This window comes from Artibeus jamaicensis, unplaced genomic scaffold (genome assembly GCF_021234435.1).
Source record: "Artibeus jamaicensis isolate MK-2021 breed Jamaican fruit bat unplaced genomic scaffold, CSHL_Jam_final scaffold_3222, whole genome shotgun sequence".
Taxonomy (NCBI): domain Eukaryota; kingdom Metazoa; phylum Chordata; class Mammalia; order Chiroptera; family Phyllostomidae; genus Artibeus; species Artibeus jamaicensis.
In genome coordinates this window covers 1758183-2046540 of record NW_026522038.1, presented here as the reverse complement: position 1 = coordinate 2046540, position 288358 = coordinate 1758183, and the positions used below count along the sequence as shown (strand labels likewise).

Below are 288358 nucleotides of genomic sequence, written 5' to 3'. Positions count from 1 at the left end.
TAAAAAATATTTGGATGCTAAATATTGACTTTGGGGCTTTCTGATCCAGAGGGAGGTATCAAATATTATATGGATCAGGCCCTAAAGCCTTTCCAGCCTAGTCAGGTTTCCATTGTAATTGTGATGCTTATAAACTGGATAGTAGCTGCTTTAGTGCTGTGTGCTTCAGTCCAGAAGTCTAGAATGATCTGAATGGTCCTGGGAGAGGAAGTTTTTGAGGACTTCCCAACCTTGAGCTCAGAGCTACCCCACCCCCCTCCCCAGCTGCACACTGCTGCTTGCAGTCGGCCTAACCTGTGTTGAACCTTTCTTGATATATACTTAAATCTGCTGCTCTTGGATTTGCAGGGTTAGGGGGAAATAGAGAAGGGGACAGAAAAGTGAAAAGGAAGGAAACAGGGGTCTTCATGGCTTGTGTCCTCAAGGGGTTATTACCTGGGTAAGTTTGAGAGTTCCTTGCACAGCGCATTGTACAGACTCACGATGTTTCTCCGGATGAGAGAAATGATCCTCACTATGTTTAACAGTAAAGCCTGGAGCATTACTGCAATCAGGTCTGTAACTTGGTCAAGTCCCTGGAGAGTAGATTAATCAGTCTCCTCCTGCCTTTCACAACTCCCTCGCAGGCCTGCATTCCAGGGCCCTTTTTCCTCCCTCAGCTTCCTCACACCAAAAAAGTCCCCATCTCTCGTCTTCCTTCTGATGCAGAGTGTGTCTATGTGTGTGTGTCTCTCTCTCTGAATCTGTATTTGCGTGCTCTCTCCATGACTCTCAGGTGTGTGTCCAAGTGCGTCTCCTTTTGTCTGTCTCTGTCTCTCTCTCTGTTTTGATCTCTCTTGGTCTGTGACTGCGTGTGTTTCTCCTGTGATTCTGCTCCTCCCCACCTGACTCCTCTCCAAACTCTTCCTGACTGAGTAGAAAATAAAACAAATTTAATGTTTCTAAAAACATATCAACCACTGATATTTCCAATTCTGCTGTTAAAGGTTACAGTGTCAATACAAATGTATATTGATAGCGACAGTAGGAGATCTGAATTTGGGTTGTAAACACACAAGGCAGTATACAGATGATCTATTATAAAATCATATGCTTGAAAGCTATATAATTTTATTAACCAATGTCACCCCAATGCATTTAATTTAATTTTTTTTCATGTATATCAAAAAGGAAAACAGAATTGCTTTCTTCTTGGTGTCTCCCATAAAAAGATGGCGTCCGGAGGTATGAAAATTCCCTTTTCAGGCTTGGGAATCAGGTGACAGCCACAAGGCATCCCGAATTAAACCTCTGTGTCTGGGCCCCCAGGGGGCGACGCAGCCCTGGGAGCGATGGTGTGCAGCAGCGGCAGGCACTCACCTCCCTGTGCGCTCGCTGTCTCCGGGCTGGCACTCGGCTCTGCTCTGGAGCCCTTCCTTCCAGCGGGCATTTTTACTAAGGCAGCACAACAGATTTGTGGGAACAGCATAAACTTTGGCATTAAAAGGCCCCGATTCACCATCCTCACTCTGCCTCTCACTCTGTGACACTGAAATCACAACTTAATTTGTCCTCTTTCCTTTTCTTTATATATAAAGAGAGCATGAATGTGCCTCATGAGATTTTCTTTTAAGGTTTTTGGGACAGTGAAATGGTAATGTGTAGTATAAGGGTTATTGGGTTTCATTTGGTTTAGTTTGATATTTTGTTTATTAATTCTGAGGTGCAGTGCTTCTCAGCTGAGGCAGTTTTTCCCAAGAGATATTTAGCAATGTCTGGAGATGATTGTGGTTGTCACCCTAGAGGGGCATTACTGGAACTGACCGGACGGGAGCCAAATATGCCACTAAACATCCTACAATGCACAGGGCACTCACCACATCAAAGAATTATCCGCTCCAAAATAATGCCACTGGTGCAGAGTTTGAGAAGCCCTGTTTAGAATGATGTACTTTTTAGAGTGGTTTTATTTATGTAATTAATGTGTCATCATTTTCTTTTCCTTATTTTATTACTTTTAACATGCTTTTTCTATCGATGTATATTACATATTTTATCTCCTTGGCAATCGGGGCCTAAGGCAAGGGAAGATGGCCACGTTCCAGCCTTGGGCCGTGAAGCTCCTAATATTTGTTACATTGATGAACCCCTAGCAAATAAATATAGTATGCTATATTTTTCATTGATTTTAGAGAGAGAGGAAGGGAGAGAGAAACACTGATTTGTTGTTCCACTTATCCGTGCATTCATTGGTTGACTCATATGTGCCCTGACCCCCGGGATCAGACTCACAACCTTGGTGTATCAGGATGATGCTCTAACCAATTGAGCTACCTGATCAAGGCCCATACTATGCTATATTAAGTTATAAAATGATTTGCAACCCCCAAATCCTCCTCATGATATGTCAATTATAGGTTCAGTGACAACATCGCTCAGTTTATTTACTTGACCATTTGAAAATTGATTAATCTTGGTAAGGCACTGTAATAAGCACCAAGGAGACGGAATTAAAGTAAATTCAGACTTGATCTCTGCCACCAGGAATTTACAAATAGAAAAAACAGGAGATAAACAAAAAATCATTCAAACAAGTACATAACAACAAACTATAAACAATGCAATAAATGAAAAAATACTTTCTAAGATTGAAAATAACTGAAGGGAACTTATTTAAAAGTGGGGGAAAGGTGAGAAGGGTCAAGAAATGTTTCTCTGATTGAGGACTAAGCTGCGACCAGAGGGAAGAGTAGAATTTAGCCAAAAAATGAACTTTTGCAGAAGAGAAAATAGCATGTGGCAGGGTACTAAGGTCAGGAAACCCTGAGCCATTTCAAAAGCAAAGATTTTGGAATATGCTTGTCTCCTCATCTTGAATCATCTCTATTCTTCATGAAAACTACTAAGTATATCTGGCTACAGTCCTCATTCTTTATAGTCCCACAAATTGATAGGTTTTGTTCATTGCTCTTTCTCTCTTTTTTTGTGGAATATATATAATCAAGGCAAATACATTCATGAATGGGATTTGATCATGAATGATAAACCCCAAATAAAGGAAATTAGAGGCAATAAAATCATGTAGCTAAAAAGATACTCAACTCCATGATCCTTTCAGGGAAATCCGATCCTTTCAGTGGAATGATTTATCTCCTCATGTTCAAAATAGAGATGATACACGTGTCGAAAACCCGCCATTCATAGTAACCGAACTGGAAGTGTATCTTCTGTGCAGGTTGGAATGGCTCCTCTTCATCTCAGATTTTAATACCGGAGCATGAAGAGTTGTTTTGGGATAGAGTGTCTCTCCCCACATCAGGTCAAACCACAAACAGACCCAGCGGTCCTAATGGAACACAGCTAGAATGTATGAAAAAAGAAAATCTCCTACCCCTCTTCACCATACAGTTTGAAATAATGGTTTTAAAGCGGACTGAGTAACTTCACACATCTCAGCTCGTTAGGAACACAGCATTCGTTCCCTTTTCCTCACATCGTCACACCGTCAGGGGCCCAAATGAGTTTTCTAGCCAACAACAATAGGAAATTTGTTTCTTTTTGGAGAAAGAATGAAATGATTTGGGTGAGGACTTGAGTGAAACATTTTTTGAGTAACTATGACAGATTTGGAAGCCAAAATGCAACACTATATACTATTGACACTATTTTAATAACCATCAGAGTGGCTGCACTGCTGTAAGTTACGCAGACACAAGCACTTCAAATATGTGGGAGTCAGCTCGATGCTGAAACTATGTGGAAGGCTAAAAATATGGCTTGTACGTATTAGAACAAAAAGGAGCCTGGGAAATTTTGTTTAATATGTAAATTTAAAGACAGGTTGTTGATCCAGAAAATATGCAGTGAGGATTATATTTCATCAAATCAAAGACATTGTCAATTGTAAGACAAACTGCGAAAGTGGAAAAAACTTTCAATTCATTGTAAGACCATATTTGAAGTACATGTGAAGAAGAAAATTTGGTGCCAAATGAATTAGACACAATGTTTTTTAAGTACATTGAGCATAAGAGGCATCTCAGTTTCAGTTATGCTGAAATGTGAAAAATGGGCATCTCAGAATGGAGGAAATTCAGTAGGTCACTTCATTCATGTGTCCTTCCTGCAAGTTCTTGTGTGGCCTATGCCTGACGCTGGCCGATGTCAAAAGGCTCATTTTGTCTTTTGGTTGTTTAGTGCTTTCTTTGTGGCAATGCTGTTCTCCCAATATTAACTTAGAAAAATCTTCATACTCCTTGTCCTCTCCCACATGTCCATCTGCCTGCCTCTTCTTAACTCTAATCCTTCAGTCATTTTCCTAGTAGATTCTTGGCCAGCTGGCCAGGCCATTCACAGGCCACGGCCTTCGGAACACTTCCCCTTCCACACAGTGTAAACAACCCCATCTTACACACACAGTTCCACACATCAGGGAGGTTTTCTCTCCTTACCCTCTTTCAAGACCTCCTCACAAAAGTGGCTGCAATGCAGTCACTATTCATTTCAGCTGGCATCTATGTATTGAGCTGTCTCATCCACTAACAAAGCTCAGGTTTTTTCCTTCTCCTCCTTAGTCGCACAGGAGTTTCTAAATGGGGGTGATCTGAGGTGGGGGGCATTGAAGCAACTGTAATGGGTGATATGGGGATCTGGCTACCAGCTCACACAGTGTGCTTGTGACCTCTGGTCCTACTTTGTCATGATCCCAGTTGTGCCAGTTCCACCTTACAATAGACTGCTGATGGACCCACCCAACTTTTTGAATTTGTAGACACCACACAGCTTATAATGAGTAGTTTTGAACACAAGGGTGTTAGGCACCTCATGGTCAAGTATTTTATCTCTGCCAGAGCCAAGTAATATGCTGCCAGAAGTTATTTTGCAAAAGGCATTTAATTCTTTTATGAATGACATGGCTTTGCTCCAGAATCCCAGAAACCTGCATCATAATTCTCCAACAAAGTCTTTCCATGAACTTCAAACAGCCTGTATTTCAAAATCAACACCTCCAACATCATAGAACCCATTGGACCATATGGCCCGGGGTGTGGGGCTGTCCAAATCATAGCCCAGAGTCCTACAGGTTCCTGTACTGCTCCTGGTCCCTCTGAAAGCTGGCAACACTTTATGCTACCTGATATATGGTTCAAACAGTATCTCCATGTGTGAAGGGTGCTGTCTCCAGAATGAGAAGAGGTCACTAGATACTTTGCTCCATGCTAGTCATAGAAGATGCATGATACAGAAATGTGTCTTAATTTGGAGAGCATATTAACATGCTTCTGATCATGGAACCCCTGCAATCATCCCTGAAGCGACAGGTTCCTGAAACTTAAATACACCCTTTGGGATACACACACACACACACACACACACACACACACACACACACACATATATAGAGAGAGAAAGTGGCATATATGTGTGTGTGTATAATACATATATATGCCTCTAATATACTACTATCATCTCTTGCTCATCCTATCAAATATGCATGTTATTATCAATGCAATATTTCAGTGTTCTATGAGATACCTGGTAATCCACATCTCTTTAGAATAATTTATAACAGTGTATTTTAGGAAAAATTTTAAATAAATATTCTGTCAATTTCACATAAATGAAAATTCTTTTGACTCTCTCTCCCAAACTATGAAACAGTGCATATGCCAAATCAATAACCATATACTACCTGCTTGAAGCCTTGTTAATATTCTACAGCAACACATTGTACCACATCTGGTAAAGGAGCTACATGTGGGCTACTACTCAAATGAGTTCACAGAGTCCTCAGGAAGAAGTGGGAAAAGTCTTAGTGTTGGTATATACTTAAGGAAAGGGGAGTAAATTAAAGACACAGATGGTGGTTGGTGTTATGGAAAAAATAAAGGAGGTAAATAGAATAGAGATTGACAAGATAGGGACTGCTATTTTCTATGAGGTGTCAATAAAGAAACTCATAACTAAAGTGATGTTCAAGTAAAAACCTAAAGAAAGTGCGGGGGCACTTCCACCAAGATGGAGGCGTGGTGGAAGCACTATACCTTCTTGTACAACCAACTTTAAAAACAACAAAGTTTTAGCAACAAAAATGCAGCCAAACCATAGAAAACTGAACTATACGGAAGTCTGACAATAACGAACCCTTCAGCCAAACTGGTAAGAGGGGCAGAGCCAGCAGCAGAGCAGGGTCAGGCAGGAAAGATCCACTGGACCGACCCGGGCGTGCAACCCAGGCGCACAGGCAGTGGGTGGATCCCAGGTGTGGAGTAGTGGTGGACCCACTGAGAGCTGACCCTGGTCACATATTCGCGTGCAGATAAACTGGTGAAGGAGCAAGCAGTGAGACAGACCGTGCAGGCCCCAGTGGCAGGAAGTGGCAGAGGGGACTCCTATTGTCCCTCTCTGACCCCACCCCCACATACAGCGTCACAAACCAGCGACCTGGGTAGCCCCACCCTGGTGAACATCTAAGGCTCCACTCCTCATACTTAACAGGTGCGAACAGACCAAAACATGGTTCAAGAACAACTCAGAGCCCCAGAGCCGATAAATCTAAGCAGTGCAGAAATAGCCAAACTTTCAGATGCACAGTTCAAAACACTGGTGATCAGGATGCTCACAGAACTGGTTGATTTTAGTCACAAATTAGGGGAACATATGAAGGCTAAACTAATTGAAATGAATGGAAATGCACAGGAAACCAATAGTAATGGAAAAGAAACTGGGACTCAAATCAAAGGAGTGGACCAGAAGGAGGAAAAAAAATGACCAGACAGAAAAGGATGAAGAAACAAGAATTCAAAAAAAAAATGAGGAGAGGCTTAGGAACCTTCAGGACATCTTTAAACGTTTCAGCATCCGAATTATAGGGGTACCAGAAGGAAAAGAGGAACAGCCACGAGTGGAAAACTTATTTGAACAAATAATAAAGGAGAATTTCCCCAATCTGGCAAAGGAAATAGACTTCCAGGAAATCCAGGAAGCTCAGAGTCCCAAAGAAGTTGGACCCAAGAAGGAACACACCAAGGCACATCATAATTATATTAGCCAAGATTAAAATGAAGGAGAGAATCCTAGAAGCAGCAAGAGATAAGGGGACAGTCACCTACGAAGGAGTTCCCATCAGACTGTCAGCAGATTTCTCAAAAGAGACCTTACAGGCAAGAAGGGACTGGAAAGAAGTATTCCAAGTCATGAAATCCAAAGACCTACATCCAGGATTGATCTATCCAGCAAAGTTTCATTTAGAATGGAAGGACAGATAAAGTGCTTCTCAGATAAGATCAAATTCAAGGAGTTCATCATCACCAAGTCCTTATTATATAAAATGTTAAAGGGACTTACCTAAGAAAAAGAAGATAAAAAAGGTGAACAGGGAAAGGACAGCAAACTCACAGTTATTAAGAACCACACCTAAAACAAAAGCAAACTAAGAGGACAGCTAGATCAGGAGCAGAACCATAGAAATGAAGATCATATGGAGGGTTAGCAGTAGGGGAGTGGGAGAAGGAGAAGGGGGGAGAAGGTACAGAAAATAAGTAGCATAGAAGGTATGTAGAAAATAGATAGGGGGAGGGCAAGAATAGTATGGGAAATATAGAATTTAAAGAACTTCAGGCATGTGGTCATAAACTAAAGAGGGGGAATGGTGGGGGAGGGGTGTGCAGGGTGGAGGGGAACAGAGGGGGGAAATACAACAACTGTAATGGCATAATCAATAAAATATATTTTAAAAAAAGAAAGTGGGGAAATTATGGATACTCATAGAAATCTCCTAACTGATAGAATGATTGGCTTAGCATGTTCAAGGTGGGCCACTCAGATTAGAGTGAAAAGAGCCAGGTGCAGAATGGGAGAAATAAAGGAAAGAGAGGAACCAGAGGGGACAGAGGGGTAGGAAGAGGGCAGAGATTATAGCTCACAGTAAGATTATGGTTTTGGTTTTGGTTATGGTTTTGGTTTTGGTTATGGTTGTGGTTTCTGAATGAAAAGAAAGCCTTTTAAGGATTTTGATCAGAGGAATTCTATTATCCAGGTTACATTTTAATAAAATCCCTGTTCTCCTGAAATTACACCATAGGGGGACAAGCGTGAAAACAGGGTTTAAGTCTTCAGTAGAATAACCTTTACAAAGAAAGAGATTTTCATATTCTACTGACTTGGGAGGGAAGATGAAAATTTAACTAAAATGTGGCAGGGGAAAACATGAAGGAAATTTCACTTGATATTCTTTCTTTTATTAAGGAACTGAAAATTTAATAGCCTGCCATGTTTTCATTTTGTCTTGACTATCAAGAAGTTCAGAGCCAATTTTAAAGCTTAATGAAGTCATTCATTACTGTACTTATTCATTCACTTATTCATACATTCAATCAATAATCATCTAGTTCACGGCTATATATATGCTAAATATTATGCAACAAGAAACAGTCCTAGGTATTGAAAATCTTGGCAATAACAAGTGAGAAAAATAAATCTTGATTATTTTTCAGAAGATAGATGTAATTTACAGAAGGATTTTTGTTATGTTTTGTTCAAAATCTTAAACTAGTATTACCAAAGGACACTAAGTGAAAAATTAAAATTTTGAAAAAATGCTACATATTATTTCAATACAAAATGGTTAACCTAATGTCAATAACATGTAGATTTTAGAGTCAAGATTGTTTTTCCTCAGAAATGACCAGCTGCTGAACTGACTTCCTCTTGAATAGATGGTTTGTAAGTAGAACTTCATTCTGAACCATACATTCAGAATACATTTCCAAGTATATAAGACCATTGAGTGGAAACAAAAATTATAATTTGTTCAGCAACATTGCATAGGGAAATACCTATGCTCACACACTCAGACAAATTATATTATAAAACTAAGCTGTAATAAGAGCAGTAGAGTTTGAAGTGCTCTATTTTTACTTCACCACATACCTTCTTCCCTCTAGCTAATTTAGAAATTCTCATGGTAACTCCATAAACATTCTTATACTCTATGATAAAGTAAAATAATCAATGTTTGTACCAATAAACCAGGCAATGTAACCAAGCATAATTAGATTAAGAAAGGAAATATACAGTGTCATATTGCTTTTAAGACATTTAAAAATCTGAAGATTGTTGTAGAAACCCAGCTCCTGGAATGGAAAGAGCCAATGGTATCAGGAACTAACTAGTTACTCAACGTGAAAAGTTCAGACTTCAGGGATTCAGAAGTTACCAAAAAATGATTACTTGGAGGGGAAAAGTGAAGTTTCACCATCTAGTAACTCGAGAACTCTAGCAAAAACTTAGTGGAAAACAAAATTAAGCCTGATAGATGTCACCAATGAAAATATTTAATTATCTCTGTGTCTTACTTAGAGTCATTTCTTTAGGATTTGGAAGTATATCAGTAGTTACTATCTTTATTTTTAAGGTTATCATATAGAGGACTTCTAAAAGAAAATTCTATAATCTTAATTGGAGATAGTATAAGAGCACTACCAAAATATATAAAATTTGGCATTTTAAAATATGTTAAAATTATTTAATCATTTGTATTGTGAATTTTTCATCACACTTGACTATAGAATTGTTTTTGTAGTTTTGATTGACCAATTTTTAAATAATCTCAATTACTTCTCAACTGCTATATGTTTTTACAAACCAAAATTTTAAAATGTTTCTTGAAGTGTTTTTCTTCCTTTGGCATGTTTTATCTAACTTGGTTCAAGTGATTATATAATATTTAAGGGGAAGATAAGTATAAATACAACTAAATGCCATGCTAAGATATTGGGATATAGTAGTGAATAATACTCCATAGAAATGTCTCAATTTTGTCAATGACTTCTGCGATGGTTAATTTTATGTGTCAACTTGGTTAGGTTTGGTACCCACTTATTTGGTTAACACCAGGTACTAGAAGGTGTTGTTGCAAAAGTAATTTTTAGCTGCAATTAAGTTTACACCAGTAGATTTTTTGTAAGTTAGATTACCCTCCATAGTGTGCATTGTCCTCCTCTTATCAACTGAGGATCTTAACAGAAAAGACTGAGGTCCTCTGAGAAAAAGGAATCCTGCCTTCAGACTGCCTTCGGATTCAAGGCTTCAACATCAATTCTTTCCTGGGTCTCCAGCCTGCTGGCCTACCCTACAGATTTGAACTTGTCAGCCCCCATAATTGTTGGAGCCAATTGCTTAAATCTCTCAATATATAGGTAGATATATAGATGATAGGTAGGCGGACAGATGATGATGATAGATTAGATAGATAGATAGATAGATAGATAGATAGATAGATAGATAGACAAATCATTTGTTTGTTCCTCTGGAGAATCCTGACTAATGCAATCTCCATGACACTAAATTCAATGGCTATAGCTCATTCTCTTTCTCCTGAATCTATCAGCAGCATTTTACTTCAGTGATAATCCCCCCTTTTTAATACAATTTACATATTTTCCACATTAAGTGTCTGGCTTACTGACCTAGACTTCAGGCTCAATTATCTTCTATTAGTATGCAATCTCTGCAATAGCAAAGATTTTTGGCAATTTTGTTCACTGTTAAATTTCCTAATATTCATGACATATAATAAGTAAATAGTACGTGACATATAATAAGTAAATACTGTATGTTTATATTTTAATGATTTAAGATATTTGAAATAACTTTTTCTTATCAAGATGTGAAACTAAAATTACCACCTATTTCAGTGCAAACACCCTTGCCCTGGCTGGTGTGGTTCAGTGAATTGAATGCTAGTCTTTGAATCAAAGTATCACTGGCTTGATTCCCAGTCAGGGCACATGTCTAGGTTGTGGGTCAGGTCTCCATCTGGGAGCATGGGAGAGGCAACCACACATTGATGTTTCTCTGCCCCCCTTCCCCCTCTCCAAAAATAAATAAATAAAATATATTTTTTAAAACTGTTAAAGTCCAAACTCCTGTCAAAATAGCCTAACCTATACTCAATCACTCAGTTTGATGCTATTGTTTTTAGGAAAGAGTTTACTGTAACTATGAAAACAAAATGGGCACCCAAGATGGACCAGTTACAATTGCCCAAAGAAGTCAGGAACAGAGTGAACAGTGACTCTGCTCCCAAGATCAGGAAGAGTGAATGAGGCGAGACAGTACTTACTATTGCTTTCTTGACTACACAACAGCCTTTCATCTTAGAAATATGGGAGTCATAAATACAAAAATGGAGTAAGATTGTAGAAACTAATCTACTTCAATAGTTATATACAATACACTCTGGACATATTAAAATATTATTTGAGGAAACATATTGTCTTAAGGCCTTGATTTGACTCAGGGCATAATTACTTATCCTGTATAATCACTGTAGTAACTCATGTCTTTGATTTTTTTCCTAGATTTTAACACACTGCCATCTCATGAGCTTTTGAGCAATATTGAGTGAACCATAGACCACCTTCCCTGTTGGATTATATTTCTACACAAAGTATGTTAAATAGAATTACAAAGTGTTCATTCCCTATTTGTTATTTATTTACCATTTTAATTGAGAGTTTTCAATCATCAAAATATTATTCTAGAAAGAATCAATGATTAACACCAGTTAAGTATATCATAGATAATAATGTAAAATATGTAGAATATAGTAATAGTGTTGTGAGTTTTATCATTACTCATATCTCAGTAAAATGTTTTTCAAAATATCTAAATTAATTGTGTGTATATAAGTAGTCCAATCACTCAGACCCCCCCCGTGGTAATTAAATGACTAACAAAATTTTTTTAATAATTTCCTATATCTGTATAGGAGTTGTATTAATATCTACTTTTTCTAGTTATAAAAGAAATACCAAATGCCATATGTTGTCACCTATAAGTGGAATCTAATCAACAAAACAAATAAGTGAGCAAAATAGAACCAGAGACATGGAAATAAAGAACAAACTGACACTGACCAGAGGGGAGGCGGGTGGGGGATAACAGCAGAAAAATGGAAAAAGGCAAGCCAAGGAACATGAATAGAGGACTCATGGGCATGGACAGTGGGGAAGGGTAGGCTGTAGGAGTGATGGGGAAAGCAAGAGGGAAAAAGATGGGACAACTGTAATTGGAACAACAATAAAAAAATCATTGACACTTAAAAAATAAAAATTTAAAAAATACCTTCTCATTGTAAGAAATTCTAAAAAATATTTTGAGATGGCTATCTGAACTTAATATAGTATACCAGAATTACACAATAGTAGTTAATCAAGACAAATTTTTAAACAACAAAAATGTTTATTGAGCATTTTTACTATGTGCTTTATATTTGTACCTTCATTCACAGCTAAGGAAACCGAAGCATAGAGAGGTTATGGAACCTGCACAAGGTTCAGATGTCTCGGCTCCTTGGAGGGGCTACCTTTTCAGGCTCAAGTCCCTCAATTACATTCTGAATAAATAAGATTACTGGGTGTGCGCTATCTTTTTTGTTGCCTATTAACTCAATTAGTAGACCCGCATGCTGAGTGATTCATTTGTATGTTTAAGTGACTCTGTTGGAGACTTTTTTTTTCACTTGAGAGATAATTACTTTGAAAATTTCCCCTAAGATAGTCCCCAATTAGGACATATTAAACTCATTTCTATCATGATCTTTTTAGATTGATCTTGGTACCTTTGAAATAGCTGGTAAGTGTCCTTTCAACTGGTGAGAGAGTTAAGCCTGGAAAAAACAGCCACACACTGTGAAAAATAATTTTTTAAAGAAATAAAGACAAAGAAAAATGAAAAATGAAGGACTTGAGACAAATCTTACCTCGAAGTCAAGAAAATGTTGGTACCAATCCATTTTCAAGATCTGGCTGAAGAGTTGTCTAAATAAAGCACCAGTAGTCCATGCCTTTACTGTGTTTGTAATTGAGCTCCGAGCTGCAAGGAATGGAAAAGAGTTACCTAAACATCTAAGAAATAATGTAGCTTCCTTCTGTTTGTCAAAGCAACCTTGAAGTCTTACAATTCGAAATATAATTCTTAGTCTGAAATTCTTTTTGTAATCTGTTGTAAAAAAAAGAAAGCATTTTATCATAACCCTCACTGCAGAAAAAACATTCCATACTCTTTTTGGATAAGGGAGGGAAAAACTACAATTGAGTTTTATTACTTCATGCACTATCCATTTTCATATGGTTATATAACATTTGCCAAACCAGGTTTTATTTTATTTCATTAACAAATTCTTTTTCTCAAAAAAACAATTAAAATTTATAAGGGAAATAAAATATAACCTTAAATGAGAGTTTATATACTGCATTTCTTACAACAGCTGCCTCTATTTCATTTTAAATTAACCTAGCTTTATGCAGAGCCTTTGGAGCTGACCTTATAAAACAGCAATACTATTGGTCTTAAAGCACATGTTTCCAATTTTATATATCTGAGATAACATATCTTATTATAACCAAGAAATGAGGCTGAGTTATGCCTGAGAAAGAAAAGCTTTGTGCGTCTCTTTGACATATAACGTTGACATCGATATGAATGTAACCTATTGAAGGCACAGAAAACTATAGGCTTTATCTCACTCTTGCTTTAATCCACCATTTCTACTTTCTAGAGAGCCCTATTCAGAAACATAAAGGTAGAGCCTATAACTTTGATATCTGAAGCTAATTGACCATTCAAGCCTGGTAACAAGAGACATTCTTATCTTAATTTTTATTTCCTATGAATCTTATGTTTACCTGTACTTCCCTTCTTCTATGGAGATTAAAGACTCTTACATACACTGGTTGGTGAGTCCTTTCAACATCCTTGTGAAATAGTCAGGAAATTCCTGTTGGTCACAACATGAATGAAAACAAAGTCAGACCCTATTATTTACTGTGGAAAATCAAATTTAATCAATCGTTTCACAGAAACTTTTAATTGGCCATTCTTCTCTGATGAGAACCAAACGAGAGAAAATGTTCTTAAATTACAGTAGGGAGAATATAAGATAGCAATACAAATGATGTTTTTAATGGAGAGAGTAAAAATGAAATTGGATTAGGTTCATTAGCCTACAGCATGCATATGAATGGTGGAGCACAGGGTGACAAGCAAGGGTTGAGAGCAGGAGGGGCTACAAAGCACACTAAGACCTTCTCAGGCATCTCCTCTTCCCGTCTCAGGACAGTTACTTGTATTTGAATAATTGCCCCAGAACAACCTGAAGTCTCAGGGAAACATTCCTCCTGAGTCATGGGTTTCACATGTGCAGGCACCGCGGCTCCATGGTAGAACAGCTTACTGTGAGTCAGTTTCTCATTTTGGAAGAGGATAAATTAATGATAGATTTCAGATACCTTTTTTACATGGTTTGTCCCAGAAAGTGAATAATATTCATTTCAAACTCTTCTAAACTTATGAATTCCATGTCAATTAAAACTACATAGTAGCAATTGTTATATCAATGTAAGAGAAAGGGGGCCATTGTGGATAATCCTCCGTTAAGGAGACTGTCTAAATGATTACTAATGAATGGCGAATCCAACATAGTTTACTGTACAGTGCCTTAGGGGCCTCTCAATAGATTTGTAACATATTTATTAACTCTTCTACACTCAGTGAGCAGCCCTGGCTCTGAACCTCAAAGAATCTAGTCATCCCTTTATTAACCTCTCCATGGTTTTCCAACATATGCTATCATTTGCACAAATTGTTCAGTGTTCACCATTAGCATTCCCTCCACCAAAGCTTGGCTTTAAGTGATTTAATACAGTCCAGGTATATAATTTTTCCAACTGCCAATTAATTTTTTTCTTTATTTTAGAGACAGTGGTAAAATATATTGAATTCAGAGCCCAAGGGTAATGTGTTGATTTAACATCAGTCTGTCTTTCAACATTCCCAAAAGTATCAAAGCAGCAGTCTATTTTCAAAGTTTTGGGTTTCAAACCTAATAAACCAAAATTTTGTGGAAATATATATATATTTGCATATATATATTTCTAAATGTCAGGGATTATAAATACGATTAAACATATGTGCTTAATCTAAATGACTCATCTTCAGAATTTCATGTATTACCCAAAACATAACTTTGTATTGCAACTTTAATTAGAAACAACAAGTGCTGCTGAGGGATGTGGAAGGAAAGGGAACCCTAGTGCACTGTTGGTGGGAGCGCAGGCTGGGGCAGCCACTGTGGAAAACAGTGTGGAGATTCCTCAGAAATCTAAAAATGGAACTGCCTTTTGATCCAGTGATTCCACTGCTGGGATTATACCCTAAGAATCCTGAAACACCAATCCAGAAGAACCTATGCACCCCAATGTTCATAGCAGCACAGTTTACAATAACCAAGTGCTGGAAACAGCCTAAGTGCCCATCAGTAAATGACTGGATCAAAACACTGTGGTACATTTACACAGTGGTATACTGTGCAGCAGAAAGAAAGATGGAGCCCCTACCCTTCACAATATCATGGATGGAACTGGAGAGCATTATGCTGAGTGAAATAAGCCAAGTAGTAAAAGACAAATACCATATGATCTCATCTATAACAGGAACCTTACAAACAAAACAAACAAATGAGCAAAATAGAACCAGAGGCATGGAAACAAGGAACAGACTAACAGTGACCAGAGGGGAGGGCAGAGGAGAAGAATGATGGCAAGAAGGGGTAGGGCCTAGTCAAGAAATATGTATGAATGACCCAAGGACATGGGCAGCAGGGTGGGAATTGACTATGAGAGCAGGGGTAGGGGAGTAGCAGGGAGCACAGGTGAGCAATGGGGGAAAATTGGGACAACTGTAACAGAACAACAGCAAAATGGAAAAAAAGTTTTTCTAGTCATAATGCTTTATTTCCTTTTGCACATGTTAGTTTGAACTGAATTTTTATGTACTGGTATATTCAGTTCATTAAGTTATTCATTTTTTGTTAAAAATAAGAGATTTACTGTTACTGCCACCTCTGTGGCTGGAGGATCATCCACACTTGGATGCAGACAAAAGAGCAAGTTGCAGTAGAACAGGAAAAGAATGGCACGGAAACAGAGTTCCAGTGACAACTGCTTTGGGGGATTCTAGAAAGTTTTTGAACATGACAGTGTGGAACTGAGCTACAAAATGAAATTTGCTATCTACTTACCACCAAAGGCAGAAGCTGAAAACTGCCCTGTACTATATGGGCTGTCTGGTTTAACCTGCATAAAACAGAATTTTGTAGCAAAATCCAGCTATCATCAGGCCACCCCAGAACCTGGCCTTGTAGTCGTCGCTCCAGACACCACCCCTCAGGCTGCAACATTAAAGAAGATGAGAGCTGGGACTTTGGCACTGGTGCAGGGTCTTACGTGGATGCCACTGAAGATCCTTGGAAAGTGAACTGCAGATGTACTCTTATGTAACAGAGGAGCTTCCCCAACTCACCAATGCCAATTTTCCAGTAGACCCCCAAAGGATGTCTATTTTTGGCCACTCCATGGGAGGCCATGGAGCTCTGATTTGTACTTTAAAGAATCCTGGAAAATACAAATCTCTGTCAGCACTTGCTCCAATTTGCAATCCAGTGCTTTGTCCTTAGGGCAAAAAAAAAGCTGTTAGTGGATGTTTGGGAACAGATCAAAGTAAACGGAAGGCTTATGATGCTACCCATCTTGTGAAGTCCTTCAGCTGGATGTACTAATTGATCAAAGGAAAGACCACTTTTCTTTCAGCTGGACAGTTACTACCCAATAAGTTCATGGCTGCCTGTACAGAAAAGAAAATCCCTGTTATTTTTAGATTACAAAAGAGTTATGATCACAGGCACTACTTCTTTGCAACCTTTATTACTTATCACATCAGACATCATGCAGAATACCTGAATGCTTGAAAAACTTCAGATAAGAGACTCTCTTCAGGATTATAAAAATTGTAATAAATCAAATTGCAAGGAAAAAAGATTTTAAAACATTGTATATCATAATGCTAAAAATGTTTCATTCTATAGTTAAATCACCTTCTGAATAAATATGAAACTTGAAAAAAAATGTATGCATCTTATTTACAAAATGATTCCACAAATATTTCACTGTAATGCAATCCAAGTTAGGGTCATTATTCCGCTAAACTTTGTCTGTCAAACCCCTGAAGAAGTGATACACCCTACAGGGTTATATTAGCTCAGCATTCCAAGATGGTGTCCAACACTGATCTCAGATGGGAAATGACTGAGGGTTCTCCTTCCTTCTCTTCCTTGTTACTCAAATGTGAGTGACTTCAACAGTTTTTAATCTTTGCACTTTCCCTTCAAAGTTGCACATGACAACCAAGAAAGGTCTTTCTTGGCACCAAGGGGAATATTTAAAACATTTGACCCTTGATCAGTAATGCTTTAGAGGAAAGATCTTCATCAAAAAAAGAAAAGAAAGTGTTGAAAATAAATAAAGAAAATTCCATTGAAAATGGAGTTGGGAAGCCCTGAGGAGCAGCTCTGATGCACTGCCACCTAGACCCTGAGGAAGAGGACATACCATGGCAGTAAATTTCCCCCTTGCCAGCACACCTCTCCACCTTTGGCAATCATCACCAGAACCTTTCTAGCTGGTTGCCTTCAGGCTTGGGCTCCTGGTTACAGCTCAGCCAATGAAAAAGTGCCATGCTCAGCCAATGAGAAGCCATTACCATCCTGAATTCTGTGAAACAGACCTCCCAACATTCTCTTTTTTCCACAAACAAGCAAGCCCTTTTCTTCTGCTCTTTGGACTTGCCTATGGTTTGCCCTAGATTGCTTGTCCCAAATTGCACTTCCTCTGCTAGTTCCAAATAGAGCCATTTTGCTGGTTAAATAACTGGTTCTTTTGTCCTTTAAGGTCAACAGAAGAAATTAAAGAAAAAACTGGAGAAAAGAGAACAGGCTCTAAGGGACCTGTGAGACATCATCAGTCAAATCAACATATATATTGTGGGAGCCACAAAAGGAGAAGAAGAAAAGAGGAGAATAGAAATTATTTGAGGAAATAATGGCTGAAAACATATCGAATTTGTGAAAGATACAAATATCAAGTTTGCCAAAAAGTTCATTTGGTTTTTAAATAAAAATAAAAGACATATTTTTCATTTTCACCAATAACTATTGAACAACTTATTCACTGTTTTGTTCCACTGCCTTCTGCCATTTTTCAGACAAGTTCATAATTCCATCTTCCCAAGACTTTATATCTTTTTAAGGAAAGAACTATTCCAGGTGACTTTTGCAGTCTTCCAGGGATTGAAATTTATTCCATTAAGAGAATTTTGTAAAGACTGAAACAAATGAAAACCCAAAGGTGCAATGTCTGATGAATAGGGCAGATGAATCAGACCTTCCCAGCTGAGCTGTAACAGTTTTTGCCTGGTCATCAAAGAAACACGCAGTCTTGCATTATCCTCATGGAAAATTATGCACTTTTTGTTGACTAATTCCGGATGCTGTTCATCAAGTGTTGTTTTCTGTGGATCTAATTTGGAGCAGTACTTGTTGCAAATTAATTGTTTGGTTTTCCAGAAGGAGCTCATAATAGAGGACTCCCTTCCAATCCTACCATATACACAACATCACCTTCTTTGGATGAAGACCCACCTTTGGTGTGGCTGGTGGTGGTTCATTGTGCTTGCCCCATGATATCTTCTATTCCACATTATTGTAAAGTATCCACTTTTCATCAACAGTCACAATTTGTACTAAAAACAAAACATTTTCATTATAAGTAGAGAATCGCATGCAGAAATGTAGTCAAGAAGGTTTTTGTTTTTGTTTTTGCTTAATTTATGTGGAACCCAAACATCAAAGCAATGAACATAACCAAGCTGGCAAAAATGCTTTTCAATGCTTGATTTGGGTATTTTGAGTATGTTGGCCATCTCCTGCATGGTATAACATTGATTGTTCTTAATTAATGTCCGATTTGGTTGCTATCAACTTCAACTGGTCTACCCAACCATGGAGCATCATCCAATGAGAAAACTCCAGGACAAAGATTTACAAACCTCTTTTGACATGTTCGATTAGTCACAGCAACTTCTTCATATATGGCACAAATCTTTTTTGTGTTTCAGTTGCATTTTTACCTTTCTTGAAATAATAAAGCATAACATACCAAAAATGTTGCCTATTTTCTCCCATCTTCAATATCCATCTTCCATCTTTAAAATAGCTACACAAAAATTCACCAATTTTGATTAGTTTTTAAAGTGCATGCTGATATGACAACTTTCACAATAGAATCTAACAAAATTGTTTCTAATGAAGCTAAAAGCAATTAAGTGTTACTAGAGCCATCCTCAGAAAATAAACAAAAGAACTTTTTGGCCAATTCAATATAAAAATTTAAAAAAACAATAAATTTAAATTAAGATAAACTGCAATATGCCCACACAGATATACATTAAAATCAAGATGCCAAAAGACAAAAACAAAAAGAAAATCCTGAAAAGAGTAAGAAAAAAATAACACATGTCCGCAAGTTATCCTCAATAAGACAGCATATTTTTCATCAGAACTTTGAAGGCTAGGGGGCATTAGATAGACATACTCAAAATGCTGAAACAAAAAATATGGCCCACTAGAATTCTATATCCACCAAAATCATTCTTCAAAAGTGAGGGAAAAAATAAAGATATTTTTAGATAAACAAAAACTGAGGAATTAGATACAGCTAGACCTGCCCTGCAAGAAGACCTAGAAAGAGTTCTCCAAGTTGAAGTTATAGGACAGTAGAAATCAGATGAGGAAATAAAGATCAGAATAAAAATAGATATATGGAAGATTATAAATTTTACAGTATTATGATTATTACTTATCATTTATTTCTGCATGATTTAAGAGACAAATGCATTAAAAAGCAATTATCAGTTTATGATTTTGGACACACAATGTACAAACATATAATTTTCTAACATCAGTAACTATAAGAGATGGAGACAGAGCTGACAATGAATATGGCTTTTGAATACTACTGAATATGAATTGGTATAAGTTCAAATTAAAGTGTTATAACTTGAGGATTTAATCCCCAAGGCAATCAAAAATAAAATAGTAGAATATACACAAAAGAAAATGAGAAGGCAATTAAAATATTTCACTCAAAAAATAAACCAAATACAAAAATGAAAGTAACATGATTCTCAAAGATATATTGTACACCCATATTCACAGAAGCATTATCAACAATAGCTGAAGTGTGGAAGCAACCCAAGTATGTATCGATAGATGAGTGGATAAGCAAAGCGTGGTATATATTTACAATGGAATATTAAATATCCTCAAAAAGGAAGGAAATTCTGACAGATGCTACAAATGGATAAACCTTGAGGATATTATCCCACGTGTTATAAGTCAGTCACAAAACAATATTGTGTAATTTCACTTATTTGAGGTACCTAGCATACTTGAAATCACAGAGTCAGAAAGTAGAATAGCGTTTGTCAGGGCTGGGACCATTGTTTAATGGTTGGAGAGTTTCAGTTGTGCAAGATGAAAAGAACTCTGGAGATGGATGGTGATGATGGCTGCACAGCAATTCTAATATACTTAATATCACCAAACTGCATACTTAAAATTCATCATCTTAACCATTTTAAGTGTATTTTATCACAACTTAAAAAAACACAAGATTTTTTGAAGGATTTTGAATAACAATAACCTTTTTCTCTTTTTTAAAGATTTTATTTTATTTTATTTTTTAGACAAAGGGGAAGGGAAGAAGAAAAAGAAGGAGAGAAACATCAGTGTGTGGTTGTCTCTGACATGCCCCCAACTGAGGACCTGGCCCACAACCCAGGCATGTGCCCTGACTCGGAGTCAAACCAGCGACTTTTTCATTCACAGGCCAGTGCTTAATCCACTGAGATACACCAGCCAGGGCTGAATATCAATAATTTTTTATAGTTAATTAGCCTCTAAGTTTAAGCAGAACTAAAACTCAAACTACAATAAAGAATGTATCATCTTAGTTTTCATATGAGAGTGTGGCAAAAGGGACTCTAATAATTCACTTTAAATAACTTCACATAAAATTATATTTGAAGTTAAAAGTAAAATATTTTGGTATATAAAATATAAATTAGCAATCTAGTCATTTTAATTTTTTTAGAGAAAACATGGAACAATAAAAATATTGTAAGCATGTAGTGTGTTTTTTTTGTTGTGTGTTGTTTGGACTTTAAAAACATAGTTTGTTTCAAATCTAAGCCCAACTAAGGAAAAAAATAAGAACACCCTATGAACCATAGCAAAGACACAGATTATTACATATATATACGTATATATATATGACTATATATGTATACATAGATTCTTAATTTTCTGGACTGGTTTCATCTGCTCACTTTACAAGAGAGAGAAACTAAAAGTGAGAATATATACAGAAAATTATTTTATATGTCTTCAGCATATACTTTGCCTTTAAATATTCGTATTATTCAACTGAGTGATTTTTAACATAGACTCAAAATAAGATCATTTGTAAAACAAAACTTTCATGGGAACAGTGATTAAAGTATAGACAGGATGAAGTGCTTCTCACATCTTCTTTTCTTACCTTTTCCATTTTATTTCCATGCAAATGATTTTACAGAAAATGTTCACCACTCAGAGCAAACTATTTTCAACAGAGTGGAAAAATTAATCTATACACAGAAATCTACCTTATTCTCCCTGAGAAATGTTATCCCTGTGGGTTATGAAATTCTTGTTTTTGGCTTCTTGAATTTCTAACTAGAGATTTCTTCCTATAAACTGTGTACGTTTATCAGCATGGCATAAAGTTACTCTTTGTATGTTCTCTGGAGAAAAGGTAAGATCTTCCCCAATAATGTTGTGATTTATAATACAAAATATATATTTTACCTTCATCCATTTCTGGCATAGGGCTTCCAAAACCCTTGTGATTTCTTAAGTGGTGAAGGAGGTAAAGATGATTTGAGTTATGTTAGGAGGTGACTTTTGGCTCTCAACTAAAGATTGAGACTGGTTGTCAGTGACACCAGCCATGTCATTTGAGGGCTGGAACTTTCAGTACCCTGCCCCCAACCCTGTCACACACACACACACACAACCCTCCAGGGAGAATCCCTGAGATGATGACCGAAACTGGTTCTCTCTCCTAACTATAGGGAGAAGCGTGGTGGCCAGGAAGATCCTCCAGTGAGAGGGTTGACTGCACTTAAACCATGCCAGCCCCTGTACATTCTGACCTCCACAAGAGAGTTGGTGAGGGATCACATACAGCTTTGATTTGATAACAAAGACCAAATAGAGAAGAGCAGGGAGGGGAGAGGAATAGAGAGGAGGAGAGAGGAGGGATAGTCTGCAAACCAGAGAAGGGGGACACAGGAAAAGGTTTGTGCTGCCTAAGTGAGGGGAGGGGTAGAGGAGAAAGTAAATTACAGCGTTTCTTTATGAATGGCAGCAGGGACCAGGGTGACCTTATGGGAGAAGAAGTCAGGCTTCCTTGTTCCTCAATATGAAACAATCTCAGTCTTGCACTGGAAAGAGAATGGAATGCTCATCAATTATATTAAAAGTAGATTGACTTATTAAAAAATGCAGCAATGTTTGCCAAAAGTAGATGGAAAACAGAAATTCAAAACAAGGTAAGGTCATTTGCAAAATCCCAGCCCCAGCACTGACTCCCAGCAGCTGACAGTTCTTATACATCCGCACGGTGCTGATGGGATGAGAGTGGGGAGGAGGACGCCAGTGGGGAGGAGGGAGAAAGCCCTAGGAATCATTTATAGGTTCTTTCCCTTCCCTCATTTTCCAATATTGAGAAAGACATCTCTCTTTTCCCGCTATTTAATAGGCATTGGTATCAATTCAGGGTCTAAGTTACATCCTTGTGGGAACAAGGATTTCCTTCATAGACCTACTCTGGATACATGCTCATTAATCTTAGACACTGCAATTTATTACAGCTAAAACCAGCCAAATCTGGCCATTTCTGAAGCTGAACTTGGATAATCACTCCCTTTCTATAATACTGGAATTATAATTCTGAAACTTGAAAAAACTTTAGAAATATCTAGCCCATACGTCTCAAGTTCCTTATTAGGGAAAGTCAGACTCAGAACCGTCCGCTGATCTGCCTCACAGAGCTTGGCAGTAGCAGCAACATCAGGACCAGAACCCAGGACTTCTGGCATCTGCTACACTATAAAGTTGGAGAAAATGAATACTTTGGCTTTGAATAATTAGTTCAAGAACAAGGCTTAGAATACTGATGTGTGGGTATTCCAACAGTACTTAGTTATCACATTGCTTTAATAAGATTTAGTAAGTGGTTGTATAACTGAAATAGAAGGAATGATAGGCATACACAAACATTAATCATGGTTCAAGTAATTTTAGGGCACTCTGCAAAGCTTTATAAACGTCCTCTGAGAGTGAGAGCTATTGCCGCCCTAAAGACATACTTTTTTTAAAACAAACCATGGGGTGATGGGTAGTGAAAGCTTTTCCACCTATTCCTGGGGAAATCAGAAAAAGCTAGTGTGACTGGCAAAGTTTGCAAAGGAAGCATTAAATTAAAAGTCAGCCCTTGTTACTTTAATCATCGGCATGACAGATTTTTTTTACAATCATTGTCAATTTGTACATTAAGTCACTATTCAATCATCAAATTTGAAACAGAAAGTACTATTTTCTTCTATAGTGTGCTTAAAAATTAAGACTTACAAATTACAAGTTGACTGTAATCAATTAACCTTAGAGCTTCTTTTCTTAATGAGCTCTTCAGATTAGAACGTACAAAACATGATTTCCAGAAAGTCACACGTGAGTGTGCCTGGAAGCAGAAAGTATTTTTAAGAGGAAAAAAAATACTTTTGAAAGTTAGCAAAAAGAACTAAATAACTTCAATATTGGAATCCTCACTGGCTTCAGAGAAAAGTGGGCTTCATACAATTGATGGGCATGTATAGAACATCCAGAGACAATGCATTAAAAATGTAATAGGTGACTCTTGTGGCCCTGGCATAAATTTTTCTAAAAGTGTGGCTTTTCCAAGGCACTGGGACTTCTGCGCTGCATTGCCAACTGCAGCATTACTCAATGTCTCAGCTTTTTCTATGGGAAATGGAGACTTTCCATATACTTCTCAGACTTACTGGGCAGTGAATGAACATTCCATAAAGAAATTCCCATGAAAAGTTTGAGATACTTCACTCTCTACTTTTCATCGTGTGTAGTTCTTAGTGTCTTGAGGTCAAGGTTATCTAAATAAATAGTTAAGCTAATGGAATGGGACAAAATAGGAGAGAAGGGATATTGAGCCTGTGTGGAATATAGCACAGCCTTAGTCCTCTGCTCTCTTCTCTTTACATTCTCACCAACAGAAGTGAACTCCTTGAAATACCAATATAATACTGAGGTTCAGGCATAGGCTTTTAAGTCACAGTATAGGACTGAAACCAAGTTTTCCACTTACTGGTCATGTGATTCTGAGTAAGTTGTTTCACATCTAGGAGCCTTATTTTTTAATTTATAAAATGTATGGGAGAGAATGGTGAGTATTGTCTATTACCCATAGTTGCTGAGGCCCAAGGCAGACAATAGAGGCTCCAATCCCCTTTGTCATATACTTGCTGTCTCAAATCCCAGTGCAGCGTGAAGTGAGCATATGGCCTAATTCTGACCCATAAGATGGAAGGATATGTCTTTCTGAGGGTTCTCCTCAGGATTTTGCTTCATGCACAAAAGACAAAGCTTCATAAAGAGAACCCCTTCACCTTTTTGCTCCAGACTTCCTATGAAGTACATTTCTGTGACCTGGGACTATCCCGGGGCACATTATAACCGGACAATGATAAGACACAAATAGGAAGAACCAACACAGAACTGCAGAGAGAGCAGATGGAAAGAAAAATGATGATGTGTTTGATAATATCACTGAGCAGCTGAATCAGCCCTTGCCTCCTGATACCCGGACTTTTACAAATGTAACATAAACAAATGTCTTCAATAGCTGAGTTTCCCCCTTTCTTTTTTCAATAAATTGCATTAAGTTTTGTGGACTAGTTATGCTGCCAATTTGAGAGTTCAAAGAAATTACATTGTACCACCATCTAACCCTGTTTATCTTGTGACTAATGGGATACTTTGCTATGTACTAGTTGGTTGTCCTTCCTCTGACCTTTACACTTCATCCTTCTACATTTCCTCAACAGACTCCCTTGTCCTCAGGCTTCCAGTTTGCTTCAGCCGATGGGAGTCACTAGCAAGGGAGAAGAGGGAGAAAAAAGAGTGAGGATAGGTACTTACTCCCTCCTTTCCCTTCGCTCTGAGTCACCGTGGGTTGGGATTTCGTTCCTCCTTCTGTGTGAAGTCTCGGTTCCTGTCAGGTCACTCCTACTCTCTAAGGACCCCTTCCTTCCTCCACCTCTGCAGGGATGCAGCCTGGCATCAGGCTACCCCAGGGCACCATCTCTTCTTCGTTGGCTTCTCTCATCAGTGCCCACACCTTTATAAATAAACCCTTTATTAATTCTCTTCCATTGCCCCATTTGTACGCATCATCTATTTCCTCATCACATTTTTAGGAATATCTCTAATATTCTACAGAAACTAAGATTTGGAACATTTTTTTTCAGCGGCTGAACAATGAATTATGCATTCTGTTCCTGGTATTATTCTACCATCTTGGGTGTGACTTGAAATAAATTAACAAATAAGGGACTGAAACAAGAAGTCTGAGAAGTTCTTTCTCACACAGAGCAGGTTACTTGATCCATTTACATTTCCAGATGGCAGAGCCTCGTGGGAGGCCCACCTGGCAAGAGGTCTACCTGGCAGGAGGTCCACCTGGCGGGAGGCCCACCTGGCAGGAGGTCCACCTGGCGGGAGGTCCACGTGGTGGGAGGTCTGGTTATATCCCACCTCATTGCAGAATGGACTCCCTGGGCACCTGGGCCAGGGTTTGATGGTCTTCTTTAAGGGCCCATCAGCTAGTTGGTAGTAATGGTATTTTAGGAACAGGAACATTTTTTTAAAGATTTTATTTATTTATCTTTAGAGGGGAAGGGAAGGAGAGAGGGAGAGAAACATCAATGTATGGTTGTCTTTCGTGTGTCCCCTGCTGGGAAGTGGCCTGCAGGGAACTGGTCTGCAACCCCGGTATGTGCCCTGACTGGGAATCGAACCGTGATTGTCTGGTTCGCAGGCCCGTGCTCAACCAGCCAGGGCGTTAGGAACATTTCTAACAGCGATATTTGCCTTTAAATAGAAATGCAACTTATCTTTGATTTTTTTAAAGGCTGACTGCAGTATAAAACATTGTTGCATTGCATTCATTCTACTCACTAAATTGTTTATTAATAATATACTAGTAATATAACCAGGGACCCAAAATCCTCAGTTTCCCCAAGTGCACTTTAAAAAGGAAATAAAACCAAAGACACATTGTTGTAGATAATATTTTATGCAGCTTGTAAATTAATTAAAATGATGAAAAAAATGTTAAAACTTTGAGGTGTCACGTAGAACTGCAAAGGTATATTTCCTAGCTTATAACTGAAAAAGTAATATAAATGGCTAGTGTGTTCAACAAGAATGTGTCTGTGTGTCTGATGTTATATACACATACTTACCTCCAAGGATATTATCAGATGCAGTGTACGCGGGGATGTAGTGTATCCAGAAGAATACTTTTTAACACTTGTGAACACATGCAAAGAGGAACTGAGCTAAGTGCTTTCCATAATACACTAATTCAACTGTCATAACATAGCAAATAAAATATGTGTTTTGTTAATTATCCCCATTTTATAAATGTAAAACAAATCAGTGTTCAAAAATGTTATGTAAATTGTCCCGAGTACAGAGCTTGTAAGTGAAAAAAATTAGAACTCAAATGCAAGGCTTCTATTTTAAAGTCAATGCTTTTTAAATTGCGGTACATTTATACAATGGAACACTATTTAGCAGAAAAAAAGAAGGAGCTCCTACCCTTTGGGACAGCGTGGGTGGAACTGGAGAGCATTATGCTAAGTAAAGTCAGCCAGGTAAAGACAAATACCATATGATGTCACCTATAAGTGGGTCCTAATCAACAAAACAAGCAAGTAAAATAGAACCACAGACATGGAAATAAAGAACAAACTAACAGTGACCAGAGGGGAAGGGACCGGGGGACAATAAGGGAAAAAAAAAGGAAAGGTCATCAAGGAACATGTATAAAGGACCCATGGACAAAGCCAAAGGGGTGGGGGTAGAAGGATTGAAAGTGGGAGGTGGGGGTGGGTACGGTGGAAGAGAGTAACGGGGGGAAATGGGGACAACTGTAACTGAACAACAATAAGAAAAATAAAGTCAATTCTCTTTAAGATTCTTTAGACACTCTCACGTATGTACCATTGTGGATAATTACAAACCAATAAACACCATTGCACAGAGAAGAAAGCGAGTTTAAAAGCACAGTAATGTAATGTAATAAAGGTCCACAATAAATGACCAAATGTAACCAAGGGTACAATGAAAAAAATTTATTAGTAGTGAAGTGGAAAGGAAAAGGAAGTATGAAAATTAATTGCAAAAGGCAAACCAATAAATACCCACTGCAGAGGGAATAAAGCAAGTTAAGAAGTCTAGTTATGTAATGTAATAAAAGTCCACAATAAATGATCAAAGATAACCAAGGACACAATGAAAAATAATTTATTAATAGTGAAGCAGAAAGGAAAAGGAAGTATGGGAGTTAATGTTTAATATTTCCATGTATTTAGCAAACATTTACCAAGTTCCCCACTAGGTGCAGGCCCTCTGACCAACTATAGAAGTATAAAAATCCATAACACGATACCCCTACCTTGAAAGAGCTTAAAGTCAAACACACAGATGCAGTTGTATAAATAACCACAATATGTTATTCTCAAGGAAAATGGGATTTCACCAGCATAGTAAGTGCACATGGGAAAGACAGGTGACTTTAAGACATCCTCAAGAAGGTTGGGAGGGAGGCGGAAAAGGCCCCATTGAGGATGGGATGTGACTGCAATTGACTACTGAAGTAAGTAGGAAAAAATGAGGCTTTTTAAAAGCTTATATTTTCATTAATAACAGATTGAGACACAATTCATGTACCAGTAACTCTGCTTTTAAAGTGCACAATTGCACATTTTTGTACATTCAGAGCTGTGCAGCCATCATCACTAATTTTAAAATAGTGTTACCATGCCAAAGGATACCTCATACTTATTAGCAGTCACTCCCCATTTCCCCACTCACCTCACCTCCCAGAAATTACTGACCTACTTTCTATCTCTGTAGATTTACTGACTCTGGACATTTCATGTAGGGAGAATCAAACAACACGTGATCCTATGTTACTGGCTTCTTTCATTCGGCATGATATTTTCAAGGATCATTCATGTTGTAGCAGGTATCAGTACTTGTGTTTTTCTTTCTAAATAGTGTTCCATTGTATACATATGCCATATTTTATTTATCTATGAATTAGTTGACAACATTTAGGTTGTTTATACTTTGGGGCTATTATGAATGATGTTACTATGAATAGCTATGCAGAAGTTTTTATGTAGACATATGTTTTCACCCCCCGAGAATTTATATCTAAGTGTGGTGTTATGCACCTATTGAATTTACACTTGTTAAGTGGAGTGCCAGATGGTGAGTTTAGGTTCAATAACAGACTACACAAAATATTGAAAGAGAGAAGTTTGTTACTCCCAGCTCTTGAGGAAGTACCTAGCATACCTCAAGGGGTTGCAGAGTGAGATCAAGACAGAGTACAGAGAGAAAGACAGAGAGGTAAGATGTGGGGCACCTGCCTTTATTAGAGTCTGTAGATTGAGTGATTTGGGGCCCTTGGGTCAAGGCCAGATTGGTCAGTTCAAACCAGAATATCAAATTTTTGTTAAGTCCCACAGAGGTCTTTTTTAAGAGAACCCAATGGGAAGTCACTGGCCTGGCCCAGGAGATAATGTTGTAAAGTCACACCAGGAACTTAACTTTGACTCTGTGGGTTGCTGTCTAGGACTTACAATTGCATGAGAAGGCTAGTGTCCGATGAAGACTCCTGTGGACCACTTGGCCAAACAAAATAGATATCAAGGCAGAAGTACCATGAAGTAGTTTAGCTAAACTCTGAACAAGTGGAATTTCAAGAACATATGGTTACTCCATATAAGTTTTTGAGGAACTGCCAAAGTGGCTGCATCACTGGCAATATGTGAAGGTTCCATTCTCCCACATGCTCAATAGCACTTGTCATTGTGTACCTTTTTATTTTAGCCACCAAGATGGGTTTGAAGTTGTATCTCACTTTGGATTTTAATTGCATTTCATTAAAGATTAGTTATGTTCAGCATCTTTTCATGTGTTTATTAGCCCTTTGAATATTTCTTTGGAGAAATGTTTATTCGAATATTTTGTTGATTTTTCCACTGTCCTTTTATTATTATCGAATATATATATAATATATATATACATACATATATGTTTAAGACCCTTACCATGTATATGGGTTACCAATGTTTTCTCCTATTCTGTGAATTGCCATATTACTTTCTTGATGATGTTCTTTGAAGCACAAAGGTTTTTAACTTTTATGAACTCCAATTTATCTATCTTTTCCTTGTCATGCTTTTGGTGCCATACCTAAAACAACCATCCTAAGCCAAAATCATAAATATTTTCTCCTATCTTTTCTTCTAAGATGTATATAGTTTTAGCTATTTTGTTTAACATATGATCCACTTTGAGTTAATTTTTTATTTTAATTTTTAATAACACCTGACATCCAATATTGTATTTGACTGAGGAGTACCCAGTGATTAGATACTTGTTCATATAACTTATGAAGTGATCACCCTGATAAATCTAGCACCCACCTAGCACTGTGCATAGTTATCACAATATTATCGACTATATTCTCTATGTATCCTTTACATCCCATGAGTGTTCTGTAACTACCAATTCATACTTCTTAATCCCTTCACCTTTTTTCTTTTTTAAAATATGTGTATTGATTATGCTGTTAGAGTTGTCCCATCTTCCTTCTTTTATTCTCCTCCTACCAGCACACCCCCTCCCTCCTACATTCCCCCCCTTTAGTTTATGTCTATGGGTCTTACATGTAAGTTCTTTGGCTTCTCCATTTCCTATACTATTTGTACCCTCCCCCTGTCCATCTTCTACCTACCATTTATGCTACTTATTCTCTGTACCTTTTCCTCCTCTCCCCCTCCCACTTTCCTGTTGCTAACCCTCCATGTGATCTCCATTTCTGTGGCTCTGTTCCTGTTCTAGTTGTTTGCTTAGTTTGCTTTTGTTTTGTTTTAGGTTTGGTTGTTAATCGCTGTGAGTTTGTTGTCATTTTACTGTTCATGTTTTTTATCTTCTTTTTCTTAAATAAGTCCCTTTAATATTTCATAATAAGGGCTTGGTGATGATGAATGCCTTTAACTTGACCTTATCTGGGCAGTACTTTATTTGCCCTTCCATTCTGAATGAAAGCTTTGCTGGATAGAGTAATCTTGGGTGTAGGTCCTTACCTTTCATAACTTTGAATACCTTTTTTTAGCCCCTTCTTACCTTCAAGGTTTCTTTTGAGAAATGAGCTAATAGTCTAATGGGAACACCTTCATAGGTAACTGTTTCCTTTTCTCTTGCTGCTTCTGAGATTCTCTCCTTATCTTTAATCTTGGCTAATGTAATGATGATGTGCCTTGGTGTGTGCTTCCTTGGGTCCAACTTCTTTGGGACTCTCTGTGCTTCCTGGGCTTCCTGAAGACCTATTTTCCTTCACCAGATCAGGGAAGTTCGCCTTCATTATGTTTTCAAATAAACTTTCACATTTTTGTTCTCCCTCTTCTCCTTCTGGCAACCCTATGATTCAGATGTTGGGATGTTTAAAGTTGTGCTGGAGGTTCCTAAGCCTCTCCTCATTTTTCTGAATTCTTGTTTCTTCATTCTTTTCTGGTTGAATGTTTATTTCTTCCTTCTGCTCCAAACCATTGATTTGAGTTTCGGTTCCCTTTTCATCACTGTTCCCTGTACATTTTCCTTTATTTCACTTTTGAAGCCTTTATTTTTTCCTCTAATTTGTGACCATATTCAACCAATTCTGTGAGCATCCTGATTACCAGTGTTTTGAACTACGCATCTGATAGGTTGGCTATCTCTTCATCACTTAGTTGTATTTTTTTCTGGAGCTTTAATTTGTTCTTTCATTTGGGCCTTTTTTTTTTGGTGTAGGCATGTTTGTTAAGTAGTAAGGGTCAGAGCTTTAGGTATTCACCAGGGCTGGGCAACCACGTTGCTGTGTTATGGCACTGTCTGTGGGGAAGGGGTCCAAGAGGAAAGAGCACTACTTTCTCCACTCTCTGCTTGCTGATTTTCAGTCACTTCCCCCACTTCCCACAAGCAAATTGGGCCCTTCTGTTGCTGATTCCTGGGTGGGTGGGTTTGTGTACATTCTAGGACCCTGTGGGTCTTTCCAATGAACTCTCCTGTGAGTCTGGGAGTTTCTCCCACTACCACCTCAACCCCCTCAGGTGTTTTCAGTCAGAGGTTTGAGGCTTTATTTCCCTGAGCTGGAGCTTTGGATTGTGTGGTCTGTCTTGCTCCCCAGTTGTTCCCCCCAGTTTATCAGTACACAAATGTGGGACCACCCACTCCACCAGCTACCACCTCGCCCGGTCTGCCAGCCACTGCTTTGCTGCAAGTACTGTCTGCCTAGCACTCAGACTTCACCCCTCCTACTGGTCTGGATGAATGTGTCTTCTTTGAACTCCTTGGTTGTTAGACTTCTATACAGTTCAGTTTTCTGTCAGTTCTGGTTGATTTTTGTTTTTAAATTTGTTGTTGTCCTTCTTTTGGCTGTGCAAGGAGGCACAGTGTGTCTACCTATGCCTCCATCTTGGCTGGAAGTCTGGGTTAATTTTTATATGGGATGTGAGGTAGGGCTCCAACTTCATTTTCTTCATGGGGATATCCTGTCCCACCACCATTTGTTAAAAAGACTGTTCTTTCCCCTTTGAATTGTCTTTGCTCTTTGTAGAATATTACCATAAATGTAAGAATGTATTTTGGCACTCTGAATTGTATTCTATATTTTTGTATGTTTATCCTTATACCATAAATATTTTTTGAGTCTGAAAAGATGAATGGGTATTTGTCAGACAAAGGGTTCAAGTGAGGAGTGAGTGAAGGCAGAGAGCATTCCAGACAGAGGTAATGTCACGAGTAGGCATGGGTAGGAAGAGTGTGGTGAGCACACTGGGGAAGAACAGGTGTGAAGTTTGGCTACAGCCTTAACAGCTATGGAAGCACAGCAGGGGTGGAGAGAAAAGGTAAGGTCTAGGACTAAGGAGTTTCACCTTTACCCTACAGAAATGTGGAGCTTGTGAAGACTTTTACACATGATCATATTTGACTCTGGAAAGGCCTTTGTAACAAAATATGAAGAATAAACTGGAAGATTGAAAGGAAGGCAGAGGCATCATTTTAGAAATTATCTCATTATATTTAAGCAGCCAATTGAAAGAGCCTCAAGCAAGACCATACACTGGAGCCAGAGAAGGGGGATGGATGCATTGAGCAGATGTTTAAAGGGAAAAATCAGTAATATTTCTTCACCAGTTGTATGAGTTTAAGCTGAAATAAAGGAAAAAATATTCCTGAGTTTCAGGTTTGTACTGAAGAGTGATACTCACTAGGCTAGAGAACACAAGAGGGTTAGAACAAATATAATCATTTCCATTTGGGACAGGTAGAATATTCATGAATGCTTTCTGTGTGTCAAGCACTACACTAGTTGTTTTACATATATTCTTTCATTCAAGTTATATGCATTATATCACCAGCCCCACAAGGTTCTATTGATTCCATTTTACAGAAGAGGCAATACCATTTCTGATACTTTATTGTTACACCTGGTTGTGATGCCACCTGTGCACTTATTTAGCATAGTCTTCTCTAAATGTTTCTTTTGTCTTTCAATTATATTATAAATTTGAACATACCGCAGAATTGCTTTAAAGAATACCTGGTTTAGCTTTTAAAAACAAAGTATTATAAATCAGGACTGATACAAAATTTAGCATCATACAATGGATCACCTTAGGTCATAGAGCTGTTATGATCACTTTTAGATGCAATCTACTTCTTCCTATTTCTTCTTTTTGCCACATTAAGCTCAGTATTGGACTATGTAAACCTGATCTTTATTTGCATTTTGTAGTATACTGTGTAACTTCTCAAATTGGCCAGAAGAACAAATTCAACTCTTCCACCACATCTAAGCTTACAACAATATGTTTCAGACGAGTGTCTCCAAACACTGCGGGCTACAGTTTGTTTTTTAACCCAGTAACATTATAGCAATACTGTAAAGCACTGACTACAATTTCATATAATCATGCTTGGCACAGATAGTTACTCTTATCCAGACCTATTTAATTTCACCTTTTAGGAATTATGTAAATATCATATGTCTCTTTTTCAAAATTTACCACTACAGTGTTATATTACTGACCTCATCTCTCATAGACCACACAACGTATCAACCTTAGCATTTGTCCTTTTTGCACTTAGCTCATGTGGTGAGCACCTGAAAACCATTCTCAAAAACGGTACCACCCATGCTCTGGCATGCTCTGCCTCTGACTTTCAAATCATGCTTGTTAATTTCTGAGGAGAGCTGGCTGACAAGCAGGATGTGATGAACTGTGCAGGACCCTGATCACAGAGTACAACACCAGGTCAGTGTATGATTTTAACAACATGGTTATTTATGATAGTCATTGGGTATAACCAGAACGAAGTAGAACATAAGCAAAAGACTTGTGCAAAGCACTGAATATTTTCCTTCTGTAGTTATATTCATTTCATGCTATAATAAATAAACATAAGGCCTCTGGACTTGGGTACACCTGGGTTGGAGTTTCCCTGCTGCTGCTTCTAAGCTGTGTAGCCTTGGTACAATTCTTCTGAACCGAAGTTTCCTCACTGGGAAAATGATAATAATTGTGTCTAAAGCAGGCTTTTTATGAGGAGTACATGAAAAAATATACATAAAGTACTTAGCATGTGCATGTTTCACAAGAATTGCCTACAAAGTACAGCAGTTATTACTATTGTTTCTGTCAGGATTGGGACTAGGGAGAGGGAGTCTTTATGATTAAAATGGCCTAGATTAACCAGATTAGACCTAAAACAGAAGCAAAGCATGTTCTTGTCACATTTCAACTAATTTCAGACTTTAACTTTTTCTTTAGAAAGCTCTTCATTTCTTGATTTTATGTTTTAAATATTTTCCCAAAATATTTTTAGGGAAATAAGCATAGAAATAAAGTACCAGTTTACGTATATTAGTGAATTGAACTCCCCATGTTCCTTTGCCTTCTTTCAATGTCTCTTCTTCCACTCTCTACACTCTGGCATACAACCCTATTGTTCTGGCCAAGCACTGCAGCCAAAATAAAAATTGCAGCTAGCTAAACAAATGAGTACCAACAACTCCACTCTGGACAAAAAGGGGTAACCCCAGTTCTGCCATTTACCCACCATATGACCATGAGCGAATTATTCAACCTCTCTGTACTTGAAAGTCGTTGAAACTGTCATCAAAGATATGCTAATAAAAAAATCCTTCAGGAGGTTGCATAATATATTAAGTGCCTCAAACAATGCCTGGTACGTGTGCTACAGAAGTCTTAGCTCTCTACCACACTGTGCTGAACTTGTTTATAACATTGCAGGTACCTACACCCACAAACACAACACATTTCCTTTTCCACACTACTCAAACAACTCCTCTCAACGTGTTCTTAGTAATATGTACTGCATAGAATTTTGCAGTGGATGACACTCATTTGATTCTTCTTAGTATTTCAGTATTGTAGAAATTTAGAAATCTCAAATTCCTTTTTCAGGCCACAGAAGTGCAGTAGGTGCTCTGGTGCTGTTTTATCTTTTAAGGTTAAGCAAAGGGCTGCTAAAATAGTAGAGCTTTGCCATCCCCTGGAAACAGTCCAGACCTGAACTTAATGCTAGTGACTATATCATCCAGTAGCTGACATTCTTTGATAGGAGCCTATCAACAATCATCCTATTGTTATGAATGACATCTTCTGCATAGCTTCGTTGATGATTGCAGTTCATCATTAAAGGAGCAACACACACACACACACACACACACACACACACCCTACCTAACTTCAGTATCCAGTGGGAAGATACTAAGAACTTAGAGGGGTTTTGACCTTTCAGCAATTAGAAGTATCTTTTGTTGGTCTAGCATTTCAGACATTTTGGTATAAGCAAATTCTAGTGACAGTATCTGGAAAGTGAGTTCCATAACAGAACTAGTGCTAAGAGAAAAAAACTTACTTTTTTTTTTGGAAAAGAAAACCTAGGTTTTCAGGAAGGTTCTAAATATATTACAGAAGTTGTAGTTATTACTATGTAGGATTTATTTTATTAACTTGAGATTGTAAGTTATTTTTCAAAAAAAATGTATTTCCCATAAAATGGAAAATTTTTCTGGCACCAGGTCTAGGAGGAATTAGGTTTGGCATATTTTTAACTACTATTCATGCCTTCATGATGCTTTATATCAGTGATTTTCCACCAGGAAGCTGCAGTGCACCGGTGTGTTGTAAGAGTTTTTAAAACACGCGACACCTGACATTTTAGTCAGTGGAACTGACCTGTTTTCCCTTAGACTGTCAAATAAAAAAATGACAATAGCCAACACAACAATAGCCATCAGGTGTGACTGAATAAAAATTACACCTAGTTTTTTGTCAGATCATCAAAATATATAATTTTTGGTGTGCCACAGAAATTTAGTAATTACTTTACGTTTGCCATGAGATGAAAAGGGTTGAAAATTGTTGCTTTATATCATAATGAGAGTAGTTTCTAGCAATTCCCAGGACATTATTAGAATATATAACTCATGAATGTTGAAACTGAATAATGTATATAACTAGAATCTCTAAGAAGCTGAAGCCAGTCTAATGTCTTGTCTCAGAGGCCAAGGGGTTAATAACTTTATTGATCATTGTGAGACCTTCAGCTTCTATGCCTTTGGGTGATAAAATACATTTATCCATGTAGGCGGAGTGCATGTTATTTTTTTAGTTAAGAGGACTAAAACAAATACAATCTTTGATGTTTAAAATTATTTTTATATTAATATATGTTCAATGGCATTTCATACTATACTCTTTTATCTTATTTCTACAAAATGAATAAATGTTTTTATTAAAATGAATCTAAATTATGGTAATAAAATTTAGCATAAGCTTTTCAAGAATAAAGCTTTGGAGGGTTAGGATTATTTGACAGACTTTGAGAATCTGAAGTAAACATGTTTATTGTGCTGAAATTTTTCTCAATATTTAATTTTCCTTTATTAAGTGTAAAATTCAAACTTTATTGATTTTTCTCTTGCTTTCAAGACTGAATTCATTTTTTCCAGTAATGGCTCAAAGTTGGTGGTTAATAAATGGCTCAGATTTGGTGGGGAGTAGTTTAGTTTCAGATATCAAATCATTATGACCTAGAGGCACCAGCTGTAAATTTAGTTTATGTTTATGGAAATCCACTTCAAACTATAATGCAAAAGTTAATTACATACACATGCACGGACATGCAAACATTTATTAAGTATGCAAGGTCTTTCTGAAAAAAGTCAAGCCATTGTTAATATAATGAGAAAGGTTTGCAGAGCATCAGTGTAACCTGGCAACCAAGGAGAGTGGACTGGAATGCGCATGTGTGAACAATGACGACTTCACTGTACTAGTCAGTGGGAGTGGTAGACACCATTGAGTGAGCATGTGTACTGTGTGGCCATTGTGACTGAGATAATAGAGCAATGAACCTGCATCAAATTTTGCATTAAGCTTGAACATTCCTCCGCAGAAACTATTTGGATGAGTCAGAAGTCCGCAGCTACTGGCAACTGGTGATTGGCATCTTCATCACGGCAACACACCTGCTCATGTATCACATCTTGTGCAGAGTTTTTTGTGAAACATCAAATCACCCAGGTGACTCAGCCTCCCTTCAGCTCAGATTTGGCACACTGCAACTTCTGGCTTTTCTGAGAACTAAAGTCACCTTTGAAAGGGAAGAGATTTCAGAGCTTGGTAAGATACAGGAAAATATGACAGTGCAGTTGGTGGTGACTGGCAGAACTGCTGAGGTCCCAAGGTACTTACCTTGAAGGGGCCTGAGGTGTCATTGTCCTATGTACAATGTTTCTTGTGTCATCTTCAATAAATGCCTCTATTTTTCCTTACATGGCTGGGTACCTTCTGAAAAAACTTCATAAAATGCCAAACCCTATGTAAGTATGATACCTTCTGGACAGACTTTTTATAAAGCCAAACCCTATGTAAGTATGCCAGAATAACTAGAGGAGTCTAACGCCAGAAATAAAAGTGATTATACTTAAATTTTAAATATGAGTAAAATGTGTATTGATTGTATTATAAATCACTAAAATTGACACAAAAAGAGTAAATTACCATGACAAAATTTGTAAAGTTGTTTTAGAATGACTTCCAGAAACTTTCTGGGCCTAGCTTTTTTGTGCAAGTTTCTTCAAACTTTCTAGGGATGTGTAACTGCCAAGGTATCTAAATTATTACAGAACACGATAAAAGAAACAAATTTTTCTATTTATTTTAAGAGGTTAGCATATTCCTAATCTGAAAACCTGATAGAGGATAAAAATTGAAAGCTATAAACCAATCTCCCAGTTAGTAAAGTTGCTAAAATTATAAATAAATCTTAGCGAATTAAATTCAGTCGCATAGCAAAATATTATACTCTGCTCTGGCTGGTGTGGCTCAGTAGATGGAGCACCAGACTGCTAACCAAAGGGTTGCTGGTTTGATTCCTAGTCAAGGAGCATGCCTGCATTGTAGGCAAAGTCCCCAGGAGAGAGAGTGCTTGAGAGGCACTCACACATTGATGTTTCTCTCCCTGTCTTTCTCCCTCCCTTTCCCTCTCTCAAAATAAATAAATAAATCTTTAAAAAATGTTTTAAAAAATACCATATCCTGATTGCCAACAATTACTCTTGACTTGACATGGCTCTCTCAGTAAACATAATCCCATTAGTAATGCCTGTCATTATTGTAGTGATTCTTAAAGTAAATAGGGGGAGGAAATGTGTAGTTCAGAAAAAGAAATATATTGTCAGTGTCCAAGAGGAGCCATTGCCCCATGGGCCCCAGGTACTAAGATTGAAAAGTGATTCTATTTTCCTTTCTATTCTTTTCTAAATTTTCTAAATGCTTTGAAATATATATCTCACTTATAACTCTAAAAATTAATTAGAAAAAGTCAGAGGGAAAACAAAAAAGAAAACAAACAAAAAACAGCCACAGCCTCAACAACAACAACAAAAATCATAAGTGTTCCTGTGTGGGGTTGAGACTGGTAGATTCCTTAAAATATGAAACAACCAAGTTTGAACTGATTTCCTACTTCCATAGATATTGCTGCTCAGACATGGGCATTCTTCGTTGCTCCAAGAACTTTTACACTGTGTTCAAATTAGGACCATCTGTCTCCCAAGTTTAATCTGCTGGCCAGTGTTCTCTAGAATTTTCTGAAAGGTGAGACCTGATATCTTACTTTAAGACCACTTTAGTTGGAGCCAGTCCAATCACCAGCAACTTCAACTAGTTTGTCTGTGTTCTCCTTGACTTGGAGCAGTGCTGGCCAAGGTTAAGGCAATTTAGACATCATAAATAAAGAGTTCAGTTATTACTCTAAGGTTCTTCTTTATTACGAAAAGATAACATACTAGGAAGTGATTCACAGTTGAAGCCAATGCAAATTGGAATTTGTCTAAAATCATGAGTATCTTTAAACCAAATGATTGTGTCAAGCACTATCTATACTAAAACCCAATTTAATAAAGTATAGAATAAGAATTTTACTGAGTACAATGATATATAATTTATATAATCACATATAGACACACACATAATGTGTGTGTTATGGGCTGAATCTCTCTGTAATTTATGTTGAAGTTCTAACCTCTAGCACCTCAGAATGGGACTATATTGGGTGACAGATTCTTTAAAGAGGTAATTAAGTCAATGTGAGGCCATTAGGATGGATCCTAACCCAATATGACTGGTGTCCTTATAGAAGAAGAAAATACAGATACACAGAGGAAAAACCATGTGAAGACATAGGAACAAGTTAGCCATTGACAAGCCAAGGAGAAAGTCCTCCAGAGAAACTACTACACCTAATTTCAGACTTCTAGCCTCCAGAACGCTGAGAAAATTAATTTCTGTTGTTTAAGCCTTTCAGTCTATGCTACTGATCATGGCTCCTAGCAAACTAGTATAATGTGTGTGTGTGTGTATAATCTGAAATATAACTTTTACTCATGTCACATAATATGTAATTTCCTATATTATGAAGTCTAACATACTCCCAAAGATTCTTGCAGATTCTTAGGGACTAGTGTCCTTCCAGCTTCAACCTCCTGCCCCTCCTGACTTATTTCAATTCAGAAACCATTTCACAATATCCACCTTTTGTTATAACTGTCCTGTGCTAACCTAGGGTGGACCTCAGGTTTTTCCATTAATATCCACCAAATAAAATCAAAGTAAAATCCAACAATATTCAAAAACAAAACAAAAATAAAAATTTAGCTTCATTCAAGGTAACGGTGAATGTGGCTGACTTTACATCTCAGCAGTGCAAAACCCTTCCAATTGAGCATCAGCTCTCTCTGCTCTAAAATTGTCCCTTAGCCATTTTCACCAGTGAGAGGTCTCCTCCCCTTCCAGCCCCCACCTTTCCTCCTCCTCTGGCTCCTCTCCTTTTCCCTCCCTGCCCCCCCCCCCACCTCTACATACCCTGATGATCTTCCCCGCTCTTTTCTTGTCCTTTCCCCCATCCCCAGCAGTTGGGCTCTCACTTCATGTGAATTTGGCTCCTGCTCTGGGGATAGCTCTTCAACCCTAAAGAGCTAATCAAACTGTCCTCAAACAGAGGCAGTTCTCTTTCTCAGAGAAATCCTGCAGCCAGCCGGTAAAGTTATACAGTTTGATCCCTGTATAACTTTTGATCCCGGTATGTTAATTTAGCCAAGTTACTTAAAAGAGAGGGGTAATTTTTCACGTTGTTTTCACCCTGATTCAAAAATAATTAACCTAAACAATTTAATGTCATCTAATACTAATACATTACTCTTACTATATGACCCTAAGTGAATTCAAATCTAAAATCTCCGTTAAACATCTTGATCAATTCTTTTTAAATTTTGCAGACTCATTGGAATTTTGACCACACATATGAATCCTGAACTTTATTTTTTAAACAGTCAAATGTTGCAATCAGCAAGTGATTTAAACTATAATTTCAAACTGGAAGGCTTAAAAACTAAGAACCTCTGGGATGGGAAAAATAGACAAAAAACTGTACTTGAAAAATAACTAAATAAAATAAAAAAAAACAAAAAAAAAACAAACTAAGAACCTTGTCCATGTGTCACTTTCTATACAGGACATGGGAAAGAAGGCTTAGTTTTGCCTTCATTCAAAAGACCATTCCACACAAGTATTACGTGTTGATGTACACTGCCTAATTGAAGAATGTCAGTTTATGGTTTCAGGAAGAAAATGAAAATAAATTCTGGTTCAAAACACTTCTCAGAAAACAGGCTGATACTGCCACCTGGGGGAGGTTCGTTGCTTCACTGGAGAAAGCCGAATGTGCTCGTCAGATGACTGCGTTCAGTCCGCGTTTTCCATGTCGTATTTGCACAGGAAGAAGGCTTTCTAACATTCTGCCGGTGAAGTCATAAGGCACTCCAGATGTGTCTCTAAGCTTCCTTCACACAGAACACACACTTCACAGACCTTTCGAGGAGTACAGGGGAAGATGAAACAGCGTATAACCATATGAAGGTTTATACATCTCACACACAGCAAAGTATTTTGGAAAAAGGATGGGTTATATGCTAAGAAGTAAAAAAAAAACAAAAACAAATTTAAGCTTTCACTAATAAATAAAGCCCCTATTTTAATAAAAATTTGTTTGGCTTCAAGTTATAGTTAATTGTACTCATTGAATATCATTAATTGATCAGAAAACTCCATGTGTTACCCTAGTGATTGCATCAACTTGGATAAAATAATAAATTTCAATTATATGGAAATAGCCAAGAGTTTTCTTAAAATATTTTTCTTAAAAATTTATGAACTTACTACTATTATAAAGTCAATATCTATTTATTTCACATATATTACATACCTATTTTGTTGAAATTTTCAAAAACATGATAATATGGTACTCATCAATTACAATGGAAAAATATAACCATTGCTTTTGAATGCTTAGTCTCTCTTTAACACTTACCAAGATTGGATTACTTCATCCTATAGATAAATTGTTAATATTAGCAATGTCCTAAAAAAAAGAATTTAATGCTAGCTAAGGAAGTTTCAGGAAGTACCTACTGAGATTACAGGTCTGTCAGGTGACATGAAAAAGTCAGCACTGATTAAAGACAACTAATCATTTATAGAAAGGATACTAGTAATATATTAACTAAATAGAATACACACAGTATCAGTCCCACAGTGGTACAATAATCATGTTAAAAGGCTAAAGTTCATACCAAAGAACACCTGTACCAGCTTGAGGGAAGTCTTTGTGGAAAGCATTTTCAACATTGGACACGGTAGGTGACATACAGCAACTGGGCTGGGGTTCCACAATTAATTTTTTTTCTTTTTAAAAATAACATATCTGGTTCAGGAGTAAAAAAAAATCTGAGTGATTAATTTACAGCCAACACAGCTGAATGAGATGGTTAAGCTGGGGTCACCATGAGAGATCCAAGAAGTGTGTCTATTTTGTATGGGGGTTTGAGATGCCTTCATGTTAGGGTCTGGGTAGACTGGGGTCGGGCATTAGAGGACAAGAAAGGCCCAGGGTACTTTCTATATATATATATATAAAATATAGAAACTCTATAAGAGAAGCATAAGTTGTAAGCAAAAATAATAAATATGCAATAGGAAATGCCTTTATTCCTTAATCAGTAGCGAGTACTTTTAGTACTTGACCAGTAGCATTTTCTTATTGATCTAATGAAAATGAAAGATGACCATATACTGCTACAAGGGGCTTATGCTGTGAACAAGAGATTAATTAAGGGGTGGTATAAGTGGAATAGAGTCTCCGAAGGTTCTCTTCCCTCATAACTGAGCTGCACAATGTGTTGGACTTTTTTTTATTAAGAAACCAATCGTTTTTACCATGGTGGGCCATGGCAATGATTAATTTATTATTTCACTACAGAAATCACAAGTAGTTCTCATTTTTATTAGAATGTTGCCTGGCTGTAGAAAATTATTAAACAGAAACAGAAATCTTCTTTAACATTATTCATGTTTCATAGGAGAGAAGCTTCTCCAGGAAGTCAGGAAAGCTGATCAGTTCACAGATGCCACAGGTGTAGACAAACAGTGGGAAGGTGGGAAGGCGGGAGGGGGGGGGCAGTGTTTAAAGGCAGGAAGGGCTGTTTACCCCACTGTTCCTACTTCTCCTCCAAGAGTGAATAGTTTTCAAACACTGCTACTGACTTTGAACTGAGGGACTTCAGCACCCATTCCTAAACCAGCTCACCTACCACACTGATGACTTAATATGGTTTGCATTGTCTTTATGAAATTTTTTTCTCTCATTGTACTGTCTTTCTTCCTCCTTCCTTTCTTATCTGTATTTGACTTCCCTCTCCTCTCCCATTACAAACTACTAATATTATTTTAATCTTCCCTCCTCACTGGGGTGTGTCCACTTTAGTGAATCATTCCCCCACCCTGTAGTTACTATGAGTGAGGGGAAAGAGAATTAAAGGTTACACCCAGGGTGCTCCAGGCCAGGTAAGAAGCTTTACATGGGGCGAGCATAGAAGCCTACTTGCTTATGCTGAACTTTCGTTTATCCACAGCCATGACGGACTCCAACAAGATGGTCATCAACTTGGCCCTCTTTGGCCTGACTCAGAGTGGGAAAAGTTCTGCTGGAAACATTCTTCTGGGAAGCACTGACTTCCAAAGCACCTTTGCTCCATGTTCTGTGACCAAAAAATGTCACCTGGGCCGCAGTTGTCACCTTCGTGGCTTTATGCGTCAAGGAGGACAAGAGATAACTCTGCAGGTCCAGGTGTTGGACACTCCAGGTTATCCTCACAGCAAGCTGAGCAAGAATCATGTGAAACAAGAGGTCAAAGAGGCCCTGAAACATCACTTTGGGCGAGAGGGTCTGCATCTTGCCCTGCTGGTCCAGAGAGCGGACATGCCTCTCTGCGAACAGGAGGCATCTTCCCCAGTCCAGATGATTCAGGTAATGCAAAGAGGCAATTGCACTAATGTCATTAGTATCATTTGGAGGACATTATCCTAATAGAAAAGAATCGTAAAAACCTTTTAAAAAAGGCACTCTCTTTCTCTCTCTTGAGCATACCCATACCTTTCCCTACCCCTCTTTTCTCATCAGGGCCAGAGGGTGAGCTTTCTCTCTCTCTCTCTCTCTCTCTTGATCACACCCATGCCTTTCCCCCCCTTCTTATTGCAGGCACCTTCTCCTTGCCTGCCTTTTTTCTGAGCTCCAAGGGCCCACTTTTGCCTCTGTGAGTTGTTTCCTGAGCCCATGCAGACCAGCTGGTTCACCTTTTCTACCTCTGTGACTTTGTAAATAAACTTTCTCTTATAATTTGGGAAAAAAAAACTGGTTAAAGTGATTCAAAGCAAGTTTCAAATAAGTCATTTAAAACAATGGCTGGTCACATCAAGATATTCAGTAAAAACTACTTGATTTTTCCACTCAGTCATTTTTACAATTTTTTTAGAGGAAATTAGTCTGTCATTTTACAACTGGGTCATTGAAAAAAATAAGATATTAAACTTTCGAGGCGTACTGTCTTGAGTCCCTAAGAACTATAAACCTGAGTAAGATTGAAATCGTGGCCCCCAGAATATCTCTCTGCATCATAATCAATTGGGTTCCTGGTTAAAAGTGCAGATTCATCCAAGTTCTCTGAAACAGAATCTCAAAAGTAGAGTCTACATACATGCACATTCATAAACTTGCCATATATTTCTTTTTTTTCTCTCTTTTTTCATTTCATTGATTATGCCATTACAGTTGTTCTATTCTCCCCTTCATTCCCCTCCACCCTGTACACCCCCTCCCCTACCATTCCCCCCTTTAGTTTATGACCACTTGTCTCAAGTTCTTTAGATTCTATATTTCCCATACTATTCTTGCCCCCCTATCTATTTTCTACCTACCATCTATGCTACTTATTTTCTGTACCTTCTCCCCTCTTCTCTTTCTCCCAGTCCCCTATTGCTAACCCTCCATGAGATCTTCATTTCTATGGTTCTGCTCCTAATCTAGCTGTCCTCTTAATTTGCTTTTGTTTTAGGTGTGGTTGTTAATAACTGTGAGTTTGCTGTCCTTTCACTGTTCATCTTTTTTATCTTCTTTTTCTTAGATAAGTCCCTTTAACATTTCAAATAATAAGGGCTTGGTGATGATGAACTCCTTGAATTTGATCTTATCTGAGAAGCACTTTATCTGTCCTTCCATTCTAAATGAAAGTTTTGCTGGATAGAGTAATCTTGGATGTAGGTCTTTGGATTTCATGACTTGGAATACTTCTTTCCAGCCCCTTCTTGCCTGTAAGGTGTCTTTTGAGAAATCTGCTGACAGTCTGATAGGAACTCCTTTGTAGGTGACTGTCCCCTTATCTCTTGCTGCTTCTAGAATTCTCTCCTTCATTTTAATCTTGGCTAATATAATTATGATGTGCCTTGGTGTGTTCCTTCTTGGGTCCAACTTCTTTGGGACTCTCTGAGCTTCCTGGATTTCCTGGAAGTCTATTTCCTTTGCCAGATTGGGGAAATTCTCCTTTATTATTTGTTCAAATAAGTTTTCCATTGGTGGCTGTTCCTTTCCCCCTTCTGCTATCCCTATAATTCGGATGCTGGAGCGTTTAAAGATGTCCTGGAGGTTCCTAAGTCTCTCCTTATTTTTTTTGAATTCTTGTTTCTTCATATTTTCCTGTTTGGCCATTTTTTTCTTCCTTCTGGTTCACTCCCTTGATTTGAGTCCCAGTTTCCTTTTCATCACTATTGCTTTCCTGTGATATTCCCTTCATTTCAATTAGTTTAGCCTTCATATGTTCCTTTAATTTGTGACTAAAATCAACCAGTTCTGTGAGCATCCTGATCACCAGTGTTTTGAACTGTGCATCTGAAAGTTTTGCTGTTTCTTCACTGCTTAGAGTTATGGGCTCTGGGCTTTGAGATCTTCTTGAGCCATTTTTGGTCTGTTCGCACCTGTTAAGTATGAAGAGCGGAGCCTTAGATGTTCACCAGGGCGGGGCCACCCAGGTGGCTGGTTTGTGAGGCTATATGTGAGGGCAGGGTCAGAGCAGGGAAATGGTAGCCCCCTCTGCAGTTTTCCACTGCTGGGTGATGAGCAGATCCTTAGGTGTTCACCAGGGCAGGGCCCAGCGAGGGCGCAGGGCAGCAGGTTGGCTGTGGTGGCGCACTCCTGTGCAGATAGACCAGCCAGGGAGTGGGCAGTGAGACGGGACCAAGCAGGCCCCAGCAGCGAGAGGCAGCAGAGGAGGCTGCCATTTCCCGCTCTGACCCTGCCCCCACATACAGCGTCATATATTTCTTAAAAGCAGTTAAGTTTCAGAACCACTGAATTAAAATACTGAATTGCATCCATGTAACATCAAGGGGACAATCTCACAGTACATGACAAACGGGTGTTCTTTTACTCAGTCACAGAATTGAGTACCTGCACACAGCTTAGTGACTGGTGAATAATACATAAGTTTTGCCATCAGGAAACTTAGAGTCTGGAAGAGACCAATCAATAACAAATATGAGACAATGCATTACGTGCCTCAATAGTGTCATGCCTGACTAGGGGGGAAGGAGACCCCACTGAGACATACCCTGATGGACATACAGGAGAGACTGATGCTTTATTTATGGGGAAAAATCAGGAATTTCAGATCCTTTGTTTGCTTCATAATCTGCAGTGTCAGTCAGAAACTGCTATGTTCCCATCTTGAGAAGACCACAGCGACCTCAGGGTGAACATAAATGACATAGGCCACCTTTGCCTTATGGCCCATCCCTGTTGTTTGTTCATTTATTGCAAGTTGCCAAGTTGGAGGCTTATTTGGCCAGTTTAGGAGAGGAGCTGGGAAGCAGGGAGACGTCCTGGGTATGACCACAGCTAGGAGCAGGAGGCAGTGATACCTGCATATGGTACATATACATATATGAGCAAGGCCCAGGTAGAACCAATGGTTCCTGAAGCCTACTCATTGAACTGCTCCATTCTGTTCAATCTCTTGATTCTCTAGTCTGGGCCCACCCACATTTAACTGCTGGACTGGACTAGTTTTATTCTGTAGCCTTGTTAGGTCACCAAGCTCAGAGGTCATCTGTACTAGAAGCTCCATAGGTAAAGTACATGAAGAATAGAGAGCAGATATATCTCATTCAGGAAAAATTTGTATAAATGCCACTCTTCTCTTGGTCCATTTCTGACCACGCTGATGTTGGATCTGTTATACTTAGACAGATAGTACACTTTGCTTTAAAGAAAGACTTTTTCCCTTTAACAAGCAAAGGCATAAGATTGTTTCCATGGCAGACACATATTGTATTTTTCAGTAACTGTACATGTTTCTACAAATAAAAAGATCCACATGTGTAATCACAAGAAACTAGCGGAAAAAATTAGGGTGACAAGAGCATAAAAAATCATCTTCATCATTCAACTCCTGAAAAATCAAGGACACACCATACAAAAGCAAAGAAAAAGAGAAGATGATTGCAATTAGGAAACAATGTGGAATCCAAGAAAGCCCAGAAACCTCTCCCAAACTCTCCAATCCTGCATGTAGAACAACAGTTCTGGTGGGAAATCAAGTGGCAGAGGGAAAACTGACACTTTCCATCAGTGTCATTTTCAAAGTTTTTAAAGTTCACTTAAGGCTACTATTTTTTTTTTAAATATTTTATTATTTATTTATCTTTAGAGGGGAAGTGGGGGAAGGAGAGAGGGGAGAAATCAATTAGGTTGTATACCGAGGGCCACGCTACTATAAATAATCATTTATCTTAAGCTATAGATGGCTGTAATTCTGTAAATTCAGTAAACGCATAAACAAATGTTTCCCAAAACTAACCTGACTCTCTCCATATGTCTCCAAATTTTTCTCCATGCTGGTCCTATACTGAGCCAAAAAGGGTATTTAAAAGACATACTGTATATTTTGAAAATAGATTTTTCCAGTTTTAAGATATAGGACAATATTGCAATCCCCTAATTTTTTAATGGAAATAAATTTGTTTCATACATGTCTCTGATCTTTTTAAATGGTATCTGGCCTACAGCCTCGTCTTACGGCTGCCTTCCGTAAGTTAGCGTCCAATTCAGGAGTTGAAGGCAGAAAGGAGATGGGCTAGGGCCAAATCCAGATCCATAGTAATTTTTCTGAGAATAAATAAGTTCTCTCCCAGGAGAACTCAGCAGCCAAGACCTCATACTCCTGAGGGGCCTACGAGCCCTGGGAGGCATCACAGTCCTATTTTGGGCTTCCACCATGATCTTCCGTGGAAGGTCGCCTGAGCTCAGGCTGGCTGTTTATGACCTCCCTCCGGAAGGTGCCTCGCATCCTGGTGGCAGCCATCTGGATGTGCTCGCAGATTGGGAGCAGCTGCAGAACGTCTGAATATGCAACAGGACCAGCAGCTGCTAGGAAGGAACAAGGAGCTGCTAAGGTCCTCTAGTTGCAGACATACCCTGGATTTCTTTTTCCAGGCTGATGCAAAGTGGGGAATAGAACATCTGCCCTCACCCTTTCTCTCTCCCCTTTCTGGGGCATGGATGCCTGCCATGGAAGGAGTCTGTGAGGCCCATGCCAGGGAATGACCTCTTCTTTCCTGTACCTCCCTGTTGTCTCTTTAAACATCTCAATTTGTGCTCCAATATTTTACAGATGCTTCATAGGTTCCCAGCTGTGACAATTGAAATATTTCCCTAAAGGACCCCTTTTTCTTTATGTTAGGCCTTTACTAATTTACAGTAAAATGGTAGAGATGTCAGTGAGTCATCCCCTCCAAAACTGGAAAAAAAAAAAAAAGGGAATGGTTCATTTTAATATTATATGAATATCATTTGAATATTTATACAAATCCACAAATAGTGGATCGGAACAGATATAATAAAGTCACCTTAGGAAAAGTGCTAGCATGCAGCCAAACACTAAGAATTGAATCCATGAATTGACTACAACCATATGATTTATGCTATCATGGTATCATGCATTATTACTGTAAACCAGGGCTGTCAAACTCATTCTTACCAGGGGCCACGTTAGCCTCACGATTGCCTTCAAAGGGCAAAATGTAATTTCAACTCCCTAACAGTTAAGGAGTGGTTACATTTATACAGTCCTAAAATTATTTCAGCCCTTTGAGGGCAACCACGAGGCTGATGTCCATCCCCCCACCCCACCCCCGGCCCGGTGAAAATGAGTTTGACACTCCTGCTGTAAACAGTCAGGCTTTCCACATTTATTTTTTATTTAGAATGAACTACTTGACTGTTGATGTTATAGGTGGATATGTATACAAAAGACTCAAAAAAGGCCAATGAAAGAGAGAAAATACAAAGATCATGAGCTTAGTTGTTTGACAGAATTTAGTTAAAAAATAAGCCTTGCTATAATTCTGGGTATATGACTATAAATGTTACTAAGACTTTCTTGGCTTCAGTTCCTCACTTATAAAATGGAGATAATTTTACCTGTGTTAAGAGTTCTGAGGGTTATATTTAACAATCATAATGTGCTTGGCATTGGGCCTGACGTACGGTAGGTTCACAGACATGACTGTTATTATTGTCCTCATTACTCAGATTGCGATGGGTACCACTCAACTGAACACTAGGTATGGGCAACAATTTCAGAGGTTGGGAGCATGGGTTCTAGAGTTAAGTAATGCTTGTGTTCAAGTTCCTGTTTAGCTATTTACTTGCTTTGTGATCTTGGGCAAGTAATTTCTCTAAACTTCAATCTCTTCATTGACAAATCGGGACAGAGAATAGTGTTTACTTTACTGCCTTACTTCAGGATTAATATGATTAATATCGTATTTACACAATACCAAATTAACTCAGGCACTGGCATACACTGGCTATGGTCATTATGATTTTATTGTTGCAATTTGATCCTAAAATTAGGACCTAGTATTTGTAAACTTCTTTGGGATTATCATGCTAGGCTTCAAAACAAAGTAAGAGTGAAATCAAACTTGCATGGCCCTGATTTGTAACTATAAGAACTTCCTTACTAATTTAGAAAATTATGAGAAGAACGTTCACTAGCTTAGTCAGGATAAAGTGAGAAACCCCAGGTCAGTGGGAAGGAGTGGACCTGGCAGTCCTGGGACCTCTGCTGTGGGCCCAGACCTGCCGACGATCAGCTGTGGTGCCTTGGCCAAGCCACTAACATCAAAGCCTCAATCCCATCGTCTGTAAAATAAGGCTACTTGGACAGATGATCTCTAACGTTGAAAATTCCCTGAATCTGATCTAACAAGGTCTTATCACTCAGCTTTGGCTCTCTGAGAAGGAAACTGCGGGGCTTTAAATGGGATGAGAGTAAGGGAATAGCGTAACATATAAAAAATGGTCCTTACTGTCCTCTTTTTTTATGATAATTTTTTTCTCAGTTGATGTAATAGTTGGCTTTTTAAAAAAGTTTCCCCCTAAAAAGTCCAGATGCTATGACTTCATCAACCACAAACAAATGGGGCAGGGCTGGTGAGGTCCTGGGAAAATGAATATAATTCCTGGAAAACAAAGTTTATATCCTAACTAGCCGTCCCACAAGGATTACATGGAATCATACCCATTAGCACTCTGAAACCAAACGAATTCATGATGGATTGTGAATTTTCCACCTAGCTTAGTGCTGTATTTAAGTTATTAGCACCAGATCACTTACATTAACTTATCTTGCTCTTGGATTTTTCTGTGAGGTATCAATCAACTGGGACTATTCTGTTTCTGGGTCCATCGAGAGCAGGCTTGGCCACTGACATGATGACTACAAACCAAGCGACACACAGCTTTAAAATATTCTACTCCTTTCCAGCCAAAAATCAATCTAAAGATTATAAGCTAAATCAACCATTCTTTTCTATTCTTGGCAGTAATTCAAAAGTACGATTTCTCTCACAGTTCAGGATATGAGTATCTTTTCATAAATAATTACCTGCATGTAAAAACTTCCCAACGGCTAAACACGTAAGGTCGGAAGTGATATTGAGCTTACCAATCTATTTTCCTCAGGTACTTTAATGCATTTTTCCTGAATCATGTTATGCTTTAAAGTATATGTTGGAAACAAATAGGGCATGTGTTCCTGTTACAATACAGAAAACTGAGAACTAAAGTCATACCATGAAAGTTGTGCCATTTAATGCAGCAAGTGCTAACTAACAAGAGTTCTGTAATAATATAGAACTCCAGGAAGCACGATATCTACTAAACAGTTTATTTTGCACCAATTTTTAATATAGTGATGTTTTAAAAATACTTAATGACCAAAATGGCCCATGTATCAACCAATGCTGAGGAACGGGTCTAGGGGTAGCATCAAGGGGTTAAGGACAGCAGCTATGTGTTAACTTGTGTTTCCCACTTCAATAGCATGGCAATCAATATAAACACATTTACAACAGACAGGGAGAATATCAGACCTAGCTCTAAACCCAAGAAACTTCCAGAGAGAGACAGGAGTGATGAGGGATCAATAGTTGTGTAGAAATAAAATCCCAAAACTACTACTATATAACTCCCAGTAATGCTCAATCACACTCTTTGCTTGCCATGTCTTTGCTGCCCAGGAACCCCCTCATTAATTCCCATGCTCAAGGCATCGTCACATGCCAGAAACTTTTCTGACCGCTTCCTTAACCCCCACTCTCCATCCCCACCCTAAACTGGGCTAAATGTCTGCCCCTATAGCACCGATATATCTTCTATCATAGCACTTGCAATTACAATGAATTGTAAGTATTCTCCCCCCCCATCCCGTTTATCCCACTCCCTCAGTTGTAAAAATCTCCCCTACGTAGAAGCAGGGAATATATCTGTCTTGTGTCCTACCTCTGGAATGAAGTAGACCCTCAGTGAATATTTGCAGAAGGAATAAATCACTTAGAATGCTTTTAAAAGTTCAAACTTCCAGGTTCCACCCCTAAAGATTCTCATGCATTTTTTAGGAAGCAGCAAAATGCCCCAGAAACCTTTTTTATTCCCAGAACCTAGCTCTGCTACATTTAGCATTTCATTAATTTTTTCAACCACTTGTGTTAATTTGCTAGGGCTGCCAAAAGTAAGCACCACCACTTGAGTAGCTTATGCTAGACTGAAGCTTGAATTTTGAAATAGATGTGTTAGCAGGGTCAGTTCCCTCTAAGGGCTGTGAGTTAAAGATCTGTCCAGTGATTCTCTTCTTGCCTTACGGACGGCCATCTTTGTGTTCACACGGCATTCTCCCTGTATTCATGTCTTTGCCCAAATTTCTCTAGTTTATAAGGACACCAATCATAATGGGTTAGAGGCGCACACTATATGACCTTATCTCAACTAGTAACATCTGCAACAACCCTATTTCCAAATAAAATCACATTCTGAGGTACTGGAGGTTAGAACTTCAGCAAATGGGACACAATTCAACCCACAACAGCAACTTTGATTTATTTCAACACTCTGAATCCTCTCCCAGGAGAGGTGTGATGTAATGTACTGACTATGTGACAAACTATGAAGAGTCCTGCCCGTTCTGTCATGTCATGATTAGCCAAAACGAGATGAAGACGTTACATGTATATTTAGACTTACACAAGAGCTATGTTCTTTAAAAGTCGGGTTAGTTAAAGTTTTGCTAATTTATGTTTTCAAAAACACATAATTTATCTTTTTAAAGTATCTCTTTGAAAAATCCTTTTGTAAAGTTTAGAATCTTTCTGTTAAAATAACTGTTCTCTTGTACTGACCTTGAAGCTTCAATTTAGATTTTCTTGAGCAGGGCATTTTACACTGGACATGTACAATTATTCTATGTTGCAAAGAGACAAATTTTCAACCGATAGGAGAAACAGTTTTGAACCTATTCCTTGAGAGAGTCCTTCTGAATACAAAATAGAGTCCAGACTACAGGCAAATCCATGAAAACAAACTACAGAAAAAAAGAGAAGCTCTATAGGAAGTATAATTCATGTACCAAGGGTTAAGTTTTGGAACTGTAGATACATAAATAAGTAAATAAATGAATAACTCCATTTTGGGATGGTGGTGAGGGTCCAAATTCCACATTAATCCAAATATATTAATTGAGAGTTTACAATGTGCTAACGGCTTTGATTTATATGTAAAGGCATAAACCCTGCATTCAAAGAGCTTAGAGTCAAGTTCTGGAGAATGTATAATTAAATATCATTGATAAACACCAAGCCATATTAGAAGTTATCATTGGTAACCACAGTCTCAAATGCTTTTAATCTTGAGTATACTGTTCCATAATTCCTGTATTTTCTTATTAAACTTAAAAGTCCTGATTCTTCCTTTCTCCCCTTTTTTCCTTCCTTCCTTCCTTTCACTCTCCCTGCTTCCCTTGCTTTTTTATTTTCATTTCTTCATATTATACTAGTCCTATATTTGTTATATACATTAAAAAGTTTCCTAAATTGTCTCTCAATTTTTTCAAGATTTTTTAAAACCAGAGTTTGTAATAATACCTAAGTGTTTGTATTCTCTATGAACCAGTTTCTCCATACAGTGAAAGACATAGTATCTCCCACAAAGTATCATGTTGAGCTTCGAAAGAGATAAAGATGTCAAGTGCTTAGCATAATAAGTGGAACTAAATATTAGTCGAACAGCCCTCTTCTCATTATCAGAGGTCTTGGTTTATATTCCTTAGCATTTTATGTTTTTCTTGCTATTATAAACGACAGCAGCTTTGGAAATATTTTGGTAATGGGAGTGTTTGGAATGAAGGGAATGTTATTTTACTGTCATACTGTCATGACTTCATGTAACTGGAAATATTCAAACACATTAAATGGTTATTTCTAGATGCCTTTCATATTGCATGAACAATTTGCCACATGCCATTACTTGTGCTTATTTCACTGATCAAACAAGAATTTATTACATAACCAACTTCCACAGATCACTGAACAACGGAACGCCCATCTTCAGTATTTTTCAGCCACATTAGAGGAAGTCCTCTGATAAACTTTGTTGGATTGTAGGCATACAAAGTGAGAGGATGAGAATCACAGTAATATTTTGTAGTTGTTCCAAATCACCAAATGTATTTTGATCTTAGCTGTTCCATTACATGTAACCAGATTATGTAATTATAAATCCTTAGACAATGCTTTTAGCTACAGTAATAACACAACATTCCTACCAAAAACAAGTAAGACAATTCCCTTAGCCAAGGTACTTTGACTTAAAGGAATTCAATGGTTTCAATAGATTTTAGTAGGCAGGCTAATATGAGTAATTGCTGAATGTTGTAAGTGTAAACACAGTAGTTTCCCCTTTTTGATGGGGCATTCATTCCAAGGCACCCAGTGGATGCTCGAGAACACATAGTACCAAACCCTATACATAGTTTTTTCCTGTACATACATACCTATGACAAAGTTTAGTTTGCAAATTGGGCATAGTAAGAAATTAACAATAACTAAGAACAAAACAGAACAATTAAGCCAATGTACTGTCTAAAAGTTAATGGGAATGGGGTCTCTCTCAAAACATCTTACTGTACTGTACTTGCTCTTTTTCTTATGATGCTGTGATGTGATACAGTGCCTACGCAATAAGATGAAGCGAGGTGAATGGTGGTGGATCTTTTCAGACCAGGGTTGAGTGCGCATGACTTAAACTGCAGAAAGTGAAACCAAAGACAAGAGGGGACAGCTGTATATCATGTGCAGTATTGATAACACGCAGTTTTGCGGACATGTATACACAGGGTAAAACAGTAAGATAAAATGGAGAACTAAAGCCTTTTTTCAGAAGGCCCACATGTCTCTCTCCATTTGATTGCATTATTTTAGTGCCTCTACACTTCCCGTTACACGTATCAGCTTTTAGAAACATAACACCATACAGAGCTGTTGACTGTGTATGTAGGGCCATAATACTCCTCTGTCATTCTTTGAGGAAGACAGTCCAAGGAAAGTAGCCACTTAACATCTTCTCTCTTTCAGGAACTTCTGGGACATGCTTGGAAGAATCATACTGCCATCCTTTTCACCCATGCAGAAAAAATAGAAGCAGCTGGCTTCAGTGAAGATGAATACGTACACGAGGCCTCTGATGCACTGCTAACCCTACTAAATTCTGTTCAGCACAGATACATTTTCCAGTATAAAAAAGAAAACTCACTTAATGAACAAAGAATAAACATCTTAGAAAGAATCATGGACATTATAAAAGAAAATTGTTATCAAGTTCTTTCTTTTAAATAAAATGTAGATGAAAGGGAAAAAGCATTAGGTTTTAATGTCAGAAACCTGGTTTCAAAAGTGTCTTTGTGGGAATGGATGTGGACCATGAGAATCCACACACGTGCCAGTGAGGGAGTCCAGTCACACAGACATTGTGGAAATGACCCAGATGCTCATTAACAGTAGCGTGGAGAAGCAAAGTGTGGGTTTCACACAATGGAATGTTATATGGTAATGGGAATGAACGAACTACAACTGCATGTGACAGTTTCAATGAATTGCCCAAATGTGATGTTGAAAGCAAGAAGCCGAAAATGCTCCATAAATGTAAGCCTTCATTTTCAACACTTGAGTATCGTTTCCCTATACTTGTCATCAATTGGTGTTTTCATCTTAAAACATCTATTCCTAACAACAGTTTGATAAATGTCTTACTTCATGTGCATTTTCCAGATTGCTACTGAGTTGGAGCATCTTTTTCTATAGGCATGTTGGTCATTTAGATTTGCTCTTCTATGAATTGCCCTCCACATTTTTGTCCTTTTTGTCATTTTCCTGTTGGCTTACTTCCCACAAAGATTCTTTGCTTGACCAAAACTTTAGACAGTCTCCTAAATTCTTCTTGAGCCATCTGTGCCTCGTAAAATATAGTTTTAACAAGAACCCTGCTAAGTCAGTTTAACCAGAATCCTGTATCTTCATTTTTCTGATAAAGTTCTTAATCCTCTATTCCAGGTGATGTCTGATTATCCTGGCCTGGCTTCAACCAAGACTCTGTTAGGTCAGTTTGGCCAGACTACCCTTGACCCCTGTTGCTTCCTTTTAATAACTGTCCATCCACAGATCCATACCCTGCTCATTGCCTATAAATTCCCTCTTACCCATACTGTATTTGGAATTGGCCCCCATCTCTCTCCCCACTGTGAAATCCCATTGTGGTTCCTGTGTATCTCAAGGGACCTAAATTACCATTAGGTCTACCTTACCAACTTTAACACGTGTCACTGAGTAATTTTTTCTTAAACACCTCACACTTGGCAAAATGGAAGAGCTCTATATTGTAGATAATAGCCCTGTGTCCTTCATGATGCATTTTTTCAATTCTATTACTTATCCTTTCATTTTGTTTTAATAACTTTTGCCAAATTAAATTTGTGCATTTTCATAGTCATATATTTCTATGTACATGATATAAGGCAGTATTTTAGTTTAATTTCCTTTCAGAAGTGTAACCAATTGTATTCACTCTATTTATCTAATTCAACCTGTTCCTACTGAAGAAAGGTAGACAGATTGTGTGTATGTATATAGATGTATATATATGTGTGTATATATACGTATATATATAGAGAGAGAGAGAGCCAGAGAGAGAGATCTCCTTTATTTCTAGATCTATGCTGTATTCTTAATTCCTTTCCATTATCAGTTTTAGTTGTCGTGCTGACAATACCATAATAATTTAAATGCTTTTATATCATTGCTTAATATCTAAAAGAACAAGTTTCTCTTCTTTTTCTTTTTTCAAAGTATTTTTTGGCTACTCTCAGGCATTCATTTGTATATATATTTCCAGATCTTTTTTCCTAATTTCAAAAAAATTCTTTTGTAGTGTGTTTTTATGATAAGTGACATTTTTGTGACATTAAATCCTTCCATGCAAACATACAGGACATTTCTCCATCTTCATTTTACATTACTGCATTTCTTGCATTTTTCTTTTCCTTAGTTTTGACTTGATAAAGTTCCTATTAACTTTTTTCTTCATGATAATTCAAAAGTTCTAATTCATGTCCCTCAAGGATCATTCCCTTGTTCCTGAATTCAGAATTCTGAAGTGTGTAGAGAATTCTCTACTCTTTGATAACAGTAACTGTTTCCTTAGCCACGACCTTTCATTCCCACTGCATCATCCCGTCCGATACTGAACTAAGGCCCCTAGAGCACTTTCATCTGCTCCCTGTCCTCTGTCCTTCCCGTCCTCCCTAGGAAAGAGGCCTGTGCAACACTATTCCTTTTCCCGTATTACCAGGTTTTGCTAAGATAATCAATTAAATAGTTCAAGACTTGCTCTTACAGATTGCCCCTTCTGTTTTAAACATCTTCTTTTACCATTTACATTGAGCATACCTAGTAGTCTGTCATTATTTCTTCTAACTTAATATACAGATATTAGGAAGTCCAGTCCTCATCACTGTTTTCTCTTCAACTCCCCACCATCATTTTAGTTACTTTATTTTCCCAACATACTCTGAATTCTAGCATGGTAAAGTTCTAGTATAGTATCCAAAAGGCAATTAAATTCGAGATATGCTCTTTGATACACTGTTCTGCAATAGCAATCCTAGCTCCTCATAATAATCAGCTTAGTGGATGTAGGGAAGCGATCTGTTGTTTGGTAACAAAATAGTTGAATCATAAGAATGGTGATGCACTGAAGTGAGTATCTGTACTGTGCTCCACATGAAGCTGGGCTGAACAGCTTTTTCAGGATGACAGAGTATCCACTGGATACTCACCATTACTGGAGATAATTACAACTTGCAACCGAAGACCCATGAGACTAGAATTAGATCTAGGTAAAATAAATGTCCCCAAAGTTCACCTGCAGTATCATGCCATTAGAGTCTATAATTTGCAAACTTTCCTCACGTCCTTCCAGAGATCCTATCTGTATGCTATTCCTACCTGGAACACAAAAATCTCTACTACATTTTATATTTGACTTTGGGTAGTAGGCACACAATGCAATAAACAGATTCTGTATCTCAGAAATGTATTCTTGAAACTTATATATTCTTATCAGCCAATGTCATCCTAATACATTAAAAAAACAAAAATAAATGTATATTTAGAAGTGTTTTCTCTAGCTGGTGTGGCTCAGTGGATTGAGTGCCAGACTGTGAACCAAAGGGTCAAGGTTTGATTCCTAGTCAGGGCACATGCCTGGGTTGTGGGCCAGGTCCCCAGTAGGGGGCACTCAAGAGGCAAGCACACATTGACATTTCTCTCTCCCTCCCTCCTTATCCCTAACAATAAAGACATAAACCTTTAAAAAACTGTTTTGAATATTTTAGTTAGAGAATTGGAAGACAGAACACAATATTTTTGTGCAGGCTGGGGTTAGTCTCATTAAGTGTGTATCATCTTGGGGTATTATTAATTCATTCCTAATACCAGGTCTATTCTTCTAGATATATTACCTCAATTAGCAAGCTCAGACTTCTTTTAGTTATATTTATCTATACACGGCCTTATTTTAATAAAGAATTTGCTTATTCTATTGATTTTCAGGCATATCAAAATTCTCTTAAAAAGGTTAATGTTACTTAATCATAGTGGCATTGCGGTTTCCCAGATTTTCAAGCTTTATTTAAAAAATAAGTAAGTCTCTTCACAAGCATTTGAATTTCCTGTTTTCAATGCATGTGCTATTTTTTTGCATATGCTATTTTGAGAAAAATATTATCCTTTCATATGAAAATGGAAGGTTATAAAAAAGTTATTCCAAAAAATCATTCTCTTTTGCTAAACTTATTGAAAGTGACTTTTAGTTTGCATTTTTCATTAATCTTTTTCAAAGAGAAATTAAATTGTGGCATAGATCTGGATGAGTCATGCTCTATGTTTTCCAAATTCCCCAGGTGTGAAAAGTTGAGTGGGTTTTAAATGAACAAGTATCAACCAAACATGTAATGTTAGGACTGAAAAGCGGATGCATATATTGTGAGCATTTCTCTACTGGAATATATGATATTCTAATGAAGCAATTTATAAAAACAAATTGTAAAACTTTGTCAGAGCAACCTCGATATGAAGGATCATCACATAAATGCCATGGTAGAAATAGACATTAATAATAGCTATTTGAACAATTCTGTAGACATTATATAACAATAGGAAAGGCTAGAATAGCTAGCCTCTTTATTAGAAAGGATTATTTTTTCTTGCAATTATTGAGCCCTGGGCTTATTTTTGCTGCTGCTGCTAAGCATAACTGCCTGCCAGATAAGAGATGATGATGATGAAGACAGAAAACACACATATTTTACTCAAAACCCAGAGAATTGGGACTAGTGTGTGTTAGGACCAGAGTGGGAGTAAGACAGAAGGAAAAAAACCACACGGGAATACATAGGGGTGAAATAATACAACATACAGTTATTAATTCATACTCTGAAATTCCACATGGCTCACTTTCAAATCAACAATTATTTCATTATTTAGGTTCCTTCTCTCCATTTTTTGTAATTATACTCCTATGAATGATCTCTACTAAGACTTATCTAAAGGAAAAACAATAACTGTAAAATGTTCAATAAGCAAGAACGGGTAAGTCACTATTTTCCATTCCAACAAGTTGGTACATGAAAATCCAGTTTGGTATCGCGGCGTATTAGCCATCAGCAACCACCCTTCTTTTCATTATTATTGCAAATTTCAGGGTTATTATCCAGGCAGTACTACAAATAGGGTATAACTAAAGAGTTGTTTCTGGTTAAAGTATCTGTCTGTCTGCCTGCCTGAATATCCATCCATCCATCCATCCATCCATCCATCCATCCATCCATCCACCTTCTTACCTCCCTATCTGGAACCTAGTGACTTCCCTCACAGGTTGGCATTTGGAATGAACTGTTGTTATTACAGGAACAGTGCCTTCAACAACAGTATACAGTTCAAAGAATCAAGGCATTTGACTCTTTAGAAAGGCAACTGTTGCCAGCAGAACCAGCAGCAGCAGCAGCAGCCTGGTTTTGCAAAGTAATTCTTCTGAGAACTTCAGCAGCAAAAAAGAAAAAAATAAAAGATAAATTCTCTTTGCAAAGACTCCAAAGGAGTGTTTAGTCATCTCATGGCTTCTCTTAAGAGTCTCTTAAATATTCCACTGAAGAAGCTACCCTAGTCTCCTTACATGAATTATTAGAGTTTAGGTTTTCTTTTTAACCACTATTTTTCCCTACAGTTTAAATGAAACAGAAGTTTAACTTCTCATTCAAATAAAAGAAACCATGGGCTACTTAACTGACATGGAACAAAGCATATTGTAATGCAGAAGAGCACAGAAATTACTAAGAATTGAAAGATGTATGTTTCAGCTAGTTCTATTTTAGCACAAGCCACTTCAATAAAATAAATGAAAGTAGATAGTAATATACCCCCCCCCCCTAACTTTTGAGAAAAGGGCATAGTTATTTCTTGGCTAAAATTTTGAAGGGTAAGGCTTTCTCCAGCACTTTGCAACATTGTTGGTAGTTGAGTTGCAACAACTTGCCTGGCCAGCTCATTTTGTACGGTGGTAATCAGGTTTTAGATCCCACGCCATGCGAAGCGCTCAGAACCTGGACTTGTGTCACAATTGCTAAGGTACAGTTAATGTTGTGCACTTCTGATATTTTTACACTTTTAAAAGTACAAAATATAATCTCCCGGGAAAATTGAGGAGGTACACTTTTACCCCTTCAATGCCCCTATTATAAGCAATAGTGAGGTGTTTCCTCACCCACCACAAGCTTGAAAATGGTTGCTTCTATTTGTGTTAAAAACACACAAGTTAAAAATATTATCTTGCTACTCTAAAAAAAATCACAAAACTATTTTAGACTTTTATTGATAATATTAAGCCAGTGAAAGAACATCAATGAATAGGGCTGGCCAGCATCTAAATATCTAAAAAATGGGCATCAGTGGGAATGCAGAGCACGTTTCAACTGAGCATCTCCGGGAGAAAGAGGGACCACACCTGGTACAGAGGAAGTATCAGGCCTGTTGAAAGACAAGGTCCCAACCTGTATGTAATATTCCTTCAGATACTCTGTTCAATTTATATAACATCAAGTAACCTTCTCAACACGAATTCAACTTCTCACGACATATATTCAGAAATACTTGTTTTCTGGAAAGGAACATCCCTATAATAAACGTATGTCAATATAACATACATCTATTGTATTCTAGGCACTGTTTTAAGCACTGTGTGGGTACTAACTCACACAGTCTTCACAACTCTATGGGGTAAGTACTGTTATCACACCTATGGACAGATGAGGGGCTTAAGGTATATAGGGAGTGAACCATTACACAAGGTCACATAGGCAGTTCAGTTATATAGCTAGGAATCAAACCTGGGTAGTCCGGCCTCAAAATCTTGGCTCCATAAATTTCTTATTACCTACAAGTGCAGACTTTTGGACCTGAAAAGCTAAAGGCCCTACCAGACACCAAGACCTGGTTAAACATTAACGGTGCTCTTTGAGGTTCTCCCTACACCTTTTATCTGGATGACATGCTTTTTATTAAACTTCCATGAATTACTCTGAATATTTTGTAACGTCTAAATGGGAATTGGCATTATTTCTCAAAAAAACCCCACAAAGTATCTGTTTGGTGGGCACTTAAAGTTCTACAACTGTAGAGTACTTAATGTTCTTAACAGAAGAAAGGCAGAAAAGGTTTTCCAATTTTTGCATTAAAATCATTATGTCCTGAAAATGGCTCATCTCAAAAAGAACACATGGACTTTCTAAATATAAGAAAAGTTAGTATTCCTAATATTCATGTGTGATAGTGGGCCAACCTGGAAGAGAAATTATCTTGGGATAAGGTCATATTTTTGCTCTGGTTTAGTTTACAATATGTAAATAAATAGATGTCAACAGGCACCAACTGTTTAGCCTGTGACTCAACACTATCTCCTATTTTTATCATGCTTAAAGAGCTGACTACCATTCAAAAGCCAGAAAAGTTATGTCCAGTTCACCAACAATACCATTTTTGTTGTTGTTGCTGATTCTAGAAGAGCTTTATTACCCCAGCAACACAAATAAAAGAGAATCACATTTTCTTAAAAAATAATGACTGGCCCTGGCCGGTGTGGCTGGGTTGGCTGGAGCGTCATCCTGTGCACGGAAAGGTCTCGGGTCAGATGCCTTGCATGGGCAAATACTTTGGTTGTAGGGTCAGTCCCCAGGCACATATGGGAAGCAACCAATCAATACTTCTCTCTCCCTCTCTAAAAATCAATAAATGTACCCTCCAGTGTGTATTAAAATGAGCAAATAAATAAATAAATAAATAATGACGGAATGGCACTAAATTGACAAGTTGATTGAGTAATGTTTTCTTTGTAACTGGAGAATTTGGAATAAATATTCCATTTTCTTCCATATTTACTTTGGAATACATAAATATAAAACAACTAGGTAGTTAAAATATCCTTTAAACTACATTAAAGTTAAAGAAATTTGATATAACTGGGAAAAATCAGAAAAGACAGAACCACAAAAGACTTTGTCACATTCTTTATTCCCAAAGTAGTAATAGATCTGCAGAACAAAATAACTTTGGAAATTCACTTGTACTTAGTTATCAACACGTGTTAACGATGCTCTGTTAATAAATACTCAGTTTTACCGAAAGATGATCAAATTCTATTATGGTATCATTTCCTGGCCAACCAGAACTCCATGGCCTTAAATAAATGAACTTGACTTGTACCTTTTATAACACAGCATGTAGTTGTTGTAAAATGTTGTTTTTCCTTTCCTTACTGGAGGCATGCAGAGCTACGGTGCAAGAATTTTGACTGTGAGACTTTTCTTTGAAACAACATCTATACTTCTGCCTCCATAGACACACTTCCTTTCAGGTAGCCCAAATCAGCAGTCACCATCTCAAGGCTGGTAAAATTGAAGCTAATGACTCAAGTTAATTTTCATTGTTCCTAGAATACCTAGGTGGGTGAAAATAGGCATCTGATGCCTTAATGTATATTAAGGTTTTGGCTGCCAGTTCCTTTAATACATTGATGGTTCATGAAAAAGCAAAATATAGCAATCTTAAATGTTCTTGTAAAGATAATAAGCTATAAGTAATGTTTTTTTGGTACCCACAGAATCTTTAAAGTCAGCTGGGGTGAAACAACAGACCACTGCTTTTCCTGTAGTTTCCAATTTATTAGAAACTACGTTGGCAACACTTTGCAATGTGTTTATATTTTATAGTCAAAGTGTATTACTGAATGGAATGAAAAATTAAAAACGGGTTGGAAATTTCTTTTTAAAAAGTTTGGGTTACTTTGGCAAATAGCAATAATGTTCAAATGTCACGTGTCTTAGCTTTTTTGATGTTTGACTCTCTGGAATCAACAGTTGTTCATTTTCAGTATTACAATATGACTAGCTGATGAACATTATACAAATTCTAACTTATCATTTTTGAAGAGAAGACCTTTATAACACAAATACACAACATACTAAAAATCCAAGTTCTTGAAATTTCATGCATCATATGCCTACAAATAAGAAACTAAATGTTAATCTAGCTCAACTTATCTAAAAATGTATAAAAGAAAAGCAATTGGCTAACATCCCTGGTACAAAATAAATCATCACAAAACATAGGACATTTCCTCCCTACATTATAAGGGATCAAAAATAATAGGTAAAAATCTAGTGTTTTTCTAATCAATTGAAACAATATACACAAGGTAAAAAGACTCATAGTCTAGAAGATAAATAACACAAAAATGAGCCAGTTATGTTTTAGGTATAAATGACATATGTATTTCTTTTTATTGTTATTAAAGTTTTTTCTAATGTATTGCAGTATCGGAAGCATTTTAATCTACTTTTATTTTATTCCACTGTTGGCCATAGTCTGAGCCCTGCACACTCCCTTCCCTTTCACCTCAAAGGGAGCTCCTTTGTAAGTAGCCACACACTCTCCATTAGTGCACAGGTCAGGCTGGATCTGCTCCCAAATCTTCTTCTTGGGATTCAACTCCTTGTCAGGCTCTCCTGTTGGGGAAAAATAAAATTATATAGCTAACACGTTAAATATACTGCCCACCAACATTTCTAGTGACTTGTCTTGGCAGTACTTTCTGATCTTTAGACCTGATCAGAATTTTAGCATTTACTGTTAACGTTTACTTTATTTTTACGATGATGGAAGTTTATATTTTTGATCTGTGAAATACCTTTTTGTCATTTCCTTACCAATATTAAAGATATTATTTTCATTCTTATAGTAAATATTCTTTAAGTAATACAGCTCAATGAATTTATGCTACAAATTAAAAATTAAAATATAAAGTACTCTTTAAAAATTGTGAGCAATTAGAATATAATTTCCTGTGTTATATTTTTACAGGTGGCAGAAGCAGTGTATGCTTTACTATGTTTCATGACACAAAGTAAATGGCTAGACTGCTGCTACAGTGCTTCAAGGTTTCTTATCAATACTAGAGAATGGCCTAAATGTTGGGGTTATCTAGCTAAATATACCTACTCTGGGTTTCATCTGCTGCCCATTCCATTTGGTGAGATGGAAAGAGTCAGAACAGGGTAATAAAGACAAGGGCTAGCATTTTCTAAGAACAGGAACTTATGTGCAGGTTGTTGCGTGCAATTCACACAACACTGATTTTAATGTTAAATACAAAGAAACTGGGGCTCAGATAAGTTGTTAAAAGTCACACAATCAACAAGTGCAGTCAGGACTTGACACCAGAACTGTTGTTCCCCTAATACTGCACCTTGCCTTCTAGTAAATGCTGCTTTAGAAAATAAGATTCTGACGTGTGAATAATGCCCCATCCCCTCTCTTTATAGTAACTACTATAAAGTTTACAATCAATGAAAGACAAATGAACTGTAGAATACAGCGTCTAGGCTTAAAGACAACCAATATACCAAGCAAGCCCTTTATTTATGAACGATAAGGAAGTAATGAGCAAAGTTTAATACAAGAACATTTTAATATCTGGGGATCTTCAATAATTTCTGGAATGAAAAGTAAGTTCAGTAAAAAACAATAAAAGAAACAATAAAAAAGTAATGTATCACTTAAGCATCAGCTTCAGGTGAAAAATAATTGTCCTGGAGGTAATAAAAATATTACTGAAGTATAACTCAACACTGATAGAAGGAACTTTCTAGATTGCTTTTTAACTGACTACCAGGTTGTAGTCTCTTAGGATTACTTTAAAAAGAATCTTTTAAACATTACTACTAATTAAAGTCTATATTCTTATTACCTCTTATTATCTAGAGTTTATTCTCTGCTTATACATACATAGGAATAACAAAACTGAGTGAATCTTATTGGCCATGGTAGCTTTATTCTTTATTAGCTCTTCAGAAACTGCCATAAAACTGGCAGGAACATATGAAGTGTCCTCTGATCTGCCGGTTTTCACAAATGACAGAAGAGTTCATTGAATGACATATTTATAGTAAAGGAACATACAATGAAATTAAAATGAAAACACTGACTATAAAGGGGAGGATTTCTTTTTACTCCTTTAAGAGCATTAGATTGGACATAGTAATTAATTTTTATTAATTAACAAAGAATAAAAAACAGCAATATGTAAAGTACATAAAAATTTTTTGTTTGTTTCTAAACCATTCCTAGTCTAAGAGCATAATCCTACTTTGCTCCTGCACAAATCATGTGGAGAAGTGAGCTGCTTTCTGTTCAGGGAGACCTGAGTTAATACTAGCCCTGGATTCTTCCCACTCAAAAAGAGATGTTCCTTAATTGGTAATGAATTAATTTAAGAAGTGCTAAGTGTTTTACATATATTTACTTATTTAACTCTCTCAGTATGCTATATAAAATGATTATCCCCAATTTATAGATGAGGAAATGAAGGCACAAAAATTACAACTATGACCTTAAAAAACAAGGAAGCAGCCAATTGTTTGAAAAGTTAAACCTCACAAAACACGTAGGAAACAGATACCATTCAAAACTGCTTCTCATTAACAACACCAACACCTACACTCTCCTTACAGATGGAAAAGCTGGGGCTCAGCAAGGTCCCCAGGTCACTGAGCACCTGTGCGCATGTGGAGCCAAGATCTGAAAGTTTTACACTTCTTATATAAAACTGTCATAATTTTCAAGGAATAAAGATTTGCACTAAAAATAAACTAGAAGAGGAACCTCCAAAGCTTAACTATCCTCTTTTAGCACACAAGAATCAATACATATAACACTCTGAACGGAGTTCCTAGACTTTAACAAATCAATAAATGAAGCAATGACTTGGACAACTAAAGTTTGAGATTGTTATTGAAACCTGTCACATTATAATCACTGAATACAAATCAGAATTGAAAGTCCTGGATGCACTGTTAACTTCTGGCTTACTGAGCATGCTTCTGAACAATATACTATTTGGTAGGTATAAAACTAGTGGAAAAGTCTAAATCACCTCCCATGGAAAACACAGCTAATACTTAAAACAATTTTTAATGAACTATATTTTTCACAGAAGTCTTTCATCATTCCTGTGTGTTATATCCATGTTCTAAATCTCATTTTTCCAATTTCCTTTCCTTTCTTAATTCACCTCCTCTGCCTCTTTTTGGCATGGCTATGCAAAGAAGGTAAGTGATGATATCAACAAAAATTCTTCAAGCTAAAAACGGCAGAGCCTCTGAAATTGTTAAACCCAGCCAATAATCACCATTTGGAAATGGTTATGCATATTGTAAGAGACTAATCACTCAGAGATTATTTTAAGCCAAGTCATTCTAAACAAAACACACAGGGAATAAGAACTAGTTCAAGATGGATTTGTACAGATGTGAAAAGCTGTGACCACCTTCTCCACCTTCTCAGCACTGAAAACCTACAAAAAGCAGTAACTACAAATTCCAGAGTCTCTGGCATGCACACGTCTAAAATAGGAACCAGAGACTTCATTTTAATGGGGCCATTCATTATTTTGCACAGCATGCTCACTGATCATCAGGTTCTTTATGGTATCTAGCACAACCATAAAAAGCCTGGCACTAACTCAATTAATTTATGTTTGATTAACTGAGTTTTGAACTATAATAACTGTAACTATTGCCACTTGTGGCACAAAAACTAAAGCATAACTTGGCAGGTAAGGGTTAATGAATTTTACAAAGCTAATCAACAGAGGAAAGTGGTCTGGTGGTTGATAAGAATGACCTTGCAATAATGAAAGCAGATATTCAGGCCTGTTCTCAAATACTGAGGGTTTTTTTTTTTTTTTACATATTTTACTAGTACATTTCTTTTCATTTATTCATTAGCCAATTTACTGAGCTCCTAATCTATATCAGGTATTTTTCTACATGATAGGAATATAGCAGTGAATAAGAATTAAAAAGAAAAATCTTGATTTCATGACACATATCTGTGTGAACACACACTAAGTAATGCACAGTATATTAGATGATGTTTTGGAGAGAAACAAAATAAAGATATTACTTGAAAGATCTGAACAGCATAAGTAATGGAGCTATCTCAGGAAAGAGCCAATGGCTCCAGTGAAGTGACTGAGGAAGAGTTAGAGTCTGTTAGGTCAGTGAGATAACGGGAAGCTACTGCAGGAAGGTGAGCTTGTAGTCTGGCTCAAATGGAAAGCTTTTGACAAAGGAGTAATATAATCTGCCCTAACTCAATCTGCCAACTATAACTGAAAACAGAAAAAGGGCAAGGGCAAAAGCAGGGAGATCAGTCAGAAAGATGCTGGCGCCAAGACCAAAGCTGTGGTGGGCGAGATAATGAGAACGATTCTGGACATGTTCAGAAGGTACACCCACTGTCATTTTCAGAAGGAGAAGCTGCGTGAGAAAATCAATAGCAGCTGAAAGAACAGAATTCCAGTCAGATGACATGGAAATTACTAAGGAAAAGGGCACTCTAGGGAGAAGACTGGGATCTGTAATCTCCCTTTGGACATGTTAGTGAAGTCTAGTCGGCAGCTAGATAAGTGACTGGATAAAACAGCCAGGGCATAATGTGGGAAATAGGGGAAGACAAGGGAAGAGAGGAGGTCATGTGTAGGAAGAAAAAGAAGAGGTGAAGGACCAGGGTCTGGGGCATGCCAATGTTAAGAGGGTACAGAGGTAAGGAAGAATCCACAAAGGAGAATGAGAAGGGCAGCAGGTAAAGCAGGAAGACTACCAGGAAGGAATGATGCCAGATGTCAAGTTAATTAAGAAAAGGGCTGAGAAGAAGTCATGGATATTTAGCTAGAGAGTAAATTAGGGATCTTGCCCAGAGAAGTTCTAGTAGAACAGAGTAGACAGAAACCTAACTGAAATGGGTTTTAGAGAGAAGAATCAAATACAGACAAGCTTTTTTGTCTTTTAAAGAATAAATGGATCCAAAGGCGAAACACTCTTGCATATCATACAGGCTTTCCGATGAACCATTAACTTATGTTTATTAATGAGACTCAGAGACTCGGTATCAATAGAAATAATTATGGTCTTGGAAGTTAAAATTCTGAATGCAAATTTTCATTTATTTTGAAAGCAAAATCAGCGCATTTTCCACAAAAGGCTGTTGTTGCCTTTGTCTCCTAGCTAAAATAGTATTTTCAAATTAGTTTTGCTTGGTGCTTTAGGGACCAGTTAAACACTTAAATACTAAAATTTATAGCTTCACACATTTAGGATTAAAAAAAGTATGGAGTGGGGACAGTTTTTAGCCATTGTTATAAAAATATTGCTTGGCATCTTCTAAAACTCTATGGAAATTTTCGGTTTTGTAGTTAGAGAAAAAAACAGTTAAGTGTAAAAACCTTCTTAAGGCCAAATAACAATGCAAAGGTTTGAGTCCCAATTGCAATTTCTATAACACACTTAATATATATATCATGAAACGTAGATCTCTAGACACCGAGCACATCAAGTGAACATCAAAATGTACTAGTAGACACCTTAAGCTTGAAAATGCAAAACAGATGCACTGATGAATCATGGCTCTCTCTGGAAAAAGAAAAAAAGAAAACTAATGGTGTGTTGTGTAGAATTAACTGTTATTTCCTTTCAGATTAGCTGCTACAGAAGCAGTAACTGATGTGGAGCCATGAGGAAGATAAATATTAACAGACCTCATGTCTCAAAATTTATCAGTTATTTAATGCTGTTTGGCTTGGGTAAGCCTATTATAAGTGATAAAAACAATAGTTCAAGGGTGAGACTGGGGGAGGGAGGGAAGTGGGAGAAAAGTGGGAACTGTAATAGCTTAACCAATAAAATAGTAATAATAATAATAATGATAATAATGGAAAATAATTCAAGCAACCCCATGGGGCATTTTAAAGTTAGGTTTTCCCTTCTTTAACTTGAAAAAAATTTTTGGTACTATCTCTACTATTCATGTGCTAAGGCACAAGGGGAAAGTATAAATTTAGAAGAAATATTAGTCTTTGGAAAAATGTAAATATAAACACACAGAAAGCCAAATTTAGAGACTAAAGAATATGGTAAAGGCAAGAAATCCATATCATCTCTAATGCTAAGTCACTAAGTAAAACTTTCTCTCAATTTACTTAACAGAAATATCCAGATAATAACAAGTGACTTAACTGCTGAAATAGTTACCTGCTAATTCTATGAGGTAAGGGAATGAAAGCTGTCATAGAATAAAAGAACTATACACCATCATTAATTATACAGACTATTTCACTCATAGCAAGCAACATCAACAAACAAAAATACTACTGTGTTAGATTCAGGCACGTCTACTGTTTGATCCTTCTACTTACTCTACGAATCCTCAAACAAGTAACTAGTTGTGTCAGGCCTCAGTTTACAAATCTATAAGACAGTGGGTTAACACGGATGATTTATTCCATTTCTAAACATGAGACACTACAATTTACATCAAAAACTTTAAAAAATGTACTAAATCTTAAGTATTTAGATAAAAAAGAAGGCAAGTGTTAATCTGGAAAGGTAAACCAACATTTGTTTTTTTCTTTTCCCCCCAATGCATGCTGAGTATTAAAGGAAAAGTTCACCTTTATTGTTTTTCTATTCCAATTTAGTGAGTGAGACTTCTAAATAGAATTTCAGGTGCCAGGTATACACATGCTTGCCCTTACTCCCAAATCTGAGGTTTGGGGAAGTGTTTGCTATACTGGTAAGAGAGTGGTGATCGTATGCTACTAGAATCTAAAGTCATCATGCTCCTTTGAGAAATTATTTAGACTGGGATTTTCCCAAAACCCAATTTACCAAAAAAGCACAGACCATTATGGTTTCAAATCTACCAAGGTTCAAGACATACACAGGCATTCAAAGTCACAAATACTTGTTCAAAAACTCTTGTATTTTTTAGATCAGTCTAGTTTTTTTTTTTTTTTTTTTTGCGGGGGAAGCTTAGTTTCAAGGAAATTAACCAATGCTTTCATCCACATTTTCTATGTTATTTCCAATGTTAAAATTCTTCATATCCTCATATTTCATGACACATAATTAACACAGGATTAATAAAGTAGGCCTACATAATCACATCAGCCAGCTATTACATTAAAACTCAGCTCTTTCTACAAACATGTTTCCAAGTCAGTTCTGACTTGTAAACCTCAATCTGTTTGTTACCCTTATTTCTGATTTTCCCATTATTCTAGTCAAGTAAATATCCTTTAAATAATATATAGTCTGTTAATCTCTAACTGTTCTCCTATAAGGTTGTCTCTCTTCAATGGAAGAAAAATTTATTCTACATCTGCCAAGTATCTTTTCTCCTCTGCTTCCAAGACCTATTTCAAGAAACTTTTTTGTACATTATAAAGCTTGGTCTGTCTCAGGAGCATTTCACTGGACAAAACAAGCAATATAAAATGAAACTCCTCCCTTTTTAAAAGATTTTATTTACTTATTTTTAGAAAGAGAGGGAAGGAAACCTCAATGTGTGGTTGCCTCTCACGTGCCCTCTACTGGGAGCCTGGCCCTCAACCCAGGCACATGCCCTACCTGGGAATCGAACCAGCAACCCTTTGGTTCACAGGCTGGCACTCAATCCATTGAGCCTCACGAGCCAGGGCAAAACTACCTTTTAAATTATTAAAATAAATATGGATTTTAACTTAGAGATTTTCTCTATGTCCTAAAGTCAAGTAAGAGCATATATAAACATATTAGGTGAACTTTGAAGATTATATGCTATTCTTCCATGTCTGAACTTTACTTTATATTTCTATGTTGCATTCTGAGATAATCTATAAATTATTTTGCAGTACATTAGTTTCTTTTAGACCCATATCATACTCTTTTGTTATGCAGGGATTCCATTTAGTATTTAATCTAAAGCAGAAACTATCTCTGGTGTTTTGTGTAATTTGTACATTCACGGGGAGGGGATGTTTAAATGTTTGAGCTTAATATGCCACCTTGAGCTTATAGCAGTAATCTCAAAAATCACGGTCATTTAATGTAAAGAACTGAATCATACACAGGATTGATTTTATACTTTAACATTAGAAGCATCACTTTGTGAGCAATAACTCCCATACAATTTTAAATAAAACTAATAAATACTTACCAGGGAAAGCATCAAAAGTAACTCTGTCTCCAGGAACAGATCCATCAGGAGGCGCCAAGATTTCCACTTTCTCAGGTGAACTAGCACACATCACCATTGCTTGAGACAGTACTCCCCTCATCTTCGCAGGTTTTAGATTACAAAGTAAAATCACCATCCGATTTTGCATCTGTGTGAAAAGCAGATGATTAAGATGTACAGAATTTGGAGTGATCATACTTCGAATACATCAAGGTACATCTAGTATGATAAGTATCAAATGTTCTATTTTTGAAGATGTATCGTTATCACTTTGTATCCCAATTTTTTTACTGCTGTCATAAAGCCTTATAGGAAGGTGGAAAAAGTCTAAATTCTATAATGACTGACTAAAAAAAAGTTTAAAAAAAGTGAGGATAGTTTAAGGGACCTCTGAGAAAACATCAAACACACTAACATTCTCATATGGGGATTCCGGAAAGAAAGAAGAAGAAGAAGAAAAAAAAGGTCAGAGAGCTGATTTGGAAAAATAATGGCTAGTGCAGGGTAGAAAATAGACATTCAGGTCAACAGAGTTTCAAACAACTTGAAATATCCATACAAAAACATATTACAATTAAACTGGCTAAAGTTAAAAATAGAGTCTTGAAAGCAGCAAGAGGAAAAGTAGTCACATACAAAGAAAACACCATAAGGCTATAAGCAGATTTCTCAACAGAAACTTTGCAGGCCAGAAGGAAGTGGAGAGAGGAAAGAAAGAAATCTACAACGCAGAATACTATACCATAAAATGTTATCATTCAGAATTGAAGGATAAAAAGTTTCCCAGCCAAGCAAAAAAAAGGATTTCATCGTAAGGAAACAAAAAGATCTAAGTCAAAAACAGTGTAGAGAGGGTAGTAAAAACAGTATTTTTAGAATGCCTTAAACTTAAAATAAAGTTTTTTTTTAGAATGCCTTGAACTTAACTGCCTATCAGCTTAAAATACACTGCTTTGGATTGATATCTATGGGTAACAACTAACCAAATATACAAACGATATACTAAAAATAAGGAGAAAGAAACCCAAATATAACACTAAAGAAAACCAGCAAATCACAAGGGAAGAAACCTAGAGAAGAACAGAGAAGTACAAAAACAACCAAAAAACAATTGAGATGGAAATAAGTACATGCCTACCAATAATTACTTAAAATATAAATGAAATAAATGATCCAATAAAAAGACACCGGGTGGCTGAATGAAATAAAGCAGAACAAGAGATTCTGCTTGCAATAATATTTTCTGATAGGGGGCTAATATCCAAAATACATAAGGAACTTATACAACTTAACACACAAAAAAGCCAAACAATTCAATTAAAAAATGGGTATATTATCTGAATAGAAATTTCTCCAAAACAGATATAAAGATGGTAAAATATGAAAAGATGCTCAGCATTACCAACCATCAGAGAGATGCAAATCAAAATCATGTATCACTGCACACCTGTCAGAATGACTATTATCAAAAAGTCAACAAATAACAAGTGTCGGCAAGAATGTGGACAGAAGGGAACCCTCAGGCACCATTGGTGGGAGTATAAAGTGGTGTAACCACTATGAAAAACAGTACAGAGGTACCTCAAAAAATTCAAATAGAGCTATTATATAATCCAGCAATTCTACTTCTGGGTATTTACCTGAAGAAAACAAAAACAGAAACATAAATGAGGACATATAAATGCACCCCCATGTTCATTCCGGCATTATTTATTATAGCCAAGGTGTGGGAGAAACCTAGGTGTATACTGATCAATGAATGGATCAAGAAGATGTGGTACTTATGTACAACAGAATATTACTCGGCAACAAAAAAATGCAATATTGACATTTGTGACAATACAGCTAAACCTAGAGGGTATTATGCCAAGTGAAGTCAGACAGAGAAAGACAAATAACATATGATTTCACTTATGTGTAAAACATAAAAAATTAAAACAAACCAGCAACAGACTCATACATACGAAGAACACTGATGGCTGCCAAGGGGAGGGGCACAGAGAGATGCGGGAATAAGGTGAAGGAGAATCCGAAGTACAAAGTTCTAGTTATAAATTAGTAAATCATGAGGAAGCAACACATAGCACAGGGAAGAGTCAATACTATTGCAATAACTTTGTACGATGACAGACAGTTACTAGACTTATCACGGGATCATGTGGCAAGGTATGTAAATGGAGAATCACAATACTGTACACTTGAAATTAATATATTATGTCAACTATACTTTATATTTAAAAAATAGGCCTAAGTTTCTAATTTAAAAGGCCCCATATTTTGAAGGTTCTTCATGACTCAGAACTCTCAACAAATAACTTGAAAATACCACACATACGAGAATTTTTAAAAATGTCATTGCAATTATGTATAAGATTAGCTAAATGCAATCTTCTAAGGATTAGATAATTATTTGTAGATCTTTACTTTGGAAAAATACACAAATTTACAATATTCTGTATGTAATTATGGGAGGGTGATAAGTGTCCTGGCTTTATAGAATGTTTATTAGTACTGCCTTGATGGGTTAGATACAGATATACATAAAGAAAATTGCTTATGGTTGTGTATGACAGTCTGTGGAATAGAAAATAGCCTGCAACCTGTTGAGAACAAAAAAGATGAAGCCCAAATGAATTTTTCCAATTTAACTGGCATAAGATCACCTGGTTCTTTTTTCCAAGGCTCCTCATGAACTTACCGTCATAAATAGTTACAAAGGAGTCCTATTCCTATGCAAGAGGAATGTTTCAAAAAAAATTGCACACACATACGACCTATCTCTGTATGTTTTCATAGATAAGAGAAACTTCTTCACTCATCCACTGAACAGAGCAGCTAGATGATCCTATTAATACGAGGCAGACCAAGTTACTCCTTAGCTCAAAACCCTCCAATGTTTCTCATCTCATTTAGAATAAAAGCCAAAGTCTTTTCAATAATCTATAAAACCCTGTATTATTTGGCTTATTTATCTGATTTTATCTCGCATGGTACTCCCATTATTTGCTCGGCTATAGTGACACTGCTTTCTGATGCTCCTTGAATATCTCAGGCATCCATGTGATTCAGCTACCTAAAATGCTCTTCCAACAGAGAGACACATGACTTGTTTTCTTACACCTCTACTTAAATGTCATTTTTATAAGGCCTTTCTGAACTACTTTATATAAAATGACATCATCATAGCCTTAATATTTCCTAATTTCTTCCCTACTTTATTTATTTCTTGATATTTATCACTATTAACATGTTACGATTTTCTGACTCCCCCAGAGAAATGTGAGCATCACAAAGGCAAGACTTAAAAAAAAAAATCTATCACTTGAACTCAACTGTTATATTCCTTGTTCAGAATAGTTCTGGTACATTGTAGGTGTTCAATAAATATTTGCATCTAGAAATATGAATAAATAAATGTAGAGATTTGCTCAAGTCCACAAAGCAATAAGTAATATAGCTGGCAATGAATAGAGAGAGGCACAACTATCTTAATGTTGAAGTCTATAGTCTTTGCAATATCTCTGAAATATTACGGAGCACAGGAAATAGGTAACTCAAATTACTATAAAGGATATCTTGAAAGAACAAACTAAAACTATTACTGTCTTTAATTTATTCCACCATCATTGGGAATATATATGCGTACAAAAAATGCTTTTTTTAAGCCCTGGCTGGTGTAGCTCAGTGGCTTGAGTGCTGGCCTGTGAACCAAAAGGTCATTGGTTCGATTCCCAGTCAGGGCACATGCCTGGGTTGCAGGCCAGGTCCCCGGTTGGGGGTGTGAGAGGCAAGCAATGATGTACCTCTTGCACATTGACGTTTCTCTCCCTTTCTCCTCTCTTCCCTTTTCTCTAAAAATAAATAAATAAAATCTTTAAAAAATACTTTATATTTTTAAATACCTAAGCAACACAAAAATAAAAACATCCAATTTTTAACAACTAATAGGACATCAATAAAATCTACAGTTTAATTTCCACGATTCCCTCTCCTTTTTTTCTTAGAAAAGTATGAAGATATTTTACTTACAAAAACATAATACTTGTTCTCTTACTTTTAGGCTGGTGCTTTTTGGGTTTATATTAACAGTGATTTTAAAAAAATAAAGGAATAATAAAACTCCATAAGGAATGATTATATAAAATACCGAACTAAAAACATTTTTTAACTGAGAAAAAAAAGAATACATCAACTATCTATCCTCATGAATCCAATCCTAATGTACAGATCTTTTGCAAGGTTTTAGTCATTTTATATACTTTTTTTGGTAGAATTACCACATTCAAACTAATCAAACAAACTAATCAATAGTGGCTCATGTTGTTTAGTCATCTAATACAAAATTATATGATAAAGCATCAAAAAAAGAGGAAATGAAAGTGTCATGTGTATGCAGAAGTAATTTTACTTGTACAAATTACCTGATCAAGAGGGACATGATTCACCAGGCCACTGACAACGGTTCTCGGGGCTGCTTCTCCAACATCTACTTCTTCTACATACAAAGAGTCTGCATCTGGATGTTTTTTAGCAGTGATGATACAACCAATTCGAAGATCCAGACGGGAAACATCTATTGGCTTAGAATCAGCACTTCCTGCTGTAGATTGTTGTTTTTTCTCCCTTTTCTCTCCTTTAAAAACAAAAAATTCTAAATGGGTAAACACCAGAAGCAAATCAAAAATAAAATATGAAAAACTCCACAGCACTGATACTGATGAGATTAAAGGGAAAAAAATGTCTTATCTCCTACCTTCACTTCAATAACAAAGGAAAGAAAGAATTATTTACTGAAGCCAGTACCTTGAACCCTGTTTTAACTATTTCTCTGTTGAGTAACAGCCTTTACCTCTAGTTAAAGACATAGATAAGAGGTTGGTGAACTATATATAGCTCATTGGCCAAATGCAGCACAAGGACTGTTTCTGTCAAAGTTTTCTTAGAACACCATCGTTCCTTCACTTACACATTATCTTCGGCTGCTTTTATACTGCGGCAGAGCCGAGAGTAGTCCCAGAGCTGCAGGGCTTCTAAAGCTTACTACATACCTACAAAGTGTCCTTTACTGAAGAAGTTTACATTTCCCTGAAACGGACCTGCAGAAAATCGTTTGCAAGTTTTACTGTGACTTTCTACAAAGTGAAAAATCCTACATTTAGAAAGAATGCCACACTTTGTAGCCAGCTAATGGAATAAACTACAATCAAATATAATTTCACTGCTAAAATGTTTCTCTCATCAGTTAAACACACTGATAAGCATATAATGAATTTCTCCACTTCTTATGTTTCCCTGAAGACTCATCAGGGCTTTAGGCTTGTCCACAGCAACTATTTGAGCAGAAGAGAATATTTATTTTGATTATATTTTTAAATCATACTTTTATTTATATGCTGGTAATCTGACTCTTATTGGCATATGATTACTTTAGCTACTGAGTGAAAATGCAGCCTATAAAGAATTCAAATTCTTTAAGTTTAATTTAATTTCTCTGGCAGAAAAAAAAACAAAAGCAAAAACTTATTTATCTTTGAATCACACTACATTTCCTTTCAACTGTACCTCTGATTAATCTTTGAACAAGTCTTTACTGAGATCTAAGGCACTAGAACGAACTATTAAGATGAGCAGATCATACTATCAAGGGACTGAAAATCTCTTTTAAGGAAGACAGATGTATTAATGAGTATAGAATAAACATTACATACACAAGGAAATACAGAATCAGAGAAGAATAATTTTGTCTGGAGTAGGAAATGAAGATTCTGTGTAGATAGCATTCACAATTTATACAAAAATAGTTTACAAGAGAAGGGACAGACCTAGTTCAAAATAATTAAGTTTCTAATCTTATTAGCAAATTATTAAAAATACCACTTTCCGTGTAGCAGATTCAAAGATTTTTTTAATGGTAAAAATCCAAATGTTTTAGATATATATTACTACAAGAAAATATATCAGAAACCTAAATAGTAGTCATCTATGAGTGATAAACTAAGCACTTTGAAATACTGCAGTATAACAGTGTACTTATATCCACATGTATTTTTTTAACTTCATATCCCAGAATTTGAAATACTACCTTTATCAGGATTCCAAATTCCAGAGATAATTACAAATATTAAAATCTGTACCAAGAACTTTGTTAGTCATCATAAAGGATTTTAAAAATATTCAATGACATGAGTGATGCTTATATGTGGCAGTCTAGAGAGACTGTGCGGGCACCACAGAACTTGCCTGTGCAGAATTTTGAAATCTGGCAATCATAGCAGCCAAACACCTATGGAACAACCTTCTATTCCATCACTGTCCAATACAGCACCTGCCAACCATATATATAGCTATTTACATTTAAATTTAAAGTAATTGAACATTCAACTGTGTAGTCACAGTGGATTCATTTCAAATGTTCAACAGTTACATGTGGCTACTGTATTGGGCAATGCAACTATACAGCATTTCCATGACCAAATAAAGTTCCACTGGCCAGAGGTCTTCTAGACCTAGAGCTCCGTTTGCTCTTGCATGTTGCCTCCTTCCACAAAAGAGGACTTTGTTGTCTCACTGGACTAGAAGACTGATGGATACTGCCGTGAAAAATAACCATACATCTTTGAGTATGGACCTCACCAGACTTAGGACAGGCTGTGTAACAGGCTGTTTTATGCTTACTTCTTCATAAATTTTATGAAGTGGAAGAATGAGTCTGACTGGCTCTGTCTGATTTGCTTTCACTGTAACTACACCACCTAGTGATGAAGTTGTACAGAGGAGGATGTACAGCCCCTATCTACTTCTAACTAACAGAGACTACTTATGTTTACCACAGAATTAATAAGTATTAGGTGCTCAATTAGCTTAGGTGAGGTCACAAATCTCTCAGCCATTTTATATTTTTAAAAGATTTTTAAATGAGTCTAAGTAATATGAGTGCTAAGTATAAAAATTACAAAACTACTTTTTAAGAAAATTTGGGAAAATGAAATCTAGAAAGGAGTAAAGCAGATAGGTAAAAAAAGTCATATTTATGCTTACAAAAATAGCTTTGGCAACAAGGTAAAATAAACTAGGAAAGTTTATTTTAAATTAAAAATAAACTAGAAAAGATGAGGCTTTAGCATTAATCAGATGAGAGATCCAGATCATGAGAACTTCAACAAAACCGAGGCACAGAACAAGGTATGCTTTGTTGGTAGGAAGTACATGCTTTGGTGGACAATCAGATATGAAAATTGAGGGAATGGGACAGGTTAAGCATGACTGTAAGATTTCTTGTCTGGTTGGTGATATGCTTTCTACTCTAGTTCTTATGGGTTCCTAAAACTTTAACACCCCTAAGCCTTACTTCAGACATTCTGCTTTGACTGCAATAACCTTTTCCCAGCTCCACAGCTGTTCCTAAGCTAACTATCTGTGACTTTTCTGAAATGATCCCCAAATATACAATATAATTCAGTCACACCAAACACATGGGTCTCTACGCTTAAACTCTACACTCTATGTTTTAAATTATACTGGTTCCTCTACCTCAAATGACATACTCTTACCATGTCCAACTTGGCCTACCTTCACACATCCTTTAGGGTTCAGTTTCTATGTTCTAATATCATAATGTTCCTAATTTTATTCCAGTTCATAAAAGTTAAAACTTTCTACTTCTAACTAATGGAACTAAAACTTTCTACTTCTAAGTAATCTATCAAAAATGTTGAGATCTGATAAAGCAGTTAAGAACCAAATAAGCTTAAAGGAAAATACCTTTCTTTTCAAGTTTCTCTTTCACCTTCTTTTCTTCACCTCTTTCTCCTTTTACTTGTTCTTTGGCACCAGAAGATATGGTTGTGATTGGTATAGATTGTGTCATATTTTCAGAATTAGCTTGCAGTACAGTACCAGATGGTAATGGTATTTGTTTCACTAATACAGAAATGAAATAGGTAATGTCATTTATATTAAACCAACAAACAAGATGAAAACCATGAAACGGTGAATCACAAATATGATTGAGAGAAATTCACTGTATATGATGACCAAGTCTCTACTGTCTGAGACTGTAAAAAGCCTGCCTAGAAATTAAATAAATTTTAAACATGAGAAAAGAACACACATTTCTCCTTTAATCACTGATGACTAAACTGAGAAAATTATAGATAACAATAATAGCTAGTATTTATTATGGATTTATTATGTCCCATTTTTCAAAATGCTTTGTATGAATTAACTCAGAATTTTCATACATATTTAAGCAGCAAATTCTGTTCACATCTCCATTAACAGATAATCATCCTGAGTCATAGAAAAGTCAAAAATCACATGCACAGTCAGTAGGAAAACAGGATTTATACTTAGATAGTCTGTTTACAGAGATTCTGTACTCTCATGGTTAGGGGCAAGATAATATATTTTTCATGCAGATTTTCCTTTATATTGAACAATCAACCAGGAAGATATAGTAATAATAATAATCTCTATATCACAGATTTAATGGAGAGACAGCATTATTTGTTCATAATTGTATTTCAAAAAACAACTTTTTTAAAGAAGCAAAGACAATTCCTTCAGCAATATTAAAAACATTCTTATAGCCTAATGAAAGCAGAAAAATGCAATCCTTTGAGGGATTCTGACATGACTGTTTCTGGCCAATATTCAGACCACTTTTCTGAGGAATTGTTTTTTAATTTCCCTGGAGGTTATTGCTTCTTTTAGTTACGTGAAGTTCCATCTATGCCTATTTTATGTTTTAGCATTAAGACAGAATTTAATACTTTAAATCAAACTGTTGATTTGTTTTAGCATTATCAATAAGGTCAGAGTTGAAAAGTTTAACATTTCAGGGCAATCTTCCAGAACTAAGAGAAATAAAAAGCAGTTTTATATTGCTAATATTTTAACTGATTATCTGTATTCCAAATCTCCTAATCTTGAAAAACATCAGTTAGCCTCAAATTTTCAATTGACAAATGATATTCTCTCTAGTTGACAGTTTTAAGCATACACTATTAATTTTTCCTTACTTTTATTTATCTCACTAAGGGCAGAGGAGTTCATACTACAGGATTCAAAATAATTCACTGATGGAATAATGGTCGAAAGAAAGTATATCTGGGCCCTGGCTGGTGTAGCTCAGTGGACTGAGCACGGGCCTGCGAACCAGACAATCGTGGTTCGATTCCCAGTCAGGGCACATGCCTGGGTTGCAGATCAGTTCCCTGCAGTCCAGTTCCCAGCAGGGGACACATGAAAGGCAACCATACACTGATGTTTCTCTCCCTCTCTCCTTCCCTTCCCCTCTAAATATAAATAAATAAAATCTTAAAAAAAAAAAGTATACCTGAACTTTCTAAACTCACCAAGATAGGATTTTCTGTAATACAATCAAATGGCTGTCTGCATGATACTTTGAAACTGTAATAGAACTAGTATTATTAGTGATTTATAATAATGTAAATTTATCTAGACTCCTTTAAAAATAATTCAATAGAAGCTTAACTTTATTTACAATGTAAGAGTTAAAATGATAACTATCTAACTTGGAAAATTTGAAAAATGTACAATTTCATAAAAATTATATTTTTAAGCTTCCATTTCCTCATATACAAAACAAGGGTATCTGTGTAGAGACATAATTTTATAATTTATGTGAAACACTTGGCAATGCAGTGCTCAAAATAAGTAAAAGTTAATAAATGCTAACTAAACATTATTATGGCTTATTTTCAAAAACTATTCGATAGGTAACAGTGATGATCAAATTGAAGCATAGTACAAGGGATTAAAAGCACAGGTTTTGAATCCTAGCTTTGCTACTTTTTGACATTTTTTTGTAGAGTCTTATACAAGATCATGTGCCTTTTCTATATTTCCATTCTCCTTATACACAAGAAAGGATGCTATGAGAGTAAAATGAGAAACCAGGGATAATACCTAAATTAATAAATGATAAAAGAAATAATAATTACTATTATAAAAAATGTATTATTTCTATATTTAATCACCTCCATTTTTAATTTCTGCCTGAATTAGCTCTTGCTTCAGTTCTTCAATTTCTTTCTTCAATTTAGCATTTTCAACTCGAAGTTTCTTCTCTTCTCTCAAAGTTGCCTGCAAAACTAAGATGAAGAAAATCAAGTACAGCTGTGTTTTGTAAAGGGTTTGTTATGAACACTACTTGAAAAGAGAGCATAGTCAGGACAAACGTAGCTAGGATAATACTAAAAACCAAGTTTGGGCCAGTTCCTTTAGATCAGAGTTTAGTATCATTAAAACACTATGATATTTGAAAGACAGAAAAGGGAGAAAATCTGAATAATAGGCAGCTTTGTTTATGAATCATTTTAGCTTGTGTAAAGATGCTTATGCCAACTTAAGAATCTGGTTTAAAGTGCCAATAACAGATAAAGCTGTAAGAAAGAGAGATAGGTATTAGATGTATTAAATTACCATATTTTTCAGACTATCAGACCCCCCCCCCACCATTTAGGAGAAATAACGGTTGTTAATGCTGCTGTTGATTTCTGTTTACATTTACATTGGTGAAATATTATGTTATTTATGTTATTAAATGTTTTACTTTAAAATGTACACATTTTTGCTTCAAAAATTTTCCCCCTATTTTCCTCCTCTGAAACCTAGGTGAATCTTATGGTCTGAAAAAAACGGCTATTTATTTTTTAAAAGTCTGAGATCTAATAATGATACCAAATAATAAAAACTATTCTGATTTTTAAGCCATAACCTATAAAAGCAGCAGAACAATCTTTCATTACACTGTCTCAGAAGCTGAACTGAGTAAACACTGAATGAATGAAATTCAAAGATTTGTTCATAGTACTATGTGTGTAAAAGGTGAGCAACAGAATATACAAAAACATAAAAGAAAAACAACGATTCTCACTGGGGTTGATAGTGCTCCCTGAGTGGGATTCTGAAAACCCGAGGGAGTATTTTTTGGCTGTAACATATAATGGGAGTCGTTACTGGCATTTACTGGGCTGGGGCCAGGGATGCCAGGTGTCCTGACATATACTAGATAAAGATTTTGGAGTTTTCATTACAACATTAATACTGGTCATTGAAAAATAAAATATACTTAAACAAACAAAATAAAAATCAACCTAAGTCCTAAAAGGAGAAATTCAGATTTTGTATTTTATACACACCATAGCAATTTCTAAGTAGAACTTTAAGTACTAAAAAAAAATTTTTAAATCATTTCCAAAAATGCCTTATTAGAGAGAAATATGAAAGTATACATCTTTCTTCTATACAAGGTTAGAGAAGATACTGCAGTTCGTATTTGATTTCACACAATTTTCTTCATTTTTAATCTCTAATTCTATACCAAATTATTTTAAATGCTATTTTTGCCTTAGCAGTCGAAATAATACATTGTGTTCTTCTATATACCATACATTCACTATACATCAATTCTAATTCATCTTAACCCTATTCTAATATTTCACTCAAAATTAAAATATTAAAGGAACCTAAAAGTTATCATCAACTTAAAAATTTATGTAGTAAACACTTTTATTGGCAATATATAATTCATTTTCAGTATCTCCTTCGGAAATTTAAATTTTTCTTACTTGCTTTTTCCTTAAGAAGAGCAACTTGCTGCTTAAGATACTCAATAATTTGATCTGCTTCTGCACCTTTCTGTTCCAGTCTCTTCAGAACAGCATCATTGGTTGCCATTTTTGCCAAGAAACGGCAGAAAATCCTAAGTGAAAAAATAAAAGTGATAAATTATGCTGTACAAGGAATAAATTTATTTTAGAGGACATTTTGAACAAGCAATCTAAGAAAAATCTTTTCTATGTACCAGGTCAATATGTTAGAACAAGATTTTCTATAAACCAAACCAAAGGCAGACTTATTAAACAAACTAATTTCCAAATCTGTATGAAAGAGATCAATTTTCTTCCTAAATGCAGAAACAATGCTATTTAAATACATTTTTAAAAATCCTCACCTAAGGACAATTTTTTCCATTGCTTTGAGAAAGAAAGAGACAGACAGATAGACAGACATCAATTTGATGTTTCACTTATATTTATGCAGTTCTTGATTCCTTCTTGTATGTGCCCTTACCAGGGATTGAACCTGCAGCTTTGGCATATTGGGTCACTGTCCTGATGAACTGAACCACCACCCAGAGCTATTTCCCCCCCTCCAATGCTTTTAGAAAGACAGGAAGGGGGAAGAGATAGAAACATTGATGCAAGAGAGAAGCATCCATTAGTTACCCCTCATTAGTGCTAGACAGGAGAGGAACTCAAAACCTAGGTGCCTCCCCTGACAGGAATCAAACTTGCAATACCATGGTTTAGGGAGGATGTTCCCACCAACTGAGCCACACCGGCCAGGGCTAACAACATTTGAGCTGTAGTTTCTAAGAAAGCTTAAAATATTGCACAACATTATGACAAAACAGAAACACTAAGGGAAAAGCGTAGCCATAACCTTAACTAAGCTAAAACCGAGCACCACACCAGTGTTCCAAGGAAGTGCTAAATTCCTTGTTTCTTTTGCGTCTTGTGTATTTCTACTGCTTGTTTAATTATGTAGAATTTTAGAAAAAAACGTGTGATTAGGAAAGACAAATATTAAAAGAAAAAGATGAACATTTAGGAAAATATCAGTACTAATTATATGCCTACTTAAAAATAATACATATGTTTGTAAAAGAAATTAGAGTTTAAATTTTATAATTCACAGAAATGAGAAAGCATCCTGTCACGTACATAAAAATGCATAAGCAAAAATTCTAAAATTAATTCATCATGCTAGTTTAAACTGCTGAATATTTCACATTAAAAACTGAGTTAATCATGAAAAATACTACAATCATTTTACCTGATTATATAGTTCAAAGCATGACAATTTATAATTTATAATATGAAGTATAACAATTACAAAACATTCCTGAAATAATTGTGATTTTAAATAAATGATGCATGCTTAATACACAGTAAATTTTTATTTAAAAACTGCTAAAAATGAACAAATGATATAAGACTGTTTTAAAATTTCAAAGCGCAGAATGTTGATTCTATATTAAAAACATTCTAAAATGTTTAACTTTTTTTGTAAAAGGAAAACTGATCCTCAAAAAACTTTAAGTTGACAGTTAATGATATAGAAGAAATAAAAAAGCCTATAAAAATAAAGTTCTAGTAAAGGAATAAAATATAAATGGGAATTAATCTGGAAAAGACATGGTAAACTGGTCATTTCTACATGAACTACTACTTAACAGTTTAGAAAAATACAGAGTAAAAAAAAAGGTAAAAAGTTGAAAATACACAACCTTTAAATTCTGCCAGTAATTGACAAATGAACACAGGATACTCCATTGTTCCTCAAATGTTTGCAAAATTAGAATTTTAGAGACAAATAGTAATGTATAAATGAAGAAAGTTAAAATAGAAAAGCTAGGTTTTTGTGAACTTTCAATTTCCAAGTTATAGTACTCTTTTAAAGTTTTTCTATTTTAGTCTAAGATAAGTAATTATCAAATATACTCATAGGAGAAATACAGCTACCACACAAAGTAAACTAATGACTATTTGATTTGGGATCATTTACAACATTTATTTCCCCAGCAAAGAAAAATTTGATGAATAATGCTAGGGCAAATGTGAAATTAATGATTCACTTAGAAAAAAACTAGTAAACTAGTATCTTAACTGAAAACAAACAAGTAGATTTAAATGCAAAATAGTTTTCACGAATTTGCCAGTTCCAGAAAGTCCTTTCACAAACACTCGCCAAACTGCTGATAAAGCAAAACATGCAACTAATGCCCTGACACAAAAAAAACAGTTTCAAAATTAAGACTAACAATAACTTGCAAAACAGAGATCATAATCTAGACTAAAAGGCAAAATGATACATAATTTTACTGAGTTGATAAAATTACGAACTACCTGCAAAACAGAATTATAACAGTGAGTTAAATAATTGAAGACAACTTTTATAATACATATGGAAGCACTGGCATCACCTAGAAAGGAAGAATGCCATGTTTGAAACAAAGAAACACAAACAAGTTGAAGACATAAAACAACATACACATTGACTAAGAGAAAACAATGTATTAAAGAAAGAGTGGTAAAATTTTAATGATAGGGATAAAAATACAAATGAGATAAAGTCAGAAAAATACACATCACAGTTATCTAAGGTGTTAACAGATTAGGAAATATAAAATGAAGACTTGCCACCCAGTTTTTGTAAAACCAAAATATCATCATTAACTGAATACAGAAGAAGTATCACAGTTGGTTAAGATGAGGTAACCCAGTTTGGTGGGACACGGTCTAACAATCAGCTAATAAATTTAGTTTGAACAACATCTTTATAAGTATGCTACATGAATTTTTCAAGAAAATGTTGAATATGAAAGATATCTCACCAACATATAAAAGGAGATAATAGGTTGCTGAAGAGTAAGTCAAATGTATTTCTTTACCTGTCACACAAATACGAAAAGCATGTAAAACACTCAACTTTTACATAATTCTTATGCTTTAACTTTAAATACTGCAGGACAGTAATATGTTTTATATATATGTATATATATGTATAGTTTACACATTTATTTAACTAAAATATACGTTAATATACTATAGAATATGTACCTTTATATATTTCACTATCCATTTACAAATAGTTGCTTAGATTGGCTCTAGTTTAAATCGCAAATTGGTGAATAAAACCTGGACTCAGAAATGTATATCATCTGAAATATTCAGTAAAAACAAATTTACTTCCAACCATATAATTCAATAAAGTATGAAAAATAAAGGAAAAAAGATAATATATTAGTAACAGAAATAGTGGAAAACACATATTTAGGCCATGAAGTTTTAAGATATTGAGAATAGAAAGAGATGAGTGATCCTACTCAACTATTCTATATATAATAATTATGGACAGTATTAGAAGTCATTTCAAATTTCCTGATAGGTATTTTTAGGTAACAATAACAGCTAGTGTTTACTCTGTCTCTAGTATCTGCCAGCCTCTTTTCTAAGTGCTTTATAATATTAACTTATTTAATCATCACAACACCATGGGGTATATAATATTATCAGTTCTCTTTACTTTGACCATCAAGAACTTATTATAAGAGTAAGAAAACAAAATTTAAAGAGCATGGACTTAGAAATTACATGAGCCTTGGTTCAAACCATTTGCCCCTCTGTGACTTAATAGCTGCGCAAACTTCAACTTCCTTAACCTTAGTATGTTTTCTCATTTGTAAATGGAGATAGTTTTTTACAGGATCTGGCACAAATAATGCCCCTTTTTTATTACAAAATCATAAGCATGTAATTCTGCAACACAATATCACACTCAAGCATACCATGACACTTTAGGTAAAATGTTCAAATTGCCGTGTATTTTGTGCAAAACATTCGCATACCCTACCAAACTCAAGCAGATGCCATGTATCTCAAAATGGGGCAAAATGAGATACCATTGAAAAGTAGTGTAGACTGAGGGGTCCCCAAAGCCCCCATAGCCTTTGGTTGGGAAATGGGAGTAGCAGTGATAGACTTAAGATGCTTTTCATAACAAAGGCAAGGTGACAGCTGTGTACTGCCTCTGGGCAAGGTGGATGTGACTTTTAGGATATATCCTGACTCCTGGTATAGCCAGGGAGATGGTCCACCTAGATCGTTGTGTCACTCTCGCCCTGACTGTGGATGGCAGCCAAATAAATGTAACCAATACTGGAGAACTGGCAAATGTAGCTCATGGTGGGTGGAATCAGTGATGGGGTCACACAGGAGGCTCAGGGTCAGGATTAAGCTAAGGGCAGGCAGCCATGAGGGAATTCCACATGTGGATTAGAAGGGTGTAGAAGAGTCATGCTGCCAGTAGCAAAGTAGCAGCTGTGTAGTTTGTAGGAATTATTTGGCCATGTGGTCTGGTATAATAGGGAAGGGATGGCACGTTGCTGCTCTGATTGTGCCTGATGGCAGATTCCGAAGCCATCAAGAATCCTGCCTTGCAAGATGACTGCCTTGAAAATCCATACTGTACCTAGACACTTGGGACTTACATCTTTCCTAGACTTCACTGTGATCCAGTGCACCACGGCACATGCACTCCCGGACTATTATATGGAGGCTGATGACCATGTACCCCAGATCCTGAAGGAGAGAACTCCTGTGAGATGGTGCAGCTGGCTTTGGTGCACTAGGAAATGGGGAACTACTGAGCGTGCTTTGGCTCACAGCCTTTTGGGGCACAAGGGAAGTGCTGGGTCTTGTGGGGAAGGAGGACTTAGGCTGAAGTGCCCCCACCACCCCCAAGGTGGGGAGACTGTAATACAAACCTGTTCCTCCCAACACTGACTGTTGGGTCATTCACCAAGGCGCCACAAGGGCCCGTCTGCTCGGTTATACCATGAGTAATTTCATACTTAATAACTTTTTTTTGCCATATACCTAATATATGTTAGGCAGTCAACAAAGTTTTGGGAACACAAAAGATAGAATATATATATACACAATGCCCACCTTCAAACTCACAGCAGAGTGGGTTACCTAGGTTATAAATTCTACATCAATGGGCATAATTTTTATTAAGGATTAAGGGGGTAGGAAAGGCAGAGATGAGGACTGGGGGGGGGGGGGGGGGGGGGGGGAAAAAAATTTTTTAAAAAAAAAAAAAAAAAAAAGAACACAATAATAAAAATATAAATTATAGAGACTGACATTAAAATGTACTTAATTTGGCTAAATCACAAGTAAATTTTGGGGGGTTTGTCCATGGGGGTGATAAATATTAATATATTTACATTAATTCTAAATTTTGTGTTCATAACAGTATGTAAAATATATCTAAGGATTTCTGTCCAGGGGACTATAATAAGACAGCAGTCAACTGAAAATCTTCTCCCTACAAATAAATGCTGTCATCAAAACTGTGAAAACTCAAAAGACCATAGACTTGAGACTATTTAAATAAATGGTATACAAAGAAAGAACACTCGAAGGCATATAGCAGATTCCAGTTTGGATGCCTTGTGAAGGTCTTTTAAAAACTGGTATATAAGAGTTCTCAGATCTATCCCAGGAGGCAAAGTAACCCAGGATAAACCATACATACCGATTTGCCAAAGGCACACAACTGGCCAAGAATACCAAGATAAAAATTGGTTTGTGAGGAAGATGTATATGGTTCTGGTTTAAGGGAAGGAAAACAATTAAAATTCACTAATGATTCTGCTCATTTTGCTATGAACCTATAACATAGGTTATAGGTTCTGCTCTAAAACATAAAGTCATTAAAAAAGTCACCAAACCATAAACTTAAGACATTATTTTGATTTTGAATTTTGAGAATCCTCTGAATTCTAATTACTAGTGAATAAAGTCCTCACTTGGTTATGCAATATTAATAATTTTCCAAGTTTCCATAAGTCATTATGCTACATATCATATATATAGTCTAGTATACTAGACTACTTTTAACTGTCTTACTGCCACAATATCAATAGTATTACAAAAGAAATCTTAATACAAGAGTAAATATCTTAGGGCAGTCATTTCTCTACCAATAAACAAATTTTTGTGGCGAAATAAAACTTATGAATAACTATGAAACACACTAGCCGCTAACCACTGTCTACTTCTTCCCTATTCCTAGATAACTATTTATCCTGGCAATATTATTTATGATCCCAATATTAAACTTATTTGTGTGAGATATTTTGGATTAGTTTCTAGTCAGGTCTATGTGTTGACAAAACTTTTGTCAAATGATAAGATCTATTGTTTTTAGAATTAGAAGCTCTGAGAACATTTTTCTAGTACTTGATTGTCTTTTTAGACTTTTCAAAAAATACAAGTTGGATGAATAAGATTATGCCAATATTTTCTAGTAATAATATGCAGTTAATGATCACTAGCCCTAGCAGAAGAGTATAGTTTTTTGTTTTTAAGTGGTTATAGACAACAAATCTTGGTTGAACCACATACTTAACAGGATGTGTGACCTTGGCAAAATTACTTAATTTCTCTATGCTTCATTTTATTAATTCATAAAATGAGGACACTTATCAATGAATTTCACCTTCTAAATCCTTGGCATCTCCTATTTAGGATCCTTTCCTTGATAAGTACTTTATGCAGAGGTTCCTTAGGGTTTGTTCCGGATCTCTAGTTTACTGGGATGACAACTATCACAACACAGAGCCGGGATGACTTTGTGCCCAGGGTTAAAAGTGTCTGTAACTGAATGCAAATGCCTTTAAGTACCGCAACACAGACTTGACCACTCCCCTATGTCTTCCATTTCTGTTACCTGCCTGGTCCCTATAAATCAAATTCAAATTCATAACCTCAATTTTACTTATAGTCCCTGATTTCGAGCCATGTGCTGAGTTTATAGGAGATAGAAAATTTAAACATGTTCTTTGTGCTAAGTTTTCAGACACATGGGGGAAACACAGCAAACTGGAGAACTTTTTCTAATGAAGTTATGTTTAGGACAATCGCGCTAGATTAAAGACAACATTAATTAAGCTCAGACAAATCTTTTACCTTCAATCCAGTGCATACTCCACTATTTTGTGTCAAGTGCCAATGGAAATTTTCAATTTTATATTGGGTACTCATTGAATTTCAAAACTTTAAGTTTCTTTAGTCTCCTCACCAGCTTTTCTTTTTTTTAAGATTTTTATTTGTTGTTGTTGGGGTTTTTTTTGAGAGAGGGAAGGGATGGACAGAGGGAGAGAAACATCAGTGTGTGAGAGAAACATCTTTAGCTGCCTCTCAGGAATGGAGCAGCTGCAACCCAGGCTTATGTCTTGACTGGAAATCCAGTAATCAAACCAGTGACCTTTAGCTTGACCTTTCACTTTGTTGGAAGACACTCAACCAACTGAGCCAAGACAGTCAGGGCTCCTCACTGCTTTCAATATGCTGATATGTATAGGGTTACTCACAGGTAACATCTGTAGACTATTTATTATAAGTTGGCTCAATGCTTTTCATATATCACCTATAAATTATACAGAGAAGAAACCTTGAATTAAAATTAATTTGCCCCAGGTCACGTTAGTCAATGAGAATTGAAACTTAGGTCTGCCTGACTCTGGAGTTATCTCTTTTAATGTCCAAGCTATAATTTCTCTAAAGGATATAATTAGGAAGCATTTCTCTATGTATTTAATGAATGAATCCTAACCAAAGGACACCTAATAATATTTACTGGAACTAGTATTCACTAAATCCATTTGGGAATGCTGGCTTAGTCTGTGCTAAAAGAAAAAGACAATGAGATTAAAGTACATATACTTAATTACATGCACAGTAATTATAAATGTAACACATTCAGAGAGACAAAATAGCACGAGTATGTTAAAACTGGTGAGAGGACATTGAGAACTTCTTTTTCCCTTTTATTAAATTAAAAAAGTAAAATAAACATATTTTTATGACAAAAAGCTTTTGAAGAGCATTATCTGAATTATTCTGCCCCTTTATATTGTCTTTCTAATGTTTATTGTATTTCATCAAATCTAAAAAGCCATTGTTAGATGCCTCTAATCATAAAAACTTCCTAAGAGTTGAAGCTGATTTGACCACTTATGTGAATCTAGACATCTTCATCATTAAAACACACATATAAAAGACTATTTCTGAAATTCTTATCATTTCTAAATGGCTTCCCTTCACTTCAGCAATCTCCTCACTGATCTTCCCCGCTCCGATTCTAAACTGCCAGTAATTTCTTTTAAATAACAAATCCCCCGCTGCAGGCTCTCAATGTTAGGAACTAAATATAAACAAATAGTCCATAATCCATTGTTTTGAAATGGAAGTTTTAAGCACAGATTTAAAATTTTACTTCATAGTATAGGAACTCTACAAAAATTTGAAATTGTCTTTCTGCTTCCCCACACACCGGTTTCACTTTCAGAATTGCAAATAGGTAAAAATTATATTCTTCTAAGACACTCAAAGTGCCGTTATTTCATCAAATCTAAGATGCTCTATTATTTTATGTACTACTCATACAAAGAAAACACTGCTGCCTAAACCAGTGTTTTCTTATGACTTAGTTATATCCTGTATCATTTACTGAACAACCTCTTTTAAATTTAGCTCTATTTTTGGCTTCCATCCCTCGTTTCCCTGTATTTCTGTATGGACAAGAACTTTTCATTTTAATAATAAATCATTTTTTAAATGATAATTAAAATAGAAATTAAACTCCATAAGTATGTATCAAATGTATACTTAAATCAGCTGATGACAATATTAACAGTTATGACCAAGTTTATATAAGTGTGGGCACTGACAACTAAGTCACAACTGCCACTTAGGCTACAGTGATTTGAAGACATCAAAAACTATAAACTATACCACTATTTTGGAAATGTAAACATGAAAAAGATGGGCATATTAGAATTGATAAAGACAGTAATCTGAATCACTTTTTTCTCTTATCATCCGTATTCTTACATTTCAAACTTCTTTCCTCCATTTGCTTTTCAATCTAACTGCCAAGTCACCCCACTCTGAGAACATCTTTATTACAATGCTACAAAATACGGTACTTTTCAGAACTAGGTTAAAACTCCTGTTAGGATTTATCAGTCAAAAGTCAGAATTTTAAAAGGTAAATAATAAAATTAAGTTCTGTGAAAACAATGCAACCTAGAGACACTCAAAATATATAGCAGCAGCCACCACCAGTAATCCAGGGACCTTTTAGCAACCTCTACCAAAATATAGAAAGATAAAAATTATGTTTTTCTTATGAAAGTTCATATTTATTTATTTACTTATCTTGTAGTCAGGGAATGAGTTGAAATTCTGGTTCTGCCACCAATCAGCTGTGTGACTTTAAAACTTTGTAAAATTTTTTATTAAGGTGTAACTGACATGTAACACTACCTACAGTAGTTTCAGACACATGACATGATCTGATATTTGTATGCAGTATATTGCAAAACGATCACAACAGTCCTGTTAACATCCTTCAACTACATAGCTGCTAAATTTTTTTCTTTTATAGACAATCTTCAAATTCCACTTTCGTACCTATTTTCAAATATGTAATACAGAATTATTAACTATAGTCACTATGCTGTACATCCACATGACAATCTTTGTAACTGGAAATTTGTATTTATTCTTGATTGTTTTCCCTTTATGACTGTCCCCTTTATGAGGGCACTTGGGGTCTGAAATGATTTAAAGGATGGCTAGCAGAGGTGAGGTATGAGGGACAGCTGTAAGAGGGCAATCCGTGTATTTCAAAAACTAGCTATTAACATCAAAAACCTTCCTGTCCAGTGAAATTGGCACATTTTAAAAGGGGTATGTCTAGGGAAGGTTCGTTTCCCACAGCCCCCTTACCACACAACAGGGTCATCTTTAACCTGGCTCAGATTTTCTTCAAAAGGATTTAACCATCCCTTCCCCCCCCCCCACAGCTGCACTCACCACTATCTTTCTTATGTTGACATAAACGTCCAAATCTGAAAGAACGTCTGTGAGTTTATTTGCGCTAAACTGACTATATTGCCAGGAAGCAATATCTCAACAAAATGAAAAAGAATGTTTTGGAGAATGGCAGTTTTATAGCATATTCTATACATTAGAATCAAAGTAAGATGCCTAAGGAAGTGGTGTACGTAAAATCCATTAGATTAAGGGGGTGGGAGAAAGCAAAGTAGGGAAGTCTCTGGGATTGGATAAAAAAATAAAACAGAGTTTCTATGGTATCATACTCCACTGGAGGTTGCAGTCTGCGGGGGTCTGGGAAAAAAGATTTCTTTGACTGACAAAGGTACGTTATCTTAGATGCAAAAAGACAATAGACAGGCTCACTTAAGGTAAAAACTGACCTTTGTCAAGAAAGCTACAGACCTAGGATGTGACTACCCACCATGACCACCATTTAGTTAGGACTTTTTATGTTCAGACCATCCCAGCGGTTACTTCTAGTCTGAGTTTGTAGGGCCTGCCATGCAGCCCTCCCTGAGGTTGTTAGCGTCAGCATGTGGCTGCCTTTTCACCTCCACTTACATAAGAACACAACTAACAATAGCCACTACTTTAATGAGGCAGGTATAGTACATAGTCATTTAACCTTTATAACTCGATATTTCCATTTTACAGAGAAACTCAGAGAAATTATATAATTTGTCTAAATCCATTCAAATAATAAATGGCAAAGCCATGATTTTAACTTGTATTTGTCACTCCAAACTTACACTACAATTCATTTTTAAGTTTTTCCAAAACCTAATTAAAGAAAAGTAAGTCACCATTCATTAATACTCTTACATACCAAAATTAAAAACACTAAGACTATGATTGGCCATTTCTCAGCAGTCCTAGTCAAGCCACCATCATCTCTCCTGTGGATTACTGTAGAAGCCTCCTAACAATCTTTCTTCCACCCTGTCCCCTGCAGTCTATCTTGACTGCAGCCGGCCAGATCCTTTCTTTCCTTTCAATTGTTTTTGTTGTTTATGGTACTCCGGTTGTCCTGAATTTTCCTGCTGCTCCCCTCCCCTTAGCCCACTCCCTGCTCCCAGTCAATCCACACACTTTTGTTCAAGTCCATGGATCATGATGCATATGTGTTGTCTAATCCCTTCACCTTCTTTCAACCAGTCCCCATCACTTCCCTCCCCTCTTACAGCTGTTAGTCTGTTCCATGTTTCTGTGCCTCTGATTCTATTTTGCTTAAACTATTTTGTTCATCAGATTCCACTTATGCATGAAATCACACGGTGTTTGTCTTTAATTGCCTGGCTTATTTCACTTAGCAGTTCCATCCATGCTGTCACAAAAGGTAACAATTCCTTTATATCACTGCAGCATAGTGGTCCATTGTATAAGTGTACCACTCAGATTTGTTGTAAGTTTTTTACCCACTCAAAACTACTGATGAGCACTTACGCTGTTTCCAACTCTTGGCTATTGTAAATAAAGCTACTATGAACACAGGGGTGCATATATTCTTTTGAATTGATATTTTGGGATTCTTTGGATACATTAACAGAAGATAAAGCACTAAGTCAAAAAGCTGTTCCATTTTAAATTTTGTGAGAAAATTCCATACTGTTTTCCACAGTGGCTGCACCAGTCTGCATTCCCACCAACAGTGCACTAGGGTTCCCTTTTCTTCACAACCTGGCCAGCACTGGTTGTTTGTTGATCTACTGAGAGCCATTTGCAGGTGTAGGATGGTATCTCATTGTGGTTTTGATTTGCAGCTCTCTGATGACTAATGATGTGGAGCATCTTTTCATGTGTATGGGCCACCTGTATGTTCTCCTTGGAGAAGTGTCTATTCAGGTCTTTTGCCCATTTTTAATTGGATAAGGAAGTCAGGTTCTAGCACTCCACTGCTGCAAATTCTCCAATGGCTTAGATGCCCTTGGGATCCTTTATGATCTGCTCCTGGTTTCTGATTTTTTTCTCGAGTTTAACCACTTCACACAACTCTGACCCACAACAGTCTTCCTGTTTGGGGGTTTCTGCCTCACAGCTCTGGCTGCTGGTTGCTCTGCCTGACTGCACTTCAGTAAGATTTCTGCATGGTTAATTCTCTCACTTGTCAGCTCTCTACTGCAAAATCATCTTTTCAGTGCTTCCCTGCTCACACTAAAATTTCAATTTATCGCTGCTTTATTTTGCTTTTCAGCACTCATAATAACCTAAAATACAGTGCTTTTCTTAACTTTATTTAGTATACGTTCGCCTCAATAAAATGTTAACTACATGGAGGCAGGGCTTTTAGTCTGGTTTGTTCATTGTTCTTTACCCGGAGAACGCTGCGGGTGCTTAATAAATGAATGGATTGCCGTCTGCCCCCACGCTAACACCATGCCCGCTGACAGTCTTTTAACACACTAAAGTAAGCACGTTTGTGAATATACAGTAGCATCGTTTCCCTCCGCCCCGCATCCCATTTCTCAAGCCTGGCCCCTTCGAAAGGTCCGAGTTCTTCCCTACTTCCCCACGCCTAGATCAGTGCTTGTGTGAGCGGCCTTCCCAACTAGTACCTACAGGCCAGGTCTCATGGCCTGGGGCCAAGCCAGAGAAGGGGACTCCTACGATCACAACCCGCCTTCCGTAGGACCCTCCACAAGCATCACTCACATGAAATCAGCGTCCCAGGACACCACCAGGGTAGCCTCAGCAGGGAGCAGGCAGGAATCGTCCGACGCACCCCAAGGCAGTGAGAAAGGACCCAAGGAGGTGTCCCAACTAATCGCCTGAACGTTTCACAGACTCTGTGCTGTCCCCTTCCTCTGTGCATCCACACCACGCTTCCAGTATTTCCTTGCTGTAACGCCAACCACCTGTATCTCTTCCTTGATAGCGACATTTTGTCGCTGGGTTGAGCAAGGGGCAAGACTCCGGACGTCGGGGTCCTTCATCAATGTTGTGGCGCGAAGGCTGTGAGGTCAGAGGAAGAGCAGAGGGTGGGGCGAGAGCTGGGACCTGTCACTGTAGCGGGACTGGCTGGGAGCCTCGCTGGGTTCTTAGCTGGGGATCTCTGCTGATGTTGCTCGCGGGCAAAGGGCGCTCTGAGCTCCGGGTGCTCCAGGAGCCTCCTTTTGTAGCAGACCCTGAAATGCAGGGCCTGGTGCACTAAGCAGTAGCGGCGACACCAGCTACAGCGACAGCCCTGGGGCCCTGTGTAGAAGCTCCAGCCCCTTGTCTTTGTGTCCACCCGCGTCCCTAGACTCAGAGGCAGGTATTTGGGTTTCCCACTCGTATTTGTCGTAGTGGGTGGGGCTGGTGGGAAGTAGAGGAAAGGCAGGTGCAGCCAGTCGCCTTCCCTATCCTCAGTGAGTAGTCAAGCCGACCTGCGGGGTCGCGAGTCGCTCCGCGCTGCTCCCGTCCCCAAGCTGCAGCTCGCCTTCCGCCTACACACGTTAGCCTCAGTCCTCTGAAAGTAACCCCGATGTCCCTGTTTCAAAGCAAGGTTTAAAGAGGGTAGAGAATGTAGAAATGGCTGTCCCTTACTCATCACCGATATGAACACTTGCTTTGGTTTGTTTCTGGAATGCAAACGTTTAGTTAAATACTGAGATGTACTTTCCTTGTGGAGTGGAAAAAAGTGAACAAGTGGGGATTTCTTTAGAACTGTCACTTGTTGCTTTTTCAAGGCCCCAGTGTCCCTGTTTTTGTTTGGGACAGAAAGAATTTATTGAGGGGAAGTATATAAAATAAATGAGTTTTGCAAACTTTTATTCATGATAAAGTCATCTTTTTGCCCATTTTTGGCCTTTATGTCCCAGTTCGAGTCATTTCAACTCCAAGTTCTTTTGAGGACACAGATTGTGTCTTTCACTATAATTAGCCTTACAACTGGAAAAACACGTGACTTAGAATCTTCAAGATATTTGCTGAATGAATGAAATTTCAAACCTAATTCTTTACATTGTTGTTACTCTTCAACTAATCTTTCATCTCATCTGTTTTTATTCACAACCTTTCTTCCACTCACCAAGGGAGAAAATCTGTGTGTGTATTTCATGGTGGGCCTTTTTGTGCACCCATCTAGGAGGTAGTTAAACAAGAACAATGATGAAATGTTTTATGCTAACTAATGTACCTTTTTAAATCATGTACATTTTATTTGATTATTTAACTTTTAGTTGTCTAAGTTACAGAATCTAATTTTAATCAATTATTGTAGAAGGATTGCATAAGAAAATGCAACCATTTAGTGCCTTCCTTCCCTCTCTCAGTTCTGTTTTTTAGAAATAACCACTTTTAACCTTGTTTATTGAATAATTATTTAAACTATAATTCTTTTCTAAATAGCCTTAATATAGTCCACATCATCCACAACCTCTCATTTCCAATTGTTTGAGTAGTTATCAATTTTTAGTTTTCATATGGGTTAGTTGTATTTCTAAATAAAAGTACGCTCAATTTTTTTCACAGCAATTTTCAAAAATATTTTGGCTCCTTATTTGGTAAAATGAGGAAAGCAGTGACTCTACCTTTTTCTTTACCACTTTAGAAAAGAAATCCATTCCCTTAGCTGGGCTTTTCCTTATAGTTTCTCTAGTGAGAAACTATATGATATTTATATTTCTTAACTGCATGTGTTTGCTTTGTTTACATGCTACAAAATCTCATCACTTTCACAAAGGACTTTCTGATTTCTCTGCAGGAAGAGATACATATGCTTTCTTGGTCAAGTCCTCCCATTTTGTGCTTTCTTCACCACATCTCCTTCTTTGTTTGAGAAGGCTCCATTTCCTTTCTTTGCTAGAACATTTCCCCTTACATCCCAATCACTTTCTGTTTGATTTTAATAGATTGTGTTCTAGTGCTTTAGTACAGTTTCTTTCCTGGATTATATTCATTGAACTCTGGGGTAAATTGTAGTGTTTCCTAACTAAACAGCTATTATTTCATTTTCCCTTCTGTTTTGGTATAATTCATCCTAAAGAAACTTATTTATAAAAGGTATGTGGATGGTAATTATATTTGTTAATTTTTGCATAGCTGTAAATTATGTTGTTGTTATAATTGATAGTTTTGCTAGGTATAGACACTAAATCTTTCCTGATTTTACCATCTTCTAACTTTCATTGTTCCTTCTGAGAAGATGAGAATGCCAGTCTGATATTAATTTCTTGATGCCAGAACTCTTTGTTTGCTCTCAGAAATGATTAAAGCTTTTAGTGATGCTTGATGCTTTGAAAATTTATCCAGTGTTGATGTGAGTTTATTCTCCTTGAAATGAGCTCATTTAAAAGGGGTAGAATAAATGTCTCAATGTGAGTTGTTTTTCATTTATCCTCCTTGAAATTATAAGACTTTTTAATTTGTAGGTATGTTTCCCTTCATCTGTGGGGAATTTTCACCTGTTCTGCTTTTTTATATTTATTCTCCTCCCCGCCTCTTTCTTTGAAACTCATTAAGGTGATTGTTGGCTTGATTCTCTGTGTGTATTGTCTTATGTTTTTATCTATTTGCCCTTTTGCCCCATGTTCTAAGCAATCATCTCAAATTTATTTTCCAACATTTTTGTCTAATTTGATCATCACATCAAGCACTCATTTTTAATTATTCCTTTCTCATATTCTCTTAATAGTTTTTATTTTTTATTTTTATTTTGATTTAATATACATTAAAGTCTACCAATCTTAATTAACCAGTTTGATTCATTTTATACACATAAATATCCATATGACAAGCAGCACCCCAATCAAAATGTAGAACATTTGCTGTACTCTAAAAAGTTCCTACGTTTCCCTGACCATTTCCTTCCTCCTGGCTCAAGGCACTGTGTTTTCACATTTATCACTACAGTTTAGAACTGAAGTTTTGGAACTACATTTAAATGGAGCCATAGGATATGAACTCTTCTATGTCTACTTCTTTCATTAACATGATGTTTTTGAGGTACATCCACATTTTGGCATGTTCGTTCCTTTTTTGTTGTTGAATGTAATTCCATTGCATGAATAGGGCATGATTTGTTTACCACTCAATTGTGTGATGTGTGCACTGCTTCCAGTTTTTGGCTGTTAGGAGTAAAACCACAAGAAACGTTCTAATACAAGTATTTTTATGGGCAAAATTTTTATTTTTCTTCTTAGTAGGAGTGAGATTTCTGAGTCATAAACTTGGAGTATTTTTAACTTTAGAAAGTTTTCCAAACAATTTTCCAAAGTTATTTTGGAAAAATAACTTTGTCATTTTACGCTCTCACCAGCAGGAAAATATAAGCTCCAGTTCCATGTTTTCCTTGACAGTTGTATTTCCAGTCACTGAAAATGTAGCTCTCTGGAAGGTGTGCAATGGTGTGCTGTGGTTTTAATTTGCACTTCCCTGATTAATGCTGTTGAGAACATTTTCCTGTGCTTATTGACTATGCGTATGCTCACTCTCCTTTGTGAAAGTGTATGTTTCAGACTTTTACCCAGTCTCTTATTGACTTGTCTTTATTATTCAATTGTATGCATTATTTCTATATTTTTGATACAAGTTTATTATACATATGTATATACATATGAATATATTTGGTACAACTGTCATATATAATATTTTTCTTATATTTGGGTCTGATTTTTATTTTATCAAGAGTGCCTTTTTTATTTTTAATTTTGATGAAGTCCATTTTATCAAGTTCATCTTTTATGATTAGTCCTTTTTTTAACATGTCTAAGAATTCTTTATCTAGCCTAAGTTTGCAAAGATATTGTTATATTTTCTTGTATAAGACTTACAGTTTTAACTTTTACATTTAGGCCTATAATCTGTCTCAAATGTAGGGGTTGAGGTTGATTTTTTTTCTATATATATATCTTGTCGTTCCAGCACTATTTCTTAAAAAGATTGTCCTTTTTCTATTGAATATTTGGCCTTTGTTAAGCAGCAGTTCGTTGTATTTAATTTTTCATTTTAAAACTTAAACATAATTTTTAAAAATGTACAAGTATGTGGTATATAGATCACATACAGCTGTAGATGGACATATATAATATAGAAACTGTGGAGCATAATAACAATGTGAATATCCACTAACCCATCAATTAAGAACTAGCCTATTACTCCAGAGTTTGGGAGCTTTTTATGGGTCCTTTCCTAGTCTCACTCCTGCTTTTTATGCAGTGGTACTCCAATCTGCAAGTGTGCTTTAAAAAATTCCTTTACTTTTTAAATATATCCCTATTTTACAGGTAGGTGTTCCTGAGTTATTTATTATTTAGATTTTCTTGTTTTGAATTTTATGATTATATTGCCATAGATTTTGTGTGACTTTTTCCCCCTACTCTTTATTTCTAAGATTCATATATACCATTCCAAACTAGTTCTACAGTTTGCCTATTTTCCCTCCTGTATACTTTTCCATCATATGAATGTACCACAATTTATTTAACTATTCTCCTATCTTTTGATATTTAAGTTGTTTCCACCTTGGGGATAATAGAAACAATGCTATTTTGATCTTTCTTGTATGTGTCCACTTGTGTTTGTGTGTAGGTTTCTGGAGGAATGGAATGAATAGGAAACTGGTGTCAAATTGTTGTCTAGTGATTGTACCAATTTACATTGTTTCTCCCTGTCCTCCTAATATTATGCATTTTCATGTTTTTTAATGATTACTATCTGGTGGATATAAATGCTCATGTGGTTTTAATGAGCATCTTTAAATATTAATGAGGTTATTTATCTTTTCATATATATTGGCAATTCCTTTTTACTTTTTTGTGAAATATGTTTTTCTATATCTCCTGTTTTATATAATGGATATAATATCTTCTCAAATCTTTCTGACTATATGAGAGTTGGTTTTGGATTTTTCTCATAAGTTGTTTTGGTTGCCTTCAGGGAAGTTTTGTTTTCTTGGTTTATCTTATTTGTTGCCTCAACTATCTGATGATTCTCGGACAGCTCGTTATTTAACAGTTAGGGAAGGCCGTCTAGGAGGTCTGCACTTATGGACAGACTTGTTGACTAGCACATTCTGTTTTAGGAAGGCTGAGTAGACAGCCAGATCTTAACTGAGGTCCTACAGATTCCAGAATTGAGAGGAGTTTGCTTTTGTCACCAAGACCCATAGCAACTATTTATGGTAATTTTCACACAGCTATTTATTGTAATTTTCACATCACATTTGTTTAATTTCTTTAAGGAAGAACTTTTTTTTTTTGCTTGGAGATAAATAACTGCCTAGTTGGGAGGTGGTGGCAGAGCTGACTCTTCTGTTCTTCAGCCGTTCAAATCATCTCATTTTAAACCCTCTTCTGACTGTTGTTCACCATTCTTTCTGTTTTCTCTGAATCTGAAGCCTCTGACTCTCAAGAGGCTGGGCAAATTTCTCGCTTATACTATAGGTTGTAGCTTTCACCTTTCTGTTTCTCGTGACAGTACTCTCCCATATGCAAAATGCTTTACAATGGTTTATTGAAATCTTTCATCAGTTCATGGCTCTTTTCTGTTCTCTTTCTTGTTATGAGTTTATACATTTTAAAACGTTTAATTTTTTTTATGAGGTTTCTGGACAGACATGAAAAGTGGCCTATTACTTTAATTTAGAATTCTACATTATGCCCTGGCTGGTGTAGCTCAGTGGGTTGAGCACTGGCCTGCAGACCAAAGGGCCTCTGGTTCGATTCCCAGTCAGGACACATGCCTGGGTTGTGGGCCAGGTGCCCTTTGGGGGACATGCGAGAGGCAACCATACATTGATCTTTCTCTCCTTCTCTTTCTCTCTCCCTTACCCTCTCTGAATAAATAAATTAATTAACTAAAAAAAAGAATTCTAGATTATTATTGTGAATGCTGAGAAGGAAAGATTGTACACAGGGCTTGGCCAATGGAATGTCTTTTTAGTAATATACTTGGGCAAGAGAGGTTTCTTTGTTCAGGACCTTTTTTATTGTGGTTGTGTTAATGTGAGTCAGACTGATTTGGAGTGAGTTTCTTAATCTCCAAGCTGCTCTATTGCACAACTCAGGGACACCATTTGCTCTGGAGTCCACACTCATAGGACCCCCCGCCCCCCCCCCCCCCCCCCCAGCCTCTGCCCCACCCCCCCAGGATCTACACATGGAACATCAGTCTCTAACTGTGAGATAGTAACACTTGTCAAGGTTCTTGAGGTGATTAAAACAAATCATATGTAAAACACCTAGCACAAAAACAAAAGTTGACGAGTCATTTAAATAACATTATAGTGCCTCTGTTATCTAGTTGAATTTTTACTACTATTAATAGAGTCCCTGGTTACTGAAAGTATCTTGTTGGTATCTCTCTTTCCTCGATTTCTCTCATCTGTAAAAAAAGGAAAAGTTTTTAATAATCTGTGGTTTATTCAAGCTTTAGGTAAAGAGAAAAGCCTTATTGAAATGAATATGCAATAATGAACTTCCTCCAAACACTTAAAACTGTCAAGCACCATTAAAGAGGAAATGCTGTATCTTTTCCTTTATATGCCATTGAAATTCTTTGATTTTGATTTAGAGCTGCAATGTAAATTTATGATTGGGTAGTTTCTTTTCTTTTTGATGTAATCTTAGAATTTTTAAACTTTATATACTTTGCTTTGAAGTGTTCAGACTGGCATTTCTTTATATGTTTATATAACCAAGTTATATAGTGGCATTTCCTCCGAGTTATATATTTGTTGTTAATCATGTTTAAGGTGCAACAAACACTGGCTTAATGTCTGGTTGATCTGCCAAAGAAATTCTGCACTTTTTCAGATTATCTTGGAAGACCTAAGACCCCAGGATGTTTCCCTTGAAGGATGCCGAAATGGGTGCCTTTACTTTCTTCGCCTCTGCTCTACCACATGATGTGTGTGGAAGCAACGGGCTTCCTCTCACTCCAAATTCCATCAAAATTTTAGGGCGCTTTCAAATCCTTAAGACCATCACCCATCCCAGGCTATGCCAGTATGTGGATATTTCTAGAGGAAAGCATGGTGAGTTGTTACCGTTTTCTCTATTTTATGTTTTCTGCTCTGTTACCTTGGTTAGGTTGTAAATATTCAGTGAATATGTGAAATCAGTATGTGTGTTTGTTCATGCATGCCCTGCAATCAAAACTCCAGTCGTTTGAGTTTTTCTGACTGCATTTGAATTATTTATGTTTCTCAGGTCTGAGAATAAGGATTTTTAATTTTCTCTTTCAAGGAAACCACCTATCCTTAAGCATATTTCTTCACTTCTATTAGAAAGAAATGAAAGTTATAATGTAAGAAACTTTAGAGTTGTCTATTGGACTGTATTTTATTATTGAAAGTAGTGATTTGAACTAAGACGCTTCAAATGAAAAAGGAGTCACTAATTTTTTTTGGAGCTGCAGTAGTCTTTTCATATAGGATTCCAGTTAGAGAATTGGAGTAGAAAAGTTCAACCCTACTGGTTAAAAAGTCAGTGTTTTACCAAGAAGATGTTTACTGCCATTTTAGTAGTATATTCCTAATCAGGTTCTTCCATATCCCATATCTTAGTCCATTCAGACTGCTGTAACAAAACACCAGAAACTGAGTAGCTTATAAATAACAAGCTTTTATTTCTCACAGTTCTGGGGGCTGGGAAGTCCGAGATCAAGGCACCAGCAGATCCTGTGTCTAATGAGGCCCGCTTCTTCATTGAGAACCCTCCTCTCACTGTAACCTGACATGGTGGGAGGAGCAAAAACTCTCTCAGGCCTCGTTAATAAAAGCACTAATCCAATTCATACAGGCTCTGCACTCATGACCTAACGTCCTCCCAAAGGCTCCATCCCCAGACACCATCCATTGGTGGCTTTGGTGGGGGACACAGATGTTCAGTCTATAGAACACTTGAAGATGCTTATGGTGGCAATATTTTAATTATTTTAAAATTATTTTGGGAAGCCTAATTGCATGCTGAGGTGCCATTTTTAAAATTATTTTAAATGCATCTCAGTCAAATGTATTTAATTTTTCTAACATAAAATAATTTGTGAAGTTAATCTTGTATATTTGCTGATATTAAACTTTTTTCCTATAAAATGGCATTTCCATGTGTTTCAACAAAGGCAAACTACATTTTCTTTATTGTTTTGCTGAAAATTAGGTTAAAGGAGAGTTTCAAGTAGTCTGGGCTGTGTCTTAAAAATATTTGTTCAGAAAGTTTTATAGGCTTTGTGTAGAAAATGTTTTTTGTAACAAATATTATTAATGCCTATTATTTATTGAGTGCTTATTATGTATTAGGAAGTATTCTAAGTGCTTTACATTATTTTAATAGTTTAATCCTCATAACATAACCATGATATAGTAACTATTATTATTCTCGTTTTACAGATAAGAAAATTGAGGCACAGAACAATTTAGTGACTAATTCAGGAACTTTGGCAAATTTTTTGTTTAAAAAAGAAAAATTTTGCTAAAGTTTTCATTTAGTACATGGCTGTGATGAGTTTAACTAAATGTTTTAAAATGATAGAAATCATTTGGGGCTTTTTACATCATTGAAAATTGACATTGTCAATCCCTGAATGCCTCTAACCCCTCTCCCCGCCCCATACAAGTACAGACTCTGAAGAATTTTCAACTGTCAGGTTGACCCAGTTTCAGAACCACTCCAGACAAAGGTTGGCAATATAGGATATACACATTATCATCTGTCGCTGGTGACCATAATTAATCTCGCTTGCTATATTACATCTGCAAATTTGATGTGTGCCTGCCTTCACATGTCTTCCCAAACTCTTGCCACTTTGCTTAGTTCTTAGGACTTCATTTTGATCTCCTCCAGTACCCTTTATTTCTTTTCACTGTGTGTAGAAGTTTGTTCAGATCTTTACTTCATATAACTGGGGTTGTACCCTCTGTCCGGTTTCCCTTACACTTCTTTTCCTTGGGTTAACTCAAGACTTCTAGATATTCCTTGACCTTTTATTTTATCCCTGTACTTACATGAGCTCCTCCTGTAAATACTGAGCAGGAAAAATCTTACTACATAATCCCTCTAGGGAACACTTCTTTTTAGTTACCAGTGTCAGGTAGAAAATGATTCCCAGGACAGTATTAGACTGTTGGTACTGGAGCCAGCTCAGTAGTCTGGGTAGGTCCTTTAAGGCGTGTCCACCCTATTGCTAGGTACTCTGCTTCCACTGGTCGCTCTGCTGTTAGAACTCAGCAACCGTCTCTTCTAGGGTAACATAAGTCATGGCTATGTACAAAATTCATAGTTTAAGTTTCACTGGCTGGAATGAAAATATCAGTGATTGTCAAAGATCAGGGAATTTGATTATCTTGTTTATATTGGCAGTGTTCATTGTCTTGAGAAGTTGTGTGTTTAAGGAGTAAACAGCTGAATTAGGAAATGTGTTTATGTAAGGGTCTATTTGTTGTAAAGCATCCCAGTCATTTTAGGTGCATCTAATTTGAAAAATTTGAAAAGTTTCTAGTCAACAGTCTTCTCACCACATTTTTTAGTGATGTAACAACATATGATTTGGGTTTAAATTCCACTCAGTTGTCTTTTCAAACAATTCTGATTTTGGTTTTTTTTTTCTCTGCTTATTCTGTTCTTGCTATGCATATATCTTTCATCTTGTCACTGTTATTCCCCCACCCCCACCTTCCCCTTCGTGTTTAGAGTTACATGTGACACATGGTCTGTTTTAGTAAATTATGTTTTCACATGCTCTGGGTTAGCTCAGAGATCAGCCTTTCGCTGTTTCCTACAGATCGTTCCAAACTGATTCAAGGTGATGTTAGTTTCTTGCTAACTCAGTGGGATGAAATATTTAATCTCAAGAATATGGACACTTTATTAGAATTTGAGATCTTGGTTTATAAAACTAAAGTTGAGGAAAATAACATTAAAATAAAAAGGCAAATATAGCACAAAAATACTTGAGTTAAAAAATTAATCTTTTTTCTACTGAGGTTGAAATCTCAGCTGTGTTTAGAAATGGAGTGAAGGTCGTAACTTGTAATCCATCTGATTTTATTTGGTATTCATTACCTAGAAATTTTTCAGCCATCACTAGTGAAATCAAGAGCAAAATTATTTTAACTAGTAGATTTGAAATTCAAGTAGAGAATAACGGAATTGTTAAGGACCTCTAAGATAATTTGTTCTGGATCTTTCATTGCATATAATTTCAACCTAAGTGTCTCTACCAGTTCAGAGTTCCTTCAGAGAACCAGAACCAGTAGGATATGTGTACTTAGACATTAATTGCTAGGAATTGGTTTATGTGATTCCAGAGGCTGGGTAGGTGAGTCTGAAATCCCTAGATGTCCCACCCAGAATACAGTGAACATTTGGGCAAGAGCTGAGCTGTGGTCCATGGATAAACTCTCTTCTTCAGAGAAGCTTGTATCCTGCTCTCAATGCCTTTGCAGGTGGTTGAGTTAGGATCACCCAGATTATCTTGGATACTCTTCCTTAGTTAAAGTAAACTTCTTATAGATTTTAATCACTTCTAAAATACCTTTACAGTAACACCTGAATTTGAATAACTGGAGGCTATGGCTTAGCCATCTTGACTTATAAGACTGATCATCACAGTGACCTAGTAACAATGTTGTTTCTTAGGTATAGAATATTTTGTCAGGTTTACTGTATAATTATTTATTTAAATATTATATTTAAAAGGTGATGAGCTGGCTTCAGTTTTTACTGTGAATCGTAAACGAATGATGCAGTAACTGTATTCTAGTAACCTTTCAGATTACCATCACGCATTCACAAATTACCTGTCCTTTTGTTTTTAAAAAATGTAATCTTTTTTTAGTCCTCTCCTTATTCAATGCCTTTATTACCTTTCTTCTTAATATTGTACTCTCTTCAATTTCTTATTGATTTAAAACATAAAATTCAGGCCGTATGTACAATATAGTGATTCTTGGCGTGTTCATCAGGTATTTGTTAGAAGACAGATTATTTCACAGTTCTTATATGTTCTACTCTTTAAAGTTCATCTTAGTCCCACATTTGTTTTTTATAAATAAAGCCACTACATTGCTGACTTATATTTGGCACACTATAATTCCTAAATATTTTTGGCACATTTTATTCTATGAGACTATATTGTTTTTATAACAAACAGAAGTTATTTTCAAGCAGTGATCCAGAGTTTCAGGATGAAAAGTCTCTAATGATTTCTTTAAAAAAATAGATTTGTATTGGAAACATTGTTTTGGTATACACTTCATTACCTCTGGGAGAAACTTTGATACTCTATGAAGCATCATGGCTTGCTGCATAAAATAATGATTCAAAATTCCATAGGATCATAAAGCTTTGGCATGCTCTGATTTATTATATTTTGTAGGTGTTTCCAGAAGAAGCCTGCCAAATTTTAGGCTAATGCCAAACACTTTGGAAACATAGTTATGAAAACTTATAAATATAAAATTATTAATGGAGTATATACATTTTAATAAATTCTAATGTTTTATATTAAAGTCAGTGCTATTGAAGTATTATTATGCCTAGTTTACAACATAAGCATATACCTTTTCTACACAGGATAGATTTCAGTTTAGATAATGGCTGTCGTCATATGAGACTCTTAGTCATTTCTGATGGCCACATCATGCCTTTGCTCAAATTAAGTCATTTAACAAGGATTTTTATGTTAGATGCTTATATTTTTGAGGTGCCATTCTAAACACTGGTGATTCATTTTGAACAAAACCAACATTGTTCCTGGAATCATTATCTAGTGGAAAACAAAGACATATAATAAAACTAAATACAGATCTTTTGAGTTGAAATAAGTGCTACAAAAGGAAATGCATCATAGATTAGATTATCTTATAGGAGAATCAAATTGATGGGGGGGTCAGAAAAGTGTTCCTTTAGGAAGTCACATTTAACTGGGGAATGAATAATAATAATAGCTAACACTTGGATTGTGATTGCTATGTGCCAAGCACTATTCTAGGATCTTATTATAAATTACCATATATTTTGGACTATCAGATGCACTCCCCCCGCCCTGCCATTTGGGAGGAATAGTGGTTGTCAATGCTGTTGTTGAGTTCTGTTTACATTTACATTGGTGAAATATTATGTTATTTGTGTTATTAAATATTTTACCACATTTTGTGCTTCAGATTTTTTCCCCTGTTTTTCTCCTCTAAATCTTAGGTGTGTCTTATGGTCTGAAAAACATGGTAACTCATTTTAATCTCAGAATAACTCTGTGAGGTTGGTGCTATTGGTTTCCTCATTTTATAGAGGAGGAAACTGCAGCATAAAGAAGTAGCAAACTCCCCCAAGGTCACAGAGCTTATGAGTATTAAAACTAAGACTTGCACCCAGACAGAATAGTCTGTGCTTCTAACCATTTCGTGATAGGAGTTAACTGGGAGAGGGGAATGGGGAAGATCATTTTAAGCAGTGGAAATCCATGCAGTAGTTAACCTTAAGGCAGGAAGAGGGGAAAAAGGCCAGAGTGCATGGAAGTTGGTGAGCAAGGGATAAAATAACAAAAATAGAGCCAGAGAGGAGGTTACATATTCAGACTTACTATTTTATCACTTGGACTTTAATATTAAAATATTAGAAGGGAATAAGGATTGATGTGAGAAAATCAGTTAAGAAGCTGTTGTAGTAACCTAATAAGAGATGATGCTGGCTTGGATCCAGATTGTGGTAGGTAGAGCAAACTACAGATTCTGGAAACAGTTTGGGAGTAGAAATACCAGAACATTTTGTTTGGATTTGAGAACATGAGATTTCTCCTACATTTCTAGCTGGAGCAGCTGCCAGAATAGTGGTACCATTTACTAAAATAATACTAACAGGATCCAGCTTAAAGAGCAACCTATATGTTCATTTTGGGTTCTGAAGAGTTTGAGATAAATTATATTAAAGTGCAAAATTGTCTATACAAGTCTGGAGTTCAAAAGAGAGTTCTGGGTTTGAGATAAAATTTGAGAGTTTTTTCAGCCTTTGTAATAAATGAGGAGAAAACACAATGTGAAGAACCAGAATCTAAGATGGGGAACCTAGAAACATTTCAGTTTGGGTAGAAGAGATGCCAGTGTACAGAGTAGACTCTGTAGAGAGAGCCAGATAGCTGTACAGAAAACGTACAAAATGTGGTTAGGCGGAAAGCAAAGGAATGCAGGTTCCCATTTTGGTTTTCTAAAGTATTATTTTCTTTTTCCTTCTAGAGCTTCATAGCTGTACTAAATTGCTTGGAGTTCAACTTTCCATGCTCTTTTTTTATTGAATTGAAGAATTAGACCTTATTTCATTATTTTCTTTCCTGTCCTTTTTTTCCTCATTTAGTGTTCTTTCAAATTTAATTTTTTTAAGTTCCTGTTTAGATCACTTGGAGTCTTTCTTCTGAAAATGATAGCCTTTATTTATATCATTTTAAATTTTAGTGTTTCAGATCATTCTGTTTAATGCCACCACTCCAACAGCTTCAGGTTCCAAAATGTGACCTATACAACATCCCTTCCTCACACCTCACAGGACTGCCTGCATGTATACCATTGTCTTCCATCTCTCCTCTTCCCTGTAAGACCATACCTTGAACCAGTCATTACTGAGCTACCCTTTTTACTGGAGCTTCCACCTTGAAATTCTCCTTTCCCATCTTCTGCTCTCTCATTTGTCTGCCTTTGCTGTTCTTCATTCATCACACCTCTATGCAGTTTTCACTATTACCAGTCTCATTGCACCTTCACTTCTTTATCTTATCTGCTGTCTATCTTTTGCATTAACCTTCTTTCTTATCTAACCTAGAACCCACTTGGCATGGATATTCACAGTAATCCAGTTTCTTTTAAACCCTTGATCTCTTCTAAAATAAGCTTACCAAATCCCCAACCAGTTGGAAACCCAGTTGCACTTTTCTCTCCTCCGCTTGCATATTTGATGCTGTGTCAGACAATGTGTTAGTCACTAATGAATGAAAAAAATATGCACCGGACATCAGAACTGTGCTATTCCTAGTTCTGTTGGAAAATAAAAATTATATCATAATATCGATTGCACCCACCAACATTTTTATGATGTTACAAACAATCCCAAGTCAATTTTCTGTTCTTTCTCCATAATCATGATTCAGAACTTTCTATTATTCATGAGTTTCTGAACTCAATTTCACAGGTGTTGTATTGGACCCAGGCTGTGAAGATAATCTGTCCTTACTTAGCTCCCAATTTTCCCTTTCCTTCAAAGTTTCTTTATAGCTTCAGCCTGGCTTTTCCTTCTCTTAGCCCATGTCAGAGGGCTTTTTTCCGAAGGTGAGCCTTTCTACCTATTTTTTCCTGATGGAGAAACTCTAGAGAAAAACACGGGATGGAAATAAATTGTTATTTAATGTATTGTTTTATTGAATATTGATCATGCATTTCTATACATCTGGTAATAATGTAGTTAATATAGAGTTTGAAAATCTCCTTTACGATAGCATTGATACTATATTTTAATATCTTTAGTAGGTATATTATTTTATTATTAAACATTCTATTAATAAAATATAAAATAGATTGTTTTGTTTTATTCAGAGAGACTGGTGGTGGTGGCCGAACACTGTGAACAGAGTCTAGAAGACTTACTTCGGGAAAGGAAACCTGTGAGGTACTGCGTAATATCAGGAAATTTAAATGAAACACAGAAGTTGGCAAATAAAAAAGGCATTTTACCTAGAAAATACAGGGTTTTAGTTTCCTCTGTTACTTGTTTAATGATAAAATCCAGGTGCAGATTTTTATTTTGGGTAATTTAATTTACAGACCTCATAGACATTTATTGTTTACATTATCCAATGTTCAGCTTTTGTGAGGTAGGCATTCTCCAAAGTACTTGACCAAAAAAATCCTATGGAGTATATATGTGACAATTTGAAATATTTTTATTACTAAGCAGTTCTCTAACTGAGATTAAGAGATTAGATAAGGTTTTCTAAAACATCCAGAAAGGACAGGTGGACAAAACCGAAGGGGGGTAGTATGGAGGGTGGGAGGTGGGGATGGCTGGGGTGGGGAGAGGGGGGAATGGAAGCAACTGTACTTGAACAACAATAACAAAATAATAAGAGGCCAAAAAAATAAATAGAAAAGACTAAAAATAACAAAAAAAGAAGTCTATTTCTGTAAATTATCTAGTTGATATTATATCAGTTTATTACTTTGATTTTAAAAATGAAATGTTTCTGAATTAGTAACAAAATTATAAGCATTTATATTTTTTACCCAATTGTTGGGACTCTTATAAAGATAGATGAAGTATCGTATATTGTTTTAAAAAACATACAATGCGAATCAGAGAAAGGAATTTGTTGAAGATTCTTTTATAATAACTATACTACATAGATCTTAGTAATAAACATACAAATTTAAAAATATCTTTAACAACAATAAAAAATTTTAAATAAAAAAAGAAAGACATTAAGCTTACTAGTAAATATGTTTTTATATTTATAATTTTGCATGTCCCAGATCTTAGATTTTATTTTTTAAGAACATAATATTCTTTGCTCACCAGTTTAAATTTACACTTTATAAGTCACTGATGTGGTGAAAGCTGACATTAAAATTGAAAACTAATTGTAGCCATATCTTTGTGGAAAAAAACACTTTAAATTCAGCCTGGGTTATATTCAAATAGAGATTTATAATTCAATATATATGATGAAGAAGCCTCTAACTACCTAGGCAGCCTTGGACAATTCTCTTAATTATTTTTCTTCTGTAAAACAAGTTTTACTTGATGTAGGGATCATTCTAAAGGAAGTTATTCTCAACTTTATATTTTACTTAATATACATTATATTTGCTAATATAATATTGACCAAATACCTTTACAAGTATACATTTTTATATTTTCATTCACTAAATGGTAGATTTCCTGAGAGAAAGATCTGAGACAAATCTAAGTGTAAAATTACTGTGCTATAATTTAAAAGGCTAAATTGTCATAGAAACATCTACTTTATGATACAGCAATCCTAGTCCTCATTAGAGGACATGCTCAAATTTTGTGCCATAGGTATCTCATTTACCTCACTTTTGTTCCTGCCCTGCCATGGTGTTTAACCAAGAGAAAGGAAAAATACCGTTTACCAAAATATTTGCACAAGAATAGTCCCAGAAACATTATTCATAGTAGCCCCAAACTGGGAAGAACTGAAATGTCTATCCGTGGGAGAATGAGTAAACAAATCAGGGAATGTGCACGACCAATACTGACACATGCAACACATGATGAACCTTAAAGCTACCCTGCTGAGCAAAGGAACCAGACATGAGAGATTATTTTCTTTTATTTATGTGACATTGTAGAAAGATTAAAACTCATCTAAGGTGGTGGGTATAATATAATGCTTGACTCTGGCTGCGGGAAAAAGAACTCATTCTAAATAACTTTGAGGGACCTGTACGCAGAAATGGAAATTTTTTACTTTCTGATCAAGGCATTATATGGTACATATTCTTTCAAAACTTGTCAAACTCACTGAAATTTTCACTTAAGGTATGTGCTTTTCACCTATGTAAACTATATGTTGTTTTTTTTTTTTAAAAGCCAGTTGTTTTTTTTACTTGAGTTGTGAATCCTTCATATGACAACAATATTGTGTCATTAATGAAGATGCTTGATCCCATGGCATACTTCTTTATATTTCTTTGTTTATAAGAAATAGTATGAATTAGTTATTGATTCTTAACAAATTACCACAACATTTAGTCGCTTGCAACAACAATAAACATTTATCATTTCGTATAATTTATCTGGGTCAGGAATTCAGAAATGGCTTAACAGAGTTATTCTAGCTTAGGACTTCATGAAGCTGCAGTCAGTGTACCAGCTGGAACTGTAGCCATCAAAGCTTGACTGGAGCAGATGATCTGTTTCCTGTTTTTAAAATGTTTTATTGATTATGCTATTACAGTTGTCCCATTTTCCTCCTTTTTCCCCTCCACCCTGCACACCCCCTCCCACCCATATTCCTCCCCTTTAGTTCATGTCCATAGGTCATATGTATATAAGTTCTTTGGCTTCTACATTTCCTATACTAGTCTTACCCTCCCCCTGTCTATTTGTCTGTTTTCTACATACCATCTGTGCTACTTATTCTCTCCACCCTTTCCCCCTCTCTCCCCCTCCCACTCTCCTGTTGCTAACCCTCCACGTGATCTCCACTTCTGTAGTTCTGTTCCTGTTTTAGTTATTTGCTTAGTTTGTTTTGTTTTGTTTTAGGGTCAGTTGTTAATAGCTGTGAGTTTGTTATTTTACTGTTCACATTCTTAAACTTTCTTTCAGGTAAGTCCCTTTAACATTTCATATCGTGAGGGCTTGCTGATGATGAACTACTTTAACTTGGCCTTATCTGGAAAGCACTTTATCTGCCCTTCTATTATAAACAATAGCTTTGCTGGATAGAGTAATCTAGGATGTGGTTCCTTGTTTTTCATGACTCAGAATACTTTTTTCCAGCCCCTTCTTGCCTGCAAGGTTTTTTTTTTTAAAGAAATCAGCTGATAGTCTAATGAGAAATCCTTTGTAGGTAACTGTCTTCTTTTCTCTTGCTGCTTTTGAGATTCTCTGCTTATCTTTAATATTGGCTAATGCAATTATGATGTTGCTTTGTGTGTTCCTCCTTGGGATGGTCTGTTTCTAACAGAGCTCACTCACTGGGTGCCAGCTGCTGACAGCGGACTTTAGTTCCTCCCTGCCTTCATGGCCTTTCCAAAGTCTCTTGGCTAATCTCATAGCAAGGTAGCTAAGAAATTCTTTCTTAAAATTATTCTGCATTCATTTAGGGTATTTGGGGCAGAAGAAAGGAAGTAGTTTAGTCTATGAAGAGAGGATAGAGCATTAAGGGAATATCCAGAAGTACTAGAGGTGGAGTAGGGTCTTCATAAACATAGCTATGCTCCTGTCAAAATTGTTCTGTATTGGAATTGATGTTACGCATTGTCTTGGTTTCCCACCCATTCTAAAGGACTCTATAAGCCACACTAGAGTAGTTTTCTGCTCATCAGGATGATAAACTGTAGAACGTTCCTTCTGATCTCCACATATTTACTAAAGAACTAAGGCAGAAAGGAGAAGCTGGTTACTCAGAAGACAAATTTACATATTCATCATTTTACCTCAACTCTATCATTTTATTTTGTATTTTTACTTTTTATTGTACTATCTAAAGATACAGTTGATTTTGCTTTGCCAATAAGAGTAAATCCATTTGTTTGTGAAATGTTTTCTTTTCCTGTGCTCATCATCCTTCATCCTTGTTTTAGAGATGATAAATCTCACAGCAGTGAACAGCAGTAGTTCCAATAACATAAAAGTATAAAGAAGCAGCCTGTCCTCAGTGTGTTTGTGTATGTCTTCATGAGGGTAAAGTGTTACAGGTAGAAACATACTCTTTGAGCAAGTAGATACACATGAACAGGATTAAATGTGAACTTCACATTGCCTTTTATGCCATTTATGTTTTCTAATAGTTTTTAAAAATAGAACATACAGCAACCTTTATGAATGTTTTTGCCATATATAAATACATATATGTAATATCTGCAAGTAATATACACATATATATATAAATTTTTGTAAATAAAGTACTGATTTTGACCATTCTGGTCATAGACTACAATTCAGTGTTTTTCTTGGTCATTTTGGAATGCAACATTCAGCACTTAGAGTCTTTGAGTAGAAATGTATCTGTTGGGGTCAGTTCCAAGTTGTTACCTGATCCGTCCATCTAAATTAGCTTTGAGGAAAACTGACTTTCCACATATTTGGATTGCATTAGTCTCCAATGATAGAGTAGGTTTCATGTGCAGAGTTGATGTGCTGCAATTTAAATTAATTCTATAACCTGTGTTTAAAACACAGGACAACCGTAATGGCATAATCAATAAAATATATTAAAAAAAACAAAAAACCAAAAACCCTGATGAGAAGTAAGCAGTAAATACATTTAGATGGGCTTGCTATTTGAGACCCCCTATTTTTACTGGGTCATTTGTCTCTAACTTTTGCAAAACCTTAAGCTGCTAGTTGTCTGGTCATTATTTACAATTGTTTGTCTAAACTTAATCATCATTCAAGGAACATACCTTACTGGATTTATATTTTGAAGAGATTTTAAATCTTTTGTAAAATTGGTTGGGTGGGGAGATTAGGAACCAAACCTAGAAACTTAGAGAAAAGTCTATGTAAATTTACTCACTAACTTTTTTCATAATGAATTTAATATCACTGAACTGAGCAATAATGTTCTAAAACATTATAGTAGTAATTTGCATTACAGATATATTAGAACTTAAGACTATTTTGAGGTTTCAGATGCTACTAGAAAATTAAGCATTCTGTTATAATTTTAATGGTTGTAAAATCCTTTTGAGAATTCATGTTATTCAAACAAAATAATTATTTTGTATGACCTGGAGGTATTATTGAGTCAGTCTTTTATAAAGCCAATATTATTTGTGTAGATAGTTTGATAACCTGGTGTGAAAGTGAAAACTCCTCATTATTTTTTAAAAAGTTTATTCAAGCTTTAATACGAAGAATTAATTTTGAGAAAATGTTCTCCTATTAATATTTTCCTTAAATGTCGCTTGTGCGAGAGTTCACTTTTGCCAGTATTTCTCTCCAGTTTTAGTTAAATGATCAAAATTATTAGTTGGAAACATAGAAGCTTGGAGTTAAATTAAATTCCTATAACCAGTAGGTTTCAAGAAAAAAAGTAAAGTGTTTAGAAGAGTTGTTCGAAGTCATCCCATATTCGATGTTTGTGAATCTGTTTAATTACTACCCTAAAGCCCGATTCAGGATACTGAAAAGTGGAGAAATTAAATCTTAACTTCTTTCCAAATGATTTTCCAGAGAATGTCGAAAAAAGAGATATATCTTCATCACCCCTATTAAAGCAAGCATGAGGAAATGGTTTGCCTTTTAAGTCTAGATGCTATTTGGAAAGTATTTGCCTTTTGTGTTAGTGTTATTCAGAGCATGTACTTTTGCTTAATCAATAAAAGTGCCAGCAAGTGTAATTCACAGACAGATATTGAGCAGATTTTGGCACATACAGGAAAGTCTCTGCATTGTCCTTAATATCCAAGTGAAGACAGGGTGAGTAGTGAAGGTGTGTTTTTTTTAATAAAATGTAGTTTGTCATATGTTTTTAGTGTTACGGTTTTGAAAATTTACCAGACAAAGCTCAGCATTGCAGGGGTTATATATGGAGACTTTGATGGAAAGCAGGCTATGTCTGCGGCTCTTCACTGGGTTGATGGAAAACATGATCCGACTTAACTCGGATGAGTGAGTTGTAAATGCCCGTATTAAAAAATTGCCTACTCACTGAGTTAGCTATTCCAAGCCATTTTGGATGCATTGTACAGTGTAGTCCAGAGTTGGATAAGCCCCATGTCTTAGTCATCATGAATATTTAGACAGTAATATTCTTATTTTAGGATATAACCTGATGGTGGAAGGTGTGATGCTTATTAATTTTCTCCCTTCAAGGGCTCTAGCTTCAAAGTGCTTTTGAAATTATTGCATTGTAGTCAAGTAACTTAGCAATTTATATAACGGATACATATTTTTTCTTCCTATTTTACTTGTTTTGTTTAAAGACAGAAAATAATACCAAAAGATGCTCTTCACTCAAGCTTGGAATTTTGCAGTTATCTTTTTTATTTTTTAAGAAATTTATTTGCCTTTAGAGGGAGGGAGAAAGAGAGGGTGAGAAACATCAATATGAGAGAGAAACACTCGTCAGTCCCCTCCTATATGCACCTGATGGGGGACCAAACCTGGAAACCAGGCACATGCCCTGACTGGGAATTGAAGTGACACCTTTCTCTTTGCCCAGCCAACTGAGCCACGCTGGTCAGGGCTTGCAGTTATCTTCTCTTTTCTCCCTCTCCCCTATTCTGTATCCCATTCATTGTCAAGTATCTTTAATTCAGCCCTGGTGATATTTCTTGCATTTCTGCTGCCTTCTACAATCTTTAGTTCAGGCCTTCATTAACAAACAGCCTGATTATTACATGGCAACTTTCTCGTAACTGGTCTTCCTGCCTTAATCTTCCTGTATTCCAGTCACTCCTACTTTCTGCTAGTATATTAATATTTTCAAATATTTTCAGTCCATTCCCTGCTTAAAAGCACTTGGTTGCTTTTATTGTGTGAGTGTGTGTGTGGGTAAGTGAAGAGAAGTCATTATAGTCATATGACTTCAATCTAACTCTATTTCCAAATAATGTCTAAATTGTACAAGTAGTTTTATTATTACCAATATACAGTTGAGAAGATTGAGTGCCAGAGAATTGAAGTACACCACAAAGACTGCATTTTTCCCCAACAGTGTATTTTCATTCCTTCATACACTGTATAGCCCTTCTTCAGGTAATTCACTTAGCTCTCTCTTTATCCCCCTATTGTACCATACCACTGAACCAAAGCAAAAATGCATTTCCCTTCTCCAAATTCCCTTATTATATTGTATCTCTTTAGTTGTAAGGTAACTTTCCCCTTTTAGCCTGTAATTGTTTGCCTGCAATTTTAGAATTAAGGAAGAAATTCAGGGAATTTACCTTCCCTAACTAACCGTACTTTTTTAACATGTATACTACAGTTTTTTATTGTTCTTTATACTGAAGAGGTTAGTGTAAGAGTTTGTGAGGACAGTTAATGTGTTATAAATTAACTATTGACTGAACTAAATATGTTTTTAGTTTAGTCATGCAGTTTGAATTGTTTCCCTGTTATCTTCCTTTTAAATCATGGGCCATAATTTTATTTCCCAGACAAATGAATTTTCCTGAAAGTATAATACAAATGTCATTTTGTTAATTTGTTAGTTTGTTTTCTTGGAACTTTTTTAATAGCACAATTAGAGTAAACAAATTGTTGATTTCCATTCTCATGGCTCTGAAGAAGAATGCATTTCTAAGCGCCTTCAGGTTATTGGCAGAACTCAGCTCCTTGGGGTTGTAAGACTGGGGTCCCTGTTTTCTTGATCACCATCCATCAGGGGCTGCTCTCAGCTCCCAGAGGCCATCTGCATTCTCTTATCTTCTCTGCCTCTAACCTCTAGATCTAGATTTCCGGGCCTCAGGTGGTAAGATCAGGCTCATCTGGACAAACCACCTTTCACCTTCTTTTTCTTTTTATTTATGTATATATTTTTAATGAGGGGAAGAAAGGGAGAAAGAGAGGGAAACATCAGTGTGTGGTTGCCTCTTACATACCTCCAACCTGGGACCTGGCCCACAACCCAGGCATATACCCTGACCTGGGATTGAATTGGGGACATTATGGTTTGCGGGATGTTGCCCAACCCACTGAGCCACAGCAGTCAGGGCAGTCCCCCTTTCCTAACGTCATCTGTGCCATATCATATAATGTGATTGTGGGAATAAAATTCATCATATTTGTGATCTTGAGGGTTATAAAGTGTACGTTAGAGAACAAAGATCTTGGGAGCCATCTAAGAATTCTGCCTACCACAGTTTAGTTAGTAAAAATTTGGCAACTGTTTGAATTGTATTCTGTGGTGCTGTTTATACTTATAAAGACAAAAGAGGGATGAAATGGTAATGAAATTAATCAGTACAATTTCCTGTCAAGAAATGTTTAAAAAGCAGAAACTGTTAAGTTGATAAATCATAGTGTCAACATGTAAAACAACTACAATTAAGGAAGCACTTGGAGTAAGGCAAGAGACTCAGTGTTGGTTTTTTTGTATTTGTCTTCATTTTTAGCTGTATATTTTTTGTTCTTTTTTTAGTGATTGTAGTAGGGATTACAGTATAGATCTTTAATTTACTATAGTATTTTATGAATTGGTATTATGCCAATTAACATATAATAGAGAAATCTTATAACAATATAGTTCTGTTTTCCCTTTAACATCTTTTGAGTATTGTTCATACATTTAAAAATTTGTATTTACTTAAAAATAAACTTTTACATGTATTATAAAACTAATCATACATTGTTATTGTTTTTGCTTTAACTGATTTCTTTAACTATCTTGAGAAAAGAGGGAAAAAGAATTTTAGGTTTAACCATGTATTTACTGTTTCCTGAATTCTTTATTACTTTGTTTTGATCCAGGCTTCCATCTGGTATTATTTTCCTTTCAGCCTGAAAAACTTCCTTTAAAATTTATTTTAGTTCAGATCCATGCTGACAAATTCTCACAGATTTTGGCCATCTGAAGATGTCTTTATGTCATCTTAACTCAATTTGTTTTCTTGGTTAGTATTTTATTATAAAAATTTGTCAAATGAAGCAAAGTTGAAAGAATTGTACAGTATAGCAATACTCTATAATTAACATTTTGCCAACTTTAGCTTTATCACATAATCTCTTCATCTTACTATTTGGTGATTAACTCATGCTATTATTTTGAAGCATTTCAAATTAAGTCACAGATATGTCACCCCTAAATCTTCCAATCTACATAACATTAACTAGAATTAGCATATGTTTACATATTCTTTTTAGGTAAAATTTACATTCAGTGAAGTATAGCAGTTTATTAATTGATGAATTTCGACAGATGTACACACATATAATTCAAATACAAATCAATGAGATCGCTGTCGACCTAGAAATTTCCCTCACGCCCCTTCTCAGAAAATCTTTGCCTTTCATTCTATTTCTGTCTCTCAGAAGTAACCATTTTTCTTAGTTTTTCACCTTAGGTTTGTTTGTTTATTCTAATAATATATAGAATTAGAATTATATGGCATATAATCTATATTATATTCTGGAGGGCTTCTTTCACTCACGCTAATATTTCTAGATGTCATCTATGCAGTTTCACTTAGTGTATATAGCTCACTCATTTTTATTCCATTTTATGAATGCACCAGTTTGTTTAGCAATTTTCTGTTTATGAACTCCTGGGGTATTTCCAGGTTTTGGCTATTAAAGTTTTGGGGAATGTTTTTGTTAAGTCCTTTTTGTGAACAAATATTTTTATATTCCTGGGTAAATATGTAGCAGTTGAAATGATAACTTTTAGGGTAGGTATATAATTAATATTAGAAGCTAGCAGACCTTTTCCTGAAGTATTGTACCTTTCACAGAACTACTAAGAGTGTGTGAGAGTTCTGGTTCCTCCATATTCTCTCCAGCAGTTGGCCTTTTCATTCCTTTACTTTTAGCCACTATATGGTGATATCTCATTATAGATTTTAGTTTCATTTCCATGATGACTAAAGATGTTAAGTTCTTTTTATATACTTATTGAATATTCATATCATGACATACATATCTGTTCAATTTTTGCTCCTATTTTTAAGTGGGTTATTGTCTTTTTATTACTGATTTGTAGGCATTCTTTTTATATTTTCTATAGTCTCCATACATATATTTTGCTAGATATATTTCATGAATATTTTCTGCCAGTCTGACTTGTCTATTCATTTTTAAGGTTTATCTTCATGAGAAAAAATTATTTGTGATGAATTTTAACATACCAATATTTTTCTCCTATGATTATTGCTTTTTGTATCTTTTCTGAGAAACCTTTGCCTCCTCCCAAGTCATGAAGATATTCTCATGTTTTCTTCTAGAAGCATGATAGTTTTATATTTAATGTTGATTCTTTGTTCTTCCTCAATTTAATATTTGTATATTGGCCTCATGTTTAATTTTTGCCATGTGGATATTCAGTTATTCTAGCTTTATTTGTTCGAAAGACTTTCCTTTTCCCATTCAATTGCTTTGGTGCATTAATTGAAAATCAAATGACCATTTATGTGGTCTGTCTCTGGCCTTCTATCTTGTTTTATTTGTCTGTTTTCCTATCCATATGCCAGCGCCATACTGTCCTAATTACTCTAGCTTTATAGTAAATCTTGAAGTCAGGAAATATAAAATTTCCAGCGTTGTTCTTTTGTTTCAAGATTGCTTCAGCTATTCTTGGTTGTGTACATCTACATATAAATTTTATAATAAATTTCTCAGTTTCTAAAAATGTCTGTTGATGTCTTGATTGGGATTGCATTGAACTAATTTGGGACAACTGACATCTTGACAATATTGAGTCATTCATTCGATGACTGTGTTGTTCCTCTTCATATTTTTAAGTCTTCTTTAATTTCTCTCAGCAATATCTTATAGTTTATGCTGTAGAGGTCTTGTTCTTCTGTTAAGTTTATGCCTAAGTATCTTATGTTTTGATACAATTATAAATAAAGTTGTGTTTCATTTTGAATTGTTTGCTGCTAGGATATAAAAGTATAAGCAGCACAAGCATATAGTATGTAATACAAGCATGAAGCAGATGAAGAAAAAATATGTAAAGTATAAAGATTGTAGGATAGAAAAGAAGGAAAGGAGGGAAGAGAGGAATAATAATAGGAGGAGGAAGAGTTATATACCTGTGTCTAGTCAATGGTAATCTGTAAAAGAACTCCTTGAGTTGAAAAATGAGTTAGCAAAGTCACAGGAAATAAGGCCAATATAAAAATATTAGCAATAAAATATTAAAATATGTTGCTTATTTAGTAGGAAATCACTCAAACTGCTTAGCATTTTCTTTCTTAAGTGTATTAGATTAAGTCTCCCTCTTGGAAGATTGGGGGGGTCAAATGAGATAGAAAATGGTCCTATAATATAGTCTTTGAATAGCACTAAGATCTAGAGCGGATTCACCAGCTTGTTGTCCCTGTGACTTAGATGTTAAATTGTTTAGGTAGATAAGGTGGCAGAAATCACCAATGTGGGGGCGTGAGCCTCAGAAAAGGTAACTTGACAGTCGTCTCTGTCCAGTGCTCATTTGGGACAAGATAGTTGGAAAACCAGTACAGCCAATTGCTGTCAAGGATGATAAATACTTCTTTAGTGTTTTAACCAGAGACAGATATTTTTGACTGGACGGAGGGTAATGCTGTCTCTGCATGGATGAGGGCTGCGTCATAATTGCTAGTAAGGTCAGAACTTTTCGGAGAGAGCAAGAGTGTATCTGATAAATTGTGTGAATGGGTACTTGATTAGAGTCCCCGTAGACACCAAAATAAAACATGGGAGAAATTATCTTTGAAAGCAGAATTGAGAATGGAAATTGTCAAATGTTCTTCTCTGACATAGAATAAGCCAAATGTGTCCCCCATAAAATTGTAAAATTTGAGCACATCTGCTCAGTGAACTTACCAAAGCAGCAAGACTATCCCCAGATATCCAAATGAGTTAACTTGTCGAAAGGTCTTCTTTACAATTGTTTGCCTGGATGTCACTGTGCTCTCCAAAATGATTTTAGTTTTGGCATAATTAGAGGTTAGATATTTTCTCAAACAATAACTGGCCAATATTTCTTAAGGCTGTTTCTGGATGGAAGGTTGCATCATCTCTGCAGTTTCGGGAGGGGTGTATCTAGTTTACCTGGAAGCACTCAAGCTAAGAAAGGAGGACTGTCTCTGGATTTTGGTCTCTTCCTCTCAAATAATCATTTGCCCTGGCATACAGGGCCATTTTTGGTTATTTTTAATCACATGATAATATTTCATTAAAGGCTTGTTGAAGAATATTAAAAAGCCTTGAGATAATATTTGCATTGTATGGTTTAGCACATCAGTCATTATGATCTGTGGTGTCATAAGCAGGCAAAATTCCTTTTGAAAGATTTATTAACAGAAACTGACTAAATTTAACAGAAACTAATCAAGACCATGGTCATAGGTGTGGTAGTTTTACCACAAAAACTTTTCCTTTTCTCTTGTTAAATGTTAGCCTTGAAAATCTATGTTATAATTAACCGACAAAATTTTAGGAGCTCCAGGGGTGTCCAGCCTTTTGGCATCTCTGGGCCACACTGGAAGAAGAAGAGTTGTACTGGGCCACACATTAAATGCATTGTGACACACAATCAAAAAAATTCATAATGCTTTATGTAAGCTTACGATTTTGTGTTGGGCATTCATAGCCATCCTGGGCTGCATGCAACTCACGGGGCTCTCCCTATATTTAAAAAAATTAAATTTACTGGGATGGCATTGGTTAATAAAAGCATATAGGTTTTAGTTTCAAGTGTATAATTCTATAATATGTCATCTGCATATTGCATTGTGTGCCCACCACCCAAAGTCAAATCTTCTTCCATCACCATATATTGACCACCCTTTCTCTTTGTTACCACTGCATCCCCTCTTCTCTGGTAACTACCGTACTGTTGCCTATGTTTGTTGTTCTCTGTTGGCACACACTGAGGGAAGTTAAGCTACAGAAATTAGAAACAATTTTAAGAACAATTTTGGGACATACTTTAAGTGGGGTACTTTGAAATTTAAAACATTTAACCATATGATTCATAAACAGGAGGGATAGAAAAAAAAGAAAGGGCACAATATTTATTTTTTAATTGTTGTTCGAGTACAGTTTTCTGCCTGTTTCCCCCATCCCTGCCCACCCTCCTATTTATTAAACATGTACTATGCTCTAGTTGCTTTGCTACATGCTTTGCATAGGTAACTTTAAGGTCGTTGATCCTAGTCAGTGAGTGATCTAAGCTTTACAGAATATCAGGTGTCTTCTAATGTCAGGAGCCATGAGCACAGGGCAGCAGAAACAGTAAACTGTGCCTTTAACAGGCCTCTTCTTATGTGGCCTTTCTTTGAGCAGTAGTACTCCAAGACCTGCTTTTGGGAGAGGTTCAAAGACCACAAAGTTTTTTGAAAGAATGAGCTGTTGAAATTTCCAAGTACAACGAGTCCTGTCATTAATTATCAGACTATCTTGCTGCCTTTGTGGGCATGTCTTTGTTCCTTGTTATCTTGATCAAACTAGAAACCAGAGAACTCAGTCCTTTCTGTTCAGCAGACAAGGAAACAAGGACGACTGATTTCATTTTCATCAAAATCTGTTGGTATCATTATGGCAGAATGGGTTCTCTTGTACAGTAGTTGAATTGGGGAAAGAAAGCTGCATGTAGTAAAAGAAATATACATGGGGTGTATGAGTTATTATTCCATCTTGGCCTTCTCAGCCAACTTTTATTTATGTAAATGCAAAATTTAAGTTAGAAATGATTTCTTTATTCTAAACTATACAGGAACTCAAATGGGAAGGACTGAACAAAAATGATGATGCTAAGAACGTAATTGTCAAAGTTTTGGGTAATAACTTTGGGCTACACATTTTCTTAAGTACTCTATAATGATTATCTTCTTTCTTGTAAGAGCCCTATGACATAGTTTACTACTATTACTTCCATTTGATGTGTGAGGAAACTTAGGCTCCTATGAGGAATTTAACTCTAACTCCATATCCTCTCAGTTTTCCAGGAAGGAGCAAGCCATTTTGATTGATGGCTATGCAAGTCCTGAGATTTTCAGTTTAAGAACAATTACTGTGGCCGTAGAAAGTGGTTGACAAGCCGAAGTCACATTTCCACTCCTAAAGACAGGGCGTATGAAGTGGACATACATGAGAGAGATGGAATCGGAATGAATCTAAAGTTATCATTGGGAGAGGCGGGCACGGGTGTCAGGAAGGGAAGCAGTAGATGTCTACTGCATTTTGAACATCTGGTACCCGAGGCCTAGAGCAGTGACTTTGTCGCTGCCTGCCGCAGTGCTGTAGCGAGAGCTCCAATTCTCTCATTTGACTTCACCGTTCATTCTGTTAGTAGGCGTGAAGAGGCAGTCGTATAGCAGTTAAGGATGTGGTCTCTAAGACCAAGCTGCTAGGTTTGCATCTCAACTCCACTACTTACTCGCTTGAGTAAATTACTTTACCCCCCTGTGCTTCCATTTCTTCCCTTCTGAGATAGTGGGAAGAATATTAATTACTAGTAGGACACTAATAGATGTGAATTATTTATAACAGCACTTGATATAATGCAAATGTTTTCTATTAGTAGCAGTAGTGGTGATAGTGCTATTATTATAACTATTATAATGTACTAAATGATTATTTTATATTGTCAATAAGCATTGTCTGTGGAACAGTACAGCCTTTTTATAATGATAAATTATGACTTAAATTAATTTATTTTATACTTCTATATTAAGCACACATATATTTCAGACAGCGGACTAGGTACTAATGAGTCTGGAGATGAAAATATAAAGTCCCAACCTTTAGAGAGATTGCTGACTGGTAAGTAGATAGAGTTATAGCAAGCAATGCACATGAGGGCTATGCAAGTTATCTTCATAGACAGAGCACCATAACCAGGAGAATCCCATCCCGGTGTTGGTCTCCTTGCTTTGTCTCTTTCCTGCTGTTGTTGCCCATCTAGTGAATGGGATGGTGCTGGGCGAGAAAATGTTCATTGCACAGAGAATGTCATGCCACTTTTGGGACTTTGCAAACAAAGCTTGCACTGAGTTGTGGAGTGTTTGGCAATATTACTGTGCCAAAAATCACAAAATGTATATGGATATGTCAAACTACCCTTATTGCAAGCTGAAATTTAAGGTAATTGTGTTTATGCTTTTGTATGTAACTGCCTTTCTACACTGCTTTTCTTCTTATCCAAAACTACAGTTCTATTAGTTGTATCATGTTAAGTGAAGAGACTCTCTATGCACAAAAATGCATCTATGTAGCAATAGAGTAACAGCATTTGTATGTTTTCTGTCTACCTCCTGGTGGCAGTCGTGCCTTTGTCACTTTTTGGGAGGTTAGCATTTTGTGTTTTTTTTGAGGTGCAAGTAAAATCTCCCCCGACGTAAAAGAGGATACGGAGTGTTGTCATCCAGGCTCAGGTGGAACATTCGCTTCTTAGAAAAGGAAAACAGGGACCGGGTGGGAATACCCCACCTCAGGGTCATCCAGTCCTGCTTATCAGTCGTGATTCTATTCTTACAGAGAAATTAGAAAATGGAAGTGATGGAAGGGCGTCCTGTCCAGGGTTGGTTCCTGTTTTATGCCCTGAATTGCTGGGATAGGCTTCAGCCACCTCTGACCCTGAGTGGAAATTAACAGATTGGAAAATAATTAGTTTACCTGTTTTAATTAATCTTTCTTAAATAGATTCATAGCTCACATTTATTTAAATGTTTAATATTAGAAGTGTTTTGCCCTGGCTGGTATAGCTCAGTGGATTGAGCGTGGGCCTGCAAACCAGAGGATTGCAATTCGATTCCCAGTCAGGGCACATGCCTGGGTTGCAGGCCAGTTCCCAGCAGGGGATGCATGAGAGGCAACCATGCACTGATATTTCTCTCCCTCTCTCCTTCCCTTCCCCTCTAAAGATAAATAAGTAAAATCTTTGAAAAATATATTAGAAGTGTTTTTGGGTATTTATTTAGAAGTTTGGTGATGTTTTTGTGGCCAGAAATATGCTATAGGAACTTAACTTGTTTATACAAATTAGTTTGTGGGAATAGTTGGTTTTGTTATGTTGTTTTGCTTAAAGTCACAGTTTCAAAGAACATGTTGATGATGTTAAGTGAGGTCTTGCATTATGTAGTCTATTAAAAGACCTTGAGTTTTGTTGTTTTTGTTCTTTTATTTAAGAGCAACTTAGATGACTTTTTTTTTAATTTCGTCTTGCTTTTAAGATGATCAGGACTCTGTATACAGCCAATTGCTCATTGATCTCTATTTAACCCTGTTTGGTGTTGTAGTTCCCACTTTATAAATTTGCAGACATGAGGCAGGATGAAGTTGGAGCATTCTGCAAGCACTTCAAGCATAGTAGATCAGTGACAGAGTCTCCTGGCCTTACGTCTGAACTTCAACCACTAGATTGTATTTTCCATGTGTTTTGATCTTATCAAACTAATTTTTTGCCAAGAAAGGAAAGTTATGTAGTATTCAAGATGGAATTACCCAATTTACTGTGTCCTACTGAGAATTTTTAAATATAATCTTTATTATATTTTTTCATTACCATTTAGTCGCCTTACACCCCCTTTCCCCAACAATCACCACACTGTTGTCCATGTCGATGAGCCCTTTTTCCTTTTCGCTCAATTCCTCCACCCCTAATTGCCCTCCTTCCCTCTAGCTGCCATCCGTTCTCCATCTATGAGTCTGTCTCTGTTTTGCTTGTTAGTTCAGTTTGTTCATTAGATTCCACATATGAGTGAAATCATATATTTGTCTTTCTCTGACTGGCTTGTTTCACTTAGCGTAATGATCTCCAGGTCCATCCATACTGTTGCAAAGGGTAAAATATTCCTCTTTTTTATGGCCGAGTGGAGCTCCTTTATGTAATATCCCATAGTTTTATCCACTCATCTACTGATGAACACTTTGGGCTGCTTTCATATCTTGGCTATTGTAAATAAAGCTGCAAAAAACATGGGGATGCATATGTTCTTTCAACTTAGTGTTTGGGGTTCCTTTGGATATATTCCCAGAAGTGGGATCACTGGGTCAAAAGGCAGATCCATTTTTAATATTCTGAGATATTACCATACTGCTTTCCACAGTGGCTTCACCAGTCTGCATTTCCACCAATAGTGTAAAAGGGTTCCCCTTTCTCGACATCCTCACTAGCACTTGTTTATTGATTTATTGATGATAGCCATTCTGACAGGTGTGAGATGATATCTCATTTCTGTTTTAATTTGAATCTCTCTGATGATTAGTGATGTTGAGCATCTTTTCATATGTCTATAGTCCATCCGTGTGACCTTTTTGGAGAAGTGTCTATTCAGGTCCTTTGCTCATTTTTTAATTGTTTTTTTTGGTGTTGAGTTTCATTAAGTTTTGGTTATTTTTTTGTAAGTTTGTTAAGTTTTGGTGTTGTCTTTAAAATTTGTGGATATTAACCCCATATCAGATGTATCAGTGAATATCTTCTCCCATTCTTTGGGTTGTCTTTTTATTTTGTTGACAGTTTCCTTTGTTGTGCAGACTTTTTAGTTCGATCAAGTCCCTATTTGTTTAATTTTTTCTTTTGTTTCTCTTGTCTGAGGAGTTATATCCAATAAAAAATTTTTATGAGCAATGTCTGAGATTTTGCTGCCTATGTTTTCTTCTAGGATTTTTATGGTTTCAGGTCTAACATTTGAATCCAATTCTTTGATCTGTTTTGAATTTATTCTTTGTGGTGGTATAAGAAGGTGGCCCTGGTTCATTTTTCTGCACATATCTTAGTCATATTCCAGACTTACAGCTTTCAACCGTAGTTATTTTTGCAGTGAGAAATAAATTGTAAAATATGCCTGCTTTAACAATTTAAGGACAGTAGACTTATTTTTTTAAAAAACTGTTTAAAAATAATCTTTGGGTAAGCAGTTAATTACTGTATCTCACATTTTAAAACATCTGACTTTGAGGCAAATGAATTCTTAAATTTAGCATGGGTGGGTGTCCTTTAAGACTAAAAAAAACATGTGTGCCACTAGTGAGATGAATTATTTCCTTTTTTCAATTACAGAGACTTTCTTGTTTCTCTGTTTCTTTAAGGAGAAATCACTTTTTAAAATATTGTAATATTTTAAAAAATACTTAGTGACATGTGGCAAATTAAGAGCCTTAAAGACGTTAGTGCCTCACTGAAAATATCCTCTCTCCAAATTCTGTGATTGTAAACTAGTGACTCATTAAAATTTTTATACTAGTTGAGCTCTTTTGTTTTGAAGTTATGGAGGAAAGTTTAGGTTAAAGATAACAGTTATATCATTGTATTATTATTTGAACATTAGTCATGAATATGTATTTTTTCTCTCCATTCTTTAAATCTCACAGTAGCTGACTCTATTTTGTCTATGTTTCTTCTGCCTTCCCATTTTGTCTTGGGCTGGTACCAAGTAAGGGAAGTTTTAGACCAAAATGAAACTTTCTGTGGGAGGTTTTATAAGGTAAAAGAACATCTTGAACTTATAGAATCCAGAAGTGTTTCCTTCCTTGCTTTGCTGACAGTATGGGTATTTCGGCGTGTGCAGTGGCCCTCAGAAATATCATGGATTATAGATGTGAGGAAATAGCATGTGTGGTTTTAGTTACCACCTGTACAGGAGCGCCTTCCAAATTTATTTCACAACCCTGACCCCTCATTTTCTTTCTTTGCCTCTATTTCTTGCGATCTGAATAATATCTCCTCTTGGAAACGTTGTAAATACTGAAAAACAAAACACTGATGGTTTGAGGTTTATAGGAATTTCTTGGTTTTTTTAACATCTTTGTTGAAGTATAATTGGTATAAAAGAAAATGCAAATATTTTATGTATACATTTGTTGAGTTTGGACATATGCATACACCTTGAAACCCTCACCACAGTTAAGATAATAGACATATCCATCACTTCCCAAAGTTTCCTTTTTTCATTTTTGCACATGATAAGAACAGTTAATATGAAGCCTGCCCTCTTAATGAATTTTTAAAGATTTTTTATTGTTAATTCTATTACAGTTGTCCCAGGTTTTCCCCTTAGCCCTCTGCCCATCCCACCCCCCACTCCTGCATTTTAAGTGCACAGTACACTATTGTTAACTTCAGGCACTGTGCTGTGCAGAAGATCTCTAGAACCTATTCGTCTTACATAACTGAAACTTGGTACCAGTCAAATAACTCATATATTTTTCCCAGCCACTGGTAACCACCATTCTGTTCTGTGCTTCTATAAGTTTGACTATTTGAGATACCTCATATAAGTGGAATCATGCAGTAGTGACCCATATGTGACTGGCTTATTTCACTTAGCATAGTGTCCTCCAGGTCCATCCTTGTCATCTCAAATGTCAGGATTTTCTTTTTTTTAAGGCCAAATAATATTTAATTGTATGTATATATCACATATTCTTTATCCATTTGTCAATGGACATTTGGGTTATAAAAGAGAATCTATGTGGTATGTTTTCAGTCTGACAAAATTAGTTATCCTCATTGACTTTTACCTTGTGTTTTCTTATGTGTATTTACACTATTCACTATTCTGACCTCGCACACACAGAAAGGACACAAGAAAACTGTTGGAGGTGATGGATATGTCTGTTACTTTGATTGTGGGGATAGTTTCATGAGTGTATGCATATGTCCAAACTTATCAAATTGTATGCATTATGTATAATTTTTGTTTATCAATTATGCCTCAAAAAACTATTTAAAATAATAAAAACTCCTGAAAGACACTGAAGTCGGATTGAACAAATGGAAATACATCTATTTTTCTGGGATGGAATAACTCAAATTCACAAAGATGTCGTCTTAGATAATATACAGATTTAATGTGAACCCAATTCAAATAACAAATACTAACAAGTATTGGTACCTTTGAACTAAAAAAATTGCAGGAATATGTCTGAACAACTTAATCTAATTCACAATTTTAGCCAGATATCAATGAGATTATATTTTACCTATTATACAGTGGTTCATTCATTGTTCAATATGAAAAAGATATGTTTTCAGCAAATGAGTACTTTAATTGTGTAAATCACATACTTTTAACCTAACTCTTCTAAAGTCCATTTTGAGTTAAACTGTAATGTACAATTACTGGGCATATATATTTTTTTTTACCTTGCTGTTCCTCTATAATTGTATTAGCTACTTCAAAATAATATTTTAAGTGATTTTATGATGCAAGATTTTTACAATATTAAAGACTAAAGCTTGAAAAACAAGTAAATATGCAGTATTGCACAAATACTAATTTCTTCTAATTCTATAAAATATTTTCCATCTTTATACCTTATATTTTAAATAAAATTAAGTATTGAAAGCACAAAAAGTTAGAAAACAAGTCTAATGTACTGTCTGATTTGAACTGAAGAGTTCTGAGTCCATTAACTATAATGTATATGTCATCTGAAGTAATAGCTGAGAAAAGCTATGCCGTGAGCTTCAGTTTTGGGAGTTTTTAAAAGCTATTTCAATGTATGTGCTCATCAGCTTGAAAATAGCATGAATGTGCTTTTTGACTTGCAAATATTTTCCAATATTATCTTATAATCAATTAGCAAAAGCAATTAGAGAAAATTGAACATAGTCTTCTGTGTTCAGCTGCTTTAGAACTCTTTTAATGGAAAAAAATCACTTTAAAGGTTTGGTTTTAATTTTCATGAGAAAGATGTCTGTTTTCAAGTCCTGTGCAACTGAGGTCCTCTAGTGTCACTGCTGAATATAACACCAGCTTTTAAGATTTTATGAAGTTTGGATCCCCTAAATTCTATGCATAAAGTCCGCGTAAAAAACACCTTACATTAAGGGAATCTAACAATTTAATTTTAATATTTATATGTAAAAGTATCTTTTTTGATTCACCAAAGTTCTACCAGATTTAATGTTTTCAAAAAGAGGGAAAGTGATAGTGGTGTCAAAAATTATAAATTACTTGTAGAGCAAAGCCTTGGGTAGATCATGCATGTTCAAACCCTGTCTTCACCATTTATTGTGTTAACTTGGACAAATTATTTAATTTCTCCAAACCTCAATTTCCCAATCTGTTAACTGGGAATGCTAACAACGTCTATTCCCTCGGTTGCTGTGGGGATGAAAGGATATACTGTATGTGAAAAATCTCAGCCAAGTGCTTAGCAGGGTAACGGTTCATTGAATATGAATAAGAATTCATTTTTCAACAACACAACTGGATTAAAGGGAAGATGATATTCCTTGCAAAGTTACTCATAACTAGTCAAAGAGGAAGAGTGGGTCATCTGTTTTAAAGTATGTATTTGCCCCCACTTTAGAATTATGAATTTCTGGATAGTCTGTTAGGTTCTAGGCACATTCATAACGAGAGTAATTACACCTAGGCAGAATTCAGATAATTAAATTAACAAACCTCAACAGTACAATGTTGACAAGATGACCTGAATCTGAGACTAAATTATTTCATATGTTCCCAGGACTAGACAATGAACCAAAGCAAAATGACTAGGTTAAGATATAGCCAACTGACATACTGTAACATGAAGCAGCCAATAAAATATTAACTGAAACAAGCAACAACAACAAAAATATTTTAAGTTTGTCTCTTCAAAGAGAGGGAGAGAGAAGAAGCTAGAGAGGAGAGGGAAGAAAAGAACAAGGTCAAGAAGGATTACTACTTTAGATTTGACTCGTAGCACAGAACCAAATGAGCTCAAAAAACTAAGTGGTTATGTTTCACTTGTTAATCAATCTTAAGGAAAGTTTTCTTGTTTGTTTTGTTTTTAGGAGGGGGAGGGTTTGCATTCTTTCATATTCACATATTTATCAATGTAATTATAGTTGTTTTAAGTTTGGAATCTTTTCCTTTACATGATTGATTCTTTTTTGAGGACTTTAGTGAAAATTCTGTTAAAATTCCCAATTTTTTTTTGTTTCGCACATTCTCTGATTGCTTAGGGATGCTATGTGGCACTTTAATATGGAACATACTATTGATAAAGAATAGTTTACAGGTCGGTTCTAATAAGCATTCCTCATGAATAGTAACTTTTTGTTTTTTATAAATTTTATGGAGAATATCGATTTATTGCTTTATTTTAAAATATGATTGACAGTCAGAAATTACCAGACAATTGAGGGAAAATCAGTTTAAGAAAGAGAGCCAAAGAAGAAGAAGAAAATTAACCAGAGGAAATAAAGATGATACGCTGTTTTGCTTCCTGAATAAAAGAATTCTAATAACTGTCCTTAGAAAGACTCAGAAGAGTAACATATTTTTAACCAAAGAACATGATCCAATGAAAAGGAAAAACTAGAGGAATTAAATAGTAGAGTACATCAGGCTGAAGGCCATGCTCATGATAAAAAAACAGAAAAAAAAACAAATCCAATCTTCATATGCATACCGTAGTTTCAACAAGATGTAGTGGAATGAGAAAATAATGAAAAACATAACAAATCACCTTTTCCTTATTAATGTTTCTGTGTTGATGGAACATGAGTCTTAAAGCACACCTAATGCTTACTAGCACAAATGCACAAATGCCCGTACTATAGACATACTGCACTAAATTTTATCTATGGATAAAGTAAAAACTATCCCAAAATCCTCCAGGGAGGAATAACATGATATCTGCAACAAAATTAAAATCAGTCTGACATTAATTAGACTTCTCACCATTAACTAAGAATACTCAGAGAACATAGAGAAACTCCAAGTTTAAAGGCAAGAGTAAGACATTTGAAGACATGCCATGTTTTAAAGTGTCCCACTCATTTTCCCCTACGATGTACAGTGGCCTCTGCCTTTTGAATTGTTGTGTACTCGTCCCCCCTTGAGGACCGTACGTCTTTTTGACTTTTAGATGTCTGCATAAATATTACATTTGTAGTGAGGCCTCTCTTCTCTACTTTATTGTCCATAGCACTTAATCAGGACATGTGATATTATGTATTCACTTGTTTATTTGTTTAGCCTTCAGGAAAGAAGGGCAGGGTTTTTTTTAATCTTACTTACCAAGTATGATAAGAATAATATAAGTAGCTATATTATTAAAAATAGAAGTATATTAATCTTATCATTGTACACAATTCATGAAAAGTTAATTATGTTAAATAAAAGTCTAACCACCAGGAAAATTGAAACAAAAACTTCTAAGGGTGGTTACCTCTGGAGAGATAGAGCAGGATGAGAGGAGAGAGGGATTTCAGTTTTTTGTGTCTGGTTCTCTTTTATGTTTTTTTTTTAGAGGAGGGAGTCATATTGCAACTTTTTAAAAAGTATATTATTCACCCTACTTTTAAAAAACATCAGTTTATTGAGGTGTAATTTACATACCTTAAAATTTACCCTTTTAATATACAATTCAAACCTGCAGAAGGTCTGATGCACAAACACAGTCATGAACCTGTCATCAAAATTAACAGTAGAACAATCCATCATTGCACAATTTCTTTCTTTTCCTTTGTAGTCAACCCGTCCCCTTCCCCAAGCCCATGACAATTAGTGATCTGTTATTTCATCTTTGTGCTTTTTTTTTCAATTAATTTTTTTTTTAATTTTTATTTATTATTTATTTATCTTTAGAGGGGAAGGGAAGGAGAGAGCCAGAGAAACATCAATGTATGGTTGCCTTTCTCATCCCCTGGGAGGGAGGTTAGTATTTGTCTTTTGTTTAGTGTGGGTTTCTTGTAGTCTGAATATAAATGTTTTAATTCTTATCTATTCTGATACTCCTTTTGTAATTGGTGAGTTTACATAATTTATATTTAATATAATGATTGGTACATCTAATTTAAATGAATTATAATTAATATAATGACTGATACAGCTAATTAAAACCTATTAGTTATCTTCTAGTTGTTCCTTTTGCTTTTGTCCTTTTTTCCTTCAGTTGTGCCTGCTTTTCAATGGATTATTTTTTAGTAATTCTGTTATGTCTCTTGTTACTTGACTTGTTATTTATACCTCTTTTAAAAATTATTTTTAATGGCTACCTGCAAATATTAATCAATTTTTAAGTCAATTCATAGTGTAAAAACATGGGTAGAAAGGAAGCCTGTACCAAAATGTTAATATTGTTGGGAGGGGCACTGGGTTTCAGTGAGTCTCCCCAACTTTTCTGTATATCATTTCTAACTCCCTACATGAATGGTTTGATTTTAAAAAAAGTTGAGAGGGAGAGAGAGAAAGAAACCTGGCATCCCTGTGGAAGATGGCTTAGAGGAAATAGAATAACAGGTAAAGAAAAATGTTTGATAAATCATAGAGTACCATAGGTTGCTTTGTGGATCAATATGGAAAGTAAGATCATGTCTATCTACCATAAAATATACTGTAGCTATTTTTCAAGGACTTGACTGTTTTTGTCTTGAGGAACATAGATGTTTTTCATTGATTTAGTTCTGCCATATTTCTTGATAATTTGGAAAAGCCAAAATTCTCTTTCAGGAAAGAACAAATGTGCTTTTAGAGTACCCTTTAGGAAACGGAAGGATCTTTGTCAGATGAATACTGTCGCAGTCATAAAATTCAAAATATGTACAAATGGATATTTTAGAAAATGTATGGACTTTATTTTCTCTGAATAGAGGAGGAACAATAAAAATATAACTTTAACTTTTGTCACAAAACCTGATTTCATGCATCATAATAGATTCTATATCTGCTGTTCAACTGATCTGTGATTTTTTTGTTTCCTTTGCAGCTGTTCAAAGGTTTTGTGCACAGCATTTGAGGTTCTCCAGGGCTTGCAGTATATGAACAAACACGGCCTAGTGCATCGGGCACTGTCTCCTCATAACATACTTTTGGACAGAAAGGTAATTGCCAAAGATACATTAAGTATTTGCTTGTTATTTGAGATTGAAAACTACTGAAATCGGACCCACTCAGGTAATCAGAGGGTAGGATAAGAATATATTTTCAGAATATTCATGATGAAAAGATGTACTTGTGATGTTATAAAAATATATAAGTTGTATAAATCCCTGTGTTTTCACATGCATTGTTCTTTTTCCTCAGGGTCAGTTTCTAATGTCATGTTTTTCTTTCATTTGTTTTCCAAAACAGTATGTATTATAGCTTAATCCACCCCTCGTCTGAATTTGCTTTTATCTAAAGAAAGCCTCTCAATTTACATAGAATATCTTTTCTCAATGCACAACTGCATTGCATCTACTCATCTTTATGTCAGTCCCCATCCTCCAGTTGTTCATACGTAGCTCCTTTTTTTTGGAACAAATATGTACAAAATTTTGTTGGGAGTGCTGCTTCTACACTTGAAAATTTTATGAGTGAGTAATAAGAAGCTAGTCAACCCTTCAAATAGAATTATAGGTTACAAGGTGTTATGTTTTCAGGAATAATCATAATGTCATTAGTTTTCATGTGAAAATAGGATTACTCTTTTCCTCTGATTCTTTTCCAGACTTTCAGTACAGTTACCCTATGACATTAAAAATCACAAAAGAGAAAATGGTGCTTATTAATTTTATCTTTATAATAGTAGAGTACCTAACCAATGTGAATTGCTTTAAAATATAAATGTTTTGTAATTCTGGGGAATAAAGTTCTGAGGAAAAACAACAAACTAATTTTGAAATCAACTTAATTTTTAATCTTAAACATCTAGAAAAGGGAAAACTGAAGAGATTTGTAACATATATTTGCCTTTTATTAGGAACTTCAGTTTTGTGATAATTATGATCATTCTCAAACAATATCAAAAATTGTTGGAAATCTAGCAGATGCACTAATGTCTTAATGATTTGGGGCCTGGTCTTTTCAGTTAAGAACTCCCATGCAGGATTAAATTATAATGTGAATGGAATTGCAACTCACTGAAATAAAATATTTTGTAAAAGTTACCACAAAATATTCTAAGCAAGGATTCAAGGCAAATGCGAAGACTTTTGCTTTTATTCGCTTTATCAAAAAGCTTGGAAAATATAAACAGCAAAAATTTTTATGTTTGTGTGTGTACATACACATATACATGCATGTATATGCATACTTACATATAAGTATATATGTATACACATAGATTATATTTTTAAGAAATGTAAAGCAGACTCTAAATATTGGGAAATAGTTTTTAATAAAATTATGATAAATATATTTTAATGTGTCTGACTATATGATGGATTCTTTATTTATAAAATGTATAATGATGATTTTCCCTGCCGGTAATATTAACACACTTCAGAATAATTGTTTTTCTTTATTTTTGTAGGGACATGTTAAATTATCTAAATTTGGACTTTATCACATGACAGCTCATGGTGATGATGTTGATTTTCCAATTGGGTAAGAATATGTGTTCTTTGAGCTCTGTCCTAAACTGTGTAATCTTTGATAAAGTGTGTTTTTTGTTAATTATTTGTGACATTACTTTTTGACATACAACTAGCTTTTATTAACATAACTTACTTTTTCAAATACTTTTAAAAGAGTGCCCATGAACTTTCCCAGCACCCGCAAGTTCCCTGATGTTGATCTTTCATTGAATTGGCAGACAGGCTGACACCTTGCTTACTTTATATTGGTCACTAATTAATTTTATTTAATTCAGAATTAGATAAATGTGAAGCAACAATCCTGACAAGATTCTTTTTTTTTTAATAATCTTTATTTTTATTATTTTTTTTTTATTTTTGGTTTTTTTATGTATGTCCTTAAAAGACTGAAAAATTGCTCTCATTTTTCTTTGTTTCTGAATTTAATTCCCTTCTTTTTAAAGGTATAATTGTATCTTAAGACTCAAGTCATTGTAAATTTCAGAGCTGAGGGGACAGATTCTATACCTGAAAGTCTGTGTTTAAGTTTGAGGGCTTTATTTGATCATTTCTGATATAAAAATATAGGTTTATGTTGTCCTCCAAGAAAAAAATGAACATTTTTTCATACTGTACTCAAATGTATGCTTTTGACATAGATCTCTGTGTTATTTTTATTGTATAGTTTCCTTTTTAAACATTTAAAGAATAGAATTCTTTTATTATTTGAGTGTTTAATTTTGACATTATTTTAGGTATATAGAAGTTATAAACTAGTCCAAAGAAATCTTGTATACCCTTTACTCAAATTCCCCAAATATTAACATTTGACTACATTTGCTTATTTACCTCTTTCTTTTACCTTCTTCCTACGTATGTATGTGTGTATAAATATATTTTTAATCATTTAAGAGTAATTAGTACCTAAAAATGACCTTTACCCCTGAATATTTTAGCTTGTATTTCCTAAAGTAATGAATTTTTTTTATATAAATACAAATGAATGATCAAAACCAAGAAATTAATATTGATATAATACAACTATATAAGCTATGAACCTTCATCATACTTTTTAGTTATTGGGCGGTTGTTTTTAATAGTATCCATTTGTGTTTTGCTCTTTTGAACTCTCTAAAGTCAGTTTTATCATCTCATTACTGAGAATTATGGGTTGGGATCATGGAGTATTTTTTTTTGCTTAAAAAGTTAATTATATGTTTTTAAAAAGATCTCATTTATAAATTACCCTTTTATCTTTAAAAGTTAAATTATAGGTTTCTTGCCAAAACTAGATATGTTAGGACATTGAGCAAAAAAAAAAAAAAGGCAAAAAGACTCATGGACAGGACAGCCACATGGTTATTGCAGGGAGGGGCAGGGGATAAGAGGACTAAATGGTAATTGAAAAAAATACAACAAAAAGTAAATAAGCTAAACTGTTTAATCATTCTTTCCTTTATTTATTAAGAAAATATTTATTGAGCACCTTCTCTTCTGCCTGCTGAATATGCAAAATCAGTGAAGTATATTCCCGTCTTCAAGAGGCTCAAGGTTTATTGGTATTTTTTGTTTGTGTTGATAGCCTACTTATGAAGGCACATAAATTCATAATTTTAAAGTTCTGCCTTTCAAAACTTGTGGTCATAGGCAACAAATAATTGTTGTTACAAGCACTAAAACAGTATTTTGTAAAAATACTCTTCACTATTTGTTTAAAAACAAGTTTTGAATGTAGTAGAAATAAGTTCACAATAAACTCTGGTATCTTCATCATATGTGACAATTACCTTCTGAAGTAGCTTTGAGGAGCTATAGTAAACATGATTCCTGCTGCTCCTTTGTTTTGTCTAAATTAATTTGTGTGAGAGAGAACTCCAAAAACATATCATAAACAAGAATTACTTTAATTTTTTGCCTTTTACTTAACGGTCCTTTAGGTTATGATGATGAACAGAAAAAAGGAAGTGATTTTTCTTAAAACATATCAAGCATTTTTGAGCTACATTCGAGTTGAAAATGCTTGGGTGGAACTGGTCTTACATTGCAGTTTGGTCTGGCTTACTTTGAAGTCTTAGACCCAAAGGGTCTGAACAGAAAGTATCAAAGAGCAAAATGTGAGACATTAGCCAGGAAAAATAAAGTGATCAAAAAGCTAAGGCATGAAAGAAAATATACCAGAAGAAGGTTTCAGTTGATTCGAAAGACAAATATTGAGGAATAACAAAGTAAAATGTTAACATCTGTTTTAAAATATTATAAAGAGTTAGAATTGAACATTCATTTTAGCAGGCCAGCAGTAGCTTAATATGTTGTTAAAACTTCAAACAGGTGATGAAAGCCACTTATATTTACCCCACCGGTCATACAGCAAGGTTCTGGTAATTGTCTTTCAGTGTTAAAATGCTATGTTAAAGAAAAGATACTTGTTACAAAGAGATATTCTACATTAAAAAACAATCTTAGGGCTCATTGTTTTTATTAATTTAATCAGCCCTTGATTGAAGCAAGGGCCACCTCTATGCTTCTAAAGCTCACCAGTCAGGGTGTTAGGTAATTTACTTATAGTGTTCCTTGACTTTTTACTACTCATACTATTACTTTGGGGGTTAGATGTGCTAGAAATCAGGATTAAAAATGGCCACTTTTTCTGGACATGTTATGGCGATTATGATAAAAGTGCAACATTGCTTTTTTGACACATTTTCTAGTTTTATTAATGTATTTCCACATATATATTCACAAATATTTATAACAGTTTAATTAGGTAGGCATTATTATTTCTATTTTACAGATCAAAAAGCCCAAATTATACATATAATATGTGCTAGGACTGAAATGTAGACCACAGGTATTCCTGTATCAAGTCTGGTACCATTTCTACTAGCCTTCAGCTGTCTCCAAAGACATCCCATACTCTTTAGAAGAGCAATATAATATCTTAGGGTAAAATGACCTAATACAAATTTGTGTACGAGAGAAATACATGGAGAAATTAAAAGAAAATGTTAATATCATTTTCATGATATTAAAATGAAAGAGAAAAACCTAATTTGCCCATTTAAATTTAAGTTATGCTCCCTGACTTAATTGGCTTGTATTTTACAAGTAAGTAAGAAGTATTGACAATCATACTGTGAGAAGGTGTCTATAGAAACACACAGGAAAAAAATGGAAGTAATAAATGAGTGCTTACATGGTGTTTATTACGTAGATGTTACATACGTCTAAGTATATTTTGATTAACATCATTATTGCAGTGTGACATGATAATCTAATATCATTAAATCAGAAAATCTAGATAGAAAAAATATCTACATGGTTGTGCTCATGACTCACCTTGACAATAAATGAAGTAAAGGGTAGGTACACATGCAACAAACAGAGCAGAAGTTCACTCATTCTTCATTTATATTCTGAAGCTATTGTCCTTCCTTTTGTGTCCAGTCAGCAAGATTCAAATTTAATAATTGCTAGTAGGTCTGCCTCTTACGTATGATTTGCTTTTTAAATTGTTGTCTCTAAGGCAGTCCTAACTGGCATTTTGATAAGGGATTAAGCAAAAAATACATATGTCTATAAAACATATAGACACAGACAACAGTATGGTGACAGCAAGAGGAAAAAGGGGGCAGATGTACGTGGAGGTGGGTGAAGGGGAGACAAATGGGGACGGAAAGAGGCTTTGGGCAGAGGGCACCCGATGCAGTGTGCAGGTGATGTTTTGTTGAGTTGTGCCCTTGAAAGCTGTATGGTTTTGGGAACCAGTGTTACCCCTATAAATTCAATAAAAAATAAAATAAATATTCTTTTTATTAACAAAAATATACTGAGCCATTGGTAGTGGCTGAGGATTTATAAAAATGAATAATACTCAGTGCCCTCAAGGAGTTTATTTATATGAGAGGTAAACTTTTGTATATTAAAAAATATAAACGTAAAAACCTCAAAATATGCAATATTACATATTGTGTATAGCCTCTTATGTAAAATACAGAACAGGTAAAATAAGTAGCTGACAGTCACTAGAGAACAATAAGAAAGATACTAACAAAATACTGTGGGGATTACTAAGGAGAAATAGTTTCCTTCTCAGCAGATCAACTTCAGGTTCATGGTATTGTTCATGAAATGAATTTATCAGAAAGAGTTTTAGTCATATAGGAAGATTTTTTTAATGTAATATGGTTTTCTTACCAATTTCTTTCTATTTTGCCATTGAATTTTTCTCCTAAGCATTCCCCTGCACTTGATAAATATTTATCTTCAGTGAAATATACTGAAACTAAACAATATCAAAGTCTCATGAATAGTAACTAGGATGAAATGGTTGATTGGAGAAAAAAGTACAAATTTCCAAAGTTCCCAAACAGTATTTTAAAAGCTGAAAACACCAATTATAGAAGTGTAGAAAAAGTTGCCTTTCCCAAGGAGATACCAAGACCAGACTCATAGACAAATTCTATCAAATCTGTAATGAATGATTAAATTCACTGCTATTCAAGTTGTCATGCTATACATTTTAGGATTTTTTAGGGACCTTTCATTTTTTAGTTTTGGGAATATATTTTATTTTACTTACATATCCCCAAATTATATTTGTAATAAGTAATCAATATAAAAATTGTTGAGATATTTTACATTCTTTTTCTTTTTTACAGGTCTTCCAAATCTAGTGTATACTTTCATACTTACAGTACATTGCAAATCATTCTAGCCATATTTCAAATGCTCAATACCCACACGTGGCTAGTGGCTACCATGTTGGACAGGGTAGCGCTAAAGAATAAAAATCCAGATTTCTTAACACAGTTTACAAAGTCCCACATTTCTTCCTAGTCTGATCTTCTGCCTCTCTCCCACGTATGCCTCCCACTCTTTGTTCTCACCTTATTGTGCTACCGGTACGCTCCTTCACACACCCATGGTCACTGCTCCTTCCTCAGTGCCGCCCCCACGCCCGGTAGCCCTCCTTACCCCCAAGTCTGTTCCCTTAGCGCTGCCTCCTTTGTTGAGTGGTAAGCTGCTCTTAGGACATTAACCCTAAGACTTCTCAGGGATGCCAGATAAAATGTTTAAATACAGATTTTACTTATTGTATTGTAATTTTAAATTTATTATTATAACATTAAATGTCACATCCTGCCCTGGCTGGCATAGCTCAGTGGATTGAGCATAGGCCGGTGAAGCAAAGGGTCGCCAGTTCAGTTCCCAGTCAGGGCACATGCCTGGGTTGCAGGCCAGGTCCCCAGTAGGGGACACATGAGAGGCAACCAGATATTGATGTTTCTCTCCCACTCTTTCTCCTTCCCTTCCCCTCTGTCTAAAAATAAATAAATAAAATATTTTTTAAAATGTTGCATCCTGTTATTTTATGTCATTATTAATAGATGACTTCATTACAAAAACTACTCAAGAGTCCTCAAAAAATTATTAGAATAAAAGTGTAGCAAGGTTGCTAGATACAAAATTAAGCAAAAAATTATTTATAAATCAGCAGAAAATATGAAACACCTAACAAGAATAATGAGGTATAATCAATAATTTTGTGAAAAAAGAATGCATCTTTTTTGAAATACCTAAATAAACATGGATCTATCATGTTCATAGATAGTTAGTGTCAATATTGGTGTTAGTCCAGTTCTTCCTAACCTGTCTCAACATTTGATCTGATTTCCATAGAAATTCCAACTGTGTGTGAGAGAGAGGGAGAGACATTACAGGATAAACCTCATATGTGTGTGTGTATAGGACCAACATCTGAAGAGGGGCCCAGACACTCCTGAAGATACATTAAAGTGTGTGTGTGTTGGGGGCTTGTCATAACACTTACCAGTAATTATTGTATAATGTTATGGACTAAAATAGTATAATAATGTTTAATATTTGAAACAGGGCTCAATTGCTTATTGATGTATGACTAAAGATAACATTGTACAATATAGAAAAATGATTCCAGTTGAACTAAGAAACTTAAATAGGCAAGGTAAACTATCAAACTTTTAGAAAATACCACAGATCATTTTAACAAGATAAAAAAATCACTTAAGTATGGTAGAAAAGATTAATTAATCTGAAAGATTAAGGACTTCTCATTTATAAACAAATGCCAAAAAGAGAATGAAAAGACAAGCCAGAATATGGCAGAAATGATTTTAAGTAATAATTAATGAAAATGGAATTAATGTCCAGAATTATAAAGAACTTTCCCAAAACAGTAATGGAAACACAAACAACTATGGAGGAAGGGTTACCATAGCAAGCAAGTCACAGCTCCCCTTAGAAACGAAGTCCTCCTTGCATAGTTGGTTCTTGACTAGCACGTGAGAACTTCAATTTCAAAAGCATTTGATCCCATGGTTTCCTGTGCCTGTTTGTGTAAAGAATGTGGTTTATGCAGAACAATGACTTTCCTTCTGGGGGTCTTGAATTTTGATACGTGCTAAGCTGAGGATGCCTATATGACCAGTTAACAGTAAAAACCTTGGGCACTGAGACTTTTATGAGCTTTCCTGGCCAGAGCATTGCATACATGTTTCTACATTTTTTTTTCCTGGGGAAAAGTGTGTTCTATATGACCTCTGATAGGAGGGAGAGAGAGTGAGGAATCCTACATATACAGGTTCCTCCAGATTCCCTGTGTATCTTTTTTTCCTGTTATTCAGCTATATATTCTTACTCTGTCACTGTAATAAATCCTGGCTGTCAGGTGCTGAGGGACAAATACCACATGATCTCACCTTTAACTGGAACAAAATCAACAAAAGAAAAAAAGCAAACAAAATATAATGAGAGACATCAAAATTAAGAACAATCTAACAATAGCCAGAGGGGACAGGGGAGGGGACAGAGGGGAGAAGGGTTTTCTGGAACTACAATAAAGCAGTATGCTGAGTGAAATAGGCCAGGTGTTGAAAGACAAATACCATATGATCTCACCTTTAACAGGAAGCTAAACAACAAAACAAACAAGCAAGCAGAAAAAAAAAAGACACTAAAATAGAGAACAAGGGGACAGCGACCAGAGGGGAGAAGGAAGGGAAGTTAAGGGAAAAAAGGGGAGGGATTTGGAGGAACAAATAGGAAGGACACAGGGACGAGAACTAAGGGGGGTGGAAATGGGAGGGAGGTGGGGAGCACGGGGCGGGGGAGGCTGGGATGGGAGAAATAGACAAAAAACTGTACTTGATAAATAACTAAATAAAAAATTAAAAAAAAAGAACACATGGACAAAACCAAGGGGGAGGGTGGAAGCAAGAGAGGGAGGGGCTTTTGGATGGGGTTGCAGGGAGTGGTGGGGAGAAAATGCAGACAACTGTAATTGAACAATAATAAAATAATTTAAAAAAAAGAAAAAAATGCAGGGGGAAATATCCTGGCTGTGAGTACTTCTGTATGCTTAGTTTTATTTGTCCTGGTGAGTGTCTAAATGTGGCGGTGGTATTGGGAACCACAGCACAACAATTTAACAGAGATATGGATAAAGACCTAGAGGGTATTTTGGTAAGTGAAGTAAGTCAAAGACAGATATCATATGATTTCCCTTATATGTGGAATCTGAATAACAAAATAAATGAACAAACAAAATCGAAACAGACTTACAGACACAGAGAACAGACTGACTGCCAGAAGAGAGGGGACTTGGGGAACATGGTGAAAGAGGTAAAGGGATTAACAAGTAAACATTGATAGTTAAAAAATAGTCACAGGGTATATGAAGTACAGCGTATGGAATATAGTCAGTACTATTGTAATAACTATGCATGAGGTCTGTCCAGAAACAGTCCAGCCATTGTTAGTATGAGGAGAGTGGTTTGTATGATGTCCACGTAACCTGGCAGGCAGCCGCAAAAAGCGGACTGGAACGTGCATGCATGAGCAATGACGACTTCACTGCTCTGGTCTGGGGGGTGGTAGGTGCTGTTGAGTGAGCATGCCTACTGTGTGGTCATCACATTCAAAATGACTGAGCGAGTAGAGCAAAGAGTCTGCATCAAATTTTGTATTAAGCTTGAACATTCCGCCACAGAAACTGTTCAGATGATTCAGGAGGCTTTCAGGGGTGATGAAATGAGCGCAGCACAAATGAAAGCGTGGCACAAGCACTTCAAAGGTGGTTGAGAATCTGTTGGAGTGGCCCACGTTCTGGAAGGCCTGCAACAAGCAGAACACCTGGGAAAGTTGAACATGTACGGGCTACGATCAACAAAGGTCGGCAATTCACAGTGTGAGAACTAGATTCTGATCTGGGGATTCCAGAAGCTACTGTGTGCGAGATTTTGATGCAGGATCTTGGCATGAAACGTTGTGCCAAGCCACAAATTCATCCCGTGGCTTCTGCCACCCGAGCAGGGGGAACATCATGCTGCAGTTGGCAGAACGGTGTGAGGTCCCAAGGAGCCTACTTTGAAGGGTACTGAGGTGTCAGCATCCTATGTACAATGTTTCTTGTACCTTGTATCTTCTTCAGTAAATGTCGCTAGTGCTCACATTCCATGGCTGGATACCTTCTGGACAGAACTTGTATGGTGCCAGGTGTGTACTGAAAATATCGTGGGGAATGCTTTGTAAAATACATGGTTATCTAACCACTATGCTGTATCTCTGAAACTTAAATACCAAATAACATTGAAGGGAAAAATAAAAAATACTTGAACAGGCATGTCAGAGAATAGCACACTTACATATCTAATAAACATGAAAACATGCCTCAGTCTTCTTATCAGGGAAATGCAAATTAAAATCACAATGAAATATAGGTTTCATCTACTAAATTGTCAAATATTTAAAAGCCTATCACTATCATGTGTTGGAGAAGAATTAAAGAATAGGAAATGTAATATACTGCTAAGTGGGAATACAAATTTATTCAATGCCTCTCAAAAAACCTTGTCACAATATCATAAAATGTTAAAAATAGCTTAGAAATTTAATTCTTGGCTTATACCCTTGAAGAAACCTTTGCAGATATACAGTGTACATAGTACATTGTATATAATTTTTACTTTTATTTTTTATCCTTACCCAAGGACATTTGTTTCATTCCTTTTAGAGAGAGATGAAGGGTGAAGGGGAGGGAGAGAGAGTGAGCAAAACATTTATGAGAGAGAGAAACATCAGTTTGGGGATTGAACCTGCAGCAAGCTAGGTATGTGCCTGACTGTGAATCAAACCTGCTACCTTTTGGTCTACAGGACGTTGCTCCAAGCATCTGAATCACACCAGCCATAGAAGAGCAATACTTTATAATATTTAAAAAACAGCAAGCAAGTTAAATAACCATTGATATTAGAATGGATAAGTTATGATATATTCATAAATAGAAGTAAAATTAATGGCATAGCTATATGCAACAATATGGATGACTTTCAAATAAATAATGTGGGTTGAAAAAACAAATCACAAAAGAATACTGTCTAGTAATATAAAGTTTAGAAATATGTTTGTCTAAATGTACTTAGGAGTACACATATATGGTAAAACTGTAAAGAGATGTAAGAAAATGATAAATATCAAATTTCTAGCCGTCTCTTTCTTTTTCGGGGGATACCAGGGAGACACAATTAGGGAGAAGCAGAAGTAGACATTTAGTCATAATAAGATATTCTTTACTAAAGCTGCTTGGTAAGTACATAGGTATTTATCAGAGCTTTATTTTCTATAACTTATTCATAGTTAATACTCTGTCTATAGTAAATATTTACTCACCACAGCACTTACTAAAGCAGTTTTCAAGAAAATTTATGTTGGTGAAGGAAAAGGGAAATTGTCACCCTTTTGTTTTGCTTGTAAGAATATAAATTGATACAACTGGAAGAGTAAGTTGGTGATGTATATCAAAATTTTAAAGACAATATACCTTATGACTCTGTAGTGCCACATCTAGAAATTTGTCATCTCTGCATACATTTGTGGGAAATGAAACATTCATATTCATTTCAACACCATTTATACTAGAAAAAGAATGGAACTTCCAAAATGTTCTTCATCAGAATTTGGTCAAATAAATTAAGAACCTCAATACAATAAAATTGGCAGTTTTCAGAAAGAATGAGGAAAATCTATACTTACTGTTGTAGAATGATCTCTATATTTTACGTGAATAAAAAGGGTACAGAGTAGCATGTATAGTGTGCTGCCTTGTGGGACCATGGTGATGGGTGGTCCAGTTTACATGTACATAAATATGTATGAGTGATGGGAGTATGGGGGTGGAGAGTCTTATTTTTTTATAGATTTTAAAAATACTTGGACTTCCTGTTATTCAAAATAATGAATATTGTTTTCAATGATAAAATTGAAACAATCTTCTTCTTTCCCCTGTTGGAGTTCATAGTAATTATAAATTTTTTATTCTATCATTATAGGTATCCATCATACTTGGCACCTGAGGTAATTGCACAAGGAATTTTCAGAACCACTGATCATATGCCGAATGAAAAACCACTGCCTTCGGGCCCCAAGTCGGATGTGTGGTCTCTGGGGATCATTTTATTTGAACTTTGTGTGGTATGTATAAAGAACTTTAATAAAAAGAAATTGTGTGTTTATTAGAATAATTTTTGGATAGGAGAACTAGTCATAATATGTTTTTTGCTTCACAAATTGACTATTATGAGGAGAAATGGCTCAATTCTCAATTATTTCTATTTTCCAAGGAATTATCAAGATATTTTGAAAATATTGTCATTAATTTTTACCATATTTGAGAATTAGGCATTATTTCTTCATTTTTGTGTTTAGGAATTAATTCAACAGCAGAGGTAATAAAGCATTATAGTTAAGGTATGTCTTCTATGAGTAATTCAACAAATGTTAATATTTACTATATATATAGCATCATGACAAATTCAACAAGGAGTAGACTGTGATTAAGACACATACCAAAGGAGCTTATAAATTCAAATCTATAAACTTTGAAGATAAACACAGAGATCTATGTGAATACCAAGAAAGGAAATATTAATTTAATCATGTGGGCTTTATGACATTTTAAGTGCTACTCAGAGTTTAGGCAGTCTGACTTAAGGATGGCAAACTGAAAGCCTTAAATCTTCCTCTGCATCATCAAACCTTTTGATTTAAAATATTAAGATGTAAATTGATAGCATGCCAACAATTAACAAAGGGAGCGTCTGGTACATTAGAAATTCTGAGGAAATAGGGGAGAAGCTCACTGGAAGTTACTGCAGCTGCTCAGTCCCCCAGAAGTTTTAATGGTTCAAAGGTGTATAGAATTTTGCATACTTACATAACAAATACGAAGCATCTAAAGATGACCTCTACAAATGAAAACAACAAACAGAAGAATTTACAACACTGAAAAGACTTTAAAAGAAATGTGTATGTTCTTTAAGAGACAAAGGAAACAATCCCATTCATGAAACAAGTATAGAAACTGTGAATCAAGAACATTTACTGAAAAAGAACAAGAATCAGCTAAGAGTTTAAATTTAAAAAAATATGTAATTTTGAAATAAAAACATAAATAGATGGCTCATAGGACACTGGACAGATTGAATATAGAACATGAAGGTGAGTAATTCCCCCAGAACATGACACAAAGAGAGATTGAAAATATGTAAAAAATTTAAAAGAAATTTTTTAAGACAGGGTAGATTCAAATGTCCTAATATCTGTCTTATAATAACATTAGAAGTAGAAAGTCCGTGGTGTGAAAGAGCCTACTAAATACCTTGCAAGGGGAATGAAAATAATCAAAACATACAAGCAACAACAAATACCTTGAAATCTTATGCTAAACTTTTAGGTGATAACTAATAATAAAATAATGCACAATATTTATTGAGCACTTATCAAGAGCCAGATATATTTTCTAATCTCTTTACATGTATTAATTAATTTTCACATCAGTCTTACTAAGTTTATCAGGTTTGGTTTTTTTTTTAACTTTACAGATGAGGAAATTGAGGTACCAAAAAGTTAAGCAACGTTTCTAGCTATGTAGCAGTATGTATTTGAGCAGACTTGTACCCATCAGTCTGCATCCAAAAGTGGCACACCTAACCAAAACACTAAACTCTCTTTACCAAGTTCTGATGTCTTTATCAGTGTTCATGAGAAAAGGGTACATACCAAGAATGAGAATTAGATTGGCAATTAACTTCTTAGCATTGTGGAAGCAAGCAAACAGAGGGACAATGCCATCGGTGTCCTTTGGAGAAAGCAATTGAATTCTTTAATGCACAAAATTAACATTCAGAAGTGAAAATGAAATAATGGATATATAAAGTTTTGATAGACAGGAAGAAAAGTTTACTGGTAAAAAAATAACACGAGTCAAAGCCAACAGAGCTGAACACAGGCAGTGTGTTCCCTGTACTGCAAGTAATCAAATGTAACTGCAGCATGTGTGTGCCATGTTCATCACAAGGTAGACAAACAGCAAGAATTTAGACTGAAAGATGTATTAGAGTCACATCTAGGAGACTTTAAAGGCCAAGTTGAGAAGTTTATATTTAGTTATATAAGATATGGGGCCATTCACAGTTTTAAAACAATTGTTGATGCAATCAAAATTTTAAGACTAGGACCTAATTTTTAGATGGTTAATATGGTATGTAAGAGATTGAGAAGAGAGAGAAGTGGTGCCTTTTTCAGTCATCTCTCTAACCTATATTTCTAATTTCATGAATATTTGAGAAAGATTTTTTTTAAATTGGAGTCTTATTTTCTTTATATAAAAACCATGCCATCTCTTCTTAAGCTTTCATATTCTAAGTCATATAAGTTTAATTTGGTTATAAAAAAAGAAACAAATTTGTCAACATTTATGAAGCCTTTTTAATGTGCAAAAAATGCTAAGCATTTTATATATTATATAACCCCTACTGAAAGTACAGTAAATATTCCATTTTTATGGATGAGAAAGGTGAGGCTTAACGTGGTTATTTACCCAAGATATATAAGTGGTGGTAGAATGTCAAATTTGACACAGTATTTTCTCAGCATGTAATCATTGAAGTCAGAAGTATTTGATTCCAGACTTCATTCCAAGGAGCCCCCTGAAGCCAACTAATAAAGAAAGAATTAAAGTATAATGTTTGTGCCTTAACATATATATAACGGGTGCTCTCAGAAACCAAAGGATGACTCTAAAATCATTTTGGGAAAAGGAAGTTTCATGGAATGTTTCTTAAGAGAGACAACAGACTGCCTGGATTATAATATATAAGTAAAAATTAGTTGGGTAGTTGAAAGGGTGATCTGAATTTTTCACCAGGGGAATCTTGTACTCTTAGTAACACTCCTGGTAGCCTGGAATCCACCTAGCCATTCAGGTATGTGCAGGTCTCAAAAGCACTTGAAATCCAACTAAAATTCAATGATTCTCTGTGTGTGTGCATATATGTGTGTGTATGTATATATATATATTTAAATATTAAATGTCATGCAACATTTTGAAAAACATGTACCCAATAATTTTTGTTTAATTGAACTAATTTTAGAAATCTAATAAAATTTCAAAAATTAAATAGAAGTACCTAATAAAATAATTTTCAGCACTGAAGAAAAAGATCTCCCTAGAAAAAATGGTGCAAATGTTTACATGAATTCTTTTCCCATTTTATTTAGGGAAGAAAATTATTTCAGAGCTTGGATATTTCTGAACGACTAAAATTTGTGCTTACATTGGGTGAGTGTCATACAATTTATCTTTCAAATACAAATACAGTTTTTAGTGACTGTTAGTAATCATACATGTCAAGGTTGTACTGGTTTAAAACAGTGAATGCACTTCTAGAAGGGAACCATGGGGTTAAGTTTTCTGCTAACCTCAACATCTTCCAGAAAGTGCTTCAATTAATATCCACATCAACTGAATTATATGTGCCTTCTCAAAGAAGTTTGTTGCAAGAGACACAGTTGGAAGAATTGGTTTATATGAACCTTTGTGACAGAATCGTGCATTCAGACATAAGTTGTTTTAGAGAGAAAAATAAGAATGGCACATAAAAGGCTCATTGACTTACAGAATTTTAAAAGATAAACTGATTTTCCAAATTCTGAAAAAAATAAAATAGTGAATACACTAAAATATCCTCACTTCAATTTTTTTATTGTCGACACTATTACAGATGTCCTCCGTTTCTCCCCCCTTCAACCCCCTATACCCAACTCCCTCCTCCCTTCCCCTCCTCCACTTCACCACATTGCTGTCTGTGTCCATATATGTTCTTTGGCTTATCTCTTCAGTTCCCCCCACACCCTCCCCTCTGAAATAGCCAAGTAAACTAACGTGTGAAATCAAAATGTGAGAACTTAAAATTATACTTTTCTGTAGCAATTTACTGTCACATAATATGTCAACTTTTGAGCTATTTGATGACTTATGTATATAATGACTCAGGAAGAATGTTTATTATTTCTTATAACAAGCTCATGTATTTTACCAGATGCAAATATTTGTAATTTAAATTTATAAAAATTTGCATAATTACTTTAGAGTGGAATAAACATATAAAAAAGAACAGAAAAACAGTGATGGAGCATTTTATGTAAAAGAGTGACAGATTGGTGGTGTACAGATGAATAGAATTTACAAATAATGTTATGGAATATTATTAATAAACAATAATAATGATAGATAAAATTCCATAAAATTTTATCACGTTTACCACATTCAATTTCAAATATTGATAATATAGCTGTTAAGGAGTCTTGGCAATTTCTAAATGTCTTCTACACACTAAACTTATACTTTAAATTCTCAGAGAAATGTGTATATTCTCCAAATTGTATGTAATAAAAATAAATTTGTCTTATAATCATGAAAAAATAATAAATGCTTTTTCAAATACATACATAGAAAGAGAAAGCATAGCCAAGAATCATCTCTTTCCTTTAACAATGCTTTGTCTACATTTAAGCTGTTATCTTTCAGTATCTGTGATTCAATTAATGTTTAGTGTTTGCAGTCTTTATTTTTACCGATATACATAAAAATTTTTAAAATCACAAGCTTTTTAATATCACAATTTCCAAAACTTCATTACACAGTATTTCAAAAAATTATCAGAGTTAAGTATCCAGTATGTCTGATGAATTAGAACAGTAGCATTAATTATTATAATTTTTCTGTTTTATAGGCTGTGTGGATGATACTATAATAGTTCTGGCTGAAGAGCATGGTTGTCTGGATATTATAAAGGTTTGTGATTATTCTGTTATTGAAAATTTGTTTATTTTGCATGTTTGAGATTCTATAACAAGCTATTTAAAGCTGTTTGGATAAAGTCTAATAAAGACTTAAAAAATCAAAACACAGTACAATGTGAAGACCCATGAATATGCCCATGTATCATACAAATGTACACTTGAAACCTATATAATCATATTAAACAATGTCAACCCAATAAATATAATGAAAGAGAAAACAATAAAGACGAAAGACAGAAGGTTTGTATTTGCCAGGCGAAAACAAATCTTTGGAACAAAAAGAAAAAGTATCCTAGATTAGCAAACATTTGACTCAAATATATTTTTAAATGTATCATTTAAAAATTTTTTCTCCATATTTACCAGGTGCTTCCCGAAAACATGATAGATCTTTTGAAGAAGTGTCTCACCTTCCACCCTTCCAAGAGGTTGGTATTTTAAGAATTTGGGATTACACTGAGATCTTTAACATATAAGTACTTGGTTTTTTTCCTTATCAATTATACCATCAATGAATTAAATAAATATACATATATATAGTAATAACTGTTAGTCTTGGCTGTTGGTGATGTATATTCATAAAAGAAGAAAAATATTAAATCATAGACAAAAAACTGGAATATACTAAAAGAAGTTACTAGTTCATTTTCTAGCCTCCAATTAAAAAATTTCTAGACTCAAATGATAGAAGAGAAATGAGAATAAAAATTTAATGGAAATTTGTATTATAGCAAAGAACTTGGATATATGGTGAGGTAAGTTCACAACTGTTGATTATACAAAAGAATTTCTGAGAGGCTTTATTTTATCTTTTCATTTGAGTATGTCACTGTTAGCTGCATAGTTGCCCCTAAACTTCTTTAGGTCTATAATGTTTGAAAATAATGTATTCTGATTTGTCTTTAGACAAACATTTTTGTAAAGACATGTTAGGATGAGAGGAATAATATTAAAAGTATAGTTTTAGGTAAATGTGCAACATTAAATTACAGGTAGGAAGAAAACTAAGAGGTATCATTAGTGTGGAATGGCATTAAATTGTATCATTTAATGTAAGGTATTCAGTAAGACTGGTACACGGTAGTTAAGCTAAAACTAAAACATTGAGATGCCCATATGTAATAAATTGGATAGTTCATAGGTGCAAAAAGCACAACAGAGGTAAAAAATTCAGCATTTACTACTTACAGTCACTTGATTGTTACATAAATGTATACTTTCAGACTCTGCCAAGCAGGACTTTTTTATATTCTGTGCTGATGAGGTATTTAAGACTTTTACCTATCCCCTTGAATGTATACCATTATTCCAGGAAATTTTAATGACTTTTGCTCATACTCTGTATTTTAAACGTGTTTCTCAAGGCCAACCCCAGATGAATTAATGCAGGACCGGGTGTTCAGTGAAGTCTCGCCTCTCTACACCCCATTTACAAAACCTGCTGGTTTGTTTTCATCTTCTCTGAGATGTGCTGAGTTAACTCTGCCTGAAGACATCAGCCAGCTGTGTAAAGGTAATGATAAGTAAACACAGGCAATGTTAGAAGCCTTGTTTTTAAAGGGAGTGTGCTTATCCTAGTTCCAGTTTTGATTGCATCAACTATGTATAATACACTAGTGAGGCTTCATGGGCACCCATCTTGGAATCGAGAGGTAATTCTGGATGTGCTTAACCTAACATTTTATATAACTAAACTTTTAATCCTTTACATTTAAATTACTCTGGCACATAAACTTTAAGAATCAAGGAGAAGAAGTGGAACCACAAAAATTAATATGTAAAACAAAGTCCTATTTCCTCTAAAATTGTTATGCTAAAATCAGGTCTTCTAATTTTCAATGGAAATTTCATTACATCACATTTATATATCACATAATTTATTATAAATTATCTCTTACATGGTATTATTGATAGGACATTTGTACTATTATATTTCACATTTTAAGGGAATATCACCTTTTTCTATCACACTATGAAAACTACAGTTCTCAGAATGTGTGCTTTAGTGACATCAGTAAGTTACTTTTATGCCAAAAAGTTATTATGAGATAAGACATGGTAGGAAATAGTTACTAAATATTCATTCAATTAAATATTCATTGGACCATGCTTTGTTCCATATACTTTACCTTCAGGTGACATTCATGTCAAATGGGGAGGCAGGCAGACACTTGGTCATATAATCACTATTACAAGTGAAGGTCAATATGAACATTAGCACATCAAGAAAGACTTCTCAGAAGAGACAGCAATGGACTAAAGACATGGATGACAGAACAGTTTGTGTTGGTTGCCTACTCATGTGGTTGCTGCTGCCCTTATTACTATCCCACAGAGCCCAGTATAGCTGAGATATATCCCATATATCTGTGAGGGTAAAAATTCCACTCTTTTTCAAGAAAATGAATGTACATTTTATACTCTATGCATTTTATAATACGAATATTCTTAAGGATATCTTACTATGTTTTTCAGTTTGTGCTTTTTTTATATAGTATCAGCTAATATTGTCTATTGGCTTTTAATAAAAACAAGAAGTGTGATAGCTATTATTCTCTTTATTTTCCCATTAATAGATATAAACAGTGATTATCTGGCAGAAAGATCCATTGAAGAAGTGTATTACCTTTGGTGTTTAGCTGGAGGTGACTTGGAAAAAGAGCTTGTCAACAAGGAAATCATTCGATCCAAACCACCTATCTGCACACTCCCCAAGTAAGAAAATAAAAATTCTGTAAATGAAAAACACAATTTAGTAATAATATTTTAAAAAAATTTTTGGCAGACATTCCAACTAAGTGATTATAAAAGCAATTACAAGTTAGTACCTTATTTTTTAATTAACTGTCTAATTACAGAGTACCCATCAATATTTTTATTATTTCTAATAAGCATTCTTTTAAAAAATAATTTGCTTAGCCTCCACTTGAAGTAGAGTTATTATTATGGAATATCTTGTAACAATTGATGTTCCATAAATTAAAAATATACAAGTCAGAACAATGTTATTCAAGAGTTAGTCAATGAATATGCCTGTTATGAGAAACTAGTTTCTATTTCCAAATACAAATCATAAATGTATATGTATTCTATGACCTTATTACTTATTCTAGGGATCATTAAGATGCTAAATTACTGTTGATAAAAATTGGCAGAACTTCTTATGATCCTGGGTACCATTCTATAAGTTAGACTGGAATTTAAATAACAATACAACCCTAGGGCCAAAATTATTGCTGTTCTCTTGCTCTTAATATTTTTTCAGAGATATGACCATGAATCTCTTAAGTTTCTACCAATGCTCTAAAATTTTAATTTTAGATTTTTGGACTAGAATTGATCATTGTAGGTAACTGTAAAAATCATCTGCTGATCATTTTTTTCTTACATGTTAAATTTTTTAGGTAATTTTGTAGGTTAGTTTCAAATAACTAACCTAAAAAAATTAGGTCTATTCAAATATAGACCATTGGTTCCATACATTCTTCTCTCCTAAACTAATTTTAAAATATTTATTTCAATTATACTGCTCAGATTGAATTAAGTAGAAAAATCAGAAAATAAAATGATAAAAATTCTAAGAATAAATGCTTTAAAGGATGTTTAAATTCTCAGGAATAATTTTCTAAAGTTTTAAACAAAGTTCATGTATTTATTATTCTGTATTCTTTAACATGAGAGGTCCATCATTACATATGATTTTTCTTTTTTCCTCAATTTATCATTATTGACTCATACAAACTTTCCCAGAATCACATTTAAATAGCATCAGAAGGTAATTTTAGCATCAAACCTGCTTTAGCAAAGTATGTAAATCATACTCTTTGATATGCTTTGTATTTATACTGTATTCATACCTACTCAACATATATTTAAAAATGAGAATTGTTTAGAGAAATTTTAAACAGCAGTAATATTTTTTATTAACTCATTTATTTTAAAATTTCTTTCTTTGATGAAGGGATCCATGACTTAGGATAAATGCTAAATTGGATTTTGTATACCCATTAAAATAAATTTTTTTAACTTCTTTCAGTTTTCTCTTTGAAGATGGTGAAAGCTTTGGACAAGGTCGAGATAGAAGCTCTCTATTAGATGACACGACTGTCACCTTGTCACTGTGCCAGCTAAGGAACGTAAGGACGGTGCTTTGGCAAACTTGCCTCAGATCCCTTTTTTTTAACTGAAACCCTACAGATCCACAAAAGCCTAAATGCCTTCCTGATTTCAAAATATAAGAGTTTCTTTACTATATGAGCCCAAGTACAGCATTTTTGGGAATGTGTTTGTACATCTTCACCTTTAGTATATATTGTCTGATTGTTCACAAAGGTGCTCTTACTTGTTTATCTTTTCACCATCATTAAATAAAGAATTTTTACTCCTCCACATACTTATTAACACATGGCAACATAATTTTTTTAAATTGTTGCTTCAAAAGATGTACAATGGTATTTTGTTATAAATACTAATTTTTAATTCTCTGATTCTAGTGCAGCCACAAATCCTTTCATATTTTTTGGCTGTTTGCTTACCTCTTCTGTGCATAACTAATTCATATCTTTTGCTAATTTTTTTATTGAGTGACTTTTTACTGATTTGAGGGCTTTTAAAAATGTATTTCCTGCAAATTTCTTCTAATCTAGCTTTTCCTTTAACTTTTTGAAGTTTCTCATAATGAACATAATTCTTTTTTCAGTGTTTTTTATTATTAACTATGTTTCATTTTTTGTGATTTACTTATTGTAACTTATTTACAGTTATACCAAGGTTATAAATATGTTTTATATAATATATTTTTATATTTTCTTTTAAGACATTTAATTTTTTTCATATTTAGTCCATTAATCCACCTGGATTTTTTTAATAAGGTGTAAGGTGGGTATCCAATATATATTTCATTCATAAGAAATAAGACATCCTGTCTTAGCATTGTATTGAATAATTTTATTTTTTTTTATTCATAATGTCAGCTCTTTCATATATGCATGATGATGATTCTGGGCTTCTATTCTGATCTTGGACTTAACTGTCTCACATTAGCCAATAATACTCTATCTTAGTACATAGTTTTATGTTGAGGTCTTACAGTCTAGCTGGGGAATACCTCTAATTTGTTCTCCTCTAAATAGACTATGAGCTCTCTTTAATCATCTTCTCAAATTTCATTAAACATTATAGGATTTTGATTTGGAAATGCATTAAATTTATAGGTTGATTTGTAGGAAATCGATGTATTTAGCATATGGAGTCCTGTTTCTTGAATATGGTAGATATACCACATTAAGTCCTATTTTATATCCCAATTTCCTTTTTAATGTTTATATATCAGTTATCAAATTAATTTCTGAGATCTTTTATTGTTGCTCTTGTAAATAGAATGTGTATGAAATTTCTTACTCTGATGTCAGTTTTTTTAAAAATAAATATCACTACTTCACCTTCTTTCAGTTAGTGTTACCATGGTATATCTTGCTCTGTTTCTTTACCTTTAATCTATCTGTGTCTTCATCTTTAAAGTGGGTTTATTATAAACAACATAGAAATGCCTCTTGTTTTTCTAAAATAGTTTTTATCTTTTAATTGGTAGATTATTGATATAGTTACATTAATATCTACCATATGGGTAACTGCTCTGTATTCCTCGCACTCTTTGTTCTCTTTTTCTCTCCCTCCTTCTCTCCCTCCTTCCACCTCTTTGTTTCTCTTTACTATTACTTCTTTTTCTGCCTTCTCAAGTTTTAATTGATCATTTTCTGTGATTCCATTTTCTCTCCTCTTTTACCATAGCCAGTATACTTCTTTAAAAATTTTACTGGTTGCCTTAAGTTTGCAATGTACATTTACAGCTAATAAAAGTTCACTTTCAAATGATGCTGAACTGCTCCCCAGGTAGTACAGGTGTTTTATAACTGTGCAGTCCTGTTTCCTTCTTCCCATCCCTAACACATTGCTGTCAGTGTTTTCACTTAGCCATAGCTGTCACCAAATTCATTTATCTATTATTTTGAATGAACTGTTATTTGTTAGATCAATTAAGAATAGGAAAATGAAAAGTATTCCTTATATTCATTTATATTTCCTCTAGTAGCCTTCCTTTCTTCATGTGGATTTAATTTTCTAATCCTGTAATTTTCCTTCTCTCTAAAGAACTTTTAACGTTTCTTGCAAGTCAGGTCTACTAGCAACAAATTCCCTCAGTTTTTGTTTGTCTAAGAATTATTTTTTCTACTTTTGTAGGATAATTTTGCTATGTAAAAAATTGTAGTTTTGTTGCTTTTTTGTTTCAATCAATATTTCATGCTGTTCTCTTCTTGCTCGCATGGTTTCTGAAGAGCAATCTGATGTCATTTGTATCCTTGTACCTCTATAGGTAAAGTGCACCCCCGCCTTCCCTGGCCACGGCTTCCTACAAGATTTTCTTTTTGTCTTTGATTTTCTGCAGTTTGAATATAGTGTGTCTAGGTTTGGGATGTGGGGAAAGGGTTGTTTTGTTGGTTGGTTGGTTGGTTGGTTGGTTATTGTGGGTTTTTTGGCGGGGGGAGTTGTGTGTATGTGTTTGTGTTTATCCTGTCCAGAGTTCTCTGAGCTTCCTGGATCTGTCTTTTGGTGTCTGTTTAATTTTTTAAATTTCTGTCATTATTTCAAATATTTCTTCAGTTCCTTTCTTCCCCCCTTCTGGTATTCTGTTACACATAGATTTTATCTTTTTTCATTGTTCCTTTATTCTTGGATATTCCATTGAATATTTTGGGTTATTTTTTCATTTATCTCTACATTTCAATTTAGAAAGTTTCTACTGACATCTTTTCAAAATGCACTTATTTTCTTAACATTCTTTTCATCTCTCTGCTTATAGTACCCACCCATTCTTATATGATGTCTACTTTTTCCTCTTAGAACCCTTCATATATTAATCATAGTTCTTTAAGTTCCTGATCTGATCATTCTAAAATCTGTGCCATTTATGAATTGGGTTCTAAAGCTTGCTATGCTTCTTCAGAGTATCTTTTTTGCATTGCCCTGCAATTTTTTATTAGAATCTCAGCATGATATATCTATAAAGGGAACTGTGGTGAATAGGCCTTTACTGTTTATCTAGCCGTTTAGTATTTTTTTGTATTTTTTAGTATTCTAGCTGTTATGTAGGTTTTTTGTCAGAGGCTAAAATTTTTCAACTGTCCTTGTTCTTGTTTTCTCTGTTGTCTTTGGGTTTCCCTAGAGACTTTTTAAAATAGGGTCTGAGACTTTTGTTTTTTTCTGTTGTAATCCACTGTTATACAGAAGCCCTATTGATACAGAGATATGGTAGGGGAGGAAAAGTGTTCTGTAATCCTATATTAGCTCTCGCACTTTTAGTGAGCCCATCTCTGGTGTAACCTTCACATGTATTTCTCAGCTTCCCCCGCTACTTCATGAGACAGAAAAGCAATAGGCAGCAGGAATTGGGTATTTATCTTCCACATCAAAGACTAGAGGAGGCTAGACTTGGGTGTTTTCTTTCCTCTCAGTCACTTAGGCTCTATAAAATAGTTTTTGAGGGTAGGTCCTTATTGATGAAAGCAAAGTACTATGGGGGAATTTCAGAATGGTTACATTACCCTTCTGCCTACAGAAGCCGAGGGGATTTTTCTCAGATCTTTACCCTGAAAAACCTGTTGATACGTGTAGAGGTAAAACTTGAGAAGTGTGGGCTCCCCTGCGGCTGGGTCTCCAGTTGTTCTCTCTCTAGTTAGTCCTTGCTAAGCCTGCAGCACTTAGTCATTTGGCCTTCAGTTTTTCTGACCAGGGTCCAGCAGTGGCTTCTGCTGCAGCTCAACTGTGATTCTCTGTATTTGCCTGCCTCTCCAGGTTTCCAGGCGGCATTTTGTTCTAATTCTGATCTAAAAATGCTGATTCTAATCTAATTCTAATTCTGATCTAATTCAAATCTAAAAAGAGTTGACTTCCAGTTTGTTTAGATTTTTTGTTGTTATTAGAGCAGAAGGAACAACTTCCAAGCTGTTTCAACATTGGACTGGAAACCAAAACTCCCAGCTGAAATTCCTTGTCGTTTCTCTCTAGGTTATAAGCACCCCCAGCCTCCCCAAACATATACACACATGTTCTTTCTGTGCCTGGATTTAGCATGATCTTCCCTTGTCTGACTGGCAGTTAATCAGGTGCCCAACCAAGGCTTCGTCCCACTGTGCTCTGAAACCGTAGGCTTTTTCTGTCATTTGATATTTTATGTATTATATAATTTGAGGATATTAGAATGTCTTATCTGTCATAATGCCAGGTACAAAAATTAAAGTATATAATTATTACTACATAATATACTGAACTCTTTGAAGAGAGAATGTGTATTGTAGATAAACAGCAATACAAGGAGCAAACAATAAACTACATCCAAAATATATGTTTTTAACTGATTTTATTTTAATCTTAGTTTGTTTAACTTAATTTGTATGTAACCCAAAGTATATAAATACAAGTTAAATTTAAATCTTACTCTAGATATATTTTAAAATGATGACATTGCTGATTTTTTGAGATACTATGGAAACCAAAAAATAATTTTATCTTATACTTGTCTGTATAAGTATTTTGTTCTTTTCTGCATTTAATATACTGAATTTTTATTTAGTACAAAAAGCAGAAAATATTTTTAAAATAATATTTATTACTTTAAGGACAGTAAATCCAAACTTCAAAAAATATAATAATGATGCTGGGAAACTTGGGGAAATCTTATTCTAGTTTATATTTTAATCCATGAAAGAAATACCTAAAGGTTTAAAGACAAGGTGGATAAGTGCATGGCCTGTCAAATTTTAGACAGAAGCCAAGCATAAACCAGTGTTTGCCAGATTCTCAGGGTGGAGGTAAAAATTTTTTCTTTGGCTTTAAAAAATTCTGGGAATAACTTGCCCTGGAGGGGTGCACAGTGGCTCTGCGCAGTGGAAGATCAGTGCTGGCCGCACACGGAGCTTGGACGTCTGTGTGGTGCCCACGGGGGCAGGCAGTCAGCGTTCAGGTTGGACGTTGAACCGGAGCAGAGCAGCAGGCAAGGGGGCATTAACTTGAATCGCCTTGCTCAGGCTGGGTGTAAGAGTTTACTACTGCCTGCCTCCTCGCATTCTTGAAGAAGACCTAACGTCCTGCAAAATGTTATTATTGGGGCAACATTTACTATACTTACTTTGTGAAGAGATAAGTAAGAGAATTGAACTTCATCAGTGGGTTTATTCGGTATTTGAATGATACATATTCAAAATATGCTGTGAGAAATTCTTTGGAATTTTTTTATTAGCACCCTTACTTTTGTCTTAGTTTGTATTAATTCTGTAGAAAAATAAATAAATCTTATTGTGCTTTAAATTAAAAGATATGTATTTTTAAAGTAACCTTCAATTAATTTAAAAATATTTTATTCATTTAATTTTGTTTAATTTATTCATTAAATTTTATAGCAGTTTTAAAAATTCTGAATTATGTTTGGAGAAAATAATAGTAGTTGTCTAACATTTACAAGACGCTCCTTGAGGTATAAATAATCAACATATTAAAAACTACTCTTCAGAGATAAATATAATCACTAGAGGAATAGTATATTTGCATATTTATGATAGGAATGAATTTTAAGTTGTATTTTATACTTCTCTTGGTACCTATATAAATTCATAAACTTTACATTGTTTTTTCTTTTTAAATGTGGTTCAATGTTTTTGTCTCAGTTCTCATATAAATATTTGTCTTTTAATTCACAGAGATTAAAAGATGTTGGTGGAGAAGCATTTTACCCACTTCTTGAAGATGAGTGAGTATATATGGTCCCCTTTTATACTTCTTTTTCTTTACTGATTGGTAAGAAACATGTTTTCTCTGAAGACTGTTTTCTAAATAGAAAACTTAATATGGTGTTTTGTTTTTTATAAATGTTGTACCCCTTTTCCTGCTTTTGTCTCTCTTCTACAGCCAGTCTAATTTACCTCATTCGAACAGCAATAATGAGCTGTCCGCTGCTGCCACTCTGCCTCTCATCATCCGGGAGAGGGACACGGAGTACCAGCTGAACAGAATCATTCTCTTCGACAGGCTGCTGAAAGTAAGGGTTCCAATGTGGAAAGCTTTGTAAGAGCCCATATTCAACCCTTATTTTTTATTTCTCAGACAATGATTAGGGAACCTTGTTAGGGAAATGTTACATGTCCATGGTAAATAAAATTAAAAAGTAAAAACAAGATGTAGGAAATATGCAAAATTGTTTAGACAAAAGATGAATAGCCATCTGTTTAAAGAGCAATGAAAAATCAGTAGGAAAACACCCATATTGAAAGAGAAGTGACTAAAAAAAAACATAATAGAAACCCAACTAATCAGTAAATCTATTCAAATGTTTAGCTTCACGAGGAATGAAAAAAATTTGGTAGGTTTTTTATTGCAAAATTAGTAAAGTGAATAAAGGCATATTAAGATTGGTACTTTCATTCCTTTGAAATAAGTATAAATGGATTGAAACATTGTGTAAAGCAATTTCAAAGTATACAGGGTCCGGCAGAAGTAACACTGTTGGTAGGGTTGTGAATGTCTCGCACAAGGTGGACAGCAATTTGAACATTTCACCTAAAATGTCATATGGTGTGCTTGAGTGTGATATTGTTATGTTACAGAATTACATGCTTAGGACTTTGAAATAAGAGATTTTTGTGTAATAAAAAGGGGCGTTATTTGTGCCAGACCCCTGTATGTAGAGCCTTAACAATATCTGTACCCTTTGTCCTAATAATTATTTTCTAGAAATCTCTTTTAAAGGACAAATTTACAAAAGGAAAAAATTATATGCAGGGATATAGAAATAGCTATAATAATAACATATTTATTAAGTACTGTCTGTATCACCAGATCTTTTACAAAGTGATATACATACATTATTTAACTCATATGAGACTGGTCATATTATTCTCCATATGACTCATTGATAATTGTCTCACAGCAACAAGTAGAGTGGAATGATTGCAGACGGTACACTTGAGTTCTCTTTGGTTGTATTATACAAGATTTGTAGAATATAGGGAGCTGTTGCACTGCCAACTTATGTGCATTAATAGCACCAAAGTAGTGACATGAAAGATAGTTAGAAATTTACTGATGATCTCTTTCAATTTTATCATTAGTATATATTTAGGACTTTTAGATGAATATATGCTACTTAGTAATTTGAGACACTTTCATATCTTTTTTTTCATCTCTAGGCTTATCCATATAAAAAAAATCAAATCTGGAAAGAAGCAAGAGTTGACATTCCTCCACTTATGAGAGGTTTAACCTGGGCTGCTCTTCTGGGAGTTGAGGTAAGAAAGAAAAGAGGTCAGAAGTTGATTATAAGAGTGCTAAGAAGAAAGGAAGGAGTAGGAAAGGACTCTCCAAATATATGTTTTTCAAGTTGTTAGAAAGTTACGTAGTAAAATATAAGCATTAAGAATATTTGGCAATTTTAAGTGAAAAGAATGGAGAAAAATACACACTAGCAAAATATAATGGAAGGTTTGTTAGACTTATTGTACTTAATATTGCATTTAATAGAGCTCATAGAAATTATCTTAATTATTAATTTTCAAATTAGATTATCTTATGAATATGTATTCTAGTTATAAGTGTATTATCATGCCTATAAAGTATGTTTATTTAGGGATAGAATTGCCTATTTGTAAGTAGTTCTATCTAAGTTCGGAAAAATCTTCCACTTGAACTATATAAAAAATCATTAACATAATTTAGTGCCTTTTGGCACACCTATCCCACAAGGACCATGCTACCAAGACAAATAGCTACTTTGTCTTATATAATGCCTAATCTGTGGCAATGAGGAAAGAGAGGTGTCACAAAATTATCATGGTGACTTGCAGTACTAACAGAGAACTCTGGTGATGAAAATGGGCCAAATTCTCATCTCTCTTTTTTCCCCCATCAATTTCTTTGTCATCCTGCCTCAGATATTCTTTTACCAATGTCTTATGGATATCCATCATGCATTTCTTTCCTGAATTCCCTCAAAATATTTTTAATTCTTTTCAGCTCCCTTTTAAAATAATTTTATTTATTCCTGATTCCTTTGATGAGATTCTACAAATATCTTTGAGTTTGGGTGGTTGCTTTATAAGAATGCCTATTACTCCATACCACACATTAATAGTTAGAATTGTAGAACCATATAATGCTAAAGTCCAAGGTTACTTCTGAAGTCAGGTTGTGTAAGTCTGTCATTAAATAGACATACCATAGAAGTTGATACAGCAGATGTCATAATTTGAACCCCAAATTATTAGCTCTTTCTATATGATTACAGTAAACCAGAGTAATAAAAATTGTTCCATTATTGGTCCTGTTGAATGTAACTAAGACTTGAAGTGGTTTATTCAGTCATTCCTTCTGTACTGGTATAAAAAGTGTAAATGATCTGTTTAGTCCCTTAATGATTCCATATCTCCATTATATTCCATGCTTCACGTTATTTCAAACTTCTGCTTCCTGGTGCTGAACTACCACTCTTTTAAACAGGTCCCTTTTATTTTTGTTTTCATCACCAACTTTATAGGAAAATTTCTTGTGGGATCACCTCCTGTGCACCCCCCAATTTTTTTAAAAAATGTTTTCATAAAGCTGATTATGTTTGAGGTAGCAGTGAGTGGAGAACAGCAAGGCTGTCCTGTGTTGGGGAGGCCTGGCAGCTTGACTGGCATACTCATCACCTCCATGACTCATCCCATGCGTTTGTCTTTCGGAACATGTTGGCACATTGTCATGGACTTGCGTCACAAATCATCAAAACTGTAGAGAATTTTTCTGAGAGGTATATTTTGGGTTTTAATGTGACTATGTATAATGAGTGGGTTGTCAACGACAGATGCTTATAGGAAGTATATTTACCTAAATTAATAATGTATCAAGGATATGATGAATTATTATTATTCTCTCTTACTTTTTGCAGGGGGCTATTCATGCCAAGTATGATGCAATCGATAAAGACACTCCAATTCCTACAGATAGACAAGTAAGATTTAGATTTTCTTGAACAACCTAATTTTGCCTAATTATAAAATTATAGAGAGGCGGGAGGAGATTTTCTTCCTTTCGTCATGGTCAGCAGCCACCATATTCATCCTCTGTTTAGAGTGAGCCTAACTTTTGTACTCATAACTTAGTGAGTTAAAACTAACTTTAAAAGGAGTTTAGGCCGAGTAATTTTTCTTAATAATTGTACATTGTAATCTGTAGAATTTGCCCTTTATTAGACCATGTTGTAAAGGAAGATTTTTTTGGAAACTCTTCCAAAAGAGTTTCCAAAAACTCTATATGGATACATACCTTTTCAAAAGAAATGGTCGTTTTCCTTAAGTGTACAACCTTTTTCGTTGTTTCCAGAGTATTAATGTAAAATTCAAAAATTTTAAACACCAGCATTTTGTAGATGGTCTGTTCTAAAATTCATAATGCAGTCACTCTTATTTTTTATCTTGGGGTTTATTGGTGATCACAGTTACATCATATTGTTTTGTTATTTTACAGATCGAAGTGGATATTCCTCGTTGTCATCAGTATGATGAACTGTTATCATCACCAGAAGGTCATGCAAAATTTAGGCGTGTATTAAAAGCCTGGGTAGTATCCCATCCTGATCTTGTGTATTGGCAAGGTAACTTTTTTCCAATCATTAAGACTCCTTTTGAAGTATTAGGGGCATGTTGCATGACCAACAATTTTTTAAATTATAACAAAATATCAAGACATCCTCAGCTTTGAGAAAAGTCAATACTAAAGCTATAATCCATTTATTGAAAGGTTTATAAGAACTATTTTTTACAAGTTTGCCTAAATGCTAATAAATATCATTTAAAGCCATGCTGTTTAACAAGACAATTTGCCATCATGGTAATTAGAAAAGTAGAAAGAACATTTTGTAAAGTTATAATCTTGGTGTTTTAGTGCTTCTGAAAATAACAAAATAATTTTATAGCACAAATAATTTGGGTCCAGTTGACATTCTAACCATTTAATGCTTTACAGTTTATGCTTAACTTTTTATTAGGAATTGGAGAATAGGATACCCCTTAAACTCTTTATTTCATTTATTATCTTTTAAAAAATATCTTTATGTTCCATATCCTGATTTTTACTTGTCTCATTAGTTTTGTGGCCATTCACAAATTTACAAATGAGAAACTGATTTCAACCAGTCCTATATTTGAATGTGTTGTAATAAACAATGGGTTTTTGTTTTGTTTTGTTTTGTTTTATAAATTACTTTATGGTTGTTCAATTACAGTTGTCTGTATTTTTGTCCCACCACTTCCCCCCCACCCAGCCAAACCCACCTCCCTCCCTTGCTTTCACCCTCCCCCTTGGTTTTGTCCACATGTCCTTTATAGTAGTTCCTGAAAACCCTTCTCCCCTCTGTTCCCTCCCCACTCCCCTCTGGCTATTGTTAGATTGTTCTTAATTTCAGTGTCTGTGGTTATATTTTGTTTGCTTTTTTCTTTTGTTGATTAGGTTATACTAATAGGTGAGATCATATGGTATTTGTCCCTTACCTCCTTGCTTATTTTGCCTAGCATAATGCTCTCCAGTTCCAGTGTTTTTTTAAATATTGTAATTATCTACTTCTGGCCAAACTTGAAATGAAGCAATTATTTTTCCTAGCTTTGTCCATTTTAGAGGAGTTCTGTGTCTTTGTAACAATTGTAGACAGATTTATATACATTCTCTCAACATGACAACATATGAACAGTATAATTATTTTTTGAACAGCATTATTAATAAAAGGAGTATGTCATATGTTTATATTTCCCTTCACAAGTTTAAAGGATCTTTTTCCACAATACCAAAGAAACACATAGTACAAACACAAACACAAACACAAACACAACGAACCTCCTCTCAGATGAGGAAACACGTCTGGAGACGCTGAGTGATTGCCAAGAACACACAGGGTCAGAAATGGCCTATAGCCCAAGCCTTCTATCATTTTTACATTTTCGTTTAGTATATGTCTCTCTTCAACTCATAATAATATTGATAATAGTAATAGCTGATTCGTATTGCAGACATGCTATGTGCCAGTCACTGTCAATCACTCCCACATTAACCCATGAATAAATATATTTCTGGATGTGCAGTATTTATAGTAATTAGTCTATGCAGAGATAATGCAGAGAACTGATACTATATGGTATATATCTACAATTCTACTTAATTATGTTTATTTGAACTTCTTCAACTCCTGCCCATCAGGTCTTGACTCCCTTTGTGCTCCATTCCTCTATTTAAACTTCAATAATGAAGGTAAGCATATTTATCATCGAAATAATCTTGGTGCATATTATTTTAAAATATTTTGTTCAAACATGAAAGGTTTTCTTTTCCTTTCACAGATAGGAAGGAAATATATTTATACAGATAGTATAAATATCTGTAACGTAATCTGTGTATAATTTTAGAGGATATAAAGAATTTATTATTAGAGAGTTTCAGTTGCAATGAGGTTTAAAAATTGTAATTGGTTTAACAATTGGATTCTATGATATTTCTCATTAGCTGGACTACAAGTTTGCTATTTTTAATGAGGTGCATTCCATTATTACACATATTGCTCCAAGAGGAGTAAGCAGTCTGTGTTTGAAGGAACAATTCGTGAGTGGTGTTCCTAAATCCAAGTTCTGAGGCTTTTTATTTTTTTGCATCAACAAAAAAATAAAAACTTGGTCAAAGTACTTAACAAAAATTAAGAACTTTGAGGTTTTATATAGTTCATTATTAATGTCCATGTTTAGAGATTTTTTTTAAAAGTTTGTATAAGTTCAGATAATAAAAGTTTTTATTATTGTGGGACAAAAATTTCAATAGTAGTTTGAAATGGAAAAGATACTAGATGGTTATGTTTTGTTGGTCAAAATATTTTCTGTTTTAAAGAGCAGAGGGTTGTTTTCTCCCCTTAAATTGGTGTTTTCATCAGTTATTAACATAACTCTTGCTTAATGGTAGATTTAAGGAATGTATGATAAGTGAGTGAATGACCACTGAACATTTACTCTGTTAACTAATTTTTCATATGTCTTTGCTTTATTCTTTGTTAGCCTTGGCATATGCATGTATGTCTGCTTTTATTCCCAAGTACCTGTATAACTTCTTCTTGAAAGACAACTCACATGTAATACAAGGTAATCAAATACCTTTCCTTGTCTTTTTAAGGGAATGTACTTATTTATGTCAAGTAACTGGTAAGCAATTACATTTATGATTTTCAGTTAATAGAATAGGGTGATAATGCTCACTAAAACTAGTGAAGACATCATTAAGTTTAGTCTTTTACTCCAAAGTCCTCAAAGAATTATGGTATTTTTCTAACAACTATTCAATATTTGATCTCAGTTCAGTTCAAATTCAGGCATGTTATGCTAAGAAAATAAAAATCCTGCTCTTTTTCTCTCTCACAATTAAAATTGCCCACAAAAAGTTTCTCTGTGCAACAAGCTTATTATAATTTAGTAAAAAGATGAAACAGTATTTAATTGTCAATAAATAGAATATTAAAAACACTTCTCATTCATTTCATTCCCCATGTTTAAACCTCCAAAATGTGTTCATTTCTATTTTCATAAATGCACATCTTCCTTCAGAGTTTGACATAGCAAAATCATTTGTGAATTCTTTCAGTACTGTGCTAACCACAGTCAGACCTTAATATAATGTTCTGAACTCCTTTTTGGAAGTAGTATAACAACAGCTAATATACAATTTTGAATCAGGCACACTTTGTTTCAATTTAAACTGGGTTACTTACTGTGTAATTTTGGGCAAATAACTTATGTTAGCTAGATATAATTTTCCTCGTATCTAAAATAAAGGTTTTTGTAAAATTTAAACATAAAATATGTCAATGCACATAGAAACATTTGATAAACCAAATGGCTATTATTTTATTACTATTACTATTTTATTGCTACTGTTATTACAATTAATTTACTAATATTATAATGGCATTATACATGGTCCAGCAAAAATAACGCCATTGAGTATGTTTGGTAGGTTTGAAATGAACAACAATAAGAACATTTCACCCAAAATGTCATATGGCGTGCTTGAGTGTGATATTGTTACTTTGCAGTATTACATGCTTATTATTTTGTAATAAAATATTTTTATGTAATAAAAAGGGGGCATTATGTGTGCTGGACCCTGTATACTATGTATTATCTTCTCAATAAGAATCTAATTGCTATGCCCTGGCTGGTGTGGCTCAGTGGATTGAGTGCTGGCCTCTGAACCAGAAGAATCTCAGTGTTTTAAAGGCAGGGAATTTTCTTATGCTTTTGTATTTTTTTTGGAAAAGACTACAGAGTTGTTCTCATATTCTTCCCATTTACCAATTTTATGACACTTTTCAGATAGCACCTTTATTTAGACCTCTTAGTTGTAATATATGTCTTACTAATTCTACTAAATTTTCAACAATTTGAAACTAGTGTTTTTTGAATTTATATTTTTGTCCCTGTAGTTTGGTATATCAATAGGTCACTCAGTTGGAGTATAAGAAGCAGGAAATCTACAGGCTCTGTGCACTTTACTGAACATTCTGAATAAGTGGGACCTCAGTGAGTAATTTTTTACTTAGTTAGAAATGAGTATACAATTAGAGCACCAGAAGTCAATGTAATGAGAAAATAACTAGAAAGGAAGTAGAAATGTAAATTAAAAAGATAAAGAGGCTAAAATTAGGAGGAGGAAAAAATGTGGATAAATGGCTTAACACATAAAAATACTTATTTTCCAGCATCATGTACATTGAATTATAGAAAAACTAATCTAAACTTTAAAAAATTTCGTGTTTGTGTTTATAAGCACACCAAGCATCTTTACAACTCTGAGTTTACAACATAGATAGGTGCTAGAAACTGACATAATGATCCAGTGTCTTTCTGTGAATTTTGAAATGAAATTTTATTGACTTACATTTGTATTTAGAAATGATTTGAAATGGATATGCCTAATACCCTGCATTAATGTGGACCTGTATAAAGTTAGGGTTAATTTAAGAGTGTTTTTTAGAAAACAACAATATTTTACTGTGACTTTTTAGTCAAGGATATGTATTGTTACAGAGAGGAAGTTGTTTTTCTCTTGTAGGTTAATTTAGTAAAGCCATCCAACTTCAAGAGTCATACACTGTTATCTTCTAAGAATTTATGAAGTGATATCCTATAAGAGTATGTCTTGCATTTTGCTAATTGGGATGTGTTCCACACTTAATTATGGTTATTTTATTTTGCTTATCAAAGATGTTTATTATAGAATGGGCGATATACTCTTTAAGATTCCAGTAATTTCTTTCTGAAGAAACTGCAATTAAGGCCCAAGTTCTTATAAGCTTTCCCCAGCCAAGGACTAGACTGGGGACCCCATGGTCAACTGGTAGCACTCGCAAACCTGGCAGCTCTTACTAACTCTCCATACCTCCCTTGTCCCCATACAACCATGAATGAGGAAGCCCCAGGGAGGGCCAGAAACCTGGAGTCCACTGGTCAAAAGAGCGTTCATGGCCTAGCCCAGTTCCTTCCTACCCAAGGTAGCTTAGTTGGTTAAAATTGATCACCAGCAGGTTATAGCATGAAGTCTACCCCTCAGCAACCTGTCTTAACATTCCTCACTTTTATTACATTCCCTACCTCCTGCTCCTGCCATCCGACACTACTCTCAAGGGAATTGTTAGACCCACTATTGTATGATATTAGAGAGTTGGCAATAAATTATTTACACTGATAAAAAGTTAAATGACTGGATTTAACACACCTTGGGTGATACAAGATTTCAGAGGCTAGAAGCAGTGAAAATAATTTGTCAAATACTGACCAAATACATACTGAAAATATTAAAGGTAGAAAATAATCACATTAGTAGTCATGCAATACAAAAGGTGATTCCTTAATCCTCAGTTAAATAAAAGCCAGCCATATAATGCCGTTACTTTTAAAGCTAACATGAACTTGAAACATTAACTGTACTTTCATATCTAAAAACCTGAGAATAATCTTTTTTCCAAATTTGTCAGGTCCCTACTTAAGCATGGTGCCTAGATAGATTTCTGTACTTTAAGAGGGATTATTTGGAGAAGCTTCATAAAGCAGTTAAAACAGAACTTATAAAATGAATTGGCTATAAAATTTGTTAGATGCTGGGTGATCCCTAGATGACCAGCTTTCAGAGGGCCATATTAACTAGCTTATATTACAGTGATTCCTATTTTGGTTTTGTGTAAGTGCCTGTTTTAAAATACAGAAATTATTTACCTCTAAAATAGGTATTATTTTTCCAATAATGGTTTTTCATGTTGATATTGGTGTGAATTATCTATTGATAATGAATTTTCAACATCAAAAAATAGTTTTATACTTTTAACTACAGAACTACTTTAGTATGCTGTTAAAAGGATTATTATTCAAATAAACAAGACAAGATCTTATTTAATTTATGAAAATGTGAGAGAATCCATAATGTACATCAAATGAATTTTGAGAGACTAGTCAGAAAGTTCAAAAAAGTCTCTTTTTAGTTGTATTAATCAACAGAATATCTTTTAAAACATTGAATATTATAATTAAGACATCTCCAAATTATTTCTCTAAGAAGTAATAATTTTGTTATTACATTTATAAATTTGTGTTTAAAATTTCGAATTGATAATTCTGAAACTCTTTAAAGCCACAATAAATGTTCTTTAATATTATGAAAAATTGAGCATGTATATTTTCACAAGAAACAATACATGTGGTGCTTTAAATCATTTATTTGGTGTTAATACTGACTCTATGTTATAAAGAAAAAACACATAGTTTCAATTAATTTAGTCTTTCAGTTAAATAATTGCTCTGCACTGACTCTGTGCCAGACACTGCTTAAGGAATTAAGGCTCTTAAGGTAAATGACATACATTCCTTTTCCAAGGAATTTTATAGCCCAATATGGGAAGTAAATGTGAACATTACTAATTGTGAGTCAATGAGGTAAGTATACATATTGCTGTATTAGAACTGAGGAAGGAGAGAGGGAGGTTACTTGGGTTTATTTTTACTTTTCGGGTGGTAAAGGGAAGAAATGGCATGTCTGGAAAGGTTTTATAAGAGAGGATACTTATTAGTGAATTTGAAATTTGAAAAGGAATGTGGTGAAAAGGGACAAAGGCATTCTTTAAGACAGAGAACAAAGAAGAGTATTGCAGTAAAACCGTGAAAATGAGTTGATAAAACATCCAGTCATCACATCTGGTGCATGCCGTTGGAAGAGAGGGATGGAGAGCTAAAGAAAGAGCTGAAACAGCATACTGATTATTAGTTACTAAAGTTTGTAGAAGGACAGTAGTTTATTTTTCTTCAAAATGTTTATTTTAGGCTTACATTTAGGAATATTCAGCTCTCATCTCATTGATTTACTTTTTTGTCCTTCCATTTTGTTTTATGGTCTTTTAAAGTTTAAACTTCAAAGTATCATCGATTTTGTTTGAGATAAGTATCACATGCATCCTTTTAACCCCACAAGTTTTGGAAAACTTGTATGCCATATGAAACTGATCAATAGCTGATTTAGAAGTGAATATTTATTTAATCATTTTTATTACAGAAATCAGAAGTTTCTATATTTGAGAGAAACTTTAATTTTTTAAGTTGTTTATATAATAGAGGATTTACATATTCAGACTCTAAAATGCTTTGCCTCTTTGATGAGAGAAAAATGATTTGTTTAGTCAAGATATCCTGTTTGGTTTTTTGTTGTTGTTTGTTTGTTTGTTTGACTATGGTGCTATTTACTGGTTACCTGAGGGCATTTTTAAGATAATAAATTTTGTTACTACTGGCCTAAATTAATATTCATCATTTTTAGAACTATCAAGTTTTCCCCTGTGATGTTGCTATTGAGTTGATAAAGAAGGAACACACAGGAATTTGAAACACTAATGTGCTGTTTAACAACTCAGGGTTTTAGCTTCTATAATATCTAAGATTGCTAAAATTATTCTAAGATTCAGAATATTAGATTCAGTTGGATTTAAATGATGGAGGGATTTGAAAGGGATATTGTACATTTTCAAAGATATTGGAAAATAGGCTTATAACTTTCAGGACAGAGATACTTTATACTATTTGGAGAAAGAAAAGGCAGCTTTAGGCAAGTAAAGAGGCAGCCATGTAGCTATTAAGAATGAGAACATATCCTTTATGGAAAACCCAGCTATACTTTAACATGACTTTGCACTTAAGAAAGAAGCAACCCATAAAACTGACCTACAAACTTTTACACTGTTCTTTGAAGCCATTCCATTGTATTTTTTTCACCAAAACAATCATTGGAATTTTGGCACAACATTAAACATATTCTTGTACTATTTATAAAATCAAGGCATATTCACATTGGGACCATTGTAAGATGTGGTTTTTATAAGTTAGAAAAGGAAAGATGGAAGGAGATAACATAAATCTGGGAAAGAGAATTGGGTGAAAATATCCCCAGTTTTTTGTTTGCCTGCTTATCTTTCTAAATCCTTTGAGGGCAAGGTCAGTGTCTTCCCTGTTGTGAAATTCCATTTAATGTTGTGACAGCTACAGCTAGGATGACTATAAAGCTAAATTGTGATATTTTTGAGAGTTAGAAGGGGCAGTAAGTATACTAAACACTGAATCTAGAGGTGGCAATTAAGACTCTCCCAGGTAAACTAGGATGTGCAGTTACACTACATGGACATCCAATAAGTCTTTGAAGGAGAGGGAGGAGGGAAGATAGACATCAAAGTCTAAAGTCCAGTTGTCAAATGTGAACATAAGACTTCTTTCTTATCACACAACCACAAAAAGAGGGGGAAATCATGCAAATTTACTGAAAAGGTTATGTATTTGGAAAAGCAGTACATTATATATTTCCAGTTTAATTCCTGCCTTTGTCATGAATGATTTAATGATAGGATATTGGGGATACTGGGCAATAATGGGGAATACACTGAGTATACAGCCTTGTGATTTGCAAGAACATCTTGCATCATGTGCCTATCTTATCCCCCCTTTAAGACATTTTTCTGAATATAACAAGCTGTACTATAAATGATTCTAAGTGTATCCTGAGCAACCAGAATTGATGACTTATATTTATATACAACTTATGTTTATATATATATTAAAAATACAAGATATATAATTACATATAATAAATGTATACGTGTATATTTGTATATATTATATATAACACAATTGTTATAACACATATATAAATTAGCCATTGAAGTTTGGCAAAACACAAGGAAAATGTTTTCATGATAAATTAGGTTTCTTCATTAGATCCTTAATTAGCCATGGAATGGCTAGTGGAATGGCCATTTATATGGAACTGTAAACAACCACATAGTAATTAGTTTTATTAGGCTCATGTAAGAATGATATTTAGTAAACAAGAACAATTGTGGAAAATTGCGTAAGCCATGTTCTTCTGTTTAAAATCAAGCATGTTTTTTAAAAAATTAATAACTATATGGTTTTATCAGTATGCAGTTAAATTCTTATGATTGCTGATATTGCATACCTCTGGCTCTGGGTAAATTAGGACTATATATATACCATCACTAATTGGAAGGAGAAAAATACCTAAAAAAAGTTAAACCTCAAAGTTTCTTGGGATCTTGGGATCTATCCTAGTCTTTAGTCTGTAACTCTTGAACCTGATATAATTGTACCTTTTTTGTTGTTGTTCTTAGAGGAAAAGATGAGACAATGTACAGATAGAATTTTGTTGCAGTAGAATAAACATCAAATCACAAAAAAGTATTGATCAAAAGTATTAACCCCTTTTTAATTTAGTAATCATGAGTAAAATATCACATTAGGTGTGAAGTTTAGCTTTTTGTGTTTTTAAAATTGATTTTAGAGATGGGGGAGAGAAAGAGAGAGAGAGAAACACTGAATTCCCATTCCACTTATTTACATATTCATTGGTTGTTTCTCGTATTTGTGTCCTCCCTGGAGGTCAAACCCACAACCTTGGCATAGCAGGACGACACTCTAACCAACTGAGTACCCAGCAGGGCCAGCTGTGGCACTGAATGCAGCACTTCCTCATCTTTTCTTTTCTTGGCTTTGATGCTTCTCTTTGTATAATATATGACATTGCTTATAGATAAATAATTATAAAATAATTGTGGCCATCAGAAGCAAAGTTTTAATTGCAGAAAATAAGGGAAGGCTACTCGTACCAACGGATCATCAAAAAACTTATTACCATTTCTTGAAACATTAAAAATAACTTTAAAAGCAAAAAGAAAAGTAGACATTGTATTTGGAGGTTATTTTTAGCAAATAATTGTCTTGAAAATAGATTGCTAACTTTTTTGAAGGAAGGAGTGGAGGTATTAATCAAGGGGGACTTTCATTAGGTTACTGTTACTTCAATCTCAATAAGAGACCTTTCCGAAATGTTTTAATATTTTTAATATGTAAAAAAATTTGGTTACTTGCCCTTGAACGGATTGTTACAAATATATCATTTAGATTAGTACACAGTGAGTAAATTGATAATAATAGTAAATTGCTAGAAAAATGGAAAAATTTTAGAAAATATTCCTCATATTCCAACTGAACCCTATGAATTGGTAGGATTAGAATCATCATTTTAATTATCTACCAAATTCCTATTTTCTGATTAACATGATGTTAATCCTTATATCTAAATGTACCAAATTCAGAGTTTCTGATGGTAATAAATTAGAACAAAAACAAAGGCCTATGTCTGTATATACAAACAAATTTGATGCTTAAGGACTCTATTTGTGACTGCTTATAAAAGTGTTCCTTATTTATCTGTTACCTCTTATATTTTCTGAACACAAAATACATATGATTTAATATTAACAAAGAAAATTGCCCTGGCTGGTGTAAGTCAGTGGATTGAGTGCTGGCCTGCGAACCACAGGGTTGCTGGTTCAATTCTCAGTCAGGGGACATGCCTGGGTTGCGGGCCAGGTCCCCGGTAGAGGGCGCTCGAGAGGCAACCACATATTGCTGTTTCTCCTCCTCTCTTTCTCCTTCACTTCTCCTCTCTCTAAAAATACATAAATAAAATTTTTTAAAATTTTCTTTGTAGAAAATAGGAAACATTATTCATTATATGTATAATTTGTAATTAAAGAAATGAACTGGTAGCTCTGAATGTAGAAAAAAGTTGTATCAGAGTTTGTTGGTATATTTATTTGGTAATTAGCAGTAAGTGACTGACTAAAGTGATAACAAAACAGAATATATCTATTAAAGCATATTTTCTTCATGAAGAAATTAATTTTTTTAAAGATTTTGTTCATTTACCTTTAGAGGGGAAGGGAAGGAGAGAGGGAGAGAAATATCAATGTATGGAACTGGCCTGCAACCCAGGCATGTGCCCTGACTGAGAATCGAATCGCAATCCCTTGGTTCGCAGGCCTGTGCTCAATCCACTGAGCTACACCAGCCAGGGCTGAAGAAATGTAAATAAAGCTAATTTATATGAGTTTAGTGTACTTACTTGACGTACTGTGTGACAATGACAGTTGTTTTACTTTTATTGTCGTTTCAGAGTACTTGACTGTGTTCTCCCAGATGATTGCATTCCATGATCCAGAGCTGAGCAATCATCTCAATGAGATTGGATTTATTCCAGATGTAAGTACCTGGCACATTAATTAACATGAGGTAAAAAAATAAAGCAGAAATTAACAGCACAAAAAAGTGTTGTTTTAAAGTTTTTATTGTCATAAAGTTTGCATCTGAACAAGTTCCTGCTATTAATTATATTATTCTATTATAAAGTCTGTGTGGTTACCTTTCATATTCTTCCTTCAGGTAAAGGGAATATACCTAATTTTTTTAAACATATTTAATTCTTTCAAATTGTTTTGAAAAACACATTAGTGTTAGTGTTATGTTAAAATGTGCTATTAATTGTTTTCACTTGGGTTTTATGGTACTTGGGCATATTGTTATAGAAGTAAGAAATTTGATCTTAGTGAATTCTTAAGTAGCCTCAGTGTTTTCCTTGGTGTGTTACCTTGCGAGCTTTGCCAGATTTTGGCGTACTTCACTAGCTTCTCAGTACTCCCTATTCAGCTAAAAGTCAGAGTTGACTTATAATGGGGGGGCCTAGCCTATCACTCATCTGCAGTATGTGACATGGGGTCAAGCCAGTCTTAAGAGAAAGTTAGAATATAGTATTTTAGGGTTTTCTGTTGTTCAAGTACAGTTGTTTCCATTTTCCCCACACCACTCTCTCCTGCCCCACACACCTCCATCTCCCACCCTCAATCCTGCCCTCCTTTGGCTTTGCCCAGGGGTCCTTTATACATGTTTCTTGATGACCCTTCCGCTTCATTCCCCTGTTTTCCCCTCCCCCCTCTTCTCTAGTTACTGTCAGTTTGTTCTTAATTTCAATGTCTCTGGCTATATTTTGCTTGCTTACTTGTTTTGTTGATTAGGTTCCATTTATAGGTGAGATCATGTGGTGTTTGTCTTCACTGCCTGGCTCATTTCACTTAGCATAATGCTCTCTAGTTCCATCTATGCTGTCTCAAAGGGTAGGAACTTCTTTCTTTCTGCTGTATAGTATTCCATTGTGTAATTGTACTACAGTTTTTTGATCCACTCACTTACTGATGAGCCCTTAGGCTGTTTCCAGCACTCAGCTATTGTAAATTGTGCTGCTGTGAACATTGAGGTGTGTAGGTTCTTTTGAATTAATGTTTCAGGATTCTTAAGGTAGAAGAAGTAAAACTGTCATTGTTTACAGATGACATGATAGTGTACATGGAAAATCCTATGGACTCCACCAAAAAACTACTGGATCTAATAAGTGAATTTGGCAAAACAGTGGGATACGAAGTCAATATCAGAAACCAAAGGCATTTTTTATACCAACAGCGAAATATCGGAAACAGAAATCAGGGAAAAATTCCCATTCGCTATAGCAACAAGAAAAATTAAGTACCTAAGGAATAAACCTAACCAAGGAAGTAAAAGACCTGTACTCAGAAAACTACACAACTTTAAAGAAATAAATTAAGGGAGACACAAATAAATGGAAGCATATCCCATTCCCCTATTTAACATCATCACAATGTCCATACTACCCAAAGCAATTTATAGATTACGTGCAATCCCTACTAAAACACCGGTGCCATATTTCACAGATATACAACAAAAATTTCAAAACTTTATATGGAACCATAAATGACCCCCAGTAGCCACAGCAATTTTGAGAAAGAAGAACAAAGCAGGAGGGATCATAATACCTGATATCAAACTGTATTATGAGGCCACTGTAACAAAGTCTGGCACTAGCATAAGAACAGACACATAGATCAGTGGAACAGGACAGAGAGCCCAGGAATAAACTCATGTCTCTGTGGTCAATTAATATTCCACAAAGGGGGCAGCATAAAATGCAGTAAAAATAACCTCTTTAATAAATGGTATTGGGAGATCTGGACAGCTACGTGCAGAAAAATAAAACTCAACCACTAACTTACACCATATACAAAAATAAACTCAAGATGGATAAAAGACTTAAGTATAAGTCACGACACCATAAAAGTCCTAGAGGAAAACATAGGCCAGAAAATTCCAAATATTGCACACAGCAATGTTTTCACCAATATGCCCCCTAGAGTGAGGGATGTAAAGGAAAGAATAGTATAGGTTTTTTTAAACCTCAAAAATTCCTTTTGAGATAGGGATCTCCTTATTCCCTCTTGCTTTTCTTGTTAAGGTTTATATACATACACCTGTATATCAAGATTGGGAGTGAAAAATGTTTATAACAACATTCCATTAATACATTTAAAGTATTGCAATAACAGTGTAAGCAACTTGCAGAGTACTTTGATGTGAAACATACCTTCATAAATCTTATTTCATTTGATTTTTAAAGCCAATCTAGGAGGTGTATAAAATAGATGATTTCAGTGTTTAAATAGATAAGAATTTATTTATTTATTTTTATTAAATTTTTTAGTTATTTTTCAAGTACAGTTTTTTTATCTATTTCTCCTATCCCAGCCCCCCATCCTGTTCTCCCCACTTCCCTCTCATCTCCACCCCCCCCAGCTCTCATCCCTGTGTCCTTCATATTTGTTCCTCCAAATCCCTCCCCCTTAAATTCCCTTCCCTCTCCCCTCTGGTCACTGTCCTCTTATTCTCTATTTCAGTGTCTTCGTTTTTATTCTGCTTGCTTGTTTGTTTTGTTGTTTAGCTTCCTGTTAAAGGTGAGATCATATGGTATTTGTCTTTCAACTCCTGGCCTATTTCACTCAGCATAATGCTTTCCAGTTCCATCCATGTTGTTGCAAGTGGTAGTAGCTCCTTCTTTCTCTCTGCTGCATAGAATTCCATTGTGTGTATGTACCACAATTTTTTGATCCATTCATTTACTGACGGGCACCTAGGTTGCTTCCAACTCTTAGCTATTGTAAATTGTGCTGCTATGAACATTGTGGTGCATAGGTTCTTTGAAATTGATGTTTTAGGATTCTTAGGATATAATCCTAGCAGTGGAATTGCTGGGTCAAAAGGCAGGTCGATTTTTAGTTTTCTGAGAAAATTCCATACTGTTTTCCATAATGGTTGTACCAGTCTGCACTCCCACCAACAGTGAACTAAGGACCCCTTTTCTCCACAACCTCTCCAACATTTGTTGTTTGTTGCTTTATGATAATAGATAAGAATTTAATGTTTGAGAAGGCAACAAAACTAGTCACAGAGTTACAAGTTTAATTTCCGTCATTTGACAACCCTCTTCCTCCAGGCAGGTTGATCTTCCACTGGGAGAGTGGAGACTACAATGTGGGTGTACTCACTCCTACTCCATTGCTTCCTGCTGTAACTGTGATGTGGTCATCAGGCCTAAAGTAACCACCCTTGACATGCATGGTGCCATTTGCCTCTAGGCTTACTGAGAAACATCTTTTATTTGAATACATACATAGTTTATTCAGTGAGGGCTGCAAATGAACGCATGTTGTATGTTGATAAACCAAACAGTCATAAATTAAGGTCAAGCCCTATTATAATTATGGATACAGATGAAAACCTTGTAAAAACATTAACCAGTGTATGTGTTTTGTGTTAAGTATTCATTTTAATAATAGTGCCAATTTTCTCTTTACATTATAATATGAGGTATGATACAACAAGACATTATTATATTAAATCTTTTGGTAGAGTTGAACAAATTATAGAAGTGCTGACTGCCAAGTTGGTAATGGTGTTAGATTTTGAGGGAACAAATATTAATAACTGTGATACAGATGAAAAGAATGGATAATTACTTTCAAAATTTTTCTTGAAAGCACCTAATTATGCTCAGTGCTGAACAGAATGGTACATTGGTTCAGTTAATGTTACAGACTGACTGAAAACATTTATGTGTAAATATATTGAGAGAATTATAAAGCCAGTCTGTTAAATCCTTATATTTAGATATATTCATGATATAGATGGTGTTAAGAAAGGAATCACAAAAGGAAAAAAATTTATCTTTGCTTTAGTTATTCAGGAAAGTTGAATTTTGAATGATGTAAGAAGCAGTGGTAAGTGAAAAACACTATTAAAACCTACTCTGAATATATATTGTTTACTATATACCAAGCTCTGCTTTATGCTCTTTAATAAACTACTCATCTAATCCTCACAAATTTACAAATTAATTAAACAATGACTATTTCATATTTACATTTCAGTTAATTTTAGAAAGGCTAACAGCAAGATGGCAATAATATTCTAGATAAGAATGACATGAAAGGTAAAAGTAGGATTGACCTCAGCATAAAAGTATTCTAATGTCTTCATTGTTTGAGAATAAAATAATGTGTTCATTATAATCAGACACCAGGTCAGGGATCCTTTCAGATCTAGGTTTTGATTTCACCCTACTTAAAAGCTAATAAGTGAGCCTGTTATTGATTCATGGATATTGGCAGGAAACATAAGAGTCTTGAGTCAGAAGCAAATGACTTTACCACTCACAGCAGAGCAAGCAGCCTGAACATTGTTTATTTGTGTTGGTTCCCCTCGCCCCCAAACCATTGAGACAAATAAAACAGAGGGTCCAGATGATACCTGTGTGTGCAGTGAGTTACATCATAGGACAGGCACCCGAGCATAAGGAATTTGAATGTTTTAAAAATTGACAGTAACAGTAAGCATGCCTTCCCTTTACTCTAGAGAGAAAAACACTTTTTTTTTTCAAAGCTATAAGTAAACCTGTCCTTTGCTGCAAAGGGAAATTCTCTTTCATTCCCTGAGGCTGTTCTTATATAATCATATCGGAAAAATTAGTCCAGAACAAAGAGCAGTCCATGTCTCTGCTCACAAGAAATGCAGAAGTACAAGAATGCATGTTAATGGTAATCACTAGACAAATAGAAAGGGAATGTATAACTTTCAAACCAAAAGAAAGGGGGTGTGTGGAACTGGTACACAGAGGATCGTGCCCAGAGATCTCAACTGCTCATTTGGATACACTGAAAAAAAAACCACAAGGAGGACTGGATGGAGCAGACATAGCCTTTATTATTGACATTATAGGAGCACCAATGGCGGCAGATCTGTGAATCAGGACCGCACCTCCCCGAGTCCAAGACTTCTTTTAAGGAGCCCCAGACAAAAGGGGCACATGACTGTAAAGAATATTACCTCAGTGTGTACAAAGAGAAAAGGTCAAGAAGCAGTCACACAGGACAGGAATCAGCTCCCAAAGGGAGATAAGGAGGGAATTACAATCCATTTCCAAAGCCATATACATTCCTTCTGGTCCAGGGCGTTCTGGCCGGCCTTCCATCATGGGGATTGGAGGGGCCATCTTGGCTCTCGACCAAGGCACAAAGTCCACCTACCCTTTAAAAACTGAAATAGCATAGAAAGCATGTAAGGAACATTACTGTTCCTTGCATGTAAGGAAATTAGGTTGCCTCATAAAGGAAATTTTCAGATATTTTTAAAAATTACCTATATGCTATTCAAAAGGATAAAGAAAAAAGTAATGACACTGTTAGAAAAGAAAGAATTATTGATTATTGAATAAATAGCCCTGATACAATTAAGTAACTATGTGGAGAGGAGGTTAGAACTCAAAGCTCAGCCCCACACCATACATAAAAATAAATTCTAGGTTCACTAAAAGACCTTAATGTGAAATGTCATATTTACAAAATCCACCTAGGAAGGAATTCTTGCAGAACTTATAAAAAGCACAACACACAGACTTTAAGAAGAGAATTTTAATTGTGGAGTGGTACAAAGGAGTCTTCCATTCTATTGATAATATATTACTTTGATTTAAAATATTTTGAAGTAGTGTGGCAAAATGTTTGCTAAATCTGAGTGGATGAGTACATTGGTATTTTATAAATTTGCTACTGCACAGGGTGAGTTAATTATTCAATAACTTAATATTGAATAATTACCTTAAATAATTAAATAATTAATATTAAATAACTAATTTTGATAGAATAGCCCTCTTTCATTTATGTTCCCCTCTGTGTTAGGATCCCCTCTTCTAATTACTGGGGCATTCATTGTAACTTCTTCTAAAAATACTTCAATACCAATATTACTGTAGAAGTAATATTGATTATTAAATGTAGCATATTGCTATGAAACAGTAGTAAGTCCTATGCAATGGAAGAATGTGAGTACAAGGCAGATGCCGCCTGGCTGACTCCCAGCCACCAGACGTCTGTAGCAGTCTTCTAACTATAACGCGGAAATGTTTACACATATTTCTGAAAAATTACTCTACGTATATTTCTGAACACCCTATATAGGGCATGGTTCCATCACCTTTGAGAGTTCTAGAATAAACAAAGGTAAGTGAAGGGACAAAAAGTATATCTTAACTTGGAAAAAATTCTCTTTTCTACAGCTATTCTCTGGTCACAGAGAATGGGCAAATGAAAGATATTTAACAAAGAAAGTTAAATTGTTAATAGGAAAATTGTATTTTGAAATGTTTTATCCTGATTTTGTTTGTTTTATTGTGTTCTTGTCAACCTCTATCTTGTCTGTGGATAATATGAGAATGTTGAAACTTTTTAAATTTAATTTTGAAGACAGATTTGATATTTTTAATATAGAGATTGTTGACAATTAATGGTAGTGTGGGGGCGTGATGAAATGGTGAATTTTTCTAACATTTTTTTACTCTATAATCACTTACTTGATGCGGGCACCAGCTCTCAGTGCCTGCGGTGTCATGGATGAGACATGAGACAAATTCACACAGACTACAAAGTCCTGTGGAGGAAAAGGGACAGCACAGCTACTCCCTCAAGGAGGGAGCACCTCAGAGTGGCCTGGCCACCCTCTCAAGGGGAGAGCGTGCCGACCCTTGCCTAGACAGGCTTTTATTGTTTTTTTTTCTTTGCGCAGGAGTTCAGGTACAACTTATTAATCATTGTCATGCAGTAAAGAGTTGATAGCATACAAAGAACTGTTAGGGCTTCTTCTGAGTCAGGGTCTATCAGCTAAAGGCTACAAAACTTTGGGAAACAAACTTATTTTCTGTCCTGGCCTTTATCATTTGACTAAGAGCATTCTTAACAAAACTGGTTTCACAGGATTTTACATATCCTTTCTCAGGCCTGATCACCCCGCCCTCCCCCCCCCCCTGCACAGGGCTGCACCACCCTCTGTCATTGTTTCAGGCTTAAGTCAGGCAGAGGAGGCAAGATAGCCAAGGACTTTTTGGAGACTTCTGGACTCAGGGGAGTCAGGCTTTGTCAAAGCCGAGGGGCCAGAGTCCATCACCCCCTTTCTTCATAGCCCCCCAAGTTCTTCCCTGGGGCCTCCACATGATCATGCCTGTCTTAGGGCAACCCTCCCTTGAGGAATCTTACCCGTCATTGGCTGACCGACCAAGCACTGGAGGCCAGTTATGGAATAAGGAGTAGAAGAGTTGCTCCTGCCAGGGAAATAAGCTTTGTCTCCTTAGTGGCTTAAGGTCTGAGGGTCTCTCACTCAGCCTTAGCTATGGGGCGGGGGGAACCAGGCGGGACAGTTCCCAACACTTACTTTTAGTTGCATTTCATTAGTTTATATGTTCAGTGTTTCTCCCCCCGGCCCACCTTTGAATGATTGTCTTCATTGGTTTACATTTAAAATAATTGTTCGGGGAACTGTCTGTGCCTCTAACAATACAAGTGATGATTTATCAAGGGGAAGAGTGGACACTTGGGTAATAAGATCCCAAACCGAGTTTCTTGCTCAATAACTAACCCTATCAAAGTAAGCCTTCGTTAGTCTCCCACCGTTGAAAGGCCGGCTCCCATTGCAGGAAAAACTGTGAGTTCTGGCTTCTTTCCATTGCACAGAACTCTTGAGTGCCAAGCACCACTGAAGCTTGAATTGCTAGGGATATTAGGCACTGATGGGATGCCTGGATTATGTGTGTCATGCCAGTGATGTGATCCACATGCAGAAGTAAGGCCAGGGTGATTTGTATCGTTTTTGTCCTGGTGTACGTTTCTGCCTCTGGAAATAAACCAGGCCTCTGAGGTGAGACCAGGAATGTACGCTTCTTTATTTTTCTTAAAAAAAAAAACAAAAACCTGTTCTTCTGAAATGCGATGACTGGCATTCAACATGTAGATTTTGAAAAGTTGTCAGGTTCTTAAGAGAAATGATAAGGGCTATATCTCAGTATACTCGGTGGTGTTTGAACCTACTGTCACTGCTAAAGATGGAGCACATAACATTCAGGATAAGCAAGTAGGCTGGCAAAATCATTTTAATTCAGCTGCAATCTTAATGGATGCCTGTACTACTTAAAAGCTGATCACTATGATTTTCAAAATTATACTCAGTTGAGTTTGTACTAACAGAAAATGTGAAAGGATTGCTCGGAAATATTTATGCATTTAGCATTTGTTTTGTTTATTCATTTTTTCATTCATCCCTGGCCTTCATGTTATTGTTGTGTAAAGAACTTTTACATTTTAGTCTATTGCCCATTAGCTTTTTTAGATTCTATCAAATGCAGTTACGGGATATATTGGGAAAGTACACTTTTTAGAATCCTTCATAACAGCAACCCTCACTGATCTGCCCTGGTTCATCTGAAGGGTGCCAGGACGTGTCCTTTTGTCCGGCTGCTGCTATCACGTCTCTGACCTCAGCTCTAACCCCATTCTGCTGACTGTGGCATTTTTAAGGTCCTTGACTATATATGACTTGTTGAGCTTTCTTTCTTACAATAGAGCTTCATTGCCTTTTAGAAAGGGCCCATATATTATAAACCAAATACTTATTCCATAAAAATGGTAAGGTAATATTTTTGTACCTTCTTTCTAAGAACACGTACATGTAAGTCAAATATCCATCAAGTTTCTTAAGTAAATCTTTATTTCAGTCGTTCTTCCCACTCTGGTTTTTATCTAATGTATTGTTATATCAATTGAGAGACAAATGAAAGGAAGTATAGCATTATGCAGTGGTTCTCAAAAACATTTTGTTCTTAGGGCTCCTTTATATTTTAACTTTACAATTGTCTAGGATTCTGAGGAGTTTTTGTTCATGTAGGTTACATCTATTAATATTTACTGAGACATATAAAGATTTATATATTAATTTATTAAAAATGACAATAACAAAACCATTGCATATTGACCAAAATAACATGTTTTCCTGAAAAATAATTGTTTTACAAAACAAAAATATTTTAAAAATGATATTATTTTATACTTTTGCCACCTCTACTTAATAGAAGAGAGCTGGATTATCATATCTGCTTCTGAATTCAGTCTGTTACAGTACATTGTTTTGGTACCATATGTTATGGTACATATGAAGAAAGTCTGGCCTTCCACAGACATGTAGTCACTTCAGGCCTTTTCAGACGGTGTGAGTTTATTAAAGCTTATTTGCAATGGTCAGTCTAAAGTCATATCATTGAGATGTTCATACTCTGTTACATTCAATGCATCAGTGTGTCTTGCACTTGGAATCAGTCTTTTATCCATGCATACTTTTGTAATGCCATGCATCAGTCATTCGGAAAAATATTGGTTCACTGAATTTTATGTAGATCTTTCAACTATGACACAACTATAAAACATGCATAATATCAAAAAATCACATTCATTAATATCTCCATTGACCTCATCCAAAAAGTACATCCAGAAAGATCTACAAAAGGTGCTTTTCTATATTTTATTCTCTTAAATGCAAAGTAAATTAAAATTAATTTTGTTTTAAATTTTTGAAAAACTTTTATCGTACTCAATGAGATAATTCAGAGGTACTCTAGAAGTGTAGTTAATCCTTTCCAAAAATGACAGTGTGGATTTCAGAATAATTAAATGTCCAAGTGATTTTATTATTACTTTCTACTTTGTAGGGTTTTATTGTTCAATAGTATAAGTCAAGTAAAAATAAAAGAGAATGATATGTTTATACGGTTAACTTATTTTTACCTAATTCATTTCTTTTTTAATATTAAGGAAATAATTACTTGCAAAAGATATAACTAATATAACCCTTGATATACAAAGAAAAGAAAAATTAACCATTTATAATCCGGATCCAATGGACCTTTTAAATTATGTTTATATGTTTAAGTCTTTTTTTTAATAATGTGCAGAAGCAGAACAAAGGCATAGTAAAAAATAACTTAATGCCCTGGCTGATGTGGTTCAGTTTGTTGAAGCGTAATCCTATAAGACAGAAGGTTACAGGTTCAATCCCAGGTCAGGGTGTGTATGAGAGGCAACCAGTCTCTCTCTCTCTCTCCTTTTCTTTCTCTCTAAAATCAATAATCATATGGTAAAAAAGTTTAGTAAGAATTTCAACATAGCAGACTTAAAATTCCGCTCCATATGTTCCTGTTTTGAAAGTATATGTATGTGAAATGTGTAATATCTCTTGAACTTACTGCTCATCTGTCATTCATAAACCTGGAGTATACCCATCTCATAATGACTGCTCCAGATTTCATGTACATCTCTAATAGCTCCTGGTTTATTCCTGGTTCTTCTTGTACTTATATAGTCAAAACGGTTATTAAAACAAAACATTTATGGGGTTCATAACTTTATTGGAAAACAGCCCCATAAGTATAAAGTTTTTTCATTTTTACAGTTTTGAACACAAATTAGAATGATAAACCTAATGATTTTTCTTTTTAATCATCTGTTTCTTTCTAATGACTTTGTAAACAACAACCATTTGTCTGTTTAAACTGTATCAAAGTTTGTTTCAGAAATATCATTTCAAAATTACCATCACACATTCTTTTAGCAAAATAGGATGGCTCAGTTTTATTTTGCAAAATATTGTGTGAAGAGGTCTTTCTCATCTAGTGTCTAACTTATTGTTTACTCTGATTCTTGTGTTTGAGGAAATTCATCTAAGATATCATCATTTGAGCACTTGAACTTTTGAAATTTCACTGATATAACCAACATTACCACTTTACTAGAGTTTAGAATACTAGTACCAATCTTTCAATTGTTGTTCAGTTACAGTTGTCCCGCCTTTTTCCCTATTGCTCTCCCCTACTACCAGTCTTTTGATTGGTCTAATAATTGTGCATCATCCTCTGTCGATTTTCTTCTCTTTGCTAGTGGAAAATGAAAAATTCTGACTTTTCAACTGCGTTTATTAAAAAGTTTAAAAGGGAAAAATATACATGAAGATGTTGTCTTCATATAGTTTATATCTTTTTGAAAGACAGTATATAATACTTTGGATGACACAGTAATAAAAATGAAAGGTGGTATAATAGTGATGACTTATTTTAATACTGTAACATCCTGCTATGCAATTCCATCATGCTTCTACTTTTTAATTATTTGAATATGTAGCTAAGAGAACAATTAAAAAATAAGATGTACAGAAAATAAAGGATCTTAAAGAATTTGTAAACTAAAAGAAAAATATTTTATGTAAGACTATTTGCAATTTTGTGGATTTAGGGTAGCTGAAATGTAATTGGGGGATGTTGATTCTGAGAGCCAGCCAGACTGTAAATAATTTCGCCTTCTTAGGCTATGCCTAGCTTTAAATGTGTTTACCTCAGCCTCTGAAATAATATCTACAATTCCCAGTGCTTAGGGTTCTCTCTCTCTCTCTCTTTTTATTACCTTCCACTCCTGCCTTCCTTCTTCTAACAAAACTTGTATATATTTTGTGAGTTGGCTACATGAGGCTATCTCAGAACTTGGGGTGTTAAAACACTTTCCAACTGCAGAAGCTTCTGGATTGTTATTAAGAATGATCATTGTAATTTCTATACTGGTGTCTGCTATATGCCACATTCTCTGCCAGGTGTTTTTCATCCAATTAGCTATTCTTCACAACTATCCTAAACATTCAAAGAGATGTGTAGATACAAGATTGCGATTTCCACAGCTTCCAAGTTTCAAGAAAATATGTGATGATCTCTACTGCTTTGAAAACTTGCCAGTTTTTAGGCATCCTTTCCTTGAATGATTAGATGTATATTTCTTTAGTGCAAGAATTATTGCAAGGCATCAAACTAGGTCAAAATTGGGCTTATAGTAATTTAAATATAGAAAATACTTCTGATAAAGTAAACAGAAAATATAGTATGCTCATAAGAGTGTAGATTAAGAACATTAACTGGAAGGACCTCCCCCTTTTGTAATAACTTTATAAGGGTAATATATAGTGAGAGCACATAATATATTTGTGAGTAAAAATCCATTTGACAAAAGATTCACCTATAGTTAAATTATAAGAAATATTTTCTCTTTAAATCATTTTCATTTTTATACATTTACAAGTTTTTAAGCCACAGTTTTCTGCTCTTCAAAATCAAATTAATGAGCCCTCGGCCTTTGTTTTTTCTATTGGTAGTAAAGATTTTGACATTACCAGCCCATACAGAAAAGACACCCTGAAATGCTAAATATTGTTATTCTTCCTTGATATTGCTAGGGGGCAGTATTTACTTAGCTGACTCTTTAGCAGCCTAGCATGCTGCCAAATCAAGTTTACACAATTTCATAATCTAGAGAATAGTACATGTGTGACTTCTTTTCACTGTATTAAAGTTGAATATAATTTCAGAATTATATTCAACTTTAAATAAGAACATAGCTAATAATGTCTCTAACTTGGTAAGACTAATTTTATTTTTTATTTGTAAAAAAATTTTAATTATTCAATTGTTTTTTAAAAAATTAAAACTTGAATCTACCTAGTAGTCAATATCATTTTATTTTGCTGTTTTGGGGATATCAGACTGTGTTATGAATATATACTAATATTTTAAGAAATTATTTAAGATGAAAATATCAATTAAGATTTTAAATATTAAAATGGGAGAAATATAGAAAAAATAAATAACAGGTGTTACATTCTCTCAGAATATATTCCCTATGTATATGTCCGACTTTGATTTACTTGGTAAGAGGTGACTGTCATTGGTGAGCATCCAGGAGTCGTTACAGATTTTACTAAAGAAATTAATTCAGCTGGAGTTACTACTTTTCAAACATCATTAAATATGCTTTATTTCACTTATTTTAATAATTATTTTCATAATTATTGTCAAAGCATAAGTATATAATTTAAAATTTCAAGTTTTAAAAAATACTTCCAACTATTTAATATAGATTTTTAAATGTATTAACCAAGGGAGAGTAGTTTTCTCATTACTTGATTTTTATTGAAAACTCAAGAAAATGTGTAATTTCACGGTTATTTGTATCTTTTAATCTTCTATCCCTTTTGGTTATCTTCATTATATATTTCATTCATTCTTTCAACAAATATTTGCGTGCCTATTATGAGCTAGACATTTTCCTAGACCCTGGGTACATCAGTGAAAAAACAGACAAAATCTCTACCCTTACTGAACTTACCATCTACTGGGGGACCGACAATAAAGAAGATAAATATTCTGTGTGATACGTAGTGCTAATTCTAAAAAGGAAAAACAAAAACTAAAGCAGCAGCATGGATAAGTGCTCAGGTGAAGAGGGGTTGAATTTTAAATAAGGCGGCCTAGGAAAGTCTCACAGAAAAGGTGACTTTTGAGTGAATGCCTTAAGGAACTGAGGGGAAGAGCAGTCCAAGCAGCAGCAGCAGCAGCAAGTGCTACAGCCCCGAGGTGGAAGCAGGCCAGGGGTGTGGAAGGGGGGCGGCCAGGAGGCTGTGTGGCTGGAGCCTGGTGAACAAGGAGGTGAGGCCAGAGGTGATTGGAGGGCCAGATTCCATGGAGTCTTATAGGTCAGAGTTAGGACTTCTGCTTTTATTGTCAGTGGCAGAAAGCCACTGGGTGCCATTGTGCAGATGGGTGGCAGAGTCTGATCTCAACCTTTTAACAAAATCATTCGGGCCATGTTAAGAGAAACCCTAGGAAGGCAAGGGTAGAATCTAGAAGACTGCTCATGGGTTGCTGTAAATTAATCTAAGCAAGAGATAATGGTGGCTTGAATCACAAAATTGGGAGTTGGGGTGGCAGGAAATTTTCATACTCTGGATATCGTTTGAGATAGAACGCACTGGACTTTTGGTGACATGTACATGTAGGAGAAAGAAAAGTCCAGAATGATTTCAGCATATCTTTGCCTGAGCAGTTCAAAGAATGGAGTTGCTCTTAACTGAGATTTAAGGGTCTGTATTTGAAGGCACACATTATAGAAGTCTCAGGAGCTTAGTTTGGGGTGTTATGTTCTGTTTAGACATGCAAGTCGAGGTGTCAGGTAGGCATTTGGACATAGGAGTTTAGAATTCAGGGTAGAGATTGGGATGGAGTTATAAATGTGAGTTCTCACACTGTATGTAACCATTTTAAGAAAAAGTCCAAGCACTGAACATGGGGCATACCAGTGTTTAATCAGGGAGGTGAAGAGGAACCGACAAAGAAGACAGAGAAGGAGTAGTCAGAAAGGTAAGAAGAAAACTAGGTGAACATGATGTCTTGAAGCAGACTAGAGGAAAAAGTGTTTGGAGAAGGTGAGAGTAGTCAACTCTGTCCAACTGCTGATTGTTAAAGAAAGATTGAGAATGAGATTTGGGCATTAGATTTAGCAGATGAACATCTTTGATGCAAAAAACAGAATAGTTTTTGTGGTGAAGTAGAGGCAGAACCTACCATGTTTTTTGGACTATAAGGCACACCCCCATCTCTCCAAATTTGGGAGGAATAATGGTTGTTAAAGCTGCTGTTGAGTTCTGTTTATGTTTACGTTGGTGAAACATTATGTTATTTATGTTATTAAATATTTTACCACATTTTTTGCTTCAAAATATTTTTCTCTGTTTTACTCCTCTAAAACCTAGGTGCATCTTATGGCCTGAAATATATAATTGGAGTGATTGAGAGAATATTTAGTGACCATCTCCTGCTCTTAATGAAGTACAAGTGCCTCACAGGCTAGAATTATGCTTTGTTCACTGCTATATCCTACTCTTCAGGCAGAGCATGAATTCTCCCTAACCCTGACTTCTGTAGAGATCACCAGGCTTCATGAGGCCTGCATTAGAGAGGTCAATCTGCTGTACTCGGTCTGCTGCCTCCCATGTTGATTTTAACTGGAAACACCCTCACGGACACACCCAGAATAATGTTTACTTAAATACCTGGGGCCCCCATGGGTTAGTCATGTTGACACATAAAATTAACCGTGACAGAACCATATGATTATTGATGTGGTTGTCTTTGAATTCACCATTTCGTTGTTTTTATTTTACTTATCTCATCACTTCTTTGTCCTTGTTTTTCCGTTTATCTGCCTTCTTTCAGTTAATTGAATATTTTTTCTGTGATTCCATTTTATCTTTTGTTGGCATATCAGCTGTAACTCTTTGTTTTATTTACTTACTGGTTTCTTTAGGACTTACTGTGGTTCTCAGGCACGAGCAGATTTGCCTCCAAGGGGATTTTTGGTCATGTCTGGAGACATTTTTGACAAAACTGGGCAAGTGCTCCTGGCATCTAATGGGTAGAGGTTGGGTTGTTGCAAAAAATCTTAAAAATGCAAAATATAATGACCCCCCCCTCCTGCCCAGAAAGGATTTTCCAACTCAAAATGTGAATAGTGCTGAGGTTAAGAAATTCTAGTCTATACTACACTTCTTCAACTAATAATAGTCTGCTTTCAAATACTATTATACCACTTCACATATAGTATGAATACTTTACCCCAGAATACCTTTATTTCCACATCCTGGTGTTTGTGTTGTTGTTCAACATTTTATTCCAACATATGTCATAAGCCCCAGGAGAAATTGTTTTTGCTTTACAGCCAATTATTTTTAAATATTTTACTTATTTTTTAAGATTTTATTTATTAATTCACTTATTTCTTTATTTATAGGGGGAGGGAGAAAGCAGTGAGGGAGAGAAACGTCAGTGTAAAAGAGAAACATTGGTTGTCTCTCTCACACACCTTGTCCCCTTGTCCAGAGACCAAACACACAACCCAGACATGTGCCCTGACTGGGAATCAAACCAGTGACCCTTTGCTTTGTGTGACAACACCCAACTAACTGAGTGATACCATTCAGGGCTATTATTAAATATTTTTAAATATGTATGAGGTCTTTCCAGAAAAAGTACAGTTGTTGTTACTATAACATTGTTAATATAATGAGCATGGTTTGCGTGATATCCATGTAACCTGGCGGCCCAGAGGAGTGGACTGGAGTGCACATGCATGAACAAAGATGATTTCACTGTACTAGTCAGTAAGGGTGGTAGACACCACTGAGTGAGCATGTTTACTGTGTGGGCATTGCATTCAAAATGACTGAGCGACTTAGAGCAACGGATCTGCATCAAAATTTGCATTAAGCTTAAACATTCCTCCACGGAAACTATTCAGATGATTCAGAAGGCCATAGCTATAGGCAACTGTTGGCCGGCAGCTTCATCATGACAATGTACCAACTCATGCCTCACATCTTGTGCAGAGTTTTTTGGAAAAACATCAAATCACCCAGGTGACTCAGCCCCACTACAGCCTAGATCTGGTGCCCCGTGACTTCTGGCTTTTCCCAAAACTAAAATCACCTTTGAAAGGGAAGATACTTCACATCATTAGTGAGCTTCAGGAAAATACAACCAGGCAGCTGATGGCGATTGGGAGAACTGTGTGAGGTCCTAAGGTGCCTACTTTGAAGGGGACTGAGGCGTCATTGTCCTATGCACAATGTTTATTGTATCTTGTATCTTCAAGAAATGTCTCTACTTTTCATAGTAAATGGCTGGATACCTTCTGGACAGACTATATATATGTCAGTTCTGTGTACATTTTGATAGGATGATTTTGGTCCTCATTGTGGATTGCTTTTTTTTTCTACTGCTTTGCATCACTGGTATTTTTTTATTGGAATCTAGTCATTGTGAATTTTGGCTTGTTGGGTATTGGATATATTATATTCTTATAAGTGTTCTTGAGCTTTAGTTTGGGATACATTTAAGTAACATTCAAATAATATAATTCTTTAAAGGCTTGCTTATAAAGTTTATTAAGGAGACCAGGTCAGCAAAACGTGGGAGCATAATTTTGCCCCATTGCTAAAACTATACCCCGGTGTCTTGTTCATTACAGGGTTTTGTTGTTTTGCTTTATTTTTTATCCTGGCTGGTGATAAAATAAGCTATTCCTGGCTTTGGGTGAGCCCAGCAAGTTTTCCCTCTGGTTCCCTCTGGTCCTTTCACTGCTTTGTGCAGTTTCCTCACATGCCTGCCCTCTTCAGTATGTGAAAGAACAAGTTAGTTACTGACGTAATTCAGAATGACAAACAGTTGGCTTTGATCAAAAGGGGAGAGGGAAATATAATTGATGTCAAGTACTTAAAGGAAATACAAGTTGACTATTAGTGATGTAACTAATTTCTGACTTTATTTCTAAATTAGGCCGAAGAGTTTGGATTGTGTTGTTTTATTGTTTTCTATAGGTCATTCCCTTTACACTGAACCTTTGTATGCCTCAGTTCTCCCGTCGTAATCTCACTTGAAAGCACTATGTGTCAGCAATGTATAAACGATGATCTTGTGGAGAGCAACGGGCTTTATTTCACACAGAGTACTTGTTTCAGTATAGTATGTAATTATACTGTGTTTCTTGATTGACATTTTGGTAGCATAAATATTCAATTGCGTGCAATACAAAGGTATATGCAGTTTCACTCATAAGTTCATAACATACAGCTGGTGGGAGAATTATATATTCATACCCGGTCAGTTGTACAGAAATCTTTCTTTAATAGAAGCCTATATGGACACAGAAAGTAAAACTAGAGCTTTTTCATATTTTTATCCATTATTATGGATTTTTGATACATGATGTTGACAAAGATTGCTCTCTACTTTAAAAAATTAAGAATGATTTCTCACTTTCATAATCTCACCAAATTAATTGAAAGTGAATATATTTTTTAAATTTTATTTATTTATTTTTTTAGGGAGAGGGGAAAGCACATAGAAAGAGAAACATGTGTAAGAGACACATCGATTGTTTGCCTCTTTCACAGCCCCAACTGGGGACCTGGCCCTCAACCCGGGCATGTGCTCTAACCAGGAATTGAACAGACTACCTTTCAGTCCATTGGCAGAATTGAACTGGCGACTTTTTACAATATCTCTAGACAGCTAGAGGGAGTGGAAATGGGAGGGAGATGGGGAGGGCTGGGTGGGTGGGCTGGGATGGGAGTGAAAAAACAGAAAACTGTACTTGAACAACAATTAAAATAAAATTTAAAAAAATAATTAAAATAATGAATTTTCAAATGATAAAAAACAATTTCTAGACAGTAAACTTAAAAAAATAAACTTGCCACCCAGCTAAAGAATCAAATTATATCATTTCTAGATCTTATTACTTTTAGTTTATTATAAAGCTTCTTATTAATTTAAAAAGTCTTAACAGAAAGCATTTGCTTTATAACATCTTTTTATTAGATATTTTGGATATTTATTAGATATCTCATTGAGTGTCAAAATCGGTAAGGGTAACTCAACACGATGAGGACCACTTAATCACAGAAATAGTTTTGTACAACCTGAAAAGTACACCCTTGAAATTAGCACACTGGTGTTCTGTTTGGATTAGGCATGGTCTTGAATCGTATCCTTGGATGAAGTGAAGACATTCTGTGGAGTAATCCTTGGCCTAAGGGTCATGCGCAGCCTTTGTAATAGAGAACATTAATTAATAGCATATGTGATGATAATTATAATGATCTACATTCTGTTTTATTTTAATTAATAGAGTAGATCAAAACAAAACTTTCTTTACCATTCAGTTTATTGGCAGTCGTTCTAATTATGTCTTTTATGTCCTCTTTATCTCTCTGGCCCTCCGACCCCTTTTTTCTACTCATAGCTCTATGCCATCCCTTGGTTTCTCACCATGTTTACTCGTAAGTATAATTTTTCCTCTTCTTTGGATATTGTGCTGCCAAAAGTTCAGCTCTGTTCTTACATAGTATATTATATTTATAATAGTATCAGCAGATTTAATTGCATAAGCATCTGTATGCAGTTCTAATCAGATAGAGTTGGGTAGAAAAGAATATCAATTGTGCTGATTGCTGAATATAAAAAAATATTGTATTGGATGAAACCTCTTTTACATGTTGTAACATTCATAAAATTTCAGCCCTCTGTTGAAAAAGAAATTAACATTACCTATAGTATTTACATAAAGGTTTAGAAGGCAACTTTTCCAACCATCAGGCTTAACTTTTAGAGATTCTCTAATAACTAATACTTTTGGTATTTTATAAACTAGAATTCCTCTATAAATTAAGCAGATTATGTGAATGTGTAATGCTTTAACCAATTACAAATATTAATACAGTCCTCATCTGCTTCAATATACATACATGCTAAGGGAAATGCAATATTTGAAGTAAATCTGTATGCACTGGCCAGGAAAGATATATACAATATTGTTTAATGAAGAAATGCAAAAAATAAGAAGTTGCTAATTGGATTTCTTTATGTGAATTTAATAAAGCAAGTATTTCGAGTGCATAATAGAAATGCAACAATACTAAAGCTCTGCTGGGTGAATAAGTACAACTGGAAAATTCCAGAAAGAAATATATTGTATGGAACAACTACACCCACATTCATAATGAAGGTTAGAAAATTTCATCTGTTTGACCAATCTGATTATCAATTTTTTAAAGATTACTTAGGAAGCAATAAATTTACAAAGCCAAATAGACATTTTATAATAACAGTTTGGTAGTACATGTCTTAAATAATATTTTTGACTATTAATTAATGGTTATATGTCTAGCAAAGTAGCTTGTTATTGTTTTAATTTTTGTTAGTTTTTTCTTGTAATTAATTAATTTATTTATTTTATTTTACAGATGTATTTCCACTGCACAAAATTTTTCACCTCTGGGATACCTTGCTACTTGGGAATTCCTCTTTCCCATTTTGTATTGGAGTAGCAATTCTTCAGCAGCTGCGGGACCGGCTTTTGGCTAATGGCTTTAATGAGTGCATACTTCTCTTCTCTGATTTACCAGGTACAGATATAAATATATGGAATCACTAAATGAAATTTAATTGTAAGATGAGACATTCTTATACCAATTTGCACAAATAATCATTTGAGCCCTCAGAATCTATCCTGCTCGAGCCCGGCTATCCCTCGCTGGATTCTCTCCCTTGAATATTGAATTCTCTCCCTTGAATATTGCCTCTTCTGCTGGCCCAGCATTGTAAATACAAAACTGGGTCATTCTAGCTCCCTCTGGTTTACTTTCATGTTGATGATGCCATCAAAGGGGTACAAGGGTGGAGGGCAGTGCCATATTAGCCTTTTTGCTTAGGACAGGCCTGTTTATGTTCATCTGGTAGAGTAAATAAAAGGCTGTATGGGAAGGTGTTTAAGGATTTATGTTGACTTGCTCTCTCCAATTCATAGCTTTTTGCTAACAGTGTGACAGATGTAGGAAAGAAAGTTCTGTCTTCTTGGAAGGGCATATCCCACTCCAGGGAAAATCCACATCCTGCAGTGCAGGATAGTAAGTTAAGCTGTGTTTGTCTTCACAAGTAAGGAGTTTGTAAATCTAGGAGTTGAATGCTTAAGTATAGAAATGTGGAAAGCTACTATGGTCTGAGCTTTGATATTCTGGCTGAAAAAATGAAAGTAACATTGTTTCCTGGAATATAACAATCTAAGGAGGAAAAAACTAAACCAGAATGTTTTTCCAGTAGAAGAATTCTACTTTTTCCAAACAGCATTTCATTGACTCCAGTCCTTGTCCTGAGTGTAATGCTGGTCTCTGTATTTTTAGGCAGGCACAGGTGACTGCTGATAATAGACACTTAAATTTATCCAAGAGATAAATTTGCCTAAAACTGAAAGAACAAAAGGAACATTAAGATTATATATTTACTAGCACTCTAAAGAGGAATAATAAACCTGCTGCCTACCCTGATTTTTCATTTTAGTGGATTATCTCTACCTAGTACTCTACCGTCTTTCTGTTGTTAGGTGTCATACTTTTGGGGAAGCGACAAAAATGCTTAAATTTATTAATTCATTTAAAATTTCTTTCCTCTCCCCCCCAAATTAAAAGTACCATCATGAGCTTTCTAACATCAAATTTTAATTAAAGTAAATTATTTCTTATATAAACAAATAATAGTTCAGTTCTTATATTATTTTTTTCTGGGAAAGTATTTATGAAAATCAAATTATCTATCTTTATCTTTCTTTATTTTTTTTTCTTTGTGGTGTTGAACAGTAACTAAGAAGCAAGTTCTCCAAACTAGGAATATTGTCTCTACCCTGCAGATGTTTTCCTGCCATTTCCAACTTGCCAAAGTAAACAGAGGATGATTTATTAGGATTAAACGAATTTCTATGGTCAGTTCTCAAATATATATATTTGAGAACTGACCATAGAAATTGGTTTAATCCTATATATATATATATATTAATCCTATATATATATAACTATATATATATACTAGAATCCTATATATACTAGAAATGTATATACTATATATAGTATATATATATACTATATATACTAGAGTCATATATATATATACACATACTAGAAATGCTGACTGAACAGTTTCAAGACAAGAAAATTGAATGCTTTTTCAATTTTGTCTGTAAATGCTCCAGTTAAACACTGGTGAAGGGATCTGTTTTCATATTGTATAGACAGGTTAGTGGTAACTGCTTGTTCATTAAAATCAAATCATTGTTTCTCGAATCAGAAAGTAAGAATATATGTTTGTTAGGACTGACTCGTTGAAAAGGCCAACTCTGTTAACTTTGGAGACAGGATGCCTGTCTTGATGTGCACTGCCCTGCTGCTGGGCGCCATTGTTCTGGCTCGTCACTTACTTGCTCACTATGTTTGATTCCCATCAGGAAAGAAAAAAGTGTTTAAGAAAAATGTGACTTAAAAAAACAGAACAGGTTTAAAAGCAAGCTTTGTTCTTAAGTTTTGTTTTATTTTTAATCAAGTTACACTTATTTAGTATGTCTTTCCTACATAAATCTAAAGAGATTGTTTTTTAAATGATGTCGAGTCTCATCACAGTGCTTGATGCTCGCAGGAACAGGGAAGTGGCCATGGAGAGTTCTAAAAAGTGAGTTCAGATTGGCACCACACAGACACACTGAAGAATGCACCTTTTAAAGCAAAGCATTTTAGTGGTGTAAGCTGCAACGTGATTTGAAAGAAACACGCTGGTTTTTTTTGTTTGTTTGTTTACAAAAAAACTAATAGTTTAACTCTGTATTTCACTTTAATCCTTGGGACAGTCTGTATAGATAAAAATAGATTAGAATTAATCGTTGGTTTGAAGTCACTAACTATGTTGTACCTTACTGAAATCTCCATTTAACTGAGTTTAAAGGCATAAATAAGTAATCAGAATAAATTTAACTGAATTCTTTGCTGAAGCAGATTAATAAAGCCACTGTTCAAAGTATCTGTTGACAATTAAATGAAGGAAACACCATCCCATTGGTAACCTTGTGAGCAAAACAGACTTTAAAAAAAATGTCCTTTTTAGTTGTTTCTTTCTACAAAGAGAGTCGCCGTGAGGTAGTGCTTAGGAGCATGAAAGGTAGAGCACATCACCTGGGTTTCAGATACTGGCTCTACCACGTACAGTGATGTGACCTTAGGGATTGGCTTAAACCTCTTTGTGTCTATTCCTTGGCTCCGATGATATGAGAATGCTAATTGTATCTACCTCATAGGGTTGTTTTATTAAATGAATCAGTATATTACATAACTTAGAGTAGTGCCTGGCAAAGAGCAAGTGCCATAAGTTATTATTAATGTTATTATAATTATATTTTGTTTTCTTCCTTTTTTCATTCTATCATGATATGCTTCTCTCTTGGTAATGTAAACTCAGGAATCAGCCTATTTGGCTTTTTCTATAAATTATTGAAATAGATAGAGATCAGCCCTGGCTCAGTGGATTGAGTGCCAGCCTGTGAACCAACAGGTTGCTGGTGCAGTTCCCTGTCAGGTCACATGGGGACCTGCGTTTCGGGTCAGGTCCCCAGTTGGCAGCACATGAAAGGCAACCACACATTGACGTTTTTCTTTCTCTTTTTCTCCCTCCCCTCCCCTCTCCTTAAAAATAAATAAATATTTTTAAAAAGAAATGGATATCAATCATATATATTTCCTTGTTAGTCAAAGCAAGTGAGGAATTACCTAAAATGTCATGTAAGCCTTCAATATTAAGTGTATATTATGACTAAAAGAGTCTGTCTTTCATTGCTTGGATACAGCATAGTTTAGTGGCTAGAAAGCATTGACTTCGGAGTCAAGACAGATACGGGTTTGAGTCCTAATTCCACCAATCACTACCTGTATTAACTGGGAAATTTCCAGTGTGGTCCCACTGCTGAAAGAGTGGTATGTAGAGTGAAATAAATATTCTCATTCCAGCTCTAGCCCATAGTAGCAGTGTGAACTAGGTCAAGTTTTTAATTGCACTGGAAAGAGAATCCTATACATTATGAAAGTTTCAGGAAAATGGAGGTGATAATGTCTGCTCTTATGTTATGGTTAGCACTAAAGATAATATATATAATGCACTCAACACAAAACCTGGTACCAGCTATGCATAACTATTTTTAAAGTATATGTAGTATTAAATATTTTAAATATGTAAAGAATGTGTAACATTCAATCTTTATAAATTCCTCCTTTCTTCCTCCTTCTCTTCACTTTATATGAACCCTTTGATTCTTGAAGAAAGAACTCCTAGACAGGAGTTATTATTTTTGCCAAAAATTGTTCCTAACTTCTGTTCCCTTGTAGATGATATAGTGTGATGTTACATTCCAAGGAAGTACAAGTGGTGCTAGAAAATTTTGCTGAAAGTTCTTGACATGTATCGGTATGTGTGTCATTTTAATACTAGGGGAAATAGCTGTGAGAGCAGTACATTTGGTATTTGTCAATCTAAAAATAGTGGCAGGGTGTTTTGGAAGAAATACTGAGTTTTTCATTGCACCATCCAATCCTGGACATTGGCCACTGGTGTTAAAACCGTTTCCAAGGTTACCACCCTTTAAGCCCAGTTACAGGATGAGGTCTGTCAGCCTTCAGCCTGCTCTCTCTGATATTCTGCTATATTGTCCATGTGGCTGATTTTTTTGAGGCTACATTCAAGCAGTTTTCAAGATGAGTATGAAAGTCTGAATAAAACCAAAATGGTAATAATTTTAGAGTTGATTTATAATAGCTGAGATGTTTAAATGCTTTTTTTTGTTCTGTTGGTACATGTCCTTTGTGTAGTTGAAAATTAATTCAAAATATTTATGTCATTATATATTTGAGATAAATTCTTAGAATGCATGGTTTTTTGTTTCTGAGCATCTTCAAAGATAAGAATATATAAAAGCAGAAAACAAGCTTTTATTAGAGAACATATAGAGCGAAATTGAGAAATCTGTGTGGAAGAACACTTGACTTATTATCAGAGATTAAAATAGTTACTTTAACATTAAGATAAAGAAATGTATATATAAACTATTTTAGAAGAAAATACTGAATATACAAATGGGACATATGAAAATTTTTAAATCCTGGTCACGGGGAAATTAGCATTTGGCTGAAAAAATGTATGTTGTGTAATGTTTAATATAGAAGCTTAATGGAAGGGAAATCGTTTAAATAAAAATTTTAGAAAATTTTATTTTAGTGTAACCCATATATTTTACAATAGGATTGATTTTCAACTTACATGAAAAATACTGGTAGCCTCTCACCATTATGTAGCACTTCACTGGTTGCTCAGAAATATTGAATCAGTGCTGTAAGTAATTAGGAAAAGGTACTTATCTCTTCTGATTTAAAGCACTTTTATAATGCAGCCTTTCTCAGCATAGCATGGAATATTTCATGAAAGCAATACATTTTTTGAGTAACACAGTTATGTACCAGGTTACCTAAAAAGCTATTAAAAATCAGGCCATTTTTTCAAATAACATGCAAATATGAAACTGAAAACAAAATGAACTAATGTATGAAAATTAGGAACTAGAGCAAAGTACTAAAATATGCAAACCCTTTAAAACTGTCTCTCATTCCTTTCCTGTTTATCCCATCCTGTTTAAGATGGAATTGGAAATTGTTGAGAGATGTAGGAGTAAATTCAATCTAATTTGTGAAATTCTGCAGATGTTTAAGGTACTCTTAGTAATCTCTGGTGTGGCAAAGGGGAGAAAAAGGGCAGTGAGAAGTGACTTCAGTTTTTATTTAACTGTTTCATTCTTTCATTTAGGGACAAATATAAATGAAATAGAGTTGCCATAATATGTGTGTGTAATCTCCCAATTGTAAATAAATATTTTAAAACTATAAAACTTGAGTCAAGTTTCATTGATTGTAGCCAACAGGCTACTAATTTGTGACCCCTTTACTAAATATAAATATTATTAGTAAATAGTTCTAATGGTCATAAAAGCAATAGGAATTCATAACAGGGATGCTACCAAGCATCCCTGGGGAGTCGGAGAACCTTCTCTAAGTAACTGATGTTTAAGGTAATATATGAAGTGGGAAGTGGAGAGGGGAGAATCCTCTAGACAGAAGGAAGAAAATATCAAAACCTTCAAACAACTCAAAAAATTGGAATGGAGTACTTAGGACAAAATGGACAGACCTAAAAAATAAAACAGAGAGGTAGACAAAGAATGATCATTCAGAGGTATTAGGATTTCCTACCAAGATGGCTGCATGGGCAGAGATGCCTTGCCTCTTCACACAACCACATCAAAATTACAATTAAAACAAAGAACAGCCATCACTCAGAACCATCAGAAATTGAGCTGAATGAAAGTCTGACAACTATGGAATTAAAGAAAACACATTCATCTAGACTACTTGGAGGGGTGTAGGTGCCAAGCAGGCTGGTCACTCATCCACATGTGATGGATGAAAATTTGGGAGGGATAGTTCAGGAGTGAGGATTCTTGCTCCCTCCCCACCCAGGATTCCAGTGTCAGGAAGATAAGTCCCCACAACTTCTGGCTTCAAAAAATAGCAGAGGTTGAGTCAGTGAAAGAAACTTCTAGAATTCCAAGCAGTTCCTCTTAAAGAACCCACACATGGATTCACCCACTCAGACTCCATCTGAGCTCCAGCATCAGGGTAGCAACTTGAGAGCCACCACTAGTATACAGGGAGAAACTGAAGGGTCTGGCATCAGGGCGAGCAGAGACCACTGTCCCTTTTCTGACCTCTCCCCACAGAGTCAGCAACCTGGTTCCATATCTGAGACCCTATTAAACTAGCTAACACTGTTTAACCCACCATGGAGATCCTTAGAAACTCCACATCATCCAACTTGCAGGCCAACCCAAGCTGCTTTTCCATATCAATGTCTGGTCTTGGCTCATGTTTCACAACTACCTAAATCCTCTCAAATAAGCAACATCTAGCTTTGGTGAGCCTTAGGCCCTGCACTAGCAGCAGCCAGCTTAGAGTCACAGTTTGGCTTCCCCTGGCAATCTCCAGGCCCAACACAAGTAGCAGCCATCTCAGATTGCTTTATAGCTCAGGCAGGGTGGCCCTCCACCTCCAGTACCCAGCATGAGTGATAGAAGAGGCTGTGCCACTGTACGCTACAGGACACCTACTACATTAGCATACTACCAAGACAGGGAGTCATAGCAGCTCTACCTAATACATAGAGACAAACACAGGGAGGCTGTCAAAATGAGGAGACAAAGAAACAGAATGCAGAACAGACCAAATGAAAGAACAGACCAAAACTCCAGAAAAAGAGCTAAACGAAGTGGAGGTCAACAATCGATCAGATGAGGAGTTCAAAACACTAGTTAAAAGGATGCTCAAGGAACTTAGTGAGGATCTCAACAGCATAAAAAAGATCTAGTCAGAAATGAAGGATACACTAATTGAAATAAAGAACAATTTACAGACAAACAATAGTGGAGGGTCTGAAGCTGAGAATCAAATCAATGATTTGGAACATAAGAAAGCAAAAGACAACCAATCAGAACAAATAAACCAAAAAAATGAGCATAGTATAAGCAGCCTCTGGGGCAGTGTCAAGAGGTCCAACATTCACATCATAGGCGTGCCAGAAACAGAAGAGAAAGAGCAAGAGATTACAAATTTATTTTAAAAAATGGTAAAAGAAAAAAGTTTCCTGATTTGGTGAAGGAAATAGACATGCAAGTCCAGAAAGCACAGAGTGTCCCAAACAAGATGGATGTATAGAGGCCCTCTCCAAGACACATCATAATAAAAATGCCAAAGGTTAAATATAAGGAGAGAATCTTAAAAGAAGTGAGAGCAAAGCAGAGAGTTGTACACAAAGAAGTTTCCATAAGACTGTCAGCTGATTTCTGAAAAAAGCTTTAAAGGCTATAAGGGATTGGCAAGAAAAATTCAGTCATGAAAAGTAGGGGCCTACAGCCAAGATTGCTCTCCCTAGCAAAGATACCATTTAGAATTGAAGAACAGATGAACAGCTTCCAGATAAGAAATAACTAAAGGTGACAGTAACCAGAAGGGAGAGTGGAGGGAATTTCAGGGGAAAAAGGGGGAAGGGTTTACAGGAACTAGTATAAAAGACACATGGACAAAAACTAGTGGGTAGAAATGGGAGGGAGGTGGGGAGCACTGGTGGGGTAGGCTGGGATGGGAGTAAAAGGCAGAAAACTGTATTTGAACAATAAGTAAATTAAAAAATTATTAAATAAATAACTAAAGGAGTTAGTTCATCATTATCACCAAACCATTATATGACATGTTAAAGAGACTTATTTAAGAAAAAGATCAAAACTTGTGAACAGTAACATGGCAAAAAATTCAAATCTATCAACAATTGAATCTAAGCAAACAAGAACAGAGACAGAGTCTTGGATACAGAGAGGATATTGATGATTGCTATATGGAAGGGGTTGTAGGGGAATAGGTGAAAAGGTGAGGGGATTAGGAAGTACAAATAGGTAGTTAAGGGATAGCCACAGGGTTGTAAAGTACAGTGTAAGAAATGGAGTAGCCAAAGAACTTATACGCATGACCCATGGGCATGAACAATGGTGTGGGGATGGCCTGAGGGAATGGCGGGTGCTGGGTGAAGGGAAGCCAAAAGGGGGGAAATCAGGACAACTGTAATAGGACAATCAATAAAGTATTTTAAAAAATAAAGAAGACAAAAAATGCATGGTCATGCAGAGCTATTTAAAAATTACATTTATACAGATTTTTTTCTTTTTAAATTTTTTTGAAAGAATGAAAAGTATCACTGAAAATTATATCAGGAACCAAAATACGAATGTTGTATTGATATTTGTTGAGCATTTTGGTCTCTGTTTGCTCCTTTTGAGGCACTCTATCCTGAACAAAGCAAAGGATTCTTAACATAAGTGCCTCCACTATGTATCCATAATTTCTTTTTTCTGCCTTTAGGCCCATACAGAGTGGAAAGCTTATTTGGTTAAAAAAAAAAGGAGAACAACAGGAGTACACAGTTGTTTGATGAAGGTTTTGTATTTTCAGACCCATGAGATTTGATACCATTTTTTTCTGAAGCCAGGAACCACTTACATTTCCTGCTTGTACCTATATGGTGTTAATGTGTGTCAGTTTCTAAGTGTATCTTCATGGAATTGCAGAAGGACAGTCATTATGGAAAATAAATATGGAGATTTTATTTATGGTGCCCTGCTTCCCCCCACAGCCATAAAATTACATATTAAGATTTAGATGGAATATTAAATACTAAGTCGTTTAAAATTGGTTAAGGATAGATGAGAGAGTGATTTATTAACATGATTACATAGTCACCAAAATATAAACTGAAAATGTATTTTCAGAATCTCATTAGGTTATATCAGCCTTGTTTGGAGCAGGGGTGGGAGGTGGGTAGGGATACTGCATTATTTTAAGGAAAAGGGGAAATTTTGAAAACAGATTTTATAATACATGACTTCTAAGCTTCAGATAAATGTTCGTGGAAAACACACTAGAATGACCGTTAAAGACTCAAGTTGTGAAATGATTCTAAGAAGCTGGAAGAATTCTCACAACACCCATATAGTTGCTGATCTTGAAGCATACCATTAATTTGGCAGTATGTACATAGTTTATGAAGTTAAAAGGAAAATTTCTTATGTGTTGGGAACTACAGTGAAAAATAAGATCAAGATTGATGAGAATTTTCTACTTACCTTGAAAATTGAAAGATTATTTTAAAATTGGTCCCAAAGCTTCACAAAATAATAGAAAGGCTTGTCTCTGTAGGAAGACTGCTTTATGATTGACAAGGTTTTCTGCTTTCTGAGTTGTTTTGAGTAGTTCAAAAATTATATAGTTATTATAGATCAGTTATTAAACATATTTTGTTTCATGACACCAATGATGAAATTTTTATGTTTGTTTTATATTTATTGAGTGTTCATATGTGCCTGGGGTTTGCAACACACTTAAGATATAAATTTATTTTTTATTTTTGAAGTATGTTAAAGTAATCAACCTCAAAAATCTTTAAAATCAAAAAATATGTTTAAAATCTTCCTGCATATACCGCTGATGGATAGAGCAGGTAACGATGTAAGGACCATAATGCATCATGCTTAAAAGTGACATTTAGCATACAATGTTCATATTTGATTCATATTTTGATCCTATGTAATTCTCATGGGTCCCATTTCTCCTTTCTCCTCTAACTAGCCCTATATATCTATACATAAGTGAAAATAATCTCATGTGCTATGTATCTTAAATTATGGTTATCTTAAACAGAATGAAAAGTAACTTTTTACTACATGTCTCTAACTGTGCAGCATGTGTGTTAAATCAAAACAAAAAAATTTGAGAAAAAACAAACTCATAGACCAGAGAAAAAGAAGAGGAATAATAAGCCAGTGTGCTCATAGGCTAGTTATTTAATATTACAGAACATAAAACAAATAACTAAAATGTTCTTTTATTATAAGAATTTGTAATTGCTTCTAAAACTTCAAACCAGTTTAAACCTTCAATACATTTGTCAGTCATGCGAAAAATGCTTACTCAACTTGATCAAAATGTTCTAAAAAAATCAGACTCCTATTTTGCTTCTGATTCACCATTAGGTATAAAAGAAAAAGAGAAAACGACAGCTGCTACTGACCTAGTGCTAAATCTTCCAAGCTGCTGCATTGTCCTGTTTTCTGAAGTGTACTGGGTACCATTATCAGCCAGCTGCCTGGCATCATAGTATCTACCTACTCAGCTGCTAAATGATGAAGACCATTATGTTAAGAATAGAAAAATGTTTAAGTATCCATATATCAGTAATGCTTATTGTATTTATTTGTCATTTCATTGTAGGCATTAAGAAGCAGAGATGATAGATGCTTAGTAAAATGTGCCAGTAATGGCATGCACATATCATGGGTTTGAAAGGCTGAGTGAATTAAAGTAGGAGCCAGTAACATATTGTACATCCTTTCCCCTTTAGACTACATAATCAAGATTGTGTTTTTAAAATATATCCATTCATATAGTCAACAAATACTTAATGATTTCCTGCTAGGAATGTGTGTGTAATAAGTATTAGGTTTATAATTAACAATCTTATTATTGGTTTATTGTTTTTTGTACTGACCCAAAGCATTCATAGACAAATATTTAAAGACAATCCAGTGGTATCTTAAAACTGTGGCTGACACTTGGAACTTGGGTTATCTTAATTACATATGGTATTGCCTCCAGTTCCAGTAAATTATTTGACTGGCTTGTACATTTGTTCCTTAATTTTTCAGGGAGGGAATTCACCTTCCCTCTCTGAATTGCTCTGAAGAATCAGTAGGATTTGGAATCCAGTGGAATGTTGGGTGTGTGAATGTATTTCTATACCCTAAGGTAGGGAGCAGGAGCAATTTAAGGAAGGGTGAGTGGGCATGGTACTAGGAGAGATGGCTAAGTAAAGTTTTAGATATGTGCTTAAGAGGTATATGGGACCTAGATTGAGAAGTCGAGTCACTTGAGTGACAGAATGACATGTAATTTGAAGATTAGTCAGAGACTAAAATTTCCTCTGGTATCTTTCTTTTCATTCCCCTGTTATCTTTGAGTTTCCCTAGAGATTTCTTCTTCAGTAAGGTCTTAGACATGCAGCTCTTTCAGTTATGTTACTGTTATTATTATACAGGAGCCCTGTCGGTATGTAGGTAAACTGTAGGGAAGGGAAAGTGTTCTGTACTCCTGTGATTAGATCTCAGTCTCCTATCAGGCCTGTGTCCCTGTGTTGTGACCTTCACAAATGCTTCTTAGTACCTGCCCCTCTTAGGTGAGACAGGAAAGGCTAGAGGGGGCTGGGGATGGGTATTTTTCTCCCCTACGTAGAAGCCTAGAGAGGCAGGAGTTCAGTGTTTCCCTTTCCCAGGCCACTTAGACTCTGGTCAAATAGTTTTCTGCAAGGGCAGACCTTGTTTCAGAGAATAGAATGGTCTGGACATATTTTTAAATGGCCAGTTTTCCACTTTCCCTACTGGAAAGAAGAATTTTTTGTGATCTTTATGAGGTTTAAAGCATGAATGAAACTAAGAGTGTGAAAAGGAGCATAACAAGGACAAATCATCCAAAAATATTATATAGATTAATAACAGTGTCAGTAAGTCTAAACCCCAATAAATGCAAGCTTATGAAAAATACCATATTTAGAACAAAAATCAAAACAATGGTAGACATATGTGGGGAAAACATTTAATAATATTTGTCAGTAAGACTCACTAACTTCAAGTTAGTGTTTTTGAACTGTAAAGCACCTGAAGTAGATGAAATAGTTGTCAAGAAGTTTTGGCCACTTTCTATGAGACCTTAGGATAAGTAAGTTTATTCATTCAACATATCTAAACACAATTACATGGAAAACACAGCCATTAAGTTAAAGATAAGACATAATACCCATAGCCAAGCTTTGGAAACAGCCTAAGTGCCCATCAGTAGGTGAGTGGATAAAAAAATTGTGGTACATTTACCACAGTGGAATACTACCCAGCAGTAAAAAAAAAAAAGAGAGAGAAGGAATTCTTACCTTTTGTAACAGCATGGATGGGATTGGAAAGCTCTGTACTAAGTGAAATAAGCCAGAGAGATACCAATACCATATGATCTCATTTTGACTGGAATCTAAGGAACAAAATTAACAAGCAAAGTAGAGGCATAAAAACAAGGAACAGACTGATAGCTGTAAGAGGGGAGAAGGGTTGCATCACCCATGGATGTGAACAGTGTGTGGGGAATGACTGTGGGAAGGAAGGGCTTGGGGGCAGGGGACAAATGGAAAAATTGGGACCACTATAATAGCATAAGCAACAACAATTAAAGTAATAGTATAAAATAATAAAAAGATATAGTACCAGCCCTGAAGGAAGATGGGGAGAAAGCCCTGGAGGCATAGAAAATAGCTTAAGGATGACATGACCATCCTGATGTGAGAAGGTTGCTAACGGGGTGATTAGAAGGAAGGATGAGAGATCCGTGAAGTGGATGCACTGGGGTAACAGCACTGATGGAAGAGATAAAAATTGGCGAAACAAATACATTTAGATAGAGAGCACAAATTGGTAGTCACCAGAAGTGGGGGGATCGGAGGGATGGGTAAAGAAGGTGAAAGGGATTCGATGTATAAATTGTTAAGTATATTCCTTCACAGGAATGTGAAGTTCGACATAGGGAACGTAGTCAATGATGTTGTAATAACTTTGTATACTATTAGATGGGAACTAGGCCTAGCAGGTTGATCACTTCATAGGGTATGTAAATGTCTAATCACTATGTCGTACACCTGAAACTAATGAAACATCGTATGTTTACTGTAATTGAAAAGTAAATGTGAAAAGGGGCAAAAAAGGTTGCTGAAATAAAATATTTATATTCTATTACTTTAAAATTAAATATTCTAAAAAGTATTTTAACTATCACTTTCAGAATGTAGTAGTCCAGACATATAGTAAATTTAGGCATATACATATTTCCTGTTTTGTTCATCCAGTCTGATAATGATTGCTTCATTTTATGTCTACATTTGTAATAAATTCCACAGTATAATGCTGTTATTTTGGCTAATTGTCTTTTAAACACACTAAGTGAAGCAAAAAGATAATCTCTTGCATTTACCATTATACTTTTCAATAATTAGTGCTCTTTATTTCCTCCCACAAATTTGTGTTCCCTTTGTATTTGTGGTTTTTTAGCAGACTGTTTCAGTGTAGTCCTCTTTGTATTTATCTTGGCTTTTAAGTCCTTTCAGTAGCTACTTCAAATAATATGCTTTTCTGTTCTAGTATTTCAATTTGGTTCTTTTTTTATTGTTAGCATTCCTCTATCCATTCACTTTGACTATATTTTCCTTTAAATACTTAAACGTATTTATAGTAGCTATTTTAAAGTCTTGTCTGCTGCTTCTAATTCTGGATTATCTTGTAGGTCTGTTTCTATTAACTTCTGTTTGTCTTCATTGTAGGTTGCAATTTTCTGCTTTGCATATCTAGCCATTATTTATTACATAGTGAATATTGATAAAGATACATTGTAAGGTGTGTGGTTTTATCATTTTATAAAGAGTGTTGAGTTTTGTTCTGCTAGATAATTAAATTAACTGGTGGGTCCTTTTATGTGAATTTGATTTTAGTCTGTTTTAATTTTGTACTTAATCCAAGACTATGTCATGTTGACATCTTTAACTAAATACCCAAGGTGATCACTGGGAACTCTCTCTTACTGGACCAAACTCCAACACCTCTCATCTGTTCATCTTTATGACCCCTCAGCACTTAATAGCATTCCTTAAATATAGTCATTTCAATTTTAGTTCAGTTAAGTTAACAATAGGGTAGCTTTTATTGACACAGTGGCATGAAGAAATATTATTTAGACCTAAACCTAAGTTTGTACATTGCTAAATCTCATGTATTGAGCTTCATTTCAAAAGCTAGATTGTGAGTAGAAAATTTGGGAATTGTAGATAATCTCTAGTTAAAACAATTTTGAATCACTTTTAGTGTTTACAAAGATTTTAAAATTTTTTATTTTACATAAATAGCATAACTATATTAAGTGAATTTTCTTTTCTTTTTATCATTGTTCAACTACAATTATCTCCATTTTCCCCTCACCACTCTTACCCGCTCCACCCACCCCCACCTCTAATCTTCGATCCTTGATGACCCTTCCCCTTCAGTTCCCCATTATCCTCCTCCCCTCTGGTTACTATCTGTTTGTTCTTTATTTCAGTGTCTCTGGTTGTATTTTGCTTGCTTATTTGTTTTGTAGATTAGGTTCCACTTATAGGTGACATCATATGGTATTTGTCTTTCACTGCCTGGCTTTTTTCACTTAGCATAATGCTCTCCAGTTCCATTCATGTTGTTGAGGGAATAGGAGTTCCCTCCTTTCTTTCTGCTGTGTAGAATTCCATTGTATAAATGTACCACAGTTTTTGATCCATTCATTTACTGATGGGCACTTAGGTTGCTTCCAGCACTTGGCTATTGTAAATTGTGCTGCTATGAACATTGGGGTGAATAGGAGTTCTTTTGAATTGGTGTTTCAGGATTAATGAACATCGGGGTTGTTTTCAATTGATGTTTCAGGATTTTTAGGGTATAATCCCAGCAGTGGAATTGCTGAATTGAAAGGCAGTTCTATTTTTAGCTTTTTGAGGAAATTCCAAACTGTTTCCCACAGTGGCTGCACCAGTCTGCGTTCCCACTAATAGTGCACTAGGGTTCCCTTCTCTCTACAACCTCTCCAGCACTTGGTGTTTGTTGATTTTTTAAAATTATGGCCATTCTGACTGGTGTGAAGTGGTATCTCATTGTGATTTTAATTTGATCTCTCTGATGGCTAGTCCTTTTCAGACTTTTTCTTCATGTCTGCTTAGAGCTTTATAGCTCATTTCTTTTTATTGCTGAATAATATTACAAGTCCTTGTTTTGGGGGGAAAGTAGAAAAGAATAATTTATTTTAAAAATCTTCTTCAAAGGAGACATCTACCAAGTTCAAAATAGAAAATTAGCCTATATTCCAAGGGTGTTTAAAACAAGAAGGCAGACTAATTGAGATGTAAGGTCTTATGCTTTTTCAAAAAAATTTAATTGAAATTTTAAAATTGTCCATGTGTTATGTATCTTTAAGTTTATCTGTAAAACCTTGGGTTCTTACTGTGTGTCTTATTTCTTAACACTCCCAAAAATTGGGTAATATCAATCCTATTTTATGATTGAGAAAAGAAAAGCAGAAAAATGAATTTGCCAAAACTATACAACTAGTAACTTATTGATTTGAAATTCAAGCCCGAATCATTTCTGCCTCCTAGGCTAATGCTGTTTATAGTATGTCATCTTTATTATACTGCTTTCTGAGCATCAAGGGGGTGAGGCTTCAAGCCTGCCACACCCATTAATTTTATTCCCAACCCTTTTGAACTAGAGTCTTTATAAGTCTGAATTTTTTCTAGTTAATAATGACAAATTGTACACATATGTTTACCTCTGCTCCCTTCTGAAATATTACTGAAGTGACAGTAAGGGAATGAAAAAATATATAATTTACAAAGAGAATGTATGAAGAGCACAGGTAGACAAGAAATGTCAGCAAGTATTTGGAACATAGAAGACAATTACATCAGTAGTAACTCACTTAAGCAAAGAAAACTGAAATCTACTTTCAAAGGAGGAAGAAGCAACAGGCAAGCCAGTTCTTGATGCAAAGCACAGCATCTTAGGAATTGAAGATTAATGCACAGTTAGAAGAAAGCTAGAGAAGAATCCACTGAATGTCTGCATAAGGAATAGCTTCATTTCTCCCATACCGACAGATCTTTGTCTCACCCTCTAGCCAAGGGTCCCCTCCTCCGACACACAAAGAAGACTGAAAGATAGGGGCAGATCCAGAGTGTATGGCCTGAAGCTTGTGCAATATGGGGAGACAGCCCTTTTCAAGAAGATGATACCAATTACAATACAAAATTAACTTGTGAAAAGAATATTTAGAATAAGCAGAGATCAGAACAAATTACAAAGCAGAAAAATAATAATTTTATTTATTAAATATCATGTCTATATTTTTCCTTTTTTTGTTTCATACTCATTGATCACCTCTTCATATGACAGTAATTATGCTATATTTTTATAGAGAAAATAGATAATCAGTCTCACCACTGGCAGGTTTAGTTGAAATGTTTTTTTATTGATTATAGGAATGCATTAAACGTGACAATGCATTTATAGTCTCTATTTTTATAATGCTACAAGTCTGTTTCCCATTATCACAAAAATGGTACTTAGTGAAAGTCTATCAAAAAAGTTTTTTTTTTAGTTACTGGTGTGATTATAACATTATCAAGTATACTTCCAGAAGGAAAGTATTTCTCTTTTGATCGGGCATCACTGAGAACCAAATTCTCTGCTTACAGTTTTACATGTTTAATGTTCGAATGAATTCCCAGTTTGACTTTTGGCTGTGTATATGACAACTGCGTTTCTCCTACCCATAGACTTCTGGTGCTGGAGCATATTCCGAATGCATTATACCCTGTGCCTCTGTATAGAGGGTGGTGGAAGTATTCCAGGAAGCCATTCCTAGAGCTGGCAATAACTTTACTATACTGTCAAAGATAAAGCAAGTTACCAGTTATATGTTTTAGTCAGTCATATACTGTTGGACTAAGGAAAAGTTCACCACAAATTGAAGTCAACTTCAATTTGTACGAAGGTAACAGTACATGTTAAAGGGAGAATTAAGGAATGAAGGTGGGAGACGGGGGCCTCACAAGATTCAGGGAAGCGAAAAATTACAAAGTATGAAGGCGGACGTTGGTCCAGGGGAAACCCACCTGGGCTTGCTAACTGGCACTGATTGAAGTTAGGTTCTCACCTTCCCATGGAGACCAGGAGACAGGGACCCTGTCTTCAGGTGTTGACTGGGAAAACATTAAGTTCTTTTGTCAGTCTTGATTTTTCTCAGGCAGGCACTTTAAGAGAGGACTAAGGTCATCCTAGGGATATGTCTGGGAACTATTACACAATGTTAGTGTTTTGTTCAAATCTTTATAGGCCAAGGTTGAGGCATAGTCAAGAAAGAGTATAGAGAAGCCTGGCTAGAGTTTGATCAAGGAGAAAATCGTTTTCAAAGCCCCAAAGGGACTAGAACTCATAGAAATATATCACATGAAACCAAATGAAATGCATCCCTAACTTAGCCTACTCTTATATTTCAAAGTATCCACAGCCTCTGTAATGTTGCCCAATATAAGAAGTATAATGGAGGAAAAATTGTTGTAAATAAAGACAGCAGTCTTCACTGGTTATGGTTTAGATATCTTTACTTTTGCAAATTTTACAAAAACATGATCAGAGGTAACAGTAGATTTGGCAGGGTATTCTTTCAAGTAATAGAATCAGAGGGTCTTGAGACCTAGAGCCAAGAGCATAGCATAGAGCAGAAGTGAGGGATGAATAGTTTCAAACCCCAGGTCCATCCATGGTCAGTTCCTAGGATGCTGGCAAGGATTCATTTAGATAGGTCAGGGAATTATTCCCTGGAGTGATGGAATGTCCCTAGAAGGAAAAACACCTTATTTAGGTGTCCTCTGACAAATCACCACATCCCTAGTTTTTTCTATAGTGAATCCACCAGTCACCAAGCCCCACCCACATACATAAAACTTTAATTATGGTTTTTAATGTTGTTCTTCTAAATATGTATAGATCACCAAATCTATAAGGAAAGACTTCCACTAAAAGACTTAGACCAGTATAAACTGAATAAGAAATAATCCTCAGAAACATAATTATGAGAAGATATTATAGCTGCGAAAAATTAGAATTTTTATATAGTAAAGATAAAAAATGATTATTGGGCATTAAAAATGATGTGGAAATTCAATGACCTTTATAATGAAAGAGTGAATGATAAAGATTAGGAAATCTTTCAGAGAACAGGACAAAAATACACATGGAAAGTAAAATGAAAAGGCAAAGTTATTAGAAATCCAATTCAGTATATTCAAGATTCTTGTAGTAGAACAAGAGGGAAGAGAACAGCAGGAAATAGGTTATCACAGACATCACACAAGAACTTTTTCTGCCCCTGAAGAATTACAGGACTATTAAATGCCCATGACAATGAACTTGTACACACATATGTGTATCATGAAATTTAAGAATACCAAGGATCCTAAAAGTGTACAGAGAAGGGGGAAATTACATACAAATAACCTCAAATCAGAATTGTATCAGACTTCTCAGAAGACAGCAACGGAACACTGTGTTTCATAACTCACATTCAACCCTACGATGCTATGGATAGTCCAATTATCAGCCAGAGGCTAAATAAATGTATTAAAAGATTGGAACATGTCAAAGTAATTTGCTTTCTATGCACTCTTTCTTAGAAGTTACTGGAAAATGTATTCTAGCAAAATGGCGGGGTGAATGAAGAAACAATATCTCAACAAAGTTAGAATTCAAACACAGAGGAGCATCAGAAAGAATTAGATATGGTAAAGAGCGGATTTCTCAAAAGAGACCTTACAGGCAAGAAGGGGCTGGAAAGAGGTATTCCAAGTCATGAAATCTAAAGACCTACAACCAAGATTGCTCTATCCAGCAAAACTTTCATTTAGAATGGAAGGACAGATAAAGTGCTTCTCAGATAAGATCAAATTCAAGGAGTTCATCATCACCAAGCCCTTATTATATGAAATGTTCAAGGGACTTACCTAAGAAAAAGAAGATAAAAAATATGAACAGTGAAAAGACAGCAAACTCACAGTTATTAAGAACCACACCTAAAACAAAAGCAAACTAAAAGGACAGCTAGATCAGGAGCAGAACCATAGAAATGAAGATCTCATGGAGGGTTAGCAACAGGGGAGTGGGAGGAGGAGAAGGGGGGGAGAAGGTACAGAAAATAAGTAGCATAGACAGTAGATAGAAAATAGATGGGGGGCAAGAATAGTATGGGAAATATAGAATCTAAAGAACTTGAGACACATGGTCATAAACTAAAGGGGGGGTAATGGGGACGGGGAGGTAGGGTGGAGGGGAATGAAGGGGGGAATAGAACAACTGTAATGGCATAATCAATAAAAATAATTAATAAAAAAAGAAAAAAAGAAGGTAAAAAAAAAAGAGAGGTAGACAGCAACTGTTCCCTGGATCTAGGAAACAATTCATAGCCATTAAAATGAGAACAAAGGGCTCCCGGAGAGGTGCCTTTTTCGCCTATTCTCATTCAAAGGAAATACAGAATGTTTATCACTTTGAAAATAGTTCACTATTTTTGATTGGATAGTAATAGATGAGGATAAAGAAGCCGAGATTTAGAGACATTATTTCTATCAGCGTCACAAAGTACTTCAAGGACTTTGGAGTTACACCTGGGGAACCATAATCCAGGGTAAATGCTTTATTCACAATGCATTGTATCAAAATTACAATGCAAGATAGAAAAGAGCAGTGCTGTAGGATAAGTTATTTTTAAGAATAATTGCATATTTAGTGTACAGTGTACAAAGTACTTTCGCATAATATTTGGGTTATGAGAAAGTGCTTTGAAACATTCTGAGAGAGAGGTGGTATGGGGTAAGTGAATGGAGAATGGGATATCTGCCAGTACTAATAATCAGGGTGGAACTGGGGTGCATGCCAGTAAATTCTCAAGATGCACTGTAAACCTTTAGTGGTATTATGAGGGGGTTTCGCAGGCAGGTGCAAATGTCCTTCGCCAGTACTGAACTACAGCCTCTGATCAGGACCACTGACTTGACGTCAGGCATTTGCTGGGTGCCAGATGTGTCCAGTGATTTGAGCACTGCAGATACAAAATCTGTCACCAGAAATTCTTTTTCTTTGGAGGCTAAACAGTGTTAAATGGGTTGACTTTCTTAAGATGACAGTTTTTTCCCTTTAGCTGGAAATTTTTATCTTACCCATATTAATTGGGAATTTTCTAAAATGAAGTAAGCATATCTCTTTCTAAATGGAACAGAGAAATCTGTCTCAAACTTAGATTTTTCTTTTGTTGATATCTGTCTTCTTTCTGTGGAATATGAAATAGATAAAAGAGCTTTTTAAAAAATACATTTCACTCTATTGGCCATTGCTCAAATAAACAGACCCATGTCTGAAAACATGTAAAACTGTGCTTTTTTTAAAGATAGCACGTGAGGAATAGTGAGCCAACGGTGTCCAACCTTTTGGCATCTCTGGGCCACACTGGAAGAAAAATTGTCTTGGGCCACACATTAAATGCATTGTGACATGTAATCACAAAACAAATCTCATTATATTCTAAGCATATTTACCATTTTGTGTTAGGCCGAATTTATAGCCATCCTGAGCCACTGCAGTTGGACACCCCTGTGAGCATATGGGGTGGTGAAATACCACCTCTTTGTTTAGCCATGGAAGTAACCAACTGTGAGGCTGGCAGAGCTAAGTAATAGCAGATAAGGGAATGCTTAATTAAGTAACTGGCCTTTCCAGACCTGCTGGCAATACTCAAAATCATTTAGAAATAAAAGATGTTGTATAACCCTTCAATAACTTCAGACATTTTCTACTTATGATAAAACATGTTAACCATATATTAATAACACATATTAAATCACTGAACTTCCTTATGTCATAGTTTTTTCATCTTCAGCAGAAATGGGGAGGGTAACAATACTTGTCTACAAGAATCATTGTAAGAATTAAGTGAGCTAAGAGGAAGTATACAGTGCCTATCGCATATTGGATGCTCATTAAGTGTGTGCTTCCCTTCTTTTATGCAAGGATTTTCCACCTTACAAAAAGCAGACAGCACTAAATGCATGACTCGTGCACCATCCGCAGTATCGACTTAAATGCCTATTTCCTTCTCCCCTTTATATATAAGTTTCTCATTTCAAAAAGTTGGGAACGTATCTCTGAAATTCAAAACATGCGGTTTGTTTGTCTATATCGCCTCTCTAAGCTAACACTTGTACTTTTGCAGGGGAGTTGAGAATATCTGTTATTTACTAATGTTAGGAATATAGAAAGGGAAAAGCTGTATAATGTTAGAAATATAAAAGGGGAAAGGGAAAAGCTTTTTCATCCTAATCAGCTTACGGAACTTCCACTGCCTTTCTGCGATCTTTACCCTTTCCCCATACAGGACTAGCTGACTCTTTCATCAAGAACAGTGACCTCCTAGAGAGCTACAGTGCCATCATAACACACAAGCAAAATTTGAAATTGGAACAACATTCCTATATGTATTACCTGTTTCAAAGATGCTTACACTTCAAATCTGGAAAAGGAAAGGAAATATTCTATGAAAATGTTTTATTTAATCAAGTTTATCTTTTTCACCTAAGCCTTTCTGCACTTCATTCAAAATATTATTTTTTAAAAAGAGAAATACTGAATTGAGAGCTCAATAAATTTTTTCCTCATTACTTTATATCTTCTTTAAGATGGAAATGAAACTTTTGGTACATTATATTAGAAGTCATGATGAATCAGCTTCTGAATCGTTTTCCAGCCCACCCCAAAATTCCAGCTTTGCCTCCTACCCCAGTCACTATTTTACTTTGAAAAAGTGAAAATGTGATCAGGATAAATGAGGCAGATTCTTAAATGGGAACTGTATTATATCCATGATGTTTAAATAATTACTTTCTGAAATATACAAATATATGCATATAGTAGATATGTATGCATGTTGATAATGCTAAAACATAAATATGTGCATGCATTTAAATATGTTAATGTGTGTGAATATGTATGTGCATAATAATACAAAATACCTTTGCCATCTCAGTCAAACATATGTTAATTAATATCTACATTATTTCTTTTACTGACATTTTTCTAATTATCATCGTAGCCATGTGTGAATATATGCAGTTAGGAAAGACTGTGCTTTTTTCCATAAATGTAGCGATCCAAATTCTATACATCTTCCCATTTTCAATCTAGAAATCGACATTGAACGCTGTGTGCGAGAATCAATCAACCTGTTTTGTTGGACTCCTAAAAGTGCTACCTACAGACAGCACGCTCAGCCTCCCAAGCCAGCTTCTGACAACAGTGGAGTCAGAAGTTCAACGCCTTATTTCTCTGACTATCCAGATACTCCAAAAACAGATCTGGTACGTATTTGAACATTTAATTTACAACCTCTAAAAGATGTATATTAAAATTAGTACACTCTAGTATCATTATTGCTTCCAATAATACTGCATAGGTCCTTTTGACAGAGCTATTTTCTAATACATGATTTTATTCATGCCAGTATTTCAGAAGATCTTTGCGTCTATTTGGTTATATACTTAGGAAGATTGTTTTGACGTATTCCTTCAAGTAACAAGTTTCACTTTTTTTCCTATGCAATCATAGTGTCTGTTTTTATGTCAACTTGTTATATACTGAGATAATTACAGAAGCAAAGAAAGAATTATAAAAATAGAGAAAAACTAAGAGTTATTTTTATAAGATTTTATTTTTTTATTTTAGAGTTGGAAGGGAGGGAAAATAGAGGGAGAGAAAAATCAGTGTGCGGTTGCCTCTCACGTGTCCCCCACTGGGGACCTGGCCTACAACCCAAGCATGCGCACTGACTGGGAATCACACCAGTGACCCTTTGGGTCACAGGCCCACAGCGCTCAGTCCAGTGAGCCACACCAGCCAGGGCCAAGAGTTGTTAATAGAATTAGAATGTACCCTTACTGATTGTTGATGGACAAAAGAAATAGCATTTTGGAAAACTACATTTTAGATTTTCAATATGTTTATTCCTTCTAAACATAGAGTTTTATAAATACAGTCAACTAAACTTTCAGCTATAAAAATAATTCATATAGCTCTAATATTCTAATATTACTATAATATTTTAATTATTTTTATGAAATTGAATTAAAATTAGTATGGATATAGAGTTTTTAAATACCATAATAAATTTAATAGGATAACCTCTAACTTGTAAATAGTAACATTTTAATGACAAAACATTTCCAAATCATTTTAATATATGTTAAGCAGTACCTAGCTAGACATTTTTTAACTAGGTGTTTTTTGCAAGAATTCACAATTTCGCCCCTTTGGCACTTTCTGTGATTTTTCATGTTCCCAAATATACAGGGGCATCCATGTTTTCACGTTTTTCCATTGTGATCCAATTGTGTTTATTAAAGACACATATAAACATGACACGGATTATGATTGAATTCAAAACAGTTTTGGTAATTACAGTCTCCACCTCCAGAAATTTAGGTGACAAAAAAAGGAAAAGAGCTACATGAATATATACATGTTAAATACATAATAACATTTCAAAGTATCCTAAGAGATATAATAAGAATAAGAACCTGTTCTAGTAAATAAATATCTGCACTGCATTTTTCCAAAAAGTGGGCGGGCTAGGCCTCTCTAGGATAGGCATGTTCTCAAACACTAGAAATATTCCAGCAGATGATATCAGTACCACCTAATGCATTTTGGTACAAGGACCCACCAGCTAAAAGTTGTTCTAAATGACCTGTTAGATAGCTTGAAACTTTGAAATTCAACAGTTCTGTATAAAAACTTATTCCATAATGTTCTTCTTTTCATATATTAAAATATATTCTCTTCATAGCAGAAAAACATTAGTTCTCTTCTTCATACTAGAGAGAGATCCTTTGGCAAATGAGCAGTTTTTAGGAAACTGTAATGTCATGTAATGAAGGGAGAGATGAACAGGCATAGAAATTTGTAAGACTGAGTTGGTAGTTTGAAAATTCAATGAGAATAAAGGTATGAGAGAATTAATAGTATCTGAGTATTTGGTGGCTACTTGAAAATATGCTAGGTTTTTAAAATATAGTTATATCACTTAATTTTCAGGGGAATCTATAACTAAGTATATTTATTCCTATTTTATAACAGGGGCATGACACTAACCCCAGAGAGGAATTACTAGTTTACACAGTTAGTAGATTTATTCACCTACCAAAAGTGAACCTCGGGTTTTTATGACACCACTGGATATGTTTTTTTTTAAATTAAAGTAATTCACAAACCATAAATTTCACCTTTTTAAATTATAAAAATCAGTAGTTTTTAGTATATTTACAAAGTTATGATTATCACCACTAATTTTAGATTATTTTATCAGTGCCTCCCCAAAACTTCATATTTGTTATTATAATCACTCACCATCTCTCCCCAGCCCCTTACAAACCTTAATCTACTTTACATTTCTATGGGTTTACTTATTCTAGACATCTCATAAAAATGGAATCATATAATGTGTGGCCCTTTTGTGACTGGCTTGTTTCTTTCTTTTTTTTTTGGCTTCTCTCATTTAGCATAATGTTTTCATAGTTCATTCATGTTGTAGCAGGTGTCAGTACTTCATTCTTTTTTATGGCTGAATAGTATTCATTGTATGAATATGAATATACTACGTTTTATTTATCAATTCATCAGTTAATGGACATTTGGGTTATTTCTACTTTTTGACTCTTATGAATAATGCTGTTATAAACATTCATATGTAAGTATTTGATTGAGTGCCTGTTTTTAGTTCTTTTGGATATGTACTTTGGAGTCCTTTTTCTGGGTCATATGATAAGTCTAACATTTTTAGGAAATGCAAAAACGTTCTACAAAGCATCTGCACCATTTTACATTCCCCTCAGCAATGTGTGAAGGTTCCAGTTTCTCCACATCCTTGGAAACAGTTATTGTTACTCTTTGATCATAGCCTTCTTAGTGGGCATGAAGTGGTGTCTTTTGAGTATCATTTCATAATGACAATGCACAGTCTTTTCATGTGTCTGTTAATCATTTGTGCATCTTCTTTGGAAGTGTCTACCCAAATCCTTTGCCCTTTTTATTTATTGAGTCAGTTTTACTTGTTGAACTGTAAAATTCTTCATATATTCTTGATAAAAGTCCCTTATTAGATACAGGATTTGTGCATATTTTCTCCTGTTCTGTGCACTTACTTTTCACTTTCTTGGTAATGTCTTTGAAGCACATAACTTTTTAATTTTGCTTATGTCCAATTTATGAATTGCTTTTGTCTTATAACTATTAAGGTTCTCTGTCTTTGTTTTTTGAGAATTTGATTATGATATATCTAAATGGGGATTTCTTTGAGTTTTCAGTACTTGGAGTTAATTGAGCTTCTTAGATGTATAGATAAGTGTTTTTACTCAAATTTTAGAAGTCTTCTCTCATTATTTTTCTAAGTAGTCTTCCTGCCCCTTCTCTCTCTCCTCTCCCAGGTTCTCACTGTCTGTGTTTGTTAGTTTGATGGTGTCCCAGAGGTTGTTTAGGCTCTGTTCATTTTTATCCATTCTTATTTCCTTCTCCTCAAACAGGGTAATTTCAGTTGACCCATCTTTTTATTTGATGATCTTTCTTTTGCCAGCTCATGTCTGCTGTTGAGCCCCTCCAGTGAACTTTTTATTTTAATAATTATACATTCAAGTCCATAATTTCTATTTCATTTATTTTTTTATAATTTTTGTCTCTCTAATGATGTTCTATGTTTGGTGAGGCATCATTCCTTTAGTTCTTTAGACATACTTTTCTTTATTTCCATAGACACTGTTTTCTTTAGTTCCTTGAACATGCTTAAACTGCTAATTTAAAGTGTTTGTTTATTAAGTGCAACAGCTCGTAGTTTCGTTGTTGTTGTTATTGTTGACAGCCAAACTTCTTAAAATAATATACTATGGAAACTGGAAACCAGATTCTGCCCTCCTCCCCAGGGTTTTTGTCCCTATTTGTTGTTGTGGTGGTCATGGTGGTTGATAATATTTATTTGTGTAGTGACTTTTCTGAACTTGACCTGTATAATTGTCAAGCTGACCACTGTTTAGTTAGCATAATGATCAGAGATATTAGGCAGCGGCTTCCTTAAGTTTTTCTACCCAGTGAGTCTCCCAGCCTTTGCTGAGGGGCGCTGTGTTCACCTCAGGGCACATTTTCAACGGAGGCAGGCAGCCTGCATCTCTGCCTTAGCCCTCACTTCCTACTTGCTCAGAGTCTTAAGGCGGGAGCTTAAGAGCTTCTCAGGTCTTTCTTGGTCATATAAACAGTACCACGTATATTTGGGTAGCCTTAGAGATTTCCAGGAACACGTCAGAGCTTTTGAAGCCCTTACGGACATTGAATTCCCCAGCTTTTAACTTTCATTGTTAATTGTTATTGTTACCTTCTTGTTTGCCTCAGCTGTTATGGCCACCTCAGGCAGCTACAATACTAAACAATTTACTCCAGGTCTTCTTGGTTTCCTCCTAGTATTGTTTATTCGAAGTCTTCTTGGTTCAGATTTAAATGTGGATATAATAGAAAGTAGATACAAAAAATAATGCATGCATGCATGCATGCCCTATAAAAGTACATCCATTAAAATTGGGGTAATCCCAATTCATGTTTATATACATGTGTGGACAATGTACATTTACAGTTTTTGTATAAATAAGTATAATAATTAATAATTAATAATATAAGAATAAACCTGTGCTCCACATACTCAGAACTGTAAACATACTTTTGCCTACCCTTGTATTATATACTCTGTGTCAGGTTCTATAACAGATAAATATGGCTTTTGTAAATTGAAAAATAAACTGTACTCTGTACTAGTAGAATGGAAGTTAGAAAACTTCTGTGACAAGAAAGCTTTGGTTAACTTTAATTTATACATGCGTTTATAATATTAGTTCCCTGAAGCAGACCATTGTAGTAGGAAGGAAACATGAACTTTTCTGTTAAATGGACTTGGTTTCCAATTTCAACCCTACTCCATTTTGGTTTTATTCTCTTGAATAATTTACACAGCCTCTCTCTTTCTCTCTTTGTAAAAGTGAGCATAATTATTTGTAATTTCTACCTTGCAGGGGTATTATATGTAAAGCACTTAATTCAGCATCTGATACATAAATGGTAATACTCATTATTCCTTTTCTAATAACTGAAAGTTAAATGTTTCAACTTTGAAAACTGCCCAGCAACTTTATGACAATCATTTGTATCCAAAGAATTTATACAAAAGAAGAGAAGTTTGATATTCTTCTATTTCCATTCAGCTGTGCTAGGTTTATTACTTTCCCTTTACATTTAGACATCACTACAAACAGCAAGGGGGGAAGGGAGAGGAGTGCTAGCTCTCCAAAGAAAGACCTTTCTGGCAGTTTCACCTCAGTAATTTTAGTTTAAGATTTCACTTTGACCTTTATGTCTTAGTTTTAATACTGTTTGATCTTGAAATGACTAAAGAATTGCCAAAAGAATTATTTTATCTACTGCCAGTGGTTTTTCAATCTACTTTTTAAAAATAGCTAAGGCTCTGCTGGACAATTCTATTACTACTTGTTAATTGCAATATATACTTATCAGTTATATAAGTTTATATATGTACATATCAGTTATATATAAAGTTATATAACTGATAAGTAGAATGAAATGGAGTTTTTTAACTGAATGTGTTTTGGAAAAAGACTGTAGTCAACATCAGAGTTCTTTAATATGTTTTTCTGTTAAATTACATCACCATATTAATTTATTGAAAACTGGTATCAGTTATATGTACACTGTGAATAAGCAAGAATTATTCAGTTCTTAACCATGAACACTAGCCTGGAATATTATTAAATAAAGTAAATTTTATTTTATTTATGAAATGTTAACTATTTGCATATAACTGACATAAAGTAAGCAAAACAGTCATCAAATTATTCTCAGCTTACTGCTGTGCTTAAATATGGGTTAAATATGAATTTAGTATAAATAAAAACTTTAAAATACATTTGTATACCATAAGTTGGAATAGCTTCTAAAAGTCTAATATAAATGCCAGTCTACCAAGTTGTATCTTTATAATAACATCACTACCTTTATAGTTTGAACAGTTTAAAAATAACACTACAGTGCTTATAATTTTCAGGTTTTCAGGTATGTTATTTATTTGCCCCTAAACAAATCTTTGAGTAAGTATTTTTGTCCTCATTTTAGAGTTGAGGAAATTCAGAAGATTACTTAATGCAAGTTAACTTGTAAGTTGCTGTTTTATTAGTATGTACCGTTGTTTTTCCCTTATAGTCATTGAAATATGTGCATTAATGTACATCATGTCTTACACTGTAGTCATAGATTTTCAATCATTTTTTGAACATTTTCTTCTATTTCCCTAATGCATGTGTTTACTATACTCATATAATCACCTACATTCCTGCTTTTTATATAAGTTGAAATGTTTTTACAATAAGGTAGAGGGGAAAACAGTATGTTTTGCTCACAAGTTATGTTGAATGCAGAATGGACATCTAAAGGACAGCTCAACACTGTTTCCCGAAGTTAGAGCAATAGATGATTCAAAAACAAAAAGTTTAGCCTCGCATCTATTTTCTTCATTGTTTATATTATAATATCAGTACCTAATTGTCTCTCCATAAGCAATCTGGAACTTTAGGGCAATAGAGTAATACAATTTTAGTAAAAGATGAAGATTGGAAATCTTTGTAGCTAAATATAGGATAAAATTGGTCAACCCAATAGGATGTAAATAAAATAAAGAAGTTTGATAGGAAACAGTGTCCTTTAAAATTTATTTTTCCATAGTATATATAATGAATTCTTAACACCAACCCTTAGACCAAAACTAAGACCTCCCCAAAAAAAGCCAGCATAAGAAAATATGTGGTAGTTGGATTTAGTGATATCAAAAGAATTTGATTTACTTGATTAAACCATGAATTTTTCTCCTGCAATCCAAGTTTAGAGGAGAAAGGCAAACAAATTCTGAGACTGACACCTTAAGGAATTCATTGAGTATTCTAATCACACTAACAAAGTTATTTTTATAAATTAGACTCCTGTGCAGGAGACCATTCTGCATGGCATGGGCCCAGCTCCCACTTGGAGATGCACAGTACCCACACCCATGGATAGGTTCTCCCATGGGGGATTAGGCCTGCAATGTGCCTAGGCTGCTTTGAGTCTTGCTTTTGCTAAAAATTCCCTCACCCAGATTTGTGGCAAATATTTACTGCAAAATAACTTCCTAAAATCCATGCTAAAACTTTCAAGGACCAGTGTGCCCATTGAACCACTTTTCCCTTTTCATTTGCAAATATCCCTCTTCTGTGATTTGATTAGTAGCATTGGCTCCTTTGTTTTCTGTAAAAGGTAACCACCTAAAGCAAACCTGTGCATAGTAAATGAGGACCGTCTTGTAATGTGCCATGAAACCCAACAAAGGCCGGTCAGGGCAAGGGCCAAGGCTTTTGCTCCCCTTGAGAGAAAAGCCATGCTGTCCCTTTTCCTCCATCGGACTTGGTAGGTAGTCCATGTGAATGTCTCATTTCATCCATAATGATGCAGACACTGTGGGCCAGTGTTCGCATCACTCCTGTAAAAATCAGCTGAATTAGCCACATTGCAAAATACTGTTACATAATATTGTGTTTAAAAGTTCCTTTTTAAAAATATAAAATTAATGCCAAATAACATGAAATTATTTTTTGAATAATTTATATTTCACATTTTAACTGACAACCTAAACATATGAAGGATTATGCATATGTACTATTAACATTGAAGGTATTTGGGCAAATAAACATAATCTAAAATATAATCTGAAAATAGTTTATATTTGACTTTAGAATATACTCTGTATACAAGTGTATTAATAAATATGGATACGTTTAGAGAATTTGCTTTTTTTAAAAGATTTTATTTATTTATCTTTAGAGGGGAAGGGAAGGAGATAGGAAGAGAAATATCAATGTATGGTTGCCTCTAGTGAGTCCCCTGCTGGGAACTGGCCTGCAACCCAGGCATGTGCCCTGACAGGGAATCGAACCTTTATTGTGTGGTTCGCAGGCCCGCACTCAATCCACTGAGCCACACTAGCCAGGACGAGAATTTACTCTTTTAAATTTTTTAAATGATTTTATTGTTGTTCAAGTACAGCTGTCTGCATTTACCTCCCACTACTCCCCCGAACCCCAACCATCCCCACCTCCCTCCCCCGCTTCCACCTCCCATTGGTTTTGTTCCTGTGTCCTTTGTAGTTGTTCCTGAAACCCCCCTTCCGCCCATTATCACCTCCCACCTCCCCTCTGGTTACTGTCAGATTTTTCTTAATTTCAGGGTCTTTGGTTATGTTTTGCTTGCTTGTTCATTTTGTAGATTAGGTTCCTGTTAAAGGTGAGATCATATGGTATTTGTCTTTCACTGCCTGCCTTATTTCATTTACCATAATGCTTTCCAGTTCCATCCATGCTGTTGCAAAGGGTAGGAGCTCCTTCTTTCTGTTGCATAGAATTCCGTTGTGTAAATGTACCATAGATTTTTGATCCATTCATTTACTGATGGGCACTTAGGTTGCTTCCAGCACTTGGCTATTGTAGATTGTGCTGCCATGAACATTGGGGTGCATAGGTTCTTTTGGATTGGTGTTTCAGGGTTCTTAGGGTATCATCCCAGCAGTGGAATTGCTGGGTCAAAAGGCAGGTCCATTTTTAGTTTTCTGAGGAAATTCCATACTGTCTTCCACGGTGGCTGCACCAGTCTGCATTCCCACCAACAGTGCACTAGGGTTCCCTTTTCTCCATATCCTCTCCAATACTTGTTTGTTGATTTGTTTATGATAGTCATTGTCAACAGTCTGAAGTGGAATGTCGCTGTGGTTTTAAAATTTATATCTCTCTGATGGCTAGTGATGCTGAGCATCTTTCATATGTCTCTGGACCCTCTGTATGTCCTCTTTGGAGACATATCTGTTCAAGTCTTTTGCCCATTTTCTAATTGTGTTGTTTGTCTTCCTGGAGTAGTCGTGTGAGTTCTTTAAATATTTAGAGATCAAACCCTTGTCTGAGGCATCATTAGAAAATGTGCTTTCCCATGTAGTTGGTTCTCTGAGAATTTACTTTTTTAAACATGAAAGATAAAGCATGTTGAATATTTGATTCAAGAAGAAAAACACAGCAACTGATTTCATTTCTCAGTGGAATTTTTAAAAAGATTTTATTTAGTTATCTTTAGAGGGGAAGGGAAGGAGAGAAGGAGAGAAATATCAGTGTACGGTTGCTTCTTGTGGGTCCCCTGCTGGGAACTGGCTTGCAACCCAGGCATGTGCCCTGACTGGGAATCGAACCGTGATTCTTTGGTTCGCAGGCCCACGCTCAATCCACTGAGCTACACCAGCCACGGCTCAATGGAATTTTTAATTTCTTTTATTTTACTACATATTCCAAGAACTGATAACCTATAAAAGAGAATTCCAGAAATAATTTGGAAATTTATCATTATAAACTTCTTTGACATACAAAGTTTGCCTTTTCTCAAATCTTCAATGAAAGCAAAGGCTTTTCTTCATGGAAAGCAGTAGAAGGCAATAGCTTTCTTGATCAAAAGCCATCACATTTTTAATGGTGAAAGGTACCACCTTTTAAAATTATAGTCAGCAAAGTTTGCCAGCAATAATAAGAGGTTTTCATAGTCTTAAATACAATAGAGGGCTGATTGCAGGTTAAACTGGCAGTCAACATTAACCAATATGTTAGCTTGATTCTGGTTCTTCACTTTTTCCTTTGTTCCCTGTACAGGCGGCAACCACCTTCACTCATGATCTGTTGCTGTCCGAACGTGGCAAAGAATTCCTAGTTAAGTAAATAAACCACTATGTTGAGAATAGATGGATCAGTGACATTTGCTATCATGTAGAATATTAGCTTAGACTATAAAGGAATCAGATGGGGAAATGAATGGAAAAATCACACACTCAAGGGAACATTTAATGTTGGGGAAAAACACACTTGGCATTAAATAAATAATTTCCTATACTGGGGGAAATCTTTGCAATACAAGCTATGAAATGTTCTCTGCATGTAGAATTATTTTCTCTGCTGGTAGAAGCACAAAGTCTGTATAGTGATTCTCAATTTGTAACAAAATCTCTGTCTCTCACCGAAGTCTCCCCAGGGCACATGGATAAGCTGTGTGATTGTCCGTGTCTTTTACCAACATTTTCTGTCTGTCCTTTCACCATTCTGCATCTTAAAAGAGCAAACTTCATTCTTTAGTTGTTTTTGGCCTCTATTTTCTTTTTTTTAAATTAATTTTATTTAGTTATTTTTCAAGTACAGTTTTTTGTCTATTTTTCCCAACCCAGCCTCCCTCGCCCCATGCTCCCCACCTCCCTCCCATTTCCACCCCCCTTAGTTCTCGTCCCTGTGTCCTTCCTATTTGTTCCTCCAAATCCCTCCCTCTTTTCCCCCTTAACTTCCCTTCCTTCTCCCCTCTGGTCACTGTCCCCTTGTTCTCTATTTCAGTGTCTTTGTTTTTTTTTTCTACTTGCTTGTTTGTTTTGTTATGTCCATATGTGAAGATGTACAACAAAGTAAGAGTGAAGCGTGGTTGAGCCACGCTGGTTTTTTCTTTTTCATTTTGAAATTGATTATTTAACAAAGCTCTTGTGTGTGTGTGTGTGTGTGTGTGTGTGTGTGTGTTCCTGTCTATTCAGATACATGTTTAAACATTAAGTGGAACTATTGAAAGGGGAGATGGCATTAATTCTGTGACTATAAGATTTGGGGAAAGAAGGGAAATTCTTAGAATTCTTTAAGTGAGATGATGGGAATGCCTTATCAACACCACTGAATTGTTGATGAATTAACTGCTACTGATTCTATCTCAACCTTAACTTTAATAGCAAATAAGTTTTCATGTGTAATTTTAAATTTCAAATGATTTATAGACATACTAAAGAAAAAGTATGTCAGGCACATTATATCTTCTGAGTCCAATGGAACTGTTGTGCATGTGGGTGGCAGTGTGCTTTCCAGAGGACTTTTTTATCATTAAATTGGCTGTTTTCTGTTTTTGTCAGATTTCGATTATTTTTGAGAAGACATAGTGTTGTAATAGGTAAAGCTACTACATTGTACTTTGCTGTAGTCTTTCATTCTTACTTTGAGATTCAAAACATCATAGAATCATTCAGCAATTTTTACAGAATTGATCCAGCCCTTCAATTCTTAATAAGTCTTCATAATACTACCACCTACTTGTGGTGAAAAGATATTACTTTTGCTCTATTTGTATAATAGTCATTGGACAGATGTTGTTTTAAGATGTCGTTACACCTGTACTCAGACATAAACTTTTCCAAGTGATCATGGAGCTTAACAACAAAAAAAATTAAGTGGAAATAATGCAGAAAATATTTCTCAGATCATTATTTAATAAAATTGGAAATAATAAAGATATTTTACCACCTAAAATTTAAAAATGCACAAATCCCAAAATAAAACAAAGCTAAATAAATACCCTCTTTCTTAACTCTTCAGAAAAGGGAGATATTTTCCTTTGAAAATTCCAAATTAAGTTTCTATATCTAGAAAATAAATGATAACCCTTCACATCCCAACCTTTAAGATATAGATAAAATGGGTATTTCTCTTATCACTTTTGTAACATCTTACTTATACTATGTATTTATTGATTGCCTTTATCAAGTTATATTATTTCAGCTAGCTTTTGAAAGATAGAATTTATACGGGGAAAGGAGATCAGGAATTTCATTGCCATGAGCAACCTCAACACCACCCTAATAAGAGACTTACGGAAAATAAAAATAATGATGTACATTCATTGAATTTTGTTTTGCTTACTCTTTCTCATGCACACTGTACTTTGGTAAAGAGGCCATTCACTGGAATAGGTCACATTTTCTCTGCTAATGAGGGAGCTTGCAACGCTGTGGAGTTCTGCTGTTAAGGTTCTGGTGTGTTGAGTATGCAGGGGCCAAGATTTTATGATAACACTCAGCTTGCGACTTTGAATAGTAAGTACTCAAAGAGTTGAAAGAAGCCGGGCAGTTGTAACTATTCACAGTAAAATAAAGGAGTTCTTAAATACACAGGCCTGAAATTAAATTTTAAATAACTTTATGTAGTTACTCTAATTATGCATGTAATCACTTTTTACTTTGAATATACCTTTCTAGAGTTTCATAGTGTAAGCCCACCACAGATCTTTTCTCCTTATTAGTGATATCATCATATTGTATGTGCTAATTGTATTTAACCTTTCTTACATTTTATTTAAGTGAGCTTAGCACTCTTCATAAATATATTCTACTCTATAGTAATTATCATGAAGCTATGTAAGTAGTTGAAGGAAGAGAGGAGAAAGACAATCAAAAAAATGGCCAAGCAGGAAGGTATATTCTTAAACTCTATGAACCCAAGTTGATTTTATTGTTCTGTATTTTAATTAATTATGAGCCCTTCTACTGAGAAGAATGGTGTTAGTGAAAGCTGAGTCTTTGGCAAGAAATGCCTTGGCTTGTTGAGAGGACATACACCAGCAAGATTTCTACAGTCTGTCTGATGTTATACTGGGAGTGTTGCAATGGCAGTTATTTCTTAGTAGAGCCGATCCTCAGAGGAGAATATCTTTGACCTGTCTCTAAGCTAAGTCAAGGTTGTATTCCTGTTAGTCAGAGAGAACTCCTCCACCTTGGAGAGAGCCAGTGACAACTTGTTTGCCAAGTAAAGAAAGCAAGCAGCTGATGTTGAGTAGTCAATCAGAACTGGACACTTCATCAATGCCTGCTTTAAAATTCTGTGGAAAAACTATATTTATTAACATCACGTTAAGGAAAATGAAGTTTAATAGAAATAGGCTTATTATTTTGTAATTTATACTACTTGTTATTCTTTAGTGTTTAATAATTTAGCTGATTGTTTGCTTTACATATAATTTATCTTATGTTTATTGTTTAAAATAGCCTGTCATTATATTTTCATCCATTTTTCAGGATCATAAGGTCACCAGATTATCCAGTTACTATTCAGTTAGCTAGTCATACCTGAAAGCTGCATTAAAATTCCTGGACAAATTGTTGGTGATAAATACCTCACATCACTGAAGCAGGAATGAGAGATTGCAAGAATATCATGTTATTGTCTTAATTACATGTAAATTCAAAGGTAGAGAATATCACCACTTTAGAATAGGTTTATATTTACATGGCTAAATTATTTTATTATGTGTACACATACATGCACACACAGAGAATGTATTTATCTTACTCTCTAGGACACTTTATTCTTTCTTTAATCTTAGGGAAAACTTTATTAAAAATGTAATTTCTCTGTAGCATCATTCATTAACATGAGGTTGCAGCTTTGACCTTTTTTTCTTAATTAAATTTTTGGAGAGACATTGATTAATAAGATCATACAGATTCCATGATAAGTGAAATAAGTCAGAAAAAGTCAGGAACCATATGATTTTTTTCATATGTTCATATGCGGATATATTGTAAAACTGAAAGTAACAAATGAGAAAAACAAAAAAATCTTATATTCTCTTAACTTTATAGTCTACTTTCTCCATTCCCCTGATAAAAGTCACAAATTATTCTATTCAGCTGTGTTCTCACTTGATCTCTTAGGAAGCCTCAGAACATTCAACGGTTCTCTTTTTTAAACATTACTTTACCCCAATGTCCTCACTTTCCTCTTTCACCTCTGTAACCTCCACTCAGTATCTTCCACTGTGTCCCCTGTCTTTCCCTGTCATCATATACAGCATTTCTCAGTGTTGTGCGTAGACCCTTTTCTGTTCTCTCACAAGACAGGTATTAGACGGTCCTATATACTTGCTTCATATGTTTGCTATGGAGACAGTTATTAGTCTCGGCCCAGCTTCTCTTGTTAGCTGTAGGAAACCCGTATAGCCAGTGCCTGCTCAATAGGAGCAGCCTGTAATTCAGCATGCCCAAAACTGAATTTATTTTCTTTTCGCCTTAAAGCTCTTGCTCCTTCCGTATTCTCTACATCAATAATCACCATTATCATTTCTCAGTTTATCCAAGGAATTATCTAGATTCATCCTTGACTCCTGATTCACCTTCCATATTCAATCAATTGAAAAGCCCATTCCATAAATATGTCTGTCTTTCTATCTCTGATGCCATCGTTTTAGTCAAATCACCATCTTCTCTTACCTGCCTTCTACAACAATTTTCTGCATCCATTCTTTTTCTTCTCTAATCTGTTCTTCAGGTTTAGCATAATCATTTTTTTTTACTTAAAACAACAGTAGTTTTATTGTCTCATCCTTCTGGAGGCTGAAAGTCCAACATCAAGGTGTTAGCAGAACCATGCACTCTCTGATGGCTGAATGTGAAAATCCTCTTTTGCCTATTCTAGCTGTTTCCTATAACACAGTGTATCTGAAAGATGATCTTCAAAATGCTCTGTAATACTTGTAAAAAAAATGCATATTTGAGGCTTCGCAACCCTCCCATATCTACTAAATCTATCTCTGAGGGTTGACTCATGGAATCTGTGGTTCTCTGAAGGTTCTGGGGCAGTTCTTCACAAATGTGCATACAGTTTTCTCATGACTTTGCAGCTAAACAGAAATGTTTATTCATGAGGGGTGGACTTAATGATAAGACATTCATATTTGTGGTTACATTGTTATTTTTATTGATTCTGTATTTTTATACTAATCTACTTATTTTTGGTTACCTATGTCTAACCTGTTTTGGCAAGTTTGCTTTCATGAACCAGAACCAGCACCCATTTCACCACACAGCAAGCTCTGCGCCTCTCGTGCTGTTTCTACCGCCAAGGACAAGCCCTCTTTTAAATCACTTCCCACCCCTTCCTGTTCTGCAGTCAGAAGTACTGACCTATATATAACAGTGGTATTTTGAAAGCTCTTTATGTAGAAATAAGTTAGAGTGAGAAAACCTTCCAGGACTCAAAAACTTATGTTTCCTACTCCATTTTATGATGTTTTCTCTCTTGAAATTGGTAAAAGGTAACCCTATTAAATGAATGACGAATTAATAAAGATCTTAGTAATAAGTGCAGGGTGTTAATACATGAGTACATATGAGTATAAACACAATTTTCATATAACGTAGAAAGCATCAATAATTGAAAGTGACAAAGTATTCTCCCTGCTGAAAACTTAAAAATGTGAGCAATTTTATTTTAAGAGAAGAAATGTAGAAAAGCAAGAGAAATATTGGTAGTGTTTAAGGAAAAACAGGAGAGAGAATGATTTTTCTAAAGATTTTATTTATCTTTAGAGGGGAGGGGAAGGAGAAAGGGAGAGAAACATCAATGTATAGTTGCCTCTCGTGTGTCCCCTGCTGGGAACTGGCCTGCAACCCAGGCATGTGCCCTGACTGGGAATCGACCCCCGATTCTTTGGTTCAAAAGCATGTACTAAATCCACTGAGCTACAACAACCAGGGCGAGGATGATTTCTTTAAGGCTTCAATTTTCCTTTTTTCCTCATAATTTTAAAAGAATTTTGACTTAAGTTTTATTCATTCAGCAAACATTACTGAGCACCTACGTAAGCACTTGACAACTTAATCTGTTAGGGGCTTTACAGCTGCAGAAAGGTCTTCATTTCATAATGGGGTGGACTGGATCTTTTCAGCGTATCTTGCTAAGTGAGGGCACTTGAGGAAAGGTGGTTGGGAACATCTTTAGTTCAGACACAGGGGAGGGGAATCAGCACTGCCAGCCTCACCCTCATCACCACCATCGCCTTCATTTTCCAGCCTCAGATGTTCTTTAAAACAGAGCCTCTCAAATCCAGAGTGAGCAAAATTGTTATCATTTCATATTAGCTTCCTTTTCCATGATCTGTAAGTTCCAAATTGGGGGAAAACTTAATTAAGCACACCATAACACTACTTGGCAGGTGGAAATATTGTATCAGAAAGGGATTAAAAACGTGTCTTAGATTGTTAGAAATAATAAACTAGACCAAAATCCTTTGTAGAATGCAACAGTTAAAAATAAATAAATTTACCAAATAACTGAAGTGTCATTCTCTATTTTCAGTCAAGAAACTGTAAATTAGTGATACATGTTTTATTATTGCTTTTCCCCTATGACTTTTTATATTTTTCCCATGTAAAAAATTTAATTGTTTAACTGCAGCAGTGTGATACTTGAAATATTTAGATGTTAAATATCATGTCACTATATTTTTATATGTGTACTATTATCCCTTTTTTGTGAGGTTATCCTGGGAACTTAAATTTCATAGTTGCCTATTAAAAATGTTTTCTTCCGCCCTGGCTGGTGTAGCTCAGTGTATTGAGCACGGGCCTGTGAACCAGATGATCGCAGTTCAATTCCCAGTCAGGGCACATGCCTGGGTTGCAGGCCAGTTCCCAGCAGGGGACTCATGAGAGGCAACCATACATTGATATTTCTCTCCCACTCTTTCTCCTTCCCTTCCCCTCTCTCTAAAAATAAATAAATAAAATATTTTTTTAAAATGTTTTCTTCCTTTGGGTTACAGGAATCTCTGGATCCTCTCATCCTAAGTCATCAAATTAGAAAATGCCATTTTTTTAATTGTGGAAATTTCACTTTTGCAAAAAGTCTGTTCTGAATGGAGCAGTGACCTATAAACAGCAAGTAAAACAAGGGCAGAAAAAATGCCCAGAGCCAGACAAATATGACTGAATGGGCATTAGAAGATTTTCTAGAGTGTTGTGTTGTTGCCAGTGAGAATGACACCAGGTGTTATACCAGTGGAGTCAGACCGGACCTTGGTTCAGCAACCGCGGTACTTGAGTTCTGGCTAAGAAAGAATTCAGAGCCAAGAATCAAACTATAAGAGAAAGTTTATTTAGAAAGTCCCAGAGGTAGAGGAAGTGAGGAAACTGAGGAAACAAGTTACAGAGGCAAAAGAAGGGGTCCTTGGTGTTTAGGATAGAGAAAGGGAAAGATAATGCCCCTGTGAGAGAAGAGGGGGTGCAGGAAAGACTCGGGCATGTTCCCGAGAGGGAGAAGCTCGTTGGGTCCTCTGTCTTGACAGTATTTGTCTAGGGGGCTCAGTGAGGGTGTGTCCTTTCGGGGTGATGGTCTCTACTGCTAAGTCATTAATCAGTGCAGCTGGTCCTGATGTCAGCCATGGTGTCGCCTGTCTGGTTTTGCTGCCTTTCTGTGCCTGAGCTGAAATGCAGCCAAGGCCTAGATGTATTTGATGTGAGTCAGAACCTCATTGCCTGGGGCCTTAATGCTTACAGACCATTTTCTGGCCCTCTTCCTCCCCCTTCTAAGGGGGGTCTAACTTGCATGACCAGCAGCATGCCAGAGGAGGAAGGTTCAGGGGAGGGTCCAAACCACATGCCCAGCCAATGCTACAGGGTAGGAAAGGTTACCCTGGGGGCAAGCTCCTTGTGTTTTCAGTTTTACCAGTTGCTAGACACTCGGGGCTTTCCACCCTGCTGACCTTCTGTGCCTGGCCTGTCATACTTGTTCTGCTAAAGTCTGCCTAACTCTCTCCCACACATCGGGGAAGATTTTTTTTTTTGCGGGGGCGGGGGTGTTGTTGTGCTGGGAAGGAAAAGAGGGTTATTTAGAAGTTCTGGGCAGGAGGATGTTGGAGATGGAGTTCTTGATGAGAAACACTTAAGAAAATAAATGTTATTGTCATCTCTGTTGAAAATAACCGTTGTCATGATATTTTGTAGAATATGCTATTAGGACTTGCCCAATCTAGCAGCTGAACTGATCCGAGACAGCTCACACTTTCCTATAAACATCACATGTTACTCTAACACAGCATTAACATATCCACATTGCGCTTGCCGGGAAGGTTATGTTGCTGACAGTGTTTATTCCTCTGCAGACCAATTTAATTCACTATTGATTTGCGTCGGCTCCTGTAGCAGTGTTTTTTTTCACCAGTAAGTCTCTAGAAGACACTTTCTCCAAGAGTGATGGGCTCAGACAGGTTAATTCTGACTTCTAATGAATATTTGGTGTCTTGCACTGAGATCTTTCTTATGAAACATCAAAGTTCAGGGATGTCATTTTGTGTCTCAGTGACATTCCGTGGCATTTAAAGAGAAATGAATTCTGGCGCAGTTCTACAGAAAGGCTAGCGACAATAGACCTAGTAGTTACAGCCAGGATTCAGTCAGTCTGATGACTTTCACAAACCCAGTGTATAAATAGGCTGTTTATTCTCGCCCTCCTCCCAGTGTATCCTATAAAATATGCAAAATAAATAAACAAGCCATGTTATGTGAGAAATAAACCTACTACTACAAATTCAGTCTGTTAACCCAGTAAGAAAGGTGTACAATGAAAAAAGAAAAGACAGCTTTTATCTGCAACATTCTCATGTCTTCGGGGAATCGTTGCTAAAGGTTCTTTCTTTCTTTGTTTCTCCCAAAGTCAAAATGAGCAAATAAAAACCTTGCTAACCTGCAATTGTTCTAAAATACATCAATATGAATTGTAGATTATTGTTCAAAAATCCTACAGAAATTAAGTAAAACAAATGGAGTAGTTGAGTCCTACAAACTTAATTGATAGATTTTAAGCTTTTATATTATCAAATAAGTATTTGAATTAGTTTAAGATTAATAAAATGTTTTTTCTTGAATGAACTACATGGTTCTCATTGATTCTAAATAGTCCTAATGGTAAATTAGATTCCCACATGTATTTATATTCATTTCTAAATTTTTCCATTTATATTCATCTGTTTCAGTTTATTTCCTTTCCAGTACCAAGAGTTCATTAAAATAATATAATACATTTGGAACTATGTTTTTACATGAATTGTAGAATGTCTTTTTTCTCCCTTCTCTGAGGAAAAAAATCATTTTGATACATGTATAAGTAGGGAAAATGTACAAATGATATTGTTAATTTTTTCCAAGAAGAGTATGTCTTTCTACTTTTTAAAAGTTCTTCTATGACATTATATAGTTTTCCTGCTTATTTCTTATTAGGATTATGTCTATTTTAGCTTTCTGTTACTATTATTATTGGGATATTTTATTTTACTTTATTTTCTAGTTTTTTTTTAATGTACAGAAAGATTGTTAACTTTACAAGTAGTTTGGTATATTAATTAAGTATGCAGACATGATTTCCTGACTCTCAGCTCTGCCACATCAGCTATGGATCGGTTTCCTTGTTGTGCATAATGTAGAGATAATAACATTAAGTACTTCCTGGTGGTGTCGAGAGGATTGCTGCTGGCACACTTTAAACAGCGTGAGTTTTCATAAACATCATCATTGTCCTTTCTCAGCCATATAATTGTTCTCTCATTGTTTGTGATAGTTTTTCGGTTGATTCAGATTTTCCAGTTATATATCGTCTGCCAATTATTGATAATTTTTCTCTTTTCCAATTTATACAGTTTATATCCTTTTATTATTGTTTCACCCACTTCACCTTAACAATATTATATAATAGTGGTGATGATGGACATTTTTATTTTACACTTAGATCGTTTGTAATGTTTTTCAGTTTTGGAGCTTAAAAGACAAATATTCTCATGTTATGAAAGTACACTCTGATTTTTTAAAATATATTTTATTGATTATGCCATCACTCTGATTTTTTAAGAGTTTTATGAAATGTCTTTTCAACAGGTTGTTCTAACATTAAGTCGGAAGTTAAGATAAGCCGTGACTATTGACTCCTGAGCTCTGTCCTTTTCTTACGCTTCAGCTTTGGAATCAGCTCTGAATCTAGGCTCCCTATGCAGAGTCCTATCAGAAACTGCCCGACTTTTAGTTTAAGCCAGAGTTAAATATAAGGTCTTTGCTCACCACTGGGTGGAAATATCACAAGAATTCATAGAATGGGCAATTCTGTGATTTCAGGAAGGAGGTAGAAAAAAATTGGCTAGAGTTGAAAAGCAGTGAAAGCTTACTGAAAAATTTACCAGCCAGAGTAAAAAAATAACTTTTATTAAATTTAAAACACCAAGAAATTCATTGTATCTTGATTGATTCAAAGGAGGTAATTATTTCTAATAATGTGCAATTTTTTATTACCTTTCTTGAAAGGTTGTACTAACTTGTAGCTTTATATATTCATTTGTCATTTGTTGGTTAATTCTTGATTATATATAGTATTCTTACTATTTATAGCATTATCATTTTAATTAAAGTAGCCTTGTGTGTTTAAACCAATAAGTTTATCTTCTGGTTTTGCAACAGAATATCTGTTTTATTTTTTCTATAAAAGCAAACTTTTGAGCGCAATGTGGTGAGAAATGCCAAAGAATAAAAAAATTGGGGGTATGTAATTGTTGAAATACATTTTACCATGTTGAAATGTACATATAGTCCTGTTGAAATTACCATGTGTACATTTTATAGTCACTGTAGTATTTAAGGGCTTACCTCCCCACAAGAAATATTGCCTTTAACTTCTTTATAAAATAATTTTTCTTTTCTTAGATTACCTTTTTATTGCATAATAATTTACAGTAAGCCAAAAGAGGGTATGAAGACTGCTTTTAATTTAACAACTTTAAAATAGAATATATCTAAGATAAATATTGCAGTAATTTATCTATTGCATTTGTCCTAAATTTGTATATTGTAATTGCTATTTGAATATTTGTAATTGCTATTATGATTAACAGATTTTTGTATATAAAATAATTGGATTTTCTCATAAAATTCTATATTTATTCATGCTGAATTTATGTTTCAGAATCTACCACTCTAGTCAGATCTTAAATGAAATGAAAAATTAGTTTATTGCTGAAATGCTTTTGTTTTAAATGAGAAAGTATGAAAGAAATGGTACTAACCAATTTAGCATTATGGAAAGATCTATCTAGATTTATCTATTCATATTCCACAATGTGTGTTGTGTATTATAAACGTAAAATGCAATTCGGGGATCGCTGCTTTTGGGTTGGTCGTACATGCGTACAAGCTCTCTGACTTCGTTAAAAACAGACTCTCTTCATTTACATGAAAGAAGTTTGAAATTCAGCTAAATACTTTATGGACATTGAAACTTCTGTATTTATATTCTTATAAGAATTGTGTGGGATGGTTTATAGTGTGGTAAAATAAATGATTAGATAATAGAAAGCAATTGACATTCTTCCTTTATTATAAGATTCTAGATAGTCTTCTAACTTCACAGCTAAAACTTTGAATTTCCCTTCACTTGGAACGTGTGAATTATGTTAAAATAAAAATGGTTGGCTGATTCATGACATTAGCTGAGTATTTTACAAGCTAATTATCACAGTAATAACAGTTAATACCACAAGCACGTGAGAGCTCACTACATTGTCCTTGGCTCAGCAGTAACCATGAGAAAGAGATCTCCAGACTTCCACAGGGATTCACTGAAGCTTCCAGACAGATAATATTTTGGTCATTATATGACATTTTTTGGTTATGTAGTGATGGAAGTTATGGGAGAATTTCCCAAGTAACAAAGAACACCTGAGCAAACATGGTAGCGCTTATCACTTCATTGTATAAGGAAAAGGGTAAGAGTGAGAGAGAAGGGTAGTGAAGCAGCACCCACATTCAAGTTAAGAGCGGACCTTAGAAAGTTAGAGTTTGGGATGAAAATGTCAATTGGACTGTAACCTCTAAGCCACCATCTGGCTCTACTCTGAGTCTCAGCTGCCACTGAAAGCTGAGCACAGCGTTGTATGTGGAATGGCAGCTCTATCACATTCCTGAAAGAAAAACACAAACTCCACCCTTAGCAGCTCCGCGGAGAGGAGCTGCTGCCGTGTTTAACTTTTTAGTCTTGTTTACTTCAGCCGAGGGAATTTATCAGGCTCTGGTTTTATCTTGAAAACTATTCTCAGAAGCTTATAGAAACTAATACACAGTAGCTCTGTCCACCTCTCCCAACACACGTTTCCACATTGACCCCTTTTTGACCCAGAAATCACTGATATGAGAGTGATTCACTTACTGTAATCTCTTCTGCCTAACTTAAGTGAGTTGAAACTGTGCAAATTTCCCAGTTACTTGGCTTGAAATGCATGAGTTTTTATTAATCTAGGTTAATATAAGCATATCATGCTTTATGAACAACACTTTGCTAAGCCTCACAATTTTAATCACTCCTGAATCTCTTTTGTAGAAACTCCTCTGGTAATGTTAAGAATTATGTACAGGTTTCTAAATTATCTAACCCAGGAGGTAAGCAAGAATTTGGGCACCTGTTACCAGTTGAAAAATCAATCAGAAATAAGTCCATAGAATTCTAGTGCCAAAGTGAACATATCTACTCCTGCTCCTTCTTTCTATACATGACATAATTGAAGGCTAGAGAAATGAAATATCTCCAAAATGTTACTGTACATCAAAGGGAAAACTACTCTCTTGACAGAAATTCAGCTTACACATAATTTTTCAGGGACACATCTGTGAAAACTTGCCTAAAATCCATAATCTCTGAAAAAAACCCATCTCCACTATTCTTTTGTTTCATATTGATGTACATTCTCTCTCTTTTATTTGAGGGAGGAAAATCTCTCTCTAGTGTGAGAGCTACATTATGCAGCTTCCAGAGCATGACAGTTTTATTTCAAACTCCATTTTAGATGCTATATTTCTACATCAGAAATAGCAGCCTCTCCCTATTTTCTCTAAAAATGAGGGAGAAATAAAAATAGTAACAGCCACTGAAACAATTCATTATGTTAAATATATTAATAAATATATCTTTGTAGACTGATAGGTTTTGAAGGTAATTTTTCTTTAACATTCCTACGAGATAGTAGTTCATGTCTGTCCATGCCATTTGCAAAAGCCTGTCCCTCCTCATATATGACCTTGAAATATCTAGCACTAAGAAAGAAGAGTTATTTATGGTAGACATGTGGATAAATAAGAATTGATAGATATTCCCCTGAAGAATCTCAACTTTATGTATTCCCAAGTCTTGTTAATACTTTACATAATGTAAGATTTTTCTCATATGTGGATATGCCTGCTAAAATTAGGATTTCTCCCTGCCATTTTCTCCTTTTTCTTCAGACTGTTTACTCTTTCTCATGACTTAAACTGTAATTTCTAGGCTGATAATTTCAAACATGTGACCCTTTAGCTACGACCTCCCCTGTGACTTTTGTTGGTACCTTCTATTATTTTATAGCATATTAGAAGAGCCTTTTTGTCTCAACATAGGGACAGCATCACTGAGCCTCCTGTTACAGCTGTATCATGTAGCAAACATTTTAGCTCCTTCTCTGGGAGATACAAAAAAATATATAAGAAATTTAAGCTATTGATGCACCCAGCTCTTGCTGTCATCTGTATGTTTATATTGATCCAGCCCCTGTCCTAGAAACATCATATATCACGTGAAAAAAAATCTTTGACATTTATTTTTGCAAGTCGTCCTCAAGAAAAAGTGTGTATTTATTGTGTTAAAATATACATTATTTAATTCATGGTCAGCCCTGTGATGTTCCCTGCCTCATAAGCATGCCTAATTTTTATAAGATTTTATTTATATATTAATTTCTTTATTTATTTTAGACAGAGGAGAAGGGAGGGAGAAAGAGAGGAAGAGAGTGTGAGAGAAACATCAATTAGTTGCCTCTCTAATGCCCCCAACTGGTGGCCTGGCCATGCAGTCCAGGCATGTGTCCTGACTGGGAGTGGAACTGGTGACCTTTTTGGTTTGTGGTACAATGCCCAACCCACTGAGCCACAACCAGTCAGGGCAATAAGCATGCCTACTTTTGCTTTGTATACATTCTGATTCACATTCCACTTTTCCTTTAGAAGATTATTTTTGTATTCCAGTTAGTGTTCCAATTATAATTACTTGGTGAAATTTAATATTCTTTTAAAAATATTTGGGTTTTTTTAACTTTTTATTGTTGTTCAAGTACAGTTCTTTCTATATTCCCCCTACAACCAACTCCCCCCCCTTTAAAATATTGTTTTGCTGAAAACTCAGAGCTCTCTCTGTACGAAATGTATAGCAATGTATCTCACTTCTGTACTGCCTTATTTTAAGTTCTTAAATTTCAAAGTAGATATTTACCAAATGCTACTTTGCTTTCAAAGTGAAGAGATTATAAATTGGGTCAAAGAACTTGTTCTGTAGACATTCTGAGGTCACTGTGTGCCTGAGAAAAACCCTCAGAAGTTTGATGTACCCGGCTCTGTGCTGTCACCTGCGTGCTTCCATTGTTTATACTCATATTCTTTTATATTTATGTTATTGATATTTATTCCCAGCCACTGCAAATATGTTTCAGAATCTTTCATTTCCAAACAGCCTCGGAGAGGCTAATATTTTTTTTTAAGATTTTTATCTTACTCTCCAACCTACACCTAAACACACACACCAAACACTAGCATTTTATATGAAAACTGCTTTTATCCATAGGGAAGGGTGTCTGTTATTGCTTTTTAATCTGGTAATATGTGTGCATTGTACATATGATCATATGTACATCATATATCATATGTACATATGTCCCATCATATGTACATATGATCATATGATCATATGTTTCTGAATGCAGGATAAAAATATATTACTCTTAAAAGTAACAAAATTATTGTTAAGAAAAACAGCAGCCACTTAGGTGTTAATCTACTAAATCATTTTTTCACTATTTTATGTTAAACTAGGAAAAATATAATTATGTAGTGATGATGATAACTTTCAATTGTGTTGGTAAAAGTTTGGAAAAGCATATTAAATGTTTTCATGTAATTCATAGGACCTTTTTTCTGAATTCTTCATACATTTGATAAAGAGGGGGAAAATATCAGTTTATTCAAGTATTTCTTCATGCAAAAGGCAGAGTCCTTACCAATGAAACATTTCAGTAAATCTCAAAATTTTTATTCGTTCATCTATATTACCATTTGTATGTCCCATTTTTAAACTTGAGTGTGTGAAAGCCTGCCCTACTTACTGATATCTTTTTTATAATTACTAATTTTATCTGAATATAAGCATAGTAGTGATTTGATTGTTTTTCTTTAACATCACTACATGTTATCCAGTGCCACATTGACCTACAATGTGCCCGATTACCTGTAATGCTGAGCATAACAGTGGCTTCTCATTTGTAAAACCTTTTTGTAATACTGTAAACATTTGATAAGAATTGTCTTCAAATTAGATTTATAGTTTATGAAGTATTTAAGAGAGTTATATATTAATAATGATAGTTGAAAATATCATACATTTTTATAAATGTTTAAATTTTACAAAATAACTTGTACTTAATGGATAAAACTTAAACACAGAAAAGTATTAAGAAAACAAATTAATTCATCACTCATAGATCACCACTCATACAATCCCTATCAATCATTTATATGTGTGTGTGTGTATGTGTGTGTGTGTGTATGAAATTATACAAGGTCTATGCACAAGGTATCCAGCCATGTACTGTAAAAAATAGAGACAATTATTGAATAAGATGCAAGATATAAGAAACATTGTACATAGGACAATGACTCCTCAGCCCCCTTCAAAGTAGGCACCTTGGGACCACACACAGTTCTCCCAGTCTCCATCAGTTGCCCTGTCATATTTTCTTGAACCTCATCAATGGTCTGAAATCTCTTCCTTTCAAAGGTGATTTTAGTTTTTGGAAAAGTCAGAAGTCACAGGGCACCAAATCTAGGCTGTAGGGGGTCTGAGTCACCTGGGTGATTTGATGTCTTGCCAAAAAGCATGATGCATGAGTGGGTGTGTTGTCTTGATGAAGCTGCCAATCATCAGCTGCCTTTAGCTGTGGCCTTCTGAGTCATTCAGTAGTTTCAGTGTACGAATGAATGTTCAAGCTTAACACAAAGTTTGATGCAGATTTGTTGTTCTACTGGCTCAGTCATTTTGAGTGGACAGCCACACAGTATACCTACTCCCTCAATGGCTTCTACTGCCCCTACTGACTAGTAGAGTGAAGTCATCATTGTTCACACGTGTACATTCTGGCCCACTCTCCTTGGCCGCCAGGTTACATTGATATCATGCAAACCATTCTCATATTAACAATGGCTGGACTTTTCCAAGATACACACACACACACACACACACACACATTACACACACACACATATATATATAGAGAGAGATTTCCTATGATAATATTCCCAAACTGGTGTCATAGTGAATTTATCATTTTTAGGGTCTTTCTCTGCATGATAATATATTCTGAATATTTTTCCTATTAATAAATGTTTTTTCTAAAATATGATTTTAATATATAAATAATATTTCTTTACACAAATTTGACACCATATCTTATCCTCTTTTTATCAGTTTTATTAGATTTTCATGATTATTTTTTATTTTCTTAGAAAATTATATCTAGAAATAAAAATAATTTATTTTTCCAATATTTATACCCTTTATTTTTATTGTCTCCATAGCAACTGCCATATCTATAATAAATAATATTGCTTATACCTGTAATACATTTGTGCATTTTCATTTTACTAAGTCTGCCTCTGTGGTTGATCATTAAGTCGAATATCAAATATTTGAGTTAAAGAAAGTCTGTCCTAAAGAACATCTTATATAATTCTAATTAAATTTCCTTCTGATATGTGTTTACCATGAGTTTTTCTATTTCTAAAATTGGAAATAAATGTGAAGGTTTTTATATATGTCCTTGTGTCACCTATAGTGATGATTATATGCTTTGTGTCCTTTAATTAAAGATGATGAATAATTTTTTAAATTGTCATAATGTTAAACCATCCTTCATTCCTGGAATCTCTACTTTGTCATTGTATGTTATTCTTAAAGAGCTACTGTATTTGGTTTTCTACTTTTGAGATTTTTTTTAAAATCTCTACTCATATGGAATATTGATGAAAGTGTGTGTGTGTGTGTGTGTGTGTGTGTGTGTGTGTGTATTTTGTGCTCTCTTTATCAGACTTACATATTAGGTTAAGGTGGCTTCATGAAATGACCTGGGGTAACTTTTCAGTGTTTTCTTTGCTTTAGAACAGTCACTAAATCATAAGGATTCTCTAATTTTCAAAAGTGGCATAAAATTGTGTGGGGGTGGGAAATGTATTTGGCATTTTTTTTCAAAGTAATCATTTAAAAACTTTAAAATTTTACCTGTATTCACTGTCTACTCAGATTTCCTATGACTTTTGAATATACACACACACACACACACACATTCTGTTCAGCTCAGCGTAGGCCTATTGATATATAGGCATATACAGATTTTTTGGAAGTAATAGAATCAATATTTTAATAATTGAATAATATAGAATTGTGTATAGTATTGTATTATTTTCAAGCATTTTATATGCTTATATTTTTCTCATTTACTTATAATTAGAAATGAGAAACCAAAGGAACATACAACTCTACTTGAACAACAATAAAAATAATTATAAAAAAGTAAAGTTACCTTTGGCAACATTCAAAAATAAGAAAAATATAAAAATATATTTGTTTATATTTTTCTTATTTCTGATCATACATGCACAAGTACAGTTCATATACAGATTGTCTAGCTTTATTGATTTTCCGCAAACATCCAATTTAGTATTTAACTACTTTTTCTTTATTAATGTGTTTATTATCATTAAATTTGTTTGCCTATTTTCTTAAGAATTACAAATATTTAATATCCACCTAACTTTATTCAATTAATTAGAGTATATTTTGCAAACTTTATGTAATAGCAACTATCGTCTTCAACTTTTCAGGTGAGGAAAGGGAAGACAGCTGTAGAAATGATGGAGGTAAAGGCAGATTTCCGTGTTCTGTTCTCGACTAGCCACCGCAGTGCTCCGAGGCTAGAGCTCATCTGATGATGCGCCATCCCTCAAGACTTCATCCAGACATAAGAATAGATTTTGCTCTGTAGCATTATTTAATCATATTTTATTTACTCATTTAGTGATTTTATTTTAGTCACTCATTCAAAACAATAGCTACTGATTGCTTTGTGCCATACCTTATACTAGCTTTACGGATAAAAGCACGAAAGACATGGAAACTGCGCACCCCATAGCACAATACGACTCAGGAAAAGTAATGGAAGATTTATAAATATTATTCATTTATAGTCAGTGAATACTTTAATACCGTTTTGTGTCTGGTAATATACCAGGTCCAGGGGAAGAAAGAGGTGTAAAAGCCATTTTCCTTGTCCTTGAGGAGCTGTCAAGCACTAATGGGAAGGGAATAATCCTTCCCATTATATTATAATCCTGTTATAATAACCGGGTGTGCCAGATACCTGTGGGGACACAGAAGAGAAATTAAAAACTAAACCTGTGAGAAGTTAAAAATAAAGGCCCTTATCACAAAGATAGTAGCGTTTCAGCCGACACCTGAAAAGTAAGCAGTAACTCATTAGATGGACAAAGTATGGCATCTAAGCAGAGGAAACCCTATGTGCAAAGGTACAGTGGTATGAAAAAGCAAATAGTCTGCTGGCACCAAAGCGTAAAATACGAGGTAGTGAAGGGTGAGAAAACCGCTGAAACAGTATGTGAGACGCCATTCTAAAATACTTCATGGAGATGAAGAAATTGTAGGAGAGGTTCAATATCGTACCCAAAGTCACATACTGAAAACGGGGTGGCCAAATCTGGGTCCAGGTATCTGACCTCAAAGCCTAGAGCCTGTGATCTCCTGCCTACTACACACAGGGATGACTTTGTAATGGGATTTATGTGCTGTAGTAAGGAATTGGGATCTAATTCTCTCATTGTCAAGGAACCATTCAGTGTTTTTAATTATGAAAGTTATGTGATAAGGTTTTTCTTTTTGACACAGATGGCATTTGGAAGCTGTATTAAAGGGAATGACTTTAGGTAAAGGGGGAAGCCAAGAAAAAAGGAATGGAGAGAGAGGTGACAACTTCTATAGTCCATGCAAGGGACAGTGAAGTGTGAGACAGGACTATGAATTGGAATAGATTCAAGAGATAATTGTGGTGGTATTGGGGCTTTGTTACTTGGGAATGAGGAACAAGGAAGAATGAGTCAGTGATGCTCTAGATTTCTGTCTCACGTAACTAGGTTGAAGTTAGTTCCTGGATTCATGATAGAAAATGTGAAAAATGTTCTGGATGCCAACCCTGCATTCACATGTTAAAAATGCCTCTGTAGTTATTTAGGAGGCTTAAAATATGAAACATAAGTGTATACAGTTATGTCCTTAAGTTTGCTGGTTGCATACACAACATAAAGGTAAACAGGTACACTCTCATTAAAAGTCTACAATTTCAGACTCTTAGCAGACATGATAGAGTCATTCTTCCAATAGTTTAATGAACATAGCAAAATGCTTTTCTTAGTACCAAAATGTGCTTGCTTGGTTAATATTATCACTAATATATTTACATAGCCATTCAAAAGAGCCCAATCTGTGGAAAAATGGCTTTTTTCAGTAAAACTGCTAATAAGTTTTCAAACTGATTTCTAGTACTTGGACATCTATGCTTAATATGCTTTGTATATGAAGGTTCTTCGACAGAACTGATAATTAACAGATGCTTTCAGAGTTGTTATATAGTTGTCCTAAATTCTTCTACATTGTCCATAAACAAAGTCCCATATTTGAAATCATACACAGGACCATGACAATACCCATGATACTAAGTGAGAAAAAAAGTTGTACAGAGGAAGTTTTATTTTTATGCCTCTAAGTAGAAATTATACAATGAGTAGTAAAATTGCATGTAAACTGTATAATTAAAGAAAAACTACATTCTGTATTTTTTTCTTTTTTTAAATGTATTTTATTGATTATGCTGTTACAGTTGTCCCATCCCCCCTTTATTCCCCTCCTCCCTGTGCTCCCCTACCCACACCCCCCAATTAGTTCATGTCCATGTGTCATACTTATAAGTTCTTTGGCTTCTCCATTTCCCATACTGTTCTTAACCTCACCCTGTTTATTTTGTGCCTATAAATTGTGCTTCTTATTCCCGGTACCTTTTCCCCCATTCACCTCCCTCCCTTTCCCCACTGATAACCCTCCATGAGATGTCCATTTCTGTGATTCTGTTTCTGTTCTAGTTGTTCCCTTAGTTTGTTTTTATTTTCTAGGTTCGGTTGTTGATAGTTGTGAGTTTGTTGTCATTTTACTGTTCATATTTTTTATCTTCTTTTTCTTAGATCTAAGTCCCTTTAACATTTCATATAATAAGGGCTTGATGATGATGAGTTCCTTTAACTTGACCTTATCTTGGAAGTGCTTTATCTGCCCTTCCATTCTAAATGAAAGCTTTGCTGGATAGAGTCATCTTGGTTGTAGGTCCTTGCCTTTCATGACTTCAGATACTTCTTTCCAGCCCCTTCTTGCCTGTAAGGTTTCTTTAGAGAAATCAGCTGATAGTCTTATGGGGCCTACTTTGTAGGTAACTCTCTCCTTTTCTCTTGCTGCTTTTAAGATTCTCTGCTTATCTGTAATTTTGGTAATGTATTTATGATGTGCCTTGGTGTGTGCTTCCTTGGGCCCAACTTTTTGGGGACTCCCGCTAGAGAATTTTTATAAGTTTATTCGAGCCAAAATGATGGCAATTGCTGGGAAGCAGAATCTCAACAGATTGAAAAAAAACGCTCCAGAGAATGACAGTTTTGCACCTTATTTTATACATTAGAATCAAAGGAGGAGGCATAAGAAGGGTTACACGAAATTTATTGGTGGTTGTCAATTAGGGAGACAGGAGAAAGCAAAGCAGAAAACTCTCTGAGAGTGGGTATAGAATAAAAACAGATAGACACATATTCCCTTTACATTGGTGGGTATAGGGCAGTTAACAATATTTAGAGCACATACAAGTAGTGTGCTGGAGAACAAGTTAACAACAAGGGGTTCCATGATCTGGTGGGAGGTTGTGCTCTGGAAGGTCTGGAAAAAGGTGGATTACCCAGATATTTCAAAGATGTGTCATCATAGATGCAAAATGACAATAGACAGGTTCAGTTAAGGTAAAGATAAACTTTGTCTAGGAAGATACTGGCCTAGGACATGCCTACCTGCCGTGACTTGCTTTTAGTTAGGAATTGTTATGTTCACACAACAATCCTGTGTGGTTACTCTAGGTCTCTGAGCTTGTGAGGCCGCCGTGCAGGCCTCCCCTGAGCTCGTCAGGTTGAGTGTGTGGCCTTTTTCATCCACAGCTGTCAATTTGGTTTACTATCCAAAAAGCAGTATGTTGCTCTTTACTCATCTCTGACAATCTAATTTCCAGGCAACCATTTATATGTAATATAAATTAGGTTATAAAAGTTGAATGCATATATTAGAACTACTATCTTTAAGCAGTATGAGTACTGAGTTACATTACAGTGCAATTTCTCATATTACCAGAATTTGTAATTAATGTGATTCATAACAACTATAATTATACTTAAAGAAAAGTGAATGTGCTTAAAAGAGCAGCCTTTAAAGATACACAGTACTTTCATAAGTAAAAATGTTTCTCATCGTTTCTATCACATTTGAACCATGAGCTTGTGGTAGACAAAAGAGTAATGTTTTCCTGTATGTGTGACTAATAAAAAAAGTAAACCCCAGCAGTAAGGAATACAGTCAGTCACACAGTGGACTATGAAATGGTTTCCTGTTCTCCTATATAACTATAGTGATTGGTATTCAGATATTTTATATTGGCTCTAGTTTTTCTCTTTGTATTATTCTCAATATTTGTGTTATTTGTACATTTCTTTCAGTCAAGAGAAGCCATCCCATTAAATGACCTAAAGTCAGAAGTTTCACCGCGGATTTCAGCAGAGGACCTGATTGACTTGTGTGAGCTCACAGTGACAGGCCACTTCAAAACACCCACCAAGAAGTCCAAGTCCAGTAAACCAAAGCTCCTGGTAGTGGACATCCGGAATAGTGAAGAGTATCCTTTGCACATGCGCTTTAAAGGGTGGTGCTGCCTTCTTTAAAGGGCATGCGGTTAAAAACAATGAACATATCTGGGACTCCTCTGAATTCAGGCAGCTAAGTAACTCTCATACTAGGTTCCAGAGTAGACTTGCATAATGTTTCATAAGATAATGTTACATACCAGAGACCTGAAAATGTTTTCCAAACAAAACCAGAATGTTGGGATATTTTCTTGTTTTTCATGTTTCTCTGGTGTGTATTGCTGTTCTTGGGGCATTTGAATCCTTCCTGTTCTAGATGAAATTTTAGTAAAGATGAGGAGCATTTACCTGGTCTTCCTCATAGGCTAGAGAGTTTGCCAGATCTCAGCATTAAACTTGCATTTATTATAAGTTTCAAAATGTCAGTGGCTTGTGGAGAACATGTTAAAGTATTTTCCACTGACATTAAATGTACCATAATTTCTGGTGAATTTGCTTGGCATTAAAGTATAAATAGGTATAAAATAGTAACCATTCAATCTTTCTCCTTATATTTTTATCATCTGTTAGATTTTTCAATGTTTTTAAAATAATCTCTTTTTTAATTAATCTCTGGTTAAGAGAAGCAAGGTATTTTAAGTAAAATAAAGTTTTTCTTTGAAACTGAATGTGTAAAATATAAAGGAAGGTGTTTTATAATTAATTTTCTCCATAAGTTAACATGTATAGCATTTACTAACTATAAATGAGAATTATATGTAAATGAGGGTTAGCAGGTTTGTGGTTTTATATGCTAAAATTGGAATGTAATTTTCATATGCATATTTTAATCACAGTTTTTGAAATGAAATTCAAACCATACATTTACAGAATTCCTGAAGCAATTCATAGATTTGAGAGCCCACTAATTCAAATGATATATCCCCATCTTGCTGTGAAAAGTTACTTAAACTGTGAGACCCCTGAGTTTGGAAAGGGTATCCATGTTCATGTCCCTGGTTGTTAGAGCTTCAGGGACACTGGAAGTTCCTTAGCAGAGAAGGTGAGTGGACTGACTCCCAAAAGAAGCATTGAATTCAAGTTGCCTGGTCAGGGACCCCTGGTCTAGAAGTTCTTATCTGTTACCTTCAAGGGCTTAAAATACTTTCAGTTTTTACCTTTCCAACTTATGTTTCTTTTGGTTGAACTTTAGTCATAGCCTCTAACAAAACCATCAAAAAGCATTATAGTGTCGTACCTTATTTTAACTTTAGTTACTATTATAAAATAATTAAAATAGTTTGTGCATACATCACTCTTGTGATGTTTTCTTACAAATAATTACCTATTTGAAATTTAAAATACACACACTATGAAAGTAACATTTAATGCAAGGTTTTCTCAACCTCATTGCCTAATTTTTTTAATTGATACTGTCCTTATTTTCTCCTATTTCCTACTAGCCTGAACATTGTTCTCTGTTGAGTATGGGTGAGTCACCTACCCAAGGAGTGCCTTTGTGTCATCCCACAAAGGGATGATTCAGAGTTGTAACTAGGCAGAGACCTGGGTTGGTTGTTATACTGTCTACAGTTGCAAGTTAAATGGAGAAAATCAGTATTTCTCTGTGCCCCTTGGTGGCAGGAGTAGAGGTAGGGACTGGTCATTGAGAAAGAAGAAAAGAATGTCACCCATCATTCATGATCCTCCCAAAGGATCCAGCTTGGGAAATTTTTTAAATCCCCTTTTGAAAGCCTACTTTAAAACCAAGGTATTCTTAAAGGTGGGCCATTTATACTAACAGCATTCCTGACTTTTTCTCTCTTGCATCCTCTTATTTTACCACTTATCTACTGGTACTTCTTTTCCACTTCTAAATACCAAATATTGGCACCTGTGTATCAATTATGGTGCTTTGAAAGAATCCACAAGCTTTAACTCTTTTCCAAGAGTCACTAGTTGTCATTGGGTATCTTCTAGTATCAAGAACGCAGTGAAGAATGGAGAGCTGTGGGTTCCAAGATCCCCTTTGACCGAGGTGTCTAAACTGTCTAGCTATGGCCTCCCAAGGCTGGAAAACTCACAGACATTTCATAATCTCTTTTGTTGCATTTGATCATACTATACAGAAGTAAATAACATGTCTTTCTTACTCTATTAATCTTATAGTCTGTTCTCAAGTAGTTAAAGGCAGGGAGAAAGTTGTGCATAGTAATGAAGACTCATAAATTTATTGCTTCAAATTAATGTGTTAGAATGTGATGTTTGATTTTTTAGATATCATTAATAGCAACCAATAAATATTACTATCTTTAGTGCTATGGATATTTTTAAAGAGAAGATACATATAGTTCTATTCACTAGATTGCTTTTAGTATTAAGAATATGAAACATTAAAATATTTTATTTGGAAAACAAATGAATACTAAAGAAAATATGTATTAAGTGCCAAATAAGTGGTACAAACAACGCATCAGCCAGCTAGTACTCTCTGGTCAGGAGAAGGAAGGTGTGGATAGTGCTCATGGCATTTTAAACTTTGTAGTCCCAGCAGCAGAGTGGCACTTAGAAAGTCCCCAGGAAACATAGATATGAGGAGAGAGGCAGGGTGGCAGACACAGGGCCCTACGCTCTCTTACCTGTACCCTCAAAGTTATAACACAAAGAGACCGTTGGCAACAGGTAAGCCCTCTCGCGCTCTGTAAGTGATCCAGTGACTTCTGAGGCCTTTCTTCCTTTAAACCCAGATGCAAGAGAATATTTATAAGAAGTCAGGAGAATCAGAATTTAGAGCGAGAATCATTTATCTAACCTAACATTCATTCATTCAACACACACAGACTGGCTGTCTTAGTAAGTGCTAGCCTGGAATCAGTGTACTAGATTCTGAGGATTTGTTGTGAACAAATGACAAATTCCTTGCAGTCCTGGAAATTATATTTTAAATGGAAAGATAGGTAAATATATTGACCATATGATGTTTAGTAGCAGTAAGTACTATACATAAAAATAAAGCATGGCAAAGAACAGAGAAAGATAGTTTTATAAAGTACTCAGGGAAGGCCTCTGAGAAAGGCGATATTTTAGCACAGCTGAATTGATATAAAAAAGCAGGCTATAAATGATACGGGAGGAACATTGTAGGCAGAGGAAGTGCAAGGGCATAGACCCTGGTGTATGAACATGCTTGCCTATTTTGGACCAGCAAGGAGACCAGTGAAGAAACAGATAAAGTCAGAAGCAATCAAGTCATGGAGATGGTGTGGTACAGTCAGAAACCTCCATTCTGTGATTTACTAACATGTCATTAAGTGTGCGATACCTATAATCACTAATTCCTGAAAATCCACAATGAGGAATTTATGCTGTTGACTAAAGACTTTTTACTACCCTGTTGAAAATGCAAATGTATATGGTGCAGTGTTAGGCCGCACTGGAACTGATTTCTAATAATAGCTACCATTAAGCTCTCACTGTGTGCCAAGCATGGTGCTAGCCCTAAGTAGTAGATACTGTTAATATCTCTATTTTACTGATGAAGAAACTGAAGCTTAAAAAGACTAAGCAACTAGACCAAGGCCAAGTAACTGGCGGTGGGTGGATGCAAGCTCATGCTCCTTGGCTTTATGCAAGCAGCTCTTTGGTTCCTGCACAGGCTGTTAAGCACAAACACAGCCGAAATAAAAGAATTCATATAAATTAATGACTGAATGAGACATGTATGGATTCAAAACTATACCCATTTCTTCGTATCTTGCAAACAGCTATGACTTTCAGGGCTGAATATACAGGGCACCTAATCCCCAGTGAACAGCCTACCGACAGTTGTCCTTATACAGACACAGTCACGGGTTCAAGGAACACTGAACATTTTAAAGTGTGGACAGCGAAGATGGAACCTGTGCGGGAGGAAGCATTAGAAATGGTTTTTTCCTACTATAACAAGTTATACTATTTAATCCATTCAAAAAAATTTTATTAAATTTTCTCCAAAACTATCACCAAGATGCTTGTGCTTTAAAACTTAACAAATTAAAGCCTGTTGAAATCCCCATAATATTTTTAAATGAATCATTTTTATAGAATATCTCTTAATTCTCACTAAGGTAAATATTTGCAATTAAACTCTGGGGTTTTTGTGACTTTACCTATCTGTTTAAGTAATGAATAAATACTTAATACTAATATATTTAAAAAATAATTTTATATCTCTCTTGCCAACAAAATATAGTTCTGTACAGTTGAGGGGAAAAGTAGCAACTGTGTGCCACCAAAGGAGAGGTTTATTTTGCTTTTGTAAATTTGTAAACAGGAAAACTGTATCTAACAGAATTCTTACATTTTCATATAGGTGAAAATTTTGCTTTTCAAATTTGTGCTTTCAGGAGATTAAAGCCTAAAATTAAGTTTCATCTCATCTTTTTTTACCCCTGTAAAATAATTGAAATGATAGTTTATGAAGGGGATGAAGGCAATTTTACGCTTCAGCAAAATAAGTTACTGTATAGCAATGAACTTAAAGGACAATCTTACTGTCTGCCCCCTTGACCCTTCCTTTGTATGTAGGGAAGAAAAATCTTTTCCCTATATTCTTCTAAGCTCTTGGCCGGGGCCCCTGTAACAGAAGACAATTAACAAGAGCAAAGCATACAAATGTATTTAATAGAATTTTTTTGTAATATGGGGACTTTCATAAGTAAATGAAGACCTGAACAAGTGCTTCAATCTGAGCGTTTTTATGCGGGTTTACTAAAGACCGATGGTCCTGGGAAAATGGGATCAGGCAAAGGCGATAGAGCTGCCTGTGGTTAAACTAGGGGCAGCTTGCAAGACCTGTGCATCCCAGTTCTCTCAGGATCCCCTGTCTTGGTGCTGAGAGTGCTCCTATCCTCTGGTATGGGGAGCGCACTTCTCAGTTGCAGGTTTTATGACCTGATTCAGGGAAGATCAGACAGTCCTTCTGCACATGTCACTTCTCAAATTCCTGCAGTTTAAAATACTCAGTAAGCCAAGATGCTCTGTTTGGGGACAACATGTCCTAAGCTCCATCACCTGAAATTCTGTCAAAGCTTTAGTCATTGAGCTTATAATATACGTGTTCTCAATTAAAATACAAATACCCTGCAAGGGGTAATATTTTAACCTATTACCAGTGTTGGTGACTGCAGGTGGAGAGGTGCGTACCAACAATCTGAGGAAAGTACCAGTAACCTCGGTGGGTGCCAGTGAGAGTGGGGGGCACAGAAAAGGAAAGCTGGGGGGGCATGACCGGCTTCAGCCCCGGCAGTAGGGAATAATCCCCAATTTAGGATAATGAACCATAGAGATAATCTAGTCTTAATTCTCAATATTAGAGCCAAACAGCAGTGTTTTTGTTGAAATCATAATTTTGTTTTTATAAGAAAAAAGTATGCAGTGTTAACTAGGTAACATTAAATCACCTAGATTATGTTTGTTATATCAGTTATGTTTGTGCTTCAGTACATTACTGGGATTTCAGAACAAATATCTAATTACGTATTTTAAAGAGGAATAGAAAAGGTTTCCCATGCGGCGGCCTAAATTCCATAAGTAATGTTGCTAGTTGCAAAGATGCTACACAGCCAAACTGTTCTTTTCTTGAATAGTTCTAAATATTTTGAGTTTCGAATTTCTAGGAGCTCGTGGTCAGAGCGGTGTTAGTCAGGTAAACAAGTGGTCTCACAGGTCTTATCCGTGAACAAATACTTGGAGGGAATGTCGCTGTCTTTTGCTTGAAGTCAGGGCTATTTTTGCAGCTTTATTTGCAAAACTGTTACCTTTTACTTTATGTTGGAAGTTACAGGAAAGACCATCTCAGGCCGAAAAATTTTTTATGAAAAACACACAATCTCAGTTGCTGTCATTATTATACCATGTGTTTCATCTCTAGCAATGCTATTGTTCCTGTCTCTGTATCCTGAAGATTATTTTTTTAAATTTCTTCAGCATATCTAAGAGAGATACTTGTGTGCAAAGCAGGATAGATAATGAAGGAGGTTTCGTAAGGTTTTTTTTTTTCATCCCATTTGTCTCTAGGTTCAAACCACCAGAATTAAAATTTCTACCTTGTTGTATTTATTCCTTTATCTGAATGTATCTGAAATAATGTGGGCATATATGGCAGCCACTGCTGAGGAATGTCTCCTGTCTGGACTACTAGTTAGCTGTGACCAGTCGATTTACTGTTGAAGAGCTCCGATTTGCTCTGAGACCCAGGTCCCAAGTGCCACAAGGTCTTATTTGATCAGCCAGTTAATCTTATTTGAAGACCTGCTTCGCCAATGAAGAAACAGAGTTAAATCAGAACCCCTGCCCACCAAGAGCTCAGAGTCTTGTGTCTAAAACAGACATTAAATAGATAATGATAATACGGTGTGAAATGGTCTGTGTCTGAGACATACCCAAAAGGCCATGGCAATGTAAGGATGGCCACCTAAGCCAGGTGGTACCTGATATGGGTCTTGAAGGACAAGTAGAAGCTACCTGAGCAACAAAGAGAGAGAGGACTTTTCAGACAGAAAACACCAACTGCCTGTGCACAGGGAGGGTGGGGGGGACACATGCAGTGAATCACCAGGACCCTGCGTGTGCGTGGCTGGGACGAGTGAGAGTGTAATGTGGGGCTAAAGGAAACAAAGGCAGCTTCGTTAGAATGTCCAAAGTTGTGTAAGTGGTTTGGGTTTTGTTCCAAAGGCTGTAACAAAATGTGAAAGAATTTTTATCAGGTAAATGGCATTCTCAGATTGGCATTTTAGAAAGATCAATGCAGTGTGGAGGAAGGATGGGCGAGGACGTCCTGTGTGGGTGGGACTCGAAGGATGGAATCACCCAGAGGTTGGATGTACATAAACATCCCTTCGTATTCACAGCACAAGGAGTGGGGACTGTAGATGTGCCCTCAAATAATCCAGTTTTACTGGACCCTCTGGGTTAGCACCTGTGCTGCAGAAAAATCCAGAGAAATAATGTTTGTTAATAATGTTTCTTTTCCTTTTCTTACACTGTGTATTGATAGGTAGCAGTACCACTAGCTGTAAAGGTGGGAGGCATTTAACACATTTGACATTGACACAAGTTGTTCTAGGTTTGGCACAATCCTGATACTTACTTACTCAGCAAATAGTGAAGATGTATTTTAGGCACTGTATTCAGCATTGCAGTTTCATAGATGAGATAAAGACAGATCCTGTAAGTGGTTTGAAGTCTCAGTGGGAGTCGAGTACATCACTGTGTTTTATACGAGGTCAAGATGCTGCCACGAGAGGTGTACAGATGCTGTGGGAAGAGAAACTTTCATGGAGGAAACACCCAAAAATATGGGGAGAAGGTGTTTAAGCAGAGAAGACTGCAGGCACTGAACATACGTGGGAAACAGTATGGGATTCAGTTTCGTTGGAATGGGAGTAGTTGGGCCCGTACTTGTGAGAGCTGAACTGAGAAATTTGGGCATTGTCCTATAGGCTACCATGGAATGTTGTTCAGCAGATTGAACAACCTGTTGTTCTGTGATCATCAGAACTTTGTTTTTAAATTTTTAATTCAGTAAAATGGATTTCCAAGGGAAAAGATGAGAGCTGGAGAAAATGGAAACTGCTGCAATAGTTTAAACTCAAGGTAGTGAGGATCTGAAGCGGGCAAGTGGCAGCGGGAATGGAGAGGTAGGAGGATGGGATTTATTAGTGCAGGAGAGCTACCTTAGTCAGACTACCTCATTAGCCAGATGTCGCCACTGACGAGATGTCAGAACTGAACTTTCAGACTGATTTGGTAGGTGACGATGCCCTTCAGAGAAAGCAGCAATGGGCTGAACAAGAAGAAAATGATGCCATCTAAAGATACAATTTTTACATATATTAGCACTATTTAGTTGCATGATATAAAAGGAAAGAAACTATGGGTTTAATACCATATTTCCTTATGGCTATTGATCGTCTAAAGGTTTAGTCTCTACTTTGGGCTGGCTCTATTTTACTAATTATAATTAGTTAACATTGCAAACAAACAAGTTAACATAAAGGTGTGATGACTTCATAAGCAGTCTGGTGAAGTACCAGTATGCTTTGTGTATAGAAGTATAATGTCACTAAGTGTTGTTCACAATGAAAACACTGTGTTCTTTTAGGGTTTAGAAAAACATGAGATTGTTTCTAGTTAAATTTTGAGCCATGAAATATTTTAAAGGAATTTTAAAATCTTTTTGTAAAGAAACTTTCTAGGATATGAACATTTACCTGTGTAATTTACCTGTAAAATATACCTATGTTATTTTTAGAGCTGCCATTTATTCTGTCTGCTTGATTAAACTATGGTACATGTGCTGACAGTGTTGTTATGGAGACTGACTTAGACTAAGTACAGGAAAGTCTTCATATTTCAGACACCTAGAAAACAATGCACATCATCCTTAACTGTTCTAATAATCCAACTTCTGTCACAAAAAATTTAAAGTACTTTTTCTGGTCTATCTATACATTGGGCAACCAGATTCTGTTTGATGTGAAAATTTATCTTTATTACAAGCACACCCTTGAGTGACTTTGGTAATACCTGCCAAATGGAATTTTGAGTTGAGTAGTATGTTTGGGGGCTGGGGAACGGCTCACTGCAACAGGGTAAGGTCACCGGTTACCAGAGAAAAATGCTTACTAGCATATATCACAGAGTGCTCTCAGGGAACTAAACAGCTCTGTTCAAACACCTGGCCAGATGACTGCTATCATAACTAGATGCCTTTATGTTTTTATAGCTACTTTTATTCCATAGTCACCAAATTTCTACTGTGTGGCTGAACAAATTGTATATAGAAGACACTCAAATGTTACTTTAGCTTATAAAGCTTAATATACCCTGAGCATTATATTTTATCTTCATTTCTGATTAAGGACAGAACCTGATTGGCTCAGCCTGCATCAGATATCCCTTCACCCTCTCCCTCCCGACCCTGCTGCCACTCATGATTGTGGCAGGAGCATCTGATACGAACACGGCAGCCAAGACTCTCCCTTTCACCAGGTCAGCAGTTGAGCCCCTTTCAGCAGAAAGCAGGGTGGTGGGACCAAACATGTCTGCTATAGTATTTGACCAAAAGAAGTTTGTATTTCTTTTGCTATTGTAAAAACAAACAAAAAAAACACATTCACAGTTGATAAGGGCTGTTTGATAAACAGAAATCCTCTGGCACCTGAGTCAGATGGGCAGATGTATATACATTTGCTGAAAATATTTGAGTTGTTAGGTTCTTTGTGGTATCAAAAATTTTCATTGTAAAGTGGATTCTTACTGAAATAAAAGTACTGCCAGAGTAATTATATGCTGAGAACGAAGTCATCACTGGTCATGAGAACTGCAGTTGAGAAGAATGAATAATTGTAAATATTGAGACACTAGTGCTGATGAAATCCAAGGATACTCTGCCCACGAATATAAATTGTGTCCATCTTAAAATACTCTAATGAAACAGTGTACACTGACATGCTAATGCTTCTCTCTCTCCTCATTTTCAGAACTTTTTATAGTCTTTTATTAATACCAAATGCTTTTCTTTAAAGAAAAAATAAGGAAGAAGCTGCTGACTAAAAAAAATTTAGAAATAAAGTATGTGGTCGAATAGTACCATTATTCTTGAGAATAGGAGCCTCATATTTCCCCAGTCTCCATTCCATCCCTTTACCTAATTAACTTTTATTGGTTCTTCAGATTTTAACTCAGCCATCACGTACTTTCTCAGTGAAAACCTCCTCTGTCCTCCCCAAAAGGAGATATAGCCTATCAAAGCATCACATATATCTCCTTTATAACAGTTTTTACAGGTGTTGTTTTGTTTATTTGAATAGTCATTTGATGAAAAATAATATTTAAGAATCTCTTTCTCTATAGGCTCTTATGAATAAACATCTTTTTAACTGTACTTTTTAATTATGTAGGATGGTGTGTGTATGTGTGTGTGTGTATTTAAGATCTTAAGATATTGCTAAATATTTTAAGCTAATATATGCTTTTTATCCCAAAATTAGCAGTTGTAGCCAGTGAAACCATCAGAACCCTTCTAAAGTACAAATATAATAAGTGTCAGTCCCATTAGAGACCATAACATTGAAAAGAGTGGAAATGTCAGGTAAGTTTACTGAAAAATGTGACCAGTGCTGGCGACCGTTAACAATTCTAAATAGAGTCTCATTTACTAATGGCTTGGCCAGAGTAGATAAGCTTTTGCAATATCAAATTACATCTGAGAATATCTGCTTGGCTATATTACTTTCAGAGCCTTAAAGTAATCATAGCGGTGATGAGCTTAAAGGCATGATGGTTCTGCAGCCCATGAGGCCGCCATTGATTTGCCGCCTCCTGACCACTTTCACAGTGCTTCCTTAATTAGGAAATGCTTTACATCTTTGGCCAGTCGTCTTCCATTACAATTTCATATTTAACTTTTTTTGCTTATAGGTGCTTTATTTCATTTATATAAAATAATCATGTGAGCATGGGAGATGTTCAGAACTGTCAGAAGTTCAGAAATAAAACCAATGAATGACCAAAGTAATAATTAGTAAGTTTATTGTGCACACACCAAAAACAGTTTGCAAACCGAGAACCCACCCTCAAACCAAAACATCAAATAAGGCCCGGGCGTATTGTTATAAAGCAGCCTATCCAGTGGGGAGGCAGTGACTGTTTATTGATCACAGTATTAGAATTTTCTTAAATTCTAATTAGTGATTACCTCATTATCAATTTGGGGGAACAATTTAAGTTTCACTTACATTTTTCAGTGACATTAGCAAGAAGTGACTCAGGTCAAGTTAGCCTCATTTGTCTGGGAAAATAAGCTAAATTAACCTTTACTTGTATAACTAAACCAGTTTTATATGCTGAGGGAATTTTCAAGTCTGGTCTTTGTGTTTGATTTTAATGGCATTACCTTTGGGAATCAATTACCTCTCACAATCAGGTCTGCACACAAATAAATGTTTTCCTTAAACTTTCTGTCTCAGTTTTATTCGGGGTCACATTTCAGGAAGCATCAACATTCCGTTCAGTGCTGCCTTCACCGCAGAAGGGGTGCTCACCCAGGGACCTTACACCGCCATGCTCCAGAGCTTCAAAGGGAAGGTCATTGTCATTGTGGGGAATTTGGCAAAGCACACAGCAGAGGTAAGTGCACTCAGAAATGTCATATGTGCATGATGGGTTATTTGCCTGCCTACTATAACAGATTGTCTAAAAGTTTATTTCTTCAGGAGTTGGCCACATATCAAATGAACTTTCAAGACCTACCTATTTTCTTACATAGAAGAGTTTGTCTGCCTTTTCTCGGCAAAAGGATGCAAACTTTCTCCCTCAGTGTGCAACATCCGGTTCAGTAGTAAGCTTAGAAAGATCCAAATGATAGCCTAATAGCCTAAGGTGTTCTTTAAAAAAACTGCTATCTGAAATTGCAAAGAAGTATCTTCAATTCTTTTCATTGGAGAAAAACATAGGGGCTTTATTAGAGATTCTGAAAGCTCGTGGTAGAATTTGTTGGATTTTGCAGTTTTATTTACTGTGGGCTCAAAACTTTTTGATGACAGAGAATTCAGTAAGGATATTGAACTTTCAGATGGGAGGAGTACATGACACAGTAAAATGACTTCGCTGTCCCCTGGCTATGTTCTAAGCAAACTGAAAAATAAAACAAAGAATGTAAAGGTCAAAAATATGCCCTGTGTTTTTTAATTAAATATATTGGGGTGACATTGGTTAATAAAATTATTTGGATTTCATGTGTACAATTCTATAATAATCATCTGTATGTTATATTGTGGTCATAAAGGGTAAAGTGGGTGAAATATATGGTAACAGGAGGAGGTTTGACTTTGGGTGGTAATCAAAAAAAACTTTATTTTTTATAAAAGACAAGTTGGAGCCCTGGCTGGTGTAGCTCAGTGGATTGAGCACGGGCCTGCGAACCAGACAATCGCAGTTCGATTCCCAGTCAGGGCACATACCTGGGTTGCGAACCAGTTCCCTGCAGGCCAGTTCCCAGGAGGGGACACACGAAAGGCAACCATACATTGATGTTTCTCTCCCTCTCTCCTTCCCTTCCCCTCTAAAGATAAATAAATAAAATATTTTAAAAAATAATAAAAGACAAGTTGGAGAACATAGTTTAGTATGAGCCACAAGGGCTTGCTCACAAAGCCCCCAGAATCAGAGTGCGGCGTATCTGCATGTGGGTGACGTTGAACTAGGACAGGCCCTTTTTCCAAAGGGAGAAACAGCTGCTCCTGGAAAAGGGGCAGAGGTAGTTTGTTCCCTGCAGGCAGCTTCTTTCCCAGAGAAAGAAGGACATGACTGAGCCTTCCCAGATGTACTGATCAAGTCACTCCCCTTCCTAGAGCAGAGTAAACAGAGGGACAGAAAGAAAGGTTGGTAATATACGTAGAAAAACGTCCTCCCCAAAGAATTTAGCAGTGGAGATATAATATTCCCCTCTAACATGTACACTCCTTTATATATCAGTGTAGACAGAATAATCCAGTAATGTGGTCACTGGAAATGCAGTCAGATGAGCACTTCAGTGCCTTTGGTCATAGACCATTTCTGTGTCACAAGTACCGGGCTGGTGGTAGCACTGGCTTTTGACACTAAATGAAGGTCATCTTTGATGATGAAGTTCAATTGACTGTTAGTTATAACTCATAAATCTCTGACTCCTCTTTTATGTAACTCTAGTATCTGACGGGGAATGATCTAAATACACTTATTTCAGAGAAAGTCAGTATAGTTGATGACTAATGAGAACATCTTAGAACTAAAGCTGTGGTATGTATGTCATTTTGATAGAATTTGTTAAATAATAATAAATTTTCTTTTCAGTACTCTTATTTGCATATATGTGCATTTTAAGTACTAGTTTACATATGATGATAATATAAAAATTCTTGATTTTAGAAGTAACTTCAGCAAAATAAAAGTAGACAGCTCTGATACTCCATTCCTCTGCAGAAACTTCAAAAACAAGTAGAAACTCTACCATGTTGAGTAAAAGCTGCAAAAGCAGGCATACTTGTGTTCTTCCTGACCTTAGAGCTTTCAGTCTTTTTCCGTTGAGTATTGTTAGTTAGATGTTTTCATTATAGCTTTTGTCGTGTTGAGTAAAATTTGTTAAATCCTTCTTGATTGAATGTTTTGATGAGGGAGTGATGTTGAATTTTGTCAGATGCCTTTTTTCTGCATCAATTGAGATGATTATGAGTTTTTGTTCCCTTCTTTCTATGAATATGGTATATTACATTGGTTGATTTTCATATGTTTTAACTACCCTTGCATTCCTAGCATAAATTCCACTTAGTCATGGTCTATAATCCTTTAATATGCTCCTAAATTCATATTGCTAGTATTTGATTGAGGACTTTTACATCAGTATTCATCGGGAGTATTTGTCCGTAGTTTTCTTGGGTCTGTGTCTGGCTGTGGTATAAGAATAATGCTAGCCTCATAGCATGGGTTAGGAAGTGTTCCTTTCTCTTCAGTTTGTTGGATGAGTTTGAAAAGGATCAGTATTAATTCTAGTCAGAACAATTAGGCATGAAAATATAAAAGGTATCAGAGCATGTGTTAATAAATTTTCCAAAACTGTGATAAAAGGTAACACAAGTTGGGTGGTTTAACATGACAGAGATTCATTCTCTCGTCATGGGGGGCTGTGGGTCATGAGTCAAGGTGTCAGTCAGCAGGGCCGTGCTCCCTCTGCGACTCTGGGTAGAATCTTTCCCAGGCTGCTCCCAGCTTCTGGTGGTGGCCAGCAATCCTAATCAGCCACAAAGTGGGAGAAAATATTTGTAAATTATATATCCAATAGGTATTTAATATCAGAAGACAAAATCAACACACAAAGATCAGTTATATATTTATTTGCTTACAACTCCTACAACTCAACAACAGAAAAAACAACAAATTTTAAACTGGGAAAATCTTTAAACATTTTAGAGATTTCTCTGAAGATACACGAATGGCTAAAAAGCACATGAAAAGATACCTTTGTCACTCCCTAGGGAAATGCAAATCAAAAGCACAGTGTCACACCCAAGTGCTGACAAGGGTGTGGAGAAATCAGACCCCCCCTCCACCCCTGTGCATGGCCGAGGGGGATGTGAAATAATGCAACTGCTGTAAAGAACAGTGTAACAGTTTGGCGGTTCCTTCAAGATGCAAGCGTATAATTATCATACGCCATCAATTTCACTCCTAGGTAAATACCCAAAAGAATTAAAAACAAGACCTCAGATACTTGTCCACCATTGTTCATAGCAGCATTATTCACAATAATCAAAAGGTGGAAACAACCCAAGTCTCTACCAACAGATGAATGAATAAACAAAATGGGCTATATACATACAGTATACAGAATGGGTAAAAAGTAGGTTACCATTGTTAGTACGTGAAACAGAGTTTATTCTTGTATTATTATTTATTAATTACTACATTATTTTCCATATGAAAAATTAAACCTACTTTTGTTCCACATTGTATTATTCAGCCATAAAAAAGAATGAAGTTCTAATATATGCTACAACCTGGATGAACCTTGAAAACATTATGCTAAATTGAAATAAGCCAAACACGAAGGACAAGTATTCATTCTATGACCCCACTGATGTAAGAGGTCTAGATTAGGCAAATCCATGGGGATAGGAAGTAAGTTAGTGCTACTCGGAGCTGGAGGAGGGCAGAAGTGTGAGGTTTTGCCTAATGGATACAGAGTTTCTCAATGGGATGGTACATTTTGAAAAATAACTAGTGGGGATGGTTGTACAACATTGTGAAGGTACTTAATGCCACTGACTCGTATACCTAAAAAAAATGTTTAAATGGCACATTTTACGTTACATATGTATTGCACCTCGATTCTTTTTTAAAATCCCTTGGGCTTGATGTATGTGTTCAAGCTACCCCACCGTCCCCAGTTCATCTGAGACTTACAATTTTTGGTCAAATAGTAGTGGAAAATCTTTCATAAGAGCCATCCTGATCAGGTCTGAATTTTTTTCTATGAGGGTTTTTTTTTAATTCAAAAACAAGCAAACCAAAAAACAGTGGTTTCCGAACAAGAAGCAGCTTTTCTTCTAAGTTAAAATCCGTGCACTGCAGCTGGCAGCTGGCAGATTCCTGTTTCAAAGAGACGGAGAAGGCTGCAGTGGAATGAGGTGCCAGTGCAAGTCGGTACAGTTACAAATTGTCTGTGCAAATGTTTATGATTTGTACGTCAGACTCTTTTTTGGACTTGGGAAATTTTTGTTTGCAAAGAGTAGGCACCGATTATAATTTCTGGTTTTACATATTCTGTGAAGGCCTGATAAAAGAGGTACACTGAAAATCCAATATATGAAAATATTAAATAAATTAGAATATAACTCAATAAAAGAAAAAGAGTCTCAATATTGAATTTAACAGGGAGTAAAATACCATTGAACAACTGCAAGAAGGAATGAATTAACCATTTGCCTAGTATACAACACTATTAAAATCATCCATTTGATATACCAGTTAGGACCAGAGTGTCTCTTACAATAGAAATGTGGAGGAATTACTTTACAATGGTCAGATGTATTGAATATAGTGTCTTCCCTGCCAGTGAATCACCTTCATTCAGTAGATCATCTCAGAAATTTGAAGCAATCTTTGAATTTTGCTTTGTATTGTCAGTCCTTTGGAATATATTAGAAAGAGGTGATTTTACCCTTAAAATGTTGCATTCTTGGCATCAGATCAGTACTCTTCGTCATCAAAAGAAATATTTATCTGAGAACATAAAAGCCAATAGCAAGTAATGTGTTCTAGTATTCTTTCCTTTAAAACAAAACAAAGTTAACCCCTTCAGGAAAAAAACAAAAACAAAAAATAGAAAACAACGGAACATATATTTCTGATTAGCATTTGATTCAGAAACCTAGACAGGAGACAATTTTTATGGGGTTGCTGTGACTAAACAGTGTGAGTGGCTGATGCTTTCTACACATGGCATGTAAGGATTAAATTTAAAAGGTGGCATCATGTTCAACTGAAAATAACCAGATTTATAATAAGTAAAGCATGCCATTGCAGCTATTTTTAACAATAAGAAAATACCCAACTGTGTTCATTTACTCTCCCCCAGACACCCAGGTTATCTGGCCTTTGGATTTTAGGCTGGAAGTTATTTGCACTGCAGAGATACGAGACTTCCACCCTCTCACCCCACCCCATTACTTCCTGAATTCCTCAACCAAGCCAAACCAAGTTTTATATATTGTGATGATTGCCTATAGCCATCACCTTTTGCCAGTCCCTTTTTCTCTCTCTAGCCCTGTCTCCTTCCTCTCTTTGCTCAAGCTCTTCCTGCAGCCTTTGGTCTCGGGCAGGGGAGATTATCCTAGTCTGGTGTGTGCTCAGAGGGGACCAAATGACTGAAAACAGTTTAAACCAGTCAGGTGTATGTGTCATCTCTACAGTAAACTTCTCTGGCCCCAGATAGTATCTGCCTAGTTCCTCAGATTAATATGATACTTTTAAGCCATTTTGTGTGAGATCTCTCACCTGTCAGAAAATGTATTAGTTGTACCTTTTTAATTGTACCTTCAGCATTTTGATAAAGAAAGAGACGTCAGGCTCCTTTTTGAGTTCCAAATATGCAAGGAATTCCCTCTCGGTCTTGTTAGACCCATAAGCACTGGCTATGGTTAAACCTGGCTTTCTTCCTGGCTTTTTCCTCATCTTCTTGTCAGCAAATGTTTTGGTCTGTGGGTTTATGTCAGATTTTAAGGAAACACTTAACATATTTATGTAATTCGAGCACACCTAGACATCATATGAAGCTTAACAGTAAAATTATCTTATGTAACTCTGTATTGGTTAAGTGATAGAGGATAACTTACTTTTAAAGACCCATAAACTGAAATACAGTCTGTCCCATAATGTCCCTAGTCTCATAGTTTTTCAACAGTTATCTGAAATAAAAAGCAAGGTAGGAGTTACAGTAAAGGGGACTTTAAAACACCTAATCCAAACTCTGATTATCTGTTTTTTAAGATGTTTACTAAATGTATTTTGTGGACAAGCAGTTTTTAAAAACACAGGGGAAGCTCATTTCCAATTTTCTGGAAAAACTGCCAAGTCATCATCTGAATCCCATGCTCTCTGGCACCTATCTTCATGTCCTCGCATAGGATGAAAGTTATTGTGTCTCATTGGGTGTTATTCCACATAGCAACTCTGCCCTCCACAGCCCACCATTTAATTAATTACTTCTTACCAGAGGAATGTTTGTGGCTCAATAAAAACTAACCATAGTTGCCCTCCCACTTGACCTTGCAGAGATTTGAACTTGGCTGGATCCATCATAGCCATAACTGTTTTGAATCTGAATCTTTAGTACATACATTCCTTACAGAACATAATATATTGTGTGGAATATGACTCGTGGGTTGGACATGGTGTGAGTTTACTGTATTCTTTTGTCTAGTGTAAATAGGAGTTAATGGAAGATTATTGCTGAAATTCTAGTCCCAAATATCCCGGTCAAAGGAAAATGTGCAAAAAGTTCTTTAGAGCTCCTAATACATAACAGAATTTTATCAGAAGGGGCTCGTCCTCTGTATTAGAGCCAATATACTTTTTTTGTTAGAATAAGAACTATTTCAAACAAACTTTGTCATATCTAAAAATGTTTTCTCTTATTTTTTAGCGTGAACTTGAATTTCCAGGTAGCCATTCCTGAGAGGACTGTTTGGAAGTATAAGCTGTTGTTAAACACTAATTTATAAATCTATAGATAGATTCCAATTACCATGTGCATGAGCACTAGGTCGCAGTCAACCATCATAAATCTTAAAATTGAATGAATTAGTTTAAAGGAAAACTCTTTAACCTAGAGTTCATCAGAGTTTTAGAAGGTCTTTGAACTAATTGAAATTATATGTAAAGTATTATACAAATTTGCCTTTTCTTGAGAGAGAATAGATCTGTAGCTTTCATCCAATTGCCAAAAGTATGGTAAGAATCACTAGTATAAATCACTGTTCCCTTATAAAGAGTTCACATGAACACTGATTTGTCCCCATTGGAGACAAATCTTCCTTTTAAGTTTGAATCTATATAGTTGCAAGGTGTTGTAAATAGCTCTCCTCTTAAAGAAGGAAACTAGTTTATAGTAGTTACTCTAACTCAACTGCTTAAACTTGTGCTAATGTAATCCTCTCAAAAATGCTTTCAGTGTACCTTTTGTGTATATTATTATTACCTACTTAGCAGGTGAAGAAACTGAGGCCAAAATGCTAAGTAATTTACCCAACATCCCACAGCTACCCAGTGACAGAATCCTGATTTAAACCCTATGCTAACTATAGGCTCCTACACTTTCCTCCACCAAGCTGTTGGGCTGATATAGTGAATTATCTCACCTTCATGACTTGTGGCAACAAATTTTATAGGAAATTATTGTTTGCCTTCACACTTAATTCGGTCTGAAACTCTCTCATCTACCCAACTGTCTCAAGCAAGTCGCTAATATCTCATGCCTGACTTGGCTGCAACTTTGCATTGCCCTGCCTGCAGTCCCCTTCCCTCCTCCAGTTGTGGCCCACAGCAGAGTGACCTTTTTCAAATGTAAATCTAACCATTGTCAAAATGCCTGGGTGACTTCCCACTGCCTAAAAAATAAAGTTCAAGCCGTAATTATGGTTCACAGGGCTCTTCCAGACGGTGCTTTGTTTTCCAGGCTTGTCTCTCACTGCTTCTCTCACCCTCTCAGATTCCAGCCATAATTAACTACATGTTGTCTTTTTGTACTTCTCTCTGGTTGGAGCATTCTTCCACTTCTGTTCAACTGGGTAACTCCCATTTGCCTTGAAAGGCTGTTGATACAGCATTTCTTCTTGAGACTGCTTCTTAACTTCTCAAGTCTGGGACTAAGTACTATCCCCAAGTGCTCATACAAAATCTTTTACTTACTCTTATAATGTTGCGACCACTATCGTGTATAGAGTTTCTGTCTACATTAGATGAAAGCCCACCCTTCCTTTAGGAGCACACAGTACCGTGTGAGGGCACAAAGTTTGGAGAGGCTGGGCTACATTTCATGCTCCACGTACCCCTTTTCCAGGCTCTTATACAAAGCACAGTTTGCACAGCCATGGTGGTGGTTTTGTGTAGTGTTTACCAAATGGCATTGCAAGTACCTGTCCAGTCATCTGCATCTCCAGCTAAACTCCAGGCTCACTAAAGACAGGGGCTGTATTTGTGTTCATTGTTGGACCCAGTCTGTAGCATTGTGCCTTTCAAATAGTAAGCACTCCATAACTATTCAGTGGTTGATTTAGTGACTAAGTTAATGAATAAACACATGGAAAATAGTACTTTACTGTCAACTATGCATTTACAGAAACTGGTAAAAAGAGAAAGGCAACAGAAAACATACTAATAACTACTAGATTAATTCAAAACACCAAACATCAAGTGCCAACATGATGGAGACTGTCACAAGGAAACAAATGAGAAGGACATAGGCCCTTGCCCTCGTAACACTTTCAATCTAATTAATACAATAAGATGTGTATATAACTGATTAAAACTCAAAGCACAATATGGCATGTGCTATATGAAATTAGAAGTTCCAGAAAATCATTGAGAATTTCTTCCAGTTAAATAGGGGGTTTCTAAAGCTTCGTAGAGAAGGCGATGACAGACCTAAACCTTAAATTATGGGTAGAATTTTGTAAGGAAAAGTGTTGGGAAGAGGACGATAGCCATAGTGAGGAGGGGGCATTCCAGGCACAGGAAACGGCGCTGCCTGATTGGAAAGCAGGGGCTTCTCCGAAGTGCAATTTTAGCTGCAGGGAAGGCTCTTTCCAGATGGGTGGAGTCTGGTTATAGACAGCCTTGAACACTGTGCTAGGAGTTCACACTTGAGCAATGGGGAGCTATTAAAGGTTTTTAAGAAGGAAAGTGACACAACAATCAGCTATATTTTAGAAAGTCATTTGGAAAATGACTTTTAAAGTGTCTTCTCTTTCTTTTGCCCTTTATCCCAGTGAAATAGAAAATTTAAAACACCAAGAACTAAAAACCAATATAAGAATTTCACTTTCCCTATATTTCCAGCCTATTTTAATGTCAGATTCTTCCCAGATTCTACCTTTATGTTGACCTTCCGTCCCAGCCTGCAATTTCCCACTATCTAAATAGTTTCTAAGCTCCCCGTGATTGCAAACTCAGGTGGCATTAGGGAAAAGAGGACGGAGGGGTTGTGTCGGAGGCTGATAACCAAAGGTCTTACACTTTCAAAAGGATTTTAGGGAAACGGCCTCACTGCTTTATTATGTGACTCAAGGCATCTAATCACACCCTGTCACTATCTTCTCTTACCTTGTTTAACACTAAAGGTGACCTTCTCATTAATCATTAATTTAAATGTAAATAATTGCATGTGTTTATATAAGGAATAAGCAAGTATAATTCTAAAATAAAGAATTTCTTTTGTCCTCAAATGCAAAGAAACTCTAGACCCAGTATCATCAGACTGTTTGATGATATTTGAAAGTCTCTTACTGAAACTCGCAGTACGAGCTTTTAGGCGCTACATAGTGCTCACACTCGCAGTGGGTAAGCAAGCTTCCTCCGATGTCCACTGAATTTTGGACATACCGAGTTTGAAGTGCTAATGTCAGTCAAGCACTGAGAGGTTCAGACTAGAATTCAAGGGAGAGTTAAAACTAGATGTATATGTATAGAATCCTTCACTTATGAAATAAACTATTCTACAGCACAGAAAAATTGTAGGGTCTTTCTTATAATTAAATTTAAAAGCTTATAAATGCATTAGCCAGCAATGGAGAAGAGGTTGCATGGACTTATGCTGAGATACCACGTGCCTTTGAGGCATATTTGGTTTTCTGGTCATTTTATTTTAAAAAGTATGCTTTAAAAACTAAATCCTATTCCTTTTCTTTAATTCTAATGATATTTTGCTAGAATTACATATAACACAGTGAAATAAAAGTAGAGAAATTTATAATTGCACATAAAACTATCAACTGCTTTTTCACATACCTCTTGAGTGATCCACATACCATGAAAAAATTGCCAAACTCACTGAGGGGACAGGGGCTAAGGAGTAAGCAGGGAACCCAAGAGCAGCCAGGGAGCGTTTCACTGCACCCTCTTCAGATCCTCTCGGGTTCCTCACCTGGAAATGAACTGAGGATGTTGTCTCTCCTCTGGCTGCCCGGTGGACTTCTGCATTAAAGTGATCAGCTTTATTATGCTTCTTATGGTATTGATTCTATATTTATACACGTCATCATCAATACCTTTAAGTGTGTGTTTGTACAGATGGCTTTTAAAAGATATCATTTTTTAACATCATTTTACTTGCCCTGGCCAGGTTGCTCAGTCGTTTGGAGCATCTATGCACCAAAAGGTTGTGGGTTTAATCCCTAATCAGAGCGTGTACAGGAGACAACAAATCTACGTTTCTCTCACATTGCTGTCTGCCTGTCTGTCTGTCTCTCTGTCTCTCTCCCCTTTCTCTCTAAAATCAATAATCATATCTTTGGGTAAGGATTAAAAAAACTTTTTTCAACTCATAGAAGAGTCAAGTGAAGGCTCTATTACTAAAGGATAAACTAAAATATCACTTGACTTCCACCAGAACCAGTTAGAGAGCTTCCTCCTTATTTGCCCTAAAATCCTTTCTACCTCCATTGGTAGTAACCAGTGCCCACCATAGTGCCTGGCACACAGTAAGTGCTCAAAAACTCTTTGTTCAATGAATTAATCAATTGTTCAGCAGACAGTAGAGCAAACACTCTGTACTGGGCACTGTTCTTGGCATTGTAGAAACAGTAGTAAGTAAAATAAAGTCCCTACTTTCACAGAGATTACAATATATTGGGAGAGACAGTCAGTAAACGCATATGTCAAGTGGTTATAAATGCTGAAGTGAAAAATAAGGTAGAATGGGGGAAAACAGTACTGGTGGCTTATTTTATTTGTGATGTAATCAGAGAAGGCCTTATTCTGAGCAAGATGAAAATCCACTAGAACATGGGGAACAGATGGTTTGTGTGATCTGACTTTTATTTAAGAGAATCCTTCTGGTTACCATGAAGAGAAATACTTCAGGGGCAAGGATAGAAGCAATCAGACAAGACGTTATTTCAATAATCTAAATCAGAGGCGATGGCAGCTTAATCTAATAGAGGAAATTAAAGAGGTTGAGAGAGGAGGAGAGGGTTGCATATTTGCAAGTCATGTAAGACCCCATAAACCATGGTAAAATCTTTAAGATTTTTTTCTGAATAAAATAAGAGGCTATCAAAGTGCTTTGGAAAGAGAGGTTGTATGATCTGACTCACATTGTGTGGGGAATTGAGGCAAGTGTAGAAGCAGAAGAGACCGGTTAGGATAAGACCTGGAATAACCTAGGTAAGAAATAATGGTTGCTTGGGCTTCTGTGGCAGTAACAGAGGTGGTAAGAAGTGATCAGGTTCTAATTGTGTTTTGAAAGTTATAGATGTTATGATACATTAGAGGAAAAAAGAAACAAATGTAAATCCAGTTTTATTGCTTAAACAACTAGAAAAATGGAGTTGCCATTTTCTGAGATGGGGAAGACTTCAGGAGAAGTCTGGAGATGGGCATAGGGTAGGAATCAAGTGTACTCTCTTCAAAGTTGTGTATATAATTTGACACATAATTTGAAGTTTGAGAAGCTTGTTAGATTTGTAAGTGGAGATGTTGAGGAAGCGAATAGATTCATGAGCTTAGAGTTCAGGGAAGAGGCTAAAGCCATACATTTAAAGTCATCAATGTATAGATGGGACTTAATATCCATAGGACAAGATGGAATCATTTAAGGGATGACTGTATGGAGAGAAGAGAAGCCAGAAGACAGGCATGGGGGGCAGGAGTCAGGAAGATGAGGAAAATCCCCCAGCAGAGACTGGGAAGACCAGCTGCAAAGGTAGGAGAACTAGGAGAGATTGGTACCCTGAAGGCCAACTGGAGAGTTTTGAAAAGAGGGAGGTTCAATCAAATGTGTCAGATGATGCTCTTGGGTCAAGTCAGTTCAAATCCAGCCTTAAAATTTTTATTTGTCAATGTAACATAGTAGAGGTTATTACTGAGCTCTATAAGTATATTTTGGGTGAATGATGCAGACAAAAGTTTGATTGGAATGGATTTGAGAGGGAATAGGCTTCCTGCAAGGAAATGAAGAGACAGCACACAAACCTGTAGATTAGAGACTTGGAAGACATCGAGCGATCGTGGTGTGTGGGCAGAGTTTGGCTTCTGAGGCAAATAAGCAGATTGTAAATATAAGTCAGTGGACGATGGATGGATGAACAGATAATATTTGTGAAGTAACTGGAAATTTGAACACTGACTAGATATTTAATTATACTAAGGGTTATCGTTAGTGTTTTCTAGGTGTGATAACAGCACCATAGACGTATTTGTAAAGTCTTTGTATTTCAAGGACATATAATTATGGAGTAAATGAATTTGGGGATTTACACTAAAACAATAAATGTGGTTGAGAGGAATGGTAGGAGGAATAAAGGAAATAAATTAACTGTCTCTGAGTTGTAATTACTGAAACTGGATGTTAGTTACCATCCTTGTCTGTTTAACTGTGCAGTTCAACTGTTTATTTTAATAAAATCAGAATATGCACAGCACATGCAGAGCTAGCATCTAATTGTATGTGTTCGTGCATTTTTTTTTACATTTTTCTTAATAAAAAGTTAAAGAAAATGGTAAGAAATGAAATAGAAACAGACCGTGGGCAACAGAAAATTAAAACAAGAAAACACATTGAGTTAGTGCAGTATGGTTATTTATATATTCCCTTATGTAATACAAACTGCTAAAATCTCTTAAGATAAAATCTTAACACTGTCAAGTTTCCTAATCTCAAAGGTTGGTCCCAAGAGTAGAAACCTAACATACACCATAGCATGGATTCTGAACTTCCCAGACGCCATCGGAGTAAGTTATCCTTAAAATAAATATGGATCGGGAAGTCTGGACCACATATAGTGCCTGTTTGGTAAACTCCTGTTTTTTTCTTATTGGATGAGTGACCATTTTCTAGTAAATAACATCCAGGAATTACCTGTTCCGCTGCGTCTGTGTCACAGGTGCTGTGGCAGGGTGTAAGATGCTTACTGACCTTGTGTTCACCTTCTTGGTTTTGCCCTGCTGCTGCTTTAACTGCTGTGAGTGAAATAAGAAAGGAAGGCAGCCACCGTTTTATTACTATGAACACCTTACACAGGACTCCTGTGGGTGTCACGGAGGTGTAACTGACGTGTAGGAATTGTAGGTATCGAAGGTGCCCAGCTTTGTTTGGGTGTATGTATACATTATGAAATGATCACCACAGTCAAGCTAATTAACTACTGACCACCTCACCGTTACCATGTTCTTAGCAAATTTTAAGTGTACAATATTGTTATACCTGCTATGCATAATAACTGCAGTCACCATGCTGTGCACTACATTTCCATTTTCATTTTGCATAACTGAAACTTCATACCCTTGGCCAACATCTGCCCACCTCCTCCTCCTACCTCCTTGCTCCTGCCAACCACCGTTCTATTCTGTTTCTGGGAGTTGGACTATTTTTTAACTCCACATATTAGTGAAATCACACAGTATTTCTCTTTATGTATCTGGCTTATTTCACTCAGTATCATGTCCTCCAGGTTCACCCACTTCGTCACAAATGGCAGGACTTCCTTTCTAAAGTCGGTGCTGGTCCATTGTGGGGTGTGTGTGTGTGTGTGTGTGTGCGCCACATTCTCTTTACTCATTATCTGTCAGCGGGCACGTAGAGGCTGTTTCCATGTCTTGGCCGTTGTGAATAACGCCGCTGTGAATGCAGGGGTGCAGATACCACCTCGGGATCCAGATTCCATTTCCTTTCTGGACAGACCCAGCAGAGGACTGCTGGGTCACATGGTAGTTCTATTTTTAATTTTTTGTGGAACCTCCAAGTGTTTTCCATAGTTGCTGCACAGTTTACTTCCCCACCACAGTGCACAGGGATTACTTTATGTAGTTGATTTAAGAAACTAAACGTATATCGTGCTCCTAAGAAAATAAACCTCAAAATTATACTTGACTATATAAGGGAGGGAAGAGATCAGTAGAGTACTGGATAAATGATCCCTACTTCTTTTCTACTAATCACTGCCATAGTCTGGAATCCCTGAGATGGGAGTTCAAATGATTAAGACCTTTTTCATGGCCCCAGAAATCTTTTAAGTAATGAAAACAAGATAGTGCCTGGGTTACAGTGGCCCAAGGCCACAGTGTCGTCTAGATGGAGGGGTCACCCCATCTTCTGTTTCTTATTTCAAATGTGTGCATCTGAGTCAGCTGGCCAACTTCTCAGAAATAGATTCATAATGTTTGTGAAGTATCAGCTTACCCCCAACCACTCAATGTGAGAAACTTTAAATGGGTACCATATTTTCAATATTTCAGAGGGTCAAGGGGACACATAAAACTAATATAGCATCGGCCTCACATCCATAAAACCAAGAAAATGAAATTACTACAGCAGCTCATTCCAGGTTGATTGCCAGTTCCTTTGTTCAGTTCAGTGCCTGACCGACAGCAGTATTTCCATATGCAAAATTTAGCATTATTTGAGGGAAAGGAGTGGACAAAAAATGAGAGAGAGAAAAATAATTCATAGATCGAGCTTCACCAGGGTTTTGGTCGACTCATGCCAATTATTTGGTTCCCAACATGAACTTAAAACTCACAAGCCAAAGGTTCACATCCAGAAAATGAGCTGCCCTGGGGTGGGCTTCTTGGCAGAAGCCCAGTTTTCTTAGCATCCCGCTGCTGCCGAGCCCGTGTCCTAGGACACCCAGGGAGGTGGCACCGCCGCGCATGCTCCTCCCGAAGTGCCCTCAGCGCTCCGTTTTCTGGCCTTCGTTAACCTGCGCTACCCTGTGGCCGATCAAAAATCCCTTTCCTACACTCACTCTCCTGCTACAGCAGAACGTCGCCTTCTCTGAGACATGCCAGCCTCTCAGCCCACGCTAAGATAAAGAGAGAGAACAAGGTGGAGCGGCACCCACGACAGCCACCACTTCTAGATGGTGCTGCCGTGAGGTTTGCCGACCGGACCCCTAAAGGAATAGCACCACCAGCTCTACTAACCAGAGGAATGACAAAAATGCAAGAGTTTCACCCTCTCCCCGTGGGCGTACCACCCACAAGGAGTGCAGCTACCCTGCACTCTGTGAATCCCGAAACCCTCTCCCAGCAAGTATCAGATCCTGCCAACTCCATGGGGGGTGTGGCCCTGGGTCTCAGCTGGTTGTGCCATTTGAGGAACCCCATTCTCTCTAAACAGGACTTGGTGTCACCAATTCCAGCCCTAGAAACATGCTCGCCTCTTTACTGCAAAGGAACTTACTCTTCACATACGGCTGTACCTATAAAAATTGCAGCTTCAAGTCCCAGACGCATCTGACCAGCAAATGAATCCCATCATCTAATAAAATGATTGTCAGTATTCTCATTGCTGACCACACAATAGAGTCACCTGAAAGGAAAAATAAATTAATGATAAAAGTAAAAAACTGGAACCTGGAGCCTCATTCTAAGAAACTACTTGTCTGGAGTGGCTCTGACCATCACTGTCCCCTCCTGGAAGCACCCCCGTGATTCTCACGACTTCGTAAGTGTTAGTCCAGTATCACAGCCTGCCACTTCCACCAAGGGCATTGCCCTGTAAGGTTTGTGATTTCCGTGTGATGTCAGGCTTCCCCAAAGCTGCAGCTTGCGGTCTATACTAGGACCTCAGTCAACCACGTCTAGTACCCTGTATTTTTACTCACTAAAGCTGCCAAAGCCCTGCCAGGTGGAGAGGAAAAGATGGGTGAAACCCTGAACTCTGCACACCTGGGTCTCCTCTGTTCGGCCACATACCTTCTCTGTGAGTGATGCGGCTTGTTCATGAGGTGGCCACCACCCTGTACATTCACAGACCGTACTTCCTCCCTGGCCTGTCAAGCTAACGCCACAGAGAACATAACCTGATGAGTGCATGTGGCCATCACAACTGGGTCCCCTTCAGGTGTCAGTAATTCATTACTGAGGATGGGGGCAAACATCTCCTCTAACCCCTATTAAATTCAGAAGTCCCCGCACTGCTTTGGCAACAGCCATCCATACCACTTGATATTCCTTGCTACTGTCTCCCCCACATTGCCGAAACTGGAACAGCGCCTGGTACTGAGTAGGGGCTTCGTGAAATGTTTGATTGCTAAATGAGAGAACAAATGAATGACCAGATGCAGCAAAGGAGCAGTTTCCGCGATGGGAGTGGGAGAGGTGGAGGGCTGGCTCACTGCTGGGGGCCAGTATTGAACAGGGATCATTGGAACCACAAGCAGAGGATCAGAGGAGCAGAAGTCACCATTCTAACCTGAAAAGTCAATGTTTGCTCTTCTTTATTAAGCACAACCTGGCTTTTTTTCCCCCAGGGCACCTAAACTTTTCTTATGTCCTTATAATCCACTTCTAATTTTCTTCTTAGATCCCCAACGCAGCAGCACCCCAGTTGTTCCAAACCACTGTTCTGCTCGCTTTGCCTTTGCCACTTTCCGACTCTGCAGCAGCCTGGCCGGCCCGTCCGTCCTTACAAGGGCAGCAGGAAGGAACTCTTTCCAGCTCTACAGCACAGTTTGAGGGAGATTAGCTAAATGTACAGTAAGGCCTTCCTTACTTATTTTCTGACTTCTGCAGTGTCACTTTGAAAGTGCTAAATGCTTAGACTGCTTATCCACAGAGCCTTTTGAGTGCTGATAGGTTTATCTTAGAATTCCGGCCTAAATGGTAATTGTATTGCTGCATGTGGGAGAACGAAGCCAAGACGGTTCAATAATCATATGGTGCCAGACACTGTGCAGCTGGCACGTGACCCGGGGTGGATGAACCTGGTGCCTGTGTTCTTGAGGAGAGGGTTTCAAAGAGAAGTAAGTGAGAATAGGATGAAGATCAGCTCACGTGGGCACTCTGGATCACTTGATATCTTCTGAAGTGCAGGTGCACTCTTTCTCTTCAACACTAATTACTGTTCAGGATACCCTCTGTGGCTCTAAAGAGGATCGGATCTGAAATGCGAACAGGCATTTGCCCCTGTGTGAAGGCACTGCAGACGATGATGGGAAAGGCAAGGGGGCCAGCTGTACCGAGACCCATTGTTGTGAGTTGTTTTGGCGATCGCTAAGATCCCGGTCCAGCGACATCCATTCTGACTACATGCTGATACTTTTATCCTTTGGCTTAAGACAGTATTTGTCAAAATATTGTCCATGGACAACCTGCTTTAGAGTCATCTAATGGTGTTTGCTAAAAACAAAACAACACACCACGTTCCCATGCCCCAGATCAGTACAGCAGATTCTCGGAGGTCTTGAACTTATTTTGACCAAACCACTCCGCTCAACCCTTTGAGCATGAAGTCTGGACAACTGGCCTAAGACTTTACCAGCTATTAAACTTAGCGACTCCCAAGAAGCAATAGTACTGTGAGCAGATATTGGTCATTTTTCTTGGAAGATCTGCAGTCAGGTGATGACAAAGTAGTTAAAAAGATCATGCGGGCTCAAATATCCAGGCGCAGGACTAGGGCACCAAGGGGACGGAGTCGGGTGGAATGGCCAGAGAGCCAAAGAAAACCTTCTTTACTTCCCCCGTTTTCCCCAGGCTGTCTGTCATTTGTCGTAGTTTAATTCAGTTCAGCAACATATACTGAGCCCTTGTATGTGCCGGCACTAGGGATAAAGGGAACCAGAACAGCTTCAGGATCCTACGGGAGTTTACAGCTTGGTAGAGGAAGCAGGCCCTCAAATGGGGAATTTAAATAAATATGGTAAGCCAAATATAGGAATCTGCACATGAAATTTTGGAGGCAGAGAAGAGGAACTCCTAACTGAGACTTAGCTGCTACAGAAGTGGCTGATGAGGGAAGTAAGTAGAAATTAGGCAGGTGGGAGTGCAGGTGGGGCGCTTTTGAAAACGAAATCAAGGGGGCCAGGAGCTGGTGGGAAGTGGAGCATGTCCCATCCACGAGCGGCCTGCACAGCCACAGGCTCTGAATCCTAAAGTGATCCCATCTCTCAGCGATTTACAAGCAGTTCAAACTGCTTTCTCGTGAGGTTCGAGGACAGGAAGGATGATCAGTGATCTGATGGGTAGACATGGGCCGAGTTGGGGAGGTATTAATAACTCGTCTTGGTAACTTTCAAGTTCTTTTTTTGCTAGCCATCTAGAAGGCTTCTCAGATCAGTCCTTCAAACTCATTCCAACCTTTTGGTCCCAAACTCTTCATTGTGGTTGCTTCAAAAACACGTTCCAGCCAGTTTATAGGCCCCCTCTGGGCATTGTGTGTGGGGTTGACAGTAATATTAAAGTGTTCAATACGGACTTGAGAATGTTCTGTCACTGGACGCACAGGTGAGAAACAGGAGCGCTAACGACCTTTCCGGGGAGACTGAGGGCAGAGGCAGGAGCCGCGTCTTCCACTGCAGGGCCCCGTGTGCTGTTCGAGTTGTTTCCATGTGCGCCCGTGGCCTCTTCAAGCAAGTTTAAAAGAGAACTATGGAGATACATTTACTTCATAGCATGAAGAAGTTGTTTGTCAACATACTAATTTATATTCAAAGCCAAGTTAATGATTCAGTGACAACAGTGGCAGCAATAGTATCATTAAAGTAGTTTTTCACAGCTTGAGGAAACGTGGTATTGGGCAAATGCAGATTTTGTACGTTCTCCATAACATTGGCCTTTTTTTTTCAGTTCGCAGCACATCTTGTGAAGATGAAATATCCAAGAATCTGTATTCTGGATGGTGGCATTAATAAGATCAAGCCGACAGGCCTCCTCACAGTGCCATCTCCTCAGATATGAAGAACCGGAAGGATGACCGTCAGACGACAGGGTGGTGTCGGTTCCCAACGGCGCAGCTCCGCACAGCCTGGCCGCTGAGGCAGGGCTGTGGTTCCACAGCGCTCCATTTCCACGACGCTTGGTCGCGAGGCGTGCTTTTAAAATCGCGTGACCCAAGGGTTCAACTGTCAGGCAACAAACTTGACTGGACCTGTATCGCTGAAAGAATTTTTTTTACAGTGAAATCAGATCGTGTGTTTTTAGCACATTGTAACAGAAAGCCAGAGGAATTCAGCTGACAAGGCAGATTTAGTATTATCAAGAAATCTCACTTGCACTAAAAAAAAGCTGTCTTCCAGAGCACTGAACAGACAGCCCTAACAAGGGTATTATTTAGAAATATAGGTCGAACGTAGACTGAAATCATATTTTCATGATAATGAAAAGTGAAAGGCTATTCATAGTGCATTCCTCATAACTAACTGCTACGTATGATAACTCATTTCTGGCCCAGACAAGTTGAGTGTGTGTGCATGTGCGTGTGTGTGTGTGTGTGTTTAGAGGGAGAAGAATTTAGCCCATTGAAGAAAGGAATAATAGTCCACTTCCAGAAAAATGAAAGTATATTAAATAGAATATTTGCTCAGCTTCTGTAGCAGAGAAACCCAAAATAAGAGTGACTTTAACAAATTAGAAGTTTATTTCTCCCTCAGTCAGCCTAGAGCTGGTACATCGGTTTCACAATCATTAAGAACTCAGGTGTTTTTCTCATGGCTTCACCACCCTAACACATGGTTTCTGTCTCATGATCAAGATGGCTCCCCAGCTCCCCCACCTCACACCTGCAATTTACTAGGAAGGATTGAAGAAGGAGGGTGCAGGGAAGAAAGGAAGGAAAAAATGGGGAGGGAAAAAGAAGAAAAGAAGAAGAGATGAAAGAGAAGGGAGGACACACTTCTTCTGTAGGGACAAAATCCAGAAGTTGCACATATTCTGTTTGCAAACCATTGGCTAGACCTTCGACATATGGCCTCACCCAGCTATAAGGAAAACTAGGCATATAATCTTTGGCTGGGCAGCCATTTGCTCAGTTCAAAAGCAAAAAAAAAAAAAAAAAAAAAACACCCCTATGGGAAGAGAACACATATAGAAGGACAACTAGCAGCCTCTGCCACATTATTCTGAAAATTAAGTACCACAGTGAATCATAAACATACCAGGATTTTATGTACCGGGAAGGAAGAAAAATGTAGCCAAATAAACTGACACAACATCAATTATAAGATGCATCTCCATTTCAAAAATGTGAAAAATATGTACCTTAGAATTATTGAAATAGAGTACATCTTTGACTATTTTTACTTTTATTTTAACTGATTTGTGTTTGTTCATCCTTAAGTTATATTCCTCTTCAATTTTAGGACTACCTAGGTACAACATTTTAATAAGAGTCTCAATTCAACATTCTGGGCTATGGTTTTATTGTTGCTGTTTCTTTGGTGTTTTTGCATCTTTTTTTATTGAAACATAATTTACATACCATGAAATTCACCTTTTAAAATGTACAGTTAAAGTTTTTAGTATGCTCACAAAATTGCGCACTCATCATTAATTTCAGAACATTTTGATCACCCCAAAAAGAAACCTTGTACTTATTACCAGTCATTCCCCCTTAACTTCTCCCAAGGTCTTTGATTTTTGTACATAGAGTACAATAGGTACCCAGCTCTGTTTTCGCATGTGGGTATCAAGTTGTCTCATGGGCCATGTCATTTTTTTTATTGTTCAAGTACAGTTGTCCTCATTTTCACCCCACCATGGCCCCTCACCCGTACCTCCCGCCCTTGAACCCGCCCTCTTTGGCTTTGTCCATGTATCCTGTGTATATGTTCCCTGATGGACCTTCCCCTATTTTCCCCTATTTTCCCCCATTTTTCCTCTTTCCCCTCCTCTCTGGTTGCTATCAGTTTGTTCTTTATTTCAGTGTCTGTAGTTATATTTTTCTTGCTCATTTGTTTTGATCAGGTTCCACTTAAAGGTGAGATCATATGGTATTTGTCTTTCACCACCTGGATTATTTCACGTAGCATAATGTCATTTTGTTTGTTTTTCTCAATTAAATTATAGTAATTTACCAAATGTGTTTTGACACCTACTATGTGCAAGACAGAGACATAATCAATAATTTTGTTATTCTGTGACTCCTTACATAATATACAAAGAAAAATTGTGAGAATAAATGAGAAAACAAAATTTTGCCACAATTTCTGTATCGTTTTGGGGGGCATCATCCTCACTGGTTAGAGAAGTATTAAACCCTCCTATCCTTTCCTTGCGTCTGTCTTTGCTGACTTCTCTGACTTCACAGGCGTAATGCAGCACTGACGATGCTTTGGGAAGAGTGGCTCCCACTCTTCCCAGTCTCACTGGGAAAGCAGAGAAGGGTGGTGGGTGGGCATCGGATTGAATGGCATGGCGGGTTGTGGGAGCATAAAGCCCTGAGTGCCGTGAGGAGAGCCGTGCCGGAGATGACCATCCAGCATCAAAATTTTGTATTGGATCCTTCTTTTTTTTAGCACTTTTATTTTTTATCAGTTTTATGGCTTTTTTCATGTTTTTTTTATTGTTGTTCAAGTACAGTTTTCTGCCTTTTCTCCCCACTGCTCTCCCCACCCCAGCCATCCCCATTACCCACCCTTGATCCCACCCTCCTTTGGTTTTATCCATGGGTCCTTTATACATATTCCTGAAATTCCTTCCCCCTTGATCTTTCTTAAAACATGATGCAGTTAGGCTTTTGAAAAATGAAAGTGTATTAAACATTCATATTATAAATAATATTTAATATTCTCAACAGTAAGATAAGAAATAGCAAAAATCACTGCCATGTGTACAGGCCAAGTCTGTTATTCCATGACAGATGGTTTCAGCAAAGTTGACCTCACAACCATTTGTTGAATTAAACCTATATAACCCATGATTTATAAGGATCCTTTTAATCATGTTACTGACGTCTACGTTATCACTCTCAGCATTGTGTCCGGCATCCGCAGTCTCTTCTTCGCTCTGCCTGGGTGTCCGCACTTACCCCCGCCCCGCCCCAGGCACACACGCACCCGTCCTTCCTAACCCAACGTCAGCAGCACCTCCTCCAGTCTCTGAGCCTTGTCCTGCACCAAGAGCCTCTAATCTGTCCAAGTATTTCATTTATACGTGTAACAATATACTTATTACATCATTTTGTGATTACCTGTCCACATGAGGGCCCCTCTGAGCTCCTGTAAGTCAGAGGCCATGACGTGTGCCTCTTGTCGTCTTCAGCAGCCCACCGCCCCGGAGATGCTTGATAAACGGGAAACTGGATTGAACTGAGTCTCTGTTGAGGGATTTTTCACTCTCGATGGATAAAAAAAAACTTAACCCAGATAATTTTTTTCAAGTGCCAAAATTACCTGTACCTTTTCAATATAAATAAGTTAAAATCTCAATTCCCTGAGTGAAGAGAGGGTCTCCAAAGTACCACCCAGCCCTAAGCTGTTACAATCCTAGAAGTTGGAACAGATAACTTCCAACAACAGGGTACAACACTACACTAGTTGTGTCCCTTTTCCAAAACACAGAAATGCTAGATGAAAAATGTCTAATAGTTTACCACAGTTTAACGAATCAGAACTTCCTTGATGTCCGATAGGAAGATGAACTGAAACACTGTCAGCCCCTGGGACATCCGATGTTAGCAGAGGCCCCAGGAATTGAGGCTTTAACATGCAAGTGGGGCTGGAAGACACAGCCCGGGGCCTTCTGATAGGGGGTTGATACTAAGATTACTGTACAAGTGACAGTCTCAGAGAACTCTGCTCCAGGAAATGACCAGCAGTAACTCGTCACCGAATCAGGAAGCTACAAGGGGAGGTTGTCATGGCCTGGTATTCTGAGTGAAGGAACTCAAATCTCCTGACCTAGACAGATGGAGGTATTCAACGGAAAGGCTGAGGTCAGTCCCCAAATTAGAACAGGCTTTAGGCATGAATTCATCTGACTATTTAAAAACGAGAACAATGAATTATATGTCAAACTTTTGGAAAGCATAGAAGGTGCCAGATCTTTGATTTCTCTGTCTTCTTCTCCAAGTAGTTACCAAAAAGTACATTGTTAGAGATTCAGATCAACAACGTGGTGCAGCTCTCGGAAAGGTCCTATGCACTGGTGTCACTCGGTCAAGTCCTCTCCAAGGGGAGAGAGGGGGCCACTGCAGGGTTGTGGCCATTTCACTTTCTCGGAGTCATAGCCATCCATCTCGCTGGTGTATATGCTGGCTTCACATCTGCCTCCTGTTAACCAAATAACGTCCTTTTTTCTGGGTAAGCACTCATTAGGCCAAAGAGTGGAAGCAAATGATAATGTTTATGATAAATTTCGGCTTGTGTGTTCAGTCATAAAACCAAACACCCTTCACAACTATTAACTTAGATTTTATGTGAAAAAATAACAGGGAAATGTTACAAACCTTAGCTGTCTGACACTAGAAATTTAGCATATGCAGTTGTTCTCACGCATCTTTTAGGTCTTGTAATCCAATTTTATCTTACCTAATATTACAAATAGTATGCACTATAAGTAAGCTTTTTAAAACGTTGCATGTATTTATATCTTTTCTGAGTAATTTTCTTGTTAATGTCTTCTGAAAAGTGCTTGTCACTTGAAGTGTAAACTTGGACCTTGGCAAATTCAGAATTCTATAGTCAGATTGTGATATTTATAGCTTTTAGGCCTAATGGTGCCTCTTAGGTTGGCATTCATTCTTCACTAGCCTTCCTCCCTCCTCTCACAGGACCCATTTTTAGTTCACATGCCTGCAGCGTTTCAACAGCACTGTTCTGCTCTAATGCTCACGGTGGCCGGTGCACTGTGCACAGGTGGGCACCGAGGCACGCTGTCGCCGACATTCCTGGATATTATACATTAGTCCCCTGGATGGTGGAGGTAAAAACACTGTCTTGTCTTGGTTTAAGACGAATCTGGGAGCTATAACAATTGCATTGAAAGCATTAGATTAGATTCTACACATTGCTTCCTGCCACACTGAAAGATTCAAGTTTTGAAAATATTAATGTCCTGGTATATAACTGTGACTTTATTTTAAAAAAAAAGCACACCTTCTATTCTGCTTAAAATGTGTGACAGATTGCTAGTTAAAGCATTAGCAGCTGAGATAATCCATGTATTAATTTTCTCATTAACCCTGGATACTTATTTTTATTTCTCATCATTAACTTTCTCTCAATAGTAGTAGCACACTCTCCAGTCCTGTAGAGGTAGAATAGTTGAGTGTTTTGAGGTGCACGGTGTGCTGAAACTGGCCCCCAGCGGCTTGGGGCCTGGGTGGAATGTACCCATTTCTTTCAAACCCCATGTTCAGTGATCTTACAACAGCAGCTTAAAATTGGCCACACCATAAAAGCAGGCAAACATCTCAATTCACAGCTTTCTTCTTACTTACTTCGTTGTTTTGAAAACCAATCATTAATATTTACCAGCATCCATGCAACAACATAACAAATACTTAAAATTTCAGCGGTGACTTATATAACTTACATAAAGCAAGATGTTACACTCTTATATAGAAATTGTCCCATAAAATGACAATAGTTCAAGCAGAAGCCAACCATTAGTGTCCTATAAATAACTGTGTGACATTCTGCAATGAATTCAAAACTGTCCCTTCCAAGTACAGTAATACCAACACTGATGTTAAAGTCCATTATTGTCAGCCAAATTCTATTAAGTCAAGAAGAGTGAATCAATGAGGGCATTATTTATTATCATTACTTAGCCCTTTTAATTAGCTTATCCTGCCTAGGACATTAACTGAGACTTTTAAAGAGCTGCTACACCTTTGTTGTAAAGCCTGGTTGAAATTTTATGTGAGTGTATTATTGGGTGTGTACTTTATTATCCAGCAGCTAGAACAAAAGATAGGAACAAAATGCTAAATACCTGGTACAAATTAGTTGGAGAAACATAAACAAGTGAAACCAGCACACTGTAAAAGGGTCCCACTAACAACCCCAAATGCTGTAATTCCCCTCACAGTCCCTCTTCCTGATATGACCTGACCCCGGTCATGTTGTTTCTGCCCCCTGAGAGCACACAGGTGACCTGGCTGGCTCCAGGGCAGGTGAAACCCCAACTCCTCAAACCCCGTGATGCCTCTGCCCTCAAATGGCATGTGTAGTTTTGTTTACCCAGATCTTGCAGGGCTGGAATGAGGAAGAACTGTGGGCTGGGCTTTCAGGTTGGCTGGCAATTGTTCAGTGTTCACATTTGAGAATAGCTGAACTTTCTCAAGCATCTTGTGTTTCGTAACATGAAACACCATGAAGCCCACCAGAATGAGGCAAATCCTGCTTCCATTTAGGAAGCTCACTCTCCCCTGTGGCTGTCCTGAGAGCAGCCCAGTCTCCCACGTTGGAAGTTAACCTCCGACACCTCGAGAATAAGAAACTGAGTTTCAGGATCCCATGTTATCACATTAAGAATAAATTGTCTAGTAAAATAGCAGGATACAAAATACATATTTAGAAATAAGTTGCATTTTTGCACACCAACAATGAGCTATCAGAAAGAGAAATTAAGAAAACAATGGCATAAAAAAGTACCTGGGAATAAATTTAAACCAAGGAGGTAAAAGATCTGTTCTAGGAAAATTATAATCATTGAAGAAAGAAACTAAAGAAGGTACAAATAAATGAGAGCATATACAGTCGTCCCTCGCTATATCACAGTTCACTTAATGCAGCTTTTTAAAACTCACGATACAGTGAAGCCGCAATAAGTGAACTGCGATATAGCGAGGGACGACTGTATACTTCACTGGTGAGTGCCCATGTAGAATTTTATATGTTGTTAAAATTATGTAGGTGTAAGACTGTAGAAAGTATTTAAGAGCATATGAAGTGTTAATAAGAGTGCAGGAAAGGTTTATAGGAGTGTGGGAAGGGTTTATAAAGCCTTAAAATATATATAAATAATAAAATAAATATAACATAGCTATTTCATGGATTTTCACCTATTTCGGGGGTCTCTGGAACATAACTCCCATGATAGGTGAGGAATCACTGTACCATACTCTTGGATAGAAATAATTAATATAGTTAAGATGTCCATACTACCCAAAGCAACCTATCGATTCAATAAAATCCCTATCAAAATGCCAATGGCTTTTTTCACAGAACTAGAACAAATCATTCAAAAATGTATATAGGGCCACAAAAGACCTCAATAGCCACAGCAATCTTGGAAAAGAACAAAGTTAGAAGAATCTTGCTACATGATATCAAACTATACTGTAAGGCCATAGTTATCACAACAGCATGGTACTGGCATAAAAATAGACACATAGATCAATGGAATAGCATAGCAAGCCCAGAAATAACCTGTGCCTTTAAGACCAATATATGACAAAAGAGGCAAGAACATACATACAGTGGGGGAAAGATAGTCTATTCAATAAATGACGTTGAAAAAAATTGAACAGGTCCATGCCAAAAAATAAAACTAGACCACCTTCTTACACCATACACAAGAATAAACTCAAAAGGGATTAAACACTTAAAGGTAGGACTAGAAACCATAGAGATTCTAGAAAAAAACATAAGCAATAAAACCTCAGACACTTCTTGTAGCAATATTTTTTCTAATATATCGCTTCAGGCAGGGAAAACAAAAGAAAAAAAATAAGTGGGACTACATCAGACTAAAAAGGTTTTGCACAGCAAAGGAATTTATCAACAAAAATGAAAAGACAACCTGCTGAATGGAAGAAGATAATTGTCAATGATACATGCAATAAGGGGTTAATATCCAAAAGGTATAAAGAACTCATACAACTCAACATCAAAAAGACAAACAATTCAGTTTAAAAATGGGCAGAGTACCTGAATAGACACTTCTCCAGTGAGGACATACAGGTGACCAATAGACATATAAAAAGATGCTTACTGTCACTAATTATCAGAGATGCAAGTTAAAACCACCATAACACATCACCTCACACCCATCAGAATGGCCATCAATAAATTGACCAACAACCAGTGCTGGTACAGTTATGGAGAAAAGGAAACCTGAGTGTGCTGTTGGTGGGAAAACAAGATTGGTACAGCCACTAGGGAAAACAGGATGGGGTTACCTCAAAAAATTAAAAATAGAACTACCTTATGACCCAGCAATTTTACTTCTGTGTATATCCCAAGAAACCCAACACACTAATCCAAAAAGATGCATGCATCCCAGGATTCATTGCGGAGTTATTTAAAATAGCTATAATATGGAAGCACCCCAAATGTCTATGAATAGACAAGGGAATAAAAAAATTGTAGTACATATATACAATGACATTACTTGGCCATAAAAAAATGAAATATTACCATTTGCAGCAACATGGATAGACCTAGAAGGTATTATTCTAAGTGAAATAAGTCAGACAGACAAAGACAAATACCATATGGTTTCACTTATACTATGTGGAATCCAAAGAACAAAATAAATGAACAAACAAAACAGAAACAGACTCATAGGTACAGAGAACAGACTGATGGTTGCCAGTTTGCAGGGGGTTTGGGAGGCTGGGTGAAAAGGCGAAGGGATTAATACATACAATTGGTAGTTATTGTACAAAATAGTCATGGGAACGTAAAGTACAGCACAGGACGTACAGGCAATGATGTCAGATGGGACACAGGTCTCAGGGGTGGGCATTTCCAAGGGTTATTTTTGCTGAGTGTTCAGAGGCAGCCCAGCACTTTGCAGGGGCAGTGCAAACGGGATGAGCTGACAGGAGCTCAGCTGGATTTGCCAACCATACACCCGATGGCCAAGCCCCCCTTCCAGGAGGCAGAGCTAAGAACACGAATCCCGTCTCCTTTATCTACTGCAAGTAAATAAAACTACTGTGCAATGACCAGGTCTCATTTTTTAATAGACAACCCAAGGGGAGAACCCACTGTGTTCTGTGACAATAGTATTGTAGTAACTCTGTGGGGTGCCAGGTGGGTCCTTGAAATATACAGGGGATCACTGCATAAAATCTATACTTACCTAGGTATGCTTTATGCCTGAAACTAATATAAAATAATATTGAATGTCAACTGTAATTAAGAAATAAAATTTAAAAAAAAGATCCTCGGAGACAAAAATAATTTTGTC

At 35.8% G+C, this 288358-nt stretch overlaps 3 protein-coding genes and 1 pseudogene across 5 annotated transcripts; 3 read left to right on the top strand and 1 right to left on the bottom strand.

Moving 5' to 3' along the window:
• Positions 1-15948: 15948 nt before the first annotated feature.
• Positions 15949-16789, top strand: LOC119056117 (S-formylglutathione hydrolase-like; annotated as a pseudogene).
• A 26088-nt stretch (positions 16790-42877) lies between these two features.
• Positions 42878-54549, top strand: GIMD1 (GIMAP family P-loop NTPase domain containing 1). The gene is made up of 2 exons (XM_037154436.2): positions 42878-43297; positions 54289-54549. The coding sequence occupies exons 1-2, from the start codon at positions 42878-42880 to the stop codon at positions 54547-54549; spliced, it is 681 nt and encodes a 226-aa protein (XP_037010331.2).
• A 7262-nt stretch (positions 54550-61811) lies between these two features.
• Positions 61812-95107, bottom strand: AIMP1 (aminoacyl tRNA synthetase complex interacting multifunctional protein 1). The gene is made up of 7 exons (XM_037154445.2): positions 95028-95107; positions 82467-82600; positions 80874-80987; positions 78634-78792; positions 75294-75505; positions 70852-71020; positions 61812-63323 (listed from the first exon to the last, which is right to left on the bottom strand). Coding segments are annotated over exons 1-7 (957 nt in total). The 5' UTR covers positions 95030-95107; the 3' UTR covers positions 61812-63156.
• Positions 95108-95363: 256 nt separating this feature from the next.
• TBCK (TBC1 domain containing kinase) lies at positions 95364-281485 on the top strand. Of its 3 annotated transcripts, none has more exons than XM_037154438.2 (26): positions 95364-95624; positions 102110-102330; positions 109870-109942; positions 134318-134432; positions 135845-135918; positions 146252-146393; positions 149481-149541; positions 150995-151056; positions 151431-151492; positions 152429-152577; positions 153641-153779; positions 155101-155200; positions 160817-160866; positions 161025-161154; positions 162302-162400; positions 164038-164100; positions 164616-164742; positions 166338-166388; positions 167180-167263; positions 175683-175768; positions 194452-194488; positions 195452-195613; positions 217561-217733; positions 249077-249252; positions 260212-260371; positions 279065-281485. In XM_037154438.2, exons 2-26 carry the CDS (start codon positions 102138-102140, stop codon positions 279173-279175), a joined length of 2679 nt encoding a protein of 892 aa, XP_037010333.2. In that variant the 5' UTR covers positions 95364-95624; positions 102110-102137; the 3' UTR covers positions 279176-281485. The 3 variants fall into 3 exon arrangements, with proteins under 3 accessions (XP_037010333.2, XP_037010334.2, XP_053513006.1); XM_037154439.2 differs by having other exon boundaries at positions 95364-95628; XM_053657031.1 differs by lacking the exon at positions 95364-95624 and adding an exon at positions 98236-98300.
• Positions 281486-288358: the final 6873 nt, after the last annotated feature.

Bases quoted from the DNA above. Each gene is read 5' to 3' on its own strand.
- AIMP1 (XM_037154445.2), bottom strand. The intron at 78,793-80,873 runs GTGATTAAATAT...TTTCTGTATTAG, and splicing joins GGCAGAAATTAAAAATGGAG to TGAAACAAATACCATTACCA. The intron at 63,324-70,851 runs GTAAGTATTTAT...TTTCCCCAACAG, and splicing joins TACTTTTGATGCTTTCCCTG to GAGAGCCTGACAAGGAGTTG.
- TBCK (XM_037154438.2), top strand. From the start codon at position 102,138: ATGTTTCCCTTGAAGGATGCCGAAATGGGTGCCTTTACTTTCTTCGCC. The intron at 152,578-153,640 runs GTAATGATAAGT...TCCCATTAATAG, and splicing joins CATCAGCCAGCTGTGTAAAG to ATATAAACAGTGATTATCTG. The intron at 249,253-260,211 runs GTATCCTTTGCA...TTTCTGTCTCAG, and splicing joins GACATCCGGAATAGTGAAGA to TTTTATTCGGGGTCACATTT.
- GIMD1 (XM_037154436.2), top strand. From the start codon at position 42,878: ATGCTGAACTTTCGTTTATCCACAGCCATGACGGACTCCAACAAGATG. The intron at 43,298-54,288 runs GTAATGCAAAGA...TCTCTCTTTCAG, and splicing joins CCCCAGTCCAGATGATTCAG to GAACTTCTGGGACATGCTTG.